The 288,358-nt window shown below is 38.8% G+C and overlaps 12 protein-coding genes and 2 long non-coding RNA genes across 28 annotated transcripts in view; 5 read left to right on the top strand and 9 right to left on the bottom strand.

The window, feature by feature from the left end:
- Positions 1-17,845, bottom strand: part of LOC135471141 (protein tweety homolog 2-like) — a 20,794-nt gene extending 2,949 nt beyond the window's left edge. The window contains exons 1-15 of the mRNA XM_064750266.1: positions 17,464-17,845; positions 14,958-15,124; positions 12,925-13,036; positions 12,246-12,484; positions 11,738-11,833; positions 10,875-10,947; positions 10,444-10,510; positions 9,970-10,017; positions 9,727-9,821; positions 9,235-9,283; positions 9,143-9,203; positions 8,305-8,406; positions 7,633-7,761; positions 4,418-4,502; positions 1-3,920 (exon numbers count right to left, since the gene is read on the bottom strand). The exon at positions 1-3,920 is cut by the window's left edge and continues 2,949 nt beyond it. Coding sequence (XP_064606336.1) covers positions 3,840-3,920; positions 4,418-4,502; positions 7,633-7,761; positions 8,305-8,406; positions 9,143-9,203; positions 9,235-9,283; positions 9,727-9,821; positions 9,970-10,017; positions 10,444-10,510; positions 10,875-10,947; positions 11,738-11,833; positions 12,246-12,484; positions 12,925-13,036; positions 14,958-15,124; positions 17,464-17,592 — 1,533 coding nt within the window. The 5' untranslated portion in view covers positions 17,593-17,845 and the 3' untranslated portion in view covers positions 1-3,839. The remainder of the gene's footprint in view (positions 3,921-4,417; positions 4,503-7,632; positions 7,762-8,304; positions 8,407-9,142; positions 9,204-9,234; positions 9,284-9,726; positions 9,822-9,969; positions 10,018-10,443; positions 10,511-10,874; positions 10,948-11,737; positions 11,834-12,245; positions 12,485-12,924; positions 13,037-14,957; positions 15,125-17,463) is intronic.
- A 219-nt stretch (positions 17,846-18,064) lies between these two features.
- On the top strand, positions 18,065-39,298 carry LOC135462194 (dual specificity mitogen-activated protein kinase kinase 6-like). Of its 4 annotated transcripts, none has more exons than XM_064739594.1 (9): positions 18,065-18,318; positions 33,447-33,507; positions 34,797-34,962; positions 35,300-35,419; positions 36,245-36,367; positions 36,534-36,713; positions 36,979-37,056; positions 37,417-37,556; positions 37,971-39,298. In XM_064739594.1, the coding sequence occupies exons 1-9, from the start codon at positions 18,303-18,305 to the stop codon at positions 38,116-38,118; spliced, it is 1,032 nt and encodes a 343-aa protein (XP_064595664.1). In that variant the 5' UTR covers positions 18,065-18,302; the 3' UTR covers positions 38,119-39,298. The 4 variants fall into 4 exon arrangements, with proteins under 4 accessions (XP_064595664.1, XP_064595663.1, XP_064595662.1 ...); XM_064739593.1 differs by having other exon boundaries at positions 33,444-33,507; XM_064739592.1 differs by lacking the exon at positions 18,065-18,318 and adding an exon at positions 25,817-26,222.
- A 2,159-nt stretch (positions 39,299-41,457) lies between these two features.
- LOC135477613 (uncharacterized) lies at positions 41,458-52,797 on the bottom strand. Its single transcript, XM_064757782.1, has 9 exons — positions 51,898-52,797; positions 50,521-51,630; positions 49,520-49,617; positions 48,793-48,866; positions 47,994-48,059; positions 47,252-47,712; positions 44,460-44,590; positions 42,978-43,092; positions 41,458-42,730 (listed from the first exon to the last, which is right to left on the bottom strand). The coding sequence occupies exons 1-9, from the start codon at positions 52,025-52,027 to the stop codon at positions 42,726-42,728; spliced, it is 2,190 nt and encodes a 729-aa protein (XP_064613852.1). The 5' UTR covers positions 52,028-52,797; the 3' UTR covers positions 41,458-42,725.
- An 843-nt stretch (positions 52,798-53,640) lies between these two features.
- Positions 53,641-65,644, bottom strand: LOC135480087 (uncharacterized). Of its 2 annotated transcripts, XM_064759845.1 has the most exons (9): positions 65,567-65,644; positions 63,342-63,757; positions 62,630-63,045; positions 62,074-62,134; positions 61,819-61,866; positions 59,657-59,804; positions 58,999-59,126; positions 58,723-58,764; positions 53,641-55,960 (listed from the first exon to the last, which is right to left on the bottom strand). In XM_064759845.1, exons 2-9 carry the CDS (start codon positions 63,745-63,747, stop codon positions 55,827-55,829), a joined length of 1,383 nt encoding a protein of 460 aa, XP_064615915.1. In that variant the 5' UTR covers positions 63,748-63,757; positions 65,567-65,644; the 3' UTR covers positions 53,641-55,826. The 2 variants fall into 2 exon arrangements, with proteins under 2 accessions (XP_064615915.1, XP_064615922.1); XM_064759852.1 differs by lacking the exon at positions 61,819-61,866.
- Positions 65,645-70,021: 4,377 nt separating this feature from the next.
- On the bottom strand, positions 70,022-87,912 carry LOC135469603 (uncharacterized). 4 transcript variants are annotated; one of them, XM_064748130.1, is made up of 18 exons: positions 87,814-87,912; positions 86,074-86,181; positions 83,540-83,591; positions 82,037-82,261; positions 81,220-81,349; positions 79,468-79,601; positions 79,173-79,220; positions 78,503-78,632; positions 77,985-78,115; positions 77,617-77,655; positions 75,795-76,421; positions 75,558-75,592; positions 75,297-75,328; positions 74,861-74,926; positions 73,256-74,169; positions 72,886-72,944; positions 72,207-72,314; positions 70,022-71,926 (listed from the first exon to the last, which is right to left on the bottom strand). In XM_064748130.1, the coding sequence occupies exons 2-18, from the start codon at positions 86,140-86,142 to the stop codon at positions 71,816-71,818; spliced, it is 2,910 nt and encodes a 969-aa protein (XP_064604200.1). In that variant the 5' UTR covers positions 86,143-86,181; positions 87,814-87,912; the 3' UTR covers positions 70,022-71,815. The 4 variants fall into 4 exon arrangements, with proteins under 4 accessions (XP_064604200.1, XP_064604192.1, XP_064604184.1 ...); XM_064748122.1 differs by having other exon boundaries at positions 87,805-87,909; XM_064748114.1 differs by having other exon boundaries at positions 87,834-87,909.
- Positions 87,913-93,302: 5,390 nt separating this feature from the next.
- On the bottom strand, positions 93,303-97,135 carry LOC135471063 (uncharacterized). Its single transcript, XM_064750144.1, has 4 exons — positions 96,466-97,135; positions 95,464-96,257; positions 93,815-93,906; positions 93,303-93,426 (listed from the first exon to the last, which is right to left on the bottom strand). Exons 1-4 carry the CDS (start codon positions 96,722-96,724, stop codon positions 93,303-93,305), a joined length of 1,269 nt encoding a protein of 422 aa, XP_064606214.1. The 5' UTR covers positions 96,725-97,135.
- Positions 97,136-100,496: 3,361 nt separating this feature from the next.
- On the top strand, positions 100,497-129,797 carry LOC135467552 (long-chain-fatty-acid--CoA ligase 5-like). The gene is made up of 22 exons (XM_064745327.1): positions 100,497-100,626; positions 109,284-109,429; positions 112,852-112,966; positions 113,365-113,432; positions 115,242-115,343; positions 116,133-116,232; positions 116,843-117,015; positions 117,565-117,597; positions 117,964-118,015; positions 118,164-118,234; positions 118,706-118,783; positions 118,978-119,112; positions 119,432-119,514; positions 120,928-121,078; positions 121,315-121,387; positions 122,190-122,278; positions 122,559-122,675; positions 123,237-123,290; positions 124,868-124,957; positions 125,834-125,938; positions 126,137-126,208; positions 126,436-129,797. The coding sequence occupies exons 2-22, from the start codon at positions 109,289-109,291 to the stop codon at positions 126,571-126,573; spliced, it is 2,040 nt and encodes a 679-aa protein (XP_064601397.1). The 5' UTR covers positions 100,497-100,626; positions 109,284-109,288; the 3' UTR covers positions 126,574-129,797.
- Positions 129,798-162,648: 32,851 nt separating this feature from the next.
- LOC135470953 (NACHT and WD repeat domain-containing protein 2-like) lies at positions 162,649-173,449 on the top strand. Its single transcript, XM_064750039.1, is given in 15 exon segments — positions 162,649-162,682; positions 165,918-166,031; positions 166,360-166,562; positions 167,164-167,334; positions 167,556-167,688; positions 168,295-168,448; positions 168,779-168,844; positions 169,005-169,116; positions 169,118-169,153; positions 169,155-169,214; positions 169,216-169,266; positions 169,268-169,309; positions 169,311-170,913; positions 171,551-172,758; positions 173,035-173,449. Coding segments are annotated over 15 exon segments (4,221 nt in total). The 3' UTR covers positions 173,269-173,449.
- A 5,316-nt stretch (positions 173,450-178,765) lies between these two features.
- Positions 178,766-203,551, top strand: LOC135470492 (ras-associated and pleckstrin homology domains-containing protein 1-like). Of its 2 annotated transcripts, none has more exons than XM_064749472.1 (6): positions 178,766-179,472; positions 195,893-196,010; positions 198,920-199,260; positions 199,522-199,552; positions 199,862-199,895; positions 200,228-203,551. In XM_064749472.1, exons 2-6 carry the CDS (start codon positions 195,913-195,915, stop codon positions 201,692-201,694), a joined length of 1,971 nt encoding a protein of 656 aa, XP_064605542.1. In that variant the 5' UTR covers positions 178,766-179,472; positions 195,893-195,912; the 3' UTR covers positions 201,695-203,551. The 2 variants fall into 2 exon arrangements, with proteins under 2 accessions (XP_064605542.1, XP_064605550.1); XM_064749480.1 differs by lacking the exon at positions 178,766-179,472 and adding an exon at positions 182,384-182,580.
- Positions 203,552-207,114: 3,563 nt separating this feature from the next.
- LOC135475736 (uncharacterized) lies at positions 207,115-233,846 on the top strand. 7 transcript variants are annotated; one of them, XM_064755711.1, is made up of 8 exons: positions 207,115-207,259; positions 208,322-208,496; positions 222,673-222,761; positions 223,063-223,301; positions 229,940-230,089; positions 230,389-231,180; positions 231,595-231,678; positions 232,157-233,846. In XM_064755711.1, the coding sequence occupies exons 3-7, from the start codon at positions 222,673-222,675 to the stop codon at positions 231,672-231,674; spliced, it is 1,350 nt and encodes a 449-aa protein (XP_064611781.1). In that variant the 5' UTR covers positions 207,115-207,259; positions 208,322-208,496; the 3' UTR covers positions 231,675-231,678; positions 232,157-233,846. The 7 variants fall into 7 exon arrangements, with proteins under 7 accessions (XP_064611781.1, XP_064611774.1, XP_064611759.1 ...); XM_064755704.1 differs by lacking the exon at positions 207,115-207,259 and adding an exon at positions 207,362-207,493; XM_064755689.1 differs by lacking the exons at positions 207,115-207,259; positions 208,322-208,496 and adding an exon at positions 209,685-209,861.
- Positions 233,847-237,038: 3,192 nt separating this feature from the next.
- Positions 237,039-264,887, bottom strand: LOC135472828 (extracellular matrix organizing protein FRAS1-like). Its single transcript, XM_064752524.1, has 39 exons — positions 264,799-264,887; positions 264,211-264,476; positions 263,563-263,766; positions 263,073-263,256; positions 262,342-262,504; positions 261,330-261,462; positions 260,809-260,996; positions 260,070-260,223; positions 259,480-259,562; positions 259,004-259,184; positions 258,438-258,626; positions 258,091-258,210; positions 257,574-257,753; positions 257,068-257,192; positions 256,530-256,670; positions 255,540-255,803; positions 254,721-254,813; positions 253,808-253,958; positions 252,210-252,433; positions 250,225-250,323; positions 249,712-249,877; positions 249,339-249,419; positions 248,954-249,123; positions 248,352-248,475; positions 247,949-248,160; positions 247,306-247,453; positions 246,831-247,036; positions 246,318-246,474; positions 245,797-245,997; positions 245,132-245,319; positions 244,779-244,862; positions 243,365-244,412; positions 242,861-243,021; positions 241,880-241,989; positions 241,136-241,302; positions 240,835-240,927; positions 240,389-240,501; positions 239,575-239,721; positions 237,039-238,610 (listed from the first exon to the last, which is right to left on the bottom strand). Exons 2-39 carry the CDS (start codon positions 264,407-264,409, stop codon positions 238,047-238,049), a joined length of 7,215 nt encoding a protein of 2,404 aa, XP_064608594.1. The 5' UTR covers positions 264,410-264,476; positions 264,799-264,887; the 3' UTR covers positions 237,039-238,046.
- Positions 264,409-275,099, bottom strand: LOC135470847 (extracellular matrix organizing protein FRAS1-like). The gene is made up of 15 exons (XM_064749929.1): positions 274,964-275,099; positions 274,481-274,624; positions 274,098-274,238; positions 273,489-273,699; positions 272,269-272,423; positions 271,869-272,009; positions 270,471-270,605; positions 269,896-270,174; positions 269,410-269,616; positions 268,342-268,538; positions 267,920-268,091; positions 267,257-267,435; positions 266,471-266,596; positions 264,799-265,054; positions 264,409-264,476 (listed from the first exon to the last, which is right to left on the bottom strand). The coding sequence occupies exons 1-15, from the start codon at positions 275,097-275,099 to the stop codon at positions 264,409-264,411; spliced, it is 2,547 nt and encodes an 848-aa protein (XP_064605999.1).
- A 353-nt stretch (positions 275,100-275,452) lies between these two features.
- On the bottom strand, positions 275,453-278,247 carry LOC135472837 (uncharacterized). Its single transcript, XR_010444558.1, has 3 exons — positions 278,158-278,247; positions 276,817-276,964; positions 275,453-275,527 (listed from the first exon to the last, which is right to left on the bottom strand). It is a non-coding gene; the product is annotated as an uncharacterized LOC135472837 (long non-coding RNA).
- A 9,638-nt stretch (positions 278,248-287,885) lies between these two features.
- LOC135474497 (uncharacterized) overlaps positions 287,886-288,358 on the bottom strand; it is an 8,129-nt gene continuing 7,656 nt past the window's right edge. Inside the window, exon 3 of the long non-coding RNA XR_010444978.1 lies at positions 287,886-288,020. This is a non-coding gene — a long non-coding RNA (uncharacterized LOC135474497). The remainder of the gene's footprint in view (positions 288,021-288,358) is intronic.

The following is a 288,358-nucleotide window of genomic DNA, read 5'->3' as shown; positions in this document are numbered from 1 at the left end:
TGAGAAAATACTGTCTTGTTAGAGTTTGGCGCATCAAGGAAGTCTGCATGTGCACACAAATGAGTACACATGAAGTGAGGTTAATTTTCACATTCACACACAAATGAACGTCAACATGGCCAAAATTATTTCACATGGAGTTATTTGTGAGTCTTACATTTAGTATATTACAGTGAAACATATGTCAAAACTGAAGTCAACAGTTTGAAATTTTTACCTTGTCTTGAATATTTTTGTTGAATTCTGGTCTGACATCAACATTAAAACTTTTTTTTAATCTTTGTCTTTGGTTCAGAAAGTAAAAATTCAGAAAAATTTATCAGAGCAAACCTCATTAAGTGTTCAAGACTCAAAATAACATTTCAAATTTTGACTTAAAATGTCCACACAGGCTTGGATGATTCTATCTCAACATGCAAGCACAATTGCTTTGATGTAGTAACACACTGACAAATAATATATAAAATGCAATAAGCAACTCCTTGTGACTGCTTCAATTTGATTTTGCCCTATGGTTTACATATATATATTTATATTTATACATCTGTGATCTGTACTTGCTGTGTAGTTGAGCATCCATCAGACTTTTGATATGGTAAAGAAAACTAAATCAAATCTGAGCAGCTGGAAAAGTCTACAATAATTTTTCTACTAGACAGCTGGTAGATGTAAATGGTTATTACACATGCAAGCATAATGCATGACTAAACATTATTTTCCTCCTCTACTCTGTTTTGCTTCTTGCGATACTGCAGCCAAAAATACAAACAAACCCACAGCTCTACACTGGTTTACAACTGGTGTGGTCTCTCTGTACAGTGAAACAAACATAGCTCTACATTGGTTTATAACTGGTGTGGTCTCTCCATGCAGTCAAAGAACCATAGCTCTACATTGGTTTACAACTGGTATGGTATCTCTAGATATCCAACCAACCACAGCTCTACACTGGTTTACAATTTCTATGGTTTCTCTATACAGCCAACCAACCATAGCTCTACACTGGTTTATAACTGGTGTGGTCTCTCTGTACAGTGAAACAACCATAGCTCTACATTGGCTTACAACTGGTATGGTCTCTCTATATATCCAACCAACCACAGCTCTACACCGGTTTACAACTGCTATGGTTTCTCTATACAGCCAACCAACCATAGCTCTACACTGGTTTACAACTGCTATGGTTTCTCTATACAGGAAAAAAAACATAGCTCTACACTGGTTCACAACTGGTATGGTCTCTCTGTACAGGAAAAAAACATAGCTCTATACTGGTTCGCAACTGGTTTGCAGTGACTTTCACAACACACCGTAAATGAAATTTCTTCTAAGTTTTTTAAAAAATTGGTTATAGCGCCATGCAGAGATGTGATTTACAAGAATAGTTATCAAAAAATGGTTTGAAAGTGTGCCCTGGGATAGTATGGTCTCTTGATACTATCAAAAAAACAACAACAGAACTTCACAATGATTCACAACGGGTATGGTCATCATAGAGTAACAAAATAACAGCTCTACACTAGTGCAGTCAACAGTCAATAACAGTCAGAAACCATATACAAGTATGCACCAGTCTAGAAATCTGATGTTTGTTGGTATCAGTTGGAGCCTATTTTAAAATGGTTCATAATGAATATACATGTAGCACACTAGCCAGGCTAAAGGTATACAAATTTCTTCAAGTATATAAAAGTGGGATGTAAACATGTCATGGAGACTCACAGAAATTTGGGCTGAGAGTTTCGAACTTGACGTGAAAATTAATATGGGGAAGAACAGGAGACAGGAGACCATTAATCCTTCAGAGTGACAAAAAGCTTTGTATCTCACAAAATCTTTGAGTCACTGATATTAGCAGAATAATAAAATCTAAAAATATCTTATACTTCCTTCTGCTGTAAGTATCAGATGAGACAAGACAAAGCCAATGGATTAACGTGTCACAAAACAATGTAAATTAAGTAGTCAAATTTGGTCTGATATTGAGCGGGTCATGGCTGACATATTGTGTTTACAGGCTATGACTGATCACCAGCATGTTTCTGGTTTCTATGATAATCAGTTACTTGTGAGGACCATCAACAGTCTTACATGTACCTGTCATACATAAAGATGTGAACTGTTTCTATCTCCTAATAGAAGCTAAGCAAAGCTACTCTAAATCATTTATTATTGCACTTATATCTCACAAACTTTCTATCTGTGACAACCCCACCTCCACTCTTGGACACAAACCTTTATAACTGTCATCCTGATGACTAGGCCTATAAAACATATGATAAATTAACAATGTCGTGTAGCACTTCACTCACTCTTTCCCAACTCAAAATCTTCAGCATATCTCACTAAATCATCTGTAGTACATTTTCTCCATGCGCAAAAAGCTGAAAGAAAAGAGTTTTTTTTTTTGGTAGTATTATAATTACATATATTTACAAAATCTATTTTCAAAAAAAAAAAAGCAAAAACACAGCATGTGCATTGGAAATATTTAATACTGTATCCAATTATAAAAAAAAATGTGACATATATTTTATATATTTATGTTGTCATGCCATTCTTTCCCTCCCTACATATATGAAAGAGTAGTAAGAGACAGCTATATAGTGTAAGCCGTACCCTCCCAAGTCCATGCCATGGATGAGCTCCCAATGTCTGACAGCCAACAGCAAGTCAGCTGGACCCCAGGTCACAACTGCAGACGTGCACAAAACAGCCTTATCATACCCCAAAACTACCAGTAACTGACTTTCCCCCGTGCACATGTGCAAAATACATGTAACCCATTGTGAAATGTTATATGTTATGCAATCAAACTGATGTACATTTAAAACATATGACGTAATCAGAGCCAACACCACAAAAAAATCCTTAGTTTCCATCTCTGACTTTTTGAAAAACAGTGCAGGTGGCGCCATTTTTATTTTTTTTCTTCTGCCAGTTTTATAAAGTTGTACGAAGTGAATAAAAACCAGTAATGCCTAGGTATCACTGGATATGCATTTGGCTGGAATCTTTCTTGAAAAAAAATTACTTTGTTCCTTTCCTTGGAAAAAATTCATGCAGTGAACATTTTCATACTTTTCTCAGTGCACCTTTTGCTCACTGTAACAAATGTAATAAAAAGAAAAATTAAAAGATTAGGTCAACAAGGCAGAAAAATTAGGAACGGATAGCGATCGGGGAATTAAGCAATTCTTTGCCTAAATATAGATAAACTATACATCAGCAGCTTGATAAGTTCTGCACATCAACAGAACATAATCAGTCGTACATGTCCAGTTGTCAAGCTGCACAGTCATAGTGAAGGTCTGCTTAAGCTCTCCACGGCTCACATATATATGTACATACTGCATGTAGACACATTGAAAGTAAATAATCAAATCATTCAAAGTCATGAAACAATATCCTCGTATAAAAAAAACCAAAAAGACTGTCAAAAATGTCATGCCAATAAAAGTAAAGGTGTAAAAGTGATTCATTCGATGTAACAAGAAGTAGTTCATAGTTAATATACAATGATAAAGATCAAAGGAATCAAACATACTCTTTCGCACGAGGACTGCATTTATAGTAAATAGAAAACGTTAACAATCAACAGTAACCACAGTTATGATCAGTAATGTGCGCACACTTTTACAACTAACAACCTCCGTAAGTCCGGCTTAACAACTGCATTCTAGAGACAAGGCACGCTAATATGTCCGTCTACCATGGCGACCTTCAAGGAGTCTAGAAATCGGGAAGATGAATACCACAATATGAATATCCTGATTATTAAGAAAATCATGTAGGGTTAAGGAGAGGTGGGTCATATTTCATCCTCCTGCCAGCGACTCTCATCCCGTATGGCTCTGGGACGCGTGTCCTGGCTGTCCAATGGGGCGTCCCAGATTGCTGTACTGTTCCATGTAAGTGTACTGAAACAAGACCAGATGTATCAATAAGTCAATATTCATCTGTCTTATTCTACACCTTCAGTCTCATTATCAAAACAGGCAAGTGGCGCCAAGCTCTACCGTAGACATGATGTCATATGGAAGGGAATGGAATAACAGTACCGTACCAAAGCAGACACAAACTGATTGACGTCAACCCTCAAACCGAAGCAAAAACTTAATGTAACATGTCATCAATAATTAGCCGTATGTGAATTGGTAACAGATTACCCACAGACAATAAGACTGAGCATGCACTGTAGCAGAGGAACCATACATGGTAATATATACAGGTGTAACGATGACAATATATACACGTGGAAGAACTCAGGCTATGTCTCAAGACACTGGAGGCTATACACAAGACACTGAGGGATATAAATGTACATAAATATATATCAAAACTTGGCATAGATTTGAGGCTTATCAAGTCTTCGTCTGTGACTGCTGTACATGTAGACAGAGATAAACATGCTTACGCAGGGAGGTGGTGAATCGGAAGGGGGCCCGCGGAGAGGCAGGACTTCTATATCGGAGTCAAAGGCTGAACTGTTAGGATAGACACTGCAATTCAGCCCATGGAAAACATAACATTAATAGAAGACAAAAATGACGACAAAACTAAAAGCTACAACAGAATCACTCTTCATAAAGAATACGACAGAAAAATGAAAAAGGCTATCTTGGGTAACAACCTGCTGCAATCTCTGGCCTTTGATTTCTGGTGGGAAGGTGTGTGCTCCTTAATACAACGTGAAAGTGAGTATCCTTAATCATCTTGGAATAAGGTCATGTCTATTTTGTCAGCTCCTGTTAACTTAAAAAGGACTAAATCTATACACATAAAATCAAAATTGTAGTAAACATTCCAATTTCTTCAGAGGAGGTGTCACACTCAGAATTACATTTACTGGCATGCTCACATACAAAATATTGTTCTTGCCATAGAAGACAAGAAGCATCCCTGTGTGTGCTTATGTCTCACTCTTACAGTTTAATGAAAACTGCAACACTGGAGTCCATAAATGCACCCTAATTTCTAAAATATGCTCCTTGAGAGACTTGCACTTTGGCAGAAAAATTGGATCTGTCATATTTTAGTTTCTTTGCATCGCTATAGGTTTATTTAGACGTCTAAGCTGCATTGAGTGCTTTTAAGTAAATCTTGAATCTTGAAGTAAATGAGAATCTTGCCATGTGTCCTCTGTAACCTCCACCCCACCTTATGGAAACATTTTTTTGAAAGCCAACCAATGTAATCAACATGGGAGGGTGATTATCCTATCACTCTGTACATAACTCTCTGGAGTAATAGTCTGTGCCACACTATGTGGAAGTGACACCTCATGGCCCTTAGGCCTTTACTCACAGAAACCTCATCCTGCACATCAGATATGCTGGGATGTGAGGGGGACTTGGTCTGATTATGTTCTGGTTATTCATGACCTTTATTTAAGCCCTCATCTTGTCTGTCCATTTAAAAAAAAATGGTAATGCGGCACACCTGATACACTTGATTGGGTATCGCCACAAAATTTTTGTCAGTTTTCGCTTGTTTTAAAGAAACTCATCCCAATTCTGTGGATCAAACATTGTTCTCATCGAACAAGAAAATAAAAACAGAGAACTGACACACAAAAACGGAATGTTGAAATGTCTAGGCTTGCGTGTAAGTCGTGAGTACCAAAAGCTGTAATGCAGCAACACATCAAACTACCACCAAGGAGCGGACAAGCAAAGGTTTAGCCATTGCACACAGGTGTTCCCCCAGTGGCCCAGCACATCACAACAACGCTTACGAAGTATACTAAAAATACAGTCCAACAACTGTTGCAAGACATGAGCCCTGACTGAACCTGATGGGCTATTAACAGCTGAAGCCTACCTGTCTACATTCTCATAAAGGTGGACCTCTGAGGGAGGTGGAAACCTAGAGAGAGAAGAGAGAAAATATATCATACAGCCACGAAGCAGAGGCCATACATCCGTCTCATCATCTTGGCAGCGTTGCATGTAGGGGATGGCACTTATATACACCAGTCTCATCCACTGACGCTAAATTGACAAATTTTGTGCTGAGTTTTTGTGCAAGTTTACTTTAATAATCATGGGAAAGTTATATTATGCAGTACACTGGAACACAGTAAAGCGAAAAAGAAAAACAAAGTGACAAAAAAGCAAAAAGGGTCTCTTGGATATAACAATGTTCACCTATAATCAATCAATATAGCCAACAACCTGGAAGGTTTACTTATTATTTGGTTTTGTTCCCTTTTATTGGGACACCATAAATTTTTCAGTCTAGATGACAAAATGATAATGTCCAAAATGATGAATGGAAGATGAAATCTACAAGTCTATGAACAACATGCAATCAGACAAAGGCTTGAATGACAAAAGGAGTTGTCATCACCACTGCTATTCAAGGAGTACATTTCATGTGCTCATGCTAGGCAATTTACTTTAAAAGAAAGAAGTTGCTCCCTGAAGTGGAGCCTGTTGATGCAAGACTAATAAACACCAAAATATAAAGAACAAAGAAGTTGCCATGTTCATTCGCACACTTCACAGTGGTGCGTTACGATTACCCAGAACAACAGGACCAGAGAGTGCTGGAACACTACATACAAATAGGAAAAAAAGATACAAAACTTTACTCCAAATAATGCAAGCAAACACTCCTCAAAAGGCCTTACACTCTTGCCCTAAGAACTACAGATTCTATAACGTAGGACAACAGTAACTAAATATGCTAGAATAAAATAAAACGAGGGGAAGAAACCATCTGATGCTTTGCAACACTTCACTCTATAAAGATAAATACAGTTTCTAAAAGAGACATTGTACTACATAAATATAAATGAGAAGTAAAATAATAAAAATATGCGTGAAATGAGAAATTGCGCTAGGCTAAATGAAAAGGGATACATATTACTTGGACATGTCATTTGAAATTCCATGAAAAAAAAAATGAAGTTGAAATAAATGGACAGACTGAGAAGGGCCTTCAGGTGGTATGGCAAAGTATGGGCTACACACAGTATGGGTTAGTCTTGCAACAGTTGTTCAGACACATTCTCAAGTGCAGCTACCCAGATCAAAATGCACACACAGTATATACATATATATATGTATACATATATAATATCAATACTGTACATTGCAGTAAATGTTGACACCAAAATACAGCCAGAACTTCCATTTTTACAACAGCAACAACAACAACAGCAACACATATGACAGGAATGAGTAATGTGAGGATTTAAACCAATGAGCTGAGACTAAATGATGACAAAATTGGCCTCATTTAAACAATTGTAAACCTCGTAGTGCAATGGTGGAATATATCAATTCACCTATGTCACCAGTGATCCTGCGCAATGAGTCAAAAAACAATGCATCAGAGTAAAACTGGGTAATTTGAAGACTAAAACAAAAGTACGATGAGAATTTACTTTACATCAGCTGTATATCTTTCCTTTCAGTAGCAAATTATAAATTAAAGATTCTATTGTACCACTAGAGGAATTATATTAGCAAATAGGGATTTACTGGTTAACCACAAGTGAAAATACAGATCTGATGGACATTAAACATTAACACTTCACAGAATCACTGTAAATAGGTGAAGAATGTTTGAAAAAAACAGGAATAAATGTGACTAAATCATGCTTTATGATGGCGGAAAACTCACGTGACGTCAGCCCTGGAGACATTGCCAGGTATGCTGCTCATACTTCCTCCGGGCATGGTGCCGTAGCCGTTGTACGGAGGTGGGCGTGGCAGGAATGGGTCTGTGTCATCTACTGGATAATACCCTCGTCTATGGACAGAAACCAAGGCAATGAACCATCTTCAATCAACATTTCCTTTGACAAGACATTTGAAACCTCCGAGATTAGAGCTGTGTTAAACATTTTAGCTGCCCTAAGGTTGAACTGCTATAACTGCTTGGCTGGTTGGCCCAAATTTTGACATCCATCTTATATCATGGGCTACTCACTGTAATGAACCAATGAACCTTACCCCAAGACATCACTCACATTTTGTTGGATGTCGCCTCGAATTTGAATTTGTAACAGACAACATAATTTAATACAACCTACAGCCTATGAGTACATGAATACATCAGTGAGAAGCAACAGGGCAACAAACTCATCAAATGACTATTAAAAGCCCTTGTTCTGAATGTGAGGGTTCTGCTCCACTTTGAGAATTCTGAAAATGATGTCCCACTGGCTAATCATACTTCACTTATGCAGCTTACGGGTAATTTAGATGACTGTAGTACAAAGACCTCACAGTTAAAGTTGGGTATAAATGACAAAAACTGCAGAGCAGTATAACTGCCCAAGTCACTACTCACTTCTTGCTGCAGTGTGGCCATGCCTTAGATGCCAGACATACAAGCACAGTCACCATAAGACCCACAGCTCCAGTACCCACCAACATGAGAGCAAACCCAAACCTGCCAAACACAAACACCCAATACATAAAACTGCCTATATTACTATATCATAGAATTTTTCATGAACTGATTGCTAGAGCTGTTGTAGTTCATGAAAAATCGTGACAATATACATGTGAATTATTAATAATCAAATTTCACATAACTGCAGGGTGGGGGATAATTAGTTGATGAAGATTCCATGAAATTATTGGTGTTTTACTGTGTACTAAATTAAATACAAACAATTATACCACTATAATAATAATAATATTTTATTTTGTGAGGGAGATCAACTGAGTCCCTCATGCTTACACACATTCACAAAAGTTATTTACATGTGTATACAGTACACATAAAATATAGATAAAACTGACAGAATAAAATCATCTACTATATACAATGTAGTGCATCACAGAAAACTCTACACTTAATCAACAGAGGCATATTCTGACATAATAAAAACTTCCATTTGTTTTTAAAACATTGACATTCTGTGACCACTGATGGTGACTTTTGTAGTATTCTAATGCTAGACTATTGTTCTCAAGCTTACACAAGATTATAAAATTCAGAAAGGCTTTATTTTCGAGATTTCTATGATTTTCTTACATTTAGAATTCACTTTCTTCCAATTTTCACCTTTTTGGAGCCACACTGTTTTTAGCTCTCAGACACAGTATGTACACATGTATAGCTAGGGACAATGGTTTTGAATAAGAATTGATAGCATAATGGATGGAAGTACAGGACTTACAGTGCACGATGACAAAATCCATGCAGGGCATCTACATAGTTGTCAATGGATATTCTTACAGCTGATGAGGGCACTGACTCTGGTTATGTTACTCAGTGCAAATTTCAGATTAGTTCTCACAAACTTTACAGGTCTATTAATCTAAGGGAAAAGAAAACATGAATTATTTACGTTATCATTCAGAAAAGAGGCACAATACAGATAAGACATATTACATATACCACAGGTAGTTTATATTGCTTCATATATGTGAAATTGTTTTTATGCAATCAATTTCACTAAAAATATTTTATTAAATACTAATTATAATTATTTTCTAGTTGACTGGTATTGTATACCATACTGAAATTTGATTTAATTAAAGAGTTGTCAGGTTGGTAGGTCCAAGAAACCAGGCAGGGCCCAGGGGAATCCACTGAACTTATATCTGATAAACACCCTGAAATAAAACAATAAATTACCAGATACTTCAAGACTACCAAAACCGTCAATGCTCATTGCGCACTTTAGTCACATTCTTATAATTTCCATCAGCTGTAATATAAAATAAGATGGGTAGAAGGGGTGACTTATAAATTACTTACCTTCTTTGATATATTGTAGGGAGCAACAAGCTGTAACACCCTCGTTACTGTACCGTTGGCTGTAGTAACTGCTGTGGTAGCTGCCTCTGTTTGCTGACAGAATAGAGTACAATATTTACAGTTAGGATTTCCATGATCCATAACTGAATTGCATAAACAACACATGAAAACTGTAAATAATCGCTTTAGGTTTGCCACAAAATACTCTGGAGTAGAGAGACACAAATGTCCAGGCTTTACCCTCGGAGAAGGGGTCTTCACTAGAAAAGGTAAGATATTGATGAACGATACCTGAGAAGGACAATAAACACAACATCATACTAAACAAAAGTAATATTATTCTATCACAAAACAACAAACAGCATCAACACATTCCCATTTTGAACATAAAAGACTCAATAGAATTTGCTACTTCCCATTTATGGGTTTATAAATTTTCATATACATGTAATACATTCTCATGTGTGCCAGACGCACACATAAAAAGGCTGCCCCAATCAAGCAAATTACCTCCTCTGGAATACAAGCTTCTGGCATGTAGCTGACCCAACTTGGTTATTCGTACAATAAGAGTCTTGTGACAGAACAGACACAGCTCCTGATTACAACAACACATACACTACATCACTTTACTCTGACTGGCCTGACCTGTGCTGACACTTCTACCTGTCATGTTTTACGAGATTCCATGTGACTAGACATGGGTTTTACACCTACCTCTTACAGAAGGGTCAGCTTGCTGTTCAATGAATGGGTCCGGATTGACACAGAGATCTCCAGCACCCTACGACAAAAAATAATAAATAAATAAATAAAAAGCTTGTATAAACAAAACAAGGAATTTTCACGTGGAAAAGAGTGCTCCTAATGTTGTCATTCCATTATTGCTTACTAAAATGCAGTTATGTATCCTGTACATAAACATACTACTACACATAAACATAACCACACAGAGACACCAAGCAAAATCAACCACACCTTGATTAATGCCATCATACTTTACATGTACTTACACAAAGTTTAAGCTATTTGGAGAAGTGTAAATATAGGTGTCAAAAGCACACCTCTAGTGAAAGGCCTAAGTAATTATACTTTCAGCACCAGTGCTCCCTGGGCCAGAAAGGAAATATATGTACACAACAACTTACAACAGATGCTCCCAAATAAAGTCCTCCAGCTGTCCACACAAATATGAGGTCAACCAGTCCCAGCACAACAGAGCTAGGGGAGATAATTCATACCATCATCTCATTTCAAGTTTTAAAAGTATGAAACTGTAAAAACTTGAAAATCAGTTCTTAACATAACAGGGATTCACAGAAGTCCAAATTTTTACAACCCAAAACTCAAAACTGTGTCTTTTTCTGGTCCACATTGACATTATTTATATTTTAAATGCCGACTATAACTGGGTATAGAGTTTAATTTCGCTTAAACGACTGGTAATTTTGTGAACGTGAAAGTATATATGTTTTTGGTTTTAATTGCCCTCTGCAGCCGGTCAGAAATCGCTATTAACTACATGTATTATGTACAGCTGTTAAGCTGCCATTGCGTTGTTGTATACAGTTCATAATTCATCAAAAGCTCGCGCATTGGTCTACAGGAGACACGCGCTAATGGGATAGTGTGTATCAAAGCGACATTCACTAGAAGCCAGCACTAGTTGCATCTACTTTTCTGTCACTTTCTCAGCATACTGAAGATTGATCAAACTAAATATGAACAAACTCACACTTTATTTTATACACACTAAGCCGTATCACCATAGTTTGTATGTATTTATTTATTTGATTGGTGTTTTACGCCGTATTCAAGAATATTTCACTCACACGACAGCGGTCAGCATTATGGTGGGAGGAAATTGACTCTGATACAGAACTGACTTTCATACATTACACATTAGCAAATAGATATTAGACAGATCTAGATTTTTGAATGGAGATTTAAAGCAGTCAAAGCCTATATTAAAATAAAGGCCAACAGTTCAGACACACACACAAATACTTACGCAATGAGTAATCCTTTGGACTTTTTCACAGCTCCCAGCAGGAAAAGGAGACATGCTAGGACGTTCCAGCACCATATGCAAATTGTAGACACCCATCTATAACAAAGACAAAATGTTTTAATATCCGTCTTTAGTTGAGCTTAGCCAGGTGTGCATTCCGACAAAGTTCAACAACCATAGTCTCATATGTCATTTATACGATGGAGGTCAGTTTTAGGCCAGGAGGAAACTGGTCTGCCCGGCATAACCCACCAATCTTTGAGAGCTACTGACAAACATTCTCACATGACATGCACATATGCACAACATATACTGACAGAAGACGAGCGGTCTTCAATGAATGTTACACTGTGGCCACATGAGTGCTGTCAGCTGCTTGCTGTCATTTAGGCTTCACAACCAACGACAGTGGGTGAAGCTACAAAGTCTTTGTCCAAGCCAACAGTTGTGGATGTGGCAGACTTATCCTCGTGTCCAGCATACACTCCTGTACAGATTTTGTGATTACCTGATGTACTCGACTGCGTTAGAGACAGAAGAGATGTTGTCCAGTCTGAACATCAAAGTCTTGTTCTTCACATCATGCATGTCATCCTCCACGACATCAGCCATTTTCCTCAAGTCCTGTAGCATGAACTCCACCTTAGTCTTCACCGTTTCATTACTGACATGCCTCTTGATGGACTCTATCAGTTCAGGCAAGCCTGTTGAGTTGATGTCATGTACGATCTTCTGTAACATCCCGATCTAAACAAAAACATTCCGATCTTGCTTCACATACATGTACACTCATCATTTTAAAAAGACAGACTCAACCCCAGATTGCTCATTTGATCACAATTCTTCACTTCTCGGATTGGGAACACACAGTCAGGCATCCTTTTCTTTTTAGTCCACATGATTAAGGTATCCTGATTTTTGTTGATTCTTCAAATATGATATAGTGGAAAATGAACCATTATGCACTGGGGGATAGTTTTACTTCACTCACTGGACAGCAACAGCAACCATGCAAGTCTGTTAAATGTCTGTAAATCTACCGAAATGATAATGTCTTAACTATTTGTCTCACAGCAACAGTACAAGATGTGTAACAATATCTACATGTATGTAAATATACCCCTCCACAGAAATCAGACAGAACAATAATTGCTGTTTGCAATAGCTTATCTTTCCACTAAACTTACCCTATCCACTGCTTCATTCACTGTTTTATTGACATTTTCAACAGAGTGTGTAAACTGCATTATTCCCTTGTCTGAATCGTCATTTCCATAGAAACACACTGCAACACAACCACTGTGGATAGAAAGGAATTTGTCATACAAAGTCACATGTACCATACATTATGGAGATCAGTCGGTTTATTGCAAGTGGCCAGTATCTTGAACAAAACCACTGAAATTATGTACTGTTCACACTGTTACGCTAACAGTTTATTTTCACTAATAATAAAAATGAGGCAAGACATAGTGATACCTTAAGAGATAGTTTCAGTGTGAATGTAACATATTCCTGACGAATAACAGCATGTCAAATCAGGTATTATACACTAACCAGGGCATATGAGTTTGATACTAAATTTTATCTTGTTTCCTAAAAAAAAATAACATGAGTGTGGCATATGCCAGGAAAGAAAATAAAGTTTAGTATCAAAAAACCCGGGAAGGTGTAACAAATTTATTTCTACGAGCGGCCTTAAAATTAAAGATATTTAATTAACTTTCATATGACCAGAGTGTCAGCAATGTGCAATGTGGGACTAAAAATTGGTTTAAATCTCTGAAATTAGTGTTTACGGTGTGATCATATTTCACAGAATGCACAGATATTACCATAAAACAAAGCCATATTTGAGACACTTCTGAACATTCAAATACATTGTTAATTTATAACAGTAGACTTTTACTGGTACCCCAAAATTTTCTGTGACCTAAGCATTTAAGTTTCAAGGGTAAGAGAGTAATTCATCAAAGAATTTATCCACTCTTAGTAAATGTATGTTGAACGTCTAATTTCTGTGAGATATATATATAAAAACATGATTTTGTACTACTCTAGTTATAAATTTTGTGGCAGTAGACATTTCTCTTAGTGATGATATATCATAAGAAAATTGTGAGTGGATTTGGTTGTTTTTGTAGTCTTTAAAAATCACAGAAGATAATGTTTTGTTTACCTGGCTGATGCTAATTAGCCAATATAGGGTGAAGAGCGAAGTTGTTGTAAATGTAAGAAGTAACTTCTGCTGTTGGATATCCGAGGATGATTAGAAAATTTTCTGTCTAATTTCTAGACTGGTCCGAGGTCTGGTTGGAATGACATAGGTAAGCCATGCTGTTGATGTTACTGCATGGTCCGGAATAAAACAGAAGATCTGTTCGAAGGCAGGTTGAGGTACAGGTAAATTTTTCTAGAACTTAAGCAGTTAGTGGAGCAAGTATAAAACATTGACGCTTTCCCTTATAGTACTGAATTGTAAGTATTCTACAAAATACTTGCATGTTTTCCTTACTTTTGACGATATTGTCAGCTTGCACCCAATTAATTTTTGTCTTGATGTTGAAATTATTGTTACTCGCAAACTTTCCTTTGGTGTGGTCAAGCCCATACAGTGTGCATAGTGTGATATGAACCCCAAACGGCTTCTGACAGAACTGAACTATGTGTAGCAATAAAGAATGTTTATCTCAATTGGTGCTCTAATATCATGAACTCATCTTAAATTGTAACCTAGAATACATGTAGGTGGTGTAGAGGCGTCAATGTTTCCTTTTATAATCAAGAAAAGCATGCTTTGGAAAACAATAAGTTTCAGCAGAACGGACGTCTCAAATAAACCGATCTGGATGATCTATGGATGTCACTGCGTGTCAAATGACTGCACTTGACCCAATGCTTTACTGATTCTCTGCTCAATGTCATATTAAAACACTCCTGTTTAGTTTATGTCTCCATATTAATTATGTAAAAATTACATGTGTAAATACATAAATAACATACTTTTATAGATCACAGTATAAACATTACCAAATCAGGTAGTCATGGTTTTGAGTTCAACGAATGTGGGCCTGTCACTGATACCAGTACATGAACAAACACTGCTGTTTAACATTTTATTTCCATTGAAACACAGTCAGCATTAAAGGCTTGGCTGTACCCCATGTATACAATTTGATCTGGGATGTGTCAGATTAAGGATTGGCCTTGGGCAACTTACCAAGTCAGCACAACAAACACAAACATGGTTATCTGCAGACATGTCACTTTTTTGGCTTTTTTTCGAGGTTCCTCTTTCCGACAACATCGCACACAGAAATATATGGTGAAAATCAGGAAAGTCAGGACCAGCCACAACACAGGAAGAGCCACCAAGAATCCTAATGACTAGAATAAAAAAGCAAACACACGTATTAAGTATGTTACCCTGAAATATTAAAACACCTAGATATTTAGCATTAACTGCATAAATTCTAATCTTCGCCTGCTGTATTCATGTAATTATAGAAACGTCCATGACTATATTTTAATATAACAATCCAGCAGAAGCTTCAACAATACAAAAGAGTACTTAGTGATACAGGATCAAAGCTGATTGGATAACAATGAGATATGATTTTCTTGGTTAAAGTATACCAACTTGGTCAGGCTTGAATAAATGCACCTTTAGTGCCAAAATTCAGCTTAGACTAGGAATACAGTCTTGATCCGCCCATCTCCCACATCAGCCAATCAGTGAAGATTCTCTATCCTATAAATTAAACAATGACTCATCTCTGTCTCGGTGAGTTTTGTTAAACACCTTGCTACCCAAGAATGTTTTTCTTTTTGTTATGTCGGGCAGCAGTCAATTTAATGACTGAGTGGCTGGAGTAAACCATCAAATTTTAGCAAACTACTGACAAACTTTCCCATGTGTATACACCAGAATGGTGGAGCAAGAAAAAGTCATCAATTAACATCAGACTTCAAAAAACTGCCCCACAAGTTAACCATCACCAAGGCCCCATGAAAAATGAGAGTGTAGGAATGTAGAAATTCAGAATATCAATAGTATCTTTCAGCACGCTATACATGTACCAGAGATATTGGCAAAAGATATGTATTCGCTACTCAAATCAAAACCAAAGTATAACACAAATTACGGAATTTCAGTAAATATCACTCCAAATTGTTGGAAGAAGTGTATACTGTCTGAAAAGTTACATGTATACTAACATTAGGTTAGAGATCAGATCCACAACATACAAAAATGAAAAGGATCTGACAGGCCGCGGCAAACCGGCTTAACCTACTGATGATTTTATGGCTAGCCTAATCTGAAATCAACATTGTTTCCGTTATCCCGCAATGATAACAGCTGCTTGATGCGGACAGGTATGGCTCATCATAAAATGTGGCTGCCAGGGTGACATCATTGTAAACAAGCTGTAATATACGTGTAAATGAACAGTGGTTTGTCAGTCAGTGGTTTGATGTTTTACACGGATTTCAAATTTGTTAAGCTGAGGTTAACGAGAATACGATTTCCACAATGAACTGTGTTAGCAATCAACACATGCAGCAACCCATTTACAACAGCCTTTTTTGATTGTAAGCTTAAACTTTATGAAGGACTAATTTATCTACCCGACAAAGAGCATGCAAACTTGTCCAAATGTCAGGAAACTGTACACATTGAAAATCAAACGTCTCACAGATTGAGAGACAGGTATAAGCCATACAGGGTTCTCTTAAAACTTATACAAATCTATTGAACTTCCTGTCAGACAGTATGGTGGATCTGTAGTCTGAAACTGATCTGGTGTAAGGTTTGGCCAAGTTTTGCTCAGCCAAGGATGACTCTACATCAACAACATATCAGTGCGAGCTCCCATTTATAAACCTGGTGCAGTTACATGCACCTGCCCTTGTCAAATATTTCGAGACTGGCAAAACTGTCAGTGGGTCACTCTGATCAAGAATCTTTAATAATGTGGCCTTGAAAATAACTGATGAATGTTGCACTTTTGATAATCAGCAGACCAAAAGTTGAGACAAATGTGTGACTGCACAACTAATGTTGTGGAGAAGTATTTGACTTCATCAAGTTTAAAACAGAGTGTGCTTTGATGTTGGTTTGGGGCCATCCTTCGCCAATCAAAATTTTGCCCAACCTCATGTCAGTGCAATCTCAAACTAGCTGAGTCCATAGTCAGACGTCTATATCACTAGAACATTTGATTGATGTGACTGTGTTTCTGACATGCTTAAGTATTTAAGACACATGAATATGGTAATTATGGGTTAGGCTACATGCGAATGCGCATGTATGAAATGTTTTTTTGTCACACACAATATTTAAAAAGGGTCTCCTCTGTACTTGCGGATACTTTGATCAACTAGCATCATTCAGGGATGCATGAATAAACTGACATAAAAAGTCACGAAGAAAGCTACGTTTTACAACAGTCCAAATTACCTTCGAAAAAACTCTGAGCCCATTGTGAGAAGAGGCATAATAGTTTTTAATGCCAATGGCACGACACTGTCTTCAGACCTACAGGGCTACATCTGCATCATACAATGATAGTGATACATGTAGTCTCAAGCTCTCATGGTTTTATCAATAATCAAAACCAAAATAGAAAGCTGTCATTACACTGTGGTTCTTAATGTTTTGTAAGAAGGGATCTGAAATGCAGTGAAAATAAAGACCATTTACTAGTGATCACCATAATACAAACCTCTTGATAACTGGCGTCCTTTGGTTCAAATGTGGAATTGGCCAACTGAAATGTCAAATTGATGTGGGGAAAACTGTGAAACCACTCGGCCAGTTTAGGCACGACGTACTGCGTGGTAAATATAGACATGACGTCCTTTTAACCACTCCAGCAGTTTAGTAAGTGGAATGCAGAATAAACTGAGCATATAACAGGCTTCCCCTCTACTGGAACAACCATTGATTCCTAATCGAAAGTACGAGCAGATGAACTTCTTTGACGAGAAATATTTGACGCCATTTTGAAGTCACGTGGCTCATGAATATGGCTGCTTTAGCATATTTTACGAACCCTGCACAGAACATGTGAATTTATGACAGATTTTGGTAGCTCCGTCTGCTTAGACATGAATGGTCAGGGTCATCGTTTGCAACGCATGGAATAAAATCTGCAGATTTGCATTCAAGGACATCTGAATAAAGGGAATGTCTGGATGGTTTTATGAGTCATGCTGTGACGTCAGAAGCACAGGGTTTCCCCTTCGTTCCACCATTGATTCGTGAAATGACACGGCGCCTACTTCCTGCGCCATGAATGCAACCTTCAATGGCAGTGAGTCACGGGGGAGATTCTTTCAGCTAAGGTGATACTTATGCAGAAAAGAAACTTGCAGCATCATTGTAAGATAGCAAATAGTGGATAGCATCCTCTAATGACTGAAAAACAGTGGTAATAACGAAGATCGCTTGGAAATTAGTGAAGTTTTGCGCCATAATCGAGCTGGCTTGGCCAGTTGTGGAGGCTTAGCCCAAGTCCCTGCAGCCAAGTTTGAACGATCGTCCTACTTTTTTTACCGTATCATGGCAGGAAGCTCAGGTGAGCATTTCATCCTAACTTCTGTTGCATTTGCAGAACTTTTTGGTGTTAAGTTTACTCCTCAGGGACTTTTTAAAGTTTATACAGTAAAACTAAGCCATCAGTTGCTCAGTGGTGAAGTGGCGGTATGCACAGTATATTGGGGCTGACTTTAATGTCTGTAACGTCATACTTTGTTCAGGTGCATGTAGCTGTGTAGTTTACCATGACCTGATTTTGACGTGTGTTTGTGATTGAATGAGTTACCATAGTTAACGTACTACGAATAGTTGAGAACATGCAAAAGGTAGGTTTCGATTCCTACAACATGATATCTAAGAAAGTAAAATGCATATCCATGCATTAATCTTAGAAAGGTTGTTTGTAGTGTGCTGCAGTGTGGCATAAATGAGCAGTTTCGAAGGACATAATTGTGATGGATTATTCTGTGTTTGCTCCTCAAATTACCACTAAACTGCAGTTGATTAGCCTTCGTGATTTAATTGTAAAGAGATCTGTGAGAGGGCCATGGCGCGTATTTGTCTGTCCATTCCTATATGTAGGACTGTAGGTCACACAAGACAAGGGTTCATTTGTATATACAGAGTAGAGTATCGGATCTATATCACTTAGCTGGCAAAGTTGAGAATGCTCGTAACTTTTTGGTTTAAGCATTTCAAACTGAACTTTCTGTTTTTTCCTGAAATAGCTGACTTATGCACTTTCAGAAAATGTCCCCCTCAGCATATTGCGATTTTCTGTTTTTATGTAATAATTTCCATAGTAGTTTCATTTTGATCTGAAAATTAATTACCTTTATCGTCTATGGATATAGAAGGCCATTCAGCAAATTTTGTGTAAAATAGATGCTTAGATTTCATTCCATTCTCAGCAAAAGCATTGATGATGTTATGAAGTCATAGAAAGATTGAACATGCATAACCAATGTGTGCATCATCTGGTTGACGTATTTCCAACAATATTGATATTGCATGCATATTTTTGAGTGACAGCTCGGAAACAATCTGCCCTGTTGCTGAATATGTAGGAGTTTGTACGTATCACAGAAAAGTGCAGAAAACATGGTTTTGCAAGCTATAAGTACATGTAATTTGCTTTCAGATGCTTATATTTAATTCTGCACATGCAGAGCTACCTTATTAATTTAAGATAGCTGCATATGAAGTATATTTAGTTAGAAAGTTCAGAAAGGAAATGTTTCTTAATCCCTCCATTAAGTAAGAGGATTGACACAATTTTATCTGTAAAACCCATGGTTGTGTATGAAATGTGCATTGTCTTCGAATGCTTTTGTGTTACTTAATGCACATATGTATTATTCTTGACCATATGTGGGAAGGTCTTCCAGCAACCTGCGGATGGTCATGGGTTTCCTCCCCCTTAATGCTGGCCGCCGTCATGTAAGTAAAATATTCTTGAGTATGGTGTAAAACACCAATCAAATAAATAAATAAATAATTATTCTTGAATGGGTTGGGCTGGAATCATGACACTTATTATTACTGATGCCTAACTGGTATGTGATGAGAATGCTGTGAAAATTTAAGAGTGCTGCATTTCTAACTTACTGGTACATATGTCACTCTCTCCATATACTGTATGTATGGGAGCGTTTGTGTTTTGTCTACTAGTTTCATTTTAAATCTAACCTCAGAATTTTTTTCAATGAATGATCAGTTTATGCGTGCATGACGTGATGCTTTCACGTTCTCGTTCACTGAATATACAGGATAACCAGCGTATGGTTAAGAAACGATTTTCAGGTATTACATGTTATGAAAGGATAACCAGCATATACATGTAATTATGTTTGTTAACAGTTACATTTTTAGGTATTAGAAAATTAGTCTGAATTCACTTATTTTATGGGGAAAAGAATTACATTGTAAGTGTGCATGTATGTTTGACCCATGTATTGCACTTGATTATTGTATCCAAATTGAATTGCTGTAGCACTTCGCTTATACAGTAAAGAAGTAACACCTGTTATGTGTCCAGAGTTATCTCCCATATGTCTGTGTAGGCCAGGCTATGCTATGGTGGTGATATCCAGGGACCTCAGTCTATATCTAGCAGGAAGCTGTATGGCCCAGTGTTTATATTGTTACCAGTCAACTCAGACACTCATGCATATGCATCATTTCACAGATCCTCTTGTAACTGGGTTTAGTATGAATCAAAGTATCCTTGACCATGTATTTTGGCAATATCATGTGGGTTGCCTGTTCTGTCGATGGAATGTTAAACACCTCAGTCCCCAGAAATACTTAAAAGTGACATGTGATCATGGCATGCTCATATCTGCGTTCACTGCTCTGTGACTATGCAACCATGGGTGTGCTTACTGCAGCATCTCAGTGGATATATACATGCACACATGTACAATCAAGGGCGTACTTGTAATCTGCAACATCAATCGCCAGGCTTGTAAACTTGAAAAAAAAAAAAAAAAAAGGCTTTCAGCATTCTAAATTGTCCCAGTTTTGCAGGCTTAAATATTTTTGGTTTTGTTTCAACAACTTTTTTAACATGAGTATAGAGTTTGGCTAAAAAAAATAAAACTTTAAAGTGCGTATAAGTACTGCATGTGTAGACAACTTAGCATGACATATATGTATGCATACAGGTCATGTAAGGTTGTGTGCACAAGTTGAGTGAGCCATCAGTGGCAGTTGAGGTGGCCATGCATGCATGTGTTGTCTGAGCTGGTGAGAGATTAGGCTGAGTAGTGAGAGGGGCTGAGGGCTGATGTGGAGAGCAGTTACCCAGGTACCTAGAGATGTCAGCTGCCCGGGCCTAGCCTTCACAGCCACAGCTTGTCAGGCACGGACCATGTGACCTACAGCTGTCCAATAACTGAAATTTTAATTAGATAAGCTTTAACAGTTTGTTCCTGCCCTTTCTGATGTGAAAGCTAGTCAGTGCCGTGTGATTGGACTAGATTTTCAAGCCCTCATTAGTATTGGTGGAAATTACAACCATTGTAATGCCTGCTTCCAGGAAGAAATCTGTATACCCCATCAGGTTCTGAAGTGCTCTTGTCAAATTCCAGTCAAGACTAACTTGTTGACTATGTTCATGTATATAACGTGTTAAACCCGCAAGGAAATGAAAGTCAGTTTATGTAATTTTGTTTGAGGTGTTTCCTCAAGTGTCAGATTGCATCGTTATATATGCACATTTAACATTTTTTGCCTTGGGGTAAAATTCAACTTTTCTATACATAGTATAGACTAAGACATATATGCATCTTTGGAGGCATATTTATCAGCTGCTGGTCATCCAGTTTGGTGTTTTGCACCTTTGTAATAATAACATCATTTTGCTTGATTTCACAAGTCTACATGCCCACTGTAAAAGTGAACAGGTAATGTCATGCCTTGCAGTAAGACAAACTTGCATGTATATGTAGGCCTGTTCATGTTTACAATCATCATTTACAAGCTACATTTCACTTCTGACCACTTAAAAATTATGTTAGAATCAAATTCAGTTAAAAAACAAGGGAAAAACATTATCTGAATATGATTAGCATACATGTACCATTGTCACTATAGTTTGGTCTGCTTAGTGTCCAGGTGTTAGACACAGTGTGAAAGGGCTGTTGTTATCTTTCATCATTGTACCAACAGAGGATTTGCAAACTATTAACTAGCAGTCTTATGTCTGAGTAGTTGCAGTGAATGTCTGGTATGTGTGGACTGGTGCAGAGGGGAATGTCCTATGTCACAAATGTTTACCTTGGCCCTCTCCCACCTGCCTAACAACTGACAAAACAACTCGGGTGACGCCTAAGAGTTTATCGGCAGAGTTTGGCTTCTTTGTATTGGCTTCTAACTTTGCCGTGAGGTGTTATCAAAATAGTTGATCTGAACATGAATGTTTTTATTTTTATGGTTGTATAAATTGATCTAGCCAGACAGGTTGTCAAAGTAGTGTAAGAATAGAACTGTGTAATTGTAAAGGGAATTTTATTTAATTTTCATTTCTCAGGTACATATATATGGATAAATGTTGTATTGCTTAACTTTAGCCTATTATTTTTTCTATCACTGCCGTGAAACTTATTAAAAATTTGTTAATTCTTAATGTTGTATATTCTGCTGTGATACAGACATTAAGGCATAATAAAACAATGCAAAACTTATTATGGTGAGAAAAAATCTGAAACGTTTTTACTTAACATTTGAAAACCTATGAAAAGAACTAGATGGGAATGAAAACTGTTTTAATTTACTGTGTATGATCTAAGTTGCTGATTTTGCCTGATAGCTCTATTCAATTGGTTTTTAATAGATAGGCGTTATTGGGTTTGTATGGATTATAGATGATATCATCAAAGTATAATGTAGGAACTCACTAGTAATATCGGGCTTCATTTTGCCTCCAGGAATGCACCTTTTTAGGGTGAATTCATTAAACATTTATGCAAGTTGTAGAGAATTAGCTTGAATGGATTGACAAAATAAAGTCTGTAGCTTAATCACACAGATGGGGGTGTCATTTTGGAATGATGTTGGTTTGTTTGTACATGTGCTGTTGCATTATGAAAATGTGGTGAATGTAATTTACTATTTTACTCTCAAAGCTGAACACTTAGAAGGTTCACCTTAAAGGTTTAGTGTCCAGAAAACTCCAGATTTAGCTAGTAGTCCTAATTGTAAAGATTATACATAACCTGTTTAAACAGTATGTTAGCGAGAGGGCTTCTGAGAGACGTAATAATGACTTAAAATTGCCCAAAACCATAGATTTACTGCCACAGCTGAAATCCAGCCTGCCGCCTGCTATAGCTCAGCAGGTGACATCATAGATGGCAACTCAAGTCTAGCTGGCCTAAATAACCTGGGAATTCATATCAAGATGGTGTCATTTTCGAGATGGATTCAAACTACACAGAAGCAAATATAGTGCTGTATCTATTTGAACCATAAAGACAACATTGAAGTTCCAATTTATTACATTGGCATCTCTGGCCACACTTCAGATTCTTAATTTACAGACATAGAATTTGATGTTTTTTCAAGGCATTTCCAATTGCACTGGCAATGACTGCAGGTTATTGTTGGCATTCTGGAATAGCCTACATGTATGCCTGTATAGTCATGTACAATATAAATGTGGACATCGGCATTAGTATACAGAAATTTGCTATCAGCTTGTTTTAAGTTTAGTTGAGCTTGAGGTACTAGTTGACTGTGACTGCCACAGTAGCCAAATCTTTCAAGTCCAGCTAGCTGTATTCTTCTCTTACCTTTCAGATGAAAAATGACAAGAGCAGGTACAGCTAGATGTATGTTTTGCGGATACAAAATTAATTGATGTACCCTTTTTAAAGAATTTTTTTAAGCTCAGTTTAGCAATATTTACTTGGATAGCTAATTATGAGTAAATGACAAATCTGGACACTAAGCCCTTTACTTTTAAATGTCTTCTTACATGGAGACTATTTTTAGGTTGGATTTCATGAATATATACTGCTTTAGAACTCCGTATCACAATTTGTGGTACTATATGTACATACAAGTAATATTCATGATTACAAAACATTGAGCTGAATTTCTAGTCTAGAAATAATAATTTTTAATTTGGTGTATTTCCAGGCTTTGTTTGTATCATAACGGTAGAGGCTATTACATTAAAAATAAGATTTCTGCCTGGTCTATTGTATTATCTAATAAGTTGTTGTAAGTATGGCATATCTAGCAAAGATAATCATAGATTTCACATCATACATGTTGATTCTACACCTGTGCCTGTTTTTCAAAACAGTTGGAAATTATGCCTGGTGTAACTTCATTGAGAAGATATAGTGAAGAGGTACGTCTTTATAGTAAATGCGTTTGACATAATGTGGCGACACCATTTTAAAATGTGCCCCAGGTGTCTGAACATCTTCCAGCTCAGTGGTCCAAGGCATTAACGCTCTCTAAAAACTGTTGTCCTTGACCATAAATAAAATGTTGAGTGCTTAAATCTAAGTCATCCAGCTTTCCACAGGAGGTTTATCAGAATAAGTGAACTTCATTGTCTTCTCGAAGAGTATTCCCGGATTGCTGAAAGGACTTACAAAATACTCCACTTTTGCCCATCTTCATGTAATCAATCTTGTGCTGTCCAACATTATCTACCTTGATTTACTGAGCCATGTTAACTCTTCAAAGCCTTGAACTTTTCTTCATAAATATGCATGATTAATGGTCCAGTCAGATCATACGGCTGGCATCTTAGTTACTGATGCTGAAAGGAGTTCAAAACAACATGGGATGTGGCTGTAGTGACAAGTATGTGCTATATGGAATAAATTTGTTTCACAGTAGACGTACAAGAAGTGCTAGCGCAAAATATAAGTCCTTGCATATTGACTTGTTAAAGGTAAGGGAAAGGGTCATTTTGAGTCAGAGTAGACATGATAGAAATTAGTGGAAAAACAACAACAAAACTTAGGTCACATTGCCTGTTCATTTCGATAAAAGCACATCATAATTAGAAATGACATCGTAATAAACTTCTGTCTTCATCAGTATGAGGAAGTTTATGCCTGTTAGAAAGCGGCAGTAGTTTCTGTCTGGTTTCCTATAAAGCTAGCAAAATTGCATTGTCAATTGTGATCTCTGACTGCGATGATATAAACATAGAGAGTTAATGAAGGGATGGTTTTACTTTTGACAAGAGCCAAACATTCCATGGTTCATTCATGTACATGTATATAATATGTGCATACTAAAAAATCTTCCGTTGATTATCAAGTGCCACAGTTTTCTGTCATTACTGATTTTCAAGGAATCGTGCTTGAATCCAGTTGTTGCTAATTATTTAGCTAGGACTTCAGCTCATCCATGCCCCCCACCCCAAAAGATCACACCAAAAGTCAAAATTTATATTTCATTTTATTTTTGTGTTAAACAAGAAATGAACTAAACGACACTAATACCTGTAATGGATAGTGTGCTTGAAATTTTTGCTGCGATGGTGTTCATGGTACTGCACCAGTCACTCCTTGCTGTTGTGGTTGGGAATTTCCCTTAATCTCCCCAAACGTTCCAGCTGAGGGAAGTGTGTTGCTATGTACCATCTGTTATCATGCTTGTACCTGTATAAATGCATGTCATGCTTCCTCATTCCATTATGTGTAATGATGTGAGCAGAAATATACATGAGTACAGTTTGGTTCTTTGTACTGCAGGACTTACACGTACATATAAGTTTTAATCATGTGTATTGTACATGTACACACATTATATAGCTTTAGTATAACAATGGCTTATGATGAGCTTAATTGAGGTTGTTGTTTTGTGTGTACATTAGCAACAAAGGCTTTTCAGCTGTAGTGGTGGTTATAGTTGTGTAATTTTTTTCTACATGAGGACCCTTGGCTTCATTCACATAGCCTGCTCACCTGGTGTACCTATCCAGGCAGTGAGATCAGCCAGACCTAAGGGGATTCCCCTCATCAGAATACTGCCTGGTCCAATCAGAATGCTCTGACTCAGAAGTGCATGATGATGTCACTCTGAAATTCCAAATGAGGAAATGGGGCAGCAAATGTAAGCCAATGAGAGCTGTTTGAACTCAGATGTGGTATGAACCAGGTTTATCAATAGTCGTGGTCTGAAGAACGTGTTTGTGAAAGTCTACATTCCACGAACACGAGTGATTTGGAAAATTTACTGCCGTGAATTATGTTCTGACGTTTGGTTAGACTGTCATCATTTGTGAAGGGGCTGTTTAATGTACATTGACACTGGACTCTAACACAGTAATCTTGGAAAATAAGGGACATTTTGACTCATTGTGGACTTGAAAAATGCAAAGTGTTGTGCAGCAGGGTGGATACCATCAAGTATTACCCTCACACCCGTGTGTTATGGACTCAGCATCCCTTGGCAGGGTGGGAGGAAAAGGTAAGACACAGTACATGTTTTTATCTATGTGATGTTTGACCAAGGCACAGTGGTTGGACAGTTCATTTAAAAAAAAAAAAAACATGCTAGATACTGATACAGTCTTAACCTATTTTAGTTCTTATCCATGGATCTTCAAGTGTTAAGGACAAAAAAACCTTTTTTTTCTTGATTTTACAGTATAAGCTTCACATGTTCACAGGGCATGTACATATAAAGAGTAACTTTGTAAGAGTGGCTTTGTTACTCCTTTATGTAATTAGTATACAGAATTCTTAAAAAGCAGCTTCGTATAGATAACTTTATGGCCCAAATTACAGTTCATGTTGATGACAAAAGTTTGATCTTGCATGCATGTATCAGAATGAAGAAAGTGAAGTGTGTGTTTCCCTAGCTGTGTTAATTTGAAGATGGTATGATGGGTGTGACCTGTCTGTGTGGAGTCACCATGGACTGTATAGTAATCTTATAGGCTGATGTGACCTTAGTCATTGTCACATGGTGGGGAAGATAATTCACATGTTCATCTATGGTGTATGTAAAGTATTATCTAAGAAGTGCACATGCTTTAGGAAGTAATAAGAGATTAATGAAATATGTTATAGGTATGTTGTTTCACACTATTTTCTATACCAGGGATTCAGCTGATGTTTGGTAGATTTGAAAGTTAGATGTGCTGTGTAATTTTATGACGTTTGGACAAATAGTTTTGACAAGAATCAGGAAAGATACTTGTCTTGGTTCCCGCTGTGTGAGAGCAGTGATAATTTACGACTCATCAGCTCACTGTATATTACTGAGATAACTTGTGTCAAGGTGATGTGTGTATCTGGTGTTATTTGAACCTACAGAAGCATGTTGTTGAGCTTCGAGCTACAAGCAAGAGGGTGATATTTTTGGGGGGGACTGGTGGGCGGGCTGGGGTGAGTCAGCTCCATTGAGTGGTCGTGGCTGGGCAGCGTGTGTAAGGTGTAGTAATTCTGGTATGTTAACAGCTTAGGTTAGGGAATCCCGGCCGAGCAAGGGATGAGTCACTGTCCTGTGTACAAGGATAACACTATCTAAGGTGCATGTTACTGAGTACAACCACCTTATAGGTCTGCTTGGGCGGTGTGGTATAGTCACCTGAGTGCACCTGAGTACCCGAGGTGTGTAGTATGTGTCAGCTGACTGATGCATTCTGCACCTCCCATCAGAGTGTGAAATTTATTTATTTATTTTATTGGTGTTTTATGCCGTACTCAAGAATATTTGACTTATATGACAGCGGCCAGCATTATGGTGGAAGGAAACCGGGCACAGCCCAGGAGAAACTGGCTGGCGGACCTTCCCACGTACGGCCAAAGAGGAAGCCAGCATGAACTGGACTTGAACTCACAGTGACCACATTGATGAGAGGCTCCTGGGTCATAACGCTGCACTAGCACACTAACCAGTTGAGCCACGGAGGCCCCCAGTGTGTGAAATAATTTATACTTAGACAACATGATCTACATGCACTATGTAAACATACATGTATATACAATATTTATAAACATATAAATTTTCTACTGGTTTATTCGTGATCATGGAGCATTAGGGGCTGAGAAAAGAAAAATGAGTATACATACATATACATATGAAATGTACTTTGATTCTATGCCATTTCAGTATTTTTGAAGAATTTCATGTTGAATTTTCATGAATAAAAATGTGCATGATGCAAATGTTTTGATGCTTTTTACCCTCACTATTACTCTTTCTTGTGTTTAACAAAGCATTAAAAAATATGTAGATGTACATGTTTTTCCTGTAGTATGGCACAAATTTCATTGTATTCATATATTCTAGCTCTTAACATTTAGACAGTACGCAGGTACCATAGAGTTACAGAAGAAAAAGACATGTTTTTGCTGTGATTCTATGTATCCAGTCAGAATAGCCCATTATGTCCATGCAGTGTGTGAAAAGATAATTCTAGCTGCTATATAATATGTGTTGTTGGAATTGGTAGACTTTAGCTTAGCTATGCTGCTCATATGTTGGATATGCCTATACATGTGTACTTATATAAATTTGAAAGGGTTCATTCTAGTCAGATTGAAATGTGCTGTGATGGATGTCAAGTTGTTTGTGATGGTTCATCTGTAATCATGGACTGTGGGATAGCACAAGACCCTGACTCAGAGTTCAATCAGGGAATTCCATGACACAAAAACACAGCTGACATACATGTGTATCCTGATTTGATCATGTATCGATCGTCAGAGAGGATGACGTCCGCACTGTTGAGCCCCATCCACTCTGATACTGATTCATTCAGTTAGTGACATTACACAATACCATCCTCTTATAAACATGCCTTAAGCCTACTACATGTCCTCATGATAGATTCACTATGCACTAGCGTGAGCGTCCTCTATTATGAGCTGTCAATTTATTACTAGCAGGTTTCACATGATACACACCATGGAATCAACAGGCAAGTAAACTATTTGTAAAACTATTCAGTACATTTATCATGATGTTACATATACTATATAATAAATATTTTTTGCAAAGTTTAAGTGATGATACAACTTAGTTAACATGGTATATATCTTGTGTATTTTGTTGTCACTGTAGAGTACATGTTCATTGTCACCATACAGTACATGTTAATAGCCACTATACAGTACATGTTCATTGCTACAATACAGTACATGTTCATTGCCACAATATAGTATATGTTCATTGTCTAAAAACAGTACATGTTCATTGTCCCTATACAGTACATTTTTCTTTGTCACCGTACAGTTCATGATTATTGCCACAATACAGTACATGCTCATTGCCACAAACCAGTACATATTCATTGCCACAAAACAGTACATGATCATTTTCACTATACAGTACATGTTCTTTGTCACCATACGGTCCATGATCGTCACCACAATACAGTACATGCCCATTTTCACCATACAGTACATGTTCATTTTCACCATACAGGTCATATTCATTGCCACAAAACGGTACCTGTTCATGGTCACAATACAAGTCATGTTCATTGCCACAGTACAGTACTTGTTCATTGTCACCATATAGTACATGTTCATTTTCACCATACAGGTCATATTCATTGCCACAAAACGGTACCTGTTCATGGTCACAATACAAGTCATGTTCATTGCCACAGTACAGTACTTGTTCATTGTCACTGTACAGTTCATGATCATTGTCTCAATACTAGCCATATTCATTGCCACAAAACAGTACATGTTCATTGCCACAATTCAGAACCTGGCCTAACCTGATTCATGAGTTAAAAGCATCTAAAGAACTTGTGTTATTTCACTCAGCCCCCACCTCCCATTTTCCTGTCTTTTTTTCTTGCTTAATTCCTGTACTTGTCCTGTTTTGAAACAGCCATATTAAGTCATGTTTACCAAGTCAGGTTAACTGATCTAATTTATTTTGTTTTCTTTCTACATGTGTCTATCACCATGGATTTTCATACCCTGTTTAGACCATTGATTCTATTATTGTTTTTGCTTCTATGTCTTATGTGAACTGTGCACTACAAATACGCTATGATTTTACTGATAAGTGTGTGTTCAGATATGTTAAGCCTATACTTCCTAGCCCTATTAATATGTCGTTGCTGCCCATTTTATGTTACTCATGATGATGGCATAATAAAATGCTGAAATATTGAGTCAAAATGAAACTTTCACTTTTCAGAGTTACACTACTTGTGTAGAACCTGTTCATTGTCACTATAAACCATAATGCATGGTATCCATGTACATGAATGTACATTACATGTATATGTTAAAGCTCATGTATGGTGCATGATGGAAGTTCCTTATCACCATAAACCATACTGCATGGTATCCATGTACAGTATTTGTTGTATTTTTATAGTCACCATGTATGTTTCACATATTACCCAGTAGTACAGATCTGTTAAGGTGTACATATTGATAACTGAAGCCTTGGCTGACGACATACAAAGGAAATAAGGACAAATCAAATCTAAAGTGTACAGTTCTTTGTGAGATTATTTTTATATTTTAGTTTTCACTACTTTGTTACACATTAAGTATGAAAATAGATATGAATGTGAGTGTTTACAGGTGTGAGTGTGGACAGGTAGAGGCAGCGTTCATTGTACCTTGTGTTCTCTTTTGACCTATTAAAGATCTTGCCTCTTAAGTTATCCAGATTGTGACCTCTTTAGTGGAGCTGTTACCCAGTACACTTTTCTGCCACCTATTTTATGGCCAGGTTTGTGTTTGATCAGTGGTGACCACGTGGGGAAAAAGGACCGGATGTTTGTTGGTTTCTATAGATCATTCCAGCTGTAATTTGAGGTCAAATGTCTGGGCAGGGCTGGGGGATAAGTTCTGTACTGGTTGGGCATTCCTGAGCACAGTTTGCCCTTGCTGAATGGGTGTGGTGGACACATTGTTACACAACATCTTTACTGATATCGGTTCACTGGAATCAGGACAAGGAAACATCCTTTATCAGCGGCTGGTTTGAACCTGTTTTGTACGTTTAGTGTACATGCACATAATTTGTGGCATGTTTTTGATGTTATTAAAGGATGTGGCATAATTAAGCCAGTTGAACTGTCAGCATGCACATACATGTTTGTTGATTCAGTGAAAGAAATGTTCTGGTCACAGTCAGTCTGCCATGTAACCCTTTTTCAGGATATATCATACATGTATATTATAGGTTCTGCTTTACATATACTGGGATGAACGTTTGGCTGAACGTTTGGCTGCAGTTGATATGAATTTTGAAGAAAATGTAAAGAAAACACATGTGTGCTGTACAGTTAACAAACCTGTTTTAGATTAGATTTTTTTGATAGTTCCACTGAGATAATAATGTGAGGATGTCTGTTTTCTACTGTTTCACCGTGTACATATTCTGTGACAGGAAACAGGTTACTGTTAAGGGGTAAACTATACAAGGATTAAGGGCATGAGAAGCCACTCTCTCAAGAATTTTATTCATGGAGTAGTTTCCAAAGTTTGACTGCAGTGAATGTAGTTTTGTACAAGAAAACAAGTAATCTAAGCTTTCCTCCAGCAAGTATCTCTGATCTTGACTATGAGGATAGTGTAGTAGCCACTTCTCCTGTTACATGCTGTGCACTTAGTATTGGGACTGAACTGAATGATGTTAATAGTTGCCATGACATGGGACACACACAGAGGGCTACTTGTGTTATAACCCCAGCAGACCTGAAGTTGACCTGGCACTGGTCTCTGATCATATGTACATACATACTACATATGTACATGTAGTGTATAGCCTGAGGCCAGTACCTACATGTGTAGCCTTCAGTGAGGTCAGCCTACTATGCCCATACTTAAGGCATGCTTGAGGGACTTTCCTAGCTCATTTCTATTCAGATGTAAATTTAAGCCCTGAATGAGTGGGTCAGTTAAAAGTCCAGCAAGTTCATAATTCTCAATGCTGGCGCCTAAGTCAGATAAGATAGGCACAGCTGTATATATAGGTCTTTGTGTAGGGGGGTAGGGCTAAAGTCTGGAGGTGCATGAACATGTGCTTTATACTGGGTGCAGACAGTCAGATTCGCATGCACATCACTGGAAGCAAACTGTAAAAAAATGTACCTGCCCAGAATGCTAATGTGTATACTAAATGTCTAACTCAGATTTTACTTGCATCTCCCTCCTCACCTATCAAAAAGATACATACATACATGTATATTTTGTGTTAAATAGGGAATATCTTCAGTGGTGACGAAAATAACCTCAGCTATAAGTATAAAGCTGAGAACAGATATATTATGCATCCGTGAACAAACATGTAGATCTAGATAGCATTGAAAGGCCTAGATTAGTGTAATGTTCATGGAAATATCATGCCATAAACCTTTTCTGTGTATTCCTGAATCTTTTGGTGATTTTACAGAGTAAAATAACTACATTTTGAATAAAAGCGTAATATATAGACTTATGTATATCCCAATTTGAGCATTTTATAGAAACATTATACAAATAAGGGTACATGTACATGTAGGTGTCAAGATTTTCTCAGAATATTAAAAATATGCATCTATAATTAGATTAATGAGATATTATATACTAGGCTGTTATTCATATGCTGTGAGAATTACTGCAGAGTGAGTGTTTATTGAAGCCTCACTGTTTGGATTTCCTCATTAGCAGCTATTGTATGTGTAGAACTGTGGGTGCTGGTGAGAGACTCATTTTGCCAGACATTTAGAATGGGGCCTGAGGATATACTGTTCCCAGGATCATGAATGTGCCCCCAAAGCTGTAGGCTGTGTGGGTGTGACTATGGGGGCGGTTGTCCATCCATAAGGCTTGCTGACCTGCTTGTCCCACTCTACCTCCTCCTCTAACACAGCAGAGGAAGCAGCTATGCCTGGTAAAGCTATTAATGATATGTTTGCTTATTTCTTGTTCATGTGGAGCATACACATGTGTCTAAGGGTTTGTGATGTATGATGTTGCCTGGGTTAACCAGACAGTGGAATGCTAAGTCAACACATGTTGACTCTGGAAATAGGCTTCATTCTTAAGTGACTGAAAATCTGTGAACAGTGTTATATAGCTGATAGTACTTTAGCTCAGAAATAGATTAGTAAATACATTAGTTCTGTTTTTATTCTCCTACTTTATTGGGTTATCCATTATAGCTAATGAACAGATCTCTTTATAGACAGGTATCAGCATTGGGAAAAAAATATCAAAAATTAAGTATGTTCAATATCATGGGTGATGATCTGACCCATGTTTGAACCAACATGAACTTTGGGACAGGTCAAAATAATTGTATATGTACATTATTTTTTTCTACAGGAATTTTTTCTTCATTGCATCTGTCAAAGAAGTGGCATGTTTGTATCAGTATTACATATAGGTAAACTAAAAGACACAATTAGTATTTTAGATGTAATGGTTGATTTTGAGTGTATATTCAGACAGATGTATACTAGTATACACATCATACATGTACATTCACCTAACATGTTGAAGGGAAATTACGTTTGTTTAGAAAGCTTGTATATTTCTAAAAGAACAGTGAAGGTGCTGTATTTATATTTAGTAGACTTTTTACAGTTCCCTTGATCAACATCGTCTAGAAAATGTCACTGAAATGTGCCAATGTGTATTGGTTCCATCAGTGTTATCATTGTGTAGTGTTATTTTTTGTTTTTGTTGATTAACTGATGTGTTATATGTTTTCTTGCAGCAGGTACTCCCAGGAAGCGGCCTACACCATTCAATCTGAGAGATGTCCCACCAGCCAGTCCTGTGTAAGTATCTCTACTCCTGCTGACCTCTCACTAGTCACTAGAACACACAAGGTGCTGGGAATTTGTAGATCAAAGATCACTGTACATAGGGCATTGGTGACGACAAGTGATCAGAGACTTTCATGTGGCCATTTACACAGTGTAATGCCCATTGAAGACCACTTGCCTCACATCATTATGGTGTGAATATCTACATGAGACATGTGGGAAAGTTTGTTAGTAACTTGCAGAGGTTGGTTTCCTCTACCCATGAAACTGACTGCCATCATATAATTGGGAAAAATTTTTGAGTTTTGAATTATCCAGTCACAAGATATTGATATTTTGAAATTACACAAAAGTGCCTTTGCCTCTTCATGATAATTCAAGTGATTTGGAAAACATTGCACTCGTCAGAATGTTTAATTTTTCTTTTTTTTTAAGTTAACTCTGGCATTTTGTGATATCAGGCAGAGCAGTGCAGCATTTGTTGCAACACAGTTGGCTGTGTTTGTTGTAAGGTGGAGTTCTGATCTCAACTCATCACAGAGATGAGAATTTTCAACTTATCAGCTGATGTTCAAAGTCATAACCTTGAAAGCATCAAAACTTTGACCATAGGAGCCAAAGCCAATCATTTTACTTTTGGGGTCAGCTAATAGAAGGAATTTCAGATAATAAATGATGTACATGTACATTACACATTACTATGTGTTACCATGTCACAGCAGACCACATTGGAGGTGACAGAGAGATGTGTTAATTACTATTTTTAACATCATGACGAACACAGATGTATTTTATATATAGTTCATATTGGCTATATTTAGAAACACAGTCTTGAGTGTATGTACTTACAGTAAATAACAGGTAAAGGTGTGACATTTCTTGCACACCGACAAGCCCTAGTTCATCTTATTCATAAATATAAGGCAAATTGGCCGGGTCATTGATTCATTAAAATTCTGAATGCAAGCCGGAACAGGTTTATTATATGTATTTATATACACGTATATATATATATATATATATATATATATATATATATATATATATATATATATGGTATAAACATACGTAAATGTTGTTGTCAGAGGAATTGCTGATGAATTACACAATAGAAAATATAGTGTGTATTAAAACTCAGCTTAAAGACTATGTCAATTTGTTGGTGGATAGTGACTTCATCTGTTTTTGTCTGTAAAAGACAAATTTTCTTCAGCATTACATACATCTGATTGACAAGTTTGCTTAATTACTTGCTTGTGTACCTGACTGTCAGTGAAGTAATACGTACATTTTTCTAACAGACCTCCACGCCCCGGCATGGACTCAAGAGCCACCATAGTTGTGGATGGTCAGACATTTGACTGTGAGGCAAATGACTTAAAGACATTATGTGTGTTAGGGAGGGGAGCCTATGGAGTGGTGGAGAAAGTGCAGCACAGACCCAGTAACACAATTCTAGCTGTTAAGGTAGGCTCCAGTTTACCAACTGTATTGGATGTATTCATGTGAACTTATAGACGAAAAACAATACAATACAAAATGTTGCTTGTAAGGATTTGTCCATAAAGTGTTACATGTACAAGCCAGGTCACCTAATTTGTCTGCACTAGACCTTAAATCAATGTAAATGCAAAAAGAGGAATTGGGGAAATAATAATGTCTTATTTATTTTCTCTTCATGATAATTTGTCACCACTTCCGTTGTGACTATGTTTTGCCATTGGATAACTTGCTGTTATAACAGATGAATGAATCTTCCATGATGCAGCATTGAAATTAGGGGTATGTGTTTATTGCATTTTAGAGAATCACAGCCACAGTGAACAGTGAGGAACAGAAGAGGTTACTGATGGACCTTGATGTGTCCATGAGAACGGGGCAATGTCCATACATGGTGCGCTTTTACGGCGCCTTGTTCAGAGAGGTAGCACTTCCTTTTTTTGTTTTCTTTTGTCTCCAAAGTTCTGTTGAATTGCTATAATTTTTTTAATTGTTGGCAAGGTGTTTATTCATGCAAATTCTTAGGTCATTATTCTATGAAGACTGATAAAATTATACTTTTTGTGAAGCCCTAAATTGGCCAATCCAACCGGTGTAGTTTAGTCTCCAAAATCAAATTAAGAAGGTGAAATAAATTGCACTGAAAGTAGCTCTTTAATATGGGAAAAGATTGAGGAATTAGGGTAAAATAAAATATTCTTGATATAAATAAAATTATATTTTTATATGCTTACCATAATAGTAAGGTGTTGTCATCCTGAAATGTTTCAGCGTTTAGTAACACGATATGTACAGAACTGCTTTACTTAGAGCTTTTAACTTGAGTGCTGCTTAAGTACCAACTGCTGATCAGTAGTCTGTTGAAATTAGATCATGACAACAAAGACTTTACAGAGTTATGGCCCTTTTCATAATGTATTGCCTGTTAATATCATTGACACTACATCACTTCACATAGAACTTTTAGTCTTGATGTCCTTATTTACCTACTGGCCTTAAAGCTTTGAAAATTCATCCCAACAGGCATATCTGGAGGTTCTAGAATTTTGTTTTGTTCTGTGATGAAAATGAATTTCCTGTGATTACTGATAGTACATTGTATACATGTGATCAAAACGTGACTACTTCACAGTTTGACATTTGATACTTGTTTAGACTAGAAATTTGCATATTTTGTTTATAGTTTAACCAGTTCATTTAATTGATGGAAGAGCTCACCCTTATGCCTCTGGGTTGTTGAATGTTTCAGGGAGATGTGTGGATCTGCATGGAAGTTATGGACACATCACTAGACAAGTTCTACAAAAAAATCTACGAAGGAGGAGATGGGTCATCCATTCCAGAGAAAATCTTGGGGAAAATCGCCTTTTCTGTAAGCATTTTTCATGTTAAACTTCTTTTGAATAATTGGTACACCCACTGAGACAAACAGTAGAAAACCCACCAACCTTCACCTCATCACTGTTGTCAGTAAATGTCTCCTGAGCGAAAGTGTTGCTGACTGATTGTTTTTCCTGTTGTTTTTGGATTAATTGCAGGTTGTGAAAGCCTTACATTATCTACAGTCTGAACTCAAAGTTATACACAGGGATGTGAAGCCATCTAATATATTAATCAATAAGAGGGGAGAAGTGAAGATCTGCGATTTTGGGATCAGTGGATATTTAGTGGACTCTGTTGCCAAGACAATAGATGCTGGCTGTAAACCGTACATGGCAGTAAGTATCATCACATATTGACAAACAGAAGTTTACTGAGTAACATATAAATCAGATGTCTCTGCTATTGATGACCAAATTAGCTGTGTCGCAAGTTATCCAGACATACTCTGATGATGGCTTAAACAATGTTAAATGTTAAGATTTTTATGCGCACATTTGTTGGAATTTGGGATGGTTATTTTTTTGTGGACTGCAATCAGTTGTATGTCCTTGAATGCTCTTGTCTTTCCCATTGTTTTAGTTTCTGCTTTTCCACTTTCAGCCAGAGAGAATCAATCCAGCAAGTGGACAGAGAGGTTATGATATCCGCTCAGATGTGTGGAGTTTAGGCATAACTATGGTCAGTATCATCAACTGCTTTGGACTGTTCCTCTTCTGTGAGTCACCAGAACTGGTAGAAAAGACTCATGGTCTAATTATGACAGAGACGCTTTCATGCATTCTGGGGTTTTGAAATTCGTGATCATGTTTTTCTTAAGAGTTTACAGAAAACAGTTCTGTGTCATACCCATTCTTTACAGATATTGCTGTGAAATCACAAGTTCTTTTGTCCATTTCTTTGTATTTAAATGTCTAATATTATACAGCTCTAAAAGGTTAATAATGAGATAATTTGTTCTATCTCACATCTCTGTCACACAAGTAACATTTTCAAAAATCATTTTGGTACATTTATGAATTGATGATGTTTGTGTTTTAGGTTGAAATGGCCACAGGGAAATTCCCATATAGCTCATGGAAGACTCCTTTTGAACAGTTAAAACAAGTGGTAAATGAGGCCCCACCCCGATTGCCACCAGACACATTCTCTACAGAGTTTGAGGATTTCATTGTACAAACGTAAGTTTCGAGTGTGTTTAAAAGTTGAGAGAGTTAATTGTAGCAAACATTGTATCAGTTACATTTATCCTAATATGTGATGAAGTTAATGAATATAAATATATCATATAAGTAAGATATTTTCTCTAGATCCAAAACACATCATTTCCATTTTTCAGCTTGTCGTACAGTACTCCTCACTGTTGAACATGTAGTTTTGTAGCTCAGAGCTTCACATGAATTTTGACTAACCTGTGAAATTTTGTAGAGATACGTTACAGAATATTGGAGGCACACAAAATATGTATGTGACACAGCTAGTTCTTAATGAACTCCATCCCAGTGTATGGATAAGCTAAGAATAAAAATGATAGAAAACTTGTAACTGAATGAATATTTTTTTCACTGTGTTTATCTTATATTTTTCTTAAAAAGGTTGACGAAAGAAGTGGAGAAGAGAGCCAACTACATTCAGTTGCTAGAACATCCCTTTATTGTAAAATATGAACATGAAGAAGTTGACATGGCTGGTTATGTAACAAGTGTTTTAGAGCGCTATGGTGATTTAAATGACAACTCCTAAATAAGCCTGTAGAATAGATCTGTAAATAAGCAGGAGTACATCTTTCCCGTGGCCCAGGGTGACCTCAGCCGCACAAAGGAGGAACCTTTCCCACCTGAAGTAATTCGGATCAAAGCTGTGTAGTCTGTTGTTCATCCCTGTCTTTGCGATGATATATTGTGGGCAAACTGGTAACGTAGTACTAGTGGATTACAACAGAACAACAGTGAATCCTCCAGCTTGGACCTGAGTCGCCATTGCAAGGGAAAAGGTACCCCATTGGCTGTCTGTGTAGGGCATGTGAGCAGGCAGTCTTTCCCAGAGCCAATCTCTGACCTGTCATGGCAAGTCCATGTAACACATGTATGGATTGGCTGACCACAATGTTAATGTAGTCAGTGTTGCATTGGCTGATGTATTCACCACTTTGTCTATCTTAGAAGTCCAGATGGGTTTTTGCCAAGGATAGAAAACTCCTAACATAAGACTCCTACATAAACTCCTACATAAACCTTCATTTCATCATGTCATCTGTAAAGCCTTGTGTTCAAACTAGTAAACCTTCTTGATTTTGAAAATACATGTAGTTACCATAGGTAAATAAATGTTCAACCTATTAGCTCAGCTTACAGTTTACAGTTCACTGCTAGAAGGCAGTGTTAAAGTAAACATTTGAAAATTGTATACAATCACATGCACAATGCCTTGGGTATTTATTTTGATGTCAAATGTTTTTGATAGTATTGTTGCTGTGAACTGGCATGTATGTGAGTATTAAAGCATAGGGAGTCAGTGCCAGAGGAAAAAATTAATTCGGCAAATGAATTTATGAAAACCGTGGTACAACAACTGATATCGTTATCTTTTCTTCTTCTACTATCATTAAACTATAAGTGACTATTTAAAAGGATTTAAAATTTACAGGTCATGATATTTCTTGTTTGTTGACAAATTAAATTATTGCAAAAACAGAATAATGATTATGGTTAGGTTAACAAAATGCACATGTAGCCTACTGATTAATGAAGGATAAAATTTATACTGCCATGAATGTTTTTTACTCTACATACCATTCCAGACTCACTATAATAGTAACTGCTGGTTGCCCAGTGCCCAGTCTGCCCTCTCCAATGTGCAGTGATGAAACCAGGAACATTGTGGTCAATTTCTGTACAGACTTGTACTATACATGTTAATATATACATATATATATATGTATATATATATATATATATACATACATACATACATACACATTGTCTGGATATTTGGAAGTAGTAGACTGTTGAATCCACCATATCAGTGTTGTAAATGAATTGTGTTGTACATTTGTCAATCGTTGAGTGATAGGAACGACGTTCTGGTATTGTGTGAATGAATTGAGAGTTTCGATGGTGTCTATTCCATACACAGAATGTCAAAACATTGTTTATTGTTACTATGTACATAATGTTGTGATGGAATTCTACGATTTCTGTTGATTGTCTGAGATTTTTAGCTGGTTCTTCGAGTGAACTGACTGGATGTACGCATCTCTCAGGATATATCAAATGATTATTAACAATATACAAATATAAGGCTGATAATATGGCACAGCAGGTGTATATGTTCCGATAATGGTTTTGTATATAGACAAAGTTAAGACTGTGTGATTCAGGATTTGTGGATAATTTCTTCAAATAAATCTTACCATGTCAACTTGAGTCTTGAGTTTGTTGATCTCTGCATATTGCCAGGATACTAATGGTAGTGGCTGAGGCAGTTAGTGTGCCAACAAGGTGATGATACTAGTGATGGGGGTGGGGTGGGGAGCTATGTGGCGGACATGGATAGCGTGCCAGCATGGCGCTGATACTAGTGGAGGTGGGGGGAGGGTCTGTGGCTGAGGTGGATAGTGTGCCAGCATGGCGCCGATACTAGTGGTAGTGGGAGGGGGGCCTCTGGGGCTGAGATGGATGGCTTGTCAACATGTCGCTGATACAAATGATAGTGGAGGGCCTCTGTGGCTGAGCTGGATAGTGTACCAGCATGGCACTGATATGAGTGGTAGTGGGAGGCTCTATGGCTGAGCTGGATAGGGTGCCAGCACAGTGCTGATACTAGTGGGGGTGGGGAGGCCTTTGGCTGAGGCAGATAGCGAGCCAGCATGGCAATGATACTAGTGGTAGTGGGGGCTGTGGTGGATAGCATGCCAGCATGGCGCCGATACTAGTGGTAGTGGATGGCCACTGTGGTTGAGGTGGATAGCATGCCAGCACGGCAATGATACTAGTGGTGGTGGGGGGGGCCATTGTGGCTGAGGTATACAGCGTGCTAGCACTGTGCAATGACCCAGGGGTTAAATACCCTTCTTTTCGACACGTGGATTTTTGTCCTTACAATGTTCAAATAGAAAGCCAATCTTGTGTATATGTAAAGTTGGGCTAAAGCAAAATACTTGTAACGCAGGCCATGTCAACAGCAGGCAGCGCTGGTTTGGTGGCAATGACTTGCAGCGTTGCAAAGACAAATGACATCAGTCTGCACAGTTTTTAATGGTTTGATGCCAGGTCTCCCGACTTCAAGGCGGATGCTCTAACCATCAGGCCACCGAAGCAGTCTAAATACTAAGCGTATGGCTAATGGGGTTTAAAAAGCCAGCTAGAGTGGGAAAATCTAGAAATTCCTACTAATGGTTAGGATTGAAGCCACACCTTTTGTGCTAATGGGTTGCTCACTTTACCACTCACACGTGTTCCATTCTCACCAGCAATTATGCCCTTTTCAAATCTCTTTCTCTTTTTTAGACCTAGCCATGTTGCTCCTGCCAAGAATGAAGTCGTTATTTGATTGTTTTTTAATGCCATACTGAAGAATTTTCATCACTTTTATGATGGAGGAAACTGGAGTGTCCTGGTAAACCCACTGACCTATGGCAAGTTAATGATGAACTTTCCCCACATGATGTGCATGCCACATCTGTGGAAGACAAATGGTCTTCAACTGACATCAGACTGCACACATAAGCTTTGTCGACTTCTTGTCTTCACCATGGCCTTATCAGCTGAGACAGATTTCACAAAATCTCTGTCCAAGCTCTGCCTTGAAACTGCCTGTCCTAGTGACTGAGAGGCAAGCACCTTCAACCACCTTTAGCCCATTCCCACTGACAATTTAGACCTGACTGAGGTGTGAAAGTGAACGTATCTTGAGGGGAAGGCATCTATATATATCACATACATATATCAACCCATCATATACTGGATGCAAAATTTGAAAGTAATTTTTGCACCTGAACAAAGTGCAAATAAAACCACCAACAAACAAAAGCTTAATGTTTACAATAAATTTATGAAGATTCTAAATGTTTGTGTGGATAATTTATTATCAACTTATTTAAGACACTTCTATAACAGATAATAAATGAATACACATGTACTTGATCTAAACAAAATCCATAAGAATTACTCATGGACAAGCTTTGCGTTTTTCTTTCAACTAAAGCACACTTCATTTAAGACGATACTTACAATTTAAAGTATATTGAAGACTTTGTGACCTTATCTTTATATTTAGCTTTTGACATATCCCTCAATTTAAATTAATATGATGAGAAAATACACTTAAATCTTGGCTCACTCCTAGTTTTTAAAAAAAAAAAACAGTAAATTTCTTGGACAACTCTTTGCATGGAAATCGTTCAACAAGAAAGCTTTGAACACTGAATTTACATGTAGCATTGAATGAAAGCATAATACACAGTCCGTAATTTTACCTGTGTGTTTAACTTTTGACAAATCCTTCAAGCTAAATCAATGTGACAAGAAAATACATTTAAAACTTTCACTGCAGATGTTGCAGTAGTACCCTGGACTTCCAGTTCTAAAACAAAAATTAATTTAATTAATCAAACAGAACAATCAACCTGGTTCAGACATTACACTTCCATCTTTGAAATGTTAGGTCACAGTGAACAACCATCTTGACAGCTTTCAGTTACATGTAACTTTAAAATGCAAATCATTACAGCACACAAAATATGTCCTATGTTAGAAAATGGAGGACTTGCATGTCTATTGCATGTACAATCAAAATTCCATATAAACCTAAGTTTTCAGACAAATCAGAATGTACACTTGTCATATTACCCTCTTTTTCTACTGCACCAGATGCAGAATTAGTGTGATTTTAGCAACAATAATACTGGAATGTCCGAGCTTCAAGAGGAGTGGAACAATGGGTACATTCAGAGGGATACCTGACATATTTCCATACTCCGGTTACATAAATTCTGTATCAAACCTTGAAAATGAAGATTTGTAAACAACACAAAATGTATATTATGCCTATGATTTGGTGGTGGTATGCTAAATGAATAGTAAGAGAAATATTTTGTTTAAAACATTACCTGAACGAGGACATGTGTATATCAAAACAAAGAATGTAGAAAATCCAAGAAATTCTTTGAAAGACTTATCAGATTGAGCTCTGCAAAATATTAACAAGGGGTACGTTGAATGAACAATGCAATCCTGGTATTATGACAGGTGAATGTCAAACATCAAAGCCACATTTTTTCGGATATTTAGGATATGGCCTTGGAAGTTGATTCCATCAAGCTGTAAAGCGTTATTGGCCGTATCTCCGTGTCAAACTAAAAGAAAGAAAATGTGAATAAGAAGCTATGGTAACTTACACATATACTAAAAACAACATGTAAGTGGCAGCACTTAGCAGTTACTTGATGAAACCACTATGCTAACATAGCAAGATGTAACTGTTTATTCATTTGGTTCATTAGAGCATTTTATTACTGATCAAGAAGATATATCTTTTCAGAGATGACCACATGAATGTCCTCCCTTCCCATCCACAAATATGATGTTTCAAACTCAACCCACCACAATACTGGAGTAGCCTTTCTTTGATGCATGAACATAGATCACTGGCAAGTCCTTTGGGATTACAGAGATTCCGTGAGACCATTTCTTTACGGATAAACTTTTTCACTTCAATCTGGAAAAAACAAATACAAATGAAAACAATAATCAATTGGGGTACAGCATCTTCCTATTCTTGAATATGCATTATATAAGGGATGTAATGAGGCAGACTGATTATACCCCCTTCCCACAGCTTCTGTGAACATTTGGGCTTCATAATATACAAATGCTGGTTGTAACCGGAAAACAGTGCTAGTATTAAGCAGAACTACCTGCAGTTTCACAGTTTCAACAGTCTTCATGAATGACTTTCAGCATCTGCTTCAGTACAGATCAATTTCAGGGCAAAACAATGTTTTGGTATCAGTAGTGCTGGTATTTAAAGATACACAGTTTTATAACTGTTCTCTGCTTGATGGCATTTGGAGTTGATGAAAGTCTGTTTCTCCTACTCCATGATTAACATATAGCAAAGATTACAACAACACCACCATCACTTTAACTACTCCTATGCTAAAACTTGTAGTATCAGGTTAAAACTTGATATATATTAGCAATTGCTGCAGAGAAATGAATTTTGAGTATCAGTACACTGCTATATGTATTAAACACTACAAATCATTTTTCTAACTATGGACGACCATGTGTACCAATTTTATCATTAGAGCACCACAATTTTTAGGTGAAAGGAAGAGCATATGGAGGTAAGTGTTATTGTCACATGTTATTGTCAGCTTCATAGAATCAATGGCTTCCGGTTACATCACATCAAAAAAAAAAACAAAAACACACACACACAATTTTGTGTTTAAACTGCAATTTTGTCTTCAGAAAGCCAAATCTAACATGATCGAACGGCATGTTTAAACATTAAAACATAGGTTGTCATGTCACATAATCAGCCTACAGGGAACTTTCACAGTTTTCAGCCAATTTAAACAAATTACACACAAACTTTATAACCCCATAGGTGTGCCCATGCATATTAAATTTCAAGCCACTCAGATTAGCAGTTCTGGAGAAGAAGGTCCATAAAGGATTTAGATATATCTCCAATGTGGCAGCAAAGTAGGTCAGTGATCCGTAAAGTTTTATATAGAACTGTGTAGCCCAAGGGGTTAGGTAATAAACATTACCTAATAGAAAATTATAGCTTTACTTTGCAGTTTTCTTGAAAAATGGCAAAAAGTAAATTCTGAATAGAATAATAATTTGAGGAAGAACAATAATAACAGTGAGGAATTTAAAGTATTGAAACACATGAAGTATCAAACATGTAACATTGTTTAACAAAGCACATGTGACTGTAGATTGGCTAAGACTTACTTTAATCACAAATCAGCAAACTGGGCAATGGTTAATTCAAAGTGGCATTGCATTGTAAACTGTGTACATGCTACAATCCTGCAGAAAATTCTATTAAATTTGGTAGTTACGCACGTAATTGATGGGCTTTGGTAGATTCTGTACACAAATGGTTTTTAACTTTTTGAGCTGAGATACAGAAATGTCTCTTCTGTCTACACCCCTGTCTGAATTATATGGTGGCATCCCCCCAGGCATTCCAGACCCTGGGTAAAAAACAAACATAACACAATAAAGAAATCACTTGACTGACTAGCTTCAAAGGAATATACATGTAGTTAAATACATTTGAAAACAATAACATGCTATCTTGGCCAAGGAAAAACCATGCTAGGAAGACAAACTTCATATAGTGGACTTTTTACACCATATCTACAACATTCTCTAATAAGATTTTTTTTAACAACATAAATAATCTTGGCTGTGACAAATCAAGGTTTGTACATCAAGTTTAAAAACAATAACAAACATGTCATTGTGTTGATATGACTACAGTTATCACAGTGATGCAATCCTTGAAGAAATTGTGCTTCACACTGCAATATTTTGCACTTTCGCATTTCTTTGAAACATGTTTTTTTTTTTTGGTGAGCTGAAGAATCTACCGCACATGATACAATAAATGACAAACTGGTCAGAGCCCTGCCAGCTGCATCTCATCTAACATGTGATCTCACAGGTAAAGTGGTAGTTGTCAAAACCAATGTGGTCCTACTCACCCAGCCACGTATAGCGATGACATGTAATTAGTATGGACATTCAAAAATACAGTACAGCCGGATCTTAATCATCAATCTTAGACCCATTGTTGCCAGAGGATACACTGATGATCGGTCCATGGTCAGCGTACAATACTCCCACCATGTACCTTCATATCTCGGCCATCAAATGGCATGATCATCAAATGCTTTAACACAGTTGGTAGAGTGTCCGCTATGGGACCGGTAGATCCAGGATCAATCCTTGATCGAGTCACACCTAAGACTTTAAAAGAGGAAGCTGTAACTTCCTCGCTTGGCATTCAGCATGAAGGGGATAGTGCAACGACTGGTTGACCCGTATCAGTATAATGGCTCGGGTGGGGCAGCTTACCGCCTTCGGTAAGTCATCTCAGTGAAGCAGCACTAAATTAAAGAGCGGTGGAAATCCGTCCTGCAACAAGGAGGCACATTACATGTACATGCACCCTAAGGATTCCTTTGTCGTCATATGACTGAAAAATTGTTGAGTACGACGTTAAACCCCAAGCACTCACTCACTAACTCAAATGTTTTAACGTTAAATACGGGCCCAATTTCCTGTAAACCGTCATCCCTCTTATGAACACCGTGATGACCTGCAGCTTATTTACTTGCACACAAATTTCGCACAAAATTCGAGTTTTAACTGCTTACTATTTGCACCTCTAATGTTTTGCTCCGCCACCCATATACAATATTCTCTTGAGTACAGGGGATTCAAGTTTCTACCGGGCATCTCGAGCACACAATATCTTATATAGAACATAAATTACTTTACTAATTATTAAATAACAAGCCTACTTAGAGGCATTTATGGCAGAATTATATGCCGACAACTAAATGTATATGCAACACATTCCTTACTCTGAAGTCCGCGCTGTACATGACAACCCTGAATGTGTTTCAGCATTTGGGAATGGGCTCAAGTTCAGTTAGTAAATTTACCACAGTTTCACACAGATACAATATTACGCAGGAATAAGCTGACTTTGGCATGTGTGATGTGTGTCAGTTTGCGTAAAAAACCTATACTGAAAATGTATATGTATAATATATATAATGAGTTATATCGATGCATCACAAAAGGCCTACAAAAATTCACACCACTAACATGTATAAAGGTACGCATGTTAATGTTTTTCCTTTTAATCTTGAGCTCCTAAATTGTATTTTACACTTGTCGATCCTATTGTTTATTAGTTTTGTAAGCACAAAATTCTTATACTGTTTATTCTAAGTTTGAACGCGACCAACGCAATCATATGTTGCCTTTATATACATGTACATGTGCAACATAGGCCCCAGGCCTATATATACATGTATCCTAAACCTAGCAAGCTGTAAAATGTATTACATATTTTGAGATAATCCTCTAACTATCAATGTATAAATTATGAAATTACACCAAAGAAAGTAAAAATCAAAACCAGAGATTTTTGGTACCATTAAAAAAAATCTATTAGCATAAATCCAATGCAGTTTTTGCTGTTACTTTAGAATAGCCCAAATAATTACCTTTCACAAAATATCAGCCTCGTCTGAGCAAATGTTACGTACAAAATCGGTAATAAAGTTCCAAAAATTTATAGAGCATTTCGCATTAGACTTTAGAATTATTTTAACAATTTATATAGTACATGTCCAAGTTTGTCATTTACGGCTTGAAACTCAATCGTGCTAATTTTACAGGGCCTATAGAGTGCGTCCGATGTCGATCAAACTCACAAAAATAAATGAGTCGTAAAATGATACACTGACTATAGTGCCACCATGCACGGACTGTTGGCGGACCGTGTGCCAACCTATGCGGATGGTAAGAGGAGGATGAAGGTTTGTTTAACCTGGCCAGGGTCGATGTATAGTAGGCGTATGATACACGGACCATCTGACCACAATGGGCATAGGGTTGATGGTTAGGATCCAGCTGTACTGTACCATCAACCTGGATATGAGATTCAGGTAACATCAGTCCACCAGCAAGTCATTCCATGAAAACAGATAAAATATTAATCCTTTCTTGCTTAAGGCTAAGACTGTTATTGCATGGCCGTAACAGACACTTATTACAGGAATTAACTCCATAAGTTACATGTCCATTAACGATTTCCCCTGAGCAGCTACACCAACCTCTTGATATGTTGTAACTATCCATTCCCCCAGGGTGGCGCATTCCACTGTTATCTCCATGCATCTGCTTCCCTTCGTAAGGCATGCTGGACTGCAGGTTGTTGTTGCTGTAGCTCTGATAACCATACTGGTTGCTGGGATCCCCTTGAGGCGCAGCTCCACTTGACTGACTGGGCCAGTCCCTGTATACAGCCTGTTGTTGTTGCATGTTTGGCTGGCTGGGAAAATTTCCTTGCTGATTTATGTTTGGTGCATTCTCGAAGCTACCCTGCACATTCTGCTGCGGTCCAGTCTGGGGCTGCTGGTGGTTACCCTGGGGACCCCGCGGAAAGCCCCCCTGCTGTGGGCCTGTGAACCCACCTTGGTTACGAGACTGTTGCACCTGTTTCAGTTTTTGAGCGATGTAAGACAAGTCTGAGGGATCAGACACATTCCCTGTTTCAAGAACTTGCAGCTGTTTTCTAAAAATAATTAAAAATACACTTTAGTTAAATTTGTGATCACTGGTACTGCTCTACTATTAAAATCACATGCTCCACCCTTTTCTCATTGGGTTAACATTACAGAAATTGAACACTTTAACAATTTGCAAACATTCTGATCATGATTGAGAATGTTTTCGAGATTTGAGACTAACAAGAGTGCAGGGTGAATATGACACATACCTGTCCCAGCTTTGAAGCTGGACAAAGCCTAGCAGTGTGACTGGCAGCTTGCTATGACTGTATCAGTGTGTACTTACAACAGCTCCCCCCTCAGGTTATGGATTTCTTCAGGAGACTCTCCCCGACCTCCACCAGACTTGTCCCTACAGCCCAAACAACACTCGAAGGACATATTGACAGAAAAATTGTATGGGGTAAGTTTCTTCAAAACCATTTTTAAGAACACGGATAAGTTGCCACTTCACAGATTGTCAAGTTTCAATACCAGTATATAATTTTTTCAACAAGAAACATTAGACACAACACCATTGCCTTACTTCATATTTTGTGATAGATCAGACTGCATATACTCTAGGGGCGAAATGTTTCATGTACAAGTGCAACTGGTGTTAGCATGTGTTGATGGTTTTCATTATATCTGTTCATTATTATTTGTCTTAAGAAAAATATAACTGCTTTTTCTTAAAAATTAAATGAAACAAGACAAAGCATCCATAATACTGTAGAAAAACAGAACCAACAGCCTGAAAATTGTACTTGATCTGTAACTTGTACTTGTGAAACCATGGATCAACTTTCAATTTGTTACAAGAAAATTGCTTGAGAAAAAAAAATGTCTGGATAACTGTTAAAGTTCAAACTGGACAAAAACAGCCAAAGAAATGAACAAAATGCATGTAAAACAAAACTTGATCTGTAACTTGTTAGGGTCAAGGCACATACCAATTCCATATGATAAACCATTCTCAGAAAGTCCAGAAAACTTTTGTGACACACTGACACACCTATAATCTCCCCAACCCAATAATAAGAACCCTGGGAACATTCAATACCATTAATGGCATTAATGGCATTCATTAACCACATAAAACTTACCAGTTGTTGGCCATATTACCAGAATTTCTGTTAGGGGGCCAGTTTGATGGATTTCTGTTGTCCATAACATAACCCTGCAAACAGTAAAAGTTGGTTCAAATAGATAATACCATAATAATGCAAATACACGAATTGGCCCAAAACAGACAATACCCAAACCCTGCAAGAAACAAGAGTTGGCCCAGATAGACAATACCCAAACCCTGCCAACAACAACAGTTGACCCATACAGACAGTACCATGACCCTGTAAACAACAAGAGTTAGCCTATATAGACAATACCATAACCCTGCAAACAACAAGGGTTGATTCAGATAGACAATACTATAACCCTGCAAGAAACAAGAGTTGGCCCAGATAAACAATACCATAACCCTGCAAACAACAAGGGTTGATTCAGATAGACAATACTATAACCCTGCAAGAAACAAAAGTTGGCCCAGATAAACAATGCCATAACCCTGCGAGAAACAAAAGTTGAATCAGATAGACCATATCATAGCCCTGTGAGCAACAAGAGCTTGCCCACATAAACAATGCCGTAATCCTACAAACAAGAAGAGCTTTTGAAATAGTCAAAAAATGAATGGTACCACCTAATAGTAAATCATTATCGAAATCAAACCAAGATCAAAAAAGTCTGGGCACAGTCAATCAGCTAATCGCATCAATGTTTCATCAGGATGTGTAAGAAATTTGTGTCGCATACATGATGGCTTTTCTTTACCTGTTGTTGTCGGTTCATCTGCCGTGGTCCCATGTACATTGGTCCCATCATGGGCTGGTCCAGGCCTGGTGCTCCTGTACAGGGGACCCCAGAAGGACCTGCAAACAATGACATGAGGGCAATGTAAGGGTATGCAGACAAGCTTTCCTGTTTCGTTAATAACTGTCGCTATAAGATATTAAGTATACACTGACTGTTAAATATCACCTAAAAGACTGAGGACTGTTGAGAGGTCATCTAAGGATGGCACTGCTTTGGTGATTGCAAGTGTGCACTGAATGCTCCCTTCTATATTATTCTCTTCATTCTTACACTAACCACTCTAATGTTACCCGCTTTATGTATGATCAATAATATTTCATACAAAAAGAGCAGGGTTAAAAATCTTATGCAATTACCTAATGTACTCAATAAGAGCATGTGTACAAATGATGTTTGCTGACTCTCTCATACATGAAAATATGCTTAAAAAGGGAAAGCATTCAAGAATACTTCGACTAAGGGAGCATAGTTTTCACATGATATAAACGTTCACTGTATGCAAACACACTAATTCTGTTTACCTTACCAGTATGAAGATCACAAAGTCACTGGACATATTTACAGCATGTCAACAGGGAGATTTCCATGTAATGTTGTGATGTTCTGATTCAGTATAAAATTATCAATGTACCAGTACAGTATTCAATTTATTTATTTCATTGTTGTTTCCACTTATTGATGGCTGTCAATCTGGGAGGAGGAAACCAGAGTTTGGCAAGTTATTACTGGCAAACTTTTACACCTGACAAACACAGATATACACACCATACTGGTGGAAGACAAGTGGTCATCAACAAACATTAGACAGTGGAAATGACCACCTGACCAGTGTCAACCTCTTACAATCTACTGTCACCAAGGCCTAACAAGCAGTGTTAACATACAGAACGATACTTTACTATTACTATAATCAACACCCATCCATCTCAACAGACCTAGTATGACCCTTGCCAGCTTACCCATATTGGTGTTCATTCCAGGTTGGGACACAGGTTGGGGCATTGGTTGGGACACAGGTTGGGGCATCGGTTGGGACACAGATTGGGTCATGGGCTGGGACTGTCCCATCATCATGTTCTGTGGTGAAAAGTTCTGGCTGGGCATCCTTCCCATCCCCAGATTCATCATGTTGGGTGGAACAGGGGGTCTCACCACATGAGGCTGTTGCTGTGGGAAGTTCCCTCTCATCATGGGTCCACCTGAACCTGGGTTCATCCCGATGGGGTATGGCCCCACTGGCCCAGGACCTGTAGTGGGCACATCAAACCTACTGCGCTTGTCAGACCTGTTGATATTGACACTGGTCTCCATGGGACGTTTAGCAGCATTACCTGTTCTGCCTAGCTGAACCGGAATGATAGTACCACTTTTTTTCTTTTCTCCAGATGTCGCATTAGTTTTCTGTCGACCTTGATTCTCAGAAACTTTCTTACCAGTTACATTCAAGTCTGTTTTTTTACCATCAGTCTGTGGCTTGGTGTCCTTGTGCTTTGGCTTGTCTACACTTTTACTGGAACTCCTGCCCTTTTCACTCGAGCTACTGACTTTCTTCTTATCTGAAGACCTTGACTCCTGGGATTTTCGAGAGCTAGAAGTTGACCTGTGACTTCTGGATGATCGACCTGGGCTCCACCGCTCTGACCTTCTAGAGGTTGAGCCACTTTGTTTTGAGTCCCTCCTAGTTTTGTTGTTCCCCCTATTGAAGTCATCTTTACTGTTGCTCTTCTTTGAACTATCTGACAGTTTCTCTTTTCTGTGAGCCTTCTTGTCCTTCCCACTTTCTTTCACGGAAGTCCTCTTTCCTGAATCAGTACTCTTGCTGACTTTCTTTGGATCATTTTTCTCCTTTTCTGATACTTTAGTCACCTTAGTATCAACTTTTTTAGGGACTAATTTGGTTGAGCTGTCAGCCTTCACAGAATCGTTCTTGTTATACTTTGGCTTCACTGTTTGTTTAACTTGAGCAGATTTGAACTCAGTGAGTGTTTTAGTTCTAGTGCTCCCTGTATCACTATGTGGATACCCCTTGTCAGACTTCGCCTGTACTGCTGGCTCAACAGGTGTCATCTCTGTCGCAAAGATATACAAGGACACTAAAGTGTACCCATTTATAAAAATTAAACTATAAAACTAAACTAAATATAAACGATTTCCTATTCTGGTGTAGGCTTTAAACAAATCTTGAAAAAGACTGGAAATATTCTTGAAGTGCCATTAATAGAATCTAAAATAGGAAAACAGTTTGTATTGTTGCAATTTTGATTATAGTACAATAATACTATGACATAATATTAAAATGTATTTTCACTTCCAAGATTTAAACAAGGTAGACCTACCATTGCCTGACGGTATCTTAGTCTGGCCAAGTATTGTCAGTTTTAGGTTACTGTTGCCGATACGGGCCTGGAACTTTTCACTGTACTGTACTATCTCCTCCGCCTCTTCCTGTGTGGGGTACTCCAACATGCATACCCTATAACCAAGAACCAGTCAAAGTCAAGGCAACGAACCAGCCAGACTGTCAGGGCAATAAACCAACCAGTCAGTCTGAGCAACAAACAAGTCAGACAGGCAGGGTAATTAACCAGTCAGAGACGGAAGAACATCAGTCAAATAGTACAAGTAATAAATCAATCAGACAGGCATTGTAGTTATATCTTCACCCATGTAGTAAGTAACAACCAGTCAAATACAGTCGTGTTGTGAATAAATGGGCACCAAAATTAGAAAAGTCTGCAACCTGTCATAAAGTACACACTGGCTCAGGGAAATAAGTTCCAGCCAAAGCACTGACAAGACCAACACAATGTATACATACAACATGGTATTTTAAGTTTGTACAGATATTACACTTATTTTGACAACAAATTAAAGGTAAGGTTTTGAAGTTTTTCTATAAAAACACTCCTTCATAACATTCACTTTCTAACAATAAGACACATAACTGTATTATTTATGTAACAAGTAATAACCTATTCAATTCAGATACTCCTCTGCATAAATTGAGTGCAAAAAAGTACTGAAAAGGGGTACAATAATCTGAGTAATATGGCACTTGAAGTCACTAGATATTGAGGCTGGTTTTATGCAGTTTTTCACCAACACTGGGTAATCTCTGCTGACTCCATCATACAAGTCCAACCTTTACAAGCTGTCAGGGCTTTGCAGCAATTAGCTCCAAGAGTGACAACAGGTATATCAAATACGCCATGAAATGGTTTGTTGTTCTGCATACAGATGTGAAATCCACGTCGTTGAAGAACCTTGGAGTTTTTTACAAGTTCCCAGACGATTTGGCCATCATGAAGGCATGGATTTACAGCACAAGACGGAAGATTTTGGACCCTCCAAAAGTAGCCATACCTGCTCACACCATTTTACAGCTATGAGACAAATACAGCTGGACTAAAAAGATGACCACAATGGCACCTGCACACAGTGGTTGTGAAATACTACTTGCCGAAATGAAAACTGATAGATAACATATCTCTGTACACTACTATTTGCACCTTTATGCATAGGCTGATCAGAATGCTGACAATAACATGTACCGGTAATTGTCATTGCCTATGGGTATGAATTTAGAATACCTTGTGGGACAGAATGATATTTATTGTGAAACAGATAGAAAGAAAGAATACTAAACAAACATTAAATCCTAAGATAAACATACCACAGGTACAGTGTAACACATGATAAAGCTATAGCTAACTAGTCCGTATTTTCAGTGCTGTCGGAAATGCCTGAACAATTTAAGATCAAATTCAACATCCTAAAACTCGGAATCTGAAGTATGGCTATAGATCTCAGTGTCATAAATCGGAACGTCAGCGCCGTCCACTATCCATCACGACATCGTTTTGACACAAATTCCCAGGCCAGCTAGACTTGGGTTGGCATCCTACGACGTCAGCCTCTGAGCCATCCAAGGGGGGCATGCTGGAGATCAGTTAGGGCAGTAGAGCTATTGTTTTTGATGGATTTAAAGTCATCATTACATTTCTCAGAAGCCTTTCCAGTAATACACTGCTTAAACAGGTTATAATCTTTATAATTTGGGCCAGGAGTTAAATCGGGACATTTATCCTTTAATCTATGTTGATGTACATGAAGATCAGGACTCAATCCCTCCACTCAATCTATGTTGTTATCAGTATATTAGAATATCTGCCCTCTATACCAATGAAAGGTACATCTGCTTCTTCTCTAACAATCACTATCATGTTTTTCCTCTTCTTCTTCTCCAAGGCCTTGCAATACATCTGCCCACTTCCCCACCAAACACCAGTACATTTGTTCTCGTCCCAAACACCAGTACATCTGCTTCTTCTTCACCATATGTCCTACATCTGTCTCTTCTTCGTAATACACCCTACATCTGTCTCTTCTTCACCATATTCAATACATCTGTCCCTTCTTCGTCATACACCTACATAGGTCTCTTCTTCACCATACGCCATACATCTTCCTCTTCTTTGACATAAGTCGTACATCTGCCTTTTCCCCACCATATGCCAATGAGCCTGCTCTCTTCTCCAACATAGATGTAACAGTATACATGCATCTGACATTTTATCCAAAATAAATATACTCTTCTACGTTTGCTTCTACACCACATACAGCCGTACACCTTCTCTCTTCTCAATGACATTACATAATGTCCTCCTTTTCTTTCACATGTGAAAGGGCATCTCTTCGTCAATATGTACAAGCATATCTGCCGTCTTCTTTGACATTTGCAAATGCATCTGCTCTCTGCTTTAACATCTGCGAGTACATTTGCCCTTTCTTCAACATATGTACAGTTGTCATCTTCTTCAACATTTTCAAGGACATCTGCACTCTTCTTCACCATTTCTTACATACGTGTTCTTCATGTAACATGTAACTATGCTTTCATTCACTCTATTCCAAAACAATTATCAAATACCTGCCAGTGTATCTACACTTTTAGAACACTTGCCCTTGTATATTTCTACTCTCTGTGTACCTGCTTTTTTTTTCTTCCCAATAACAGACAATAACCAAAAAAAGCTTTTAACAAATTCCCACTTAACTTTTAAGAGTTTCTTTCTGTGTGGCTGGCAGGAATCACTGAGTGTTTCAAAATATAGCAAGCCTGGGAACAAATCCTAATCAGAACTTAATCACAATCAGAACATTAAGTTATCAAATTCAATTAGTAAATAACATTTAGGTAAAACTATAATAACTGTGTATTAACAAATAAGCGGTTTGATTGGGTATGGCTAGGAAGATCTCTGCAAAATTCACAATCTTCACAATCTGTGGCCTGAAACCTCAAAGTATTCCCTCAGAAGTTCTTTACTGAGACTCATCTCCAGTATAGCCCAGGCTAAAAAATCAATTCTTTACCACTTGTTGCTCTTTCTGAGATCTCTAGTACTGCTTTACTGGCATGTGTCAAGCCCTCTATTGGGCTCTGTGCCCAAGACTTGTTAAGGTGTAACATCATTGCCAGGAGGCGTGAATGTAGTTCCGATAGCTTACATATCCTAGCTTCTAGGTGAAGGTGCAGGCCCCACATATTCAGCTACATGTAATGCCTGTTGACTTATGTGATTCCCACATCAGCCACCTAAGCCCAGATTTAACAAACGGGCTTTTTAAACTGCATGAAGCCTGAAGTTCCAACATGGGTCGTTCTTCTTTTCTTCCTCTGGGTACTGAGTCTGTAGGTATTTGGTATTACAAGGTGAGACATCCAAAACAAGGGCCAGGAATCCTACTTCCACAAAGTTTTGGGCTACGCTAGGCTTCTTTGCATTGCTCATCTCTTCTTCGCACAACACTGCCTTAGTGATTTGGGAAACCCAGTGACATCACCAAGAATGTATCAAAAAAATTAGTCTGTATTACCTGAGTATTTAATCCATACTGTCTCAGGCAGACTTTATATATCACCTTTACATGGACTTACTATACATGTAATAGTAGCAATTATATACATTTTTCATGAATCAAAGATTACAAAAATATACTGAAAAGGAAATCATCTCTGGAATTCAAATTCTTCACTAACAATGGGTATATGAAGACATGGAAAATGTTAAGAGAACAACACTCTACTGATCTAAAAGAGCCACAAAAAGCAGATCTCCTTAATAATATTACAAATTACATGTACATAAACGACTCCCGGTCTGTGAATATTTTTACAATACACAGCTATTCAAAAAGAACACATGATATAGAGTCAAATAATAAGATAAGCAAACAAATCCCTGGTGTCTGCCGTGTCACATTACCCATTGGTTTGTCCGTCTGGCTTCAAGGGGAGGTTTACACTTTCGGCTGTAGGATACAGCGCTCGCAGCATTTCTTCACGGGCAAACGACGGAACGTTGCTAACAAACACACATCTTGACTCAAAGATACCTGCAAAACAATGTTCAAATCTCAAAAATATACATCTTGTGACCAAATTCAGTTTCGAATCACAGGCTGAAAGTCAGTATCGGTATGGGACGCCACATCATCTTCCGACATCTTCTTCATTACGAAACTTCGCTGAAACCCCTTTCTTAAGGCTGACAACAACAGCCAACTGTTCTTCAATAGCTGCTGAAATAAATGCTTTTATATATTTAAAATAATGCACCATTTCAAAATAAGTTCCATTCAGCCAATGGTTTAAATATTACCTTCATACATCTGTTGTACAACAGTTGTTATTTGGAACCTGCAGATTACAACAACAATTCTGAAGGGAAATGCTGCAGTTGTTGGGATTATCATGCACACCAACCATTTCATTAAATTTATACACGGTAAGCATGGACAACTGACACAACTTGATGTGGAAACAAACAACAATGCAAATATATGGAGAATCTTTATCTAAACCATGAACACTGACAGTTACCGTCACTACCAAAAACAACTTTTCCTCTGACAAAGTCTGAAAGGTTCTAGAGTCTAGGATATGAACATTCTTATCCTGTGTTAAGATGTGAGCACTTATGAATGCATAAATAAACAATGTAGCTTCACTGACATGTGCAGTATACATATATGTAAATAAGACATCATGTAAGAGACCATACAAGATCTGTGTACTATACAGTATATGTCAGTGCATGGGGACAATCTTGGGTATTGCTTCAAACACCGCTCAAGAAGTGTTTTAACAGCTGCTAAATCAATATCTTCATTGTTCTCTATTGGAATTTTAAATAAAGTGTGTGAAGTTTACCAAAAGGTGTCTGGACACATTATAAAATCAAACTACATTCTACATGTGACAACCTGAACTTGGTGGAATTGAAATGACAGATAAATATTACAACGCTTTGCCACTTCACAAGATTCCCTCATCTTGTCAATAGTCTTTGCCATCATTTCAGATATCATATCGGATCTTTCATCTTCCTTTCTGAAGGAAACAGTCACAGCATACAACACAATGATCATCTCTTGATTCCAGATCTCCTAGGTCATCTCTCGTCCTGTGCTGATTGTCCAGTCAATCCATAATCCTGATCTATTCTGCTCTGCTAATCACAGTTTGTTTCAGGCTTCAAAACACATGTCGATCTATCACAGGCATCAATCAAGTGAAACCGTCAACACAGTCTTGATAGCCCAGTGGTGTGATAACACTGCTCCCATCTCCCCACCTCAGCTGCCAACACAGACAGACCATGTTTTGGACATATTCCCTCCACGCCTCAATCCTGTCCTTTCTGCCTGGAACATCCACAGCTGAGAAACAAACTCAAGATGGGTGTTACAGTTGTACCATACACATCATTAATAAGTTCCCCTGTGGCACGCTCAGAGAAATCAGGCTTAGCAGAGAGGGAGCATCAGATCCTGGATAACCTGGTCCATTATTAATCATCATCACAGCATTGAAAGAAGATAATCAATATAGTAATGTTGTAAGCCAGCCTAAATATGTCCACAAAAGCTGGCCCAATATGCACAACCATACCCGCAGGCTGTCATTCATTGGCTCTCTTACTTTTGCTTCAATGCATTCATTGAAACCACAACAAATGTAAATGCGTTACAAAAGAATAAAAGTCAAACAGAAAAACATATCCATGACAAATTTTTCCATGAAATGGACAGTTAGATAACATGGTGTACATGTGCCATCTTCTCTTTTTTGACTTCAATGACACTATCATTCAAAGCTACCTTAAAACTTCAAACACATTCCGAGATCTGTATCAGTGAGAAGATTGCCAGAACAATGATTATCAAGAATACATTCCTAATTTCTCTTTTGCACTTCACTTATCAAATCAGAAATGATCTGGACTTCTGTTTAAAAGCAAACATCGGGCATAACAAATAAGTACAAGAAGTGCATCCCCTTATGTTCCTGTCCACAGGCAGCCCATCACTTCATGCGATAAGCGATGAAGATAACACTACAGGTGTATATCACAACTGGCATTTACCAATAATGTGGACAGCCCCCCAACAGTGAAGAGTATGGACATAAAAAGTTAAAACAAGGGAAAAAAATAATGCAAATGAACGTCCAATTCTTGTCGAGGCTTGCAAAGAAGAGATGCATTATTTAAAAGCTATAATCATTCCTTTTAATGGAGGTCCTTCTAAAGTTCTCCACCTATCTATATGAGACACATAGAAACTTTTACACCATAAGAACAATAATATGCCTTGCATCTTTTTCTTATGGCCGTCACATGGGTAACACAATCCCAATCACAAGGTTACTAATCAAACAGTTACTGACAAATGTACAGCTAAAAGGTAAAAAAGCTAACTTAATGCAGTATGGACATGGTGTTAACAATAAAAAATAAATAACATTTCAACACAAATTTTACACATTAAACTTTACTTTGAAACACATATATACTAATTAAATCTTCTATTCACTATGATTCAGAAACAAATGGGCTCATTGCACTTATCTGCCCATTCACCTGGACTTAAGGTAATTCTTTTTTACAGATATATAGGTGTATTGGAAGTCTATATATTAGATGCTTTTTTGAGGATATACATGTATAATAATGGTGTCAGATTGCAAAAATTATGTAAACTGAATAATGAATATGAATATGTCTGAAGTTCTATTAAAGAGAAATAAGTAAAATGTTTATTATGAAGATCACAACAGCCAAGTAAATGACAAGTTTCTTGTATGAAAACATTACCTGCTGGTGATATAGATCTCTGCCATTCATTCAGTAACCAGTCTGCAACACAAATGGAATCCAATAAGTTTCACTAGTCAGATTTGTAATGCATTCTAAATCACTGACTGTGACAATGATGAAATTTTATTTAAACCTGTTAGCCTCAAGAATCAACCTAAACTTGTATATTTTCTGTCTAAATCATACACTCTGTATAGTAGAATTATAATTTTAGGAGTCATTATTCAGCATCAACCTCTGCTAATAGTTTCAACGTTTTCACTGATATCCTACCCATAGGTCCTCCACCAGGTCCTAACAAAAAAGCCTTCATTTTTTGCCCATTCTTAAATATAGTACTGTTGATCATTTCCATCTGTTCCTTAGCCTCTTTTTGGCTACTGAAGCGAGCTTCCAAATGTCTGGAAAAAGTCAATGAATCCTGACTATAGAGGAAAGACAAGATAATGTGAGCATAAACATGATAAACAATTTGATAAAAACAGTTATCAAATACAACAATTTAGTTCAAGAAGTCATATTATTTACTGAATTACTCCATTATTTCCACTATCAAACATGAAATACACATGTCTAATGTTTTTGTCTTGAGGAGTACATGACTTAAGGGTATATCTATTCAGCCACGTTTTACTCGAACAGAAATACAAAATCCACTGATATATACATGTAAAACTGGTGGCAACAATATGTTAGCCTAAGTGAGCTTTTATAATTTTATCGAGAATCCCGAAACTACCATGCTTGTTTAAGCTGGGATATATTATGGTCTCAGGTTTAAGAAAGAGGATCTGCAGAGCTGTGTAAAGTTGGACTGTAACACAGGACTCTCATTACAGACCATTTTTACATGTACACTGTAGCACTGACCCATTCCAGCTTGTTCAGATGGCACCAGACTCTCATTACATGGTCATTATTGATGCCTTACCCTCCTTTAGTACATCCTTTAGGGCCAAGAAATCTTACACAGAAACATACAGCCTTTTTCAGACAAGGCTGCAGCAGGACATCTTTTAGGTCATCTGGTTTCACATGGTATATAATAACAGCTTTCTGTAAATTTAGTAGATTCTTAGCTGAAACATCAAAATTAAAATGCAATGTATTAAAAACATTATATAATATTAATAAATTGAGTATAAATTAAATCATAACCATTCAATGTGAACAGATGTTTGTGTTATTCGTTGAGATATTTCTGATCCCTAACTTAAGATGTTTTTGACAAAGGACAATGTTATAGTAATACATAGGCTTGCAAGCATGCTTACAAGATACCTGTATCCTACACCTTAAGGCATATACGCAAGTATATATGTTTCTTGATATACAATCTCTGACATATTCATGATAACCTTTGGATATGTCTTGGTAGAAAATAAAATAAACAAGGTTTAGTGATTCAAGATAATTCCACAAAGTCTTAACAAAGATATTTCACAGAAACAGAAATTGGGGCACCAAGACAAGCTGTAACCAGTATAGACCTCTGCACATCTATTATGGACAATCACGGCTACAAAATAATCACACTGAAGGTAAACTGCAATGCATTCAAGACTGTTGTTAACTCGTGTTGTTGTATAGGATTGCGTGCTACTTCAGTTCCACAAGAAACCAAAAGGAAATGTGAAGTTAATTTGAAGAAAACCCTATCGACAGCGCTAACAACACTGAACATGGTTTTAAAAGGATGTACGATGAATACCACTATTATACCACAACAACTGAAGGGTCCTCTACAACAAAATCTGAGTTTCAGTAAAATCTTCCTGGTGTGATGTGATAATAATTTCAAGCAGATAGGAGGTCAAATAATGCAGTTTTGCAGGAAGGACAAGTGCATTTGAAAGTGCAGCATCATTAGTGGGCAAAAAGGTCAAGTGCATTTGAAAGTACAGCATCATTAGTGGACAGGAAGGTCAAGTGCATTTGAAAGTGCAGCATCATTAGTGGGCAGGAAGGTCAAGTGCATTTGAAAGTGCAGCATCATTAGTGGGCAGGAAGGTCAAGTGCATTTGAAAGTGCAGCATCATTAGTGGGCAGGAAGGTCAAGTGCATTTGAAAGTACAGCATCATTAGTGGGCAGGAAGGTCAAGTGCATTTGAAAGTGCAGCATCATTAGTGGGCAGGAAGGTCAAGTGCATTTGAAAGTACAGCATCATTAGTGGCTATACATGTAAATGTATGTCAGCGATGGGTGACAGCATGTGTTTTTGCATGATGTCACACCAGGTATTGAAAACACCAGAAAACTTCTCTTTCCATACTATCCTCCAAAATTCACAAAAGTGGTATTAATAAATTGCATGTACTGTATGATTTAGGAACGCAATTTAAGCTTGGTCTCATTCATTATCATTTAATCCTTGACAATATCATTTAAGTCTTGACAATAAAGAGGCTCTAATATTGCCCAGAAAATATACATCATTTATCTCAATTTGTTTTTAAGATCTCAAGGTGCCATTGGTGGTGTCTGTGATTCATGTTTAAAACGGCATGGCATTTTGAGCGTATTTTAGGCTGTCCAGATTTGTGTGATATTCCTCGCAATATATCAGCTACAAATTCCATACATGTATACAAAATAGTGGGAAAATGGAACACTATCATCATCATATATTAGCTTTCAGTTTCAAATAAAAAAAGTTTACAGTTCACCTTTAACATGTAAAATCATAGATTTCAATGCACAAACACAAGTAGGTGGAGTGCGGTAAACCATACAATTGCTTCATTCAAGTTGTTTAACAAAGCATATTCTAAAGGCATTATTCTGTGTTGACTGATAAAATTATACTTTTTGTGAAGCCCTGAAACCAGCCAGTCCAACCAAAGTAATTTTGTTTACAAAATCAAATGAAAAATGTGCATAAATTGCATTCAAAGTTGCAATTTCATATGTGAAAAGGTTGAGGAATTAGGGTAATAACAAAATAATAAACACTACGGTATAGGTGATTCAACAGCAAGATGAAGTGATGTACACAAAAAAAGATCAAATCAGTTACCAGGCAAGAGGGGACAGCATGAATTTTTAAGACGCTAAAATGTACATATGTATGATGGGAAGAAACAAGAAATAACCTGTTTTCTTCCTGAGGTTTTGCCTGGAGGCCTTAGATGGTAGATTGTCTGGAAAATATTACCAATAAAGATGTACAATTCACCAGAAAAGTCTCTACAGAAAAATGTTTATTACTGTTGCGTCCCCTGCATGTAACTGGGAGTTTAATTAAATTGGACAGTTTTGAATCTCTGGACCACTTATTCTAGAAATTGTTCAGCAGATATTTAGAACATCTTTGACCTGCAATATTTATCGAAATATGTTCAAATTACCTGCTGCAGCCATTCCTTCGACCTCGGTCTCAAGAGCTTGCTCTTCTGGTAGTTCACATCCCTTTAAAGAGGAACAGATGTTTTATTTCTCAAGTGAACGTAGCATCCTGAACAGACATATTTTGTTGCATGCATTATGAGCTGATTGGTCACCAGACAGACATATCACAACATAGAATCCGGATGTCTGCAATACCCACTTCCATCCCCCAACATTTCCAAAAATAAAAGGAAGAAAACCATAAAAGAAATGACTGGACATCATGTTGCTTAGTTTGGCTTCATACAGATTGTTCCATGGGCCATTTGTGGTGTGCACTGAAAGCATTACTGGTACATCCAGTCTGTGTGAAGAAATGTAGCAATCAGAAGAAAATACAGTGTATAATTACCCGTTTGTAATTAAACTTATGCGTGCACAGATTTAGATTATAGGGAAGATACTCGCTAAGTTTCATCTCTAGCTGTTTGAAAAAAGAAAATCTGATTACATTTTGTCTTGAAAACAAGAGGAGAATTAGTCTTATCTGCAATCTGACAAAAAAGTGTCCAATACTTCCTCCTCGGCTTCCTCTTCAATCTCCACTTCCTGCACTCCTTCAATAAATTCTTCATCTCCTTCAACTACTTCCTCATCTTCTTCTTCTTCTACCTCTTCTTCACATACTTCTTCACCTTCAATGTATTCTTCCTCTACAACTTCTTCTTCCTCTTCATATTCCTCCTGTTCTTCAGCTTCCATCTCTTCCTCCTCCTCACCCTCTACTTCTTCACCCTCACCCTCTACTTCTTCTTCATACTCTTCTGCCGCCCCTTTTTCACCCTCCACTGTATCCTCATCTTGTAACTCCTCATAGTCTCCTGCCTTGTCACCTCCTTCCTCAACCTCCTCAGTTTCCTTCAGCTCCTTAGTTCGCTCCTCACCCATATTCTCTTCTTTATTAGGATCCTCCAAAGACTCAACTAAGATACCTACAACAGAACAAACTGTTATATCATCCATTCATAATGTTATCCTACTTATCTTACAAAGTATCCAAAAACTCATTTAAGTGGACACATAAATGTTTCAAATTTCAAAAAGAATGCAATACTTTGACCAAGCATCACATTCTAATTTTAAATAAATCTGCAAAACTTACTATTTAACAATAATCTGTTCAGGTCACAATAAAGAACTGAGGTTTAAATTTAAATCCAAACAGTTGAAAAGTTGAACAGTACATGACACAAAAATTAATATCAAGGATGTATCAAAACAAACAAACCACTGATCTCCTCTGCATCACCATGTTCTTCCTGTGATGTATGTTCAGCAGGTCTCTCAGATTCTAGATCAATCTCTGCAGTTTCTTCCATAACTACATCATCTTCGTTCACCTCAGGTAAACCCTCCTCACTTCCGTTTTGTTCATCCTTATCAGCAGCCTCATTGTCAGCATCATCAACAGGGTCCTCCACCTCATCTACCACCTCAAAATCATCTAAGCTGTCAAATGGAAAGGTATTCTCATCATCTGAGTCATCATCTTGCTTCATGTCTTCTGACAGTTCCTCACCACTTGGTTCAGTTCCTTCTTTAGCATCTGCTGCAGTAAAGGCCACTACATTTGTCACAGAATCAGGCTCTGTATCTGCCCCATTTGTTGATTCTTTAGTGAGAGCTTCAGCCATGGCTGGCAGCCTTCAGAAAAAAATTGATAACGCTCATTGATTCTACGCTTTTACTTCATAAGTTGCTTAAAATTGGAGCTCCAAAGGTCAACTATTTAGAGATTTAAAAAAAAACAGCGGCATATATTTCACTGGTAAAAAAGGAGCTGAAGAGCTATGCTACTTATTTTATGTTGCTAGAATACTTAAACAAGAAAGAGCATTTTGATCCTGGTTAACGAACCATAATGGTATGCCAGTAATGCAATACTGAATCTAACTACTCCATGATATTAAGCTGTTGCTTCCTCTAAACATGTGCTCGCCATAACTTACACTTGAGTTCAAACGTTGACGGAGCATTTCCTGTGCAAATGCATGGTATTTTGGTGATCTGGACTTTGGAAATAAAGCCTTCAAACTCAACTTTAGACAGGTCTAAGTCTCTTCTTTGAGTCACACACTCAATACAAAGACTGTCATGAAACATTTCTGTGACATACAGTTAATAGGTGACATATTTGTTGACTTGCATAACTTTCGAAACACAGATGATGATTCAGGCTTAGCCCAAGTGACCATTTCAAATCCTCTCTTTATACTGGGTTGGTGGAGTATTATAGCCACAGGGGCAACCAGTGGTAAACCATACCCTGTTTCATGCCATGCCCAATAAGACCTTTCGAAACGATGTCTGCAGTCCAAGACAGGAGTCATCTGTGCCACCTACCTCTCAGCTCACCCGCGCACACAACATAATAGGTATATTCCACTCAGTTATGGCACACGAGCCCTGTATTCACAACACTGAAACCTATTTCAAAACAAGTCTACCATTTGGATTGTCTTTTCAGGGTTAACACACCTGCGCCATCCAGGAATGACAACTTTTTCAAGATCCACAACTGTGGTGAAGGCAAAATGGTCGCTGCATCAGCGGTGACACTCAAAGCTAGTGTGCCATTACCAAGTAGAATACACTTAGGCTGTTGTGTGTGCGGACAAGCTAAGAGGTAAGAGGCACAAATAATCGTTTCGAAAGAACTTATCGGATATAGCGTGAAACAGTGTATGGTTTACCATTGGCTGCTGCTGCGACTATGATACTCTGCCAGCCCAGTGTAAAGAGATGAGTTCAAAAAGCCATATGGGGCTAATTCAGGCCAGACAGGCTAATTGCAGTCAGTGAAAATATTGATAAGTGTAAAACTCATGAACAATCCAACTGCAGAACTGCAAAACCTACTTTCTACAAGAACAGGTTCTCCCAGATCAAAAAACAAAATACGGCAAAGATTTGGATTCCTTCTCCTGCGAGCTGCATATTGCTGACTGCACCTATTTTTAGTTCAGTCTTCAATTGTTGTTTTAATGTTTACTTATCATCTCACACATAATATGAAATGTTCAATGGACTTGGATTGAGAAAGGAGAATGTCTACAGTGTAGCTCTATCAATTGAGAAACAACGGTCATTTAATGCGTTTTTGTGACCTTTCATTAAATGTTTTGAATTATCTGTTACGGGAGATAACTTATACTCACAGGAGATTCCATAACGTTACTATTTCTATAGAATTTGCACAAACAGCATCAGCAAAGATGGGCAAAATGCTTTGGCCAGATGATTCTATGTGGTTAAACACCAAAAGGTTGACTCCACCTTTACATGCATATGGGAAAGGGGATGGCGGAATACAAAGGCTCATTACACGGGGTTCAGTTTTCGTGTCTTCCATTCCAAACAAACGTTGCAGATCAACAACAAAGCTGGTCTTATTCTTTGAATACTAGTAATTATGTATACATTAAGAGCTGTCGTTATGACATTATTACTTACACGAGTATTTCAAATCTTCTTCAAAAGTGAATACGGTTTCATAGCCTGAGCTCAGTTCAGTGATCGGCATCCACGAACTGGTCAAGAACGATAACTATGCTGTGTTTTGAAGATTTACTGCACGCTTGTCACAGCAGATGACAATTTTTTTTTACCAATGATGGCAGTGAAACTAGGAATTGGTGCTTTGTGGTATATACTTCAAAAACAAGTACCATCCAACTACGGTACATTAACGATTCCATTTTCTTTTGTACGTAACCGGTACATGGCAGACTAGAGAACTTTTCCAGCCTCGAATCAAAGGGTCTTAAAATTCTCATATTACTGGTTGAGATAATCCATGTTGCATACAGTGAATATAGACTTAAAATGAAAATTCTCTGCAATACCAGTAGCCAACTTTGTCTCTCTCTCCACCTTTAGACCAAAAAGTAGAAACAACGAATAGAGGTATTTAAGCGTCTCTTAAAGTCTGAAAGTACAAATTTCTATTCTGCAATATCTTTAATCGTTCAAGTTATTTTAAACATAACAATGCTGCAGTGTAAGGCTCAATAATCTTTTTAAAACAGCAAATAGGACCTATGCACAACGTAGGCCTATATAAACAGATCAGTGTTTAAGAGCTGACCTAATTATATGCCAAGACAATGACATGGACTAAAGCGTGCAAATCTCTATTTATATCTTATCATTTAGAACGGTCCTTAGGCCTATGTGTCCATCTGGGGCACCCCCCCTTTCCGTTTTGTGTGTGTGTTTTTTTTTTTTGGGGGGGGGGGGGGAGGCTACGAACGCGCGGAAACTGACACAGGCCTACATGTAGTTTTATAATTCTTACATTATTTAGCCATTGAAAAAAAAATCAGAATAACAAAACTGTTCTGCTAATGCAAGGGAAAGTACTTTCTCCCGACTTAACCAACCAGTCAAAATGCTGATATTTGAAATAATTTTTCATTGGCCCCGGAGTCGGGGGAAATTACTTTGCCCGAGTTACCTGAATTAGTTTCTTATTTTATTCTCTTTCTTCAACGGTAAAAACGGCCATGCCATGTCGCTCGGCTCAGATGTCGCGTCATATGTGTTCTTGCACTAACATGTTACATGTACACATGTACTAAACACTACAGTTTTGAACTTAATTGATGTCGCGTTATGTGATTATACTGTACTTGTCTGAAAGCCAAGCTGCCTTCTACTAAACAACACTTCTATTCAAGAAAATGAGATCATTTCTCATACTAACCAAGATAAATCAGGAAAGACTGAAAACGGGTCAGATTGTGCAACAACTTCGTGGAAATCGATGCAATTAATGTGGACGATGCACTTAGCTATATGGTTAAATATCTCTGCAATGCTGGTACCTGCGGGATTTTTAACTTCTTGTATTCGTCCTTTATGAGAGGAGTGTCGGAGAGGATGACAGGTGTTATGCGGAGGATTCTCGCAGTCCGAGTGCACTGACTGTTGGTTGAGGGATATTTGGAGACTTTATATTCATGGCTGCTCATATTTGGCGTATCCAAATATTCCACAACCAACTCGGACTAAGGATTCTCGACGCCGCGATGCCTGAAGTATGTGTGAAGTACCTGTGAACTTCGTGGCAGACGTATCATGCAATATGAACAGTCATCCCATATTCCCTGTGTCATGCGTGTGATACGGAATTTCCTAGTTTTGTCAGCATCGATTTTTCAAACACAGTCGGAAAACTGACCGTGCCGTGCAGTGCATGACGGATACGTTTTGGAGCAGCCGCAGGAGACCGGAATTCCTCCAATCCTTGCAACCGAGACGGAAACAACGATGATGAAGGTCAGATAATTTTTAACAAAACTTTGACTGGCCGATGAAGATCATTCGGCGTGTGACTCCAAGTAAACATTGTCGCTACGACGACACCGTATTTATAACATGCGGAAATAGGTGTACAGGCTGTAAATTAATTGCACTATTGGTGTTATGTGACGTGTGGATTATCAGTTCATTGTTAGTATACAAAATTTGTAGCAAATTGAATATAACTGCAGACTGACTGGAAATGTCTTATGTGTGATATATCATGCTTCATAACGTGTGTAATTCTTTCCTATGTTTTTTTCTCTTTTACCCCCATATTTATAATTAATCTGTTGGGAGCAGTAGAGCTTCTGCAAGCGTCCCCATATCTCTCCAAAACGTTGAAAAGACGGAGGAATGTTGTAGGCTAATGAATGAAATCGTGTACTATGCCATAAGATGTCGATAATCAAACTGTGTATATATAAGTTGCGCTTTGGTTGAAAATATGCATATTTCCAACGTAGCGATCTAATTCAACACGAAAAATATACAGCCCTAAGCGGAACTGAACTAAGTTATATGAACCAGAGTGCCAGAGATTCTGGGCGTTCTGTTTAGATTTACTTAAAACAGAATTATACTCACTTCAATGCTTAAGAAACTTATGTTAAGACGTTTGCTGGAATAAGCTTGACACACCATGCAGCTTTTGAGGTAATAACTAATGACGTTGGCCGAAAATATCACATCACTCACAGGATCTAACAAATGCTAAAAGGTGCGATATGCACGCGTCATTTGCAGGGCCTTTCTGCATATTGCAATCCAAGTAAAGATAATTTACAACGTCACAAATGATACTATTTCTCTTTGTCGCAGAGTCGGCGTGACAGGAAACCGATCCTTCTGAAAGTTGGCCTTTCCTGGACATCTACCTTTGGAAAGTACATTGGAATAGGGTGTGCATTTGTACAAAATTGACTGACTGGCCGTCCGCTAGCTCCTACAATCCAGCACCTTTCGTGAAACCTCGTGTACGTATATCTCAAGTGCCCCCTATGGATTTGATCTATGGATTTCATCGAAAGAGGGAAGCCCTTTGGTGACAAAACGGGATGTTTTGCAGCGTAATATAAATGCTGGCGCGATCGTGTCTGTCACTTACTTAATCTTTTAAAACAGCAATGGGTCTAGACTACTCTTCTTCGAGGGCTATTGCGGAGAAAGTTTGATTGCCTTGACATGAAAGAGCTTCAATCTCGTCAGCGAAATATTTACATTGAACTTCGCGTATAAGGCATACATATGTATAAGGCACTAATCGGCTGACTTTAGACTTCAGCTGAACAGAATTTAACTTCAGCATGGCACTGTTCTGATGCTTAAACTTTTTCATTTCCGTGTCCACTATCACTTGTTTCTTTACTGGATCTGGTTCTACGAGGCTCACTGGCGTGTACAGATCATTGCGAAAATCTGCCATTTCTCCATGCTCAACATGTCTCCACGCAACTGCCCTTGCTAAGTTTTCGCCACAAGAAACAAAGGGAACTCATGCAAGTTCACTGGTTTGCTGATTTTACTGTAGCCATCAGCCAATGTGTCCATCCTGATTCTGGCATCCACGGAATGGAATGACCTTGAAACAAGTCTTCTTGTCTTTCAGTCATTACTGGGAACTTTTGACTGATTCTCTGCATGAATCCGTCATAATTTCTTACTTTGTTAGTTCTTTGGTGGTTTGTGTTGAACGTTTTGGAAAATGGTCTAGCGATTACTGACCAGGAACGTCCATTCTCTTCGACACCTTGATTCGTGTCTTGTACACGTGACCCTTGACCTGCTGGGTTACCGCTTGTATCCATGTATTCTGAACTCGGTTCAGACATTTCTAAAACTTCTGTTCGATGGTTAGTAACAAACGTGTTAAAAATGTGTTTCGCCCTATCATGGTTATCTTCTAGAGGGGACACGGCTTTGTATTTTGCGATAACAACGGGAGAGTGGATTACTTCTTGCAGGTTTATAAGAAGAATGTAGGTAACCACACTCTAGCCTCTACCGCTGGCATCGGAAATCTCCAAAATCCAAAGGATTGTACCATGTTCACAGAGATTTTCTATATAATCGAAAGATCGAATGAGCAAATCTTGATCCTAATCTATTCCAAGTCTACGTACATCCTGGAATAGCTGTTTGGCTTGTAGTACAGACGAAGATGAAAGTCGTAATGGACCGTAAATACAATTGGCAACACGTGTTTAACTGATTTTTGCCGCTTAGCATTTGGCTCCACAGTTCGAAATGAAGTTTTTTCAATACCAAGAGAAATGTAGTGCCATCCACCCGGGGAGGTTAGCGTGAGGACGCGTGGCGTTGGGACATCACGGGCTATACTCGCGAAAAAGGTTGTTCGTAGCTACGCCTTAAAGCGTTAGGACGCCTGCTGACCTCCAGCCGGTCAACCGGAAATCCTCGCCTGCTGACAGTGCTGATAAGACACTCGTCCCTTACACTAGAACACTGTAGTACATGTACGTGTCCATACGTGCATCGTCCAATGAGTTTGAACAGAATTAAATTTATCATCTGCAAAATGTATGACAATACTTTACTTTCGTATAATAAAAAGTCTAAGTAACAATTTCACAAAATAGGGTCATATATTTGTTTATTTCAGATATATGAACAAGTTGTGTGGTCTGAGAAAACAGTGATGTGAAAAAGTTCATGACAGGTAATTCATAGTCTAGATTCTTCATGATATTTACATTTTTCACACGACTCACACAAAGGTGTGCTTTTCATGGTCACCAAACAAGGGACTCCAACGTTTAATATGACACTGAGTATGGATAAAACATCAAACCGATTATACACATCATTAAGGTAACCAGGAACAATGATACATGGAACAAATGAAAGGGCAGATTTGTAGGACATGTCACAAGACTGAATAATGCAATTTATTTAAACCTCACACCAAAAAGACCCACGGACAAAGCAAGTCCATCTTGATTATCTTTTGAAGTATAATTACACACAAATCCAGCTCAGTTATGACAATAATTTTCATCCATAATCTCTACAATAAACAAGTAGAGAATCTTTCACATTTGTAGCAGTATCTTTACCAGTAATTTTTTCCCTAATTATAACAGCGAACTCATGGAATGCAGTATCAGACAAAAATGTAATGAGTGCAATAAATGAAAAATATTACAATGATCCATGACAAGCTGTCAGCGTTGAAACTAGACACAATGACATGTTTTAGTATAGGGCTTGACTTTTGACTTGGAATCCATCGGCAGTTAATACTTCCATAGATCAAAAAAAAAAAAATTAAGAATCAACAAGCAAAAAAAAGGATGTCACATAAAACATAGAATTATTCAGTGACACCTTATATTGCCAGTGTCAGGCTTCTGAACAGCCATGCATAAGTTCTGCTCCTGCCCGGATTCTCGTCAAAGTGCACAAAAGTCAAACCCAGTAGTATAAAAGGTATAAAGAAATACAAGGAAACTGAAAACCTTTAAGTGTTGAAGCTATTCCAGATACAGATAAACTGTACAACTACATATAACAATATCTGTACACCACAAACTTTAACAACTTGACGAAATCAGAACATTGCATGATAGTATGACAACAAAACAAATGAATAAAAATGAAATTAAAACAGTAGGTGATGATTGCAGACAAGACATATTACTACTTGTACAAAACATAGTCTATTACATCTCCATAGAGTCGCCTACATTTACAATGCCAATTAAATTGAGCAGGTGCAAGAGACGTTGAATCAATGCCATTCTCTCACCAATTAAGTCAACAAAATAGTATACTATTTTTTCTTCAAAAATTAAGTGGCATTGTGTTGGAATAAACTATGATTCAGCCAGGCACTGAAGTCTGTTATTGTGGAAATCCACATTTCATCACGTGCATAAAAGACATCAATAATATGCTTCTACATGTACACTATGGAATTAGACATCAAAACTATCTCAAATTGGCACACATAAATCATCAGCTGATAAAGAATTCGTATGTTCGACATTAACACAGGTAGTATTTAGTCTGCTGCTTCATCATGCAAGTTAAACATTAAAATAAATATGTACTCAGTTTGCATCAGCTCTTTTAAAAACTGAGTTGGTGGAGTGAAATACAGTATTAGAAATGTAACTGAAAGAAAGTTTTATAGTGATTGGGAACTAATGTACCAACTGGAGCCAACAAAAATGAGAAGGGTCTCAAAATGTTCTACGCAAATGGTTAAAAAATCTTAAATATCCTCAGTTTTTCATGTGGTATTTTCAGCAACTGACAACTAGTTTGGATCCAGTCTGTACAATTCACACTTTGAAAATACAAGAGAGACAAACTGATGATTAATTCTGACATCATATGGGTATTATCAATGTTATCATTGACATTGTCTTATCCTCATCCGGTAAGACTTTTGTACCTGTTTGTCCTCTCTATCTTCAGAGTTTTGTGAAGGCAGAAAATACCATTCAGTGTCAGAGCCTTGGTAGCAAAATCATCTGTCAGAAACTGGAATTAAAACAAATTAATTATTGTTTTATGCGATACATTGCCTTTAAAGAGAGAGTACATTATGACCATGGACTGGTATAACTTTTCATGTCATAAAGCAAATGCATTCGAACTACGGTTCTGGTGGACAAGACAACCTTTATGACAAAAAGATTTGCCTGATTTTATTGTTTGCTATTAAGACTGTAGCACTGTACTTGTACTACAACACGCTTTAAATACAGTGGTGCCATTGGTGAAATAATGGTAATAGATCACATCATGTGACAGTACTTACCTCAATGAATGTAACCTTTGGGCCCACAGAGACTGATGCCACAGTAGGCTTCGTGTCTGTTAGACCATTCTTCACCATCATGTCATCAAAGAATGCCTTAATTTCCATCTGTAATACCAGATTATGTTGAACATCAAACCATTGCTGTATCAAAATTGCTATTCATGGCTGGCATTTCCCGTAATATTTAAGGTGGTAATTGTTATTTCTTTTTTTGGTATAAAAACAATACATTATCTATGTTTCTTTTTGTGTTCTTTACCTGCACAAATGTGTCAATAGAACTCACATCACTGGTAAAAATACATACAAACAAGATTACTGTTTTTTTACTTTAATATTTTTATTATTTATTCCATGGGTGTTTCACTTGTAATCGGGAATATGTCACTTGTACAGAGGTTTAATGGTTGAGGTATGCGGTCAGAGTTCAGTGATCTCCATCCCACACCATGCCAGGGATCACAGGAACCTTGGGAAGCTTAGAAGACAAAACTGGATTTGGACATGCAACATTTATAGTCAAGACATAGTGGTCTTGGCCTGTGAGGCTCCCAGACAGGTTTAATTTTCAACTAAAAATAGTTTCAAAAAAATATCAGCAATCATCAAGCCAAGGGATAAAGTAAGCTCACAGAGAAACTATCACAAAAAGAGTAAGCTAACAAAAAATACTTACTGAACCCAGGGACTCAGGGAGATTTTTCACACAAAGTTGTCTATAAACCTTTTCAAAACCTACAGTAGAACAAACAAAATTTCATTACACGATAGAAGATTAACACAACATAGCTTATTATTTGCTGGTTTTGTTTTTTTCTTTTTCTTTCACAGGCAGTGCTTGTGACCCAATGCTAGACGAAGACAAAATAAGTTAGTTTTGAATATAGTGTCTCTTTGTGGGAATTTCTGCCCTATATTAAACTATCAAAGACATTCCTTGTTGATGATTACAAGATGATTTCTAAATCACAAAAATTTATGTACCAATTTTTAGTGCTGTTATCGCACACATTCCTGAACATGTCATAACTACAGAAGTAGCATACCTGGTCTGCCAGGGCCTGAGGCAGGGCTAGGTGTCTGGTATGTTGGGGCTGATCCACTAGCTGTGCTGCTCTGGTTACCTGTGCCAGTTTGATATGCTGCCGGCTGACCGTACCCCCCTGAAGCTTGTTGATAGCTTGTGTAAGCCCATGACTGACCAACAGTATCAGAGGCATTGGGTTGTTGGTAGTTGTATCCTGATTGATTACTGGTGTCCGTTCCCGAATACTGAGACTGACCGGTTGACCAGTCATACTGTGACTGGTCTGTTCCCCACTGGTACTGACTCTGGCTATTGGTTGCAGCTGCTGTTGTTGATGCTGCTGCAGTCCCTGGTGTTGAGTACACACCCTGAGATGTGCCCGTCTGGTACTGGTTGTCTCCTGCTGTCTGCTGATAGTAACCAGTCTGGTAAGCACTGTTCCCTCCCTGGAACCAGTTGTTGTACATGGAATCCGTGGTGGACTGGTTCCCTGTTGTACTAGTTGTATTACTGGTGGCCTGCTGGTAGCCGCCTGTGGTAGCTTGCTGCTGGAACCCACCTGTGGAGGCTTGCTGCTGGTAGCCACCTGCGTTAGCTTGTTGCTGGTAACCACCTGTGCTCCAGACGCTGTTATTACTAGCAGGGGCTGTGGGAGTGTTGTAGGCACCTGTAGAAGTTGTATAGCTGGCTGGGGCATTTGCAGAGCTCTGAGTACCATAGTTGCTGGGTGGGGGAGGAGGGGGTGCAGTAGGCTTTGGTTGGACTGAGTTATCCTTAAAAGGCTGGTTCCCAAACCCGAATGGTTTGGGCTCAGTCTGCGGAGGTTTCTTTGCTGGTTTATCTCCAGTATGTACTTCCCTTACCTTCTCAGCGAGACGAGACAGAGTATCTGGGTCGGTCATATCCCCAGAGGCCAACTTACCCAGCTGATCCCTGTAAAAAGAATTACATATGTAATTAGGTATCTCAGTTTACAAGCATAACAATTAGTTCACTTCTTTTGGTGTTTATGTTATGCAGGAGTTGGATTCCCTTAGGTAAGTACACAATACAATTTGGGAGGATAAAACTGTAATCCCGATGCTACTGCTCTTCACTAAACAACTCGCACATACATACAGTATATATGTTGAATTTTTTTGATTTTCAGGCCGTACAAGAATATTTCACTCTAATATACGATACTGACCAGCATTATGGTGGCATGAGCTGGACTTGGAACTCATAGCAACTGCTTTGGACCTACGCACTTTAAGCTGTAGATGAGGCAGTGAGATGATGGTATAACTAGAACTCACAATAGAACAATACTTTTTGACAGTTTAGACAATGTGGACAGATGTCATCGAAAACTTGATATCCAGGTACTTCCACACTTTCCCTACATGGTGATATGGACACATCAAAGCATATTACACATGGACCTTAAATTCTGAATTTGGACATTTTTCCAGTTGTTTCAAGAATTTAGGCAGGTTGTGTGGATGTACAAAAAATCAACAGGAGCCCAGAGGGCAAGCTAGAAGATTACAACTGAGCATTAAAGCCATCATGCTAATTAAAGTTGCCTTATGATCAACTTTGGGGTACAATATATGAGAATTAACCACACATTGATGCTTACATCAACTCTCCCTTAAGTTTATCCAGCTGTGGGTTTTCAGGCTTTTGTTGTGGTGGTGGTGGTGGTCTGTTGAAAGAAGATTAATGTTAGACAATACTACAATGCAAATTCAAAAGGAGTTTACTGGTTTTATTGCAGTGTCATGTTAAAATTATGAACAACAGAGGTGTAAAAATATGTGCAATTTATTTTCACCCCACAATATGTCCATTTTCAAATTCATACCACATTTTTCGACTGAAATTCATGTATTCACTTGCTTGGTATTATAAAAGAAACTAGAGATAAAGACATTCAAAGGAATTGACACAATAAGTTTTCTTCTCTTTGATAGACAGTATGTAGACCACATATACCAAAATGATTCTGGCACTAGGCTGGCAGCCATACTGACAACATTTATATAATGAAAAGATAATAATAATAAAACACTTACCCAGCAGGCTCATTGCCCCAGTTAGCTGGACCCTGGAAGTTAGAAAATAGAACATGAAATACAGGACTTTTACATCACTTTGGCCCATACTGTTCTCTAACAATTTGTGCATAAAATGATATATATCCTATAGGTATACATGTGTCAAAGGCAAAAGATACATGATATGATTTGCAATGGGTTCAATGTAGTTCATTTCCAAGAATAAATTACCGGTATACAGAATGCACATACTGAAAATGTACGGGTAAGATAACTCACACGCTGAAAGCCGTCCCCAGGTCCAAGCCAATAACCTGAAACAATCCCACACAAATGAATACTTACTTGTACATAAATATTAAAAACAACAGGTTGACTTCAAAAAATCTTTACCAGAATCTGATTGCAACAGGGACATTTAATGTGAAAATAAATACTACGTAGTACGTTGCTGAAGGATTTGGAAGTCTGATTCAACAAAATTACAATGTACAGAAGAGAGATTTGCAGTTATACCTTGATCTCCATATTGGTCGTATGTGCCATCATCTGGGCCATACCCTCCGTAACCTCCCTGGTAATCCATTGGTGGAGGTCTTGGTCGGAATCCACCGCGCATGCCTCGGAAATGAGGTGGCGGTGGCCCTTCATACTCCTCCCCATAGCTATTCCAAGGGTCAAAGCGATGGTCTCGGCCTCGCCTTCCCCGACCAAAGCCTCGAGGTGGCTGCCAACCAAAGTCCCGCTCAAACGGCCGACCTCGCCGACGGTCAGGTTGGTGCGAGTGCCAGTCTGGCATGTCTCGATCTCTCCTCCATGGTCGGTCATTTCTACGATTTTGACGACTGTTCCTGTAGTCCTGCATTTCCTCCTCATTTCCCCAGCCTCCACCTGCAGGTCCCCAGTACCCCTGGTTTTCCTCTTCCTCCTCCTCCTCCATGGCTGCAGCACTGTCTTCGTAACCTGCTTCACCCTCTTTGTCTTTTTCATTTCCCTCACTTTTGCCACTTTCAGCTTCTTTTTCCTTTTGAGCAGCCAAGAGTTTCCTCATGTGTTTTGGGGGCCTGCTCTTCTTCTTACGATCCCTCCATCCATCGTCATAACTTTCCTGGGTTTCATATCTCCTATGCTTATTCTTCCTTTCTGATAGGAGGAAAGGAAAAAAATTGTTACACAAATGACATAACACTGCACAAATACAACATAAGTATAGTCTATTACAAAACAGTTACCTATAATGCCATTCAGCCACAGTCTACATTTGGCTAGTAATGCTTTTGAAATGGCTGGTTGAAGAATTGAGGATTTATTTAATAGATTTTCAGATAAATTTGAAATTGATGCAATCATTATTTCCCACTGACAGCCTTGCCAGGTGTGTTGCAGTTTACAATCCAATGGTATGTTATACGCTGACATAAGACATTTTAAATACTGACCATGAACTATAACTGCCACACTAGCCACCTGTGCATAATTCCACATCTCCAACAACAAAGAGCACTGAAGAGCTAGTGATGTTAAATTATTTCACATACACCACTGCAGACAAAATTACTGATAAAGAAATTGACCAGAGATGAGCCATTGACAGATATATTGCAAAAATCACTCTTGATCTAAGTTACTCCAAACAGATAATTCACTTTTAATGCCTTCACTACTACAGGCAATTTGTTTCAATAAAAATATTATACCTATATATACGGTGGGCATAAAAAATAGGCCGTACTCTGATGCTGCATTGCTCCATTATCTTTTGTTCAAACCTTTTCAAACTTTAGACATTCAAATGGCATGATTTTGTTACTATACTGACCAATTTAAAAGGTCACAGCTTGAGTAGTCTGTACACAGGGTTAAATGAAAACATAGCCTCAAAAACGCAGGTTCCAGTGACCCACATTGCATCACCTGTCAGGTGTCATGAGTAGAGCATGCGCTGCACCTGTGTGACACGCATCAAGGACTGCTGGAAAAAAAATTACTCTTAAGGAGATTCGGGTCCCAATCAGTTCACGGAAAAAAACGTTTGCGCACCGTCTACCAAGAAGATGGTGGACCAATTGATCACCTTTTCAAGTAAAACAAGGTAGAGCATCACTTTGAAATGTCTTTGAACATACGTTATTGACTCTATTTTGATTTTGGTTCCGTGAACAGAAATCTTAAAGGACGAAATTGAAATTTGGTCTATATATTTAGGACAAAATGTTTTCTGAGATTGTAAATTTTTAGAAGCTGACGTAAGAGGGTTTCGGAGATATTGAATGTCAAAGTATGGCTTATTATTTTATGCCCACCCGATTTACATATTACATATCTTCCAAATACAAACCTTCTGCCTCCAAATCAAATCCCTTGAACAATGGTTCCTCTGAAATAAATCAAACAGGGGTTATACTAGACATCTGACTTGTTACCAGTGCAAAACAAAGCATCAAAGATAGAGGAGATGGTGATGAAGAAGTCAGAACAGTACCAGTCTCCAACAATAATCAGTCCTCTGGAATCCACCAAAACAACCTGATAAATGATACTTAATGAGCAAAACCTGCATGTAAGCTTCTCTTCCTTGTATGCCTATTAAACCGATACAATTATCACTGAAAGCATGACAACCTGAGAAGTCCACGTATCAAATGGCTATTAAACGACGAGTAAAATTGCCAAAACTGTTGCAAAAAGACCCTAATTTCTACCCACCATGAATTTGTCCTTCTGCATCCATAAACTTCACAGCCAGGTACCTCTTCCCTATCTTGGGGTTGTAAATGGCAGCATTCTTCACAACAGCTTTAGCTTCTTCAGTGGTGGCAAACTTCAGCAGCGCGTGACTACAACCAGAACAACTTTCCTGAACAAAACATCAAACCTTAAACAACTGGTTATGGATAAATGTAAACATCACTGACATAAATTTATGTCACCTGCTTCAAAATGAACACACTGATATTGGATGAAAAACTGCTTATATATAAACCATGACTGTGATAGTTAGATAAGAATGAGACCAAGTATTATTCAGCACCCTGCCCAAGTATTTCCCGTTTACATCAGAACCTGAACACAGGAGATAGAGTTCTCTCCCTTTCATGTTAGGTAACTATGCAGGCAAACCAGTATCCTCTAACAACTAGAGAAAGAATTTGGTAAAAGGAGCCCAGAGCACCACTCTTACAGTGAGTGTTAGTCTCCTTGTGCAGCCTGCACAGTATAATTACCCCAGGGACTCTCCTGATGTATCAGTGGGGATCTCAACTTGGGTAGCTCTTGGGTAGAGGAATTTCAGCATTTCCGGCCTGGCAACTGGAGGAAGGTTTTCAATATACACTGTAGCTTCCTCCTGATCACCTGTAAAACAGGAAGGAGGTTATACCCGAGCCCTTCGGGACACAAACCCATTTGACAGCAACCCGCCTGACATTTCCCTTGCTTAGAGGCAAGTTCTCATGAAGGGTCTGGTAGATGCCTGGCTGGGTTCTATCAGCACAGATATCATGAATTACCAGGGAACACTTTCTCTGTATACTGGACACCTGACAAGACTTTCAAGACACACTATAAAAAATCCCTTCAATTATACAGGATATATTGTACTCTTGGAAAGCTGCAACAAAGTAAATCAACCAATATTGGTTGTATAATTAGTGTAAAACTTCTGGTGGTCCCTTCAATAATTAGATAAACAAAATGTGTACATGTTAAAATCTTAACTGTGCCACACAGCCTGATTCAAAATATGAATTAAGGATAGAACCATGTTACATTTATGGATTTGTTTTATCAGATGTTCATTTCATCATCTGTTTGGTTCAAAGTCCATCCAGACAGATTTGCATCTGGATGTGTTAGTTCAAAACATTCCAGAAGTGTCAACAAAGCAATGCCTACCTTCAGGAGTGGGGGCTTCATTTTCCTCTTTCCAGGCTGCCAATTTATCTGAAAAATGGACCACAAAAGTAATTTCAACATCTGTTCAATGATATAACATGAAGACAAAACACCTATTCAAATACTAAAGAACAGGGAGATAAAATGAAAATAAAGCAGTCACCCCTAGTGGAATTCTTGTCCTTGTCCAACTTCGTAAGGTTATTTCAAATAAAGTAGCTTTTGACATCATTTTCATAAAACTTCTACGGTTCGCGGTGTATGGCAATATATGGAGTAGAAGTACATGTATTACTTTTTTTGGCATCCGCAAGGGTCCATGGTCGTAGGGTAGGACACTGACCACTTTCCACCTTAAAGTTGTTCAAGAGAGTCTGTAACTCTTCCAGATTTGGGGGTTTGTCTCCCTGAAACCTCACTTCAAGCACTCTGACAACAGAGAAAGAAGCATGTAACACAAAATATTCATTCCTTCTGGGAAAAAAACTCAATTAAAACACCTAAGCCAGACACAGAAAGATGTTTCTGGGGTCAACACTACCAACATATCCCTTGATTATTCTTGACTTTACACTCGGTGCTTCTGAATGTTGAGCATGCTGGCTTCATTGATTGACTGCAGATAGCAAATCCTGCTCACTCACAGTAACAGACGAAAACAAGGTAAAGGGTCGATTCAACCTACATCACCGTCCTCAATATATCATTTAATGTAAGGGTTATTGAAGATATTGTTACTGACACTTCTACTACAATGGGGAAGTCTGTGTCATGAGTTGACCACTGTGACACCGATTGGAAACATGAAGCATCTGCTCTACATGTCAAAGGTAATAGCATTTGTGGACTAACAAAGCTAGCAAGAGTAGTATCAATTGAAACTTGTTTTATATATACATGTATTTCAGAGACAATTTAAAATTTATTTATTTATTTATTGGATTGGTGTTTTATGCTGTACTCAAGAATATACAGCTACCGCATTGGTGGGAGACTACTGGGTCATTCGATAGGCCCCCCGATAGATTTTTCTACATAAATCCTTTGCATATTGCATTGGAACAAACACAAATATACTGTTTAACTTTTATGATTTCTTAAGACTAATAAATCTAAAAAAAAATGGCTAATTTTGACCGCAAGAAATGTTGAACACTTATCATAATTAATAAAGTAGGTCACAAGTCTGTCTGTCCTAGGTTACTCTTAAAAATATAGATGGGAGGTAAAACGAAAAAATATTCAATATGGATACACTTGAAGGTCATAAATTACTAAAATATTTATTTATTGAAGTTTTGCCTTACGGTACATAGGAAATCGACATCAATGAACCTGTCACATTACATGTAGGTGTGCAGAACAAAAACTTTTATACTTTAGTGCTCTATTTCCATTTTTTTTGTGTGTGTCATGATGTAGAGATAATATGAACACTGAATTATTAGGTCTTTATGTGGTACACCTATATATCATTTCTTGATTTCACCATTTACATATACAGCAAGGTCACCAGGTGAATGCAGCTGTGGGTACATACAGAGATATGCATGGTTTTCTATTCTAAAATTAAAACTGACTTGCTAAGTGCAACATGCACTGTAGGCACTATAGACTGTCAAACATTTCTGACTGACATACATGTATTTAGATCCTCAGTCTGACATATATCAAGCACCACTTCTACTGTGATATCCTACCTTGTCAGGTAGTACTTATTTATTTATTTGATTCGTATTTTTACGCCGTACTCAAGAATATTTCACTTATACGACGACAGCTAGCATTATGGTGGGTGGAAACCGGGCAGAGCCCGGGGGAAACCCACAACCATCCGTAGGTTGCTGGCAGACCTCCCCAGGTATGGCCAGAGACGAAGCCAGCATGAGCTGGACTTGAGCTCACAGCGACTGCATTGGTGAGAGACTCCTGGGTCATTAGCGCGCTAACCAACTGAGAGCCATGGAGGCCCCTCAGGTAGTACTTCAAATACTACATTTCAAATAAAATTGTATGTAAGAATATTTAGTACTTTCTGATAACATACCCCATTTTTCCTTTCTGAAAGCATTCAACAAAATGTATGCTGTAGAAAAAACAGGTGGCCAGAAAGTCGCTGAGCTTTGGCTGGACCAAGTCCTTCAATTTCACAGGATACACATAGATAACATGAGCATCTGAAAAATATATCAATGCACATGAGCAAGCTTCAAGTGGCTTGAAATTTTCTATTTGATCAATACTTGGTATTGTCATAATCCCACTGCATGAAACAATACAAATATCTCTGCAATCCGTCTGAAGAATCACATGTAGAGCAGACCTATATGTAGCACCGAGATCAAAGATAAACTGTGTTGAACATCCTTAAAAAACTTTAGCTACACAATCAACAAAACCTACACCTACTCTTCCACTAATCCAGGTTTGTGGTTTTTCACTTTATTAATATACTGAAGAAAGTTTCTCACAAATGTTTAGAATCACTAATTTCTCATTGTGTCAATGTTAAATTTTCCCTGTAATTCAGAAAGTTAAGGATGTTAACATGTATAATAATTGTGAACACCATTTTCATGGAGAGAGAATTTCTAAATAAGATGAAATAACTTGTGGCCATTTGCACAGTCTCGTCTGTCTTCAATAAATATGGTGTGAAAGTCTATAAATCATACATGCAGGTGGGAAAGTTGTCGTTAACTTGTCAAAGGTAGGTGGATTATCTCCACCTATAAAATTTATCTCCATGCGAGCTTAAATTATAAGCATGGTGTTGAACAACCATCAATTTATCAATAAAAAAAAAACAAAAAAAAAACGAATGCTGATTTCAAGGTATCATGAATCAATTTAAATAAACGCACTCTTGTTTCTCTTCTTTTTGGCTTTCCCCTCTGTTCCGTCTGGCTGCTCATCTCCTGAATTACCATCATCTCCTTTCTCTGCATCACTATCTCCTTCCTCCTCATCACCATCTTTTTCCTCACCCCCATCACCTTTCTCAGTTTTATCCTCCTTTTCATCCGTTCCATTTCCGTTGTCTTGCTCCATCTCCTCCGATACTTTTACTTCAGTGGTGGAGGTAGAATCTGATCGCATAATAAACACTATTACCTACATAGGAAGTATTTATTTTCTTGATCTGTCAGATTTGAAATCAGAAAAATCAAGATGCATGTCTATTTCATCTGATTCTTTCAATTCAGGAACCTGAACAAATGTATGAGACTAAAATAAGCAGCTAACTGCCAATACAAGGTATATATAAATTAGTTATGAACCTGGTTGCACACTTCTTTTTTTTGTGTGTGTGTGTGTGTGGTGGGGGGGGGGGGGGGGTGCATAGATAAAGGGTATATCACAACATGTAATTCAAACTAGCTGGGATAAAACTTAGTTCATCGCAAGTCCGTAATGTAATGTAATAAATTAAGAAGTGGACTCGATAAGCATTTTCACTTAACTTTAGACACAAATTCGAATTTATTTTGTTAAAATAAGCTCAGGATTATGTGGAAGAATAGTGATACAGTGAATGAAAACAACATCATACATCTGTGGAAATCCGATAAAACAAGTATTCTGGAGGCATCGTTTTCACAATACATACCCCTTCGAGAATAATAGCCATGTTAAAGTTCAGAGATAGGGCATAATTTAGTAGAAAATTAACAAATTCGTTCAAAACCTGATCTGCAACTCCTCTTGGTGAAGACATGTGACAATTCAGAATTATGAACCAGAACAAGATAGAATAGCCCTAATTTTGTAGATACTTGAGAAAACAACATCTAACTCAAACTTGGCTCTGTCACTTGCCATAGCGAAGCCATGTACCAAATCTCAATTCAATATAGTAACCCAACTTCCAACATAAAGCTGGCTGACGTTGCATAAGTGAAATATTCTTGAGTATGGCATAAAACACCAATGAAATAAATAAATATAATACACCATATTAACAAAAGTCTGGAAAACTGATTGACTGACGAAGTGTAAACCTACAATAGTAAACTCCTGTACGTGTCTTGGGAGTAATATATGTATGTTATCACTGGCCATAGATTTAGCCAGAATTGGTAATCAGGGTGCCTCATTTTCAATTTTTATCTTCCATGTTAATATTGTCAGAATTGGGTGTTTCAAAAGTACCGATTCCCTCCCACCATAATTCTAGTCGCTGTTGTAAAAATGAAATATTCTTGAGTCTTGATTTAATTCTTCAATTAAATAAACAAATCAAAGGCACTAAGACATCAACCTGGCCAAATCTATCCCTATCTCCAAACTTTGGGAAGATCTGGTCACTTTTCACATTTGGAGCTTGCCGAATCACACCTTTAAATGAAATGCATGCAGAGTCTTACCTGGTACATCATTTCCTATAATCTCTTCAACCAAACGCTCTGCCTGTTCATCCTGAAAACCAATACAAACAAATAATATTACACATAAAATGCTGAAAAACATATACACAATAACACCAAATAGTGGAAAACTGATGAAAACTTAGTTTCAGACAGGGTATGTTGCTTAAAATGATTAGCACTTGATACAAAGGCTTTGTAACATTATTCTTGGTTTCACCGCCTGGTCTGACCATTAAAAATGTACCAAACAAATGATTTCCTCGAGGTCACATCCACAGATTGCCGTAGTGAGCAATCATTTGCCAATGAGTAGTTTCAAGTTACCCTTAGAGAACAGATCATAAGCTGAAAATGTCCCATGCATGAGTGCATATTTGTACGGAGGGGAAATCCTAGCTAAACACTTTTCATTTTATTCCACCTTCAGCTCACCCAACATAATATGCACAAATTTAAAGCTTTGAGACAAAGACCTTTCTGGTTTACCTTATAATAAGAGAGTGTTTCATTAAATAAGACACTTCCATACAAAGAAACCATCTGATGATCACAACATTTGATTCTAATGCGTTGGCCATGCAAAAAGGAAACAAGGCCAACCTGACACTTTTTGCCAGCAGTGATTACTTCATATTCAAAGATGCATTTTCACAGCATGTTTATTAAGAGTGAGGAGTAGTTAAAACTGTAAGACTAGTTGGCCCAACATAAAACTTTACCATGTGACTAAATGTACAGAAATTAGCCAAGTTGAGCTATATGAATTTGAAAATGACTCGAACATAAAATCTTACTCTGGAACCACAGGCTTACAAACTGCCCTGATTTAAACCCTGAAAACTTTGGGGAAAAATAGATTAACAATCTAAGAATTAAAGGGACATAGCACTCTAAGAAAATCAGAATTTTTGAGGTGGCTCAGCTAAATACAACCAGGCATTCAGAGAGTGCTGATAGCTTGCCTGATTGAGCAGTTTGTAAAACTGCATAATGCTCAAGTCATGTGATACGCTCAAATATTAACCTCTAAACCCCAAAAAGAAAGTAGAATGATTGACACTGTCATACACAGATATTATCCGCTAATTATATACTGCTACAATTTTGCCATGGAATCAACAAGAAGGAACAAAATCATTATACTGTCACAATTATGACTTTATCGTATATGCAACGATTGCAGAGCAGCCAGACGGAAGAGGGGAAAGCAAAAAAGAAGAGAAACAAGAGTGCGTTTATTTAAATTGATTCATGATACCTTGAAATCAGCATTCATTCTTGTATTTCTTTTTTTTATTGATAAAGTGACTTCATATGTTATGGAGTTGTAAATCAATGTGGTGGTACTGTGGAGAGTTAGTGCCCAAATTTACCACAGACATCTTTGATATGCAAATCGCGTACTGCATTTGGCAGTCCATGTACTATTGCAGGCAACTGCAACCCTGTGAATAGCTGAGTAAAATGTGCTGAGGTGAAAGACTTCCTTGGTCTTGTAAATTGATACTGATGATTGGCTATCTGTGTACTATGGGTGGCCAGTGCAACCCTATGATTGGCCAAAACCTTTAACCAAACTGGCCACCGCCACTGCAGCTGATTCCCTTCTCACAATACCTCTCCTTATTTCGTAAGCCAAGCTAAAAATGAGCTGCATTTGACTCCTAGCTAAACCTCCGCAGCCTATATTTTCCAAAAAATGTCAATTAAGAGGGAATCTATAAGGGAGAAATTCGTCACAGGACAAGATAACATGCAAATGAGGTAGCACAAAGATTCCCAAAATGCAACGTTCACCCGTGGATCTCACATATAAACAATACGATGGACTACAAGTGAACTATAAGTCTAGTAAACCAAATACAATATTCCTTTATATCAATAATGTTTCATGAAGTATTCGTAATTCCCAACCAACTGTATGGTAGTACTGAATTTACACGGTACGAACAAAAGTTACAAACAAAATACCATGTCTGACATTGAAAGTTCAATGAACATCTCCCGTTGTCTAGACAACAAGGGGAGTTAACGGACAAAAAAAAACAATCATGCTTTCTAAATTCAGCAACAGGAGAAGTCTAAACTTTAGGTAAATGACATCTAAAATAACAGCACAATTTTTTTGGACGTTGGCAGTATGCCCCTTTAAATAGGTGTACATCTTCAAAGCATGTTCATGAAGAAGATGTACTGGAAATACCTTACACTGGGGCTTCTTGTAAACTGAGCAGTTGACCATATCAGTGGTGTCTTCAGTGCAGTGGTTGGTTCTGTGGTGCATTTTTTAAAAATATGCTGGTAATGTGAAGAAACAAAAAAAAAAAAAAAGGAACCAACTGAAGTTTGAAGGGGCTAATCAGGTTGCCTGTTTGCACATCCAGCAAAACTTAGGATCAGCAGAAACACTGTTAATGTGTATTTAATTAATTTTAATCCATGAATAAAGAATGGCGGGGACAAAAGTATACCCACACCCACAGCTAACGAAAGTGAAATGCCATCACCATGAACTGCAACTAACTGCTCACCCGATTCTCCACAGGATCACTCACTTTGGCCACATCATCAACTGTCTCAGTCATTTCAACATCAGCCATGGTGATAAGCTTTTGTTGTCTACCCCTTGTTAACAGTTCCTGAAACACATTACAGCAAATACAGAGATTACAGACCGAGTACTTTGTAGCAAATACACGTACATACATGTTAAATAGACTTCACTCTTCCGATAGACTATTGATGAACTATCACAAAATTAAATGGCAATCTGGGGCGTAAGCCATAAAGGCTGGGAAAATTTATACAAAACAAACTTTATCATGTTTACATTTACTTGTCTTGTCTGTACATAAGCTACATGTATATGTCAAATGTAACACTGGACAAGTATTTGTTGAGAAATCACTAAATTTCTAAATAGAGCAAATTCTTAAATCAAATTCTTGGAAAATACTTCTACAATTTTGACACATCAGGTATGTATAGAATTGACCAGATCGTCAATCTACCCATGAATCGGATTCAGGCGGGAAATGATCTCAAATGTGCCCACCTTTCTGTGACACAGGTTTTTACAGATTTGTGAGACTTGTAATTGTAGATGGTGCCTTTGAAGTTGAAATCCCTTTCTTAACTGTGGCTTTAACCTTTGCTCTATGCCGTACATGCAACACCTCACATACTTGAAATACCTTACTCTGGGGCTTCTTGTAAACTGAGCAGTTGTGGAAATCCAGCTTCAAATTCATGCAACACATTGTTGAAGCTGGGGCCATTTTATGTTAACCACAGCAAAACCAGAGTTAGGCCATGTTCAGTTAATTTTGTGTTTCTTGTGATTTGCCCTCTTAGGGTCAGAGGGGTATTTTTCTACCACATTGCTCCTTCACACATAGCTCAAGGGAAACCCACGACGATCTGCAGGTTGCTGGAAGACTGTACCGTGTTCTGACTAATTGTAACAGCTATTTCTATTATTATCCTGTCTGTGGAGCATTTTCTTTGTACTCTTCACTACTGGCTAAATATGCTTTTTCCAGTAAATCATAATATGCGATAAAATGTTCTGTTTACCACATAGTCGCTTTGGTTTGTTTAAGTGCGAAATACAAAAATCACAGTAACAACTCCTTATGGCCTTTTGGGTCCGGACAGAGTTCTCGTTCATGGACAGTACATGTGTGTTAACCCTGAAAAGAAGCCCTTGCCATATTATGGAGGGAGGAAACCAGGCAGAGGCCAGGGAAAGCCACAATCATCTGTTGCTTGCTGGCAGATCTTCCCAGATATGAAAAGAAAGGAAGGATGGATAATCGCATTGGTCAGAGCCTCCAGTCATTGCATTGTGCTGGAACGCTGACCCCTTATCCATGGCTCTTCACTGAATAAGACCACACCAAACGAAGGATACTTCCTTTTGCAGTCATAATTGGAGCCCTTCAGTTTTCCTTAGGCCTGGATACTGTAGTAATATTGCAGCAATTTAAAAATAAGGCGTAAGATAAACTCTTTAAGAAAATATAATTCAAGTTTCACCAGCACTGGGGTTAAATTTGCAATCCACAAAAAAGGCAAACGTAATTTGTAACTCCACTTAAAGAAAAGATATTACGTAGGCCTCTGGCACGACCCGTGGTGAAAAATGCCGGCAAAGCAACCTCGAGAAATGGCTGTCGTGACTGATCAGAAAAAGGTCAATAAAACGGACAATGCATTTCATTTGAAGAAGAGAGTATCAGTTAATGTTATAAAACACATACTTTTTTTACCGGTTAAGAACAAATCATACCACATGTGTCACAATATATCGCTAATTCTTGCGTCAAACACAAAAAGACTTCATCAGCGTAGACCACGCTGTTCGCCAGAGGACAAAACAATCGAGACTTCTTCCAAGGGAGATAATGCCTAGGTTTAGTCATGGCGAACTCCCATGGTTTGGTCGTACATGGACAATGTGGCTCTTAAAGTCTTATTATACACCTCCTTCCTCCTCGCCCTTTTTTTTTAAAAATATGAATGTATAACTCAGACCTTAATCACAGAAGTTATCATGAGTGTATAGTAGTGTAAGTGCGGCCTATACATTGTTTCAACCATCCTAGTTCCTCGCGAGGATCGAGCGGGAGGTGACTAAAACATATGAAGCTAAATAGGCGAAGTGTTGATTTTGGCAATTCCTACAGTTTAGAGTACTTTAGGACACTGAAACTATCATATGAGAAGGTTGGATACATTCTGATTACTTTTTCATAAAGAATTTCGTAACTAAAAGCTATATTTTTCTTGTTTATGCTATAATCGTCTTCAATGCCTATGTCACCTGTGTTAAATTCACTTTGTTTTCTCCAGTACTTTAGACACATGACCAAAAAGTGTTTTGAAGATTGACCCAGAGCAGCTATGACATCACTGCAAAACTATGAATATAGATGAAAAGTATGAATGTATGTATATGTATGTATTGTTAGATTCTGTAGGGACGTGCATTACGTCTTGTTCCATAAGCTTACCTTGAACACCTCTGTACTTCCCTTGCTGGCTTTAATATACTACTGCAAGGAACCAAATAATGTGTCTCTCCATAGTCACAGTTGTCTCGGCTATCAATTCCAGGAAGGTGTTCCCATGTGTCATCATTAGTAAACCCACACAAGCATGAAAGAGTAATGGAAATTGGATAAATTCCAACTCCAACCACCACGGTTGAATGCATACTCCTCACAGTGAGAGGATTCATTTATACAATTACCAATGCCACTAATAGGCAAGTTAAACCTTTTGACACGCATTCTGGCGAATTGTTTAGGATCAGTCTCACCAGAAATGACCTAGAGGGAACCATAATCAGCACTGATCGCTAAAAAATTTCTCAAACAAATTAAACAAAATTGAAGAAAAAAGATTAAACAAGTACAAAATATGCTAGAAGCGCCAGTAGTTATCTCCCCTGTATTGGATGTGAGGAGTATGCATTCAAACATGACAGTTGGAATTTATACAGTTTCCACTATAGTTTCACGCTTGTGTGGATTTTACCAGAGATGACACATAGGAACAAACTACCTGGAATTGATAACTGGCATGAAAGTGACTACGGACAGACGAATTATTTGGTGCCCAGCAGTATTATACTGAAGCTAGCAAGAGAAGCACAGAGGTGCTCAAGATAAGCTTATGGAACAACACAGGGCTGTGATAGTATACGTAATCACAGCCTACAGAGCTATTGTATGTATGCTTTGGTTCAAAGCCCAGTGCACACGGACAAACATTTGCTGGCAGTGAACTACTGTCGAAAACGTCCGGGAATCACACTAAATACAAGCTGTGAAACAAATTTTGGGGGTCACGTGATTTTGAACGTACATGTGACCGTCTATCGCCGCTGGAATCTTCAAAAATGCACAATAAATGGTGCTCGTGTTCGGGTAACCAGATCATTTGACACCGGTATCTGAAAGTCTGATTTTCGACAACGAGCTGGTAAAGTGCTGCTGCCACTGAAGCAACAGGTCGAAGATACCAAGCATGCAACTGACACACCCATGCCCCCAGTCACATTATGCTGGCATTGGGCCAACTTGTCACGTTTCCTTGCTCACTGCAGATGGTCCAAAGCTAACTGAAGAGCGCTTAGCGAGGCATCAACAAATACCATTTTTGATCAACCCCGTGGTCACTGCATAGGGCCAAATGTGTCAGAAATCAGTAAAACTCTGTCTCAAACTTTTATAATAATAATACAATGCACACACACACATTCTCTTCATCTAAAGTATGCATAATTGTTTATATGATTCCAACTAAAACCAGAAACGATTTTATTGATGCATTCTGATCAAGAAGTTTCGCATGAGGATACCAGTGATGAGGCTAAGCCTATAGACCCTATACGTGCATTGCACAGGCTGCAAAGGTCAATTGTTTTCTAGTGGTGGCAGTGATGTAAAGCCAGCGTATTGAGCGGCACATGTACGTACTGTTAGGAGTATGGGCTGCCTACAGAGGCGTAGTCCAGACGCGTGGCCGAATTAGAACAGGGGAAGTAACAAAGGTCCAGATACTGGACTATACAGAGCCGTAACATTACAACTGAGTTACCTCCCATTAATCATACGTTAACTGCTGACGACAATCACAGTCATTTTGGAAACTTTGCTTTTTTAATAAGCGACTTTCGTAGCCGTGATCAAATTAGCATCCATTCGATCGTGGACAGAGGCCTTTTGAAATTTCTGCTTTTCACGGCTAATAAAACGACAAGCTTTCAAAGTAACACTTTTAACGAGGTGGTTTCAGTTTCTCCATTGTTTTTACTCTAAGTTACGGCGAATGAGGACACGATTTCTAGTGCCGAATTTCAATGAACTGATATTTAATGTAGCAAACATGCTGCCGCTAGGTTAAAACATAGGCTGTTGAGTGAAAATTAGCACCCAGCTCCCGTGTAATACGGGACCCCTAGACATATATGTTTAAAAAAATGGCCGCCCTCTGAAATGCAAAATTGATTTCATACAATGAAAAACCGTGACGAAGCATGAGGTGTTTATTGAATTCTATACTTCAGATGTATACTGAAACGAAACACTCCCCCCCCCCCTCACACTTCCAGATCAGAATTAAGCGCCCATGCATGCTTCCATTGCAGTCAATCGCAGAAAAAGAAACAACTATGAATATTTGGTGTGCAGGCGTCATATAATAATACCGTAATGCAACTACCGTTCTCACTGTTGTGCTGAAGAGCGATGTGAAATATGGACTTTCAAGCCATTGGTCGACAATGGACTTTCAAGCCATTGGTCGACAATGGACTTGACAGTTTATAAGAAATTCACGAAAACACTGCGTTCAGCTGTATGTAACAATATAAAAACAAATTTATCTCTCACTACCTGTAACACGTGTAACTGCAAACATATGGGTCATATATTTAAATATTGTTACTTCATAAAATGGCTCACATAAACATGTACTCATTTTAGAAAACTTACATGGTAGTAATAAGAAAAAGAAGCATTAAAGGAAAGACAAGAGTCAAAGTAAAAATGGGCTGTCTCGATCCCCCTTGAGTATGCATATATACATGCACATATGCAGAGTTGCGTGTTTAGGGCCAGGATCGTGAGATCAACTGTGATAACACGTGGCCTCGCTCAACCATCACTGAGCTGCTAGTTGGGATCCAACAACAGGTGATCAAATAAGATTTTGATTGGATTACACACATTACATGTATGACATAAGAAAGATATTCAGTGACATCTGAGATTTGTCGAGAAGACAAGTCCATGGATTTTTGCATTTATGTCTTTGTTATATAACGCCAGATACCAAAAAAAAATTCACGTTTGATACCGTTGATATATATTGCTTGTACATATATTTGAATACATGATAATTTTGCCAAAAAAAAAAATGTATATTATGAGACACGCTGCAATTCGCCCCTTTCCAGTTCAGCGCCTCCTAGCGGGTGAATCGCACACGGAGGAATGTCATGGCCGCGTATGGGGTCATGTAGCAGTTTCGCCTGTTTTCCACAAAAGCTGTCGTCTTTTTCTTTTCATGACATCTGCGTGATTGAGGTGAGGGATTAGAAATAACCATGTATCTATATACTCACGTGTGTTTTGCATGAAACTCATATTTAGTGTTAAAATACAATACTTCGACAACGTAGATGCAGCGGACTCGTTGAAACAACAACAACACTTTCATGTTCAGTAAATGTTTCTTAGATGCAGAATGTAACACTCTGAGATCGAGCAACACAGCTGTGAAACTAACAGAAAGTACATCCCCAAATGTGTCGGATTGTCAGTAAGCGACTTTTACCGCTGTCTACAGTAATTTCGTCTTCCCTGGCGAACCTCACGCTCTTACACATTATCTAACTTAATCTTATATTGACCTTGACAAACATGGACTATGGCAGTAACACTTTCAGGGTCTACCACCATCTTGATAAGGTAATAAATCCTATACACTAGGAAAATGGGATTATTTCACGAACAGACATGATTGCCGTGAAAACTTTAGCTCATAGGCATTTACAGAGGGCAGAGGATTGACAACAATTCTAATGTCTGCGTGAACTGTGGCACATGTCGCTCATGATCAATCCAACATATCTGGAGCTGTTTGCTTCCGTAAATCTCATGAATGTGTTGCTTGATTTCAGAATTACATTAACCAATGTAGTCTTGGTTGGGGAATTTTGAATTTAAATTTTAAGGTTACTTTGTAATGCATAGTGCATAAAATACATAGGTAGTAATTTCTGACTAGTTCATAAATTGCTCTAAGAAAAATATATCCATTTAGCATGTTTTGAATGCATGTGCAATCTAGGTGTTCATTTAGGTTCACAGCTAAATATAGGCCTGTTAAAATGTATAGTTTACTATTGGTATTCAATGTTTTTGAAATATTTTGGACTTAATAAACCTTATTCATGTTCTTGTACATAAAGAATGGTATAAAAGAGACGAAGGGATGCTAGATCTACACTTATACTGACAACTTATTCTTCTGTTTGCTTCCAGAAAGAATCTAAAATGCCTCATCATTGCTGTGTGCCTTTGTGTTCAAGTGACACTAGACTTGAGAGCTGTAAACATTTGTCATTTCACAGTTTCCCTTCGGACAAAGATTTGGTAAAAAAATGGATTGTGAACATAAGGAGAGACATTGGTAAAGATTTTGCCATAAACAGACACACTTGTGTGTGCTCTTTACATTTTACAGAGGATTGTTATCCAAAACACCAAGGCATAAGACGTCGTCTTGTGAAGGATGCCATTCCAACAGTTTTTCATTGGTGTAAAGGCACCTCCACTCAGCATTCTAGGAGAAAGATTAAGAAACAGATTTCCTCAGTAGCATCCGAGAACAAGGAGAACAAAGCAGCTACAGGTCTTCAACAGTTTTCTGTGGAGGAGCATTCTTATTCCCGCCAATACACTGATGGGGCTATGTATACTATATATCCTACAACTTTGAGAAGATATTTGGAGAGCAGCAGTAGTGGGGATGACAGTTTAGAAGATTATGAACCTAGCGTCTCACCTGATAAAGCCTCTGTTTTACAGACCAATTTAAATCTGATGACACTGCGCTATGAAGAAAAGTTTACTTTGCTCAGATTTTGCAATTCTGACAGTGACATAAAGTACTATACAGGATTTCAGTCTTATATATCTTTATCATGTTTTTTTCAGTTTCTTCAGCCAGAATGTAATTTTTTATATTATGTGGGCACAGAGAACACATCATCTGGTACACCGTATGACTTATTAAAGAAACGTGGACCATCTAGATCACTCTCACCAATGGAAGAGCTCTTCATAACACTAGTGCGTCTTCGTAAAGGACTACAAGAAAGGTTAATTGGTGATCTGTATAGCATATCTGAGGGTCATGTATCTAAAATTGTCAACACATGGATTATTTTTTTAGCAGATAGATTTCGATCATTACCAATCTGGCCAAAAGCTAAACAAGTGTGAAAGACCATGCCAGCATGCTTTAGAGAACATTATTCAACAACACGTGCTATTGTGGACTGTACAGAACTATTCATTGAACAACCATCTGCATCTGACTGTCAAAGAGAGACTTTCTCATCTTACAAACACCACAACACTGCGAAGGGACTCATTGCAATTTCTCCGGTAGGTCAACTTACTTTTATTTCGCCATTATATGCTGGGAGATGTTCTGACAAAAAGATTATTCGTCACTGTGGGCTCCTAGACTTACTGGAAGATGGTGATAGCCTCATGGTTGATCGGGGATTTGACATTCGCGAAGATGTTGAAAGAAGGGGGGCTTCTCTTATTATTCCAACATTTCTGCATGGACAACAGCAGTTCACAGATGAACAGTTAAAATTCTCAAGGGGAGTTGCAGCTGTGCGAGTTCATGTAGAACGAGCAGTGAGAAAAGTTAAGGAATTTGAGATCATTCGGAACATTGTTCCTACATCTTTGTGTCCAATGATAGAGAAAGTTTGGCTTGCGTGTGGCCATTTGTCAAACTTTACAGGTTAGTAACTTAGATCAGTTAGCACTTTGTCTAAAGTAAACTGGTTTTAAAGATTAGAATTGCGTCTCGTTTGCTCGAACATCAAAGGGCTTTAACTGCAGCTTCGAGTCAGTAGGTTATCAGGTACTTGGCGAAGGTCGATGGTTTACTCCAATAAACTATGGTTTTCTTCAACCATACACTTCACGAGCCCTCATATGAGTAAAAAATTCTTAAGTACAGCATTATCAATCAACTAAATGTAAGTTGATAATAAGTAAAAAAAAATTATTTCATAATACATTGGCTGGCTTCAAGAAGTGAATTACAACAATTCAGGATTGGCATGGGATGGAATTGTTACATATCATGTGACACTGCGAACAAATTTTGTTTCACTTGGCTTTACTTTTATTTAAGGAAACTCATCATACTCAAAGGAGACATATACATGTATCATCACTTGCTCTATATAATAGATGAAGTTCCTTCAAACTCTCTTACAATTTGATTGAAAATGCTTCATTATTAGTATCATGGGAAAATAACAAATGGAAATGTGATTAACGAATCTATGGTATGTAGGCATATTTCTCCAGTCATACACATGTGCATGTAAATAGAGTAAATGATGACTGGACATTCTTGAAAAACATTGCTCCACAATATGTAATTCTGACATGACAATTGAAAATGCTTAATATTTCTACAAATGAGTGTATTGGAGGCGATCAACAAAGCTAGGCAACAAATGATGGAAATAAATATCAGATAGCTTTGGGAGCATTTTGTTTTCAAAAAAGTGTTTGTCTTTTTTTAATGGAAACAATAACAATATCATCTGGAGGCACAAACACCACCATATCACAAATATTTACACCAGTAATATTAAGCTGACCTTGAATTTGATAAAAATAATCATGAGTCTCAGACAGTTTCACCTCTCCATCAACATATTTTAAGTAGAAATTATTTTCCTTAATTTGTTGACAAATTTTGACTTTCTTTTGAAACACACTGTAAGGGCACTTAACTTCTACAAGTTTCAATTCACTGTTGGTAAGCACAATTTTATCAGGACTAACACCTAAATATGGTATTTTGGGATTTATTATTAAACCTGCTGAGCAACTTTCACAGGGTTGGACTTCACTATACTTGGCAAATGCAGCTGACTCATAATCTACACCATGGTGGACACTTCTGCACGTGAAAAACTTCTGCTTTCTATTGAAAGTTGTTATTGGATTAGTACATGATTTTAGTCTACAGAAAGTCCCAAAGTTGGATGCCGTTATTCTATGTTGGCGCTGGTCAAACCAAAACTTACTCTTACTCTGTAATCGAGTTTTCTTTTCAATACATCTAGATGTTTCAATATTTACTTCCACAATGGAACTGTAGTGTTGTTTCTCTGATGCAGTCAATTTAGTTGTGTAATCATCCACACTAAAGTTATATTCTGTTCCATTCATTAATTCAAAAAGTTCAGAATGAAGGCTTCCATCCATTTGCTGTTTAGGCAACACTGGAATACATTGATTGGTCCTGATGGTGTCTATGACTGGTAACTTAATACAACTGGAATCATATAAGTTAACAAGTTTCTGAATTTTTACCTGTGTCACAGTGCTTGCAAACTCAGGTACAGGATTATGTTGCTTCACACTACAACCAAGGTCCCCTTTTACTGGTCTCTCTGGGTCATGCTTAACAAAGTTTATGTCAGAAAAAAGCAGTGGTTCGTCTGTCACAGGTTTTCGGACATGCCACATTTGAAGTTTTTGTGTGCATGTCTTAGCATCTGGGATTTTGTTTATCCCTAGTCTGTACAGATCTATCAAACAATACAAAGTTGCCACAAGATGCTTACCCTGGCCATCGATTCCAGCAGGGCACGAACAGGTTGACCACTTAAGCCTTCGACTGCCCTTGAAACAGATAAACACATTATAGGACAGCTGTCTCATGGATGCCTGACACTGACTACGGAAATATACATAATTTCTGTTTTTATTGCTGCTCAGTCCAGTAACACGACCTTCTCGAAACAGGTTCCAGCCTTCAACACGATGTCTTTTGGTTTCTACTTGAATGACAGACTCATCGATGTCCTCCAACAAAAATTCTTCTCCCCATCCCTCTTTCGGTGCTACTCTCCCTTGAAACCCAAGAAAACCTGAAACGCAGTTTTGACAAATTACCACATGACTGGGTTAACTTTTTCTGTCCTGACGTGTTACTTTACAAATATGATTGTAACAGCTGACTGAAAATAGCCTAACATATTAACACTGTCAGATCAATTAAGTCATTACAATAAACAGTCAATATAATATTAATGTGCCCAAAAGTAAGTAGAAGTAAAATGACCCCGTTTTCTATACCTTTACGCGACAGTGATGGATTTTGTGCCATAACATCTGTACATGGTGGGCAGTACCATCTTCCAACATCATTAACTTCACCCTCTTCCAGATCAACACAGGCAGGATGGAACCATTCGTCACAAAAATCACACTGGATCATTGTTCTATCAGGATCATCTAATTGTTTACATAAACAATAAAGGCGAATGTCCTCCTTTCTGGTTTTTGCATCACTGATATCTTCAGCCACAGTTTGTTTCTTTCTCTTGCAATTCATGGCTCTAGGCGAACTGTTTAAACAAAATTAGAATATCATTGAAAAATGAATATAATCATACATGTATTCATTCACATTTAAATGAATAAGTCTACCTATCCATAAACTAAATTACAGCTGATAGGCCTATTATGTTTTAAAAGCTTACAACATGTGCATACATAAACAAGTCTCTACGGGATTAAAGTAAGGCGTATTACACTACAAAGCAGTTCTCGGGAGGGACTTTCCATCTTACAAACGCCAAAGTACTGCGAAGGTTAGAACATTGTAAATTGTGTTGTTGTTGTTGAGGCTAAGCTAGCTGGTTGTATTTTGTGTAAACAGTACTATTTCAAGTCCTATACCCTTCTCACAACCATTCAGTGAATCATTATAAACAGTTTGTCCTGTTAATTCACTTTACCTTGATTTTCTTGCGGCTTTGGAATGAAACTGGCCTGATAACAGAAAAAACTTAGAGACGGCCCGATGACCCCATACGCGGCCATGACAGTCGTCCGTGTACGACCATCCGCTAGGAGGCGCTGAACTGGAAAGTCGCGAATTCATGGATATATATGCAGAGTTCTGAAGTCCTATCATGCAGCTCTGGGATGATCACGTAATGTAATTGGGAAACATCATAGGACTTTCCATGTTTAAAAAACATATTAACAAGTTAACGGATGTGTCAGTGGGCAAGGAATGATTTGCGAGGATCTCACTAGGGAGAGTGGAAATTTCTACACAAGTGAATATACACTGACCATATTGCATAATATATACATGCCAATTTTTACTTTTCACGCATGCACCACGTGAACTCTAGCAAAATGATCCACATCTCTATATAGATGCCCTTGTCCCAGTGTTGAGCTCATGACCTTAAATATATATCTATGGTACAATAGTATAATATGCTTAGTATACAGTGTCAAGTATTACCATACTGATGCACACCCGTATATATGGAGAGATAACCCCATGCATGCAGCTTTGTTTCAGATTTGAAAGAGCAAAAATGAGTTTATACAACTCGATGTTATACTTAATTGCCTTATGACCATAAAGCCTGTCATGTACGTGGTAATGCACTGAGACTGGGTCGGAAAAATAACAATGGGTATTAATTATAATGGGCATTATTCTAAATGTAGTATACAACACCTATGTACGTACTGCACAGGTGACTTTACTTTAAGATTACATTAATTAAAAAAGAAACGTACTGTTTCATGCATAAATGTCGTGCATGGGAGATTTTTTTACATGTGGCTCATGTGGAAAAAGCAAATATACCTCCTTTAAAACTCCTGCAAGATATGCAACTTCAGGCATCCTATATACTGTGATGAATAAATGGACAGCCCACGCATGCACGTGTTAATACAATGCCTCTGTATCTCTTCATACCTTTATACCACACACGGGTGTGGCGTGATTCCTGCATGGTGTCTTCCCCTCATGCAGGAAAACCTTATGGCCTGGGACTAATATATTACATTAGTTATATTCGTCCGAGATATGGCAGAGGTACATGCAAGTCGTCAAACTAATAGCCTATGCCTTGTACAATCCAGCTCTACGATCATCTTATTGAGGTGTATGGTCAGGGCTTTCTATATTGTACATTTGAGCCCGAATGGGTGCGCTAAACTGCTCCCGCGTCCCCATGCATACAGAATGTTCATCGATGATCGATGAAGCCATTTCCAAAGTTGTATGACGACTGACGTAAAATTTGAATAAAACTTTTAGCAAGCAATAATATTTTTTTTTATATTAGTTTCTTCATTTCCCTTGAAAGCACAATCTGAAATTCAGTGTTCCCTTTTCAAGTATAACCTATCCTTTAATTTTCAATACTACAAAAGTATATACGTCTAAGCGTATAACTGTTTTGTATAGAACAACATAATGGGTACTTCGGGTGCAGTCACTCCAGCGCATGTGTATCGCACACCTACAATGTATAGATCGTTTAATTATTGTTACCTCCCCTGTTCAAACAACACAACACAACCTACATGTCAATTGGGTCAAGTGTCTGGCCTATGCGTGACTGTCTATTTAATCTACACAAACGCGTGTTTAGCGCATGGCCTGCATGTAACGACTTACGTATACAGCAGGGCACCATGACAGAGAATCAACAACCATCAGTTCATGAGGACGTATGTCCAGCACACCGTCTATGTTATTGTAGGGTGTCATTTCCAAAGTCAAGGCCATGCAACCTTATATTTCTTGTAATTTAATATCCGTACAAAGAATCTAAGCATGCATGTCGAGCACATACAGTTTAGCTAAAGGCCGGGCCTGATACGTCCTACATATAGGCCTAGTTTCCATTTATATAGTTTTGTTTCTAAATGTGGCCGTCACTATCCATACATGTAAACATGCACTGCGGTTTGCACTATGTATAACTGTGATGAATGCATTATAAGTCTGCGTGGAAGAACGTAGGGAATCTATTCCGTGTGAAATATATGCATGAGAAAGAATTCAGAATAGAGCGAAATGTTTTGATCAAGTACGTTTTTTTTACGCAAGCTCAATTTAGCGCTTATACGATCTACCTGTTGCTTATGCATGTATGGGATTTGAAATGATTTATTTTGCAGAGCCTAGGGGTAAACCACAACCGTCCATTGCTGACGGGCCCTTCCACTACACTTCCATCTAGCACGAGCTGGACTTGCACACACGACTGCACTGGTTAGAGGCTTCTGGCCCATTTGCTGCGCTATAGCACTCTAACCACCTGGACAGATTTGGAATGTATGCATGTATGCTTGGGGTCTTACACCGTACTTAACAATTTTTATGTCTTGTGACAGTTTTGAAATGAGTTGGGACCTCAACAGACATCATGATTTCATATTCATGCTTTAGCTGTCCCCACTGCATGTGCGTGAGGGTTACTACAAGTTGATTTCATTCATACTACGCACTCATACTTCCTTTCACTTGACGTGCACTGGAATATGTCTTACGATTAAAAGTCTCTCTGTTTTTTTTCTGGATATTAGCTAGGCCTGTATGTATATCTAACACTTCGTTTAACTTGTGTCATTTCAAACCGAACACTGTTCGGCCACAAATCATATTTGTATAGGCCTACCGGTACTATGTATATACTAACAATATGTCCTATATATACCGTAAAGTTATAAACAGATTTACATGTGGACATACATACTTGACCATTATGAAATAAACGTATAAAATATATTAGATTATCTATATATACCGGTAGGCCTATATAATCTTCATCATTTTTCATCTTCTTGGCCCTTTATACTGAAATATTCTTGAGTACAGCGTAAAACAAAATAAATAAATAAATCTTTCAGTTTTCCCTTTAGTGCTAAAGCTTATTAATTAAAGGTGAATGTCCTCATCCAACTTTATTTTATTCAAGTTTATTGAGACTAGGCCTACATGTACATGTACGCCTACTATGAGTGGGTGTATAGGCCTACTGCTCGTCATGCAGGCTATATTTAGACTTTGAATTATTTGCGGTTGTTGTTTTTCACAGTTTAAAGGATAGGCTTCAGGATGTGAATCTGTAGCTACATTTGCCTTTCTCATTACAATAAATAGGTTAAATGAACATCATTGCTCGGAGCATAACAGCAGCAAATATAAGCTGCTTCTTTCCTGGTTCAGAAAACTTCCATCGATTTCTACTGTTTCCCGCCACAGTCATTCTATACGTAAGGACACCACGTATTGCTTGTGAGCCAATCAGCAATGAGCTTACAAATGGTGTGTTCAACGTAATGGTGGTCTGATTGTGGCATTCGTGAGTGTGTAGGTCAGACGAATTTGCCGGTGTTAGAACACATTTTAGCCTATATTTTTACACTGAGTAATTGGGTTGTTTCTCAGAATCAACACACCACATCCAGGTAGGGAATATTATTGCTATTTAGTCGTGTTTTATTAATTTTTGAAAGACATATTGTGTTGCGGTTGTGATGAGGGTGATGATTTTGGTGTTGCCAGGTTTGTGATGCTGGATTCACGTCGGTGATGATGGGCGGAAGTGGGCGAAAAACGCCTCACATGCCGATGTAGGCCATTTCATGTTTAAGGTCAATTTACGGGTAACACAGGTTTAAGTAAACCTACATTTGTTTCTATCGTGTTCTAGTTTGAGTGATAAAGATCATGACAGGGCCTAAATGATGTACGCCGCGTTGTGTAAGATACAGTTATTGTCGTACAATGTGTGTGGTAATTTATGATGGCTTCAACTTCTACAAGGCACTTGTCTGTGCAGTAGGCCAACAGAGTGTACACAAATTTGACCTACAAAATTGAAGATACAGACGAACAAGGCATTCTTGAACTATTAATACATATCGATAGTGGGCTGAAGTAGTGTATTAATAATAAAGATAAATAGGAGCCCAGTAAGTAGACAAGGTCAAATATGCTGTAAAGGTAGTTCATGTACACATGACTATTAATTATAAATCTCCTACACCTTGGGCTAAACCACAGCATGTTAGGACTTGTGGTGTAGGTAAGGGGAGTTATTTGTCTTCTACCTGTGTTGATCATATCTCCATATATTGAAAGATACATACATGCTTGAGCAGTCAGATTTGTCTCTTAAGTTTATGCTGGCTTAATGCCAAATTCCATGGTATTATTGTCTTTTATACCTACACCTGAGAATTTTACTGTTCCAGGTAAATGACACCCATGCACACCAGTTATGCAAGATACTTTCTAATTAGAACTTTGTGCACCTACATGTATGCGCATTCTTTTTGGTTCATGTTCTTATGTAAGCCATAGCCTTTCTGCCTCAGCGATTATAAATGCTAATTTAGTCCTCTCAAGAAAATTGCAGTCACCTCTTCTTTTAGACTTTTATATATTAAAATTTATCACTGTGGTTTGTGATTGTTGACATTTTTTTTTTTACCATTTGGTGATCTAACGACTTTTGTCAGACCAACCATAACAACATGTATAAACTACTACAGATTACAAGATAGAGATTAAAAGTAGAGCAGCGACTGCAGTGTAAAGCTGGTAAATGGTCACGCGCAAGTGGTGGATTCTGGCCTCTTGTCAGTTTAGCACAGTAAGGGTTTTATTCCAACCATTGATGAAAATGATTATAAACTTAAAATAGTAAGTAACTTACACGACCCCACACACAAAGGCTTACGCTGAATTAGGTGAAAAAAAGTAATGCAGTGGTGTTTTGCAATTTAGTAGATGTTTTAAAGTAGAGTATTGTGGTAACTCCAACAAACGATACAAGACAGTGCATGATTCAATATTTTAGTTGTATTTAAACAGTTTTAAAGAATAAATGAAATAGTACAAGATGTCATATGTATACAGTAGACAATGTTTTTGGCGTAAAATGAAGTATGTGAAAGTGGACAGAGCCGTAACAACAGGTTAAATGAACAGGAATATTATTCTAAGACGAAGACTGTAGCTGTTTTGTCCACGAATTTCTTTGCTATACGGCCATAAACAGGGAATCAACAGATGTCCGCTTTGTCATAGTTTGTGGGCCCCAGTGATAATGAAGCCATTGATAGTGGTTGTATGGTTGTTTCAAAGTCTTAACATTCATTGAAGACCACTTGTCTTTCACCAGTATGATGTGCATATATTTGTGTAATACATTTGGGAAAGTTCTTCAGTCACTTACCAGTGGACGGTGGTTTACCCCAGGCACTCTGGTTTCCTGAACATATACAATACATGTAGGCTAAGCCTATATATTTTACACAAGCTAAAGAGGCATCTAGAGGTATAAAGGTTTTTATTTGGCATACTTTCCCAGATTAAATCAATAGCAGTAGTAAGCACCTTCTTTGATGAGGGCTTGCGGGCTAAATTTAAGATGTGGGGGCTGTTTATTACAAAACCTACCATAATCTGATGCTCAGCCAGCACATTTTAAAAATGGTTCTGCTGCTCTAGCCTCTTTGAGATGTATACTGTTGGTGATAGATTGCTCATTAGCCTCAATCATTTGTTTTAAACAGTTTTAGTATCAGGTATTCTTTTTTTATTGACAATTTCCATATATATTAATATCTAACTATAGAGAGGTTTCACATGATGTCATCTCTGTGGAAGAACAATAGCTAGGTAGTCATATTGGAACCCTGTTAACATGGTCTGGTATAGCCATTGTACTCCAATATGACTGCCAGAAGTGGGTCATGCAACCCCTCAGCATAACTGTGAACATGAAGGAGTCTCTTGTCTGTGTCTGCCTGTCTATATGTACATGTAGGTCCATTCTTCACAGCATTTCATCCAATTGAGTTCATGCATGCGTGATGCAGGCCATGAAATTTGGGTGGTTTACTTAACCCAAAAATAGGTTATGGGTTTTAAGCCTTGAATAACCAATTGTTCGATTTTGCCACGACGCGAAAAACAGATCAGTCGTTCGTGCAAATTGGTTACGTGAACGTGTGGCTAATAAAGTCATCTACAGCGCTTTCTAGCAGACTTTTTATCTCTGTAACTTCGTCAAAGCCTATTAATTTGCATATGAGGTTGGTTGTATTGCAGTACAGTCCACCATCATACATGGTTACATGGGGGGGGGGGGGGGGGCATAGCATGGTGATCAGTATAGATCAGGATTAATCAGGAAGTCTCCATAAAGCATATTTGTCATACACACTGAGAATTGCATGTCTTTCAAGGCCAGAGTAGCATGTGCTCTATTCCTGAGTATTTTTATTTTCTTTTGATGATTAATAATTACTTCATAGTTTATAGTTAGCTATTTGTAGTATGTAGTATCCAGCTGGCTTATGGAACCCTCACCATCCCTGTCTGATAAATTGGTTTCATCTACATTGTGAAATGATATAAACATTCACATGAGGGAATGTAAACAATGACCAGCTCATGGAAAGCTGTTGACTAGTGAAAGTTTAAATTTAGTTCAAATTTAAAGTTCACTTTTCTCCGCCCAACACTAGCTCACCTAGATCTCAATACATGACTGATGAATGCCACTAGCAAGCACGTGTTTGCGCATGCTCATGGCAGGAAGATGTGGCTGAAAATTGAATAGTACTTTTGTAGCCAAAAGTTTCAATATTTTCTCGTAACACTGAAGTCTTCTCCGGAGTTACCTATATGCTGTAGCGGAGTTAATAGGTGGTTTGTAGGCTATACTTGACGGCTCAGATGACAGCAGACAGTGCAAATGCATTGACCAGATAAATAAATAGAGCACGGTTCTCAACGAAATTTGTTCAGAGAGTAAAGCTGGTGACTGCTTGTAGTTCATAATGGCATTGAGTTCCGGTTGAACAGAACACTTTGCAGCATCACGGCACTAACTAATGGCATTTTTTTTGCCGGTGCTTGTTATTTGCCAACAGACAAGTATTGAAGCAAACTGGGAAGAGCACAACAGACACAACTTCTATCTTGTGGTACACTCTCCGGCCGTAAGTGGGAAGGTCTGTCAGCAACCTGCGGATGGTCGTGGGTTTCCCCCGGGCTGTGCCCGGTTTCCACCCACCATAATGCTGGCTGCCGTCGTATAAGTGAAATATTCTTGAGTGCGGCGTAAAACACCAATCAAATAAATAAATAAATAAATCTTGTGGTACATGTAGCTGTCGTAATATCATACGCTAAGGATGGCCGGCAACCTTGTGTGGGTAACTCTAATATAACCATTGAGCGCTACGCAGTTAAAGTGCTTAAAGTTAAACGTTCTTGAGAAAAGATCAGTGTAACTGATTTATCGGTCTGCACAATTACACTCCACTTAACGGACATGCGAACAATCGTTTCTTTTGGGCCAAATTTCATAGCCTGGTGGTGTATTGCTGAGGACCCAAGCCAGTTCATTGTTGATGATGTCACAAATGTTTTCAGTGGGTACTACCTTTGTTATACTGAGTATATACACAAACTCTACATAAATCAGATCTCCAAAATTGGTGACACGAAAACAGCTACTGTGTGACTAAAACTGGTCTCATATATTGACATATACTGAAGAGTGCCCAAAATAATGCTGTAAAAGGTTTCAAATTACATACACTTTAAGGGAAAAAATTGAGCAATTTTACTATAAAGACAACCCAACCACTTGTCCATGACGTGATCAGACCTGATGTTAATTTTTAAGTGAGGAAACCATAAACTTTCAGATGGTTGAGCAGTGCCAATGCAGTATGGACATATAAAAAGACGTAAATGTAAATTATTATCCTTATGGGGTGAGGCGTCCAGTTTATGTTGCTAGATGATGAGGTAAATGTATCACAGAGAAATCTCTGTAATAATCATTTTAGCTCATATTGACAGCTGCTTGTAAGTATGAAATAATTTTTGTTGATATCCACAGCAGCTGGATATATAGTAGCTGCCTAAAATTTATCTCTATATCCAACATAAATGATACATTTCATTTCACAAGTGAACACATTTTTTTGAGAGGTTGACAAACTGACAAAAATTGTATTGATAGATACAAGCAAGGAAGGAAACTTTCAACAGTCACTGAACTAATAGCCCAGCATTTGGCGGCTATAAGAGAAATGTGAAATGACTACTCTATATAAGATTTGTTAATATAATTGGTCGCCCATATTAGTCCAGTAGTACATGTATGTCAGTGTATGTGGCATCATGGGCATCGCTGCACATCACCAGCAAAAAGTGATATCTGGGCAGTGAAATAAAGTCTAATGAAATGCTGTCAGCTTTTCATTGGTGGGAAAAATTTGCCTGTCCGTAAGGGCAGTCATGAGGGACAGTTTGTTTGCCCTCATGCACTACCATTTGCCCAGGGCAAGCGGGCAAGTGTCAACTTTCAGCACGATAGCTCTGCACTTCACTATAAGAAGATTATCATATGTGAATGAACTTTCATGCTTCCCACAGAAATTATATTAAACTTCAGAGAAACATGTTACGTGTGAGTTTGTCTTCCGGTAATCTGATGATTATAACTGGACACAGCTTGTCTCCGTTTGACTTTGATTGTGACAGTGTAAATGAATCTGCAATAGCAACATTACAGTTCCTAAGTTGTATTCAGACATGCATGTATTTGAGGTCCATTGTGACATTGATCAGATTACAGAAGCCAGGTGTCTGGACTGTACAGAGGTAGCAGATGTAGCAGAGTGAAATCTCAGTCAATGTAGCTCAGTTAGGGAAACGTCCCTGTTCGTTGAATGAAGATTTGTTCATCGCTATTTTCTACACCTACGAGTGATCAATACTCAGGAATACCTTATATACAACATAGGACTACATGACACATTGACACCTCACACACATACCCACACACACATGCGCACACACGCGCACACAGACACACAGGCAGATGGTCCTGTCAGCTCTGTTCTTTTTTTTTCTTTTTATTGTGAACATGGCATTGTGAGATCTTCACATCACTTACTTGCTCTTAACCTTTGCCATGGAGTGGTCATTAAACACATAAGTTTTGAAAGCTACTTGTCTGTGTATACTCTACTGATGGCCTGATACATATGATGATGGTGGACTATTGGTCTCTTATTAGACTGTATGGACACACCCACGCCACTCATTGGCTATGTGTTCTGTGGTGAGAAACAGCCTTGGCATATGTACATATATTACTCCAATCAATATCCCCTGCCTGCAACATATACCACAGCTGTGTAATGTAGTATATGTGTACAATGCATGGATAAACACTCGTTCATATATGATATGTGCTTAAGTTAAGGATAGCATGCAGATCAGCATTGACTGTCGGTGGCTGATTGAGGTATACACGTGTTGTTCATGTACATGTGGATCAACATTAGGTGGCAGTTATTTATAAGGGTATTTATTTGTTCCCTTGATTTTATCGTCATCGTAGAATGCAGCAGAGTTAAGGAAATATATCGAACTGTATCTCGAACTGCCCCACATAAGAGTACTAAGCCACCGTAAAGATGCAGGTTTGATGTAGTCTGAATTCAATTCTCTAGACTATCACATTTTGTCATTAAATAACAATCGCATGTAAATACATTATTTTATTAATATTTCTTAACATTTATTCAAAAATGAAAGTTTATTTAACATGAATACACAACATATTTATATAAAAATAATTCAAGTTATGGATGACCCTACCTCTCACATGTACCTCAAAGACTGTGACACAATTAAGCAGTTTGGACACTTCTACACTTAGTGGTCACAGCCCTCACAGAGAACTCAAAAATTAGTGGTCAACCTGGTATTGTCATACTGTTCTTTTGACTATTCTTTTGCCAATAAATAGATTTTTTTTTATGCTGTCCCAGTGAGGACACTAAGGTGAAAGCTTTGTCAAAAGATATAGCTGAAAGACAATCTTGATATTAGTGTTAAAGTGAACATAAAGTCAGACACTAAAAGTGAATTAATTAATAAGTTAGTATTCCAGAAATGTTCTAAAAATATTTTAAAAATTCTACATCACTTATCAACAAAATAAATAGCAAACAATCATCAGTACCTAGCCATTCATGTGGTGATGCCATTTTACCATGTTATAACAGTCTAGATTGACCTTACAAAACCTAGGAGTGATCCTGTTCCATCTCTTATTAAACAATGTGACAATAAGAAACTACAAACAAAAGCGCTGTTCTGTGTTCAAAGGGCCGATGTTGCTTGTAGTTTGGTTTTGGTGAGGGTGATGTTTGATCACACAAGCATCGTGTTTTAGCGGTCCTGCTTGACCTCGTTCTTCGTAGGTGTAGGCATTTGGCGTAGCTGACTGTACCAACTTCAAGCAAATATCTTGAGTATGGCGTAAAGCACCACTCAAATAAATAAATGATATTTATTGATAACAGACCCTTTCATTCAGATTTTGGGAAGATATTTTCGAAATAAATCTGACTTTGATAAGGAAAAATAATGCAAAGTCACAATATTTTTGTTCAAGCAATGACACTCTCGAAGCGGTTCTGTTGCCAGCTCACCGACAAGCTACAACAGTATCCTGTCCCACATTCACGTTCTCAGTTCCCAGCTCATAAATATGTGGCTCAAAATGCGTCAGTTTATCATTTAAACTACTGCAAAAAATCTAATTTAGTACATCGATATGTGTTATCCAGTATAAAAAACCACACTGACAGTGGAGATCTATTAGGTTTTTTGACGTGACAGCCAAATATCACGTGACGCTTTCGGCACTAGTGATTGGCCAAGGTCATAAGGGCTTTTACAACTTGGCTGCTCGAAGTGAATTGTCCATCAGTGCCATATACCCAGTGCTGAACTTCATCTTCTTGGCTTTCAAAACTTTATAAAAATTTTGTTTACATATTTTTCTGTGATAACATTATTTTTCTGTGATATATGTCGTTTAATTTTTTCAAGGTTTATGTAGTGGCAGACTTTATGATCACTTGAAACTTCAAGTAAGGAACTAAAAAAGAGATTGTTTGATTATAACTTTTTTACTAGCAGGTCTCTATTATGTTTGGCTTACATTTTATTTGGGTGTGAAGTCCAGATTTTTTAAAGACTGAATCAGATATGAACTCTAGTACAATGTCATATTAGTGCCCTGTGATGCTTGTACACGTACGTGCTCATGAAGCTGTAAGTCATTGTACGTATTAGTTATGGTAATCCTGCAGCTAAAGTTCTCCTATTTCACCTCTAAGCGGTCAAGGAGAAGTAAGTGAGATTTCATCATTAATAAGCCTGCTTACTTTTGTACACTTAGCTTATTGATATAAACCAGAAGGTCAGTGAAAAGGCAGCTGACCTTATTCTTATGTAATAACTTCATTCCATAGGGACTTAATAGTAAGTACCAGTAGGCTGTTTAAGCTTGCACCCCGGAAGCCCAACAAAGGGTTAGGCTTTATTTTATGATACTACATGTACATTTATATGTAATACTACCAGCATACTATGCATGTCGAGGCCTTGGCTAAAAGTGAGCTGTCAATCATACCAATGGCGTGACACAACAGCCAAGGTTGCTTCATGATTAGGATGCATTATATAACTAAAGGTCAAGGAACATTGTGATTCTAGCTTACATATAAATGTTGTCAATATTCATGCCCATGCAGCTATAAGCAAATATCTTGCCTGTTGATCACATCTGCAGCAACTTAATTGCCATAAAATAAGGCTGGTAAGAGATTAATGTTTCTCCTGGTTAAGGTTACAGGTATTGTTAAGTTGTCACTTATAGAAAAACTGTTTTACATGAATTCTCCACATCCTGAAAGTAGATAGCATACATGTACATGTAGATTGATGTTGTGTTTTGTTCATTGGCAGAATCGGAAAAGAACATCCTTATTAATGTTGACCTGATCTATCTAAATTCAAAGTGTAACTGTCATTGCCTTGTATGAGTGCAGCACCATATGGTGACCCATGAGTGATGTGAACCCTAGCAGCACCTGGACTGTCTCTGAAGCCAACACCTGGCACCCTGAGGTCACATTGCAGCCATTGTGATACATGAGCCAGAGTAACAGCTTACTCCAGCCAGCCAATTGGAGGCGTTCTATTCATCATCTTTCCCTCCTTTTTCCAGCCACCATGGATGACTATTTGAAGCTGTTGGGGGCTGGGGCAGTTACTCTAGGAGCTGTGACAACAGCTACTGCCATGTATTACCTCAACCGACCCAAGCCTATAGAACAGCCTGTGGATATCCACCATCAGTCCCTTGAAGTGCCGGTAAGTAACGGGTACTCTGTATGAAAACCTATCAAGTAACCCATTCATGAAATATGTTTCATAGAACCCATGAAATTACTGCTGATAGCACACTGACATACATGTAGTTGATATTCGGATAACAGCATTGTGACGTGGAGTATTACATGTAAGAACTCAGAATTGTGACAGCATCGGATACAAATTTATTTATTGAAAAACAAAACCCTTAGACTATGTGTGTGTATATATATATATATATATATATATATGTTTGTGAGCAAGGGAAAGAGATCAATTTATTTAATCTGTGTTGCCAGTAAGGCTACGCCAATTTAAATTTTTGTTTAGGGATGAATCTTTATTTCGTGTTCTTGAAGGGTGTAAAAATCATTTTATTTTTTGGAAATGGGGACTATCGCTGACTGTTTTTCCTGTTGAAAACATACACACGATCATAATATTAAAGCCTTGAAAAGCAGAAATATAAAAATATTAAATATCATACAGAATAAATAGGTGGATTTTCAGTTGTGGTTTTTTTCTATTTTTGGATTTTTTAGTATTTGTTAGCCCATAAAACAAAATAAAATTGCTATTGCCCAAAAGTACCATACATCTAATACATTTATAATATTTTAGGGACAATATTTTTAATTAATAAAACCTTTTTATTGAATGATGCCCATAGTATGTGTAATAAAATGATCTCTATGTGGCCTTGCTTATGGATGTCTTTGTGTCTATATTGAGTGTAGTTATGCTTCTTAACATAACATGGCTTAAATTATGTTTCCTGAAAGGATGCCTGAACTTTTCATCCAAGAATAACAAATCTTTTTTCTTTTGGCTGATTTCTTTTTTGGTTCGTGAATGCTAACATCTTCTGTGTGGTCATGGAAATTATGCGCATACAAATGTATACACTCATACGACCTTTTACTATGCGATTTGACTGGTCAGTAGGGGCACCAGTCAGCGGTAAGACGCTCTGAAGAAACTGTAGCCAAATGCAAAATTAACCTATTTTAATGGATGTCACTCATTTGAATGTTTTGTTTAGGTTCACAAAGCTGTGATTGTGTGTGGACTCTCATTCATGTTTTAATTTTGGCTGCATGCCAGTTCATTTTAACAAAAATATTTATTTCTGGTGACACTATGTAAATGTCATGGCATCTTTATTGATGCTAGCTGGAAACTGTCAGGACAGCGTTAGCGTAGATCTGATATCTGTATCATTCTTCTGCAGCTTTCAGAAATACATTGTTGTACTTTTCAGTTCACTAACCTGGATTTGCAAACAAAACTTCACTAACCACCATTTTCCGTTTGAGCCGGTTTGCACTTGTTATCGTACAGAAAAAGATTAACACAAGAAGGGTTCAGATTGAAATCAAGGTACATGTAGTTACATCATTAAAAGGGTGATTGACCACTTGTTTAGGATTTGTCTTTTAATAACGAACAGAAAGAACTGAAAGCATCTGTTGAGCAAAAAAATGATCTTTGTGGAAGAGCAACCACATCCACCCAGCAGTGAACTGATATTATTCGAAAATAGCGGTTTGAGAAGTTCCAAGTGGATGCATTGGTTACACTTGTGTTAATTGTGACATAATGGAGTTCCTGTATAATTAGGTGATATGTTGCATACAGCTTTATAGCTCTGAGATCGGTTAGCCATGTTCCCAGCTTAGCTTCCACTTATCTGAAAGCTAAGCTGGGAAGAGTGAAACAGATCTCAGATCTAACCGTTTTGATACTTTGAGGACAGCGCACGTGACAAGACCAAGTTCAAGGTTAGTGAATGTAAGATTCGGAGCGGTCAATGTGGAAGCTGAGCTGGGAACATGGCCAAGCCATCTCAGAGCTGGGCCTAGCCTTGATTTAGGTGTGGTGTACATGTATATATCATATGAAGTTAACACTGCTCCTTGAGGCCAGGACTGATTGACAGACAAAGGACATGTCACACAACCCTGTTGATAGAAGGTGTTCATCTGTGAGTATGTCATGGTGAACTTGACCACACTCCTCCATATTTGTGCCATTATGGTAGCTGTCATTTGATCTGGATCATCACCTGAGTTGTGGAGACAGGTTTACATGTACTGCAGCTGGGTTGCCATGCACTTGTGACAGGCTCTTGTCAAGCTAGACTTGCACAGTAACATTTATGAGCTTGTTTTATCAACAGCTGACAAGAAATATATTGTACTACTGATTTCAAACTATGCCACATTTCCAAAGATCACCAACACAGTAACCCAGGTCTCCATGTCCTCTTTGCACTTCACCTCTTCCCCCTCACATGTACATTTATCATAAATGTTATTAAAACCTGTCAGACTGGACTAGATTTGACTAGACTGGCATTTTTTCCCATCACTTCTTGGGAAACAAATCCTGTAAATAATGTAAGGAAACTCTTTATGGCTACAAAGGCATAAATTGCATAAAAAAGAATGTGGAGGACAATAGTCAAGTCTTTAACTGGAAATCTTGAATCCAAAACATTAATTGACAGTCCAGATAAGTTTCAGTATGATTTTCTTATAAATCCTCACCATCTAGTTCGAGATTCTTAAGGATCTTTGTAGCAAGTTTGGGCTACATGCCATATATGTATGTCCTATAAAATATGCATGTAAAATCTATAGGAGTGACTATGGTGATAAATTGAAGCCTGATAAATTGAAGGCACATGTGCATTTTTGTCCAGATTAAATGAATTAAACAGGCTTTGGTAATTTTTACCATTTTAAAGACATTAACTTTGTATCTGTATGTTGAACAAATTTGATACCAAACGCTTAAGGTTTTCTTGATCTTAGATTTAATAAACAGTTTACACTAATATCAATATGTGCACAGCCACCATGGATATAATTGTGTTTGTTCATGCATTTTCATGTTAAAAAAATATACAGTACAGTGTAAGTATATTTAAGTGTACTGCTGTACCTCATAGTGTTTCTAGAGCTTGGCAGAAGTGGTGTTGGAATACCACATGCTATCTGCATTCCATGGTCCTGTGACCTCTGACATTACACTTAAGGGTGTTGGCTATTGTTAAACTGTTGCCTGTGGAAGGCACATGTAATGTGTACAGCATGTTATGGATGGTTAGAGCATGTGCAATGGGCTCAGGGCTGGAGACAGTTAACATTCTGCAGAAATAGGATGTAAAGTTACTGTGGGGGGGACTCGTACATACAGTTGTAGTAATTTATTTATATTATATAAATTTTTTATATTTAGGGTCTAGTTACACTCATTATGAGTTAAATGTGGGCCATTGGGTGAAATCTGCTACAACGATTTCTGTAATTCTGTATGAAGTGCGTTGATTTTAAACATAAAATAAAGGATGTATGTGTGTACATGTAATTAAATACTGGAACACCATGTGAGAAACTTTGTCCTCTGAATATTTCCAGGGCAAAGATAGAGCTCGTGTGTCCTGTTTATGTAAGAATGGCAAACTTGTTGAATATCTGGAGGAAGATGTTCGTACTCTGAGGGAAGCTTTCCAGAGAGGATCAAGGGTGTCCAGTGAGTAGCATCCACTTCTAGCTTTTTTATCTGATAATATCCCAAATGCTAACTCTCCAGGAGTTCATTTGCAAAGCTGTCATGATGAGTACACCAAGCTCATTTACCAGGCTGAAATATCTCCTTACTAAGTGTTGTCATTGAAGTTAGACAAGGTGTTGCGTAAAATTACTCTTCCTGTAAATTGCGATGATATAAAGATAATAGAAGTTTAATCACACTGTAAATTCTTTTGAAAAAGAAATGTTTCCGTTTTCTTCAACTTGTTTGCCTTTTCAACAAACTTCTTCTACTATTTGTTTGTACATTTATCAAGGTAGATGTATACTAAATCTTTGCAAATATGAAAGCTGTGTAAAGTTTTTTGTTTACTCTTTTGACTGTTTGATATTTTGCAGAGAATGGACCTTGTTTGGGATGGAAACCAACACCATCAACACCATACCAGTGGATGTCTTACAGTGAGGTGAGCTTTTCTGATTCACCCAATAGATGTAAGGTGATAAGAAACTTATCACCTTACAACTCTTGGGTACAACTCTTAATAACACAAAAGCAACCTACTGTTAAAAAGATGTATAAGTATTGGACAAATTCATACATGTATTGTACACAAACATTAACAAATACCCTCTAATAGCACTTCAGCTGACCGCTATGATAATGATGTTGTGGGAGTGAAGGGATTGTGCATGTTGAATGGATTATTATTGAAACAGATGTGTGTTTGCTGGTCTGACCTGACTGTGCAGGCTGTACATTGTGTAGAGGCAGTGGGTGTGCATGTTCACTTGTACTGTGAAAGGTCAACTAGTCCAGGTGTGCTGTAAACAAAACAGTCTATCCATGTTTATTTCCACTGTTGTTTGGTCAATTCGTTTGTAATTTTCTATATGCATAAATTATGCTGGCTACATCGTTTTCATGGACGGAAGATTTTTCCTGTGGTATTTGTGTACTATTGATGTTATGACAGTGGTATAAATAGACGATGTGCAGAAAAAACAAGCAGTGTTTGGTCAAGAATCCAAACCCTTCCACATGTCTACACCCACACACGGATTCTGGTGTTTTGGAAATGGTCCAAATCTGCAGTACTATCCGTGGCATTGGTTGTAAAGCATAGTATCTGTGTCGGATGTTCAGTGTTTTTATATTCTTAACTGATACACTTAATGAAACTCTCCAAGCTCTCAATCCACACGTATGAATTTAGTAATACATGTACTACATAAAACTTTCAAAATGTTTTTATCTACAGGTGCATGTACATGTGTTTGTAGCTTACATGTATAGTACTAAATGGGAAAGCTTATAATGGATATTTTGCACAGTTTTTTTTAACAATTCCTCAAGTGATGCAGATGGTCCAAGACAACAGGTACACTTTCATTATTTGTGAAAGAAAATAAAATTTTAATTAAGACATTTTTCTTTACAGATAATTTGTTTTGTGGGGTATGATTTAAATATTAAGTGGCAAAGACGAACTTGTCATGTAAGCTGCATGTTGAGTTGAGGAAAAAAGATTTTTATTCATTATAAATGTTTACATTGGAGATCTTGATATGATGGTACATTGTTAACCTTGATGTGACAAACACCAGTCCTGAGCATGCACTGTTAAAACACTGATGCTGTTTAGGTGATTTGAAGACAGAAACTTTAGATGTCTGTACGACAAAACCTTACTAAAAGTGTACCTCCTTTAAGAAACTGTCAGTGTTTAAAGGATTTATGAAACACTTGATTGTTATTTCTGAATATGGAGAATATGATATGGGGCTACATACAATGGTTTTATCCACTTCCTTCTTGGGGCTTGAAAATGGCTTTAAATAATTAAAGTAACCTGCTGTGGTAATGTCAAAACAAGTTTGTGGGGGGTGGGGAGGTGTGCAAGCCTAAATTGGGGGTGCTAAGCTTGTCCCATGATCCCAGTATTTTCATCGATGACAGCATTTTTTAATATTTCCCACCTTTGACAGAAAATATGCATGAAAATAAAGGGTTAGCAAAAACAAATTTTTTTTTTCTTTTTTTTTTTGGCATATCTTTCTTCAGTTTTCTTAAAACCATACTCTTCGTTTATAGTACCTTTTTATGTAACCTTCAAAAAGAATACATTAACTTTGTAAAGTGCGAGGGTCACCCTGTAACTTAAGATTTCGGTTAGCAATCTATAATTTGTATTGGAAACCTGTAACAAGCTCATCGTTGGCAGGCTCTTATCATGTATGATGTTTTGAGAAAGAATTTGTTCTTTTCACTTCAGGCACTGTCCAGAGCAGGTGATCTGGGATGTGGGTTGATTAAGAAAGGCCAACAACCAGTGAACAGCACACATATTGGGATCTATTCTCAGAACAGACCCGAGGTAGGATAAACTATAAACAGAGCTCATTCTTTATTGACTCTGGAGAAAAACAAGCTTGTAATGCCATGCTGATAGTGGCTATGTGCATATCCTGGCAGTTTTACGTATGTGCCATTCACAAATGTTACCCCTATGTTGCTGTTACTGTTTTAAATGTGTCTGGTAGGTTATTGGCAACTTTTCAAGAACATCTACTATGATGTTTTGGAGGATAATAAGGCATTGGGAAATCAAAACGGAAGACTCTTTTTATAAACCTGTTTTTTTTTTTTCTTGTGTATGGAGTTTGTGAGTAGTTGACTCCTGTTTATGTTAAAGTAATGGCATAAATAAAGTCAATTGGCCATTCACTGTCCCATTCATCGGAAACATTGGCAAATGAGGTTACATGTTCAAATCCAGTTTTTGCCGGTTACTAAAGCCAAGGTGTGGCTTTGTCAGGTATATGGTGAAGATCAGTGGACTTCTCTTTGGTTTAATTCGCTTGGTTTCTGCCACCAAACAAACGGAGACTGGCGTTGTTTAACTGAAATACATGTATTCCTGAACACAAAATTTAACTCCTTTCAAATAAAATAAATATCTGGAAACTTAGTTCATTCTTTTCTCTTGAGTTTTCCTGTAGATACTATGCAGTCACTCTCATAATGTTACATTTTGAAGTATGCTTCTTTGAACTTCAGGTTATTTGTCAGCTTTCTGGGGAGTAGTGGTGTTTCCTCTCACCATTGTAAGACACTAATCAGCCAATTGAATTATGTAATGTGTGTAATTTGTCTTTGTTTGTAGTATGTGATTACAGAACAAGGCTGTTACATGTTCTCTATGGTTCTGGTACCTCTGTACGACACACTTGGCAGGGAGGCTTGCAAATTCATCCTCAATCAAGGTGGGTTGTATTTTGTTGTCGTGTATTTGGTGGTTCTGGTTCTCTTCTGGAAACATAAAATATTAGGATCTTGACTCTTAACTTTCCACTTACGCACCACTACACCCTCCAGAACAGAGCAGCCTTGATCATATTAGCACCCATTCGCAGTGGCCTTTGAAATTTCTGCTTTTCACGGCCAATGAAACGGCAGGCTTTTACTTGGTGTTTTAAGTTTCTCCATTGTTTTTACTATATAAGTTACTGTGAATGGGGACACAATTTCCATTGCAGAATTTCATTGAAGCAGATATTTAATTTAGCAAGCTTGCTGCTGCTATGTTAAAACATAGGCTGTTGAGTGAAGATTAGCACCCAGCAAGATCCCACAACATTCCTGTTAAAAAAATGGCTGCCTTCTGAAATGCGAAAGTGGCTTATTCTTTGAATTTAGTTTTCTGTACTTTCATCTGAGTCACTAAAGTTGCTATTGTCGGTATATAATGTGCTATTTGACATGTTATGGTGAAATGCTAACCTGGTTTATAAGTACTTACATCTTCTTTGTAAATTTTGTTTTCGCACCCCAGTCAGAGTTCTTTAAATTAGCATCATTTTGTTTGAATGGCAGCTGAGATCAGCATTGTGATATGTGATAACAACACAAAGGTGCAGAACCTTTTGAATGACAAGACAGCCCTGCCACTGCTGCACACCCTGGTCGTCATGGAAGAGCCCAGCCAAGAGAACCTGGTCAAGGCCATGGAGCTCAAGGTCACCATCATGACCTTCAAACAGCTGGAGGTACTTGGATTCATTGACATTTATTGTCTGTTGTGTATTAACAGTTATATATAAATTCTGTTTGATTTTGCTGTAATATAAGCACATTATTTTGTTTGGCATGGAACACTCAGCTTGTTCCACAAATCTGTTGGTGGCCGAGAGGATTTTATTATATGGCTAGTATAACAATAACAACTCTGGGTTAAGGCCTAGTAACAACATCTGTTTAAGGCATATGTGGATGTGGCTGTTATAATCCACTCTATTGCCTTTGACAATTTTGTGGAATCTGGATAGAATTCAGGTTGCAGTAATTATGATGTGCTCTTCTATTAGTGCACATCACACACTGTTAAATAGTAATCAGTAAAAATAATAAATAGAACATGAAGTAGCATCTTTTGTTTCGGGTGAGAAACTGAAAAGCATGATAGTGTAAGATGATGGTGAAGCAACTCTGTGTTATTTGTCATTTACCTGTTAAATCAATCAAAGCAATCTGTAACAAGTTCTTTGTTCAAACCAGATCTACTGGTCTAACAGTTTAAATATTGTTTTTCTCTAAAGGAACTTGGAAGTCAGAATCCCCATGAACCTGTGGTAAGTTAGACATTTTTCTATCCTATGAAAAGAATATGATAATTGTTACTTCTTATGAACTAAAATCTTGTATGTCTTCATGATGTAAATTTGTCTACCAAAAAAGTCTTCAGTCAAAATGACATATTTCAGAGGATGTGGATGTCTAGAATTCATTTATTATTGTTGAGACATAGAAGAACAAGGAATATAATTGCCAGCCTCTTTGGATAGCAGCAAATATATATTTATTAATTTATGAACCAATGTAGATTAAGAGAATGTAAAATTTGTTGACCTTTTCTGTGACAGTTTTATGATGTATGCTTTAGTTTCTAAGTGAGTGTTTCAGTATTAAGTCTAAGTTGTGTTTTTATTTGTTTGCAGCCTGCTAAACCTGATGATAACTGTATGGTCTGCTACACTAGTGGAACAACAGGTAGGTGGATTGTCAAAGCAGCCTATTTCTCAGTATTGAGCAGAGGGCAGTACAATTATAATTTCATCTTACGTACAACTGTCTATGAATATAAACCTATGTAATCTACAAGTGAATTTCTACAGGTATGTTTTTGTTCTGCTTTCAGGGTTACCTAAAGGTGCTATGCTAACACATGCTGGCTTGATATCGATCGTGGTTGGCTGCTACCTGCAAGTTGTAAGTGGTTTTATTCCCATTTTCGTTTGAATATAATGTAAACAAACAGTAATGTAAAAGTCCTGTTGCCTGCATGTCTAATGTATTGGCAGTGGGACAGTGTTCAGGGGTAAGCTGCACAATGTCAACCATGCAAGTTTTATTCGGTTTTACTTCAGGGAATTTGTAGATTTTCCAGCATTCATTTTGAGGAATTGATCATGTTAAGAGGTTAAGATGCTGCACAGGCCATTTGCAGTGTTACCATTGTATGGATTTCAAGTTAGTGCATGTGAAAGTCTGGTTTTCCCTCAGAAATAAAACAGACGATTTTAAAAAATGAAAATGTGGAATTAAACCAAAATCTAAATTAAACATCAGCATTGTGGTTTATGCACAGGAACTGTTTGGATTGTAGTATTTCGTACTATCCCTTGGCTTGTGCAGATATGATCTTTAGACTAATATATGTATGCTTTGTCCTTTGTGTAGCCTTTTATGAACATTGGACCTGATGACATAATGATCTCGTACTTGCCACTGGCTCACTCCTATGAAAGACTGATAGAGGTAAGTTGTTAAAAATCTGAAGAGTAAGTGCTTTGTTCCAAGGGTTTGATTATTACTTTGTATTTGTTGGAATTTTTTTCCCTTAATTAAGGAAGTTCAGGATGCATATTACACAGATATTATATCCTTTCACTGGGGTACCATTACCTGCATTATATTAGGAAAAGTGTTAATAATTCTGGTTATGCTTGTAGGTATATGTCTACATGTTTGGGGGCCGTATTGGATTTTTCCAAGGAGATGTACGTAAATTGATGGATGACATAAAGGAGCTTAAACCCACTCTATTTCCTACAGTACCAAGGCTTCTGAACAGAGTTTATGATAAGGTGAGAATGTGGGAGGGGAAATCGTGAAATTTCTGTTTGAGCCTTGTATCTCAACAGTTTGTGACAACGAAACCCAAATTTCCTAAAGTAACTGTTACTAGACTGTATGAACTGTTGCCTGTTATCATTTACTTGAAACTGAAGTTTATTAAAAAAAAAAAAGCGTATGTGGATTTTGTCTGATTGAATAAGAATCAGAATTGCAAGGCAATACCTGTGTGTGAATGAAACTTCAAAGTATTCCGGAGTTTTATTGTGTGGATTTCAGTTGTAATGAAATGTAATGTTTGCTAATCTCGCAGTGACATGTCAATTATAGGTAATGGCACAAGTTAACAGCAGTCCAATCAAAAAGTACATCTTCAACTTGGCTCTGAGGAAAAAGGAAGAGGAATTACAAAGGTGTGATATGGATATGTGTCACTTAACTGTGAAATGTTTGCTTTTGCCTTACTTCTTAATGATCTGTCAGAAGCTGAATGAAGTGATCATGTTTTGTTCTCTTTGTCAACTTTCTTGTAATTAATATATCACTACATCCAGGTGTACGTTTGTTGTAATGAGGGCATTGTTGGCTAAATGGTACGAGTCCCTGTTTAGGCCACTGTGAAGGCAGATTTATGGTTCCTTTGGTTGCAGAAGGTGATTGGCCTTAATGATATGGCTTTACAGTTTAAACTCTTGGGCACCTTTCACAAAACTTTCATAGGTTTGGAACTGAATGTTGTCTAGGGAAAAGCACTAAAGGGCAAAGTGATTGATGAAAACAGTTGCTTAAAATGAATTAAAGCTGTTATCCAACAGCATTGCCAAGGTCCACGCCACTAGTTTTTTACTACTTCTGGTCGCCTGTTGTCTATACAGTTCATGAAGATGGGGAAAAAAACGGCGAAAAAAAAAAATTGGAAAGGAATGTACCGGATTTAAACTCTACACTGCCAAGCATCATTTACAATTGGCCAAGATTGAAGACAAGCATAAAGATTAGACAGCTTTGATCTTCAGCTGATAGGGGAAGACAAAAGACAGAAAGAATACATTGTTGCAGAGCTGATGCCCATTCCCACCGTAAACAGCAGTGAATGGTTTCATGCAGTCTAGCACAAAGCACTAATGTTATTTAAATAGGATGGTTTTGTCAAATTTTTTTCTGTTTTTGGTCATAACATGAAAACAACACAGAGTACAAAAATAATTCTTGCAAGTTTGTAATCATGACATCAAGGGACACCAGATTGTTCGTTTGTTTAATGATTTTGAGCAGTTTAAAAAATTGGCCTGCTTTTGAGCCAAGTTCAATGGCCAATTTTCTACAATATGAGTTGGCCAATCCACCGAAAAACTGTAAACGAAAAGTTTGTCTCAATAGGAGTTACCGTTTGGGAGAAGCTTTGTTTTATCAGTAAAATTCAAAATGGCTGCTAAATCATCGAACTGATAAAACAGCACAAACGTCCGAAGTTTCTTCATATGTTCCGCATTAAGACTCCAGAGTTTGATTTTTCTACCTTAACCAATTTTCGAGATATTGCAATTTTACAAGTTGACTAATAATAATAATAATCCCAATGATTTCAAGAGGGGTCCCACTTTTATGCTATCATGGACCCCTAATAATCTGAGGGATTTTAAGAGGTGTCCCACTAGGATACCAGAGTGAACACCTAATAATCTGAATGATTTCAAGAGGTGTCCCACTAGGATACTAACGTGGACCCCTTATTACAAGAGTTTTTTCAGCTCATAGAAATTATGTTGTGCTCTTTACACTATGTTTAAAAGTTTGATGGTACCTTATGTTTGGTTATTCTGCAGGGGTATTGTTCGGAATGATGGGTTCTGGGATAAACTAGCATTCCGTAAAGTGGCTGAGTCATTGGGAGGCCGTATTCGTTTGATCTCAACAGGTTCCGCGCCACTCTCCCCATCTGTTCTAACCTTTATCCGGTGTGTTACAGGGTGTGTGGTAAGTAACTGACTTAAGATATGTTCCTTATAACTTGTGGCCATTGTTGGGGGGGGGGGGGGACAAAAACATACCATTCCTTTTGGTGAATGCTGTCATTTTTTTCCTTTGAGGAGCAAGCTGGAAGTGACACATCATTTCTAAAATTTCTGTTTTTAAGTAGTAGATATTGCTTTGTCAAAGTTTGAAGCGACATTAATAGAAGTTTATAATTAGAGTTCATGACTTTTTTGTAGGTGTTGGAAGGCTATGGGCAGACAGAGTGCCATGCCATTGCCACCTTGCAAGTACCTGGCGACCATGTCGCAGGTAAGGCTTTTGTTAAAGAATGTACTCCAGAGATTTTTTTGAGGGAAAAATCTGTATTCACTAATCAAGTTCAGTTTTCTGTATTTACAAAGAATAGCTCAAATAATTGCCTTTCTGTAAATGTCAGGCTTGTTCCGTACTATTCATAGAGTCAAAATGACAAAGTTAAGATGTTGCTGAGCTTATACATTTTTGGAAATTAATCTGGTATATTCTGGACTCCTGGTATAGTCTCAAGTTGGTTTGGGGTGAAAATGTCCTTAGCTAGTACACGTAGCTTCTCCTTAATTACCGACTTGATCTGTAGATGGCAGTAGATATTTGGTAGAGGTTATGTTTCATTTGTTGTCAATTTTTTGGGGTAAGAACTTATTAAATTTAAGAGTGCTCCTTATTGAAAACAGAACAGCGCAGATGTTTATATATTTCGTGTAAATAATTCACATTTCCTGCAAAATGAATGTCAGGAAGGTAATCCTGCTGTGCTAAAATTTCTGTAGAACTAAAATGGAATTTTATCAGTGGCTGTAATGCGGCACACTCAGATTCAAACGTACTAATCTAAAGCATTGGAAGAGATCTGCCAAATTGAAAATTCCAAATAAATATGCGTGATATAAAGTCATTTTATATCAAGCTTGTATTTGTCCAAACAAATATTTGTCCTTTAGAGTAGTCTCCCTTGCTTTGCCACAGCTGCTGCTGATGGTGGTAATCTGACTGACAGGCAGTAGATTAATAGCTCTGCTTTGGCGTATCTTGTCTCCAAGTTGTGTCTTATGTGTATTATGACTGATTTCAGGTAATGTTGGACCACCTCTCACATGTAATTACATCAAACTGGCTGATGTACCAGACATGAACTACTTCGCAGCTGATCAGAAAGGAGAGGTAAATTGTTAAATATAATGCTTTTTTGCATCTTTCCATTTCCTAAGCGAATTTGAAGGATACGAATGTCCCAAGTCATAATATTTATACTATCGGTCCATGCATCAGTGCATTGTTTTTTTTTTACTTTGCACAGAATCTTATGAAATTTTCAAGCTTATGCGTTTCCTTGACTGGGTCCTAGTCTGTTTTTCACTTTTCCAAGGCATATTTTGGTGTCTGCTGTTCATTTGCCCTTTATCAATGATGGTATCAAGGTTATATTTTGTTTGCCACACAGATTTGTATCAAAGGACCAAATGTATTCAAGGGCTATCTGAAAGATCCGAAGAAGACACGAGAGGCCCTTGATGACGATGGCTGGTTACATACAGGGGACATCGGGACATGGTTGCCTGTAAGGGCTAACTGTTCAGCATAGTACAGGTGTACCTTGTGACATACCTTGAGCATCGGCGTCCGATAAAAGGAACAGCAATGTTAAACAGATTGTGGGGGGTGGGGGGTGGGGGTGGGGGGGGGGGGTGGTATCTGAAAAAGTAATTCATATATTGACCTCTCATTTTGCTCACATGTTGCACATTGATAAGATGAATGTTAGAAATGGTATCTGAAAAGCACAACATGTATTAACGTGAAGTTTTATGTGCATATAAAACACAATGACACGAGGGGATGGTGGATTGCTCATGTGGTGTCTGTGTTCATAATAATTATTGTTAATTAAGACATTCATGACCTCAGTACTTTGTGCATTGAACTGAAGTTTTGCATTCATGTGTCTCCTACAGGCAAGCCCTTTGGAAGCCTTTACTACCAAATCTATGTTACTGAACATCATATTCAAAGCTTCTTTTTATATGTAACCATAGTATGAAATCCCCTTTGGAGTTATCTTGATTTGTACAAGAGTAAGTGGTGGTTAGAAATCGGTGACTGATAATTTCTCCTCTTTCAGAATGGCACCCTCAAAATCATCGACAGAAAGAAGCATATCTTCAAATTGGCTCAGGTAATGGTATAATTGCAAAACTTGATACATTTGTCTTCCTGATGTTGTGCAGCAGTAGGAATTTCATATTAAATTAAATAAATGATGTCTCATATTTTTCTTTTTTTCACCTATCAAAGAGAGCATTAAGAGGTAAAGAAAAAGTGTTAAGAATATTCTACTAAAAGATTATCTTAATCATGGCTGTATTCAAAATGGCTGCACTGCATATTATCTGCTTACCTTACTGTACATAAAGGACAGGACAGCACGTGACTGAAACCTATTTCAATAGAAAGCAGGATACTCAAGCTTTCTAAAAAGTATCATGCTTTATTATTGTAATGAGATTTTACTGAATAACATGTAGAACAAAATGACACTACTGCACAAATGGCTGTTGTGAGATAGACAGCCATCTTGAAAATTTTATCCAGTCAAACACATTGCTATCAGATTTCGTGGACTAATTCACTCCACGAAGATGCATAACCACTGCATAAGACGTCATATTGAGATCCTTTACAGCGATTTAGTTACGTGTAGCTGAAGGGCCATTTCATAAAGTGTTATGGGGCAGGTCTCTATCGTTTCACACCACTACGGAAGGAAAATCAATTAATTTACAAGACGTGTATTATTCAACAACTGCATCACAATTTATGTCAGACAGTAGCATACCGTCTCAGGCCCGAGCCGCATTCATCTCCCCAAATGCATTTGTTGTCGTTCATTTTAGCATTTCGTCAGCAGTTTCTAAATAACAAATATCAGAGTCACTTCCAGATTTGTTAGGTATGCCGAAGGTTTATGGGAATGAGAAGACGGCTTCTCACCGAACAACGCTTAAAATTAGTTAAATCTTACGATATAGTTTTTTTTTCTCAGAATTTATTACAATTGAAGAATTTAAATTTTACTTCTTTGTCTTTGTTGCATACAAGAGATGTTTTCTTTTATGAAATCACTGAAACGTCTCGTTAAAGGCGAGGTGCTTTCTCTGACATGCACGACAACTAGGTCAACACTGCTTTCATCTTAGAAGCCACCGCTACAAAATTGAGGGAGTGATTGCTTGGGGTTTAACGTCGTCTGCAAAATTGAAGCATGAAATCCAGCGACAATCGAATGCCTGGATCAGCCTCAGTGGCGCTTAGATTTATTTCCATTTGTTTCAGAATTGAGCATGAATCTAGTTGTACAACAGTCCTATTGTAAGTTTGTAAACGTTTAATAGGGATCAAAATCACCAGCACAACCCCTCCATAGGCCATGACCTGAACCAGGAATACCGTGACTGTGCATCAGCAGCTAGGCTATTTATACATACGGAAAACACCTTTGACATTAGAGAGCTAGAGTAAATGTGACATCACCTTGCTGTCAATAATGAGACAAAGTCAAGACAAAGTTTCACTAAACCTTTACTGGGTTGAAAAAATCTAAAAAATGTTTAATGCTGTTTTTATATACTGTGAATGGCAGTCTTTCATTAAACATTAGTCAGGTGCTGTCTTTCACATTAAATGTGGAATGTATGTAATACATCACATTTTCACATTAGTAAAGACTTTCTCCTTCCTTTCTTTTGTGTACAGGGTGAATATATAGCCCCAGAGAAGATAGAGAATATTTACATTCGCAGCCAGCTGGTGTGTCAGATGTATGTTCACGGAGACAGCTTGAAGGTAAAGGCTGTTCACAGTAGCAGTCTGTCACAAGACAAGATTAAAGTGTGGCTCCTTCATTTATCAGGTTCCTGAAATATGGAATATAAAGCACTAAATAGTCCCTATCAGACCTTGAATGGAAATTTGGTACATTGTTTTACCCTGATGAGTTACAGACCCAAGTTCAAGTTTCTGGCCATTTAATACATTTTTCAGGTTATAGCCTTTTTTTGTCTTGTTTTGGGAGTAATAGTTTTCTAGACTCTTTTTTTTTTCTTAAACGGTTCATTGCTGTGATTTGAAACTTGGCACCTGACATGATTTTGAAACGAAACGTGATAAAAACACAAAACTAATTTGCCAAAGTGTAAAATATCACACGGGATGAAATTTGACACATGAAGATTCTGTGGTGTGATGTTGAGCATTATTTCTTTATTTTACACTACCATATTTCTTCCAATTTTTGGAACACCTGGCCTGCTCACTTTCGCCAATATATATTTAATTGTAGCAGGAATATTGAGTTTATTTTTTTCTCATGTGGTTAGAGCATCTGATGAAAAACATACGCATATTTTTATTTTTCCAAAAGACTGGTAAACAAATATTCTGCTTTCAACACTACTACTATCTGTCCCCAGAATTAGAAGAATTAAGGTATATGTCCACTTTGTAAGGATTAACCTTGTTGAAATGAGATTGTTTGGTGTGAGTGAATCTTTATTGTAGCATAGGTCATCTGACTTATTACCCAGAAAAAACCAGTACAAGTGCTGAACTGAGATACAGAAATAGAGCATAATTGAGTTACTGTCAATGTCACATAAGCAGCTATTGTGTCCATGTTTTGTTACTGTATAAAGTGTTCACCTGTCTGTTGTGTGATTTCAGGCTTGTTTGATTGGTGTAGCTGTACCAGACGCAGACACATTCCCCAAGTTCGCCAAGAAATCCCTGGGGATTATGGGCACCCTGGAGAGCTTAGCTGCTAACCCTGTGAGTGGTTGTGGTCAATAGTGACTGGCTTCATGTATAACTAGAGTACTTGTGGCAATTAAAAAGCATTTACCTGATGTATAGTTCGAAATATTCTCTTGTTTGTACATTAGGGTACTTTCTGCTACTATCTCCTGGTTTCATATGGCATTTTGTAGTTTTGTACAACTCTTAAGACTGATAAATTTTATGTTTAAGGCATGCAAGAAAGCAATATTAGAAGATATTACAGAGGTGGGAAAGAAGGCTGGCCTGCAGTCATTTGAACAGGTAACAAGGTTATTTGTCATGTGCTGTCATGTAGTTCTTGTATAATTATGGACACCATTATTTGCAGTTCAATACTCAAGAGCCTAAATGCCGGAAGTAGTTTTAATGATTAAGTTGATTTTGGTAATAAAATGTGAGAATTTAACACCTGTATCAATCTTAATTTTTTGAGTGAGGTATTTGTCCCTTCACACGTTAATAATGATGGTTGCTTGCTTTGTTTTCAGGTGAAAGATATTTATATCTATCCAGAACAGTTTTCAGTTGCCAATGGCCTCCTTACACCAACATTGAAATCAAAACGTCTTGAACTGAAGAAGTTCTTCAACACCCAGATTGAAGACATGTACAGCCGTTTGACATAGGCGTTACACAAGACATTTTTTATTTCAGTTTTATCGCAAGTACCATAGGATATGCTGTGAGGCTTTGCGTGTAAGTGTGGGAGTGAGGTAACACTGTGTGATAGACTAGTGTGATGTTTTCCTGTGTGACCACATTGTCCTGTACAGGTTTCACAGTACGAGGTCAGTTCCTGGTACATACCACTGGTGAGGACAGACATAATACCGACCATACTATAGCATTATGATGTAAATATACTGATGATTGTTGTCATGTTTGGAGCCACCCAGTGACACATATAACCATATGAACAGTGCAGCTATATGTTATGTGTATGTGTAGCAAGTGTCAACTACTGCCTGCTGGACTTCTAGCTGATGCATCATAACTTATTATAGCTTAAAGCTTATGAATGAATTTTTTACAATTTGCAAATCGTCCAGTTTGGTTTAGGTCCAGTTGTTATCAGGCATATTATGTTTATTTATTTATTTATTTGATTGGTGTTTTACACTGTACAAAAGAATATTTCACTTATCCGACGGCAGCCAGCATTATGGTGGGAGGGGGCTGGGCAGAGTCCACCCCCCGGGGGGACCCCACGACCATCCACAGGTTGCCTGCAATCCTTCCCACTTATGGCCAGAGGCATATTATGTAGATTCTGGCCTGCAGAAAATGTAACAAATAATAATTTCACTCTGCAAACATTTCAACATGGTCCAAGTCATTAGACATTTCTTTTATGTGTGTGAATTAGTCACTATCCTTCCTTTTGATGTATGGTTTGAAAGTATTTGTGGTAAGGATTGATGTGAACAGCTTCATTGTTGTTTATTTGTTTGATTGGTGTTTTACACCGTACTCAATAATATTTCATTTATACGAAAATGAAAGCATTATGGTTGGAGGAAACCGCGCAGAGCCCGGGGGAAACCCACGACCATTTGCAGGTTACTGCCAGACCTTCCCACATACGGCCAGAGAGGAAGCCAGCATGAGCTGGACTTGAACTCACAGCAGCCACATTGGTGAGAGGCTCCTGGGTCATTACAATGCTTTAGCGCTCTAACCAACTGTTTGTTATTGTCAGAGCTTATAATTATCAGGTATATGTAGTATTTATGACTCTAGTCTGTTCATTCGACCCCAGCTAATGTTTTGTTTGGTGTGCCATTCAGATTTCTGTATATTTTTTTTGCCTAGTTTATGAAAAAAGTGTACTTTCTGCTCGATTGCAAGTTGTGTGGTTGTGACATTTTGACTTTCTGTTTTCATTCAAGTTGTTTGCTCATACTTTGTGCAGTATTCAGGAATTCCATAGCACACTGTTACCAACTATGCTGTTTGACACTTGTGTACATTTTGCAGAGTTTTTCGTCAATAATCTGTCACCTTTTGGATAAATATGTATAAAATGATTTTCTGTGTGAAAATGTTTCTAGGGCTTGTGCCTGTTCAAACAGGATTCAGAAGGCAGTCCTCATCAATGATGTGTATATTTAGTACAAACATGACTATCCTGTGTTCCTTCATTGTTAGCATATATATGAGCTTTATGAACATCATATGTATGCCACTAAACAGTAAAGTCAGTAGAAAAAAATTCATGCGATGCTTACAAAAAAAAAAATAAAATAAAATAAAATTTGCAGAGAGGACTTTACTCAAAATTTATGATAAAATTTCGGTTAGAATTCCTTAGTTTTAACTAACCAAACCCACTAGCATGAATCCATCTAATAACGTTATGTTTACGTTATTACCATAGCAACCAGAAGTGAAGATGTAGCATTGCTATGGAAAGCAAGTGCATGTAACTTTGCAAAAGCTTTCTGTAAGTGGGACTTAAGCTTCTGGTACACTTCCTGTACAGAAGCTGTAGAAACAAAGCAGTCAGTATTGTTCTGATTTCTGACTTGACTGATTTGTTTCATGTTTTATTTACGACTCTCTTTTGAACAGTTACTCTTACGTTATTTGGCTGTATACAATGTATTTAATTTTCCAATATAAGATAATTTGTGTGCAGTTCATATAGTTTGTATTCCACTGTGCAGATACTCGTGTAGTTAATGGAGCCTTGGAAAAGAGTGCTATTATACAGGGTTAAAATGGTAGGTACCGTTGCATTGTTATCGCATCTTCAGATGGCGATTGGCGCATCTGTGCAATCTTTCTTTACTAATGACCAGGGTTTTAACACATGTTATTGTGTAATTCTGAGGTAGCGTAAACTGGAATGAAGTTGATTAGATGAAACACTCAATAACACTGGGGAATAGTTATTATGGTCAGTTGTAGGGCAAACTTATACCTTCTATATCCAACCAATGGGGGCCACATTATATCATTGCATATGCGGAGGAAAAATCTAACAATAGTGGTGCCTTGATGCACAGACTGTATCACCATGCTGCACGTACTCGTTTACTCTCAATATACTCATTAGACTTGTTTGTTTTCTGTGGTAGTGAGAAGGCATACAGATTTCTGTAAATTACCTTGAAGGAACCATATGGATGTATTAAATGCGATTGCATGTACATGTATCTTAACATGATTTTGTGGGGTAAACATGGTTCAGCTTGTCTCGATGGAGATGCTATGGCTAACACGTATAGGTGACTCCATTTGCACGAAGGCAGGGTTGTTGGAAGGGTAGATAGTACCCAATGTCAGCCTCTCCGTGGAGGTGAAAACGTTCTACTGCACAACTGGATTGCATGTTCAGAAACAGTGGCATGTGTGGGTGTCTTGACAGGAACAATACTGAATGGAGATGCCAGTTGTGATGTAACCGTAGCCAGATATGGATTAGTGGAATGCTAACTTATTCTCTGACATTTTTATCCCTTCTGTAGTGGATTACGTGGTTTGTGTTGAGCTAGCCTTGAAGGCAACTGTTTGCCAGTGTGGTGTATATGTAAAGCTTTCGTTTACAGTGGCGTTACAGTGAGAAGAGTTGCAAACCTACATTGCACTGTCAGTGTTGTAATGCAGGTGTAAAGTGTGAGTTGCCAGGCACCACAGCGTGCATTTACTGTGTGACACATTTTACATTTGATGTAATTCTTTAATGAGCATCGATTCTAAAGAGGCTATTACGATGTACATACCCTGTGAGATTCTGCTGTGTTTTTCATGGCGAAACCTTTGACATTTAAGTCTGATCTGTCTACTTTGGCAAACCTGTTGCTTTTTTCAATGGTGAATGTGACAATAAACTTACTATCCCTCTGTACAGCATTTTGTTCCGTGAATTATTGAAGAATACGAAGATGAAAAAAACATGTCAAAGATCGTGACTTTCATTCAGGATATTTACTTTTTATCTGTATGTGCTAATATATGGTGCTTGAGAGTTCCAGACGAACCTGACAACCCGTAAATCCCATCATCAAAAAAAAAAAAAACGTACCAAAAAGTAAAGGTAGCTTTTTCTCTGTGTGAAAAAAAGAGAGAGATATAATCATAGGAGTCAGAATAAATACATCCGGTGTGAATATACGAACACTTCGCTAAAATCTGCTTGATTTCTAATGCTGTTTCAATAATCTAATTATAATTAGTGTCCATTAATTCCACCAGTAAAGCTTTAACCCGATTCATAATAAACATGTCATAATGGATGAGTTGGAGTTTTTTGACAGCTAGATTTTTTGTGTGCTGAACAGGCCCGGATAGCACAGTTGATGGAGCGTCGGCTTCAGGGGCGTTAGATCCAGGATCAATCCTGGGTCGAGTCGCACCTAAGACTTCAAAAGAGGAAGTTGTAACTTCCTCGCTTGGCGTTCAGCGTGAAGGGGATAGTGCAACGACTGGTTGACCCGTATCAGTATAATGGCTCGGGCGGGGCAACTTACTTGCTTTCGGTAAGTCGTCTCAGTGAGGCAGCACTAGATAAAAGAGCAGTGAAAATCAGTCCTGCAACAAGGAGGCACATTACATACACCCTAAGGATTCCTTTGTCGTCATATGACTCACTCTTTGTGTGCTTATGATAAAAAGGACAATAAATATGAAAATCCTGAATAAAGTTGACAGAAGCTGTGCTTTTAATCTTGTGGCTAAAATGTCTTGGAACCCTAGCGGTTTTGGACGTCACTTTTTATATTCACGTCATTTAGAGAACGAAGTATTGTTTCCAATAATGGTTGAATGACGAAATAAAATGACATAACCTCTCTTTATTTACCTGGAGCTGATCAAGAAACACTAAAGAAAACACCAGAGTTGGGTTTGTAGAGTATATATATATATATATATATATATATATATATATATATATATATATATATAGCATGTATACGTGTACTTAACATAAAACGTAGTAAACATAAAAAATCGGAAAGCACTTTCCGCATAGCACAGTTTGTAGCACGCCCTAAACAACATTGGCGTTACTGAAAAGGACCGTGGAAACTGTTAGAGAATCATCTTCAGCTTCTTCTGCACGAATCTCTTCAGCCGTAAGCTGGGTGTCTTTTTCACCCTCTGCACAGGTTTGTTGATCAAGCGGGAATTATCTGTCTGCACAAAGCTGATTTGGACAGGTTCGGGGCTCCTGGCCGTCCGACAGAGATGGAGCCCTATTAAGAGCAGGCGGTGATCAGCGAACTCCTGTGACTGGCCCTTCTTACCACACTCTTGCGGCGAAATTTCCCCAACTGCTCTGAGAGCGCCAGGTGGGCAGAGTACGCCCTGATGACAGCAACAAACGTTTGGTATCTGGGGCTTCATCACCAGAGCTGTCATCGATGGAACTTCCGCTGGAGTTGGCCGCCAATCTTATGCGCTGATCATGTAACTCTGCGTGGCGTGCCTTGATGGCCTCGTCTCGAGGACTCAAGGTCAGTGTTTTTTCTGAAGATGATCGAGTCGCACTCGCAGTTTATCTCGTTTAAAACTAAAATTAAAGAAACATACGTTTACAAAATTGTAGGTTAAATGACTCGATTTCATTTAATTTTTCAAAACCCCATGTTTCACAGCCATACAAAATAATAGGTAGGGTTTTAATTTTTCGACGAATTGAAAATGACATAACCTCTATTCATTTACCAAATGAGGCCAAACAAAGCTTTCGTGCCTTGAGACAAAATGTGTTTTTTACCTGCAGAGTAGATTAGTGTATTTTTCACCACTATACCTAAGTAGACATATTCGGTAATGACTTCAATCATACAACCATTGAAGTAAAGCAATAGTAAAGATTTTGGCAAACGTTTGCAGGATATCATGATTTTGGTCTTCTTTGTGTTGACGTCTAGTTCCCATAAATTACAGTAGTTTTCGAACGCATCCAGTGCGATTTGAAGGCCTCTATCTGTTTCTGACATTATTATGGTGTCATCTGCATGCAATAACGTTAGTAGATGTATAAACACCTCGTGATGGGCTGTCATATCTTCAGACAGCTGAGATAAACCTACAACTCTGTTATGTGTCATGAACTCTTCTGGATCATTCAAGTAGAGGGAAAAAAGTAATGCGAAAGATTCTCTCCTTGTCTCACACCAACTTCACATAGGAAGAATTCAGATTTGGAATTCTTTGTTTTGATGCAAGTCTTAATAGCCTGGTACATATTTCGTAACAAATTAAAACATTTCCCTCCCAGTCCCTCGTTCAGTAGTTTGAACCACAGTCCCCCTCTCCAGACAGTATCGAATGCCTTTGAAAATTCTATGTATGAGCAATACATCTTTTTTTTTCGTGCGCAAGTAATATTCGATAGCATGATGTGATACAAAAATATTGTCAATGCACGTATAGCCTTTCCTAAATCCATCCTGGGACTCAGTAAAATGCCAGTAAAATACATGGCAATATTTTCCTTAACCAACATTGCAATAACTTGCGAATATTTTTTCCTGGTTCCTGACGTTTGCGACAGTATATTAAAGTTCTCAATGTTAATAACGTCCTGCTCATTTAGTTTCGTTTCAGACAACATCCCAATGTCATACTTGCTGACAAATATGTCAAAATCTGGTGACAGCAGGTCCGATTTTAATCCACCAACTATAAAAAGTCTTGTTTTATAGAAGCCCTCTCAGTAGGGCACGGTTTGATGCAATTTTCTGTAAGTTTAGCATTGTTTCAAGTGACGGTCTGATTTAACACCTGCTGTTCATCTCATCAGGGAATTCCACCTTTGCTGGTGGCAGAACTGGTTTAACTCAAAGTCATATTGTGTGTATCACCCGCAGCGAGTCCGAAATATCTACCTTCTTTTTAATAGTGAGTTGATGACGATTACTGAGCTGTCTTGGATGTTGAATAGAGTGAGATCTATTGTTCTATGATTGGAAAAGGGGATAATCTCTAATCGTAATGCCTTTTGAAGCAGACAAGATATACTTGTCCGACAATTTGTTTTGCCTTCCACCTCATAGACAAGGACAAGGCAAAAAATTAAAACTTAAAAGAAATAATATTTATTTTGTTATTATATTGGTGTTCCTGGATGTTCTGAAGAATACTTCCCCTTTACGACACCGTCAGCGTTAAGCTGGGGGTAAAGGACCAGGTAGACCCTTCATGGGTGATTCACACGATTATCTTCAGGTTTCTGGCAGCCTTGACAAGCACGACGAAAAGAAATAATAAAAACTTGAGTGGTAGATATTTATATACCTACAAAGTCAAGGTCAACTAAAGCCATTTGCAGAGATGTGTTTACTACTGTAATATGTAGCGGTAAAACATAAATATTCAACATTAAGCATTGTTTGAGAGCTTGAGACGTACCTGGCACCCGAATTAGCCCGTAAAACCCACAAACGAGAAAATTTACAAAAAATATTCAGGTAGTTTTCTCTGTGTAAAGCTATTTACTTTTCCAATGGTAAGAATTTAATTATATTATAGGCATTATAATTAATAAGTGGATATGGAACAGGAAAAAATAGCCTTTGGCATATATATAACATATATGACATCTACTAAAATCTGAATAAAGCAGGTAAATAAAGACTCTAATTTCGTTCATTCCTTTAAGTCTTGAGACACTTTCAGGGATGACATGAGTTCATACCTGCTGTTTATCTTATAGACTTTCACAGTTCCCATGAAGTGACAGGTTAAGAATGCTTGCGTTGGAATAAGACCGTCTTCCTCCTGCAGCGTTTTACCAGTAAAGCTGTATTCCTACTGATAATGAACGTGTCATAACAAATGAGTTGTGGTTTTTGACAGCCGGATTCACTCTGTAATGATGATAAGAAGATAATAAATGAAAACTTCTGTTGAATAACACTGACAGAAGATTTGCTTTTAATCTTGCCGCTAAAATGTCTTGAAACCGTAGCAGTTTCGGAGATCACTTTTTATATTTACGTCAATTCGAGAACGAATCATTGTTTCAAAAAATGCGGAAATGAAAATGACCTAACCTCTCTTCATTTACCTTGCATTCTCTGTAACCATGCCTGTATGTGACTAAATATGAATATGACACATAATTAAGAGAAAAACACACGTGCGTTTGTAGAGTTTATTCTCTCACATAAATCCATATACGTCTATAACTTGTATACGTGTTCTTAACATAAAACGTAGTAAACATAAAAAATCGGAAAGCACTTTCCGCATAGCACAGTTTGTAGCACGCCCTGAACAACATTGGCTTTACTGAAAAGGACTGTGGAAACTGTTAGAGAATCATCTTCAGCTTCTTCTGCACGAATCTCTTCAGCCGTAAGCTGGGTGTCTTTTTCACTCTCTGCACAGGTTTGTTGATCAAGCGGGATTGATCTGTCTGCACAAAGCTGATTTGGACAGGTTCGGGGCTCCTGGCCGTCCGACAGAGAGATGGAGCCCTGTTAAGAGCGGACGGTGATCGGCGAACTCTCTTGTCACTGGCCCTTCTTACCACACTCTTGCGGCGAAATTTCCCCAACTGTCTTTGAGAGCGCCAGGTGGGCAGAGTACGCCCTGATGACAGCAACAAACGTTTGGTATCTGGGGCTTCATCACCAGATCTGTCATCGATGGAACTTCCGCTGGAGTTGGCCGCCAATCTTATGCGCTGATCTTGTAACTCTGCATGACGTCTCTTGATGGCCTCGCCTCGAGCGCTCAAGGTCAGGGTTTTTCTCTGCAGATGATCGAGTCGTACTTGTAGTCTCTGTCGTTTAAAACTGAAATGAAAAAAAGACAGAAGCTTTCATTTACATGCTGCCAGTTCTTTTGGGTTTGGTTGTACATCGACGGTAATAAAAGCCAAAAGGATTAATCTCCCTACTCTTGCCCCACAGAAATGTGCACAGTTTAAACTATTGATGTACACTAAGTGTTTACCTCAATATTCTCAGTCTTCGTTCTGTTGTGTCCGAATTCTGTGACAAAGCAGTCGTGATCTCATTCATGGTCAAACGTCTGATAACGGTCCTGGGTTTAGGTGCAGTAGGCTTTGGAGGTGGTAAGCCATTGGGGTTGGGGTTGGCTGCTTCTGGGAGAAAATCCGGAGCCACTTTTAGCGGTGTACTTGTGAAACACTGAGGTTCTTCAAAGGTAAAATCCATGGAGGAGGCAGTGGTTTGTAAAGAATCGTCGTTGAAACTGTCCATACTCGTATGGAAGTGACTGATCTCAGCAATCGGTGATGAGATAATGTAAGAATTGGCTGTGAAAAGTCTTGTTTTATAGAAGCCTTCTCAGCGGGGCACTTTGTTTCGTGTACGATCTCAAATGACCATTTGAGTTAACACCTGCTGCTCATCTCATCAGGGAATTCCGCCTTTGTTGGTGACAGAAATGGCTTAACTCAAAGTCATACCTGTGTATCACCCGCAGCGAGTCAGTAATCTATCCGTTCTCTGTAATAATAAATTGATGACAATTACTGAGCTGTCTTAGATGTTGAACAGAGTGAGATATACTTTCCATGATTGCAAAAGAGGATAATCTCTAATCGAAGTGTCTTTCGAATGAGACAAGACCTGCTTGCAAGTCTGACAGCTTGTTTTGCGTTCCACCTCATGGACAAGATAATGCGATCAACTGAAATTTAAAAGAAATAATATTTATTGGTGATCAAATTGATGTCCTCGCTATTCTGAAGAATACTTCACTCGTACGATGCCGTCAGCGATAAGTTGGGGATAAACCAGGTAGACCATTGATTATCTTCAGGTTTCTGGAAGCCCTGACAAGCACAATGAAAAGAAATAATAATAATTGGATTTATAGATATTTCAAGCTGAATTAATTAATAAAATAGTATTCCGGAAATGTTCTAAAAATATTTTAACATTTCTACACAGTTTTTCGACAAAATAAACAGCAAACAATCGTCAGTACCTAGACACTCATTTGGAGAGGCCATTTTGTCATGTTATAGCTATCTTGATCGACGTCACAAAACGTAGGAGCCCTCCTGTACCATCGATATTAAACATTGTGACAAGGAGAAAAAACAATCAAAAACGCCTGATTTTCTTGCCAGCTCGCAGTGACAAATTACGACAGTATCCTGTCCAACGTGTGGGCTTTGTGACACACGGAACCGTTCTCAGTTCCCTGCTCATAAATGTGTATCCCACAATGTATCAGTTTAAAACTTAAACTAACCGCAAAATCCAATTTATTACATCGATGTATGTCTATCCACTATTAGAAACCACCCTGACAATCGATAGCTGATAGCTTTTTTGACTTCACAGCCAAATATAACCTGACGGTTTCAGCGCTAGTGATTGGCCATGTTCATTAGGGCCTCGACAACATGGCTAGAGGTTGTAAATTGTCCGTCAGTGCCATGTCTCCAATGCTGAATTTCATTTTCTTTGCTTTCAAAACTGTATACAATTTTTTGACATATTTTTCTGTGACAACTGTATCTTGTATCAATTTTTTCTTTGTATATACAGTGGTAGTCTTTATGTTCACGTTAAAGCAAGTTTAACTGGTTGTGGTAATGGTTATTACCTTATAAAATTCTAAATAAACAGATGTATTGTCAGATGTTGCAGAGATGTTTTTACTACTGTAATATGTAGCGCTGAACCTAAAGGAGTATATTCAACATGAATCATGGTGCTTGAGAGCTTGAGACGTACCTGACACCCGTAAAACCCAACAACTAAACAATTTACAAAAATTTAAAGGTAGCTGACATATAGATAATTCGCAAAGACCTGTTTGATTTTTAATGCTATACCAACAATGTGATTATAATATATGCAGCATTTCTGAAATAGGTATAACACAGAAAAGAATACCTTTTTCGCGTATATATACTGTATGTGACATCTACTAAAATCTAAATACATCAGATTGATGAAGAAACTAATATCGTTCATTCCTTTAAGTCTTGAGACAATTTCAGGGATGACATGAGTTCATACCTGCTGTTTATCTTATAGACTTTCACAGTTCCCATTTAGTGACAGGTTAAGAATGCTTGCGTTGGAATAAGACCGTCTTCCTCCTGCAGCGTTTTAACAGTAAAGCTGTATTCCTACTGATAATGAACGTGTCATAACAAATGAGTTGTGGTTTTTGACAGCCGGGTTCACTCTGTAATGGGGATAAGAAGATAAAAAATGAAAACTTCTGTTAAATAACATTGACAGAATATTTGCTTTTAATCTTGCCGCTAAAATGTCTTGAAACCGTAGCAGTTTCGGAGATCACTTTTTATATTTACGTCAATTCGAGAACGAATTATTGTTTGAAAAAATGCTGAAATGAAAATGACCTAACCTCTCTTCATTTACCTTGCATTCTCTGTAACCATGCCTGTATGTGACTAAATATGAATAAGACACATAATTAAGAGAAAAACACACGTGCGTTTGTAGAGTTTATTCTCTCACATAAACCCATATACATCTATAACTTGTATACGTGTTCTTAACATAAAACGTAGTAAACATAAAAAATCGGAAAGCACTTTCCGCATAGCACAGTTTGTAGCACGCCCTAAACAACATTGGCTTTACTGAAAAGGACTGTGGAAACTGTTAGAGAATCATCTTCAGCTTCTTCTGCATGAATCTCTTCAGCCGTAAGCTGGGTGTCTTTTTCACTCTCTGCACAGGTTTGTTGATCAAGCGGGAATTATCTGTCTGCACAAAGCTGATTTGGACAGGTTCGGGGCTCCTGGCCGTCCGACAGAGAGACGGAGCCCTGTTAAGAGCGGACGGTGATCGGCGAACTCTCTTGTGACTGGCCCTTCTTACCACACTGTTGCGACGAAATTTTCCCAATTGTCTCTGAGAACGCCAAGTGGGCAGAGTACGCCCTGGTGACAGCAACAAACGTTTGGTATCTAGGGCTTCATCACCAGAGCTGTCATCGATGGAACTTCCGCTGGAGTTGGCCGCCAATCTTATGCGCTGATCATGTAACTCTGCATGACGTCTCTTGGTGGCCTCGCCTCGAGCGCTCAAGGTCAGGGTTTTTCTCTGCAGATGATCGAGTCGTACTTGTAGCCTCTGTCGTTTAAAACTGAAATGAAAAAAAGACAGAAGCTTTCATTTACATGCTGCGTGTTGTTTTGGGTTTGGTTGTACATCGACGGTAATAAAAGCCAAAAGGATTAATCTCCCTACTCTCGCCCCACAGAAATGTGCACAGTTTAAACTATTGATATACCCTAAGTGTTTACCTCAATATTCTCAGTCTTCGTTCTGTTGTGTCCGAATTCTGTGACAAAGCAGTCGTGATCTCATTCATGGTCAAACGTCTGATAACGGTCCTGGGTTTAGGTGCAGTAGGCTTTGGAGGTGGTAAGCCATTGGGGTTGGGGTTGGCTGCTTCTGGGAGAAAATCCGGAGCCACTTTTAGCGGTGTACTTGTAAAACATTGAGGTTCTTCAAAGGTAAAATCCATGGAGGAGGCAGTGGTTTGTAAAGAATCGTCGTTGAAACTGTCCATACTCGTATGGAAGTGACTGATCACAGCAAACGGTGATGAGATAATGTAAGAATTGGCTGTGAAAAGTCTTGTTTTATAGAAGCCTTCTCAGCGGGGAAACGTGTTTCATGCACGATTTCAAGTGACGATCTAAGTTAACACCTGCTGCTCATCTCATCAGGGAATTCCACCTTTGTTGGTGACAGAAATGGCTTAACTCAAAGTCATACCTGTGTATCACCCGCAGCGAGTCAGTAATCTATCCGTTCTCTTTAATAATAAATTGATGACAATTACTGAGCTGTCTTAGATGTTGAACAGAGTGAGATATACTGTTCCATGATTGCAAAAGAGGATAATCTCTAATCGAAGTGTCTTTCGAATGAGACAAGACCTGCTTGCAAGTCTGACAGCTTGTTTTGCCTTCCACCTCATGGACAAGATAATGCGATCAACTGAAATTTAAAAGAAATAATATTTATTGGTGATCAAATTGATGTTCCTCGCTATTCTGAAGAATACTTCACTCGTACGATGCCGTCAGCGATAAGTTGGGGATAAACCAGGTAGACCATTGATTATCTTCAGGTTTCTGGAAGCCCTGACAAGCACAATGAAAAGAAATAATAATAATTGGATTTATAGATATTTCAAGCTGAATTAATTAATAAAATAGTATTCCGGAAATGTTCTAAAAATATTTTAACAATTCTACACAGCTTTTCGACAAAATAAACAGCAAACAGTCGTCAGTACCTAGACACTCATTTGGAGAGGCCATTTTGTCATGTTATAGCTATCTTGATCGACGTCACAAAACCATCGATATTAAACATTGTGACAAGGAGAAAAAACAATCAAAAACGCCTGATTTTCTTGCCAGCTCGCCCTGACAAATTACGACAGTTTCCTGTCCAACGTGTGGGCTTTGTGACACACGGAACCGTTCTCAGTTCAGTATCCCACAATGTATCAGTTTAAAACTTAAACTAACCGCAAAATCCAATTTATTACATCGATGTATGTCTATCCACTATTAGAAACCACCCTGACAATCGAGAGCTGATAGCTTTTTTGACTTCACAGCCAAATATAACCTGGCGGTTTCAGCGCTAGTGATTGGCCATGTTCATAAGGGCCTCGACAACATGGCTAGAGGTTGTAAATTGTCCGTCAGTGCCATGTCTCCAATGCTGAATTTCATTTTCTTTGCTTTCAAAACTGTATACAATTTTTTGACATATTTTTCTGTGACAACTGTATCTTGTATCAGTTTTTTCTTTGTATATATAGTGGTAGACTTTATGTTCACGTTAAAGCAAGTTTAACTGGTTGTGGTAATGGTTATTTCCTTATAAAATTCTAAATAAACAGATGTATTGTCAGATGTTGCAGCGATGTGTTCACTACTGTAATATGTAGCGCTGAACCTAAAGGAGTATATTCAACATGAATCATGGTGCTTGAGAGTTTGAGACGTACCTGACACCCGATTTATCCCGTAAAACCCAACAACCAAACAATTTACAAAAATTTAAAGGTAGCTGACATATAGATAATTCGCAAAGACCTGTTTGATTTTTAATGCTATACCAACAATGTGATTATAATATATGCAGCATTTCTGAAATAGGTATAACACAGAAAAGAATACCTTTTTCGCGTATATATACTGTATGTGACATCTACTAAAATCTAAATACATCAGATTGATGAAGAAACTAATATCGTTCATTCCTTTAAGTCTTGAGACAATTTCAGGGATGACATGAGTTCATACCTGCTGTTTATCTTATAGACTTTCACAGTTCCCATGAAGTGACAGGTTAAGAATGCTTGCGTTGGAATAAGACCGTCTTCCTCCTGCAGCGTTTTAACAGTAAAGCTGAATTCCTACTGATAATGAACGTGTCATAACAAATGAGTTGTGGTTTTTGACAGCCGGGTTCACTCTGTAATGGTGATAAGAAGATAAAAAATGAAAACTTCTGTTGAATAGCATTGACAGAAGATTTGCTTTTAATCTTGCCGCTAAAATGTCTTGAAACCGTTGCAGTTTCGGAGATCACTTTTTATATTTACGTCAATTCGAGAACAAATTATTATTTCAAAAAATGCTGAAATGAAAATGACCTAACCTCTCTTCATTTACCTTGCATTCTCTGTAACCATGCCTGTATGTGACTAAATATGAATAAGACACATAATTAAGAGAAAAACACACGTGCGTTTGTAGAGTTTATTCTCTCACATAAACCCATATACATCTATAACTTGTATACGTGTTCTTAACATAAAACGTAGTAAACATAAAAAATCGGAAAGCACTTTCCGCATAGCACAGTTTGTAGCACGCCCTAAACAACATTGGCTTTACTGAAAAGGACTGTGGAAACTGTTAGAGAATCATCTTCAGCTTCTTCTGCACGAATCTCTTCAGCCGTAAGCTGGGTGTCTTTTTCACTCTCTGCACAGGTTTGTTGATCAAGCGGGATTGATCTGTCTGCACAAAGCTGATTTGGACAGGTTCGGGGGTATTGGCTGTCCGACAGAGAGATGGAGCCCTGTTAAGAGCAGACGGTGAACGGCGAACTCTCTTGTGACTGGCCCTTCTTACCACACTGTTGCGGCGAAATTTCCCCAACTGTCTTTGAGAGCGCCAAGTGGGCAGAGTACGCCCTGATGACAGCAACAAACGTTTGGTATCTGGGGCTTCATCACCAGAGCTGTCATCGATGGAACTTCCGCTGGAGTTGGCCGCCAATCTTATGCGCTGATCATGTAACTCTGCATGACGTCTCTTGATGGCCTCGCCTCGAGCGCTCAAGGTCAGGGTTTTTCTCTGCAGATGATCGAGTCGTACTTGTAGTCTCTGTCGTTTAAAACTGAAATGAAAAAAAGACAGAAGCTTTCATTTACATGCTGCCAGTTCTTTTGGGTTTGGTTGTACATCGACGGTAATAAAAGCCAAAAGGATTAATCTCCCTACTCTCGCCCCACAGAAATGTGCACAGTTTAAACTACTGATATACACTAAGTGTTTACCTCAATATTCTCAGTCTTCGTTCTGTTGTGTCCGAATTCTGTGACAAAGCAGTCGTGATCTCATTCATGGTCAAACGTCTGATAACGGTCCTGGGTTTAGGTGCAGTAGGCTTTGGAGGTGGTAAGCCATTGGGGTTGGGGTTGGCTGCTTCTGGGAGAAAATCCGGAGCCACTTTTAGCGGTGTACTTGTGAAACACTGAGGTTCTTCAAAGGTAAAATCCATGGAGGAGGCAGTGGTTTGTAAAGAATCGTCGTTGAAACTGTCCATACTCGTATGGAAGTGACTGATCTCAGCAATCGGTGATGAGATAATGTAAGAATTGGCTGTGAAAAGTCTTGTTTTATAGAAGCCTTCTCAGCGGGGCACTTTGTTTTGTGTACGATCTCAAGTGACGATCTAAGTTAACACCTGCTGCTCATCTCATCAGGGAATTCCACCTTTGTTGGTGACAGAAATGGCTTAACTCAAAGTCATACCTGTGTATCACCCGCAGCGAGTCAGTAATCTATCCGTTCTCTTTAATAATAAATTGATGACGATTACTGAGCTGTCTTAGATGTTGAACAGAGTGAGATATACTGTTCCATGATTGCAAAAGAGGATAATCTCTAATCGAAGTGTCTTTCGAATGAGACAAGACCTGCTTGCAAGTCTGACAGCTTGTTTTGCCTTCCACCTCATGGACAAGATAATGCGATCAACTGAAATTTAAAAGAAATAATATTTATTGGTGATCAAATTGATGTTCCTCGCTATTCTGAAGAATACTTCACTCGTACGATGCCGTCAGCGATAAGTTGGGGGAAAACCAGGTAGACCATTGATTATCTTCAGGTTTCTGGAAGCCCTGACAAGCACAATGAAAAGAAATAATAATAAGTGGATTTATAGATGTTTCAAGCTGAATTAATTAATAAAATAATATTCCAGAAATGTTCTAAAAATATTTTAACATTTCTACACAGCTTTTCGACAAAATAAACAGCAAACAATCGTCAGTACCTAGACACTCATTTGGAGAGGCCATTTTGTCATGTTATAGCTATCTTGATCGACGTCACAAAACGTAGGAGCCCTCCTGTACCATCGATATTAAACATTGTGACAAGGAGAAAAAACAATCAAAAACGCCTGATTTTCTTGCCAGCTCGCAGTGACAAATTACGACAGTATCCTGTCCAACGTGTGGGCTTTGTGACACACGGAACCGTTCTCAGTTTCCTGCTCATAAATGTGTATCCCACAATGTATCAGTTTAAAACTTAAACTAACCGCAAAATCCAATTTATTACATCGATGTATGTCTATCCACTATTAGAAACCACCCTGACAATCGATAGCTGATAGCTTTTTTGACTTCACAGCCAAATATAACCTGACGGTTTCAGCGCTAGTGATTGGCCATGTTCATTAGGGCCTCGACAACATGGCTAGAGGTTGTAAATTGTCCGTCAGTGCCATGTCTCCAATGCTGAATTTCATTTTCTTTGCTTTCAAAACTGTATACAATTTTTTGACATATTTTTCTGTGACAACTGTATCTTGTATCAATTTTTTCTTTGTATATTCAGTGGTAGACTTTATGTTCACGTTAAAGCAAGTTTAATTGGTAGTGGTAATGGTTATTACCTTATAAAATTCTAAATAAACAGATGTATTGTCAGATGTTGCAGAGATGTTTTTACTACTGTAATATGTAGCGCTGAACCTAAAGGAGTATATTCAACATGAATCATGGTGCTTGAGAGTTTGAGACGTACCTGACACCCGATTTAGCCCGTAAAACCCAACAACTAAACAATTTACAAAAATTTAAAGGTAGCTGACATATAGACAATTCGCAAAGACCTGTTTGATTTTTAATGCTATAACAACAATGTGATTATAATATATGCAGCATTTCTGAAATAGGTATAACACAGAAAAGAATACCTTTTTCGCGTATATATACTGTATGTGACATCTACTAAAATCTAAATACATCAGATTGATGAAGAAACTAATATCGTTCATTCCTTTAAGTCTTGAGACAATTTCAGGGATGACATGAGTTCATACCTGCTGTTTATCTTATAGACTTTCACAGTTCCCATGAAGTGACAGGTTAAGAATGCTTGCGTTGGAATAAGACCGTCTTCCTCCTGCAGCGTTTTAACAGTAAAGCTGAATTCCTACTGATAATGAACGTGTCATAACAAATGAGTTGTGGTTTTTGACAGCCGGATTCACTCTGTAATGGTGATAAGAAGATAATACATGAAAACTTCTGTTGAATAATATTGACAGAATATTTGCTTTAAATCTTGCCGCTAAAATGTCTTGAAACAGTAGCAGTTTCGGAGATCACTTTTTATATTTACCTCATTTCGAGAACGAATTATTGTTTCAAAAAATGCTGAAATGAAAATGACCTAACCTCTCTTCATTTACCTTGCAATCTCTGTAACCATGCCTGTATGTGACTAAATATGAATAAGACACATAATTAAGAGAAAAACACACGTGCGTTTGTAGAGTTTAATCTCTCACATAAACCTATATACATCTATAACTTGTATACGTGTTCTTAACGTATAACGTAGTAAACATAAAAAATCGGAAAGCACTTTCCGCATAGCACAGTTTGTAGCACGCCCTAAACAACATTGGCTTTACTGAAAAGGACTGTGGAAACTGTTAGAGAATCATCTTCAGTTTCTTCTTCATGAATCTCTTCAGCCGTAAGCTGGGTGTCTTTTTCACTCTCTGCACAGGTTTGTTGATCAAGCGGGAATTATCTGTCTGCACAAAGCTGATTTGGACAGGTTCGGGGCTCCTGGCCGTCCGACAGAGAGACGGAGCCCTGTTAAGAGCAGACGGTGATCGGCGAACTCTCTTGTCACTGGCCCTTCTTACCACACTGTTGCGACGAAATTTTCCCAACTGTCTCTGAGAACGCCAGGTGGGCATAGTACGCCCTGGTGACAGCAACAAACGTCTGGTATCTAGGGTTTCATCACCAGAGCTGTCATCGATGGAACTTCCGCTGGAGTTGGCCGCCAATCTTATGCGCTGATCATGTAACTCTGCATGACGTCTCTTGATGGCCTCGTCTCGAGCGCTCAAGGTTAGGGTTTTTCTCTGCAGATGATCGAGTCGTACTTGTAGTCTCTGTCGTTTAAAACTGAAATGAAAAAAAGACAGAAGCTTTCATTTACATGCTGCCAGTTCTTTTGGGTTTGGTTGTACATCGACGGTAATAAAAGCCAAAAGAATTAATCTCCCTACTCTCGCCCCACAGAAATGTGCACAGTTTAAACTACTGATATACACTAAGTGTTTACCTCAATATTCTCAGTCTTCGTTCTGTTGTGTCCGAATTCTGTGACAGAGCAGTCGTGATCTCATTCATGGTCAAACGTCTGATAACGGTCCTGGGTTTAGGTGCAGTAGGCTTTGGAGGTGGTAAGCCATTGGGGTTGGGGTTGGCTGCTTCTGGGAGAAAATCCGGAGCCACTTTTAGCGGTGTACTTGTAAAACATTGAGGTTCTTCAAAGGTAAAATCCATGGAGGAGGCAGTGGTTTGTAAAGAATCGTCGTTGAAACTGTCCATACTCGTATGGAAATGACTGATCTCAGCAAACGGTGATGAGATAATGTAAGAATTGGCTGTGAAAAGTCTTGTTTTATAGAAGCCTTCTCAGCGGGGAAACGTGTTTCATGCACGATTTCAAGTGACGATCTGAGTTAACACCTGCTGCTCATCTCATCAGGGAATTCCGCCTTTGTTGGTGACAGAAATGGCTTAACTCAAAGTCATACCTGTGTATCACCCGCAGCGAGTCAGTAATCTATCCGTTCTCTTTAATAATAAATTGATGACGATTACTGAGCTGTCTTAGATGTTGAACAGAGTGAGATATACTGTTCCATGACTGAAAAAGAGGATAGTCTCTAATCGAAGCGTCTTTCGAATGAGACAAGACCTGCTTGCAAGTCTGACAGCTTGTTTTGCCTTCCACCTCATGGACAAAGATAATGCGATCAACTGAAATTTAAAAGAAATAATATTTATTGGTGATCAAATTGATGTTCCTGGCTATTCTGAAGAATACTTCACTCGTACGATGCCGTCAGCGATAAGTTGGGGGAAAACCAGGTAGATCATTGATTACCGTTCTCAGTTCCCTGCTCATAAATGTGTATCCCACAATGTATCAGTTTAAAGCTTAAACTAACAGCAAAATCCAATTTATTACATCGATGTATGTCTATCCACTATAAGAAACCACACTGACAATCGAGAGCTGATAGCTTTTTTGACTTCACAGCCAAATATAACCTGACGGTTTCAGCGCTAGTGATTGGCCATGTTCATAAGGGCCTCGACAACATGGCTAGAGGTTGTAAATTGTCCGTCAGTGCCATGTCTCCAATGCTTTCAAAACTGTATACAATTTTTTGACATATTTTTCTGTGACAACTGTATCTTGTATCAATTTTTTCTTTGTATATACAGTGGTAGACTTTATGTTCACGTTAAAGCAAGTTTAACTGGTTGTGGTAATGGTTATTTCCTTATAAAATTCTAAATAAACAGATGCATTGTTAGATGTTGCAGAGATGTGTTTAATACTGTAATATGTAGCGCTGAACCTAAAGGAGTATATTCAACATGAATTATGGTGCTTGAGAGTTTGAGACGTACCTGACACCCGATTTATCCCGTAAAACCCAACAACTAAACAATTTACAAAAATTTAAAAGTAGCTGACATATAGACAATTCGCAAAGACCTGTTTGATTTTTAATGCTATAACAACAATGTGATTATAATATATGCAGCATTTCTGAAAAAGGTATAACACAGAAAAGAATACCTTTTTCGCGTATATATACTGTATGTGACATCTACTAAAATCTAAATACATCAGATTGATGAAGAAACTAATATCGTTCATTCTTTTAAGTCTTGAGACACTTTCAGGGATGACATGAGTTCATACCTGCTATTTATCTTATAGACTTTCACAGTTCCCATGAAGTGACAGGTTAAGAATGCTTGCGTTGGAATAAGACCGTCTTCCTCCTGCAGCGTTTTACCAGTAAAGCTGAATTCCTACTGATAATGAACGTGTCATAACAAATGAGTTGTGGTTTTTGACAGCCGGATTCACTCTGTAATGGTGATAAGAAGATAATAAATGAAAACTTCTGTTGAATAACATTGACAGAAGATTTGCTTTTAATCTTGCCGCTAAAATGTCTTGAAACCGTAGCAGTTTCGGATATCACTTTTTATATTTACCTCATTTCGAGAACGAATTATTGTTTCAAAAAATGCTGAAATGAAAATGACCTAACCTCTCTTCATTTACCTTGCATTCTCTGTAACCATGCCTGTATGTGACTAAATATGAATAAGACACATAATTAAGAGAAAAACACACGTGCGTTTGTAGAGTTTATTCTCTCACATAAACCCATATACGATGACGATTACTGAGCTGTCTTTGATGTTGAACAGAGTGAGATATACTGTTCCATGATTGGAAAACCACTATTAGAAACCACACTGACAATCGAGAGCTGATAGCTTTTTTGACTTCACAGCCAAATATAACCTGACGGTTTCAGCGCTAGTGATTGGCCATGTTAATAAGGGCCTCGACAACATGGCTAGAGGTTGTAAATTGTCCGTCCGTGTCATATCCCCAATGCTGAATTTCATCTTCTCTGCTTTTAAAACTTTACAGAATTTTTTGATATATTTTTCTGTGACAACTGTATCATATAATCAATTTTTTCTATGTATATACAGTGGTAGACTTTATGTTCACGTTTAAGCAAGTTAAACTGGTTGTGGTAATGGTTACTTCTTAAAATTATAAATAAACAGATGCATTGTCAGATGTTGCAGACATGTGTTTACTACTGTAATATGTAGCGCTGAACCTAAAGGAGTATATTCAACATGAATTATGGTGCTTGAGAGTTTGAGACGTACCTGACACCCGATTTAGCCCGTAAAACCCAACAACTAAACAATTTACAAAAATTTAAAAGTAGCTGACATATAAACAATTCGCAAAAACCTGTTTGATTTCTAATGCTATACCAACAATGTGATTATAATTTATACAGCATTTCTGAAATAGGTATAACACAGAAAAGAATACCACTTTCGCGTATATATATATATATACTGTATATGACATCTACTTAAACCTGAATATATCAGATTGATGAAGAAACTAATATCGTTCATTCTTAAAGGTCTTGAGGCACTTTCAGGGATCACATGAGCTCACACCTGCTGTTTATCTAATAGACTTTCACAGTTCCCATGAAGTGACAGGTTAAGAATGCTTGCGTTGGAATAAGACCGTCTTCCTCCTGCAGCGTTTTAACAGTAAAGCTGAATTCCTACTGATAATGAACGTGTCATAACAAATGAGTTGTGGTTTTTGACAGGCGGATTCACTCTGTAATGGTGATTAGAAGATAATACATGAAAACTTCTGTTGAATAACACTGACAGAAGATTTGCTTTCAATCTTGCCGCTAAAATGTCTTGAAACCGTAGCAGTTTCGGAGATCTCTTTTTATATTTACCTCATTTCGAGAACGAATTATTGTTTCAAAAAATGCTGAAATGAAAATGACCTAACCTCTCTTCATTTACCTTGCATTCTCTGTAACCATGCCTGTATGTGACTAAATATGAATAAGACACATAATTAAGAGAAAAACACACGTGCGTCTGTAGAGTTTATTCTCTCACGTAAGCGCATATACATCTATAACTTGTATACGTGTTCTTAACATAAAAAGTAGTAAACATAAAAAATCGAAAAGCACTTTCCGCATAGCACAGTTTGTAGCACGCCCTGAACAACATTGGCTTTACTGAAAAGGACTGTGGAAACTGTTAGAGAATCATCTTCAGTTTCTTCTGCACGAATCTCTTCAGCCGTAAGCTGGGTGTCTTTTTCACTCTCTGCACAGGTTTGTTGATCAAGCGGGATTGATCTGTCTGCACAAAGCTGATTTGGACAGGTTCGGGGCTCCTGGCCGTCCGACAGAGAGACGGAGCCCTGTTAAGAGCAGACGGTGATCGGCGAAGTCTCTTGTCACTGGCCCTTCTTACCACACTCTTGCGGCGAAATTTCCCCAACTGTCTCTGAGAACGCCAGGTGGGCAGAGTACGCCCTGATGACAGCAACAAACGTTTGGTATCTAGGGCTTCCTCGCCAGAGCTGTCATCGATGGAACTTCCGCTGGAGTTGGCCGCCAATCTTATGCGCTGATCATGTAACTCTGCATGACGTCTCTTTATGGCCTCGTCTCGAGCGCTCAAGGTTAGGGTTTTTCTCTGCAGATGATCGAGTCGTACTTGTAGTCTCTGTCGTTTAAAACTGAAATGAAAAAAGACAGAAGCTTTTATTTACATGCTGCCAGTTCTTTTGGGTTTGGTTGTACATCGACGGTCATAAAAGCCAAAAGGATCAATCTCCCTACTCTTGCCCAACAGAAATGTTCACAGTTTAAACTACTGATATACACTAAGTGTTTACCTCAATATTCTCAGTCTTCGTTCTGTTGTGTTCGAATTCTGTGACAAAGCAGTCGTGATCTCATTCATGGTCAAACGTCTGATAACGGTCCTGGGTTTAGGTGCAGTAGGCTTTGGAGGTGGTAAGCCATTGGGGTTGGGGTTGGCTGCTTCTGGGAGAAAATCCGGAGCCACTTTTAGCGGTGTACTTGTAAAACATTGAGGTTCTTCAAAGGTAAAATCCATGGAGGAGGCAGTGGTTTGTAAAGAATCGTCGTTGAAACTGTCCATACTCGTATGGAAGTGACTGATCTCAGCAATCGGTGATGAGATAATGTAAGAATTGGCTGTGAAAAGTCTTGTTTTATAGAAGCCTTCTCAGCGGGAAAACGTGTTTCATGCACGATTTCAAGTGACGATCTGAGTTAACACCTGCTGCTCATCTCATCAGGGAATTCCGCCTTTGTTGGTGACAGAAATGGCTTAACTCAAAATCATACCTGTGTATCACCCGCAGCGAGTCAGTAATCTATCCGTTCTCTTTAATAATAAATTGATGACGATTACTGAGCTGTCTTAGATGTTGAACAGAGTGAGATATACTGTTCCATGATTGAAAAAGAGGATAATCTCTAATCGAAGTGTCTTTCGAATGAGACAAGACCTGCTTGCAAGTCTGACAGCTTGTTTTGCGTTTCACCTCATGGACAAAGATAATGCGATCAACTGAAATTTAAAAGAAATAATATTTATTGGTGATCAAATTGATGTTCCTCGCTATTCTGAAGAATACTTCACTCGTACGATGCCGTCAGCGATAAGTTGGGGGAAAACCAGGTAGATCATTGATTATCTTCAGGTTTCTGGAAGCCCTGACAAGCACAATGAAAAGAAATAATAATAATTGGATTTATAGATGTTTCAAGCTGAATTAATTAATAAACTAGTATTCCGGAAATGTTCTAAAATATTTTAACAATTCTACACAGCTTTTCGACAAAATAAACAGCAAACAATCGTCAGTACCTAGACACTCATTTGGAGAGGCCATTTTGTCATGTTATAGCTATCTTGATCGACGTCACAAAACGTAGGAGCTCTCCTGTACCATCGATATTAAACATTGTGACAAGGAGAAAAAACAATCAAAAACGCCTGATTTTCTTGCCAGCTCGCCCTGACAAATTACGACAGTATCCTGTCCAACGTGTGGGCTTTGTGACACACAGAACCGTTCTCAGTTCCCTGCTCATAAATGTGTATCCCACAATGTGTCAGTTTAAATCTTAAACTAACCGCAAAATCCATTTTATTACATCGATGTATGTCTATCCACTATTAGAAACCACACTGACAATCGAGAGCTGATAGCTTTTTTGACTTTACAGCCAAATATAACCTGACGGTTTCAGCGCTAGTGATTGGCCATGTTCATAAGGGCCTCGACAACATGGCTAGAGGTTGTAAATTGTCCGTCAGTGCCATGTCTCCAATGCTGAATTTCATTTTCTTTGCTTTCAAAACTGTATGCAATTTTTTTGACATATTTTTCTGTGACAACTGTATCTTGTATCAATTTTTTCTTTGTATATACAGTGGTAGACTTTATGTTCACGTTAAAGCAAGTTTAACTGGTTGTGGTAATGGTTATTTCCTTATAAAATTCTAAATAAACAGATGTATTGTCAGATGTTGCAGAGATGTTTTTACTACTGTAATATGTAGCGCTGAACCTAAAGGAGTATATTCAACATAAATCATGGTGCTTGAGAGTTTGAGACGTACCTGACACCCGATTTAGCCCGTAATACCCAACAACCAAACAATTTACAAAAATTTAAAGGTAGCTGACATATAGACAATTTGCAAAGACCTGTTTGATTTTTAATGCTATACCAACAATGTGATTATAATATATGCAGCATTTCTGAAATAGGTATAACACAGAAAAGAATACCTTTTTCGCGTATATATACTGTATGTGACATCTACTAAAATCTAAATACATCAGATTGATGAAGAAACTAATATCGTTCATTCCTTTAAGTCTTGAGACACTTTCAGGGATGAAATGAGTTCATACCTGCTGTTTATCTTATAGACTTTCACAGTTCCCATGAAGTGACAGGTTAAGAATGCTTGCGTTGGAATAAGACCGTCTTCCTCCTGCAGCGTTTTAACAGTAAAGCTGAATTCCTACTGATAATGAACGTGTCATAACAAATGAGTTGTGGTTTTTGACAGGCGGATTCACTCTGTAATGGTGATTAGAAGATAATACATGAAAACTTCTGTTGAATAATATTGACAGAAGATTTGCTTTTAATCTTGCCGCTAAAATGTCGTGAAACCGTAGCAGTTTCGGAGATCACTTTTTATATTTACCTCATTTCGAGAACGAATTATTGTTTGAAAAGATGCTGAAATGAAAATGACCTAACCTCTCTTCATTTACCTTGCATTCTCTGTAACCATGCCTGTATGTGACTAAATATGAATAAGACACATAATTAAGAGAAAAACACACGTGCGTTTGTAGAGTTTAATCTCTCACATAAACCCATATACATCTATAACTTGTATACGTGTTCTTAACATATAACGTAGTAAACATAAAAAAACCGGAAAGCACTTTCCGCATAGCACAGTTTGTAGCACGCCCTGAACAACATTGGCTTTACTGAAAAGGACCGTGGAAACTGTTAGAGAATCATCTTCAGCTTCTTCTGCACGAATCTCTTCAGCCGTAAGCTGGGTGTCTTTTTCACTCTCTGCACAGGTCTGTTGATCAAGCGGGATTGATCTGTCTGCACAAAGCTGATTTGGACAGGTTCGGGGCTCCTGGCCGTCCGACAGAGAGACGGAGCCCTGTTAAGAGCAGACGGTGATCGGCGAACTCTCTTGTCACTGGCCCTTCTTACCACACTCTTGCGGCGAAATTTTCCCAACTGTCTCTGATAACGCCAGGTGGGCAGAGTACGCCCTGATGACAGCAACAAACGTTTGGTATCTAGGGCTTCATCACCAGAGCTGTCATCGATGGAACTTCCGCTGGAGTTGGCCGCCAATCTTATGCGCTGATCATGTAACTCTGCATGACGTCTCTTGATGGCCTCGTCTCGAGCGCTCAAGGTCAGGGTTTTTCTCTGCAGATGATCGAGTCGTACTTGTAGTCTCTGACGTTTAAAACTGAAATGAAAAAAGACAGAAGCTTTTAATATTCTTTTGGGTTTGGTTGTACATCGACGGTAATAAATGCCAAAAGGATCAATCTCCCTACTCTCGCCCCACAGAAATGTGCACAGTTTAAACTACTGATATACACTAAGTGTTTACCTCAATATTCTCAGTCTTCGTTCTGTTGTGTCCGAATTCTGTGACAAAGCAGTCGTGATCTCATTCATGGTCAAACGTCTGATAACGGTCCTGGGTTTAGGTGCAGTAGGCTTTGGAGGTGGTAAGCCATTGGGGTTGGGGTTGGCTGCTTCTGGGAGAAAATCCGGAGCCACTTTTAGCGGTGTACTTGTAAAACATTGAGGTTCTTCAAAGGTAAAATCCATGGAGGAGGCAGTGGTTTGTAGAGAATCGTCGTTGAAACTGTCCATACTCGTATGGAAATGACTGATCTCAGCAATCGGTGATGAGATAATGTAAGAATTGGCTGTGAAAAGTCTTGTTTTATAGAAGCCTTCTCAGCGGGGCACTTTGTTTCATGCACGATTTCAAGTGACGATCTGAGTTAACACCTGCTGCTCATCTCATCAGGGAATTCCACCTTTGTTGGTGACAGAAATGGCTTAACTCAAAATCATACCTGTGTATCACCCGCAGCGAGTCAGTAATCTATCCATTCTCTGTAATAATAAATTGATGACGATTACTGAGCTGTCTTTGATGTTCAACAGAGTGAGATATACTGTTCCATGATTGGAAAACCACTATTAGAAACCACACTGACAATCGAGAGCTGATAGCTTTTTTGACTTCACAGCCAAATATAACCTGACGGTTTCAGCGCTAGTGATTGGCCATGTATATAAGGGCCTCGACAACATGGCTAGAGGTTGTAAATTGTCCGTCCGTGTCATATCCCCAATGCTGAATTTCATCTTCTCTGCTTTCAAAACATTACAGAATTTTTTTATATATTTTTCTGTGACAACTGTATCATATAATCAATTTTTTCTATGTATATACAGTGGTAGACTTTATGTTCACGTTTAAGCAAGTTAAACTGGTTGTGGTAATGGTTACTTCTTAAAATTATAAATAAACAGATGCATTGTCAGATGTTGCAGAGATGTGTTTACTACTGTAATATGTAGCGCTGAACCTAAAGGAGTATATTCAACATGAATTATGGTGCTTGAGAGTTTGAGACGTACCTGACACCCGATTTAGCCCGCAAAACACAACAACTAAACAATTTACAAAAATTTTAAAGTAGCTGACATATAAACAATTCGCAAAAACCTGTTTGATTTCTAATGCTATACCAACAATGTGATTATAATTTATACAGCATTTCTGAAATAGGTATAACACAGAAAAGAATACCACTTTCGCGTATATATATACTGTATATGACATCTACTTAAACCTGAATATATCAGATTGATGAAGAAACTAATATCGTTCATTCTTAAAGGTCTTGAGGCACTTTCAGGGATCACATGAGCTCACACCTGCTGTTTATCTTATAGACTTTCACAGTTCCCATGAAGTGACAGGTTAAGAATGCTTGCGTTGGAATAAGACCGTTCTCCTCCTGCAGCGTTTTACCAGTAAAGCTGAATTCCTACTGATAATGAACGTGTCATAACAAATGAGTTGTGGTTTTTGACAGCCGGATTCACTCTGTAATGGTGATAAGAAGATAATAAATGAAAACTTCTGTTGAATAACACTGACAGAAGATTTGCTTTCAATCTTGCCGCTAAAATGTCTTGAAACCGTAGCAGTTTCGGAGATCACTTTTTATATTTACGTCATTTTGATTACGAATTATTGTTTCAAGAAATGGTGGATAGACGAAATGAAAATGACCTAACCTCTCTTCATTTACCTTGCATTCTCTGTAACCATGCCTGTATGTGACTAAATATGAATAAGACACATAATTAAGAGAAAAACACACGTGCGTTTGAAAAGTTTATTCTCTCACGTAAACGCATATACATATATATCTGTAGCATGTAAACGTGTACTTAACATAAAACGTAGTAAACATAAAAAATCGGAAAGCACTTTCCGCATAGCACAGTTTGTAGCACGCCCTGAACAACATTGGCTTTACTGAAAAGGACCGGGAAAACTGTTAGAGAATTATCTTCAGCTTCTTCTGCACGAATCTCTTCAGCCGTAAGCTGGGTGTCTTTTTCACTCTCTGCACAGGCTTGTTGATCAAGCGGGATTGATCTGTCTGCACAAAGCTGATTTGGACAGGTTCGGGGCTCCTGGCCGTCCGACAGAGAGACGGAGCCCTGTTCAGAGCAGACGGTGATCGGCGAAGTCTCTTGTCACTGGCCCTTCTTACCACACTGTTGCGACGAAATTTCCCCAACTGTCTCTGAGAACGCCAGGTGGGCAGAGTACGCCCTGATGACAACAACAAACGTTTGGTATCTGGGGCTTCCTCACCAGAGCTGTCATCGATGGAACTTCTGCTGGAGTTGGCCGCTAATCTTATGTGCTGATCATGTAACTCTGATGACTAGTGACGTAATATCTGAGCAACATACGGCTTTCAAGATCAAAGTATCGCCGATGAAATTAATATGCTTGGGGGTTTTTGTGCATATATTAGATTGTAGTGACGTAATATCAGAGCAACATACTGTTACGACCCAAACTGTCTGTATTATATAAAGAGATGGCTTGTTCGAAATACACGACAGTTTAGCCGCACAAAAAAGTAACCAAAACCAGCAGATTTTATTTTACAACAATTTATTGGCTTTAACAAGAACAGATAATAAGACTTATACAAATGCTAAAGTACTTACGTTTTACAAGAAAGGATAGCAGTATCTATACAAATACTAAAGTACTTACGGTGTCAAGTCCGAACGGACGCATATATTCCACAATATATACCACACAGGCATAAATGCTCAGAGGCAAATTCACAAGAGGGAAAATCCACAGTATAACTGAGTGTATGACGAAATATACACAAAATTCCACAGACAGGGTCCGTATACTAATAAGCACTGTGTATACAAGAGCACAAATTAAACATAGAAGTTCAGACTGAACAAGTGCTCGGTGGAGATAGGACATAACAAAGCCAGAGGCTATAGAGACACCAAAATTCAGCACAAAAGGCCTACTAAAGTAATACACAGCAAAAGCATCCAAACTCTCAATAATTCTCTTTTCTCTCCGTTTGACCTGCTTTCATAGGTCTTATATAGCCTGGTGGAATTGTCTAGAATAAGAAAATTCCTGAACACTTGATGTAATCAAACAGGCACCGAACTGAGCGCATTCTGGAATATTCTAAGGTAGAGGCAGACAGCAGGCGCTGAACTCAGCATATGTAAACAGTGGCAAGCTAAATTTAGAAACTGACGGCAGTCGTACACATAATACCGTCCTTAAAATCGTGGTAACGCTGTTGCTGATATATAGTTTCGATTATTTCGCAAAGCGTAGTTGGAATATATTTAGATGTGTCATTCATAGTTAGGTGAATATTTGTGTTCTGAGATGTGGTTTGGAATGAAGTATAGTCTGAAGTTCAAGTTGTGTGTTTTTAGGCTTTGTGCATATACTTTTCATTCTTTGTTATGTTTGATGCACTGCAGGAGATAATGCTCTATTGTTTATAGTGTTCCTGACAGGCTGGGTAAGTGAGAGAAGAATTGCGGGATCACAATTGCCAGAAGTGCTTTAAGTTTCGTTTTCCCTCGTGACGGGCGTGATGTATTTTCATGATATTGTTTATTTGGTAATAGGAACGAATTTGATTTAATAATCTTTCCGTCTAATATTTTACAGAGCCATCGTCTGCGGGATTCTTCAACCCCTTCGTCTTTCCACTAGGAGGTTATTAGGCCGTTGATCAATCTATCGATTTCTGCTTGACTGAAAAGGGTATCTATGTCCTGTTGATTTTTATGAAGGGTCGTTTTTTCGCCTGGTCGGCAATTTCATTCCATCGTATGTTCACGTGCACTGGTAGCTATACTAGAGTTAGTTTATTTTTTGTTTTTGTATTTCGGTTGTTAGAATTTCTATTTCTTGCAGGATGTCTGATCTACTCTCAGATTTTTTTTTGATGGAAATTATTCCGTTGAGAGAGGCGCTTAATATGGCTACTCAGTTTGGTTTGTTCTCAGGAATCCATTGTAGTGCAGTTGTGATTGTAACTAGTTCACTGGAAGAGACGTTGAGATGAACATTGTAGTATTTGTCAATATGATCTAAGGTCTTTGTTTTGATATAAACTTTGTTATCAAGTTTAGAAACTCGGGTGTGGAGTGCAGTGTCTATCAGTGGACTAAAGAACACCACTGAGGGGTTTTGTTGACAAGTGATATCTAGAGGCTTTGGCAGAGAAATTTTGTATTTGCAGAGCAAATTTTAAATTTTTAGTTTTTCTTTCAGATATTATGGGTAACAAAAAAAGACCTCTTATATAAAAGAGCGTGACATGTTCGGCTTCATTTAGAGTCAGTCTGATAGATTGTCTTACCCTAATGTTGTTCTGTTAAGTCCCATTTGAATGATGGCGTGTCCAAGACAGAAGCATTATTGGAAACTAAGAAAGTTGGAAAACAAATAACACCACCCGACGGAGCTATATCACAAGTGGGGCCAAGGTTATGTGATTTCGTAATTAGTTATATAGTAGCATAGCTTTGTAGTACGTCGGCCGCTGCTGTTTGTCATTTTCTCTTTACTAGTGAAGCGATGAGTAACCAAGCGACCACCTCTCGGTATATATATATATATATATATATATATATATATATATATATATATATGTCTTATTAATAAAAGGTTATACGGTAAGCAAAATATGCAGCAAGATATAGATGATATGCTATGTGTATTGTATTCCGTACCATGCATGCTGTTGGCAATACAAAAAGTTGAAAGCATATCAAACAGAAATAAGCACTGTGGGCATACCACCTTATGAAGAGCAGTAGCACCATGGGAGAAATCAGGAAAGCTATTTAAGTAACAGTCTGAGTTTCTTCAGCACAAATCTCTTCAGTCGTGAGCTGGGTGTCTTTTTCACTTTTTGCACACGTTTGTAAGTAATACTAGGTGCATCTGTTTGTTGACAGATGACTTGCGAGGTCTCGCGACTGATGGTCGTCATGTGGAAACAAGGATCTTCAATTACATCAGTCGATGGTCGATAAATGACCTTGTGACTGGATCTTTTCACAACACTGTTGCCGTGGATTTTCTCCAGGCGTTTATGAGATAGAGAGGTGGTCAGTGCATGCCCTGGCGATGTTAACAAGCGTTTGCTATCTTTTGTTACATCGGAGGAACTGTCATCAATTGTACTTCCACTGGAGATTTCCGCCATTCTGCAGCGTTGATCGTGTAACAGTTTGTGTCGTCCCTTGATGGCCTCGTCTCGAACTCTTAAGGCCAAGGTTTTCCTCTGGAGATGATTAAGTCGGACTTCCAGTCTCTGTCGCTTGAAGCTGAAATTATATAGTCGCATAATAATCTCTAGTTTGGTTGTATGCTCCGTAACGTGTCAATTGGTCTGAAGTATTTGACGAACTAAATATGTTATACTGAATTGTACAATAGCATGACCTTGGTAAGAAATTCTTGACAATGCTAACCTCATGCTCCTCAGTTTTTGTTTACTGTTGTCCAAACTCTGTGCTACAGCTGCAGAAACGTCCTCCATGATCGTTCGTCTGACGCCATTAGGGGTAGTAGGTTTAGGCGTAGGCATCCATTCAGGATCGTGATATTGGGTTGGGAAAACTGGCAGCACATTTTTTAGCGGTGTATTAGAGAGACATTGAGATTCCTCAAATGTAAAATCCATGGAGGGGGCAGTGGTATAGAGAGAGTCGTCATTAAAGGTGTCCATTCCTCTGTTAACTGTGCCTGACGTGGAATGAAGGTTGGTTGTGATCAATCTTTTTTTTATTACTGAGATCACAGCATGAAACTTTGGTTGACACCTTTCTCTATCAGTTTGGAGGATTCTTACCAGCTGATCATCGCGTCATCGAAGTTCACAGTTTCTGGCACATGGCAGATTCAACCTAAGCTACAGAATGATACACTAATCCACCCTTTTTCTTTTGTTAACAGTTATGTCACCATAATCACTTATTCAGAATCGCTTTGAAGTTCATGGGACGGTGAAGTCGATTATTCAATAATAATTAAACAAACAATGAGACAATTGTTTAATTTTCGGACTGATTCAGTACTCGGTATTAATCTAGTGTCTTAGTTCTTTGCTCTTCAAAATCGTTTTGTTATTGTAACCCTTTTAAATATAATGATGTAAACAAAGGCAACCGTAGATCCCTCTCTTCAAGTGTTAACTCGTCTCGGGTTGTTGTTACGTGTAAGTCAAAGAAATGGTGCGGAATATCTGAGGGGGAAACCTTCATGGGAATGCCGTACTTGCTCTGTAATAAAAATAACCATTTATGTATCTATATACTGCTGTATAAGGAACGTTGATAGAAAAAAAAGCAGCCTTCTGACTTCACTCAACTTTGTAATTATCTTGATATCATTTTCTTTTGTCAATGCCATAAAAGCTGGACGATACGCACCATAAGTGTGATGTACACATGTAGTTGTCATTAAGTGCGGAAGCTCCACCGGTAAGACATTGGGACTCTTTACATTTAAACAGGAAGCAGTTGTAAGGTGGGAGTCGTCGACAACGCTACTGAGGACGTGATTGAGCACAATAAATAATAGATCTGGAAATGCTTCTTCAAAAAAAAAAATCTGGCAATAAAAAAATCTGGACCCAGTTTCACAAAGCGGCATACAACATTTTTTTTTTCATCAGAGCCATTGTCCTATATGTGTAATTATTGTAGTCCTGGGCCCAGGACACGGCAGGGGCCATTGCTTGACACTGTTCTCTGCATTTCATACGTCGGATTTCTCTCCCAATCGACACACCAGAGTTACGGTGCATAACACAAACTGTGATTGCTTCCGCTTTGAGCCAATCATGAACTTAGGATCTCTGAGCTGCATAGTTATTATATCGAGATTGCGATAGAAAGAAAACAAATGCACAAGCGGCACGTTATTAATTTTATCGCCAGATGCGATGTTTGTGTATGAAGTTTCCAACTGAAGCAACAGGTTAAATCACTACAAATATTTGCTTTGTCCAAGTTGATGAAACTTTCCGCCGTAGGAATGTTAGAGTGTAACTGTCCTGATATTTTAAATTTTACTTTTTTTCCTAAACCAGCCGCGTAATTTCACGGTCATAAAATTTGTACACAACAGTGTTAATTTTATATGACTACTTTATCTGCTATAAAGCATATGCAGGAATGTTACTATCTGTATGTGCGGTTCTCTGATCTCAATATGCTTGCCTTAAAGAAACGTATGGTTATATGCCTGAAGTCTATAATAGTAAACAAGGTCAAGTCGGAACATTAAAAAGGGAGGTAAATTACATTGTTTATATGCATTACCTCCCTTTATTCCCTTTAAACGACAGTACAGCACCTCGCTGAAACATATTTCACTCGAAAGCAGGATACTCAAGCTTTCTCAGAAATATCATACTTTATTACTTTAGAAAGATTTCACCGAATAACATGTAAAACAAAATGACAACACTGCACAAATGGCTGGTGTGAGTCGAGGCAGCCATCTTGAGCGTTTTATCCGATCAAACACGATGCTATCAAATTGCGCGACCTAAATTGTGATGTAGCCTTTAACCTTTCACTCCATGAAGTAACATAGGATAACACAGAACTACTGCATAAGACATCATTTTGAGATCGTTTACAACGATATAATGTAGCCGAAGGGCCATTTCACACAGTACAGTGAGGCAGATCTGAATCATTTACGGACAACCACAGAGGCAAAATCAGTGGATTTACAAGCCGTGTAATATTTAACGACAGTATCACAAATTTATGTCCTACAGTAGCATACCCGTCTCGGTCCAAACCACATTCATCTCCCAAGATTTAGTCAGCAGTTTCTAAATACCAAATATTAGAGTCAGTGAAGGGTTTTGTAGGGATGCTGAAGGTTTATGGGAATGAGGAGACGGCATCTCACTGCACAACGCTTAACATTAATCAAATCTTATGATTCTGTAAGACGGGTATGCAATAACGTTGGGAGGACTGCGGGAGGGCCCACGCCATTCAGACGAAAACGGCTCGATTTCTGAGCACACAAATTTTCAATCCGTTTCACGTTACAGACTCGGTACACTCGGTTTACATATACCTTTATTGGTCCAAAAGAGTATTTGGAACCTGTCTCTCGATGTCTGGAATCTTAGAGCTTCCGGAGCCTAGGCAGTTAATAAACCCTCGCCTATAATTGGCATGTGAAGTACACATGTTTGTGTTACAAAATAACAAAGCACAAACTTGTGTTGAACCAAAATGAGGTAATTTATGCAAAACAAGAGAAGATGTTGTATTTTGCAATCTAACACACCTTGTGTTCAATTCTTTCAATTCAAGACCTTGTGATAATGCAACACGAGATCAAATAGAACACAAGACTTTTGGTGGAAAGAACAAGACGATTGTTTTATGTGTGTGCGTGCGTGTGTTCGCGAGTGTGCGTGTGCGTGTGTGTGTATGGTGTCCATACGAACCTGGTTACTGTGATTAATGTGTACTTAACATTGTTTAGTTTATCCGCACGAGTTATTTGAGTAAATATTTTCTCAACTGGCATAGTGCCAATATCGACTGTATTTGTGTTACATATATTTTTACATAAAATATGAAAGGGATCCGATAACTAAATATGTGTCCAAGGGTGTAGTACTCATTCACAGCCTTGAGGATGAGTATTAATTTTTCTCTTAAACCACGCTCAAGCACGCCACATAGGATCTCAGAGCTTCCGGATCCGGGACCCTCGCCTCGTTGGTTCGGATAATGGTCTCCCCAGTTTTCATTTGCTTCCTACACCCCTGGAAAAGATAATACAGTACAGAACAAAATTATACTTTCATTTAGGTCTTGCCTTTGCAATCCTAAGGGAAGGATTATCTTATTTGATGACTGTTTGGTGATTCATGGTAAATTACATGCTCATTGGTGTGTGATGTTATGGAGTTGTTACAGGGCTTGTCATTTCAAGCCGGCAGTCCGCCTTTAATGTAGCGTTATGTAACTTCTGTGTTTGATAACACAAGTACATTTAATATCAAATACATGTACAGCTGTGACCAAAATACGCCAAACTAGTGAAATAACCATATAATAGATACAAATCCTTACAATAGGTTGTTTGTTATTTTGTGTAGTCTGAGATTACAACATACGTGAGGCTGACAAGAGTTATCTGCCCAGTCAGATGGCGGCTAGTGACGGTCGCTACCCAAACAAACACAGTGAGCGACATTCAGGAGGGACCGGTCAGCAGGTAAACTGATACTTTTTGCTGCGTAAATTTTGTGAAAAAATGTAATATTGAATTTACCTTATGATTAACTCAGAGTTTCAGAAAAGACGCGCTATTCTAAGCCACTGGACATTCATTCTTCCAGCATATATTTTTGTATGACATATGTAAGCCTAATTGGGCAGGTTGTGGGGTCACGTTGTCCCAGTAAATGCATAGTAATCAGATGACCATTGATCTGCACCTCGTGACTAAACTAGGCCGCCCAGCGGCTGGGGCTGTATAGTACCAGTAAGCTATTGTTGTCTTCTTTTGCCAGTTTTCTAGGAGTTAAAATGTTTGCATAATCAAATAGTGTGCATGCAACATGGACTTGCATGCGTGAGGTTCGTTTGAAACCATATCCTTGAGTAATCCCAGTCATAAATAATACAGGAGGTAGTGTTGGGGAGCTTTTGTTGTAAGGACTGATATAACTGTCAGATTTGTAGAGCTGTGTGAAAAATGTTTGCACGACAGTGGTTGGACTTAGCGTGATTATGCTACTCCACTAATAGGTGTATGAAGGGTTGCTTTCGATGGCAGACAAAATTGAGGGTTGGAATTCTGAAATGAAAACTCCTTTACACAGGGTCTATATTATACTCTTACCGGTAATACTGTAGCTAGCTAGCCGCCAGGAGAATATCATTGCAACACCCAAGTGTTCATATCTCTGGCGTGTAGTTCGTCACAGTACTGCTGTATATGTTTAGGTATGAGATATAATGGCTTCAAGTCTTTGCATTAAAACGAGATTTAAGGTCAGCCTTTTATGGCTATATATCTGACCTACCAAACAAGACTGTATAAATTACCTTTCTCTATACATGATCATGTATTCCATCTAGTCCACTGAGAGTCAAGGACTGACCCGTGCAGAGTTGTTCTTGAGATGGTACCACAAAGCGCCCAGTCAGCCATGCTGGATGCTTGTATAGGCGACTTGAGACAGAATGAGCTTTGGCGTTGTGCCAACCACTGAGCTCTTGCTGACCACACAGTTGCGTTCCGGAAACATGGCTAGTCAGGGAAGGGCCACCCCTGCCAAAGGTGAGCTTCTTACATAACATATTGGCTTTACACGGGAGTTAAAGCGTCATAATATACACCACTTGACCAGTGGGGCCACGTTCTCTAATCAATGCGGCTAATCGACGCGGCTAATCGACGCAGCTAATCGATGTCGTTTTAAGTCTGGAAATTGTTGAATATGGCAGTGTCTACAAGGTTTCCTCCACTCAGAAGTCTCACTACCAAATCGTATTACTTAAATGATATCAATTAAGGCACAGGCGACATTTAAAAAAAAAATAATATCATCACACATTTCATGGTCATCTTACGACTTGTTACATTTCCTTCAGAAGATAAGTCTTACTACCAAATCGTATTACTTAAATGACATCAATTAAGGCACAAGCGACATTTAAATAAAACAATAATATCATCACACATTTCATGGTCATCTTACGACTTGTTACATTTCCTTCAGAAGATAAGTCTTACTACCATATCATATTATTGAAATGATATCAGTTAAGGCACAAGCGACATTTAAATAAAAAAATAATATCATCACACATTTCATGGTCATCTTACGACTTGTTACATTTCCTTCAGAAGATAAGTCTTACTACCATATCGTATTATTGAAATGATATCAATTAAGGCGCAAGCGACATTTAAATAAAAAAATAATATCATCAAATATTTCATGGTCATCTGACGACTTGTTACATTTCCTTCAGAAGATAAGTCTTACTACCATATCGTATTATTGAAATGATATCAGTTAAGGCGCAAGCGACATTTAAATAAAACAATAATATCATCAGACATTTCATTGTCATCTTACGACTTGTTACATTTCCTTCAGAAGATAAGTCTTACTACCATATCGTATTATTGAAATGATATCAATTAAGGCGCAAGCGACATTTAAATAAAAAAATAATATCATCACATATTTCATGGTCATCTTACGACTTGTTACATTTCCTTCAGAAGATAAGTCTTACTACCATATCATATTATTGAAATGATATCAGTTAAGGCGCAAGCGACATTTAAATAAAAAAAATAATATCATCACACATTTCATGGTCATCTGACGACTTGTTACATTTCCTTCAGAAGATAAGTCTTACTACCATATCATATTATTGAAATGATATCAGTTAAGGCGCAAGCGACATTTAAATAAAAAAATAATATCATCACATATTTCATGGTCATCTGACGACTTGTTACATTTCCTTCAGAAGATAAGTCTTACTACCATATCATATTATTGAAATGATATCAATTAAGGCGCAAGCGACATTTAAATAAAAAAATAATATCATCACACATTTCATGGTCATCTGACGACTTGTTATATTTCCTTCAGAAGATAAATGGTTATATGTATATCAGATGTTCAATTCTAGCTCCCTGACACAGCAATATAGTCTGTCTCAGTATAGCTTATTAACATCTGACCTGATCCAAACTATCTCTCACTGCACACGGTGCGGCAGCGATCATAAATTCGGACGTTTGACAGGTAGATTTGAGAAAATTATTGTGTATAATCAAAGCATTTGTGGTATATATATCTGTATATAATGATTTAACAATTTAGGTTTTCTTCTGCCCGTGGAACCACTTCTTAATGGCACAGTAGGAAAGGTAATTTACGCAGACTTGAATTCTATTTTATATTTTAATAAAACCATACAGGATTGCCAGGCGGAAAGGGGAAGCTCCTGAGGTACTCTTCCTTTCATCCAGGAGTTAAAGAGGTGGGTGTGGACGGGTTCATTTGGATACGATTTACTATGGTGTACAAGAAAGCTGTGAACAATATTAATGGTCATATATATATATATATATATATATATATATATATATATATATATATATATATATATATATATATATATATATATATATATATATATATATATATATATATCTATATATATACCGAAGACAGGATCCAATAACAATATACCGTCAGCAGACGAACCAAAAGCATGGCCTATCCTTTATTTGCTGAACGCAAAACAAGGACATACATATACCAAGGTTGCTAACTTGACAGTCTCAGGTTTACCGCGACTCTTTTTAAAACCCTGGTCTCTTGCTTTCCAGGCAGAGGCTCTGACTACTTTAATGTGTCAATGTATAGAGAAAATACCCAGTAAAAGCTCGTACAAACTCCATTCTATTTTTTAAATGTAACTGAGATATTCAGCCTAGGCTAAACTTGCCCATTTTATGCAACAGCCAATCAGCGACAGCCTGATAACAGTTAAAATTCTTATTATTCTTACAACTGATGCCTATATTTATTTGATTGTTTTTATCATACTCAAGAATATTTGACTTATACGACGGTGACCGCCATTCGCAGTTTGCTGGCACACATTGATGAATATAGAAGTAACTGAAATGTATACGCTTTCTTCAGATTAAAGGGTCGAGTGGTCAGGCGATGTTGCTGACTGGTAATAATATGAAGACCAGAGGATCAGCCAAGGCAAATCAGGCAACCGGAAAGTCCAACAAAAGGTTGTGTCAGCGTCCTAAAATGTCTATAACCAACTATCACGTATCACATTATCGGAGTTGCCTTTGGCTTTGAAGAGGAGTTGCCTCTCTTTCATATCGGTGTTACGAAACACAACAAATGCAAACAAACAAACACAAATTACATTTCTTCGTTTAATATTCACATTATGATATTGTCTTTTAAGTAGTTTGTTATTTGTTTATTTATGGAATGGCTTCGTGCTTTACACCATTACATTTATTCGACCTCGATCAGCATTATGTTCGGAGAGAGCTGGACAGAGCTGGGGGAAACCCACGACCATCTGTAGGTTGAGTAGTCCCTCGTAGTAAATTGTTAAAATGCTACTAAATTTAATAATCATATTTATTGGTTTTTATTGAATATGAATACTTATGTTCCTTTTGTTCTTTTAACCATGGTTTATGCCTTGTTGAAACAGGGCCGACTTAACTTTTCAACCGAAGTCATTCAAAGACCAACAAAGTAAAATAAAGAGAAGAGGTAAGAAACGTGCCCATCAGCAAACAGTGAGTGAGATGTATGTTGCCTTTTCAATTACTGTCTAAATTAATGCAGGGAAAACATTCAAATGTACCACAATGTATTTGTCATAAAACTTCTGCATTCAGATAATACGTTCTGTAACTTTGATGGCAGGCAGTTACCACTTGAGGGACACAATATACATGTAGCTAAATAATGACCCTTTGGCAATATCATTTCCAGAAGATGTGAAGAAGAGGCAGGCTAAGTTTGATGCTATGATTGAAGGAGAGTTGACAGATTTACCTCCCAAACCCAAGTCCGCAGTCAGGATATTCATTAGTTCCACATTTTCAGGTAAATTTATTAACATTATTGTTTGTATTTAAATTTACCTAAAAGCCGAAATCGAAAATTAAGCGTTTTTGTTTACAGTCAGTAAGTTTATGGTCGGACTTGGATGTCATAGTCTTGATGCAAAATTGCATTGTTTAGTCTGTCGGCTCTTGGGATAGGATAAATTGGCTTACTCGTGTCTGGTGATTACTGAGTCTGAAAAGTAGTGGGGAAACTGAAAGCTGCTGTTGTCATTGATGTGTACGTGAAGTTGTAAGGTGAAATTCTCTCATGTTCCTGCGGCATGGGAAAGTATTGTGTAACGTGTTAGGTTTTTTGTGACTCACAGACATGCATGCTGAGCGGAACACGCTGGCCCGTCACGTGTACCCAGTGCTGAAGGAGTACTGTACCGGACTGGATCTGGACTTCCAGGTAGTGGACATGAGGTGGGGGGTCACTGAGGACAGTCAGAATGACCACTCGGTAGAGAACTTGTGTCTGCGGGAAATTACCAACTGCCAAAACCTATCACTTGGACCAAACTTTGTGGTAAGCTCTGGTGGTACAGTTCAATTCATGGTTTCAAAAGTGCTTTTAAGTTTTCTTTCTTAATGTTGTGAGGAAACTAATAATATACCTACTGAGGTAGCAAGAGAAATAAATCAGATTGCAGTGGATTTTATACCGACATAACATGAAAACAGCCAAATGTGAAGGTGAAACGAGTATTTATTAATTTTATTCAACTGGTGTGTTACGCCGTACTCAAGAATATTTCACTTATACGACGGTGGCCAACATTATGGTGGGAGGAAATCGAGCAGAACCGGGGGGGGGGGGGGGGAACCCACGACCATTCGCAGGTTGCTGGGAGACCGGAGAGCATGAGCTGGACTTGATCTCACAGCAGCTGCATTGGTGAGAGGCTCCTGGTCACCCCTCGGCCATCGAAAAGGTGAAATGACATCTGAGTCATGTTTTTTTCCCTATTATTCACAACCAATTTTTGTGTTGTTAGTCTATTTGTAGGACTGATTAATTCAGTATTCTTTTTTTTTAAATTGTTCACAACTGATTTTTATGTTCTGAAGTTATATGTAGGACTGAGCGATTCAAGATTTTGTTGACTAAAACATCAACTTATTTGCAGTGTATTTTGGGAGACAGGTATGGCTTTCAGCTTATCCCCGACAAGATTGTCTCCAGTGAGTTCAAGAGTTTGTTGGGTGAAGCATTGTTCGTGGACGCAAAGAGCGGAAACCTTCTGACTAAGTGGTATCGACTGGACACTAATGCCGTGCCACATCAGCATATTTTACAGGTAAGACACAGCCATTGCAAACAAATTTTCGCTGACAAAAGACAATACAAAATTTAGCACCAGAAAACACCATCCGAGTGTAGTATTTACTCTCTAGAACTGAACGTTTTCTGTGACTTCTAATTCGTATCGATTTTTTTTCAATGTAAGAAGTGGAACTTCCTTTTTTAGCGACAAACAATTTTGCATTTTAGGTTCTTAACATTTATTTTTATGTCCAGCCCATCAGGAGTGAGTACTCTTACTTTGGTGACCACAGTCCCGGTAATGAAGAGATGAGTGCTAAGCACCGGGCGGCCTGGAGTGCCGTACTGGATCAAATCCGAAAGACATTACGCATTGCGCTCAATCTCTGTATCAGAAAGGCCACATGAGTGCCGACCGTCTAAAGCAGTTTAACTGGTCAGGTATGTTTTGGAACTACAGGAAACGCTACGTCTAGAATTTTTATGGTTTCCATCCACCATAATGCTGGCCGCCGTCGTATAAGTGAAATATTCTTGAGTATGGCGTAAAAACACCAATCAAATAAATCAATAAATAAAGGTTGCTTTTATAGGTGCATATTCATTAGAGTACATCCCATGGCGCATTTTAACGAAATTCGTGCTTTAACTGTAACTGTCAAAATTATTTTTACTGATGTTGTTTCATCGCTGTCATCATCATCAAAAAATCATCAAGACATATCTCTAAGGTCTAATATTTCACGTGAGTGAACATTTAAATAGTAACGCACAATTCATTACATGAACTAAGATAGGGTATATTTTTTAAGCGCCTTGGAGGTTCTAAGCTGGTGTCATTATCTCAGGTGGACTTTGGGTTTTAGAGGAATGTTCTCCATTGTTTTACCTGTCGTTATTTTAATTATTGCTTTTTAACAATGATTCATGGTTCTTTTAAGGCCAAAAGAGTTGTGACATGCAATTAATGTTATTTTTAATGTATTTTTTTAAGTGACTGAGTGCGAAATAAACAGGGGTCTAATGACAGCACAGGACCCCAAAAGTCACGCTTTGTTTTTCCACCGAGAGTTAGTAGGATTGAAACAAGGCGATAGCGGGACGACGAAGCCTTTAAGTATATTGACTCTACCAACGAAGGTGGAGAGGTATGAATGGCATCTTGTTAGGGCTTTGAAATAGTTACATTTAGGTAACACATAAATATCCATATGTGAGTTGTCTTCAAGCCAGTCTCCGTTTCTTTCATCAACATAACCTCCAAAATTCTCTTCTATCACTTGAAAAATTGAACTAACAGCTAGGTATAGTTTTTGTATGGATATATACATTGACCTAAACAAACACAGTTGACCGTAGATAGGTTTTAATTTAATGATATTGATAAATAATTAAGTAACATAATAAAAATAGAACAATGGTAAGCAGACACAATTAAATCAGTAAGAAGTAAAATTTTGTTGCTGTTACTTTTTCAGATGTCGTGTTGACGCAGAAGCACAAAAGAAGCTCACCGCGGTGGCCACGGAAGATCATTCCCAAAAGTACTTGGGAAAAAGTAACTGTTTCCATTTCAGCTTGCCTTGGCGGACTGGAGGGGTTGATGTCAGCAAGTGTAGCGAGCACTTCAACATACATCTGTCAATTTCATGTAAGCTCTCTTCACTGAAAAAATAACCCAGCTGATTGATGATGCTTATGAAGATCGACAAGATTCATCAAGAGCAGCGAGTACTACAGTGAACCAGATGAAATTATTCACCATCTCAGTTTTTGTGTGGCGAAGTGTGAGTCTTTTTGTGGCAGACAAGATACCCCTTGAGGCTGTGAAAAAGTATGTTTTGGATCAGTCCTAACCGAAAGCCACTTGTCATCCATGCAGAGTCAGGAGCGGGGAAAACTTCTCTGATGGCGTTTACTCATGAAGAATCTAGGTAAATGGTTCGGAAAGCCTTACATTGGCGTCCATTCGCTTCCTTGGTACATCTCCAGGAACAATTAATCTGTATTGACGTTCTTCTTTCTGTCTGTGGACAGTTGGCAGATGCCACCGATATTATCATGGAGCCAGTTGGATATCAGAATTTTGCTAGTCTTGTTCAATACATGCCTCGCTTTTTGAGACGAGTTGCCACTGCAGCCAAAAGGCCTATTGTGATCCTGCTTGACTCTGTGGATCAACTTTCCCCTGCTAATTCGGCCTACACAATGAAGTGGTTACCACTGAACCTTCCTGCAAATGTCCGTATGATTATTTCTACCCTACCAAGTGAACACAACATCCTTAGCAACACAAGAAAGCGGATTCCTGAAAACAGCTGTTACTTGCAGGTTCCTGTTCTACAAGAAACTACTGTCAAAGAAATAGTTTCCAAGTATTTGTCTTCAAAACAAAGAACTCTCACCAACGACCAGTTGATGATATTGATCTCAAAATTTCAACATGATCCTTGTCCTCTGTATTTGAAACTTTTACTGGACAAAGCGGCTTCATGGCATTCTTACACCCAACTGTCACACATGAAACTCGGAGACTGCGCACGCCTTGCCATTCACCTGCTCTTTGAAAGCCTGGAGAAAAAGTTTGGACAGATTCTTGTTCAGGCGGCTCTTGGATTTATCACCGTTTCTCTGAACGGTATAACAGAGATTGAAATGGAAGATGCTCTTTCATGTGATGATTATGTGTTGGATGATGTCTACCAGTTCCACGACCCTCCATGTGATGGCATTGTCCGAATACCGCCCTTACTCTGGGCAAGGATATATGACGATCTCAAGGAGTACCTAGTAGAGCGACTGTCACAGGGAAAGACGACCATGTACTGGTACCATAGACAGTTCACTGAAGTCGCCACAGAACGTTACCTAACCGGTGATAAAGGAATGCTCTTGCACAAAAAGATGCTGGGGATTTTTCTAGCCGATTCTGGAGTACAAAGGACTATAAGGCTTACAAAGCGTAACAAGACTGTTATCAAGGCAGACAGACAAGTTACACATCAGCCCATGATTGCCAAAAATAGAAGGAAGCTGGAATGTATTACACATCACTTAATTAATGCCAAGTATCAGGTCTCCATGGATATGGCCAAGGAGAAAGTGTTCTGTAACTATGATTTTCTCACCACCAAAATCACAGCATTTTCTGTGCAGCATGTTGTCGCTGAAATGGACGCCTTCCTGGCAGAAAGACCAGATAAGGAAATAAAAGCCATAAGAGAATTCATGAATACCTCTGTCGCAGACTTGAGGTACCCCATGCATTTAGCTGTACATTTGCTAGCAGGCGTCGCTAGTGAGGACGGATGTATTTTCCTGGACGAGTTGCTAAGACGCGCCAGACATTGTGTTTATAATCATAAAGAGCCGTTGCTTATCCCCGAGGGCTCTTGTTTCGCTCCAAGGGAGATGTCCAGCACTGTTGTAACACACTGTATGATGGGCTGCAAGGAACTGATGGCGTGCAATGGCACTTACTTGTGCACAAAGGAAGAAGGAGTGGACGACGGAGAGGAAGTCTCCGCAGTGTTAAATATCAACAACGGTGAGCACGAGGTTCTCGACAAAGTAAAGCCTGCAGACTGTTTGGTTCCTCCCATTCTAACTGACAGTAAGCTTTACATGTTCACACAATCATCTCTCATTTCCCACAATCTCAATACAGGCGAATCCACCAGAGTGCGTATAAACTCTGGTTCAACATATGATGAGGTGTATCTAAGCTGTGTGTCCTCACAGACGCATGGACTGGTAGGACTGTTAAGCTCTAATGGCACGTTTGATGTTTGGGATCTGACGATAGAAGAATGCATTGAAAAAAATGAACCTCAATGATTGGAGTGATGTAACGAATATCGATATTGGTAGGTCCTACCTCGTTGTTACTGGCGCCTTGAAGAAATCTGTGGGTGATCAGCTTGGAGTAATTCTTACAAAGTCATTGACTTCAGGAGAAACCGAAATTGTTCATACACAACATCCTTTAACATCTAACTCTTTGCGAACTTTACAGAGTTCTGAGTATTTGACTGGGCTGAGCCAAATTGACTGCAAAAGTTGCTCTGTGTTAGTTGTTGGTCTAGCTCCTCTCAGGGTTGTCCGTGTTATTGAGTTTCAATATTATATAAAGGTCATGGAATCTTTTACGTCTGTTCATGGTACTGTGGTCTGTGTAATTAACTCTGAGAGCAAGGCCCAACTTTACTCTCTTGAAACTGGTGAGAACGTGTTTTGTTTTAACACTGAAGATGAACAGCTTGTAGCTGTTTTATCAGCACAGGTAATGCTCAATGAGGTACCTACCATAGTGTTTGGTCGAAGAAACGGCGACATCACATTCCACAGCTTAGATCACGGTGAACAGATAGGACAAGTGAAAGCTTTTGATAGTTCTGTTAAAAAGATCTTACTTCAGAAGAACAGTTTAGTGGCTTGTGCTGTAAACACGCAGTTAAAGGTTTGGGACTTAGAGAAGCTTGTACAACTGGGAGGAATGTTGACTATTGGCTGTCAAAAAGATAGTGTCTATGAAGAAATGATGGCCACAACTGTCGAGATTTCTCTTTGCAGCCAACGTTTGTACACATCAACTAGGGGTAAGGATATTAAAGTATGGGACATCAGCTCTGGAAAGCTACGTGCATGCTATCCCTGTGGCATGATAGCTTCTTATCTGAAGGCTTGTAGGGGCGAGGCAGAACTGTTGGTTGTCTTCAGTAAAAGTTCAGAAATGGTGAAAGTTTTACACTCAGAGACAGGAAAGGAAACGATCGCTAATATGCCCACTAACGTTCTGGCGGTGACCTTGTCGAAGGATAAATGTACTCTATATGTTGTAACCCACTACGAGGGAAGACTTAAGTTGTACGAGTTTGAACTTCCAAGACTCCGTCTTGCAAGAAGTTTTCGGCTCCAGAAGGGACTGAATTTCAAAACCGTCGACGCCCTTTTGAGCTGGACAGAGAGGTACATTGTCCTTGTAGTAGAATGCACAGCAGAAGACAGAAAGTCTATTGAAGGCCAGTGGAAGAAAGGCGGTTTTGCTCCTCAGCCTCACCCGTACCGGTTCTCTGCCATAGACCTGACCCACACCAGTGGCACTCTACTCCACTGTTACCGGCAGCTCAGCAAGATCCCTGCTCTGGGGACAGCCATGGTGGCACATACCGGAAACACCATGATATTCTGTGTGCGCAGGTGCGTGTGTTTCTGGGATATCCCGACTGGAAGGTGTGACCAGATGATCACTAAGTCTGGCAGACACGGTATGTTTTATAACCCGTCCTGGCTCGGGGGAGGAGACAACGATGCCACAGCTTATGCTACTAGCATTGTCCAGTCCGAAGATCGAAATTTCGTTGTCCTGGGCTCGGATGATGGATATGTGACCACATATAGAGCAGAGAGTGGAGCGCCTGTTGGGATGAAGGCCCCGACAACAAAGCATCACTTACCAGTAAGTTAATTAGGAACTATTCATGTGATATGTGACTATTTGTAGACCAATTCTGAATTTCTCCGCCGGACGCAACCAAAACCCACATAAAGTATTAGGAATCACAAAAAATTCTATAAAGAAATTCTATATTTCTTTCTTGTCGTATACCTGTTTTTCTCCACATTTCCCGTCTTTCTTGTGCTTTAGTTGAAATCAGTACGCCAGTTCTCTCCCCTCTCCTATTGACACACGATGATTGTAACTCTTCATTCAGCATTTGTTGTTTGTCCACAGGTATCACGTCTGGCCGTTTCAACTAACAGTAAATGGGCCATGTCCACTTGCCAGAAGAATTTCCTGAAGTTATGGGATATTCGGACGGGTAACGAGCAGTTCTCTCTCCGACTGGACAACAAGGTCCGTCACATGGCGGTGTCGCCGGACTCCCAGCAGCTCGTCCTGCTTACAGGAACCAACGCCACCAGGGTTTTGCTCTTCCGCATTTTTCCGGGGAAAGAGGAGTCATGAAGTTGACAACGACACGTAACATATGTGTTTATTATACATTGACATGGGGAGTAAACATAGTAAGAACTGGACCTCTCAGGGATATAAACTGCCATATAAACTATCGAACTGTATGTATGAAAAGCCAACTTTTGCAGATTTTGTCCGGAATTGATGAATTTGTAAGGAAACACTTGTGGACATAAATGTAAGAACGAACACACATCCTGATGACAGTTAAATACAACATTTGAACTGGTGTCATTTTTTTTCATCTAGTAATCCGGATGTCATAATTTTGTCCATTTTCTTACATATTCACATATTGCAGATGTGTCTTTGTAACTTGTCATAAATGTGATGTAAGGTAGTTGCAATAAATTCTCCACGTATTACAACTTGTCATAAATGTGATGTAAGATGGTTACGATAAATTCTTCACGTATTACTTCCAATGTTTTAATCCGTCGCCTGTCTTTATGAGAGGTTGGGTAAGTTTTATGACTAGAAAGGAGATAACTTCGATGATTATATTGAGGGCTCACTCTTCGATGAGTCTTAAATCTGCAATTATTGTTTTCTTTTGTGAAATAGTTTAGTCTTCAACACTTCCTCGACTGAGAAGACTGTTTGAGTGTCTCCAATCTCATATTTCTCTGGGGACAATATTTTGCCAACATGACAGGTCAATGAGAAATACTTTTTTTAAACAACTTCATTAAATGATGGGATTCCATTCTAATTTTTTCAACTTCAAACACCAGATAAACCTTCAGAAAAGGCTACAAACTGAATTTATATTGCGACTCACAGTGTCTTGTTTTACTGTACTTTGTCCATCAATTTTCGCCACGATATGCCTGAAATATTGCCGATGTGGCGTTAAGCCATAATCATTCATTCATTCTATCAATGTATATACCACAGCCTTTATTTGACAGACCCGAGATTTAATCGTTCCTGTTGTTGGTAATGAATATATATTATTTTGACACAACTTTCTGTGTTTTGTGGTATGAAACCTTAACATTAGTGATCATATTTGAAAACATAAGGCCATTTTAATAAATTCTTGTAGTTAGCACCTCTCTTGAGAGTCTTCTGACTTTAAGAACAAAGGTTTCATCGAAACTTTTCTTCTTCCAACCGGTCCTACAACTTTAAAGAAACCTTCGAGGTCGACGAAACTTATATTTTGTAAGGTGGGGCGGCTTCTAGTGACTTGTCATATGTATTTTTCTGATAGCAGAGTGAATCTTGGAACTCATTTTGTTTTTCGGTTTTTTTTCCGAACGGGCTAACTTACTCAGGCATCATTGCTTTTTTGGAGGCGAGTCATGTATTCCAAGCGTTAATTATGAAGAGAACTAGCTGGTACAGTACGAATGCAAGACCTTTGACCAATACGGTCGTGTGTTCGAACCCAGTTCTTGTTGGTTCTCCTGCGACTGAATGTCAAAGGGTATGTCAGATACGAGATGAAGGTCGGTGGTTTACTCCAGGCACTCCTCAATCCATATACCTCAGCGCTGTCATATAAGTAACAATAAACGCCTAACGACGCTCGTGAGACTGATTGCTTGGTCTGTGAATCGTGGAATGCTCCCAGTAATATTTTTGTGCATTTCTGGAGGTTACATGAGGGAAGTTTTTCAGTATTAAACTTTGCCCAAGGTCGGTGGATTGTCACGGGCTTTCCGGTTTCCACCACTCATAGTACTGTAAGTAGGAATATTTCGAGTATTGACTCAAACAACAATCGAATTTTGTCAATCTTAAGACAGGAAATTAAACAAACAATTTCCCTCTTCTAAAGACCAGTGTTAAAAACCCATTATTCCATTGAGAAAATTCAAGATATGATCAACTATTGCGTTCAATTTAAATGGGTAAATTACGTGGGAATGATCACAAATCATCGATGAGCTAGATGACTGTAACAAAGTGAAGTAGGTGCGTTTGCAAAGTGAGGCATGCCTCGAAACAGAGGTCCAAAGTCGGTTTGGGTGCTGCTTTTTTAAGTATTACAGATTTAAACGTGAAGTTTCCCTGAAGCGTTTACCTCAAATACCGTACAATCACGTAAAAATATAACCTTTATCAGTTGCAAGTGATTTTAAGCGTTCCCGTAAACGCTTGTGATGACACCACACCACTTTTCCAGGCTCAGAGGAAATGCCACTGTGGTAAATTTAATCGCCATTTAGTACGTTATAACGAGTGTACGGGATGACACGTATATAGGGTTGAAATCTAGTTTTCTGAACCATTAATAAATTTCGCTCAATGAGAAACTTTGCCCACCTGAGACAATCCTGTCCGAGTTGTGTACTCATCTGCTCTGTAACACGTCACTGTTCAGAAGCACTACAGTATAACAGCAGAGAATGATGTGTTTTTCTGCTTCTAACCGCCTGTGTAGGCGGGAAGTTTTGAGGGGTCGTGCCAATCTTGGGCCGTCGCCATCTCGTGTACCCTAACAGCTGTAAATGGAAAGCAGCCAAGTTAAATCCCATCAAATTTCTTCTACACTACAACTACTTACTACGAGTTGTAAATTACACTGACTTACGTTTTGCACTTACTGCCCTGGACACAGGTGCACTCTCTCATGGTTAGCATGGTGTGTCAGTGTAGGTGCACCATGGCCACATGACGGCGCTGACGCTGCCATGTTGCTATTAGGCGTGGTGATTTGACGTAAATAACGTTGAAACTGACCTTAAATCTGAGGCAAGCAAGCACACGAAGCATTAACTTTAAGTAATAACTAATATAAACTACCAGGCAAAAGAAAGGTTTCACCCACTTCTTGAGCCCATAAAACAAAAACAAAGTCAGATGTAAGAATCAAGAAGATTGGTTTATAAACAGGAATCATTGTGAAATATTCTCTCAAAAAGGCTTTAAAATATTGGCATTCAATTGGCTACAAAACACAATGAAAGAGACAAGGGGTCAGAAGAAAAAAATACACAAATGTAAAGTTAACTGGCAAGTGCATGTAAAGTCACAGTATCCACAGAAATGAAGGACTACAGTCATCAGTAGCGAGTGTGGCCACCCTGGGCATCAATGCATGCAAGCACACGCCTCCGTATTGACGTCGTCCGTCGCCGGATGACGTCAGCTGGGGTAACGTTCCATAGGTTTAACAGAGCTTGCTCAAGTTCCTGTTGGTTAGTTGGAGGAGGCACCAACTGTCTCAAACGGCGGTCAAGGTGATCCCAGAGATGGTCAATGGGGTTCATGTCTGGTGAGTTGGCTGGCCAGGGCAACACGATGACGTTTGCGGTCTCGAGGTAGTCTGTAAAAATGCGGGCAGTGTGAGGTCTTGTGTTGTCGTGTTGCAAGATCGATCCTTTTGGCTGTCATTAAAGGAAAGGAACGACGACAGGTCTCAGTACCTCATCAAGGTATCGCTGGCCAGTCAGATTACCTCGCACAATAACCAGCTGCGTCTTCATTTGGTCACAAATCCCTCCCCAAACCATGACGCCTCCGCCTCCAAACGGATAAACCTCTCTTACGCAGTTTGGCGCGAGACGCTCGCCTCTTCGTCGGAAAACTCTGCCATCGTTCCTGAATAGACAGAACCTGCTCTCGTCTGTAAACAGCACTCTCGCCCAGTCACGTCGCTGCCACTAACGTACAATACGTGCCCATCGCAATCTGCGTTGACGGTGTAAAAGGGTCAAGGCCATCCTACGGAAGGGGCGGTAAGGTCGTAAACCAGCTGAACGAAGACGATGCAGTGTTGTCCTGGGGCTAATGACATGGCCTAGTGCCGTCCCCGCTGTTGACGTCGCCGTGACGAATCGGTTTCGGAGGTGGATCTGCCGGATGTAGCGATCTTCAGCCGCAGTTGTTACCCTCGGTCTTCCCGATCTTGGTCTGTCTTGGGTCTGGCCTGTCTGCTGATAGCGTATCAACAACCTCCTGATGGTGGTTTGGCTGCAGTTGAACGTTCTTGCAATGTGACGTTGCGAGACTCCCATGGTGGACATACCGATGGCCTGGTCTCGTTGCACTTGCGTAAGTCTTGGCATACTGTTGGTGTTTTTTCGGTCACTGAATGTCTGCTCTTTCGAGCAAGAGTATTTATGCAACATTACCGCACGTGCATCACGAGCCATGCCTCAAAAGGACGTTTTGCATGTTATCGCAATTTCACAATTCCAATTGCTGCGTTCGTGACGATGCGCTCTGGTAGAGGAAACGATGAATCAAATCCGGAACCGCGCTTTTATTTTTTTATGACAAAAATACGGTGAAACCTTTCTTTTGCCTGGTAGTTTATATATATATATTATCCTAATTTTTTTTAGGCGCAAGAGAACCTAGGGAATATCGAAATCAATACACTACGACATTCGCTTTCCTGTGAACAAAATGTAATATTAACAGAATAAGGGAGCAACATTTTTCTGAAGTACCCGTGCGTCGAGAATGGATCATGAATATTCCTATACCTATTGTGTAGAAACTACACAGATATGAGACCCTTTTTAATGTGTATCAAAATCAGTCTGGTTTTGAGAACGCCCATGCAGGTAAACCCCTTGAGATTCGAGTCCCGAAGAAGTCTTGGGTAATAATTGGATAAAATAACTCTGGTTTTGTCAGCATTACCGAATTGCCCTATTTGGGGCTCTCCAGATATGCACCAGAATATTACTGGGAACATTCAACAAATGTCTGATTAAGCAAACAGTCACACGAGCGTCAATAGGGGCTTATTGTTACTTATATGACACCACTGAGGTATATGGATTGAGGAGTGCCTGGAGTAATCCACCGACCTTATTCGGCCATTCTGAGGTTGCCCGATCCATTACGCCTGCGTGTCTGCGTGTCTGTCTGTATGGCAACCCGCTCTCTGTTGATCCTAGTCATTTCTGCAATTTAATACGTCTTTCAGTCACACTTCACAAATTCTCGAGAAAAAAAAGGATATCACGCGATTAAACATAAAAGCGGCTTGTTTAAATATGGTATTGATCAATTAGTTTTGTGATGTGAGCCAGTGGAGGTTCAGGAACGTTAGCTGGTACCCCTTATACTTAATACAGGTAAATACATATGAAGTTGTTCCTTGCTCTGTGAGTGAAATCGTACTTCATTTTCAATGCATATATCCAGATATCAATTTGAATACTGTCTGCCATGTCCAGATAACAGTGCGATTTGCCATCCGTTCCTTACGTTTCTTATGTGCATACACTTATACTGATCTTGTGTCACTCACTATACACAGTGGGTGGGATAACACCAGGCCTGTACAGTAGCTCTCAGTATGGTAGAGGTTTAGAGTGTACCTGCCCCATATACATGGTCGACCTACATTTCCTATTAGAAAAGGAATGAAAAGACCATAAGAAAACATCGAAGCCGAGTTTGAAAAGACATAAAACTTTTCAGTGTTAGAACTATCGGAGCATGTCTGTATGTAGTGAGCAGGTAGTTTGGAGGCGTTGTACCCGGGCAATAGTGCGTCCTTCGGGTTGTGATTAGAGATTTAGTGAGCCTACTCTAGTACATACCTAGCCCGTTCCATATCTGATAGGCCACCTATTGCTCAATTACTGCCATGTTATAGACACAAGGAAAAGTCGGTGGACCTGCTACCAACAACCGTTGCATTAGTTAGAGGGTGTGAAAACCTGTCATATGGTATCGGTAAAGTCATAGTTCGATATTTCCAGTGCCGTGGCGCATGTTCTAGATTAGTGCGCGGTTATTTTACCAGTGACATTATTTTGGCGGCGCACGATTGAAAGTTAATGATGTTATGTTAAAAGAGGAATCTCAAGTCACGTGCCAAACTTAAACTAGACTTAAACGTTTGAGCCATGGAGTAATTGAAGTTCCCTTTGATGCGTTCGCTTTGATAGGTTGAGGATATTACCGATTTTTGGTCACCGTCATTGGTGACCAAGCACAACCCGGCCCTTACTTACCAGCCTGTCACACACTGATTTACCTGTCAAATCACGGGCAGGGACTTGGAGCGGAACGTACCCGTGGATTATACTACTCCCAGAAGATCTAGGCAGTGAACGGATTATATTACCCTCTGAAGATCTAGGCAGTGAATAATATTTCCATTTTAACAAAGAACTCGTGAGAGAACACAGAAGAATTCGGATGTACACGGTACCGAGAGATTGGCTGAGTTCTGGCATGGCCAACAACTTGGTCACTATAGATACAAACTTCGTAAAGGTAAGCTGACGTTTTCATGACATTTTACATGTGTTGTGTTCTGTTTATCACGTGATGCACATAGGTAAATCTCTATAACACTCCGGGAAACAATTTTTACAAATCAGTAATGTTCTTATATTCTAACAAGTGACATATTTTCTCCTGTTTCCAATAAAAGTAAGGTGGGCATTTTCCCAGGGCTTACATGATGTAAATCTGTCTTTTTAGGATGATACGTGAGATTTCTCGAAACATGTCAAAAACAAAGGATGTTCTTGTTCTTGTTGTGTTGCTGAATGGAAAAACGCTGTCTTTAATAGCGTAATTTTCCTGATTTTTTGTTTGTTTGTTGAGTGATTTATGAACTGCACTGTGCATTTCTTATTTAAATGACCAGAATGGAGTGTATTGCGGAAGCACACTGCTGGACCAGGAAGTATAGCTGACTTACTGAACAATCATTTCGTCTTCGAATGCAAAACCCTACGCAATCACTACAGTAGCACAACCCAGTATACACTTACAAACTATTTTACAAAAAAATCTCTTATCATCATTTGTTTCCATATAAATATGATATTGATACTGTAATAAAGCATTGGTTTATTTGCAATTCAAATGATGACAAAAAATAATCCTGAAGTGTATGTCCTAATCGTGAAGAGCTATGTCACGATAACAAACGTTTTATTTCCCTCTCTTTGTGACTGTTATTGCATTTACGTTAAAGTGAATACAGTTTTTTAATGTTGACCATACACACCATATATAGTTTGAAGTTGAGGGAATTTACCTTGCGTGTGCCTCATACGTTAACCTTGGCATGGTGAAAGTGATTCGGTCAGTAACGTTGTCTCTCTCAAGCTCTGCATTGTTCTCACCTAGTAATCACGAAAGTATCTTTAACCTCAGCACGAACTTACTCTTAATATCTCATACTTCAAAGCTGATCTTTTACTATGACGTTTCAAGAGCTAAATTTGAAAGTTATCAAATCATGCCAAATTCTTGAGGCTAGATCGCAATTCTTGTAAAGTAAGACTTATCAAACTAATGTAAAATTCTCTATGTAGGCTCTACAAAGGGCTATATTCTCGGCTGTGTAATAATACGTTCCCTTGTTACTACCTTGTTTTTAGAAGCACTATTACATAGAAAGTGTTGCGTATTAACCGTTTGGGACAGCTATGTGAAGGTTTGCCCAATCATGGCCAGACCACTGAGCGATAACGAATGCAGTAACCGTGGATAACTACTCATGTATCTATATAGGCCTACAAGAATGTAGCCTACAGCTACATTAACCATGGTTTCACTGGCGAGTGGAAGCAACATCTTCAACATCATAAAAGGGTGGAATTGTAGCGAAGAGAAGTGTCTCTGCTACTTCGAAATTGGAATGAGCGTAAATTAATAGCGCATCCCAAGTGTAGTGACCATGACCGTATCTGAATAGAGGTACGATATCGACAGGAAGTGTCTAGTCTCATGTGTCGTGTCCCTTTGTGTGTCAGATTAACTGCGCGGCCTGATTTGCATGTTGCCATGAGCGGTGTGTCTGATGTCCACCTTTGGAGTTTGTTCCCTTGTAAGGGTTGTCATTTGATCCGGGCCAGGGGATAATGGGTTTGAAATAAAAGCTGTATGTGTATATATGCGAGGAAGGACGGGTCTTAGGGATGACGTATCCATTTTGTCTTGAAGCGGTGTACAGAACCACAAATTTATCGTCTATCTCATGATTCTTCTAGAGCATAATACTCATTTTTTCTCTCCTTGTATTCCCTTTTCGGAAGAACTATTTCTTTCCGTTGAAGACAAGATTTCGAGATTTCATGCAACCGTCTCTTTAAACTACTTGTTTCCGTCTAAACTGCTATATTTTCGTTTTTAAGAGAACTTTCTCGTCGATTTCAGCTCAAGCCTGTTAAGGTTGAACAACAAACATGTTCTTGTCTGTAATGTTCCTCTTTGGTTTCAACCACGGCAGAGAGTTCAATGTAAACACACTTGGAGCAAGTTGAAATCTACACTTCTTGCAGAAGATCTTGTTGTCTTGAGCCTTCGTGACTTGTGTGAGGTAATAAACTTACTTTGCAACAGATATCTAGCTAGGGCGTCGGCAATGGTTGAACACAATTCTGTCGTCATCATGTGTAACAGAATCTCCATTGGGCGGCCCCTAGAGAAAACCTCTGAATATATACAATCCCGCGTGAGTGGATACCAAAAGATACCTGTGTCAGTCAGATGTATAGCTATCACACCGATACTACTTTGTCCATGATGTGAGTGTTTTTTTTTAACGATATGTATGTTCGAATGACGTGGTGACCGCAGTCTTTGAGATAATCGGTAATAAAGGGATACAACAGGGAAGTCAGGGTCAGCAGGGAAGGGTCTGAGCTTCCTGACGAGAATGTAACTGTTTTTGAGTCAGTTTCACAGTATTCCTCTCAGTGCTTAGTAAACACATGCCCAGACCTAATATAACAACACATGTTGCTTTTGTCCACAAACCTGTATTACACAAGCACTAATGTTTCTCATCTTATATCAATTCATTAATTAAATACATGTGTTTAAAAACATGCACCTGAAACAGAATACAAGAATTATATGCCTGGTCTAGCCGCTGTTGTATTACACTATTAGCAAAACTCGTTCCTTCCACCATATCTAAAAAAAATATATCAAAAGCCCATTACCTGGCCCGTGACATAATGGCATTTTTTCAGTGTAAATAAGCTAAGCCGTCGTGGGCAGGTGCCTGTATGTTCGCTGGCGAGGTTGGGCCGATATTCTGACGGCTGATGGCTCGCTGGCAGTGTTGCCGAACGGGTTTCTCTGTACTTCTCAGTTTTTACGAACATTGATCTGTGAGGGAAAACGTGAAGACCACACAGCCTTTTCTTAATTCTAGTTAAATAAGCTTTGAATAGATGAAAACAATCCTGGACGTGTTGTGCCAAAGTACGTGAGAATTATTAGGGGATGTAGCAGCTGTGGTGTGTGGATGTTGTTATTGACCGTGGTACACCGAGTGTACAGACACTTCATGATTTATATACTTACGCGTACAACACGCTTCGAGATGAGACCGGGTCCCGTATGACAGCTGATGAGGTAAGACAGAAGAGGCTTCTGCTAATGAGTTGTCATCATTTAGAAGAAAATCCTCCTGATGGACCTAATGACATAAAAACCTGTGATTTTTTAACGATGTCATGAATATATACTAGATTGATATGTTATACTTGTTTGTTTACCTACAGGTGGAAAAGTTTATATATAAAATCAAAATAGGAATGACTGTGTACCTTTTCGGAAGGTTTCATATTATAAATAAAATATAGTGTTATACACATCCATGAATGTAATCCGCTTTCTCGGTCGTGTCCCTGGATATATCGTTATTTCAATGTAATAAGCTGTATTATGGGGTTCCTGCTGGGTGTGATAATGTTTGTAAATGCCAGTATTATGGGGATTAATATTACGTGAGTATGCTCAATCACCCAACGCACTATACAAACGCCACGATTTTCTACATGTATCTATCTTTTTTCTATATGTATACTTATTCACAGATGAAAGTTGTAACCTGATCCTAAGACTACGAGATACTGTACATTGCGTGTTGTGTTTCAGATAGAATGAATATGCACTGGATTATAGGTAATAGGTATATTCGTCGTTTTGTAGTACTTACTTTTACACGGTTGATATTCTGAATTTGTGCACATTATCTGGTGTAAATTGCTGTGTATTGAAGTACGAATTACTACTGATAGTGTGATAAACGTATATGGATACATGTATTAAGGCCATACGTTCCGTGAAGCGTGGGAAATTAACACAGTTTGTGGAAAGCGCGAAGGGGCTAAAGATTTGTTTAGGGAGAATTTTCATTAATAAAGACGTTAATAGGCGAGAAAATTACTAGGACATAAATGCTAATCAATGCTGGCCTCGCAGTTTGCAGTGGAACTCCGCCATATTGCTCGATATTTACCTGCCTTCATCAGCCTTGAGTGTATATCTGCCAGTGTGTCCAGCCGATTATTGACAATCTATATATACCATCAAAAAAGCTTGGCTGCCATAAGTTCAGACACATAGTTTTTTCGCCCCTTTAGTTGAGTGAATGATCAATATTTTGTTGTTTGCGCCGAGACAAAACTTGTTAGCACGTAAATAGTAACGGTTTCATTGGTAACCAAGCTATTCCATCAGTTGTCAGTCTAGCTTGTGATTGTGAATCTCAGCTCCGTGCAGAGATGGAGTGGACGTATGGGAGGTGACACGAAGGATTATCACAGCATGACTACATGTTACGGACTGACCCTCGGGCCTTTATACCTTAACACAGCCTCAGGGCGGATTGTCACGACTTGTGTACCTGACTGACAGATAATTAACTGGCGACATAAATCTGACCATACAGTTCCCACAATATACGAGGCAGTTTTTTATATGGAGGTGTTAGCGTATTGGTGACAAAGGACAGTGACCTTATCTTGTAAACAGGTAACACAAACGATGACACAGGTGGTACTGTGAATATCTGACCTTACCTGCTAGGGATATATTCGACCTATGACAAGCTACCCCAAACTAGATTCTTGCATAACAAAAGCCATTCCGATCAGTAAATTGACCAAGGAATGAAACAATTCAACTAACTTTGGAACAACCAATCAATAAGCTAGTCAACATGAAAAGATAGTTATTACTGAAAGAATTTAGGATAATTATTTAGCGGATAAAATGTGATAATGTGTATATGAGAGGTTCGGCTGAAATCTTACCCAAAGGTTACACATTTATTATATGCGCGAAACGTGCGAGATACTCCGAATATATGACATATGGTAACCATATTGTTGGACACTATTCTTGGAATTAACATGTAGATATAAACAATTCGCAAGAGGCATAAGCAGGTGGCTACATTTGAACTGTCGAGCTCAGGGGTGACAAGGGAGTGATCTTGTGGGGGATCCCATAAGACGGTATGGCCAGCGAGAGCCTTGAGCAGCTTATGTATACAACGACTCATAGTACGACTCATAAGAATGTCGGATTGTTTTATTGTTACAAATGGAAATGGAATCAAACTCACGTTAGTGTATTAAGTGGTTAGTCATGTAGATTCAGGCCTAACGCCGAATACGTCTTGTTCGTTGTTTGATCTAGTTTCACCTGGTGCAAACTTCTCGTCGGCATTGCTGTTCAGACACCAACAGCATGTATTGATTTCGGCAACATCTGTTGACTGAAATAACATATTCCGAGTACAGCAACAGATTCGAATGTGTTTACAGGTGTGCCTCTGTACAAGGGCATATTGAATATTCCCGCCAGAAGTTTGCTAACTGTTTTAAAGATTTTATGATTGAAATCGGCAAAAAAAGTTCTATGCCATAAATAGAAAGCGAAGTTAAACTCGCGTGTGCAATGTTCTGCTCGTTAGTGTAGAGAGACAAGGGTAAGTGAACGACCCTGTAGATATTTACTACAGCTTATCACAGATCTAATGACAGTACACTACCTCCGTATACAATGAACCTGACAAACAGACTGTGTTTGTACACACAGGCCTCACAGTCAACGCTCCGCATGCAATGTGGTCATTATATACACAACACTTTTGTCCCTCAAAGCTGGACAGCTCCCACTTGTCTTCCCCGAGTTCTATTTTGTATAATGTTTACTGTCCTGATCGACATTTTGTTAGAATGTCTTGTCACCACCATAAAACGTTAACCATCATAAAGTATTTGTGTTTACTTAACAAATTTTGTCAGCTGAATTTAAACTTTGACATTTTCGAGACTCGAAACCGTTCTTGACATGAAAATACTTTTCGTCGACCCTTAGGTGTAAGAATATAATGATCTGTGGAAGCACTTACTTTCAGTTACCATTTATTCGTATTTTCGTGTTTATCGGATTGTTTCAAAGTGAGTTGCAGATTCACTTTGCTGGGCAGCCTGTCACTAACCTCTGACTTCCCTTTATGTCACCTGTGTCGCTCTTACATTGTCTTACTACCTTGCTAATTATGTCCATGAATCATTTTTATCAGGTAGTTCATCAGACATTTAATTACTTACCACACTCGCACACTAAAATCCCGTTTAAAGCACAAATACATAATGAATCGTTATATTCCATGGTGCGTGAAATGTTTACTTCCTATCTGCACTATTTTGCTGGATTCCGTAGAAGGAAGACAGCAAAACGGTCAGTAAGGTTTTTAACACCAATGAAACAAATAAGAAAGGAAACAGAAGCTTAGAAATATACCACTTGACACAACAAACCAACCAAGCATACAATTGTTAAGATTCTAGTCTTGAAAAACCATGTTTGTTGTATGTTTGGGTTTGGTAATATAGGTGGTCACCGATATCATACGACATCCTTCTGTTCTCACTGATACCAGACGACATCTCTCTGTTCGATATACTGACACTAGACGATACCCTCTCTGTCGTCACTGATACTAGACGTCATTCTTCTGTCGTCACTGATACCAAACGACATCCCTCTGTCGTCACCGAGCCTAGGCGATATCCTTCTGTCGTCACCGATCCTAGGCGATATCCTTCTGTCGTCCTTGATACCAGGCAATATCCTTCTGTCGTCACTGATACCTGACGACATCCTTCTAAGATCACTGATATCAGGTACCACCCTTCTCTCTTCACTTGTACCAGACGACATTAATGTCGGAAATGCATTGGAAATGCAAACAGCCCAGATCTACACCCAATGTCGTTACACCGTTAGTGGATGTGGTGTCACCCCTATTGTCTCCAGTTTGACACTACATACAGAAAGACGGTCACTATCCAATGTCGTTACACCGTTAGTGTCATCTCTAGTGTCTCCGGATTGATACTACATATAGTGAGACAGTGCGGCCCAATGTCGTTAGACTGTTAGTGGATGTGGTGTCATGTGTGGTGTCTCAGGTTTGATACTTGACCCTTACAATGAAAGTGAAAGCTTGAATCTTTTGAAATTGTCGTTCTCGTATTGGAACCTCCATGCAGGCTTGCAATTCATTAAGACGTGTCGTGGTCTGATTGGTCAAGATTTTATAAAGTTTTTTTTATCGTTGATAACGCTTTCATATCATTAATACTAGAGTTTCATCACTTTTTCTCACCAAGGCTAAATGTAAAATATGTGCCGGCACAGGGAGAGTTCACCGTTAACGTATTCCACTCCTGACATTACTGAATACTTCTTTTCTCTCTGTATAAATACCAACTATAACACCTCCCATCAAAAAGTAAATCGGCGGAGATGCTATGAGTGAGTGCGAGTGCTTGGGGTTTAACGTCGTACTCAACAATTTTTCAGTCATATGACGACGAAGGAATCATTAGGGTGCATGTACGTCTAATATGCCTCCTTGTTGCAGGACGGATTTCCACCGCTCTTTTATTTAGTGCTGCTTCACTGAGACGACTTACCGAAGGCAAGTAAGGCGCCCCGCCCGAGCCATTATACTGATACGGGTCAACCAGTCGTTGCACTATCCCCTTACAGTTAGTTACAGTTACAACTTCCTCTTTTAAAGCCTTAGGTGTGACTCGATCAAGGATTGATCCTGGATCTACCGGTCCCGAAGCGGACGCTCTACCAACTGTGCTATCCGGGCCGGTCGAAGAGGGCCTGTCAACTTTATCTTCATCAGATTCAAGTTGTACCGGCCAGCAAAGTGTGTGTTTAATAACTTAGCGAGACAGTTAACAAATGGCTCTTTTGTGGATGATTTCAATACATTCAATGGCTTTATTTGTACATGCAAAGAGATTGGAACTGTGTGTCGTGTCGTCAGTGAACTGTATAGTATACATGTATAACCTTCCCACATGAATATTCCAACACTGCGCGACTTCACCTTTCCATGTGCAATGTTACTAGAGTACGCCCTTTGCTTCATTTCACATGTATAGGAAGACCCCGCCTCGGTCAATAAATGGGCTGACAAAAAGACGGAAGAAGTATATAACATGACTAGCCATATTAGACTCGTAAATGGTCTGTTTACTTTGAACAAACACACTGCTAGCATTCATATTTGGGATATAAATGCGCTTTAATGTTTGGATATAATGGAACTATGTCCGTGGCCTATTAACTCATAATTGGTACAGAAACGCAGCGCCTGTAAGTTTTATCTTCCACGAAAGTAGCAGGAGACACTGACGTACGTTAGTTTGGGACAAACCTGTGTAAACGTGCAGTTAGGAATGGTTGTGGACAATTGTACATTTGACCTTGAAGTGTGCCATCCATATAAGATGCAACATATTCAAACAAGCTTTGTCGTGCTTGCTTTAAACGCCTTTCACATCAGGTAACCACGTTAGTCGGTAAGTTTGAGCATTCCACTAGGTTCGAATCCAAACCCTCTGTCACCAATCTTGCACTCATATCTAGTAATCCTTAATGTTGTAACGTTGAATCTTAGCGCTTTTTCTTACTCAGTGACATGTCATTCGGAATTACTTGTATGAGTCTGACGTGTCACAGGTAATGGACCTGTATCTCACGCCAGAATCACTGAGTGGAATCGAATTCTCCTCTCGTTTCACAGCATTGATAGAGAGCACACAACCGTTTCACAAGTAAGCATACATTTGCACTGGTTCAAAGCGGTTTTTGTTAACCTGGCCAGGAACACTTTATTACTGCACATGACGTTAAGTTTCCATCATTTTTGTGCAGAACATGTTGCTCAAATAGTACACAATGCACTAGTCACCTTTATGTAGTTCCCACGATTGGCTCAGTGAAAAGAGTGTTTTTCGGAAGTTTTATTATTGATATTCATGCAGAAGTCGCCTTTGGCTAACACAGCATTACAAAGTTACCCACGACTAATGATGCAATAAACTGGCAGCTAAGGTAGCACTACGCTTGGCTTTCCCTCACAGGTGCACCTACACTCCCACGATGTGTGATATGACTCACAACATAGCCGGTAAAATATGAGTTATTGGATACTTATAATGTCTTCAGTTGACTTTTTTCAGTTGATTTCCGACCTGTCAAGGTTTTCCACAGGATTGTTTTTATGCCCAGCGAGAAAGACATGTAATTGATGTAAGCCCTACATCATGGTATTTTTTCACAGCTATGTATTTTCCCGTGTAAACAGCAAATAGAGCAGCAAACCTGATATACAGGGTATGGGTTAACATGACCTTGGGTGACCTTGATTCACTCAGGCTCATTGTAACGAGGGAATGGGCAGTGTTGACTTGTCGCTATAGATATTTAAGTGAAATGTTGAAAATCATAGATATCCCATTTTGAGTTATATGCCGATACGCCTATATCTTGCATACTTTTAAGAACATACAGTTGGAATGCTATGGGTGGCTGGGCCCTGCTGTAAAAGCTCATATACAAGACAAGACATGTTATATGAAACTTTGATTTCCGCTGGAGAAAGAACGTCTATATATTTTTCGACACATCTTCAAAAACAAATAATTCTGTTTTGAAATACAAAGTAATTCTCACGTTTGCACAGGATAAACTGTCACAGAAGGGAGTTAAGGAGTTGAACTTTATCACAGCCAGGCCACCTTCATGGGTCACGGCGCATGCTTAACGCTAATCAAAGTATCGTATATCATATCAATTGATGCCCTAATGGTTAGTGTCCTGTAACAAGACTTCTCTTAGCGCATATATAATCACTTCATGTTGATGAACTGATCACTGTATATCGACATAATCAGCCTCAGATATGTTAAATTGTGTATTTTATGTATGCAATGGCATACATAACTCAGCAGCTTTGATTTTCACATGCTTAATCCTTGTTGTCTCATTTGATTTATTTACTTATTTATTAATTGGTGTTTTACGCCGTTTGTTTGATTTGAATCACTCATAAAAACTAATGTCTGATGTTATCTTGACATCCATCTACGAACTCTTTCATGCGTGACGAGTGTTATCTTACATATTTATTTATTTATTGGTTTATTGTAGGCATAAATAAACATTTTCATGCGATTCATTATTTCATGCCTGGATACGGCATTTAGGACTTTAAAACACAGCACAAAGCTGGGCAGTCCTGATAAAAATGATAGTTTAAACGTAATAATTAAGGAAATGGCCTAAGCCGTTTAATGTTCTCATGCCAGTTATTTATTATAAGTTTATCTCCTCGTAGAAAAATGATTACAAATCATTTTATTGGGATTTATCTTTATTTACGCAATTTCAAAGTTAGCTCCAAGTTTAAGCAAAGTCTCCCACGCTTGGAATGTAGTGATTTCGTAAAGTTTTACATTAGCCTTAGCCATGCAATGAATGCAATGAAAGTATATCTGTGAACAAGGTAGATATGCGCTGCATGTCAACGCTCATGACTGTAAAGCTACTGGCTTCAAAGAAAGAAAACAGTCCTCATCAATATCAGTTTATATACTGGCCCAAAAGATCATGATATTTAAATTTAGCTCACCCAATTCTGAATCCCTTTGTCAACAGAACTTCTTAAAGATATAAAAAAAAATGTCTAATCTGATAACTCATATAAATGTGTTTACTCTTTCAATGCACTACGGTATTTTTTTTAATCATTTTAATATGCCGAGGAGTCCATTTAACAAAATAAGTTCTGTTGTTAATTGCACAAGATAAAATGAGATAAATTTCGAAACGCACATACTGTAATTATAAACATCGAGCATCTAGGTTAATGTGGTATAATTGTTGCTATTAGTGTGACTCAGGTTGTTTATTGTTTCAAGTAAGTCTATTTTTGGAGAAATAAACTCTCTTGACAATGTTCAGATATGTGAAGTGATAAGGGCGTGTGCTGATGAGAGAAATATTTGTTCATATGACTGTTACCTGTTCCTGCACGTAAGACTACCCGACCCTGGTCGTATATGTGCCACAACCAGCTGGCCTTGAATCTTCGTCTTCATCTCAGTCGCGACAGTCGTTATGCTTGAGGGTATACGCTGAAAAAGTAGCTGAGAAATGAGAAATGAGGTGATTATGATCCTGTATATGATGGAAATAACAGATGGGACGACGCTCGTGGAACAGATCACTGGTTAGGTGGCAAGACAGCAGCTGTGATTAGTGTATGTCCACTTTCAGGCAATATCTGTGGCGTTTTCTGCGGAGTTATGAACATATGTATCACTTGAATTGGCATCGACCCTGTCCTTCGAGATAAATCAAGTTTTGGCCTTTGTAGAGCCTTGTCCAACAAACATGGAAGATGGCCTGTGGCGCATTTAGAAGGATCTGAGATAAAGTATCTGAGTTGTTACATTGTTGTCAACTTTTAGAAAAGATTCAACGTTCAGGATTGTTCAATCAAGAAATTAAGAGACAATCTTTACCTCAAAACAGAATAACCTGTTCGTGAAAGGATACCTGCAAGACAACTACGTACATTGGGGATTTGCTTATTTGTTGACAGTGTCCGGGAATGTACATTGATGCTTATAAGTTATGGATGTTGATTTACGAACTGTTTGAGCAGACTACAGTGGGTAGTTTAATCCTGGAAACGCAGAACGTGCTCTGCGTGTAAGAGCCTTGTTCGAGATTAACGTGTTAGTGAAGCTTCACTTAGTGTGTAATTTCTACGCCTTCTGTCTTTCCGACTTTCTTAATCAAGATATTTAAGATACTTTAACGAGATGGAATGGAGGAGAGAACCCTTAAAAGTAAAAACCCTGCTGATTAAGGATAAAGACGATATGAGGAATAAAACTATAGTGTACGATCCCTCGGACAATGTGAGGAGAACGGCTGTAGGTAAGATAACAAAAAACTGGTACTCCACCCACACAACATAAGTTGTCATGATTGGCTGAAAAAAAAAACCCCACTCCTATAACAGCTAACCGTTTGGTTTTCATAACAACCAGATCCATACCTCTTGGAAGTAAATGGAAAAAAGTTTTTTTCAGTCGTTCTTTTGATGAGATGAAGGATTACAGGGTTTTAGAGTGGCGATAGCTTTTTCCATACTAATTAGGCAACTCTCTCTATGCATAGGCCTAAGTACAAACTTCTTGTAAGGTTTCGTCGTTTCCCGCAAGGCTGATTCATAGCTAGATTAAATGCGGTATTAAACATCTGAATTCATTCAGATCCAACCATCACTATGAAATACTTGTCGTGAATCCAGTATAATTCGTGACGTGCTTTGTGCATGCATATCGAACATGTCTTGTGTGCAGCCATAGAGTGGTTTATCAAGACTAAAATACACAGTGTATGCACAATACAGGGAGTTAAATGTGTGTATCCATAGACCAGTATCTATATGAGTCACTTTCCACGACATCCTAACCACCTTATTTGTCACATCTTTTTGTCCGGTTACTTAGGCAGGAGAAGAATTGCTTCTGTCAGTGTTTACTGTTTACCATTCCAAGCTTGAAATTCAATGTGACAAAGTTCGCTCAGTGCACTATAAACCAATGTTTCATGTCGTGGTACAATATTTGTTGGATGTTCGGAATACTTTTGAGACATTCGTGGATATGTTTCGCAGTAAGGCCTGTGCTGCTCGAGCCTTAGGAAAGTTTAGGATTTTCTTCACCTATATTCTGGCTGCGGTCTGCAGTTTGTCTTGAAGTTGGCTTCATCCCAAATTAATTTCATTTCTTATTTATCTACTGACTGAAGTTTACACGATGGGCATTTATATCTCCTGAGTCGATACTTAAGAGTAAATCAAGACTGAACTGAATAAATGGTACTTTAGCACAAACATAAGACGTGATGATACTGGTGGGAACAAATTCACGCTACTATCTACCGCCCGATTTCATATTATCTAGTTCTGGTAATAGCGATCACATAGGTAATTGTTTGGTGTTCAGTTACAAATTTTACCACTCAAGTTAAATTATTCCTTGAACATTATCACCTTATTGGCGTAATATATTTCCATCCAGGGAACAAAAATCGTTTACAGCCTCCATGTCTTTATGTGATTTGAACCATACATTTGCAATTCTGCAATAGCCAGGTTTTCGCTGTGTCACTCCGCGAACGATGCAATATATACAGCCTTTGAGTGATACATGACATAACTAACTCTGCTCAAATGTAAATATTATATGCACACAGGGTATATATGAAGAAACAGGAGACAGCAAACAACGCCGATGAAGGCGACCTTTACGTAAATGTGTAACAACACGTGGCAAACAAATATAGTTGACTTCATTTTCCCCTAATGAATCGATCCGGATTAGAAACAGCAATTTGCATATATGCTTTCTAATGCTCAATATATTTAAGACCACAATGTACCTGGATAAAATCCGTCCGGTTTGACTGAGGCTGTCCTGTGTTATGATCCGCTTTCTCTGTATTATAACCCGTTTCTTTTAACTTATCGCCTTTATTCAACTCTATGTAAAATGCGTCGTATTCATTATTAAAATTGCCTTTTACCACGTGTTTTTGAATAATTATGACGTCAATAGATACAAGAAATCAGAGAGTTAGTGCAGTCGAAACTAAGCTTATGGATTTTATATATAGTATATACGCCCGTCCAGGCATATCAATGTGTAGAACTCGTGGTGTTACAAACGAAAGGCAATTTTGGTAGCGAGTAATACTGATTTTACGGATAGCAAAATAAAGGCGACAAAGTAAAAGAAACGATCTATTATAGGTCTTGTCGTCCCTGAGATGGGAAAACTAAATTTCCAGTCACTTCGGTGCTCTACTCCTCAATCATTTATGCCCTCAGCAATATCATCACTTCAGCAGGCAACACACAACTTTATCCCATTTGCAGTAAAATTAGAAGAACTGTTTCCGTTTACAGAGGCAGATAAATATAAAGATTATAAACTATCGGGAGACAAAACTAAATTGGTCAATGTTTTGGCCTATTAATGTTCCTTAGGAGAGGTGCAATTTCATAAGGGGATGTCATACTGGTATTAGTGCTTAAAAACAGGACACGATGTGATACAGCGACTAAACAGGTAAGCTGAGTCAACCATGTGGCAACTTGATTAGTTTATTGTGACGTACTAGTATTTGTTTTGGAATGTTGAGCAAACGCTATGAGGTTTTAAATGGAAAGCGCACACATTGAATGTCATCGCTGCTTTTGAGTTAATGGAATGTGAGTGAATATAACATGTTTTATGCCCGCTTCGTTACCCCAGCATGCTCGCCTTATATATTTTGTAGTTGCTCGCTCACATGAAACCTCACGAATGTTTCTTACTGATGAATAATTCAAATAGGTGGTCCAGATAACAGATACAACACAACAATAAGGAAAACTGTTAAAATTCATCAGACGTTTTTCCCTGTCAAAATGAGGCTTTTACCTTGACGAAGCTCAGGCTCGCTTTGCTTAACAATGAAACCATCAAATATTCCACCTTTGTAGCTCTGTCTAGATTTTCGCCACCTGGCAGAGGCATATGGTGTTTAACCCTATATGGTGTTTTAACCCTATACTGTTTGATCCCCTGTACGAATTTTCAGTATAAACTACCAGCAATTATTATTGTGAATGCGTGAAAGACAGATACAAAGGGCCCGTGGATAACAGCATTCATGCTAAGATGAGGCTTGCACGTCGGTTATAATCTTGGGAAATGGAATCCATGGAAAGGTGGATGAAGCATTTAGTCATCTCATAAATTCTTGTTAGAGGAGTGTTTTTACAAACTATTTGTTTAAATCAAATATCCAATAGCTTTGGTACGCATGTAATAATGCTCTCCCTATTTTTTTTATATCAAACTGTGTGCGCTCTTGCGCAGGAGCTAATTTTGCCAACTCAATTAGTAAGCAAAGAACGGAATACTGAACTCGAAGAATAGGTTGTTAACATAACTATGCCTACTAATAATTTCTGTTTCATTTCAATTTCAATTATAAGTTATCAATCGATCATTAAGTATGTAAACGTAAGTCTTCATTACATGATGAAGGCTAACTATATGAATAAGGATCTACAATGTTGTGACAGTACATTGTCGAGGTACAGGAAATAGGTCTCCATGGCAATGGTATTATGTACACGTGTATGTGTGTAATGCGTGCTTGTGTCAACATATAAGACTAGAGTACACCTACATTTTCCGTACATACATGGCGTGTCGTACAGATTCCCGTGCCACAGGGTGTATAGTACATGAAAACCGGTTTGGTCCTACTCATTACGGCCTCAGGTTTCCAAACCTTAGGGTAAATATATTATGAAAACATTACGGTGTTTGCCCCCACATACAGTACACGCCGATATTGTGTTTGCCTTCCTAGCATTTACGTACCGTGTACGTACTGAAAGTTTACTGCAACAGTTTGATTGCTGATGTTCAACTATAGAGACTAAGCACCGAGACTAAATAGAGACTCCTTTCTGCTAAGCTATAATGAGCCCAGTGTAGCCTGGGTGTAGTATATAACTATATAAGTAATATAGCACGCCACAGATCAGCATCAGGGAAATATAAGGAGTGTGTCCTGGAGAGTGTATTGCACAAGAATTAATCTGACAGATACTAGATACCACAGAGATCGTAACGAGTCGTTTTATCATGTAAAGAAAAGGTTTGTCTGTTCAACCGATGCCAGTGGTGTATAAAAGGTACCAAAACAGGTTTCGTGAAATTTGCAAACTTTGTACTTAAAAGCTTGGTGTGAAAAAGGTATCTTTTGTGTGGAATGAGTGGTTTGTGAGTGTGTGTATGTATGTCCTCATGTCTCTTTATGGGTTGGCATGAAATACTAACATGTTCCAAAGCGTTCACCAATAAAGCTGTATGGTGCAATGTGGAAGGTTAGGTACATTACACCTACGAACAGACAATGATCTCTGCCTATTTGTGGAAATGATTTTATCTGCCAGGTTACATGCACACCACTCTTGTCTTTTCTGTAAACCATCACAGTTTGTTACAAGTGCTTGAACCATTCAGTACATATCCCTCTGTATTCAGGAGGACACCCTAGACTATTTATTCTGATGCTGATGTACATATCCAATACCTGTGCTTTTGTATAGTAGGGTACGCATCAAATAAACATCTCCAGCGTATTTATTACGATAAACACAATTAGGGAACAGTTGCCTAAAAGATGAATGTCGAAAGTATTTAGCTTCTTTAGCTTGTTTCGATGTACGATGATAAGCCTACCCTTTCTCATCGAGGAATTTTACTTCGTGTTACCGGTATGTTTCAAACATGGTCCGGAGACACCTGATGGATTTCCATGAGCAGTCAAACTAAAAGCTAGGACTGTACTGAAGTTCAGTAGGAAATGGTTGCACAGGTGCGACCAAATACTGCTCTTTCGATGTAACATCAGTATTGCTCAATAGCGTATTGTGTTGTTGTGTTGTTTAATATATAGTTTTTACCTATGTTTGCAGGGATACTGGCACCCGGCAGAATGATGGACGGGCCGCTAATCGGGACGGTGACAGCCGGGGTGGTCGCCGGGGTTGTCCTCATACTCGTCATCGCTATACTGGTCTACTACTGCTACACGTGAGTACCTAACACACGTGGTAAACACACACACCTGTTACAAACAGCAGAATATACACAAGCGGGTGGGTACCCCGGAAAATACAGTAAACACAAGCGGGTGGGTGCCCATGTACATACAGTTAACACAAGCGGATGGGTACCCTGGTACATACAGTTAACACAAGCGGGTGGGTACCCTGGTACACACAGTAAACACAATCGAGTGGGTACCCAGGTACATACAGTTAACACAAGCGGATGGGTACCCTGGTACATACAGTTAACACAAGCGGATGGGTACCCTGGTACATACAGTTAACATAAGCGGGTGGGTACCCTGGTACACACAGTAAACAAAAGCGGGTGGGTACCCTGGTACATACAGTTAACATAAGTGGGTGGGTACCCTTCTAAAGCTGTCACCACATACGGATTATTACCATGATAACTGTAAGTGGCAAGGTCTGACAGCAAACTGCGGATGGTCGTGGGTTTCCCTCGGACTCTACACGTTTTCCTCCCACCATAATGCTAGCTGCAGTCGTATAAGTGTAATATTCTTGAGTACGGCCTAAAACACCAATCACACAAATAAATAAATGCTACCATGAACCGGGTGGTAAGGATGTAGGAGAGAGTGAGTTCCAAATGAAGCCAGAGGATGATACAGTAAATTTAAGTTCCGAATGACTTTCACTAATTCAACTTCGTACCACGACATATTTCATCTAAATCATTCGACCCCAACAAAGTTAGTAGATCGATGTTGGGGATGGTAGTTGTGGGAAATTATTGTGGGAAAACATTGTACGAAGCATATTCCCATGTTAAAAAAGACGTGACACTCTGGACATTTTTTGACATTGTCTATTTGCCGGATTTCCATGCATGGTCTGCCTTGTTTGAGATACATCTGTATGGATGAAATGTTTCCAGGCAACTGCCAGAACTGTTTCTCGTTATCTCACGCGAGATATTCACTTTGCCTATGTTAATACTGTCTCTCAATCTATAATCAACGAGTTGTCTGGGCTGAAAGAGCCGGAATCATTAAAATACATAAGGGAAATATTATCTGAATACTAGTCCACCCATGCCTGTAATTAGTCACAGAATTAATCGATTTTGTTAAGCAGAGATTTATGGGCGTCTTTTCGGCTGTGTATTGAAGTTCAATGTATCGGGCAACTCAGATATGCAGAACTTTAAAATGAACTTGGATATTGATTAATTCCTTTCGTTAGGAATAGCGTGTGATTGGTGCGCCATACGGACATTCTTAGATAGCCATGCATGAAGCTGCCAAAATATGTCAAATGCATTATCATGGCTGAAACTTTACGACTCGGTGAGTTAAATTTAAGGAGGCTTTTCAGCAAATTAATACCAAATTATTGTAGGAAAACATTGTACGAAGCATATTCACATGTGCGACGCTTGTCGCACATGGGAAAAAAACGCCCACACGAATTTGTTTTGAGACAACGAAGAAAGTTGAAAAATCACGTGGCCCATAGATGACCGCAACTGCACATAAGTGTATAACGACGTTACACACAGTGTGCTGGACTTGCACACTAACTAAAAACCACCAAAGTAATGCCTCGATTGAATCCAGAACAACGCAAGAGGGCGTATCCATGGGAGCCACCCATGCCCACATTACAAGGACCTATCGACCATTCATAGGGCAGTTGTTGAGAGCCGAATATCGTCGCCAGAGGTTGCAATGGGCTCGAATTGTACGCCGTTGGCAGCGACGTGATTGTCAACGTGTTGTTTTCACGGATGAAAGCCGCTTCTGTCTGTTCCGAGCCGATGGCAGACAGCGAGCTTACCGTCCAAGATGCGAACGAACGGCTGCATAATGCGTCCAGGAGGTGGTACCGTTTGGTGGCGGCAGCGTGATGGTGTGGGGTGGGATTTGTGGAGAGGAACGGACACCACTGGTCACCATCTACGGGAACCTAACAGCTCAACGTTAAGTGGATGAAATTATACGTCCTGTTGTCCTGCCATTCCTTCAACAGCAGCCACGTGGTGTCCTGTACCAGCATGATAATGCCAGACCCCATACAGCTCGAGTTGTGCAGAACTTCCTGGACGCCAACGACGTCAACGACTTTGCCGTGGCCTGCGCGTTCCCGAGATATATACCCCATAGAACACCTTTGGGATATAATGGGTCGTCGAGTAAGACAACGGCCACACCTTGCAGTCAACCGACAAGAACTGGCGTTCGCTCTCCAAGATAAATTTAAGCACGCGATATTGATTGGTTTTGATATTGACTGATTTTTAAAAAATCAACTTTTTGTATACTTTGACTATCAATATCTAAAGTCATTGGTCTTTTCAATATATTAAACTTCAGTCATCCTGTTTTTTGCCTTGACAAAATAAATTGATTTGAACTCTTTGTACAGTTTCTTTCGGCCGTCAGTTTACTAGGAGTAATAAATATGATAAGTTTTGAAATGATCAGTTGCGGCAAACGAAACTAAATATCACCTTCAGATAGATTCCCAAGAATAGTCTACGAAACTCATAGTGGCTGTTTGCTAAGTCTTGAGATCGATTAAGACCCCCAGCAGGTAAGCATCCACGAACATGGTATGCATATCTGTAGGTGACATGTGATAAAGTTCGTCAGCATCTTGCCATAGGTTGGTGGTTGGCCCTCGGCACTTAAAATTGACAGCAATCATATAAGTAAAAAATTCTGTATGGGTTGTAAGAATAAACAAAGAAGTGAGCAAAACTGCAAAGATCATGTAGGTTTCTGTATACATATATTAATATTGATCATTGCTATGTCAATTGACAGTAGTATAGATCTGAAGGATCCATAAACTAGTAAGTGTTGTTTGTATCGGCTGTTAAATGTCTATGTTGACAACTTTCTCTGTTTCCCCGCAATTTTGTAGGAAGAAATCGTCAGCTCATAAATTTAAGGTAGAATCCTTTGGTGAAAAAGCTCACTTCAGTCGCTACCCTCGCCATGGATACCCACAATACCCTGCTGTTCCCACCGTAGCCATGACGATGGTCGGAGAACGACATCACGTGGACGATTCCCGACAGCCAGTGGGACGGATGATCTTCAGACCAATGCCATATGACATGTACACCCTTCAGCCTATACCGTTATCAGCCATGACCTACCCAAGAATCAAAAAGAAAGCTCACCGACACAAAGCCCACGTGCCCAATGGAGACTTACGTGATGCAGGAGTTTATATTACTGACGGTGAAATGAGTGAATTCCGTGAGTAGAAAACATCACCACTTTTCTTCCGTCTTTAAGTTTCACAATTTACCACATCATCACTTATGGCTATAAATCCATTCTGCGTCAATTCCAGTGGAAACAGTGGAAGATTTCATAAATGTTATACATCGCTTTAAGCAAAGTGAATAATGATTAGAAACAGCTGACTAGATGAGAGAGCAATAAACATGTCATTAGCATCTTCGAGTATATGTAAGCAAGGAACACGGTATTAACATTTACTTTCTTTCATTTCAGTTCATGAGGATAACAAGAGAAAAAGAAAGAAGTGAGTTTGGTTTTATTACCATCATAAAACTGTTTCAGTATTTTGTCTGCGATAACTTAAGTTCTTGGCAATAATTGATGATAATAAGGTGATTAAGATTGTCTTATACTTACCACGTGCAACTTTTATTTTTGGGATTTTGTCCTTGTCTGTGTGGTATTCTTAAAACTTCCCAACCAGAAAGATATAAATTAAAGTGATGACCACACAGCTGTCTTTTCTAGTTGAACCAGAGGTGACCTTTCACATTATGATTCGATGACAAACCATATGTAACAATAATTATACACCAATATAATATTTTTGTAGGCCTCGACATGACGATGAAGAGGATAATGATTCGGTATGTATAGACTAAAGTCAGAATGATTTGTTCTGAGTAATAAACAGTGGCTTTTAAAGTTGCGGAGACTTTAGATACAAGCATATTACAATGTACAGAGTACAGCTTGGGGTTTTGTCAGGAGAGGTAATATGATGAATAACTTCTGCTCTATATGAGAATCAGTTTACCTGATGATGCCACTAAAGTGACCATACTGAGTACATATTAATTCATATTTCTAGGCAATGACCTCGCAGTGAATTCTACCAGCCAGAGTACCATACGTGGGGTCCTTTGTTTGTTTAAATAATATGAATTAAGACTTAAAATGCGTCCTCTCTGGTTTTTAGGTCGCTGAAAATGGATCACAAGGCAAAGGACACATCCCAGAAAATTTGCGGCGCTCCAGGTCTGCGGATTCACCTATGACTGGAGCTGAACTTCGCCCTTACTTCACCGAAGAGTTGAATACGCCTTTTGTTGAGCAGCTTAGAATCAATCGAGACTTGAAGAAACCTGATCATGACATCAATTCAAACCATGTTGGTCACACAGTTCCGCATTCTCCACCACCGGATCAGCACATCGTCAGTGAGGTGCACCTGTCTATACCTGACGGCCCCAGCGTTAAACAGACGACTAACTTCTCAGCTAGTGTAGGAGAGAATGTGGCGCAGCCGCCAAGACCACCCACCCCTCCACGACCGTCCAAGAAGACATCTGGTCCACCAACACCTCTCAAACCATCTCCAACACCTCTGGCGAAGAAACCTCCCCGACCACCGACGCCACCATTTGACGCCGCTAGCATTGATTCTCAATCTGTTCAAGGCTTCCCCAACCAGAATATGATGTTCAGATTGTCTCGGCCAACAGCGACTAGTAGCAATGCTGTACGTCCTCCAACCCCTCCTGTTGACATTCCCAGCATTGACTCTCAGCCTGTGTCCGTGGACCAAATCACTGACGTAAACATGTCATGGATCCATAAACCACATGGGCAAGAGCCAGAATACGCCAGGGTCATCAGGCCTACTGAATACCCAACCAGCGAAAGCAACGACCCCCCACCTCTACCACCGAAAAGCAAAAGATCTTTCCGTGAGTGGCCAACGCCAGAAGATGAAGATGATAACACTCCGGTGACAGTTATAGACGTGCCAATGCCTAGGGCTCGCCCACCCACCCCACCCCCGATCAAAAAGAAGCTGACTCTGCCGTCGACACAGACGATGTCGAAACTAGAGCAGGTAACTGAGGCATCATCCGAGAACCCGACAGTTTCGGCTAGCAGGATCGTGATGAGTTCTCTCCATATGGAGATGAAAGCGGCCATCCGAAGACGATCTCATAGCAACCCGGACGTATCCGACTCTTTGGATGTGCCACGGTTGAAACGTGCTCGGCAGAGAGATTCCCAAGAGGGAGACTTCCCGGAACCGCCAGTCTTTCCGCCACCGGACTATGATGAATCGGACCTGAACGAAAGCCTTACAAGAAGTTCCGGCTTATTCAAATCTGCTAGTTCCAAATCGTTACCGTCAATATCTGGCGGTGTGTTAGTTCCCATTACCAAACAGTCGGGTGGCGGACAATCTAAATCTGTGAAGTTTGCTGAAACTGAACCTGTGATCATTCCTCTCAGTCAGCATAATTCTCAGCTCAATGCTGCTCCTTCTCCTCCAACAATCTACGATGGTGCCACCCCACCCACTCCAACACCCCCACATCCTCCGCCTCCTCCCCCTCCGCCTCCGCCTCCACCGCCACCTCCACCGCCACCGCCACCGCCACCTGCGCCACCGCTCTCTCACTGAACAACAAGAAGTATAAGTCTTTATGAACTCACTATATTTTTGTTCAACTTTCACAAACTTAATACTGACATTGATCATGAAATGGAGATTTCAGCACAAGCAAAACGTCGTAACTTGGGAAAAGTATTTTCAAAAATGAAAACAACATGGGCTTGGCGATAGATTGATTTTACTCATCAAATACTTAGATTAATTGCCAGCTAAGTGTTCCCCCTGCTTGAAGTGACAATTTCAGCAATTTAGCAGCAACAACAACTTCTGTCCTTTTCTTCTTCTCCAGGCTTGGAAGTTTGATTAGCTGTTTGTTCTATTACTCTTTTTTATCCACAAAACCCCTAACGCAAAATGTTTTAGTTCGGAAGTTCTGGAAGTGGAGTTGTTCTTCGTCCTGGTGGCTCTTGTCGATACGTCATGTCATTTGGATGTCATACATGTCAACGCAATACGCTATCTGAAGATAAAGGGACGTAACCCTTTGTCTTAATTCGAATAGTGTGGAATGAATATGACTTGTGTAAGATTGTGTATCCCCAGCATAAATTAACTGCACCTGCTGTAAGGCTAGTGAGGGTCATGGGTGTCTTGTACGAATCAAAATGAAAGTGTATATATCACTGCAAATAATCCAAATGCTACTTGTATAAAATACAGGCATGAATGTTTATATGTTACTTGGACCTAATTTTACCACCATTTCGTTCATAAATCGGCGTAGTTGCAAAAATGGGTTTGTGTGAACATTTTTGGGTATTATGAAGATTGCCCATGTTATCTTCCCTCTAAATACTGTCGAAATTAAAATATTACTGCCTCTCTAACTACGGATCTTACCCAATGTGACGCCGCGGTCTGAATGCATAAGCAATGGCTTATTGCATCAAGGTTTTAGTTTTAAGGATCTGTCAAAACAGTGGCTAGACGAGGCCATTTAGAAGTATTATATAGTGTTCATTAATGTTGCTTTTGCAACATATGTGAAGAACCTTTGAAGGTTCCAAGAATCAGCGATGTGAGAGACATTATGTAAAGTACTACGCATATCTTAGAGAGACAGTGGTATACTTAGAGATAACATCTCGGTGTATTTGCAGTGTATTATACCCAAAGATTGTATATGATCATTGTGTAAATATTTTTCTGTATAGATAATGTATTCTTTATGTCCTAATCAGTGCCATCCATTAGTATGAAATTAGAATACATCATGTAATGCAAAAACGATGTGTACATTTGACTGTTCACTATATAAGTTCTACATATTTACTGGAAAGAACCTATATAATCATCACATATTCGTCAGGGGGAGATAAATGAGTCTTTGATGTGGCCCAGATCACAATCTTATTGTTGCTTTAAGTCTTTTGTGACCATACAGTTTGTTTTCCAAAGTATATATCTTTAATAGACAATTGCTTCATTTCCATAGTTTAGGCTGTGGAGACAATGTGAAAGAATCACAGACTCTTCCAACAAAGCAACCCGTATAATTTTTCTAGCTGATATAGTTTTCTGTTTTCTGCTTATCTGCTTATATTGTCCGCAGTGTTTATGATGATTTAATTGAAAAAGTATTCCAACATCCATCTGAGATAAACCTAAACATACATTCTGCAAAAAAGTGTTTTCTTTATTATGTCGAAAGCTACTGAACACAGCGTGCATGCCTTGATGTTGAAAATACATGTAGCTCAGGGGAAGTAACCTCTGCCAAAGCATAATGTTCTCTGTCTCAAACAGAAGTTACTGACACTGTGTCTCATAACTGATAGAAATGACTGATATATGTGCTGTGTATCCTTTTTAAGATGGTCATGTATTGTCATACTGATTAAACTGACTGAAGATGATTATTAACAGTTTTATACCATATTGTATGGAATAAAGACTTTTTTTAAAAAGTTTCCACCGTGTTCTGGTTTATTACTTATAGGCCTACCATCAGTTATTCGAACAGGGATGATAAATCTCATAAATCCAACTAACTTTTTGAATAAATATGATTAGGTGATGAGTTTTTGTGTGTTTGTGTTTGTTTGCTTGAGTGGAGGGGGTGTTAAACGTTTTTAAAATGCTTTTAACATGTTTCAGTCATCTAAAAATGAGATCTGTAGCTGGCAGGTCTCAATGTTGACGCATGGTATTATAGTGCCTCAGTGGACCGTCTTGTCGAAAACACCAGACATACATGATGCCCACTCTAGTCATAGCTTTGATGCCAGGGATCGACTATTACGTAGCTCCGTTGCCTGGAATACCCAGTTCTTAGCTTTGCTGCCTCAGTCAAATTCCGTGCCAAAAACACTTGCTGCCCTAATCACCCAGTTCTTAGCTTTGCTGTCTCAGTCGAATGCCGTGCCAAAAACACTTGCTGCCCTAATCACCCAGTTCTTAGCTTTGCTGCCTCAATCGAATGCCGTGCCAAAAACACTTGCTGCCCTAATCACCCAGTTCTTAGCGTTGCTGTCTCAGTCGAATGCCGTGCCAAAAACACTTGCTGCCCGGATCACCCAGTTCTTAGCTTTGCTGTCTCAGTCAAATGCCGTGCCAAAAACACTTGCTGCCCGGATCACCCAATTCTTAGCGTCGCTGACTCAGGGGAACGCCGTGCCGAAAGCACAATGATGTCACTCCTTGTCAATGTTTATATACAAGCTCCGAGCCGCCCATTACACATATATAGGTTATCCCTCATGTTGAGCAACATGGAAATACCAAGTCAGCCTTGTGTCTATATTGTTTTATAGTCAAATTTTTGTGGCCAGTTGTCTTCACTCACTTGTTAAACTTGGTCTAAAATTCTAGCTTTTGTTTTAAAACTACAAACCGGAAAGACTTTTGGCAGAATGACAACAAAAACAAGTGCCCACGACATGATGGATTTATGGCAGGTAATGGAGGGCCCCGAAATCTTGCTATAACTGGTCCCCGGCACAAAACTGTACATTTCTACCATAGAATGTGTTAACCGTCTCATCTGACCTCATTTGATTCTCGTCTGTGGCGGAATCTGTCGGAATTTCTGACCCTGGGATAGAATTAACATCATGCACGCGTGTCGTATCAAGTGAATGAATGTGGTGTTTGCCGGCACAACTCTCGCGTTGTAGGCCTACATGTATTTTTTTTTTTTGGATAAGGCATAAATCCATTCACTTTTCACGTGTTCAGGTAATTAATTTTGTGTGCATTAATATCAATATTTATATGTCCACTTTACGAAGAAAAGGGACGAAATATATGACTCACAAAGTTTTGTGAAAGTGATTCATAATCTCCAGTCATTCTTCCTTATAAAGCGACTTTTGGGAGATTAATGGGAGATAAAAATAATTTTTTTTCCCTCAGCTTGAGTGAGTTTAGAGTTATCTCCCTTGTAAACATATATCAATTTCAGTGTAACTGCATGCTAATTACACATTTTTAGTCCGGTTAGCAACGTTTCATTTCCTATAAACACGGTACATTGTATGGTTGATTCGTTTAGTGAAATTAACATTAATAGCTTAAGGAGACGAAAACTGATAGGAGATTCATCCGGTCTAAGCCAGATGTTTCTTAATCTTTCAGTTGGAAGTAATTTTAGCTGATTGGTAGGCCTACACATTGTATTACGCTGTAGCAATACTTCTGATAGTGTTACTGCGTAATAAGTGCGATGGAGCGTGAACATGTCATTATGAGCTACGTTCGTAGTATTCAAAGATGACTTTAATTATAGTGTTCGTTGTCTCACCTGTCATTCATTATCTTTTCATTCTTATCCCATTGCCCGAAACACACATCTTATAGATATATTGACATATATAGCTGAATTCACAGCACACACACACATACAAGCTATAGACACACATTGGCTATAAATGAATTGCGTTTATATACACATACGTAGTCGATAGGCCCACAATTATATAAACATTGACTCTATATAAGATATGCAAGTACATATTATTCACACGCATGTTACCAGTATACCAATAAATGTTTACATCACATCAAAACTCAAAGATAGCATCAAAGCTCATTTCCAGTGTTCACTCCAAACTATTTCTATACATTTCTTTGCAATACGTATCCAGTCGAATTTTTGGAATTTTATTTGCGATGGAGAACTTTATTGTTTTTTTGTTTTTTTTTTGATTGTCATATGTTTATATACATACCCACGATCGCTGATATAAGCTCCTAATGAATCAACTGTATGGTTTACTTTTTTTTAAAAAAATCGAGTACAGTAAAGGTCTTATCTCACTCGTAAAATACTTCTTTCTGTATTCTGTTTCTATCTTCTATCAAAAATCTCACTGTTTGGGGGGGCCTTAGTGACAATATCAAAGCGGTAAATGAGGTCCATGTGGCGGTTTGAGCCGAAGACCACTTGTGGTGTGCATAACTCTACGTCACATGTGGGAGAGTTCGTCAGTAACTTGACTATGGTCAGAAGTTTACCCCGGGCACTCCGGTTCCTCCATTAAGAACTCAGCTGACATCGCCTTCGTGTTATAAAATTTCACTTGGCGTTAAACAACAATACAATAAGTAAGAAAGATCCTCATGCATAAGGTTAGCTCAGTTATAGTGTTGAAAAATTGCGTGCTGACGAATTATCAAATGCAAATAACTGAAACTGAAATCCTGCTAATATATATACAGACACTGAAAACCTACCAAAATTTTGATTGAATAACTTGATTTATAATATCTAGCTAATTTATCTGTATATATGGATCTATACCCATCTAATCATTCAAAGATGTTTTCGTCTCGCTGCATCGAAACATTTATTGAACGACTGACTGATAACATATAGTTCATCAGATTGCTGATACAGATTTCAGCCATCTAACATTTTGTAGCCGTCACTTATGTCATATAAGGAAAATTATATGAGCTAGTGACTGAAAGGTGACTCAGGCGCAGTTCTCATTTTAATCTCCACTGAAGACAGTTCATTGCATTCGGGATCTTTATTGCATATACTTTATCGGTTGCTGTCGTCACAATGGAAAACAAATGAATTTTTGAAGAGCGTTTTTATGGAATGAATACGCACACATAACCTTCTAGTCAGCACCTTTATGTGTTTGATACCATACTAATTGTGATCATCATGCACAGTTCTACCACGCATGGCGCCTACTGTAAATCTTCAACCTTTTCAGCCTCTAAAGCACTTTTTTCAGTAGAATTTAGTGTGTAGTATGTTGAGAACTGCTTGGTCGCCTTGATCGCCAACTATGTGGAGTAAAGAGAATTCTGCATTGTTACCCCTCCCAGCTCTATACTACACCCATGACTACATACAGACTTATTTCCCTTCATACACATCCATCAACAGCCCTTTTCAATTCTATGAAGGATTTCACTTTGAGAGGATTCACATAAGGCTTTTGTAACAAGATCGGTGTTATAGTGAATATTAATTCGCGGTTAAAAGATCGCCTCGGAGAGGCAAGCAGGCGTGAATAGAGAAGTCTACATAACTGATCTAAGGCACAGAAAGCAGGGCTAGGGGTGTAAAGCTGCCTTACCAGGTGATAAAGACTAAGCCTCTGGGCACAAAACGGTGTTAGTAATATATTACAGGTATAATCTATGCCCAAGACTCTCTGAGAGGGCTTTAATGGGACAAAGGCCAGCAGGGCACAGGGCGATAAAGTGGGCCAATGTTGTTGTCTAGAGGGTTGGCACTGGTCCAGAGGATACCCTTATTGCTCTCGTGGGCTGTGGGCCAGAGCTGGTTGACGATAGACACACATGGACATACTGAAGCAGTAAGGGAAATGGTCCCAATAGAGTCATGTATGTATATGTGGATAAGATATGCTTTTTAGCTTTAAACGTTTCATTTCACTTTGATCTCCATCACCAAACTTAGGTCTGTATATTTTTTGCATAGGTCTGTTACAGATCTGTGTACAATGTACGATCTTCCGTCCACTATGCCATATATGAGGATGCGTTTTGCCTCATCCAACTAGCGCCACAAAGTCATTCCCATAAACGTTTACAGTTTTTTCAATACTCTTTTTCATCTCCTGTGAACTCGTTTGGCTCAGGCAGTGGAGTTCAGTGAGGTTAACCTAGGCCTACATAAGATATACACGGGCATGCTCGGATTACTTAAAACAAAAGCCTCGGATGGGCTTGTGTGGTCACTGAAGGTAAAGGGGTGAAAAAAAACCTGTCCCTTCACTTAACCATCTGGAAACCTGATAAAACTGCCTAAGTTATCTGATCACGTGACGGTGTAAATCGCAGGTGTAAATCTGATGGAAGTGAATGAGATGAAGAGACGTAATCCCAGGCTTTGTCCCGTTAGGACTGAGGAGATTTCGCGGCTCCAGTCTGAATGATATACATGCATGCCACCTCATGGTTTTCATACTCATTTTCTTGCTGATATTTATCATAAATAACATATAAACATCATTAAACACCTGTAAGGACAGCGGGTTTACCTAGGCCAGCATGCTCACTGGTTATACTCTGTATTATGTCTGACCATCTGTTGTGAGCCGCGTGAGTGAAAAGCACCGTGACTCCAACTCTACATAGTGTTGAGGATGAATCCATGCTGTGGTCTCAAAAGGCACAGAGACAGCAGAATTGTGTGTTTTGTCCTAGCAGGACTAGGTTACGGGGGTCTACCTGAGCCAGCGAGTTTGTAGCTGACAGACGGACGGTTGAAGAGGACATGCTGTTTGCCGGGAGTAACCCAGCTTTATACCCGCACATACCTCTGGGACTTTCCACGTAGAAAGGACGATCTTTGTACACGGAGGATATACATGTGTTAATTAAGGTAAGCTAATTATTGTTACATACACCGTGTGCGACTTGCCCAATCTTGTTGGCTATTGGGGCAACGTTACAACCACAGGTGTACTGTTTCGAGGTCTGTAATATAGGAGACATGCTAAAAAAACTTATACAGGCTTTAGGTTTGCACGGTGATTTGCAGTTCCATGACGAGCTGTTGGTTTTCTAGGATAAGAGGCGTTTGCAGGTATGTTCATTTAAGCTGAAGTCTTTGGCATGTTCATAGCATTTTCTTACATCTGAACATATGGACTGACTTGGGATATCACAAAGGATAGGGATTACCCAAACACTACGTTATCAACAACCAAAACCAGGGCTGGTATATGTACATGATCATTTTTAAGTTAGTGTTCCTGACAACGTTGTGTCTGTCGTTCTTTTTATATTTTTGGAGTTTTTTAATTAGAAAATTAGAATGACAATGCATATAGCACATTTTCTACAATATCCTGACTTTTATAGATAGGAAGTTTACATATAAATAAATATAGAGAGAGGTATCCGTAGATGTATTATCATAGAGGGAAGGAGAAAAGCAGAGTGTATGTTGACTGGACATCCGTGTATATTTTGGGGACATAAACATTAAATCTCAGCAGTGATATAAAAACGTCTGTCTCCACAAAACGACATTAACTTTCAACTGGGTTTAATTAGTCTATGATAAAAAAGTGAACGTGCTATCTATGCATAGTTTTTCTATATGGATATAATATCAGAGCGAATATCGCATATCTCTGGGGATGCACGTTTATGGGAGCATTATATACTAGGGAAACTGCTACAAATTTACCACACCTTGCAGTCAGGACTGGTCAAGGGGCAATGACAATTGGGACAACCATTACCCTTGACTTAAATATTGTGCTAAGATTATCATATTTTTACGCCATGTTAATCGATGGCAGATATGTATCTGTGCACGTACCTCTATTTACATATATTATAATTGTTCCCCTTATTAAATGCACGTAAAGTGCTACGGCTTATACAAGAGCGACTTTACACGGGAAGGGCTTCGTCATAATTTTGCGTTGTAGATATATTGTCCTTCATTTTAACGCCTGGCGCTGCGCTTATGTTTTACATCTGGCAAGTAGTATACATATGTAATCAGACACTATTCCATGTATTTCATGCATCACTAGCGTGCGGGCGCAAAATAAATATTTGTCATTATACAGTCACGACGACAACCGCTTCATACATGTAATGTGATTTAAACAGATTGCGTATAACTTAAGAGAACAAGGCTACAGGTTAGCCCTGCTAGACAACTTTCACAGTGTATACCCACAATTAGTACTGACGGTGGGACTTACTGACAGTGGCCAAAATGATCCAGGTAAGGGATTAATTTTTAATCCATAAGGCCATAAATTGAGAAATATTTGGAAAGATGACTAAGTGGTAGAGGACAGGTTTTTATTGGTGCCCGCATGTTGTAACATACATTTTATCACAGTATGCGATGAACAAAATGAATATCCCAGTATAAGACACCACTTAAAATAAACGTAATTACTGAGCATACAGAACATAGACAACGTGCAATTAACGATTATATCCATGCCCAGGATAAGTTTACCCTTATCGTTGGCCTCGATATAGATACTATATGAGCTTTAAACAATTGCTATGGCTTTCATTTTTGTGGAGTGCCATTTTTGTGGAGTGACAGTGATACCAGTCCGCCGGTATGTAAAGTGGGGGTGAGGGTGGTGTCAGTGATATCAGCCCGCCTATATATAAAGTAGGGGGTGAGGAGGACGTCAGTTATACCAGTTCGACTTTGTGTAAAGTGGTGAGTGCTGGGGACGTCAGTGATACCAGTCCGCCTATATGTAAAGTAGTGCTGTATGCCGTAAGACTTGCTGTGTTCGTAGAGTTGCCATACGGCCATTCCAAACTGCTGACCCAAACGATTGTATTTATTTATCTGATTGGTATTCAACGCCATACTAATGAATTCTTTGTTTTATATTGCAAAGGCCAGGCTTATTGATGGAGGGAATTGGGCAAAGTGCGAAGGCAACTATACCGCCCTTTGCCATTTACGCTTTTTTCTGTATTCCTCAGTCTTAAGTCTTGTGCATACGCTGAAGTAGCCAAAAGCTACTTAAAGCTGACCTAAAGCGTCACAGAAATTGCTTCTAGACAGCTTTATTGTCATATCGTCACGACAACAGTTGAGCAGTGTGTAGCAGCATGTATTTGTATGTTACGATCAGTGAGTTTGCTGCGTCAGTAAGATCGCCAGAAGGAAACTCGCATAAATTCACCACACAATGCACAGTTATCATCCTCTTGATTCTTACTGCATGTTATCGTCTCAGATGCTTTCTTTCGAGTCTTCCACGAACAGCATTTTCCAAACTCTAAGCTAATCAACTTAGTCACTTGGTTGGATGCATTAGCCACATATGTTAACTCCAGTAACTGTTGAGGCCCTTGTGCCTCCGATTATAAATACATTTGATTATCTTTTCATTTCAGTCTATATTCTGTATAGATATCGTGGACACAAACATTGTGTTTTATGCTGCATGATGAAAATACAACCTATGTTAATGCATACCAAAACAAAATATGCAGGTCTATATACAGGTGTTTTCTAACAAAGTTTCCATAGACGTTTGTAAGTGGGCGATCTAATAGGAGACCTGCTTACACCGAGCATGCATATCTCTCCACTTGGACAACGTCTTGACAATCTGCCAGCTGAAAATGACTCCATAAAATGATCGCGAGGTATAGGCCTACTCGGCACTAACAAATGGTGACAAGACTCGCGTATATATATATAGACGTATACCAAACGCTATTACTGTCATTGGGCAGGTTTTATAAGTGCTGTTCAATCTAAACTCGGGTTGACACCTGCAAATAAGATAATATACGGCCAACCGAGGCTTGTGTACTCTCACAAACTCTCTAGTACACTGTGTTGTCTAACTCTCACAAAGTAAAGGGCATTCATTTAACACCCTTTAAATCAGTTTATATATGAAAACACTGTCTGAAAGCGTTACGTTACTGAGTATGTACAAACTGCCTCTGCCAAGTACATCGAGGAGAACTCATGAAATAGGGCTTAGGTGACCAGTGTATGGGCGGGAACATCATAAAGATAATTGAATATGTCAATAGTGAATGACTTCAGGGATTAAGGCTACATTTTGGTAAAAATCTTACTGACTCTATAACATTCTTATGCCTTTATGGGTTAGGTTTTTAATAAGTGTATGGCCACCAGTCATTTTTCAGTTATAACTTTTCAGGTTTAAAGTAACAAAACATAATGTCCTGTATCATGTGAATTGTAGGAAGACTGATTGTGTCGAGCAAATATAGATATAAATAGCGTTGTACATTCCAGCCAAGTAATTGTCTTTGAATCATCACTACAGATATCTAATAATTTGATATATTTTTAGCATTTTCAACAAAATATCGCATAAGTAGAGCAATAAGTAGAGCAATGTAGTGCAAACTCTGGGTATATTTGCTGAGTACTCTGTAACTGTTCGTGTAATGGAGGTGGGGGCGGGGGGGGGGTATAAATCGATATTTGTGGCCGAAGTTAATGAGAGGTTAGAATCATCATAAATGATTTATGTCAGACTTAGAACACTAAGATAATAGACTCAATTTCACTTCGACCTTATAAAATCCTTTTATTACTGAAAGAGCTTTTCCCAGATAAACCTATTGAATATTCATAATAATCAAGACTATACCGAGGGATTTTTGAGATTTTTTTTCTTTGTAAGCTCTGATATGATTTCAGAGCTAGGTGTAATTGACACAGATCCTGACAGCTTGGACCTGGAGCCAGGCCATGCTGGGTTTTATCATTTCATTTTTATTCCCTTTTTTAACGCTGTATTGTCAGCTTTAAACGGCGGAAATTGTGTGATATGCGAGATAAAATGCAAGAGGTTATTGTTAGAGAAACCAGGGTATAACAGTGGCTTGTTCACACTGCCCTGTCCTAGTTTAATCGTACAGCCCTAGCGATGTCAGTTTGTAGTAAGATTTTGCCACAGGACTTCAACCCCAGGCAAAGAACTGTACTCTCAAACTTGCTTCTGATCGCGATTTTCGAATTTACAGAGGTAGGTTTCTACGAGGATTTATTTTACAGATGTAAATGCCCAGAACGTAAAAGGTACAAAAAGTCTTACATTTCTTATACATGTGTCCCTCCCAGATTAGAACTGAACTGAAGTTCCATTCCTTATACTCGCACAATTCATTTATTTATTTGGTATTTTACGCCGTGCTCAAGAATTTTTCACTTATTGGACGGCGGCCAGCATTAAGGCGGGGGGAAACCTGTGAGAGCCCTCGGGAAACCCACAACCATCCGCAGGCTTGCAGTTATTGTGAATTCCATCATGTATTTCCCCAGAGGATTGTACCAACTTGTCGTGAGTTGTTGCAACTCCTTCCCTGTGTAGGACTCTTTGTACGGGCCTCTCTTCTTACTTATTTACCCCACCATCGCCATCCTGTCAAAAAATACGTATCTGTAGGGAAGCATGCTTAGCACAAGTTTCTGATACACAATGTGCATAAAAGTAAAGACAGTCATAAAATTATTGGAATTAACAGCAAACGGACACCTTCGACAATACCCAGTGCCTTTGGTTAGGGAACTGCTTTAGTTCCCTATGTATCATACTGATTTCAATGCGCATTTATACAGGTGACACCTGTTTAGCGCCTCCTGTTGGCACATATGGCAAACACTGGTGATTGGGCTAGAACGCAGCATTTGCCACCAAATTCCAAACTAGTCCTAACCCTACTCTAGGTCCAAGCGTATCTATACCTGTATCCCCCCAGGCAAGGGACAGGTATTGTTAGGAAATACCAGGTCAGTATTTGTGGGTGCTGGTTATCTAAATATTGACAATGAGCAGGGTAACACAGTGGGTTGTCCTGAGTGACAATGGCTTCAAACACTAAGACATCTAAGGTCGTACAGACGACACTGGGGGATCAGCTATGGGCTATTCACCTTTAGTAAAGCGGTGTGTATGAGCCATTCAGGGAACTTGTCTTCTAAACGTGTCCTGGGAGCCTTTCGGTAGTTAGTCAAGGGTGTCATTTGATAGTACCACCTTACCAGTTACGATACCGACTACACTCGCCGACAAACAGAGACGTTTTACCAGAGACCAGAACCATGTTTTGAAATTTCTCTACGGAATGCCACTGAACAGGAAATCCGTTACCTGTACAGCTGTGTTTCTTGGGTTTTATTGTGAACACACATTCAAGATAGAGGAATTGTGAGGACATTATTCAAAACAGAGGTATCGTGATGATTACTAATATAAAACCAAATATCCGGCATTGAACCCTTCACAGCCACAGCCTTTGTCGCCACCTGGTGTATACGGATGAGTGATACGCGCAATAATTTTCGTTGAGTCTTACACCTTGGCCGTCTTCAGGCATTTTTAAAGTTCAGCTGTGACTGAAAACAGATACCATGGAAAGTTTTAATTCCCGCTTTGGATATTAATATCGAGGTAAGAGCAGTTTTCATAAAAGTTATGTGGGCCTAGCTGGGGGTTACTGTTTAACCTTAATAAACCATCTGGTTCATTTCAGTGTCAAACATGACCAGCCGTTCCTAGCTGTTACAATTCTTTCATTGCCTTCGCGCTAAAAGTCTTTAAATAACTCATATTTTTGTGGTACTTTTACTATATCAACTTCAAGTACTAAGATTTAAAAAAGGGTAATAAAGGTAAAAAAAGAAGTACGGCTCATATACCCTGTCGTAGAAAAAAAAAGTTTCGTTGGAATTTTTTAATGATTATATGAAAGACATGGTGGCTATATGAAGAGGATGAAGAGTTTACAAGCGAATACGTGAAATTTTGGTGATCTTTTGGTATTTAAATTTGTTTTATTACGGGGTTCATGCATGTTTTATGGTGAATGTACATCTAGCAGCCCTCATTCGCTATCATGCTTAAAGTGAAAGAAAATGAAGAGGGAAATAAACGTCAGCGGCAGATCACGGAAATCTGTGCCGGGAACTGCACGGACTTGTTATTTTTTAAGGATTTATATTACTGGAATAAATGAAGTGAAATTTTTGAATTTATTGCTCACCATTGGTTTCAACGACTGTTTCACCCCAACCCACCTTTTACGTGGGTTAATATATATTTCACTGGTAAACTTCACAAATGATAGCACATGTACAAGATACAGTGTCACACGTTTTTACAGACATAATTCAAGAAAACAACCTTATAATTCTACTTAGAAAGTACTTGTACTAAAAGTATTTAGCCTGCTGTGGTATCTTAACCCCATATCAGCATCCATCAGTTCGTATGTGTCACAGGCGCAACCACAAAATGGAAGCTTCCCGTGAGCCCTATTAAATATCAAATAAATTAACTCTTACAACAAATTAGTAGTCATACACAGATAGTAAAATTGTAAACATCGCGGTAATATTTTTAATTAACTGCTTTAATTTGGGTTCTTGACATATCACCTGATATGTTACTGTTTGTTTGTGTCACAGACAACTGCAGGCAATTTGTTGTGCGAAAAGATAAAGAACATAATAAAGCGTGGATGCATCCGGCCTGTACCGCTTACAGGCGGAGAATCCCACGTCATGTTCTCTTGCCTGGAGTGTTGTAATATTCATACACTGACCGCTTCTTTCTGTTGAAAGACAATCTGCCCTGAAACAAAAGTATATTTCTCTTGACTGTTTAGACAGGCATTCCACGAGACTGTTGGAGCATGATTTGAGTTAGGGGCAAGGAACCTAGGATATGCGTGAGTTTATGAGATTGTGATAGGGTGGAGAAGAGGGAGGATGTTGAAAGTCTAGTTCGATTCAGAACTCAGAACAAATGGAACAGTAATGACTTGATGTGTCAACGTGTAAATGCGGTCATAAAGAAATAAGTGATGATGGACAGAAATTAAGTTCCACCGGATCATTCGCAGGTTGACATGTAAGCTCTCGCCCGTTGCCTTAGCTAATGTGGGTATATAGAGTTTAATTCAGATAACAAATAGCAGGAGACAGAAGGGGTACACAAGACATCAGTTGTATTGTGCTGGTCGACGTCACAAGAGTGGCGGGTTAGAGTGAGCTGTCGTCCGGACTTACCTGTTTACGGGACATTGTTCTGAGTGGTACCCAACCCTGGTGCTGTGTTACCAGAGCATTATCATCTTTGTATCTGTGCTGTCAGTATGAAACCCAGCAGAATCTTGCCTGAACAGAATGTAAGTTAATCTGCCATTGCCACAGTGTAATCCTCTGTCAGTACCCGGTTCACGTGCTGGAGGTATACTTAGCCTAACAAGTCTGGGTTTTCTGTCATTCGAAGATTTTTGTGGACTTGTTTGTTTGTCAGTGATCTTAGGGCAGATGTGGTTGTTAGGAATACTTGAAAAGTCTTAATTGTTTAATACCCAACACAAGCCTTGTGCAAGAAATGAAACATTTAAATGCTTTTGTGTTCCTTTAGTGTTTCAGAGGGTACCCAGAGGCACTAGCATATAGTTCATCTAACTTGTTCATCATGCAGATGAAGAGCTTTTATTAAGATAATGATGGAATGTATTGTATTTTAATCATTTACATTTTCTCCTGGGTAAATTAATTTAACAACTTGTGCACTGTATCCTTACTTTCTTGTTTCAAACGTCGCTCAAATCTGATTAGAATTAAGTGTCCTTTTCAACATGTAAGAAACAAGGTCAGAAACAAACCATGTAGGGTTATAAGCTATGCGATACCGCTTTTTTGCATACCCGGCTTCGGGTGATGTGTTTCTGATCTATTTAAGGCTGGCTAAAAGCTTTATTGAAGGTGACAATTAGTTAACAGAACAATCTACTTTATCAGATTTAAAGTTAACCTTTGCAGAAGATCGAAGTCACGCTTAGCCCCCTTACTTTTGGTGTTACTTTATATAGAGCTCATTTCAGTACAGTATACGTAATCTGCACGGACTGAACACACACAGTATATGTATATGGAACTGCACGGAGTTGATAATTTGCCAGAGACTTCAAATCAAAATCAACCAGTCTTGCATTCGTATTAAGAGGTAGCCAATATATAATTACCATAGACCTGTCTATGTTTATGGCGAAAAGAACTGCCTGTTTGAAAACCTGTGATGCCCAGTGTAAAGCTCTTCAAAATAACAGAATCACAGATTTTCATTTTATAATGAGAACTGACTATTAACTTTCTAGAATTAACATGCGTCATTATACATCAATGTGCTATACAGTGTACCAGGCACATGACGTTATGCGCTTCAGTTACGTCATCTGGCACACGACGGCTTCGTCGTTGCAACCTTAAACGCATTGCCCCTCAGGAGTTTCTATGTGAGTATGACTACAGACTGATGACCTTTAAGCTGTACCCTTTATCATTGAGCTTTAAAAGAAGAAAAGCCGGCTATTGTATTGTGCACACAAGTTTGTCACCACACCCTGTAGTTTGGAGAGCAGATCCTACATCGTCTGTCGAGAGTGGAAACATTTATAAGGCCATGGTACTATCGGACTATGTTTATGTAGAATACTGATATGACTAACATGCGGCTATATGATACAGAACCTCATTCATATGTGTGCTTTCTATGGACATCCGAACGACTTTACTGAAACTGGTTTAGTAATACTGCATGCCTGGCGTAAAGGTTAAGCAGCGTTAACTGTGTTGGTAAAGTAGCTTGTCAGTCTGGTTTTGTTTTGGACCTGAGGAAGAGAGGGAGAGTTAAGTATACATGAGAATATCTATTTACTGCTCCCCCCGCCACCCGCCAACTAACCCCACCGTAGTTCTTCATCAATCTAATTCGCCTTCATCTGCATTAGTTTAACCTAATTTCGACACAGTGGTTTAAGATTCTCAAGGGTAAGGAATTTAAGTTGCCGAGGATGTAGTAATGCACAGTTGTGATGTGTGACAGGTCCTCTGAATCAATGCCTGACCCATTGACATATTTGTCAATGACATTACCAAGGACAAGCATGCGCAGTGAAAACCATGTTAATGCATAACACGTTTACAGAGTATTATACTGAGACACAATTGATCGTGAAATATTATCGTATACTAAACCTTGATGTATATGGTCGAAAATGTTAAATTTTATTTATAAATGGTTGGAAACATGCACTGCAAAAGTCAAAGTTGTTTCTCTCAGAGTTGAATTTTTGTGTTGTAATATTTTTATATTCTGCCTCTTTGTAAGCCTGTTTCCGAAACAACGTCAGAATCTATCTACAGGTAAGCGAGCCTAATTTGTCATGGGTGTCACGTCGTTGTCCGGATTGCCGCTGACCAGGCGTTACAGACCATCACCGCCCACGAGGTTCAACCTCGTGTTGCCTGCGAGCCAGTTAGGTTCGTCTCCGTTTACCTACACACAGTTGTTTGTCCCTTGTCCACAAACAATGGGTTCTTGGGAGTTGTGATGAGCAGGAGCTATTCTTATTGACAAGCGAAATGATCGTCAGCTGTGTTTGTATCACTCACGTACAGTGTTAGCGTTCCGTATCCATTTTGGTTTTACTCCACCGACTCTTTTTAACTATCTGTTTCTTTTTTTCTATTTTGGTTCAGAAAAGCAAAAACTATAATTAGTTTTTAGTATGCGAGCGCGTTTAACGGTGAATAAAAATAATACAGAAAACGCGGAATGAATTACGAGACTGGTCGCATGCTTCTTTCTTAACTGCAGCCAGTGTCATGCGTTGATAATAAATATCTGAAGATGATGTTAAGCTATGTCAAACCAAGTGAACAATCTGAAAACAAACATGATACAGCCTCTAGGAAATTGTTAGTCGAGTTTTGCTACAAGACAAGTTATATTTTACATTCTTCAGTGGGTAAACATGTTTTCTATTTTATGAAGCCAAGACTTGCTCAAGTATACCTGAACGCCGAATTTTATCGTGGGCCAGGCCTATGTGGACAAAGCCATTCAAACTGCAGCCGATATCTCTACAAACTGTCATTTCCCCGATATCACCGATATGGAATTCTGCATGGTGCAGTTGGAAGGAGTTTAACTCTTTCCCGGGTAGAGCGTGTGTGGCATTAGCACTGATCCTTGATATAAAAGGAGCTGGGCGAGGAAGCGTCAACGCTCCTCCCGGCTGAGAAGCTGATTTTGCCCCACAGGTAGATTGTGGACCAGGGAGACAAAGTAAACATAGAGAGCACGTCAAGCTTCCTGTCAATGACACCGGCTATTGAACCCTTCCGGGTCGGTATGTCCACGGCTTACCCTGGATCTCCCCATTCTCTACCTGTAACATATAAGGCCAAGTGGCTAAAGATCACTCTTACGGCTAGGCGGTTAGCTCACCCAGGGGCCATAAGGAGAAAGTAAAAAGAAAAAAAAAGCTGAAGTATTTCATAAATATTACAACATGGCCTTGAGATTGATTTTATTATCTGAAGGTTGAAGCGGTACTGCATCCCCATAGGGCTCCGTGCAATAAGACGTATTGCTCTTAGATTCGTGTCGCATCAGTCCATGCAGGTAGGTCTCTTGTCTGCGACATGCTTCAGTATTATATATCCTTTCATTATTTGTACTGATACAGTTTGAATGGATTGCCCTTTTCTCAGGAGTTGTATTTAATTTCTGGAACACCAGAAGATTTGTAAATATGCTACAACACCTTCAGGAGAACTACCATTCAGCGGAAATAATGTTGCTGTAAACAAGCTCTACAATAAGGCTAAAAGCTAGGCGATCTGATCAAATCTTATCAAAAAAATAACAATGATATCCATCACTATTAATTTACAGCATAAAAAAGGAGAAAAGGGAAAGAAAATTCTTGTCCTCTTAATGCTTGTGGGATTCAGATCACTTAAGCAGTTTTCTGTGTGATTATATCAGTTTAAGTGCGTGCTTTACTTGATGGATTGGATCCCAGAGTATCTGACGTGTGTAGTGTTGATTCAAGGCATTTATATGTCATCATTTCCTCCAATGAATGAATGATTATGCTTTTTAAGCCATATCGAGAATTGGATTAACTCACATTCCCTATGTGATGTGTTATGTATCTGTCTACGCATGCGTGAAATGTTGGCATGCTGGAGTAACATTAAAACTATGTAACACTTGTGAGATTTCGGGAGTTACCTTTCTTCATAGCAATAGAGGCAATGCGTGAATCCTGTAATTGTATACCTAAGACTTATTGACACACAAGTGGTTTTGTCCTCAAAATGTATGGATTCTATAGCTTGACTTGAGGTTGGGCAGTTTATAAAATGCCTGACAGATGGCATCTGTTTCGTTCAGGACAATTGTCCCATGTACAAACTATAGGCACACCCATGAAAAATGGTTACATTTTGTAGATATTACAACTGCATAATAACCACATACACTGAGATAGGGCAGCTATGTCGTAACAAATATCTGTAATTTGAAAATTTTCTGAAGTGACTTTCTGACTTTACACTACTGTACAAATAGCAATACAGTCGCAGAACAGGGTGGCGACAAGTGCACTTAAACCTTCATATACCCCATCGTTATATATGCAAAATTACTCGTCATATGTAAACTGTCTTTTTCTCAAATTGAGTGGCAGACTTTGTTTTAACAGATAAGAGTCACGTGATTTTTCATGTAGAAGTGATGATTGAGTATATAATGATACAGGTGTAGTCATGATGTCAGGAATGTTATCGCATGACTATCGCAGTAAATTCCACGGGTGTAGCATGGCTTGACGTTCCGGGTGTTGGCTCAATAGTCCTCATATCCGCCTGCATTCTAACTATTACATGTATGCATATATAGGTGTGTACGGTTTATTGTGAGTCTGACGGGTGCTTCTTGCGCTGGTAATATCGGGTATATTTCAGGTGAATTGGTCTCTCCCCTTCATTTTGTAGTTGCATGTAAAGTTGACCTCCAGTCCACTTTTACAGATGTAACAGTGTAACTATATGACTAACGTTCAGAGATACTACCACCAACGATATAACCGTCAGTTATAATTACGGGTATACGTTCAATTCAATTGATCAGTCATGTCCGCGTATACAATAGAGGTACGTATAATTTGTATTTATGGATTTATAAGTCTTACGCCGTGTTTAGGAGCATTTCACCTATATGATGATGTCAGGTTTTAGGCGGAAGAAACCAGATAGGCCCTGGTGGAAACCACCGCTCTTTGCCACTTCATCTACCTGATAAATCTCCTGACTGAAAGCCCGTCATTGGTCAAGGGCTAATGGACTTCGCCCAGGTGTGCTCGGCCAGCGAAGGCCCTGTATGAAACTTGAACGTGTTCATTATAAATATGACAGTACATATAACACGTATACAGCTGTATGCTACTGAAACATTGTTATTCCTGTGTGCATTGGATACGTCATTTCATGAACTAACAATGCAAGAAAGTTAATTATATTTGACTAACATTTTTACGTCACAGTAATCATTATTTCACATATTCAACGGTGGTTCTAGTATAGTTTTTTTTATTTCTGTGGCTTTATTAGTACGTGTTTAGATTAAATTAGTATTTGACAAATAAACTGGCAAATGACCGAACGATAAGAGGGCTAGTTATGGAGTGCAAGGATGCTGCATGCATGCGGTATATCCTATTCGTCTGAAGTTTGATTAACGCCTTGAAATTCGCACCAGGTGAGTAACCAGCGAGGCGATGTTCAAGATTATACCTTAGCTATCAGTAATAATGTGGGGAATACAGAATGGAGGGTTTTTTCCGGATTCGTTGATTTTCTCTTCAACGCTGTGGATTTAATGGCACTGTTATATTTATCGGAAAATTTCTAGCAAACATTGAGGCAGAATTTGTGTTTAGCCCTGACCACTTACAGCTGAGTGATACGAGATAGAACTGACTGCCCTGTACATCAATTAGCCCCATAATTCTTGGTTGCGCACGTTTACCAAATACGCCAAGAAGACAGATAACGGGAGATTCCGTCCGCCAGCACGTTCTGTAGTGCAGACAACTCCTCTCAAACAAAAGTTGTGTTTGTTTACAGACAAAGTGGGACTCTACACACTACTTAGTTACGTCACAGCCATGACAGACATGTAATCTTGTCTGCACATGACAAGACTTTTCAAAGTTGAGAAACTGTCCTTTAACGTCATATTGTCGTTATGTGGAGGCACAGATCTATCCTCACCTGGAAATATACTTGGAGACTGTGTAATGAACATAAGTTTATTAGTCTTGTTTGCTTTGCTACGAAGCCAACAGTTGCTAACATTATTGTGCTTTTAATACATAAGGCAAAGTTTGATGTCCGTTAAGTGGCACACCAGCTGACATACTTATTTCTGTACTATAAGAAAAACTGTATGTATGCCCATGGCGATGTCCATGTCCTCGCTTAAAGCTCGTCGTTACAGAAGACGATAAGTTGTGACAGGCCCATGCCCTAACAGAGTGTGGCCCTCTGCCTGATGCCTGAGGTAGCATCAGAGATATAATTTGTGGAAATAACATCGATAGAAATGCTTAAGAAATACTTTGCTCCGAGCAAACAGCACAGACAATAAGAGCATTGACATTGGGACTGTATTATCAGGTTACATGTCATTTATACCTACTTTCAAGTGTATAGGCTTCAGGATGGTTTTCTATTTTGTGTCATTTTACAAACTTGTAGAATTGCTGGCGTATACACACATGCACACATATGCATAAATAAATAAATAATTGCATGCAACAGAGGATGCTTATGTCCTCGTTCTCTGGATTTTCCTCCACTGAAAAAAGGACACGGTGTAAATTTCTGGGGTACACTTCAACAAGGATTTATATTTTGTCTCATTTTCACAAAACTTGCAGAATTGCCAACTTAAATGTACACACACACACACATACACACACACACATACGAACACAGCAGAGAATGTCAATAGGCTCGTTCTCGTTCATACACTAAAAAGCAGGGCTATAACTATGGCCATCATCGATATTGGTATCGTCGTCATATGACTGAAAAATTGTTGAGTACGACGTTAAACCCCAAGCACTCACTCGATATTGGTACAGCCGTTATCCACCATCTGTGTGTCATCAATGTCATCATGGTATGTTTACAGATGGAGACCACAGCTATCATCGGTATCGGTGTAGCGGCGGGGGTTGTCTTCCTGGCCTCCGTCATGATTCTAGTCTACTGTCTTTGTTTGTAAGTATACATTTCCATATATTTCAGTTAATAAAGACGTGCGTGAAAGTTCCAAAAATTCTTTTAACTCTCATTTTTTGTACTCACTTTTTTAGACAGAGACATTTTAATCTTCAGCTTGATTTGACCGCTGCAAATATAATTTGATCAACATATGAAACAAAGTGTGTTTAAAATATTTTACATGGCCACAATCATGAATGAAAGGACTCAAGATTAAAATGAATTACATAGAAACCTCGTTTCAGTATGAATAACCGCAGATATTGTAAATAAACACTCATCTATATTGTTACTCCAGAAAAAATCGCTCCCGTGATAAGGAGCAAAAGAGTCCGAGAAACAGCTCCGGAAGTACCTTTATTCCCAATGATGGAATGCCCTCGACGTTACCCAAAGTGGGCAGTAACGGCCTGTGGATCCCCAGTCAGTCTATGTTGTCTGCCAGCCCGTCATCCGCTTACACCCAGGCCAAGCCTCAGAGTAAGCCCCCGAGAGACATCTTGTACAGGGCGGCCTCCGAGCCACGTATGCTAGACGGTAAGCCTTCATATACAGCAAATTTCTGGCTTATGTTGCAACATGCTTGTCATGGAGTAACAAGTAGCAATTTAGTCTTAAATATATCGGGGAAGATAGGTTTTAATATCTGTGAAGGACGCTGTTTTCTTCTTTAAGAGGAAGCTGTACAAGGTTGTAATATCTGTAAATAATGCCGTTTTGTTCTTAAAATGAAGGTATACAGGGTTGTAATAGCTGTAAATAACGCTGTTTTCTTCTTAAGAGGAAGCTATGCTGGGTTGTAATAGCTGAAAATGAAGCTGTTTTCTTCTTAAGGGGATGCCATGCAGTGTTGTAATAAAACAGTAAATGAGGCTGTTTTCTTCTTAAGAGGATGCTATTCAGTGGATTCTCAGAGAATGGTTATTGTCATTCACAGAGTTTTGTAAAAACTTGTAAAGCGTGCCACACAATTTTTGTACACCTTACGTTTAATGATTTATATTTTTTGTAGTATTATGATAAACATGGCCTTAACAAAACCAGAATTTCAGGTCACACATTTTTGAGCGCCTTGACACACTTCTTCAGCAGTGCATAACATACACAACTTTTGGCCATCGTCTCATTATGTCTATGGCTACAACATTAGCTAAGATCTACACTTTCTATCGGTCTTCATTCATGGCCTGTGGGCATTCCATATGTTCGTCTGTGTCTGCTGTGTCGTGACGGTTATTACTCTTTTGTGACCGATTTAGCGATTGCCAAATATATAACACTATGTTTTGCAGGATCTTCACAGAAAAATGATGTTTATGCATATAAATATGAGATTTGTTGTTCAAGTTTCATTTATTTGACCCTGTAGTGTGTACATCTTGAATTGGCATTACAAACACAAGAGGGGCCGTTTTCTACGAAACGATAGTGAAGCATGTGTGCCTTAGTACTTTATCCTGAAAACATTTTGTGACAAAATCTCGTCAAACGTTTTCAAAAGCGCAGCGTCACTAAGTGAAATGCTCATAGATCCGTGTGTGGATCTTTGTAGGACACATTCCCCGAGTCATCTGAAGCAGTAGTTACAACCAGTGATAGGTAAAGCCGGTGATTCCTAGGGAGTGGTCAGAGTGAAACCACTGTGACACCTAAGGTAGGGTGTTTATCTCGGCCAACCGGATTCTCTAGGACATGTGGGCTGAGCATTAAATCATTAAATTCCTACATGTCAGAGGTCAGAGGTATTTGAAAAGGAGAATACCGAGATCAGACAGGCTGGGAATTCCGTTTTGGTCCTTACGCAGATGGAAGTATGAGCGGTTACCGTCTACTGTTTCCTTTGATCTTTTCCGAACGGTAGTCAGGCAATGATATGGACACGTAAAGTTACTTCCACTGCTTAACATTCACTACACATTCTTACGCTGTCACCCAGAAGGTTCATCTGTCATCTCTTAAATTATGTCAGTCTCTGATAATCAGATTTACTTTATCTGGATATTTCACATTGTACCTTGGACACCTCTCACCCATTTTCCAAGTTTAATAATACTTAGGCTGTTGTTAAAATATATCCTTACTGATTAAACCCATGTTTGTCCACAGCCCACTTTTCATGCCAAACATTCAACAGCCAGGATTACGTTAAATGACGTTGAATCAATCTGTCCAGAATGATGTACCTAATTAGCGCATACTGCCTCTGTGGTTACAACGCCCATGAAAACGCATCTATTTATTGAGCTTGTGGTTAACCACAATGGTACGGTAGCCATATCTCTAGAAGTCCGGAAGCGCTCAGTGGCCGTTAAAAAATACATACTAACACTACCCCTATACCTAAATGAAATGAAATACACGCGAGTTGTGCGCCTGTTTGAAAGACATAAGTGACAGAGTATTCATAGTGGTGAAATGAGCTCAGGGGGAGATCATTGGTCATATATTTACATAAACGTTAAGCAGAGCGTCATCCAGGCATATGACAAAAAAAGTTTAATAAATGTCCCTGAGGACAGTGCAGTAAAGACTCAATAGTCACTATGCATAAATTTGTCAAGAATGTTAATTAAGGCAATAGTGTGAATCGTAATGTAGGATTAAGCTTGTGGCGCAGGTAACCAAAGAGAGCCGTCCACGGCTCATCAACATCAGTGACATCATGATGCAATGTTTAGCAAATTACAATACAAATTATATAAATTTGCTTCCCCACCAGCAAAGAATAGGTCAAATAAATGAATGCATATCCACACAAAATGATTTCTTTTCTCAACGGTCGCCTCGAGAGAATTAAGAATCGTTTGGTCCCTATTAATGGGAGTCACGTTAAAACCCTCTCTTCAGTGAGCAATAAACGTATATACAAGTTTGTCTTTTACTATCGAAATTTCAGGCAGACATCGTTATCCTAAAAAAAATAAGAAAACTGGAAAAACAATGGTGGTACGGATATTGTCTCTCCCTTAATATCAAGTCAGCATCCCAATTAAGCAGCAGTTTACCCCGGGGATAATTGGTGAGACAAACGACCTATAATTACAGAAGCTATAATGGGTGGATCTCGAACAAGTTATTGGTGGCCTGAGTGGGTTTTTAGCATAGTTGAATCTGGATATAGATGCTGTGTAGTGGAGATTCCACCTCGGTTGAGGGGCATACGACATAATACAATCAAACAGAGAACATATTGGATTTATATAGCCATCGCTTTTGTTTCCTTTTTAGTTGTGAGACCTTCGGTACACGTTCGTGATGTTAAAATGTGTTATGGGACAAGCGTTAAACCAGGTGGCTATCTTTAATTGAAAACATGACAAACAATCATGATGTGATTGTCTGGGTTATTGTCTTGCCTGTGGTTGAATGACAGGTGTAAGAACTGGCCAAGATGTCGGATAAACTGGATATACATGTGAGGCGAACAAAACTTATACTTATCCTGTCTCAAGAATGTAGGTTTTCTAAACCGATTCAACCACAAAACCAAAGCTTATGACAGCAGAATGCTTTTTTTTAACAAATTAAAACTGCTTTAACTACAATATGGCTCTATCCCATGAGCTGGCCAGGGTATGCTTATATGTGAACAGTCACCATGATCTGTGCAAATCTACTTTACGAGTTTGCCAAGATTTGGGGTCACGATCTTCTTGTATCATACACATTGCGCAAATATCTCCTGACGTGGCTTATATCGCTCTTGGTTATATGAAGGCATTGTTGTGGCGGGGGAGTATATGGCGGATAGTTGGCAGGTTACCCACAGTGTACAAGCCAGACAACCATTATGTTACGGGATGGGGGGACTGAATCATCCCATTCCCGCTGAGACTCACGGACTTGCCCCGGACACGGAGGAGGGGTCATATAATGGCTAATCATGTTCAGTCAATAGTCCTCGCCATACACAAGACAGGCTGGTGCCGTGTCTGTACAGAGAGGGGTGGGTGGAGGGCACCTGTCACATATTAATATAGACAACAAATTATTCTCAGCCGGTGAGCTATTTATTCCTACATGCGACTGTGAAAGCCTATTGTAAGTCCCAAAATATCTAAAGTATGCAAAAATATAGCGTCAGAATTATTCATTGAGAGGCACGTGAACTGAACGCGAACTATTTGAAATGATAATCACTGACTACATAACTTGTATGTATTGAGATGATATCACCACTTATGGTTGCGACCACGCATGAGCGAACACAAAACACTGCTGGAGGGTGACCTACACCAGTAAACTTTATGATTTGAAACGTTTAGTCAAATATAGCTTTAAAGACAATTAATAATATGACCATATGTCTGTTGTAAGATGATTGGAATTAATTGAAATGAAGGTAGGACACATTTTTTGCTACCTGGTTCTTCATTAACATGGGGCTTACAATTGCAAAAGTTTCGTGAATCGGTTTGATGATAAGGAAAAGATGAAGAAAGGCGTTTCACAGAACAGACTTCTTTATAGGAATTGAAGTTAACAGCTTGGGTCGAGTACAGGCACTATAAATAATAAAGAAAGCAATTAGCACAGAAATTTGTAGAGGAAAGAAATTTCTCATTTTGCGAAACATCGGCCTTTGTATTTTTTTCTTTTCAACTGACAAGAATTACATTTCTTGTAAAGTCAGGTCGACGATATTGATATAACGCTACCATACAATTAGAGTAACGCGCACCTTTGTGCCGAAAAAGAAAACTGTGGTGTTGGTATCTAATTACGGCATACCAAACATATCACACAAACACCTGCGATGGTAATATAATTTATTTTTTGTTCCATCCCCATCTGGTTTCAAGAATAAACATGCCTGGATCCTTTGTCGTTGAGCAGTTTAAATGAATAGTGTTTATGTTCTAAGTTTCACTATAGTGTGATGCACTACAGTTATAAGCTAAGCACACCATACTTTTATGACCTTCATGTCTTTCTTGTAGTGTTATAGCTTACATTGATCGCATTTTATGTTAAATTGTACCAAAGGGGACAGCAGTTTCCAGACATGTTCTCACATCTGTGTACATTGTATGTAAATTTAGACAAATGACGTTAATTTATGTGTCGTTAACATTACACGTGAAGGGTTAGAATATCTTTGTTAGAATTCTTTGAAACTTTTAAAGGCTTTTTGTAACAATAAATCAGCAGTGACAGTCATATGTGTACACATTCCATCTGACAATGTAGCTGGGTATTTTACTGTAACACGTACACACTTAGAGTGCTCGCCGCTTTTATGTTTTTGGAGAGAAAAAAATGACCCAGTTCAAATATATTTTTAAATCCCGACAGCTTACTGTCAAAGAGGGTCAGCTTTCCCGAGAGATTCCAGTGGTTTAGCTGAAAACTTGATTTTATTGTTAGTGAGAAGTTTTCATTTTGCCTGCTCTATTCATGCACTACTGTGAATGTCTGATAATACACCTCCCAATATGTGTCGGAGAGGATAGACGATTAAGGCCGTGTTTTCATAGTCTCCAGATCCTTACAATCGGCATGTTCTATATTTCATCACAAGTTTTTGGTGTTAGGCCCCTTATTCTTGTCCTCCGTGGCCCAGCAGCCTCTGCTTTGTAAGACACAGACCTGGAATGTTTACCGTTGTCGAAGAACAATCAAATACCTACCTGAGATCCACATGATGCTACACAGAGCGCTTCTCGGAAGATCTGACAAACGCGAAGCATGTGAATGTGGCCAGCACTGGGCTTAACCCAGGCTTTCCTCATGCTCCTCACTTCGTCACGTGAGGGAAGGAGGGTCAGAAAGACACAGTTCTTGTCATCAACAACAATGCCATATATTCATCGTCACTGAGCATATTTGTTTTCACATAAATATGCATTTATCCGTAATGGCCTTACACAAACCCGTCCTGTAACAACATCTGACATGATGCCATTATGACCCCTATGTCGTGGAATCTGACCACGTGGATAATAACATGTCATTTCCGCACCGAAGTCTCGTTCCGAAAACGTGTTATCACATTATCATGCTCGTACCTTGCATACGTCAAGTGGCTTTGTTGACTCATGTACCAGAAGCGTTGCTTTCGCGGCAGCCAGTCGGTACCTCGCCAATGAGGTCCCCGGCTCGAGTACAGCTCTCTCTGGCCCGGCTGCCGTTTTAAGTCAGGAAGTTTGTCAGATAATAGATGAAGGGCGGTTTTTTTCCTCCGACCATAAAATAGAACTACGTCGTCCACGTTAAAAACTCTTTCACCAATAAAAATATTTGATGTATACAAGGACCGTGAATAATATTTCTCAGAAAAGGTATCAGCAAAGGTACCCCCCGCCCCCCACCCGAGACCTGGCCTCGTTATCACGAAGTGAACTTAGACTTAAGCCCAAATTTCAGATCACTTTAAAAATGTTATTTCTTACGCGACAAGGCCAAAATATTGCTCGAGAACGTAAATCCTGGTTAAGTTATTGTAAAACAAATTTCAGCTAAAATAACGGAAAGGAACATACCAAGTTTAATGATCGAAATTTTGACTTAAGCCTAAGATTGCTTTGTGATCTTAAGGCCTGGTTCTTTTTCTTTGTTTTCATGTGATCGTTTATTACAAGTGATAGCACAGCATTTTGAGTAACTCTAGATCAGTGACATTGCATTATAATTCTGCTTAAGCCAATGTGCAAGGTGTGTTGCTACTTGTAAACATATACATGAACAGATGGAATAAAACTCGAACTGACGTAAATGAACAAGAGCTTGACGAAAGCCTTTCATTCCTCTTCAGCTTGGTTGTGTTTAGTTGGATGCTTATCGATAGAGGGTATCGCACTGGCCATCGCCAGCATGGTTAACCTTTCGCTCTGGATAGATTATGTTTATAGCTACATGCCTGGATAGATAATGTGTAGATGTATCGTGTAGATTCTATCTACCATCATAAAGCCCCAAGGAAGTATTTAAAAACAGTGTCCAGTATGCAACTTTACCGTACTTTCCGCGGCTTTAGTTTAAGCTTACACCTCAAACAATCAAATTCTTTGGAATCTAAGTTGGCCAAATTTTGAACTATTTTGTGCAAAGCCCTTAAAGTTTGATGAAAGGCATGTGCTCAAAACAGGTGAACCATTTCTCAACCCATCTATACATTTTGTTCATCTATCAGTTCTATCAGTTGTAATAACTTCCCCTGTCTTTACCTTTCAAAGGCCATGATCCTGGACGGGGCTATCAAGGTAACCTGCGGATCTACCACAGTCAGCAGCTGGCTCCTCTCTATGAGGTGTATGAACCTGGACGCTATGACAGATACCTGGGAATGTTTCCAAGTAGTGACGGCCTCTGCGAAGATGGCAGAAGTAAGTTGGTGGAAACCATAAACAATTTTGTGTATATGAGGTACAAATAAAAAAAGAACCTTACAGCGTTATCAGTTGTACGATTCGAATATAATTCTTTTCCAAGCATATACACAAACTGTGTATCGACCACTCTATCCTTCACACGTAATACCGAAATATATTAATGCTGGAATCGATGAGTGGAATTGCAGTCATGCAACATTTGCATTATTTATAGCACTTTTCTCATCTACGTGGACGTTAAACCCCAAGCACTCACTCACTCACTCACTCATCTACGTGTTATTTATTTTCAGTGTATCATTCACAAGCCATGCTTATTGAGAACGGCTTTCAGATGAACAACGTCTACGAGAAGGAAGTTGACGATGGTCGCCCGAGAGTTCGACGCTCCGCCAGTGACCTCACGTCACCTGGCCAAAAGCACAAGCAGCGGCCGAGATCAAACGATGAGCGAGGGATGCCATATGTGGACAAAACATTCAAGGCTGTCGTGGAAGTTCATCAACACAGACAGTTACCAGTGCGCAGCTACTGGGGTGCGAACCGTGGTCCGAATAAGGAACGTCTGGGTGGCCCCCGGGGGAAGTCAGCAGCCAAAGATGGTGCGGAATACGTCCAGGACAACACCTTGACCCGCCAGTCGCAGATCCCTGTCGACCAGTTACAACCAGGTAGCTCGAGGACATGGGACCCATCACTTGGGTATCATACCACAGACAGCACTACCAGCACCACCATCTACAGCCCGGACACAGGGGAGCCGTACACGGTCGGCTGCCGGCAGGCGTATTCTGATCCTACAGAGGAGAATTTCAAACTGGAACTGACGGCTTACTCATCACAGAGCAGCAAACCAGCGAGCGTGGACCAGGGAGTCCAGGTGGGACCAGAAACACCCGACATGGCCAGGGCATCGGCAGACAACACAGTGTCTTCCAAACATACAGACGTAGAAGAAGATGGCGGATACTTCACCTCTTCCGGTAGGACAGATCTGACCTACTCTAAGGAAGATAGGTTCAGTATACCCAAACCTGTTCCCGATCACGACGGAGCCAGTGATGTCACAGACTTAGCTAGTAAAGGTAAATGTCCACGCGATATAGGCCTGTTATAGGAATGGTAACAGTCGGAGCCTATATATGGTTTCTAGTAGAGTTACCTGATAAGAAAATAAACTCCTCATTTTTAATTCTGAAGCAAGCATTTTCAAGTTTTGTAAGATTCGTAAAGGCCATGATATTACGATTCTATCCTAATGTTATACACTTCTCTGATGCTGAATTAGAGGATTATAAAGCTCGACATATTTACAATTTTAACCTCTAAGCGTTTATGTCACCAGATTTTTTGCTGAAGTAAGTAAAGGTGCTGTTAATATAATCCCTCTTCGTTTCTCTTTGCAAGAAACTTTAATTGACTCATGATGTATTAGTTCGGTACAAGAATGATTTGGAGAATTCTTCTAGAAGACATATTACTGAGATTATGTGTTGCAGGTAAACATGTTACTGCCGAGGCCTTCCAGTTCCTGGATACTTATCTCTCTGATGATGAACATTCTGTGGCTGTAGGATAATGAGGTGAGTTGTTCGTTTCCGATGATCAAGAAAACGGCCAAAGTGATCGTAGGCTAAGTTGATATAACCACCTTGGCAACATGTGTTAAAACATATACTTTTATATAATTATTCTAATGCAAACAAGTTTCTCGGCAACATACCTGGCTGACCTATAGAAAGTAACATTATTAAAACATATTGCACAATTTCCTGCTCTATATTTAGAGTATGTAAATCTATTTAATGTATGTACATATCAGCCAAAGTGAAATATACAGTCAGAAAACAGCTTTAATACATATTTTTGAAGGATAACACGTGCAGAAATACATGTCGCCAATAGTGCAATGACCAAAATGTCTCCTGATGTGACACGTTAGCATTGTCCTAAAGTGGAAAACATGTGAATACAAATTTTCATATTTTTCGCAATAAGTCTCCTAAATTCAAATACGTGTAAAACTACATTTCTAATTCTTCATTGTTTTTTTCCACATAGGCGCAATGGTGAGGGGATCTTTCTCATCTTAGTGCTCCATCAGAAAGGCCGACAAAGATGGGTGTGAGACAATTAACCAAGAAACTAGTTTTCCCAAACGTTTGTGTCCGAGGACATGTCTGTGTGGACAGAAACAGAAATATCACAGCATTCAGAAACTGGAACCAAAGCTGTGATACCAGTTCTATGTCGATGGCACTTAGTTTGTGTAAGACATGACGCGGTCGTTCCTTGGACTCCATTCGCTCTGACCTGAACAAGGTTAACAGGCCCTTCCAGGATGGACCTAATGATTTTTTGGATCTTGACGGAATTTGATAGCAAATCTTCTTTAATGTGTGGAAATTTTGGCCAAAGAGGTTCGCAAAGACGGAAAGTCCACCAGTGGTTCATTTTAAATACAAATGCATCGTTGTGTACAGAAGGTTGTCAAACTTGTCCGCAGTCAGTGGTGCTGAACATTCATGTCTTCTACCAATAGCTTCATAAACAAGCCGATCAAGTTTTGATGCGATCATACGTAGAATGAAAGATTTTCCAATTTTGGTATAGTCAGTTATCATCAAAGACTTCGAGATAAAAATCAAATAGCAGCAAGTGACGGGTTTTTAAACTAATAGAGGCAAAGTCGCTTCGTTGTTTGGGATTCGATGTGACATATACTACTGGAACTTTGCCAGAGTGACATAAGACGTGCTACTGGATGTAACGTACACCGTAATTAGGCCTATGTGTTATTGTAGTTGTATGGAAGATACAGCGGCATCTTGGTCAAACTTATCACACGCTACTTAAAGGATATACCTCGCCTGTAGGATCCTGAAGAATCAGTATTTCGGCGAGAGTGAAAAAACCTCTCAATAATTAATTTATAATCGCGTCTGTAAAGTAAGCTTAGCATTACAGTATGGCCCAGGTACATTTCCGTGTGCCAGTCACACGACCTTAATGCATAAATCATACCATACATGACTAAGGCTGAGACGTCCGGTCTTTACGGGTTACACCAGCGACAATACGCTGTCACCTGCCACACGAGAGGACAATACGGCCAATCAGAAACGCAGTTACACAGCAAACCAGAGCAATCCGATCAGTGGAGAGCTTACAACAGAGTTAATTATCATGATACGCAATTCACATCCCTGTGATCAGTATGTTTATTTATACTGTTTATTTTACATACTATATCTTTTATACATTATGTTATTGTATCCTGCATCAGACAATGTACATGAATATTTTACGCGCATATAAATGAAGGTGTTTTTATTTCCGGATATTGTGTTGATTATGTTATACACGTTCGCATCGTGTTACAGTCGCTTCTTGACATCCGGCACACCTATTATTTACATGCTGACGTTTTTCCGCAGGATGCATTTACAATTCTATTCTCGTCATTGGAGTTTAATATTCTAGACCCATATGTATGAAGAAAAGAATCTTGTTATCTCCTGAAATTCGAGACGGATACGAGGTGAATGTCTTCCATCCGTCAGGAAAGCCATCAATCATTTTCACACCTGTCATTTTCTTACTGTCGAAATGTTTTTGTTACTGTCGCCATTCTTATCCGTTAAAGGTGTCAGAAAAACTCTGAAACTGTTGAAACTATAGCGGCCCAACTCGTATTACAGGCTTACTGGTATTACATGCTATATAGTACCGTAGTAAGCCTACATGTAACCCCCCCCCCCCCCCCCCCTTTTTTACTCAAGTGGTGTATCCTAATGGTTTTACGTCGTGTTTAGACATTTTTCAGTCAGCTACCATCTTTAAATTCTTTGGTATAACATGGCCTAGGTTTGATCCCAAATCCCCTGACTTCGAGCCAATGGTAACTATACATAAACGTGCTGTACATTTTTTCCTTGGCTTCGAACATATATTTATTTGATTAGAGATTTACGCAGTGCTTAATAATGTTTCACTGAAATATTTGATGGACGCTTAAATTGTGGTGGGAGGAAACCACACAGAGTTCGGGTGAAACGATTCAGGACAGTTCCATAGACGGAAAATGTCCGCACCCCTGGACGAACAAGTCTTAATGTGCACAGTAAGTAATGACAATACCGCTTATGTGAGACTTTGGTACACAGTGAGTGTTTATAAAATGAGCATCACAAGAGAAAATGACTGTTCACAACTAAACCACATGAACAAGGTACCGAACGTGTCTTGTGGAATGGTTAGTCATGTCATGAAGATAGTGAAGTATCGGCATTGAAGGGCACCCACCCAGTCAAATTATACTGACACTAGGTCAAGCAGTCCTACTTCCTAGCTCAAACATACATGTATTAGCGCTAAGCACCAAGCGAGGCAGCCACAACTACCAGCTTTAACGTCTTTGGTACGACATGACTCAAGTTTCCTGACTTCGAGCTGATGTTGGAGATTTTTGCTTGACTTCGCACATATATATATATATATATATATATATATATATATATATATATTTTTTTTTTTTTTTTTGGATTGAAGGTTTACGCCGTGCTCAACAATATTTCACTTGTACGATGGACGCCTGCATATTGGCGGAAAGAAACCAGACAGAATTCAGGCGAAAGCCACAACCATGGTTGCTGCCACGACCATGGTTGCTGCCATGGCGTCGAATAGTAAGGTATCTCTGTTCTGGTATGCATTAGAGCAAACGTATAGTCGGGGCATGTCATGGGTGTAAGAATTATAACCATTGACAGTGTAAATTTCACGCTGCTAATTGCGGACTTTCCTTCACATTGCCAAAGGCGAAGAATGTACTTAAAAATATTTTATCTGTATCAGAATTGTATTATGCGATAGTCTCAGGAGTGGCGTCCTTGGCCTTCCTGTCTTCGCTACTGTTTCCGTATATGAATGTCTTGACATCCAACAGATTAAGTGTTCTTAACACGTCATTAATACGTAGATAGTGTGCATGGAGAGAGAGGCGTATAAGAGTAAGAGAAGTATTTTTGAATTTGAAACGAAGACGACTATCTTCCCTGGGAGGACAGGCGGGCGTCGTGTACATCACAGAATTGACAGTTGTTGAAGGTTCATAGATTCATAACTTATTAAAGGTGTGGATCGGGTTCACAGCATCCTTTGAGAGATCCAGTGAGCATGTTAGACTTCCATTTGTACTAGTAGGTTAATCCAGGCGCTTGATCCGATAGGGAGGTAACACGAATTTTGATACTTGACTACCTAGCAGGTATACTTTTACAACTTTTACTGGCATTTTGGTGACGTTTGAGTAATTTAAGCTTCACCCCGACACTCCGAGGACAGTGTTAAAATGTAGGTTTATTTATATCAAGGCCAGATTATGGTAGTTTGCATGCGTGCAAGATGTCCACTTTCTTTGCTGCATTGACATATGAAGTCTGCAAAAGATTAACAAGGGAAGAAGTCATTTATTTATAAGAATGGTACGCCTAGAATCAGTTTCTTCATCTGTGGGCTGTCGCCAGCAGGAGCCACATGAGCTCTGCTACTGTCAGAAGAGTTTTGAGGATTCCAGAAATCACAGCCTGCACTTAGCAGAAAGAGTTAGACAGATCAAGGCGTCGAAACAGACACTGATATACCATAGAGGGAAATGTCCGTGCCGCTGGACGAACAGGTCTTATTGTGCACACTAAGTACTGACAGCAGTGTTTATGTGACGCTTTCGTACACAATGAGTGTTTATAAAATGAGCGCCACCAGAAATAATGATAGTTCACAACTAAACCACACGAATGAAGCACACGTACAACATTTAAAACGGACTTAAGCTTTATTAATAAAATCTTGCATGAAGCCATCTACGAAGCTGAAACCTTGAAATGAGCTGTGGAAGATGATCAAATAAATAATACAACATGGGGTCACACTCATATACACATACAAAATGTACAAACGATAATGTAAGACATACACATCGCTTTACTTCAACCAACTACTCTATACAAGACGACCAGTAAATTGTCATAGTAAGTTAGCCTCTTCACGATATAATACCATCCATTTCTAATAAATTTTTTAAGTCTCGCCTGAATTTTGTCTTTTTATTACCTTAACAACATCTCCCCAACCCCCAGGCAAAAGAATTCCCTAATGTTCCCGTACAAGTACACGTAGTCAAGTTGGTTAAAGGTCAGGAGCTCGAGGCGATTTCCCAGTTCACCAATGCTAAATGAGTGAGAAATTATAAGATTAAGAACCAGGACAAATTGGTCTTATAAACAACGGGTCATGGATATTATATAAAAGCAGTGAACGGCTTAGTAAGGCGAGCAAAAGACACTTTCTGATTTATATAATACGTGTAATAACAAGAAGGCAGTGCTTTTGGGCAAATTAAACATAAATGGATCTAAAATTTCAAACAAGCATTTGATTTGTATATACTTCATTGATGATGATGTGTTCCTCTTTCTTTTCTTTAACATGTGATAGTTTTTGTGAAGCACTGTCAGAGGGAGATTATATAGTAAGCAAACGCAGCAGTGTCAAAAAACAACACAGCGGGACATCTTAGTTCAAGGTCTGGGTTTACGTCAAGGCATGTATAGCAGATGACATCTTTGTTAAAGAAATGGATACTTCCAATTGTGTGCTGTTCTACACATGCTATATCTTTCACATACCACTGCACTTGTATATGACTTGCTTATGACCTTAAAATAACTTATGGCAAAAATTTGTTGATCTTGTGGTATGAATACCATATTTATGTTTTAAGGGAATTATTTTTTTTAACATAAAAGCTAACATATAAAAACTCAGTGTAAAAATATGTCTGGAAGGAATTAATAGACAAGTACATGTAGCAAATGTAAATTGTTGAAGCTATGAATTCTAAAAATCTCATATGATGCCATGACAGTGGTCTAATTACACAGGGTTTACACCAGAAGCTTGGCTCCATTAAAATGGTGGTTACGTAAAAATACAGACGAATATTAAAGTTACATAAAGTGATTGTAAAAAGTGATCCACAGCTTACACATGTACTTGGTTATTATCACAATACTTAAGTTACGCCACAGTCATCCACAACACATGCAGCTTTCACAAACCTATAAAAAAAAAGTATAAAAGCTCTATAAATATTCAATGCTAATTTCTTAAAAATTGCCTGGCGAGTGTGTCTGACTGTTGGTACACTACAGATCCCTGTGACACTGAAATACATTGGTCCTGTCAAGAGCCCTGACAGAGGCCCAAATGAGTATCAATGGTAGATGATAAAAAATCCGATGATCACACTATTTTACAGGCTGAGATTACCAGCAAAGTTGAATATCCTCAGCAAGAAGAGTTAGCTATACTTACAAAAATGGCAGTTTTTCTTAAAAATGTTCCACTGGAACTTAATACATTCTTCACTAATTATTAGGCAAAGAACCACTACTCACATATCAATGCTATGAATTCCTTGGTTTTCTCATTAGAATCAAGAACTTTTCATGATTCTAATGAGAAAACTAAGGAATTCATAGCACTGAACCTGTATATTATTTATTGACATGTACATTATTTATTGACTCATTATTATTTATTTAGCGACAACCTATCGCTTCACCATCTGTTGAAGGCGATAAGTCGCTGCAACATCAGTAAATAATATACATTGTCCAGTAGAACAGTTTTATAGTGTTATCTTTTATAGTATACTAACCTGGATGTCTGAAAATCTACATTCCTATATACGTTTCCCTAACTTATGACAGATCTATAAGGACTAATACACTGGCTCCCTACATGACGCTAGATTACATAGTCATACAGGCGTGGGTGTGTAACAGGACAGCTCTTAGCACCATTATATATTACAGGTTATAAGCAAAATAGCCTCTCTCTTCTACTTCGTCAGACTACCATCTCTACATCTCTCTATGACCCTTCATCATACCTCAGTACCAGGCCCAGTCACCCCTGGGTCATCACTTCTTAATGACACCCTCACATTCACGTTTTTAGACCCTATGCTGGACTTCCTCCTGGTGGAAGTGTTGGTAACATTCTTCACATCCAGCTCTGTCAATATTCGGGATTTCTCTCTCACAGAGTTTCTGCGATTGTCAACTCTCATTGGATTCTGCTCAGCCAGTTCCAGGTTGCTCTTCTTACCTTCCTTCAAAGGGCGCTTTCGTTGACGGCACCTTGAGCAGCAAAAGCAGCAACAGCACACAATGAGTGCTGCCAAGGCAACCCCAGCTACTGCCGGGGCAACCACCTGGGCAAGATTCTGAGGGCTTGATACAAAGGAATCAAAGTCGGTAACGTTGAGTTGGATGATCTGTATGTTAGTGCCATTCTTGGGTTGATTACTGTCCAGCCAGTCGGGTTGTTCCCCCTGGCTGGCATCTCTTCTCCACCTGATGAGGGTAGAACGTCGTACTCGTGTTGCGCGGTCAGACACACCAATTGTATAGAGACACTGGAGATACCACTGGTGGCCAGAATCCACCTGAAGAACAACAACAACAAATGGAACACAGGGGAAAGCCACAGATAATAGAACATTATACCGCCTATCATTTATTTTGTCCACCTTTCTTCTTTCACCCATTTCCACCAAAAAAATAAAGATTTTAATTTTAGGACAGATACTGTGAAGAAAATACCTATTCTTTGTTATAATAATACTGTCACTTTCCACACACATGTAATATACTGACATGGACTTGCACTGGTTTGGAGTAGCTCAGTGTACAATTTCTGGTGACACTACAGTGTACCAGAAGGGCCCAGGCTGTGGATTCTGATTACCATGACAATATGCACCCCCTTGACTCTCTACCAGCCCTCACGCTATACCTATTGAGAGTGTACATATGTACACATAAAGTTTATGAATAGGTTAACAACTGAGTGTTTAAAAACATTTTTATAGCTTGTTCACACTGTAAGCATGTTCTAGTTTGCCTTTTGAAAGGGATAAAGATTTCCCACAAATAATTTATAACATGAGATATGTAAGTTCAACAAATTTAAAGAAAAAAGTAAAATGACTACTTCAAGAGCATTAAAATACATTTGTCCCTATTTATGCAGTGTATATTTTAGACGAACAAAGCTCTTGAGCCATGTTATCCTGCTTAACACATATGTAGTCTTGACACCAACAAATTTCTGGAAATTGTTAAAATATTTCTTTATTCATGAATGTTTTTTTGTCAATCTTACTTTTGGTCCAATTATACTTTTGCGAAACACTAAAGCATCTGAGTACATATATGTAAATATCCCATCTTGAGTATTTCATGTGCAAATTTTGAACATTTAGAGTATATAATCTCTGCATTCATTATGACTTTTATCATAAGGAGAGTCCTTCACAACAACAAAGTGTAGAACAATATCTGGCTGTCATTAGTTCACACAGTCTACATTAAACAATGTTGATAAGCTTTTTACTTTCCTTAGCTTACCTTATACAGTGGGTCGACATTCATGACAAAGCCATCCACTCCTGGCATGGCCTCAAGGACACTGTAGTCTGGATTCTGACCTGCTAGCTGAGCACCAAAGCCTACATTGTTAAAGTCTGTCTGAATCACGTCAGGATTCTCACGGTCCTGAAATCAAAATGACAATCCATGAACTGACATTAACCGGAATGACTCAAACAATCTGCAATAGAATGTACATGTGAGTTTAAACTATCAATCTGAATAGGACTTGAATAAAAGCAAACAAATTTACACATAAATCTAAGAACTCTCTCTGAAAAGATGAAGAAGATGTAAAATATTCAGTCATACTGTCTGTTATAAAATACATTGTTACTTTTCCACACTGTATGGCGCTAATCATGGGAACTCTTCAACTTCAGCAGTTTTAATCACTTACCCCATACAAAACATATATAAATGTGGCTTTCAACTAATGTATAACTAGTCCATAATAGTGGACAATTTCCTTTCATTTTAGTGAACAAATAAGCTGGTATTTGAGACCAATTCTGCCTCAGACAAAGTCCTGTACATGTATGTGCACATGTTACAAGTCAGGTCCTTTATACTGATATATATTTCATGCCACAGTTTCATCATGGTGAGTGAATGATCTTTCAGGAAAACTGTGCAAATGAACAACTGGTGTTCATTTTAGCACATGCAGTAATTAATTGAATTTGATTACAACATGTACTAATCAACTTCAATCAATCAACCCATAATAATGAAATAACTATATATGTGAAGCAGTTTCTGTGAATGAGGTTTAGCCCACTATAAAACTCACCAGGATAAGAAACCTGTACTTAAGGTCAGGGTGCGGCTGTATACAACCAAACTGAGGCCCTTCATTATACACCTCTCCAGTGGGGTCAAAGGTCGGCACATACCCATCACGACCTAGAAACAGCACACAATAGTATTCATATCATGTTCCCAAGGTATTCAATGAAAATTTTTTTAGTACACATGCATATTGCAGAATACAGGTATATATCACAAGGATGTGATGTATTTTGGGAGTATAATGGCTCCTAAAAGAAATCATTCATTCATTTGGTGAAGAGCTGCAGGATTGAGAATGGAAGTTTAAATGATATAAAACAGAGTTAAGGTTATATATATTTGCTGAGTACAATTACTCCCGGGAAACTTGAAACATTCATTCATCAGGTTCAAAATTGCAGAACTGATAGTGGCAGTTTACACTAAATATGAAGGAGGCAAGTTTACCAGTGCACAAGTAGAGCTTTTCAATGACAAGTTTGTAGGCTGTCTTCAGGTCCTGTTCTGGACTCCACAACACGCGGCCATAAATCTTCTGGCCTGGAACAAGAAAGTCTTACATTCAGTTCTACTCACCTTGCTACTTAGTCAGACACAACTCGTATAACAAATCAGCCAAAGAGATGGATACCAAAAATTGTTACAGCAGTAAAATTGATATCAGTAAAGAAGATATCACTGTATCACCAGAACTGTACTTAACAACTATCAAAATATACCTTCTTGCCCATTTGAGTGTCAAACTTACCTTTTGAGAATGCTCCTGAGTAATCAAGGTCATCAAGGGTAAGTCGGGTCTCCTGGGGGTCGAGCAGGAACATCTTCTCATTATTGGTGAGCTGGAACTCTGTGTTCAAAGAGTAGACCACAGGCACAGGGCGGTTTGTCTGCTGGAAAGCTATTGGTACCTCAAACCTGGACAAATAAATGGAAAATATTGTTTTCTGTCAACAGTTCTCAGGTCTTCATATATTTTAAAGCAGGAAGCGAAAGAGGAGACATGGGATCACAGAATTTTTGGTGTTGGAAAGATATTATACACGTGTGCAAAATGTTAGTAAACTAAGTTTCCCCAAAAACATGTTAATACAGCATCAAAATTCTTTATTATCAATAGCTTTCTTCATAACTTTAATACAAAGCTAATATTAATTTTTAAATTAGTATCCTTTATACAATGAAGGAATCTAAACTTTCTCTCAAACTTTTAATTCGGCCAAAATGCCAGTATGAGATAGAAATTAGAAGGCTTTCCTGCCACTGTCAAATGTACAAATCGCCCACTAAAGACAAAGGGACACTACTCTGCATTGGTTTCAAGTCCCATAATGATGAAGAATCATTAAAACAAATTCCTGGATTACCACCATGATGTGCACAAAATTTAATCCAAATTTGTTCATAACTGCCTTGGCAGAAATAATAAAGCACATATACATGTACTGTTATGAAACAAACTGTGAGTTCAGTGATCTATCATAGTGGCCCTCACCTCTCAGGCTGATGTGCTGTACAGGGGATGGTGGGCTGTATGTCCGTGTAAGCCTGCGTGGACTTCACAGAACAAGGGATCAGCTCTATCACATATTGACCTGTGTAATCCTACAATGAAGGCAAATGCAAATGTACATGTACTACTCTTTTTATTAATTTTATTTATTTCAACAGGTTTCATATCTTAATGCTTTATATGATAGCAGGCAGATTTATGGAGGAGCAAACCATCCTTCATAACCACAGAGTAAAATAGTGGATTCTTTCAGAGGCATTTAGGAGCTGGGGTGGTATAGATTGACAGAGGCATTACTTATGGATAACAGTTCCTGCATTTATTGTGTTGGCAATACAATAAATCCAGGAGTTGTTATCCACAAGTAATGTCTCTGTCAATCTATAAAATAGTTGATGTCTACCAAATGAAATACTTGGCTGAATCTGTTGAGCATCAGAATAATCTTGGCGATTCTGCTCTCCTTCAAAACACTACACCATCCAATCCAGAATATTTATATGTTCTATGGAATTTGTGGTTTCTCAGAAGGGAGAAGTTCACCATTGGCAAGACCTGTATTTATTTAATCACTTATTTGATTGGTGTTAAACAACGTACACAAAAATATTTCACTTATATGACGGCGTCCAGCACTATGGTGGGAGGAAACCTGGCAGAGCCCGGGGGAAACCCAAGACCATCCACAGGTTGCTGCCGGACCTTCCCATGTATGACAGGAGAGGAAGCCAGCATGATATTGACTTGAACTCACAGCGACTGCACTGGTGAGAGGCTCTTGGGTCATTACGCTGAGCTAGCTGGCTAACCAACTGCGCCACGGAGGCCCGGCAAGATCTTCAAGAAATCAAGCATGTACACAATGCCCAGCAAGCACATATTCTCAGGTAATAGAAATGAGAATTAATTGTGAACTTAACAACTAGTTTGTGTAACAGACCCAAGAACTGTTCCAGTGCCCACCTTGAGATTGTAATCACTGGTGGCTCTCCACAACTGCTGAGGACTGTCAAAGGTTTGCTGACTCCACAGGAGTTCAAGGTCAAATGTGATGTCCATATTTCCAGGTGGGAGAACTCTGCTCACAAAACCCTGGAGGGTATGATGGAATGGCACATACAAACCTGAACAAAAGCAACCAGAAACATTAGGCTACTGGGTCAGCATCCTATGAAAAGAAGAATCTTATCCTTTATAAATGCAGAAAAGAATTTCAATGGCTCAGTCCTGGAAATGAATGAATACTACCAATCACAATCTTAAAGTAACACAGCATTATGACTCAGCAGAAACAGATACACACCATAATGTTCAGAAATTTTTCTGAGATACGTGGAGCCTCTCAACCTACACCAAAGAATCTATATTCAGCATACTAGACTATATTTCAACTAATATACAATGATTTATCAAACACACTGACGTTATTTCATCAATCTGATTAAAACCCAGTGTAGCAGTGATCACCTCTGAACTTTGCCTGTGTTTTGAAGTCAACAATCAGCTTTCCCTCGTCCCCTATGAGAATCCTCAGCACCTGTAGTTTTCCCCCGAGCTTGCCATCTGTCTCCAGGCCTGTTCTCCACAGTATTGTGTTGTAGAAAAAGGAGAACTCCATCTCTGTGCGGTGCTCCAGTGATCCCCAGCCCGTGGGTGCCGTGGCGTACAGGTAGGACACATACAGTGGCAGACGGACGGTCAGGTAGGTCTGAGCAGAGTCCCTCACCTGGAAGTCTGAGATAACCTGTCCCCCGCAAACATCTACCAGCTCTGTCATGTGATACCAGGCATTAAACGTCCAGATACAGCTCTTCAGGTCCAAATGTTTGTACAGGTTCAGGCTGCCGTCCTCTCGGATGTCAGGCTCAAATTGATACGGCAGGTTGTACCCTGGCCCGTGAATCAGGTCAAGGTCATCCGGGGAGGACAGGAAACCCTCGTCGATAAGCGGGGCACGCTCCTGCTCAGTAACGATGTTTGAGCACACGTGTTGCTGCCGGTATGTGGGGTCAGAGAGCAGGAAGCGCAGGTTGTGCAGCGGGTGAGTGGAGATGAGGGGCAGCATGCCGTCCTGGTGTGGGACCTGTACTGAGATGTGGATGGTGTTAGGATGCACCTCATCCTCCGGTCCCACATAGTCCAGGTTAGCGATGAACGACTGGGCCTGGTAACCATACGGCTGTCCTGAGAACACGGTGGACGGGCAGATGGCGTTGTCCCGGCCGATGGTCACTACCTGGCTCTTCAGAGGCACCCCAGGGTTACCGTTACCGTGGAGAGGCTGGGCCACACACCTGACCTTAAAACTAGGTCTGAAGTAGATACTGTCCAGGCTGAGTCTGTTGACACTGGTGAAGAGGGTGTGGTCAGAGACAGTGACGAATGGTGGCCTGGCACCACCCTCACCCTCAGGCATAGATACCTCCCACCGGTAGTACATGCTGCTCTGGTTCACTCCTGCCTCCTCACACAAAGAGTGGGTGCTGCTGTAGTCTGGGTAGTGCAGGTCACATGGCTGCAACACCAAACATTAACAGGTATCATACATGTCTTTGTACCATCAAATCCCTTAACTTAATCTTGTCTCCAAAAGGTTTCATGATTACTTGATTAGAAAAACTACCACCACTAGCCGTAACATAAGAACTGATTCTCACAAGTTCAACTCTCAAAACTTCCCACTCTTACATATACATGTCTAATGAATGTTTGCAAAGTGATTGTAGATTCCCAGCAGAATGAACCATGACAGACCCAGAATCAGAAATCAGTGCTTTCATCTAACATTTAACAGCTGGATGTTTTTACCCATCAAAGACACATAGACTGTATCCCTTCTGAAAATAATCCTTAACACTTCAAGAGGAAGGAGAATACTTACCGTGACACAGACCAATGGGTAACCAGGGGAGGGGTGTAACTTCAGGCCTTTCTCCACATCATCATAATGGAGTAAGGATACAACCTGAAACCAACACATGTTCACACAATGTTACTTGGGACAGCTACAAACCAATGACACAAGTGGCATATTGATCATCATGTGAAATCTACCAGCACTCATGTCAATTCGGTACCTGCCTCAGAAGTAATCCTCACACAAACTTAACTAAGCTATACAGAATATATTAATCTATGCACACACTTTATCTCTTTCCCTAAAATACATTCCTTAATATTTGTGTACCTTAAAAAGTTGAAACAAGTTACATGTACATGTTACAACAAACATACTATTGGTGCTGCTGGCAAAACCAAGCTCCCTGAAACCTCGTTGTCCAGTATAGTAATGGTGCTGGTTCTGATTGGACCAAACACAGCGCCCTCTGGGTCGTTTGGCCCCAAGATCACACTGAAAGACTCATGCCACTCAATCTCCCGGTTATACAGCACGTCCACACTGAAGTCAATGGATCGCATACCTGGACCAAATAAAAACGGGCCATTCTAAAAAGAAAATCTTGACACACCCATCACGTTTAATCATTTGTTGCTTCACCAGTAAACAAGAATGTATTTTTCTCAATCTAGTCAAAACTGGATAATGATGTGTAAAGATCACAGGGCTGATCAAATAATGGAATTCAACTGACTTATGAACAGATCAGTAATAAAAGGGCCGACCAAACATCTTCCCATTCAAATTTGTTTGCTTGACGGGTGTAAAACTTGTCCATTAAAATGGCAGCATCAACAAAAGAGTAAGTACATTCTAATTAACTGATGTAGTAATTTGAATGGCAGTTGAGCTAGGCCAGATTACTTTGATTGACAATGTCAAGATTGTTAGATCATTGTATAAGTATGAAACATGAAACTAGGGTGATCAAAATGCCTCTTGACAAGAGGTCTTGTTGCAAGGAAACATAACGATATTACAGATTACATGTTATTCTCACCAGGTGAGAATTTGAGCAGCAGACTTTTAGGGTTGTAGTCAATGCCTGAGATTGCTGAGCCGTCCCTTGTGCTGCAGCGCACACTTGATGTCTGGTTGATGTCACCCATGCGGATGACCTTGACCTGAACTGCTGCAACCTCTTCTTCTCCACTTGGTTCCATAACACTGTATGCTGCCTTCTCAAACTGAATTGTGGGTACTGCAAAAAACAGAAAACTATTGTCAGAATACATACATGTAACTATCTGAAGTAGCAAAGAAGTATACGTAGCCTACATGTTCAACACTGCGGCAGCAATCATATCTTTCATCAGTGCAAGAATCTAAAACTCCCTTATGCTGTGGACTACAAGACGCACTGCTTGAAAGGCAACCACTTTTACTCCCGCCACTAGAAATCAATACATATTCACACTGCACTGTTACAATAAGTACACAAGCCTAGATTATGTTTTTTAAAAAAGTATTTACCCCATGAAATTCCATTACTTTGTACCACTGTAGCAAACAAAACCTTACCATCATGATAGTTGGTGATCACAATGGTGGTTCTATTTCTGGTCCCAACTTTAGCCTGCGAGAGTTCAGTCCCTTGAGGGTCCGCCAGGTTTAAGGTAAGTGTTTCCTCAGGCTCAAACTCTCCGTCATCCACAATTCTCACTGTGCAGTTCTTTACCTGAAACAACACAAAAAACACTTCACAGAAAAAGGAAACAAAACTGGATTACAACAATATGGGTATTTTCAGCAATATTTTTAATATAAAGAGGACTTCCCAGGTGTAATATGCCGGAAGTTTCTATCCATTGCATAAATGCATATTAAAGTAATCAAAGTTTTGATGGACCTGTCAAGGTTTTAAAAACATGCAGAGTAAGCTGAAAATATAATATACAAGACAAACAATCCAACATGACTGTTGATACTCAGACCTTGGACTCTTTATATTACAAAGCAATTTGGTACACCTTAAATTTAAATTATTATGATGCTAGCTATTCCAAAGCAGCTGACTACACAGATGCCCCTCACCATCTGTCCAGGGAAGAATGTGATGCGCGATGCCTCAGACTGCAGCCTCTCCACATAGTCCATCATTACAGCTGCTGTCTCATGTCGTGTGTAACAAATCACTGAAGATGGGAAGCTGAGATCACCCTGACGGATGATAGGCACGCCCAGAGTTCCATTCTTCTCGTCCACGTAATACTGATCTCCCTCAAACCCCATCACTGGAACTAGAGGCGCAGAAACAAACCCATGTCAAAAACATTTCTAACTAAAACAACGCCATTAGAACAACATACTGCATAAGCAAACAAATTTTGAAAGATATTTTCTTTACAAAATGAGTTACTGGAACTGGATACAGCAAAATAATGGAATGGATGTAAAATTTAAACCTCGTCTAAGCACTTATAAACTTGTTTTCTTGTAGAGGTAAAGGCATTGTCTGTAATGATGACTGTAGAGGTGATGGCATTATACTGCCTGTCACTGTACTCACTGTCTAGTTCAGAGTCATGTATTATGACTGTAGAGGTGAAGGGTTCTGCCAGACTGCTGCCCATGGCTGAGCTCAGGAAAACCACAAAGGTTTCATTTCCTTCCATCCTTGGGTCCACATTGTCATCCAGGATTGTTAAATGACATGTCTGTGAAACAAAAGAGGGTTGATAGAGAAATACCAAATCAAATTTATCAACTTCGGATAGTAAAGCTAAACTTGTAATACATACATGTATTGGTACCACACAACCTATTCATGGAGTAAGCTGCTTTAAATTTCTAACTTAATGTGAGAGCACATAAAACGAATGTACACACAACTTTTTTATCAAAGTCATACGATATTTGAAGCTGTTATTGCAAGGAAACTTGTAAGGAAATAGATTAAATGAAATTGTTATGTATGCTAAACATATGCATGGATTGGACTGGTTTTTGTTCCACATCTGGTGTCACACAAAATGTTTATCAAAAAAAGAATAGACAATATTCGTTGCATGGAAACCATAGACAGATGGATGGACAGGCCAACCCAATTGAAAAAAAACCAAAAAAATACACCACAAAATTCTGTACCATGAGATAACATTGAAAGTGTAACAGTATGTACATGTATACTACATGTATGTGGCTTTAAATACCTCAGATATTTGTCCTGGCCCGAATGTGATTTGACTGGAGCTGGGGACATAGTCCTGCCCAGGGGTGGCTGATGGGGTGTCAGACAGCCGAGTGGCACACCATACCATGGTACTGTGGGCCAGGTCTGACCCCTCTCTTAACACCTCTATCTCCACATTGCCACCATTCTCTGGGAAACGGTACTCCGGCTGAGACAAATACACCACTGACTCTACCAACCAAACATAAAAGTAGAATGAATAAGAATACCATTAACCTTTTTCCATTTTACACTCTTATCATTTCTGGATTATATCCATCTCTGTGTTTATGACTGGTTGTAGCTATAAATACATTTAAAAAGACAATAATAATTTGATTTTTTTAGATTTTGAACAGTATACTTTTTCCTAACTCTCTCACCATCATTGGGGCCCTCTATGATCACAGTGACCTTTGACATAGTTCCTATGGCAGCAGGTAGTGAGGGGTCAATTAAGCCAAGCTCAAACTCCTCAGAGTTCTCAAACTCGCTGTCATCAATCAGCTGAAAACAACAAGCAATCGTTACATAGGTACAAGAAACACATATTAACTTTTTCATTTCGAGTTAAAACAATGTGTGAAATTTAGTTGCATTTAAAGCTCAGTACCGGTACCAATGCATAATATATGTACATCAATGTGAGGTGTACAAAGTTAGATGGTTAAGAAAAGTAGAAAAGAAGGAAACTACAACATATCAGAGGGAGTCATGGCTTAAATGTATATATGAACATAGTAAAATATTATCTCATGTTCCAAAGAAAAAATTCCAAACACAATTATGCGGTAACATCAACAGTGCCAGCCCATGAGGACAAATCAAATAATAACGGCATATAACATCACATGATTGGCTACGCTAGGCTGGTGACACCTGTGCTTCTGCATAATTATATGCGCCTTACAATAAAACTTAGCTTGGTATGACTATTGAAATAATTTTAACATGTAGAAGATCACCTGTGTTAGCCAACATTTACCTTGACCTCACAAGATGCTGTGACCACTCCGGGAGGGAAGACAACTCTGTATGAATTAGTTTTCCCCCTGGCTTGGAAATCCGACCCTGATTCCAGCCCTCCCACACTACTACCTGTGGCCGTTAGGGACTGGGTGTAACAGATCACGGACACACTGCTGCTCAGGTCACCTACCAGGGGGATACACAAACACATGTGAATCCTATTAAGCTTTAAGTTTCAGGCTATTCCTGATTTCAAATATTAAGACAGTTTCTGGAATATAATATGGACAATGTCGGAAGAACACATTTTGGCTTTTTTAAGCAGATTAAATTTGATAAGGAGAATAATGTAATTTGATTACTGAATATTTAACTGTTCCAAAATCTCCAAGCCTACCTACCTTCTCTAGTGAGGGTGGCCAATACATAACCATCACTTTCATTAATCTGGTAGAGGCCTTTGTCAAACTGCAGAACTGGTTCTGTAAATAAGAAGTGAAAACTCCAATAAAAAAAAGCCACATGTACATGTACCAGAACATAATCCTGTCATCAACACTTACGTTTCCACTGACTTTTTCTTATGATGAAACTGAAAACAAATGATTCCTACAGAAAGCAGAAATTATGGATCCTTACACTGGCAATGCAGATGAAATATGAAATTAGTGGACAAGACACAAAATCAATTTCCTTACATACAGTTATACCACCCATGAACATCAACTTGGAAACAGGAAGACACCACCTTCAGAGATACATGTAAGTACTGACCGTCCTCCAAGTCAAAGATAGTGATGGTCATCTTAGCCAGGCTCCCCAGCAGGGTGTAAGTGGGGTCCCTCAGCTCTAGGTACAGGGTCTCGGGCCCCTCAAACACATGGTCATCATTAATGATCAGGGTACACGGTTTACTCTCCTGCCACTCATCAAACTGAACCTGAACAAATCGAACACATAATACAGATATACAATGTAATAGTACTGTGACTGTAAAACTCCCTAGCCTGACCTGTTGCCATGGAAACCATACAAATATAATGGAAAACTTGAAAACAAACCTTACAGTGCGAAGACCTGAGGGATAACATATGTTCTGAATAACTCATCTTTAAGATCATTCCTATGATCATAAGAAATAAGAAGGACAAAACAAGCTGAAACACATGCCATCAAGACAGATATATGGTTGTAACACATTTAATACCTTTCCAGAAAACTTATTTATGGGCAGCACAGACCAATTTCTTCAACAAGACAATAACGTGCCTGGAAGCTGTCACTCACCTGTCCAGACTGTTCCACAAAGTCATATAGCCCTGGTTTGTTCCCGCCTTTAGTGGAGGTAGCTGTCCCCACCAGTGTGCGACAGGTGACGATAGAATACTGGGAAATGGCAAGAAGGTATAAGGCTAAAACATGAATGCATGAACGAGTTCTACTTAAAAAAGACAAGCATGTTTACTTCATTGGGAGAATTAGGCGAAAGTGCAATATACAGTCATGGAAAAAATTATTAGACCACCCTTGCTTTCTCCCATTTCTTGTTCATTTTAAAACCTTGCACAACTGAAGGAACATTTGTTTGGGCAAAGAAAGTGATGAAAACAGAAATAGTTCATAAGGGTTTTATTTAAGAGGTGATATCTATCAGTTCTCTATGACTTTCTTGACAATGACCAAAATCACTTAAGTTCATACATCTGTAGATGTGGCAACTGTATTCTCAAAAACATTTTGGCATTTCATTTTTTCTCCTGTCTCCTAGTCACGTAGTCACATGACTCTCAGTCTCACACGGGAGTTAGTACTTGATTGCATGCCCATTGTTTTTGATGACTGCAGCCATGCGCCTTGGCATGCTCTCCACCAGTTTGTTACATTGCCCTGCGGTCACAGCAGCCCATTCCTGCTGCAAAAATTCGAACAAATTTGCTTTGTTTTTGGGCTTGTGGTTCTCCATTTTGAACTTGATAATATTCCACAGGTTTTCAATTGGATTCAGATCAGGTGACTAAGCAGGCCAATTCATGGTTCCAATGTTCCGGTTCTCTATCCAGGTTTTAACTGACCTTGCCGTGTGGCAAGGGGCATTGTCTTGTTGGAAAATCCAGTCATTCGAGCCAGGAAAGAGTTTAGCAGCTGATGGAAGAAGACTGTTTTTAAGAGTAGCTCTGTATGTGACTTGGTTCATTCTCCCTTCACACAACTGCATCTGTCCTATTCCACCCATACTGAAACAACCCCAGATCATCATTGATCCACCCCCATGCTTTACAGTAGGAGCAAGGCAGTCTGGTTTGTAGGCTTCCCCAGGCTTCCTCCTAACCAGTAAGTTGGCTGGAGTAGGCATCAACTCAAAATTGGATTCATCACTGAAGAGAACTTTAGCCCAATCATCAACAGTCCAATTCTTGTGATCCCTCGCAAAACCCAAGCGGGCCTTCCGCTGCCTCTCGTTGATGAAGGGCTTCTTCCGTGCCCTGTGGGACTTTAGACCAGCTTCAAGAAGTCGGTTTCGAACTGTTCTTGCTGAACAAGTCACATTTGTTGACAATGCCCACTCATTTCTAAGGTCTCTGGAGGTCTGACGACGATTCTTGATACAGGACCGGATGAGTGCTCGGTCATCTCGTGGGGTAGAAAGACGTTTCCTGCCTCGACCAGCTAGCAGTTTTGTAGTACCATGTTCGGCTTGCTTTTTCTTGGTGTAATGAACTGCTGTCTTAGAGATCTTCAGTTTTTTGGCCACTTGTCGCTCGCTCAATCCAGTATCCAGCTGTGCCAAGATGGCTGCCTTTCTGGCTCCACATAATTCTTTCGTTTTAGGCATTATGAGAGCTGACAACTACCGAGTTGTGCTGCGTCTTAATATATAAACAAGAGACCCCTATTTATGTAAGCCTACATGTAAACAGGAAACCACTCTTTATGTAAGTCTGCATGTAAATGGAAAGCATGAAATTGCCTCGCATACACCCTAGGAATACAACTGACCTTAAAGCATATCAAATACGACAAAGTATTATGGAATCAGCTGGATTTTTGTCGTATTCATTGTAATCTTCGGTTAATACACCTTTAGGGTTGCCAGGCATTAAAATGAACAAGAAACCAAAGAAAATATGAGTGGTCTAATAATTTTTTCCGTGACTGTATATTGGATAACATTATATCCTTGAAATAAGAAAACAAGAGCAAAAAACAGCTGACCCACCAATACAATACATTAATTATTACTAAATAGATCCTATGCTCAGATTTTTGCTCACCTGTTTAAGATTACCCCTCCTGATGACAGGTACCTGGATCACGCCCGTCTCCTCTGTCACATTCAGGTAAGGCTGACCAAACTCTATCACTGACCAGCTGACATGGAAGGTGTTGTCAGGTATGATATTTGGTTTGCTGTCCATCACTTCAAAGGCGAACGAGTCCATCGTGATATTGCTAGAGGATGTCAGTGTGTAACGGATCAGGCCATTACTGATGTCCTCTGGACACAAAGAGAGAACAGGTAAGGATGATCATACACCAAATTAATATTACAGGGCATAATGGACCTGGCCCTAACTGATGTCATCTCGACACACAGAGAGAACAGGTAAGGATGATCATACACCAAATTAATATTACAGGGCATAATGGACCTGGCCCTAACTGATGTCATCTCGACACACAGAGAAAACAGGTAAGGATGATTATACACCAAATTAATATTACAGGGCGTAATGGACCTGGCCCTAACTGATGTCATCTCGACACACAGAGAGAACAGGTAAGGATGATCATACACCAAATTAATATTACAGGTCATAATGGACCTGGCCCTAACTGATGTCATCTCGACACACAGAGAGAACAGATAAGGATGATCATACACCAAATTAATATTACAGGGCGTAATGGACCTGGCCCTAACTGATGTCATCTCGACACACAGAGAGAACAGGTAAGGATGATCATACACCAAATTAATATTACAGGGCATAATGGACCTGGCCCTAACTGATGTCATCTTGACACACAGAGAGAACAGGTAAGGATGATCATACACCAAATTAATATTACAGGTCATAATGGACCTGGCCCTAACTGATGTCATCTCGACACACAGAGAGAACAGATAAGGATGATCATACACCAAATTAATATTACAGGGCATAATGGACCTGGCCCTAACTGATGTCATCTCGACACACAGAGAGAACAGGTAAGGATGATCACACACCAAATTAATATTACAGGGCGTAATGGACCTGGCCCTAACTGATGTCATCTCGACACACAGAGAAAACAGGTAAGGATGATTATACACCAAATTAATATTACAGGTAATAATGGACCTGGCCCTAACTGATGTCATCTCGACACACAGAGAGAACAGGTAAGGATGATCATACACCAAATTAATATTACAGGTCATAATGGACCTGGCCCTAACTGATGTCATCTCGACACAGAGAGAACAGGTAGGGATGATCATACACCAAATTAATATTTCAGGGTGTAATGGACCTGGCCCTAACTGATGTCATCTGAACCCATTGTGAATAGAGATATACATGTAGATGAGGATAACAGTACATTAAATTAAAACCTGATGTAAGGAATCAGGCCTGTATGACCTTATGGTGATGTCATCTGAACACACAGAGAAAACAAATCAGTACAACACATCCAATCATTATACCGCTGTGCATTTCAAACCTACTATAATTACATCATGAAGTACACAGATCAAATCATTTGCACAGAGAAAAAATTTTTTTGTAGTAACATACTTGATTATCGATCAATTTTATCTGCCAGAGTTAGAACATATGACAGGAAACCACCAAAGGTACTTTATCTTGTGTTCTCATCTCACCCTGAGTGAAGGTGGTGATTGGCTCATCCAGATCTGTCATCTTCACCAGGTGGCCATATTTAGGGGGAGCGGAGATCACAAACAGGATTTTATCAGGGGGAGTGTCCACATCAGACACCTTTAATTCACGCTCTGTGATGATATTAAAAACCTGCAAGAAAAAAGACAAAAGTGATGTTTGTAAAAGTATCATGGTCAATATACATAGCCTAAAGATTGTTTTTTTTTCTCTAAAAAAATAATATGCACGAAATAATTATACACTTATTATACACTTAATCTACACATAAATTTTTATTCACTGAACAGATCATGAAAGCATAACAGCAGTTTACACAAATTTAGGCCATGGACTGACCAGTTGGTAGTACCAGCATAACAGCAGCTCACACAAATTAAGGCCATGGACTGACCAGCTGGTAGTACCAGCAAAACAGCAGCTCACAAATTAAGGCTATGGACTGACCAGCTGGTAGTACCAGCATAACAGCTGCTCACGCAAATTAAGGCTATGGACTGACCAGCTGGTAGTACCAGCATAACAGCTGCTCACGCAAATTAAGGCTATGGACTGACCAGCTGGTAGTACCAGCATAACAGCAGCTCAAACAAATTAAGGCCATGGATTGACCAGCTGGTAGTACCAGCATAACAGCAGCTCACACAAATTAAGGCCATGGACTGACCAGCTGGTAGTACCAGCATATTTTATCATTACTGTATTTCAGCAGAAGTTTGGCCTGTAAAAATGCACTTCCAGAAGCACATAATGGTCTTAACTTTTGATACTATTACATGAAATATTCTTTCTGATACGAAATTAATCAAACTTCACACAAACTTGTGGCCACCCTATAATAGAGTACCATTCTGTATTAACAAATTTCCCTTTTTCTCTAGAATCATGTGTTACCTCTTCTCCAGAAGATTCCAGGAACTGAAGGCCCAAGTTGGTCTCCAGTATCGGACTCCCATCATCGAGGGGCATCACCTCAATCTTGAAGCTCTGTCCAAGCACAATCAAGATTAATTAGTGTCATCATCATGTTTATAGGTATGATGATGTGATGTAATAAACTTATGAGGAGATAATGAGATTCAAGAGGTCGTTCACAAAGGTCATGTATATACAGTATATTTCAGGGCAACATATCTACGGCAATTACAAGGCTTCATAAAAAGTATAAATTTTTCAATCTGCACAGAATAATGCCGTCAGAATATGCTTGAATGATCACCTTGCACACATGCAAAAAAAGTTAAAGAATTACAGTGTATAAGCATGAAGACATAGTAAGTTTAATCTCAAATGCAAAGAAACACTATCATATCTACATCCTTTCAATAGTAAAACTGTAACTTCAACATATGTGTATTATTATAAGTTATCCTCATGTTGAGAAGGTATATGGTGATTTATTAAAGCTGAGTTGTGAAGCCACCCAAGCCATGCTGACTGCAGACATTGCTGATATGGTGGAGTGAAATCACTATGATGCACCAAGGAATGCAGCGTTACCTACAAAAATTACATCAGCACAACTCGTCATGCTTGTTCCTCGTAGTACTTCAGCTGACCAAAGTTTAAATTATTTAAATCCCTTACGTGACTCAAATATCCCATGTGGGCATGGCACGCAGCCAAAAACGAGAGTATGTCAACATTTTATCCCTTCTTATCAGCCAATGGCAATCGATCATAACGGATCATGTAGGGACAAAAACATCTTACCTGTGGTTGTGATATAAGGGGAATGGGAATATCTCCTCTCCTGGCAGCATCTTGTTGCATGACAAACAGGTGGTTGGTCCCATCAGACACTGTGAAGGAGAACTGATCTGAGAGAGTTTCGCTGCCGTCGTGTTTGTAACTGACACGGTTCTCATAGATGTCAGCCATACTGAACCTGGTGGTGGTGCTGTAAAATGTGCCACGCCTCAGGTCTATGCTGCCATGGAGGGGAGGCTGTACCACAGTAAACATCACATGATCCTCCTGGGAAGAAGGCAAAACATGGCCAGCTTTATTATAGGTAATGCATAAACAGACAAATAAAAAAAAAACAAAATCTCAAAACAAAAACAAATAAATATTTATACATGTTTGCAGGAAAGATATAGAGACATGAGGGCAAGATATAGGGACACGAGGGCATGGTATAGGGACATGAGAGCACAAAATAGGGACATGAGGCATTACACATGTATAGGGAAATGAGGGCATGACAAAGGGACATACGGGCAGGATATAAGGACATGAAGGCAGGATATAGGGACATGAGGTCACAATATAGGGACATGAAGGCATGAAACAGGGCACTATATAGTGAAACGAGGGCATGATACATGGACATGAGGGCAGGATATTGGGACATGAGATCACGATATAGGGACACGAAGACATGACATAGGGACATAAGGGCTTGGTATAGGCACACTGTGTATGAAACCTAATCATGTGTGAAAATAACCCTTAGACTGCTCACTTATTCAGGGTATGTGACAGGTTTTGTCAAAATTGCAATACCTCTGATATGAAGAATATACGTGTATTAACACATTGTTAAACATTGAAGTAGCAGTCTGAAAAAGGGGCATTCTGCAGAAATAAAAATACACAATTAGACAAGTAGGTCTGAGCTAATAGGTGAAGGATGCAGACACACCAAACAAAAATATTTAAACTGCATAATCTTGTAAGTTTTCGGGACAGGGCACATACCTTTGTGTCCTTGTCAATGGCCTTGAGGTCAAACTCTGAGATGACCTTCCTCACCCCCTCCTGAACCCTGAGGCCATTGATGGAGACCATAGGCAGACTGTCGTCCACAGGATTGATGCTGATCAGGAAAGCCTGAGTCACCTGGGGTGGGAAGGAAAATAGTGATCTTAAATAAAAAGCCTTGCTAATGAATTAAGTTGGCTACGAAACACTGAAAGTCTTTTAATTTATTTTCATTGGTGTTTTACGCCATACTCAAGAATATCACTTTCATGTAAACAAAGGTAACCAGCATTATGAAAGAAATCTGTGCAGAGCCCACGTGAAAGCCCAGGAACCCATCTGCAGGTTGCTGACAGACCAGCTGGACTTCAAGAGCTAGACTTGAACTCACAAAAAGAACACTGGTGAGAGACTCCTGAGCCAGTGTGCATGATTCAATATCGGATCTACATGAAGCAACGCTATCCATAGCGATGTCTATGACAATCCCTGACAATTCTCTGAATGATACATTTCTTGTTCTCCCTGCTCTCACCTCATTGGTACCATCTGACACGGAGAACTTGAACCTGTCTGCATAGATCTCCTCCTCACTGGTGTGTACATAGATGAGGCTGTTAGCGGCCAGGTCAGACTGGTGGAACTCTGTCACAGCCACACCTGACAGGGGAGAACAGCTACAACTTACAAGTACTCAATTGGACAGCCCATGGAGCTATACACCGCATATATCTCAATCCGCTGATAGATTTGTTTGGTATTTTAAAATTTCATCAGATGTGTTTTATGTCAGCATTATACATGTATATATTCAAAGCCAATCATGCCAATATAACAAAGCTCCACTTTCACAATCTTCTTCAATTAGTTTTACTCTAAGTATTTCATCAGATATGCTGTTTGATGAATTCCTATAATAATTATCTCCCAGAAATTAAAGAAAACAGGCTTTGCAGATTTGACAAGGATGGCTAGGGACTGAAAACCTGAAAAAGAAACTGATTGACATTACAAAAAAAAACAGAAACATATTAAGATTACCTGGTCCTGATGAGAGTTCCAGATGACCATATAGAGGATTAGAGAGTACAGAGAACCGAAGATTGCCAGGCTCAGAGTCCTTGTCAGAGGCAGAGAGAAACTGGGTAGTAATTTTGGCTTGTGATCCCTCAGCCAAGGTCAAGGGCTTGTTAGTGTCCACGCTGGGCAGCACTCGGTCCTCTGGGCAAAGGATATACATGTACAGGTAAGCTACAGCTGAGGTCTCTAATACTATGAACTAGGTGCATGAAACAGCCTTCAGTTACTTTAATAATTGCCAGACAACAATGAAAACATAAGGTCTATCATGAAACATAACAATGCCCAAATACAATGTACACACTTTCACACAAAAATATGATTAGGAGTCTCAGAAATATATTGTTTCCTTTCAGCAGTTGAACTTAACAACAAAAAAATAATTGCATACAACACTGTTGCTAAATTGATATGCAATACTGATATGCAATACCAGCTGTAGATACATCAAAGGAAAGCATTCTTCAAAACTGATTACCCAAAACAGTGATGTGGAAAGACTGTGCCAATAACATGTTTCCTTCTGGGTCAGACACCTGGAACTTAAACACCACAGAGCCTGCTGCATCTCCTCTCTCATGAACATACTCCAAATAGCCTACAACACAACACAATAACAAACAATCACAGAGTAAGAGTACTCCCACCTCTAGCATTAAACTACATGCTTTTTCTCAAGTTTATATTATTTATCATTGATAACTGACCAGGAACAAATGGAAAAACCCCTTAATTTGAGCTTTTTAAATGTAGAGGTAGAACACATTCATTTCATTTCAGCTGTGCTATCATAAGTATGTCAGCTTAAATGTAATCATATTTTACCTTTATCCAGATCCGCTTGTGTAAAAACAGACTGGAAGCCATCAGCTGACAGGTCACTGGTTCTACCCCCCTTGTTCAGCCGCAGTCTCCCCACTGTGGGGTTGTGCGTCAGCGTGTAGGCAATCTGCTCATCATCAGAGTCTATGTCTGTCGCCCTCAGGTCGAGTGACTTTATAGCACGAGTGGAACCTCAGAAAAACAAACCAAACAATAAACCTCACAAAAACCAACCAAACAACTTCCACAATCACACAGGGCATAAAACTTTACACAAATACCTTTGATTTTATTTATGTATTTATTTGACTGGTGTTTTTTGCTATACTCAAGAATATCTCACATATACAACGGCGACCATCATTATGGTGGGAGGAAACCGGACACAGCCAGGGGGAAACCCACGACCAACTGCAGGTTGCTGTCAGACCTTCCCTCATACTCTTTGATTTTAAAAACTATACAATCTCTAAGGATATGAAAATAAAACATGTCTGATCGTCTGCTGAATAAGTGCTGTTGTAGATGGTAAACTGTCGCTGAGATATCAACAGACTTGTGCCCCTTACCTGCAGGCAGTCTTAGTCCATGATTGACCACTAGTCTGGGTGTCTCATCATTGACCAGCCCAATGACCACACTGATAGTCTTAGTGACTGTGAACTGACCATCGGTCAGTGACAGGCTGAAGGAATCAGTGGTCACTTCCTCCCCATTATGTCTGTATACAATCAGCTCATTCAACACATCCTGAAATGAGACAATTAGAGCAGCTCTCAAGATTTACTTTCACCAGAGTGGAAAATGCACACGTCTCGCAAACCATGATGAATACTGATCACCTGAAAAGCTTTATTTACATACAGCATCATCTGCATGGAATACTGAGGAAAACTGCACAAAAAGAGTACCTGAATGTTTATCAGAACCATTTGATATGGTATATTTCCATCAACACATGAACACTGAGAAACTGAAGTATGTCCCTCTGTGTTGCATACAATATCCTTACACACAAGGATTAGCCAGCAGGGGGATACCTTACCTCATAAGTGAACTTTGAATCCTTCCTCAAGGTAGCGGCTGAATGGTCAAGGTCATCAGCTAACTCCTTACTTCCAAGGGATCCTAAAACAACAGAAACAAATGTACTTGTGAGTGTCTATTTAAACATTCAGGTGACTGTTTCCACTATTCAAGGACATGGATAAAAAATACATTTACAAGTACCCTAATACCTCAACCTTTTCACACATAAAGGAGCAACTTTCAGTGCAGTTTATACACATTTATTTATTTAATTATGAAGACAGGCTTCACAAAAGGTATAATTTTATCAGTCTACGCAGATTAATACCCTCAGAGTATGCTTCAATAAACACCTTGCAAATGTGTGAAAAGTTTGAAGAATTAATATAAAGCCAAATAATAGTCAAAAGAAAAATCCCTACAGACCTCGACAATGTGTTTAACAAAACTCAGAGAAACCAGACCAAGACATCATAATTTCTGCGGGGATGCCTTGCTTATTGTTTGTTGCTATGTGCGTGGTACTGTGTATAGTGTTGGCTTGCCACATAAACATGTGGGACGACAATCAGCATTGCGTGTGTCTACAGGTGCTTTGTATCATACCGTGTGATGGGGGGCTATCAACTGTGAAGAAAAGTTCATCTGGTCGGCTGTCCAGGTCTATCACAAAGAACGTGGCGTTAGTCATGGAAACAGACTTGTCCTCCTGCACAAAGAGCTGTTCTGTGATAATCTCAGGGGCCTCATCATTCACTGCCTGCAACAACGCAACATAAACCCTGATTGTATTAATATTTGCTTCACAGTTTGATTTTAAAATGTCTTCATCTGTGTAAAGTGTGTCAAACTTAGGGATATAGTCAAGAATGCAAAACAAAAGGAAAAACAGCTAAATCTGGCCAGACAGAGATTTTCACATCTAACTCTTATCATTTGTACATTAATCTGATTCTCAACAATTTTATGACTTATAAGAAGGCGGTCAGCTCTGATTGTGGAGGAAATTGGAGTGCCTGGGAGTAAACCAACAACCCTTGACAAGTTACTGTCCAACTTTCTCTCATGTGACATACCCACACCATATTGATGGAAAACAAGTGGGCTTCAATGAACACTACACTGTGCAAATGGGGAAATCTAGAAATTCCCTGTAGAGAACATTTCTAAGGACTGGTTTGAACCCACACCTTGTGTATCTTAGCAAATGAAAGATAAGCACTTTTAGCCACTATTCCACAGCTCACTCCCTCCAGAATAATAAAGTATAACTTTATTAAGTTCAGCATTACACTTGAAATGTATAAATAAATAATAAATTACACAGACTACATGACAATCTTACAATAATGGAAATGTTGAATGACTTAAGGGGTGAGTTGTTCACGCCATCTGTAGCATGGAAGAGGAAACTGTCCTGAACAGCTTCCTTGTTTTTGTGATCACTTTGCACATAGTAAATTTGGCCATCCAGTAAATCTTGAAGTGGGAATGACTTTACAACCTTCTTTAAACTTAATTCTGATCCAAGAACTGAAACAAACAAAAAAAAAAAAAAAAACAGGAACACAAATTAGTAAAATCTGCAATCAATTCAAATGATATATTTAACATTTGTATTATCCTCTATTAAACTCTTTAATATATCATATTCACATCTTCCATCAGTACGCATGAAACTGGTAACACTGACACATATACACGATTGTTAGTAACAAAACAGGAACCATGCTATCATGAAGACAAACAAAAGCATGTCATTCAAATCCTGTGCTTTTCACTAAGCATTTTATATGTATCCACAAATTTCAGTAACAGCAATTACCCGAGGTTTATTGATGCTAGTGAAGAAAAATCAAATCTTACCTGCTTTGTTACTGTGAATAGCTCCAAAAGTAGGTGGGGCATCCAGAATGATGGACAGCTGGCTGACCTTGGAGTCCTGGTCAGATACAGAGATGTAATGTGATGTCAGTTTCTGCTGACCTCCTTCCTCAACCTGCAATGGGAAGGTACAGGACATCTGATTTGGCAGAAGGTCATCTGACTGTGCAAAGTCTAAAGTGTTCAAGCCTCAATGAAACTATAATTTTATGCTCTTTGGGAAATGTTGTAAACTCACATGTCATTTGTGTCAATATGATTCAACCATATTGTATAATATACAATACTGATCAGTGTAACTTAACCTTTTAGGTTGCTGACAACGGAAACTGCTTGCTCGCATGATACATGTTATTGCAGTGAAGTGACTAAAAAAAAAAAAAATGAAGTGACTTCAGATTTGTGTTGTGCCCTTCATTCACACGGCTTTGCGATATATTCATTTATTAACCATACACTGTAGTCCACTCAAATACTAACATATGAGTGCTGGTCTATCAGTTTGGCACAAGGATTCCAACAAACTTATATTTTCTAAAACATGTACCTGATATATTTATTGAAAGAAGTTTGGAAATAATTTGTCAGATGTAATTATTTTATTCAATTATAATCCAGAATACACTTAAAGATTATGAGTGCTTACATGGCTTATCTTTCAGCTTGGTGCAAGAAGTAGAAGAGTACAAGACAGTACAAGCTGCGCACTAAGCAAAAGCCTCATTCTGATTTCATCCACTAGTCTGAAAGCTGTGCACGGCCGAAGTGAAGTTCACAATTTTACACAAATATTTTACCAGTGCAGTCAAAATATTCAAGCAAGTGAAGAAATGTCAACATGGGCAATTCCAATCATAGACTGATTTTATGCCCACGCAAATCACTTGCACTGGCAGGCAAGTACATGTTTCACCCTTCCATGAATATGCTCTGTTTGCCTCTTTAATCATTACACCTCAACACCTGTGTAGACAGGCACATTTCACCTACCCACCTGTATGCCCTGTTTGACCTTCACCACTGGTGCCTGGTCATTGCTGGGGTTGATGATTATCGTCAAAGCTTGGTTAGGCAGGACGTTGTTGTTGGTGTCACTGACATTGAAGAACACTGACTCTGTGACAGGATGGTCACCAATCTCCCCACCAGCTTTATAACTATAAGAAAACAAAATATTGATTTATTTATTGCACAAATGTCATATAAATTATATTTAAGATGTTACATATCCCTGTGGCCAACATTTTTTCTTACCATATAAACTGATCCTTTTATGTTGTCACGGAAATGAGCAGTCTCAAACTACAAACTACTTGTTCCTGTGTACATATCTCCCAAGTATTCTTATGATGGGTAATCCAGAAAACGCACTTTATATCCATACAAGACAGCACCTCATTAAAGAAATTCATTGCAACCAAATATGTATTTCTGTGACATTTAAAACAGTTACATGTACATGTGTATTGTTTAAAATGTTTACATCACTGTGTCAGTTATATAATCTAGTGGGTTTCATTATTCATCTGCAGGACTGAAAAGTATAAGCTGGGTGTTACAGGTATTGTCAGGCAGGTTTACAACAACTGCACCCTCTCTAGTACCCAATTTAATATTCTGCAGACCAGAACGCACCAAAACAACATGAATACAAAACTGTAATCTGTACTAATTAGTTCTATTTGTCATGCATGCACCTTCAGCTGTATTTATTGTGACACACACCTCACTCTTCCCTTATTGACATCAAACTGAGTGAAGCTGTCACCACTCTTTAATTGGCCCCGACTACCTAGAAGGTGAAAGCCACCATGGACTGGGGTTGAGGTCATAATTATCTTAATTCCTTTGGGGGTATCTTCTTCATCTGTAAATGCTAGAAATCTCTTTTTCAGGGTAATTCTCTTCCCTAAAATGGAAATAATACAATTGTGTTTACTTTGCAGTTTTAAACTTGCAGGTTAAAGTTAATGACTTTTTATTAGCAAGTATTAAAGTGTATTAAATCTTAGTTCAAGACTGAACATACCAGAAATATCTGGACAAATTTCCAAATATATTGATGGCTTTATTTGACTGATGCTTAATGCTGTGCCCAAGTTTATGAGTGAGGGAAAACAGGATACAAAGAATAACCCAGGAACCTTTGGCAGGTATCTGCTTGTTTGGACCACTGTAATCCCAAACATATATGTAACAGTCATTACTTGCTCACCCTCTGTGACCTGCAGCCTGAGGCTGGCAGATGGGTTTGGGGAGGGCCCCGACTGATCCACAGGAAGGACAGACACCCTGACTGTGGCCTCAGTACTGTGTGCCCCATCATGAACAGACACCTGGAAACTGTCTGTCGTGGAGGAGCCACCGTGGCTATAGTACAGCAGGTTGCTCATCACGTCCTTATAACTCACCACAGCACCTGAACAGTAAGTAATGTTGTTAGATCAGGGGCAGGTTTCACATTATAGATGTACTATCAAGCTTCATGAAACAGGGCCCATTACAGACAAGCAGCTAGGCTAGGCTAAATGAAAAACTCGTTTGAAATCTATAACTTTAATACAGAAATGACATTTGTTAATATTCTATGATATTTACTACTTTTTCACTTGTAAGAAAAGAGAAACATTTATGAAAGACATCTACCATTGCTATAGCCACAGATTTTTGAACAAATGATGATTTATTTTTTTTTTACCTATGCAACACTGACTAATTCCATAAATAGCAAACAACTTCACACTATTTTAATGATACAAGTTTAAAGCCAACAAGTAATACAAAAAAGTAAGAGTTACAGGTTTAATCTCATTTACATTTATGCGCAGATTGAGGTGAGTTTGGTGGAAGTTGAACAAACTACCTTGTTTTAATGGTTTATTTTTGTCAGAAATTTTCATAAGAAATTCCTTTGTTCGGCAGCCTGTCAAGGCGGAGTTCCAGTTTACTTTCATCTGAATCAGTGTCTGTGACCTGCAGAATGTCTCTACCCAGGGGCACATAACCCCCTTCAGGAACGAACACAAGTGGGCTGGAGTTATGGAACTTGGGTGAAGCAGCATTAACTGGAGCAATCTTTATTGTAAATGTCTGTTTCAGGGTTCCTCAACCCAGTCTCTTCGTCAGTCACTGGGAAGCAAATAGGTTAACAAAAATATAGAATTACACTGAAATATTGTAATTTAACATAGTTTGCATTACATGAAAAAAGACTTGTATTTAGAGCATTATCACACACCTATGTAAGCGTCATATTCAACTTCCAAACTGAACTCTTGCTGGCCGCTAACAATTAAATGGATCTGAAATAAATCTTTAAGCGAATAATTATGTAGTTTTGGCTTATAGTACATACTCATCTGCCCCCCTCTCCCACCTCACCCCTACCCCAACTTCTACCATGGACCTTCGTGTGATAAAAGTAACAGGGCATTTTAACCACAGAACATACCTACAAACTTGAACTGCACTTCCCTACTGCCTGAGCCCAGCTCTGTGATAGGTGGCCTGTAGATGATATTCTCCTTATCAATATCCTCCTGGGTGAACCTGTAGAGCATGATGAAGGGACTGTCCACATGCTCTATAGCCCCCTCATCCAAACCCAGGGGCTCTGTTACCCTGTACATGATGTCAGCAGGGCTACCCTCTGGACTCGGGTAAGACAACACATCATTTCCAATAAAGGCCACCTCATTCTCCAATACCTGAAAAAGTTATATTACATGCACCTACATATTTGGGACTAAAAAGCCTCTTTGCCAGATCAGAGATTTAGTGCCATGCCAAACAGAATTGAGCTGCTCAGATCAGATAAAGCTTAGTCTTTGATTTACCAAAAGATTACTCAAGAGTTGTCTCCTCTGTTTATCACTAGTTCATTACTTCTCTGAATCCAGTCTAGCTCTGTCACCACAAAGAACACAGGTATTTGCAATAAACATCAGGCCTACACTTAACCATAACCAGAACAAAAAAAATCTATGAGGCGCCTCAATATAGCAAGCAATCAGATATAACGCAACCAAAATCTTGTCTCCACAAAATAGGTGGTGTACTTCTCTGTGAGATGGCCTAGATTTCGAATAACAATAGCTAAAACAGCAAACGAACAAAGATTTTCACCAAGAAATATACGTAAACAGCACGAGATCATTCACTCGATTTCCTACTGTTGGTGAGTGACCCATGAGTTATTACACATAATACAGAGTATCACATCAGTATAAGCAAAAAGACAAAGATTTTTGGAAACGGCTGCAATTGGTTGAATCTGCTTGCAAGTTTGATTCCAAATGCACGTTTCATTGTTGTTTTATTTCTGCATGGGTGTGGCTCCATCAGCAATACAGAACGCATTTTGCTCAGGGTGAGAGGCATTCCTCAAAAAGGGATTAATGTTGGTAAGTCAGGTCTGAAAATACAGGGGAGTGAGATGTGGCTACCGGCATGTTGACATGTTGAGGTTGAGATAAACTCACCCAAATGTTTGAAAGTGTCTTCTTTCCTCTGTCCTTCATTTATTTCATTGCTTCATCATGATATACATTAAAATGGTGAACATTATTATTTTTTTAGTTTTCAGTTCTGTGGGTTATTTCTGATAAGAACATCCTCTTTGACATGGACAAAGAGGATACCAGATTTAGAAATAAAGTGGATCCAACTTCATTGATTGAAAAGGTTTAACATACATTGAGTTCAGCAGATCAGCTCAGACCTGTGCTAAAGAACTACCAGGCTAGCTTCACAGGATACGAGCAGGACAGTGCCAAGATGCATTCCTTATCTAAAACCCTGTGTATTGTGGAACACTAGAGTGGAAGTTTTAGGTAACAAACTAACAATGAAAATGCGCGTTTGAAAAAACACACTTTTTGCATCAATAAAACTTAGTTCAATGTCCAAACCATAGAAGAATATTAGTTCTACTGGATTCCAAGGTCATGTTGTTATAGCGTAATGTAGCCTTTTACGTGTCAAAGAAACTGTCCCCAAACTTGAACACTACAGCAATGCTACGCTTTAGAATGTATTTCTCTTTATGTTGCATAAGCTTTGAGAAATTTTTCATCAAAACTTCAACTTGAAAAGTAAAATGACAATAAAGCTATAGAGATTACCGTCATTCCGAGGTAGGTATCTGGAGACAGAGTTGGGGGGTCCAGAGCTGCTACAGGACTGGGAACAATGGTGATGTGGAAAGTCTGCCCACGGAGGATGTTGGGAGGCACAGACATGTCAGACACCTAAAACAACAATAACACATATGCAGAAATATAGGGCAACTAAAAACAACACAATGTCGTGAAAAGCTTCAGTGTGTAACAATTTTAAAATCAACGCTAAATTGACTAATAAAGTTTCATCAATATATATATGCTGTAAATGACCTACAATTTCACTCCACAAAGTAAATTTTTACAGTTACCCTATTTCTACTAATTTTTGGGATACCTGGTCTGCTCATTATAGCCAATATATACGTAAATGTAGCAGGAATATTGAGTTCATCTTTTCTCACAGGGTCAGATCATCTAATGAACAACATACTCATATCTTCACTTTTCCCAAAGGCTGGTAAAGAAATGTAACATTCTACTTTCAATGCTACTAATATCTGTCCCAAATTTTAGAAGAATTTGGGTAAGTAAATGTCATAAGTATTACTCATGTGCTTTTTTTCAACATAGAACATCACTTCAAACAAGTCTAAGATCAACATGACTCTCAGAAACTTTGCCACGCACAAAATTTACAGTATTTTAACTTAATCATCCCTGAAAACTAATGTGCAAGGCACACTTTCAAAAATACTAAGTGTAGACATATAGTTACTACACGTGAGCATGATACGTCTACCAAAATAAATCTTTCTTGCGTCAGCTCCAGGAAGATGTTTCGCTCACCTCAAACCTGAAACTATCGGCCCCAGCCTTCCCAGCAGTGTTTTTATACCAGATTCTTCCCTCCTCCACATCTCGCTGGAGGAATCGGAATACAGGGGATGCCATCTGCCCATCCTTCATGCTCTGCCAGCCAGGAGTTACTCCCCCTGGTGGCACTGGCACCACCATAAGGATCTCGCCTGAAAAGTTAATACAGTATAAATGCAACAAGTCAGTAAGCCTTTATTGACACAAACTATAGTGCTTTAGTTATTCACTTCATTTATAAGAGTGTTAAGTGATAAATCTGTAACTATTTCTAATTATTCAACATCTTCAACATCATTTTGTTCTCATTACAAAATTCAAATGTAATGTACTGTTAGTTTTGCTTTCAATACTACACTGGTAAGAGTAAGAAAGCTTTCTTGTATCATTACTCTCAAAAAAGCTATTTATGACCATGAAGTACAAATATCGGGTAATTAACATCAGTTCTTTCCTAGACATAAGATTTTATATGACCTCTGAAAATACAAACGGAATACAAAAGTTGGGAGCATGAAGGTACAGAAATAAAGGATCCCAATGAAGACACACTAATCTTTATAATATTGTGCTAAAACAAATGAATATTCCAGGTCCTAAATGTATTTTGTATGTAACAGAAGCTGTGCTGATTACCTTCCTTAGGATTCTCTGGACTGGATGGTACCAGTGTGTAGATGAGATCAGCCTGGTCTGTGGCTCCGGTGTCAGCTGACCTCACCTCTAACAGTTCCACCGTTATCTTCACCAGGCCCTTCTCTTGTACATAGGCCATTTCATTGGTCACCAGGATCGGGATCTTACTATCCTGTCACAGTAACATGTACATGTGATTACTTCTGATCATAAAGTTGTGATGGATAAAAATAGAACATGTGCTATTTCATGTGATTGTAGAATTTAACAAACTGTATAAATGCATATTGTCTGAAAGAGGCTTATTAAACAGATTAGTCGATGAGTGAAAGAACCATCAATATTTCAAATGATTCCCAGTGATGCACACTCAAAACAGTAAATTGACAGAAAGACATAAAAATGTCATTTCAGACACTCACCTTTTCTCTGATTTCAGCCTGGAGTATCAAATTGACCACATTGTAGCCATCTGTGAGCTGAAGGACCATCATATCTGAGGAGGCGGAGTTAGTGCCGTCATGGCGATACATGATATTGCCTGACCTTAGTTCACCCAATGGGAACTGAGTAACCACAGCTTTGTGAACTTTGTGTACCAGTTTGCCATAACGTGGACCTGACAACACAACAATGCAGGGGTGAGTTAACTAGAGCGTTAACAGAATACCCAGCAATCCAAAAGCAATAAATTATCACTAATTTATTTCCACAATGAAGATCATGATTTTACCTCTATTAGTAGGCATGTAATGATACGGTTCTGTCACAATACGATCCGATACCCAATACAGGAGTCGTGATACCATACGTTCATGACACGCCCACTTTATACAGTGCCTTGTCTGACCATTGCGCTGGAGAATAAATGATTATTCTTCACTCCACTCGCATGCCTCGGGGTATCACTTGATTAGCTGTACTGCTGACCGAGAGCCAATCAGAGCAAGGCTTCTGGAAACAGGCTGACTTCCGGTGTAAGTCGGAAGCCGGTAGTGAAAACACACATTTATATCCAGCAAACTAAAGGTCACACCAACAATACATAGACGTTGCACTATTTATTGAGAACAAACCAATCATTATGAACTCTGTATCATGATACTTGTTTTGGTGTATCAATATGTGTATCATGGGGCAATGAATCGTGATTCACCGATACAGCGGTGTATCATTACATCCCTATCTATTAGGGTACTCACAAGAAAAAACGATGACGGCCGAAACATTTAATACAGATCAGCGAACAACAGTTTCGTCTACACTTATTAGTGAAGGCAAGCAAACTACAACCCGTGCACCTTCGTACACTTAGTTAGGAAGGAATATGAAGAATATTTTACTTAGCAGGTGTAGCATTACATACATAAGTACTACAGAGTAGTAAATGGTTAAATATTGATACTTTGTCCATGTAAGGTTAGGAGAGGATCATTGTAAGAGACTTTATGCACACAGCCTGCACTTTAATGACAAACTTTTCACCTCACCTTCTAAGACACTGATGGTTACAGGATAAGCACTGGTCTCACTCTGTACATCCAGTATACTGCTATCCAGCTGGGTGTCCAGTCCCACTTTGGCCATGAATGATCCCTTACTGACCACAGCCATGGGATCCTCTGATCTCACCTGGATGGAAACTGCTCGGGTCAAACTGAATAGCTGACCATCACTGACCTTCAGCTTCACCTCACCTGGTGAAAACGTGAAGATTACAATTTAGATGTTGACCAGTAATTTATTAGCCCGACCTAACGACTGGTTACGCATATTATGCCAAATTAAATCAAAACTGCAGACTCCAAGAAATGGTCTTCACAGTGGACTATTCAAAGCTATTTAGCTATAGTGGATGGCTGGCAAGGTATTCTTAATGGTTACAAATAAATACACCCACAAAGAAACACTGAAATACCATGGTGATATGCACTCACTTAAAATAACAATCTACCTGTCCAAGTTGCACTGATTACCTTGAGGTGTTCTGCCTGGATCATGTTTAAACATGATCCTCTTCTCCCGCAGGTCCTGTAAGGTGAAGGTGTCCTCCACACCCAGAGGTCTGTCCTTACCCCACTGGGACTTCACTAACTCGCCATTACGAGCTGTCTCCATCACGTAAAGCCTGAGTCTCTCCTCGGCAGTATCCTCATCACTGACGTAAATCAGATCAGGGGAGACAACTGCTGCCTGGCCCAAACCTGTCACGCTTATCTCGCCTAGGACTTGAAACACAGGAGCGAATTGGTTCCCTGCAAATACATAAAAACAGGAGAATAGTGATTCATAATGAAAGCTCAATGATGGTCAAAAAAGGAAGATCACCAAATAAATATATTGCAGTTCATACATACACTCTTGCAATATTCATAAAATTTTGTGTTAATTATAGGCTAACTGCAATCTTTGATTAAAAGCATAATTACAAGAATTGGCCACAAAACAGATGACATTACACTCCTCCAGTTGTTGCCTAAGAGTAGCATACCAGGCAGATGTCAGCTGACTCATAAAACAAACAGGGTCTAAAGTATCATACTATACCTACCATGACAGACTCCATCCTCTACAATATGGCCTGGCCCACACTGCTGAACACACTGACCCTCCAACAGGTGAGTCTCAGAGTCACACACTTGACAGGTGCTGACTGACTCACACCGCACGCAGTTCTCCGGGCAGTCTGTCAAGCAAACATACACACATCAGTTAAGATAGGTAAAAGCTAGAGTGATGAGGAAAACAGAGGGTCATAACACAATTGTGTCTCCATAAATAAGAGACTGAAGACTTCTAGTGGAAAGAAGAAAGAAGTTATGTAAATGCAGTCAACAAAACATGTGATCGTAATCTTAATACATACCTTTGCAGTGAATACATTTCATATATTGGACAATAGATACATGTACTTTTGCCTATGGACATTTTGGTTGAAAACAACAGGTGTTTTCCCTGTAAGATGATGCAATATTTCAGTATTAGGTGAAGTGTTTGCCAACAAAATTGAAAGAACAAGATGCTAAATAACAATCACAACACAAGATATGACATTATTTTCTGTCCTATAGTCTTATCACTCCAACAATACTTCATAAGTGATGGTGTAATAGTGAATCTCATGGGAGATACCTGGATAAAACACAGTTTACAAATTGTTGGTGGTCTGTGGCCATGGTGACCAATGATCTCCACCAAATTTCTCTTTTTCTCCATTAGAATGTTTCATGTTCACATAATTTCACTATAAATGTTTCACCATGATTCCTTTTCTCCTACACAATGTTTCATGTTCACATAATTTCACTATAAATGTTTCACCACGATTCCTTTTCTCCATTAGAATGTTTCATGTTCACAGAATTTCACTATAAATGTTTCACCACGATTCCTTTTCTCCATTAGAATGTTTCATGTTCACAGAATTTCACTATAAATGCTTCATCATGATTCCTTTTATCCATTAAAATGTTTCATTTTCGAGAATTTTACTCTAAATGTTTCACCACGATTCCCTTTTTCCCATAGGATGTTTCATGTTCAGAGAATTTCACTATAAATGTTTCACCACGACTCCTTTTTTCCTATAGGATGTTTCATGTTCAGAGAATTTCACTATAAATGTTTCACGATTCTTTTTTTCCTACAGGATGTTTCATGTTCAGTGAATTTCACTATAAATGTTTCACCAAGATTCCTTTATTCCTATAGAATGTTTCATGTTCAGAGAATTTCACTACAAATGTTTCACCACGATTCCTTTTCTCCTACAGAATGTTTCATGTTCAGAGAATTTCACTACAAATGTTTCACCACGATTCCTTTTCTCCTATAGAATGCTTCATGTTCAGGGATTTCACTGTTAAGTTTCCTCTTCACATTACAATGATCTTTTGCTTACCACATTTGTGTTAGACTGTTCCCAACTTGCCCAGCTCTTCTCACTTACCCTGACACATTCCTTCCTCAAGGCTGATAAACTGACCCTGCATACAAGTTTGGACACACTGAGTGTTGTGGAGCACATAAGGTGGTTCACAGCGCAGGCACACAGCTGGTCCCTCACACACCTCACAGCCTTTACCACAGTCTGAAACAGACAAGTATATATATCAGCGTCATTGGAGATACAGAATACAGGTACATCCTATATCCCAGGTGATGAAGCGTCAAGACTGGGCCATAAAATACAAGGCATATATTATGACAGAAATAAATATAAAGGTAAACTTCCCTCGTATCAAACTTATTAAAGGTTCATGACAAGAAACTGTTTGACTATCTGTTTCAATAATCAATATCGAGGTCATTTTGCAATTGCCCATATATTTTATTCCTTTCAGACCCACCTTGGCAAATGTTATGATCCAAGTAGCGTCCTGGACCACACTCATCCTTACACACTGGCCCCACAGGCACCTGATGACGCTCTGTACACATCATGCAACGCGTCTGCCCTCCGTCAGGGGGTCCACATGACAGTACCGACAGCCAGGGACACAGCCTAGATAACGAGATATATGAAAAGGCAGGGTTATGAGAGTTTGGTTAAATACAGTAGCAATGCAATATCTCTTCTTCTGTTCAGTGACCTCCATGTATAACAAATACAATGTTTATAACAATGTTATAATCTTTAAATGCTTTCATAAAGTTGTACTAAAAGATTCATAATTTCATAAAACTTACCTGTAAAAGGAGATCAGCATAGTTACACAGATGGATATGTACATAAACAAAAGACCACAAAGTATGTGCCAACTGCTTATGAAAATGACTTGAGTGTACATGTATATGGTAAATAACAGTCACATCAGCCTTGGTCCAAATCTTATGTGCGTGATAAAAAGGTGAGTATTTCTTACATTATTTCTATCATTATTAGAACCCAGTGATGAAGGTATAACGATGAAGAACTCAACACGTGCTGGGAATCCAGATAAATACTGGTAGTGCCTCATTTCTGGCTATTCTACATTGGGCTAAGAGCTGATGCAAGCCAAGAATAGAAGCCTTGAGAATTGTTCAGTTACATGATGACATTCCAGGAAATGAATCCAACTGACACATTTGTGACAAAAGTAAAGAGAGCCACATGTGTGAGGCCTCCTCCAAACCCCAGCCAGTTATCAGCCTTACCAAAAATCCCACCAGCTGGTATTAACAGTATTGAATTACTGGTTAATTCTCGATGATATCCACGCTCTATCTTTTATCGTGGTCTGATAATAAACATGGCCCTTTTGTCTTTCTGCACTGTTTATAGAGAACATCCTGACAGGTGGAACTCTTACACCACAACTAAATACCAGTTATACAGTCTGCTAAGGTAGATCTTCTAAAAACTCTGCTACTACAAGTATACATGTAGAGTCAGAACATCTCATGGCACAAAACTTTCTTCCATTTGCAAAGCTGAAGTAATGTGTTGAGGACTAAACAAAGTACAAGTTTTCTCTGCAACAAAACAGTTCATCAGTAACTCTATGTTATTTCCAAAGAAACTTAGCTCAGAGAAATAAAAAGCAAACTTTATATTAATAATACGAGTTTTTCTTAAACAGTTTACCAAATTTCCACTTTGGTAAATGCTTTTAATGTAATGACTGGACAATTCTTGCTATTCATAAACTCACGTCTACAGTTGCCGTCCATGCGCAGGTACTGGCCAGGGGGACAGGGCATCCTGCAACGACCCCCACTTAGTCTTGCCCCACCATGACATGAGGTACAGTTAGAGTCTCCACCTCCTTTGCACCCATCACAGCTGGGGTGGCAGGCTGAATAACAAGGTACAAATGTCACAAATAACATCACATATCAGAAGAAAACATAATTCTACATGTAACAGCTCAATAATATAATAAGTTTACTTTAATTAAAATGTAGATACTATGCAACTGCAGCCATCATAAATTTGTTATTCATGAAACCATACACTTTCTCTATTTGTTTGTAAGGCTTCAACATAATCCTAGTTTCATCTCTAAACAATAAAAAAATAACAGTGGTGTACAATTTTTATAGTTTTGTTATGGGTGCACAGATATTCTGGGATAAACTGCTTAGTAAACATAATGCATGAAATGTTATATTATACAAAGTCAAAGTAAAATCTAAAGTATTTTCGTGACAAAGAGCTTTTAACATTATGAAGTAGTATGGTCAAAAATCTAACCTCTGCACGCAGATTGTGAGTCTGAATAAAATCCTACAGGACAGGTGGTCAGACATCGACCTTTGTAAAACAGTGCCTCCTGAGAACAGGTCTCACACTGGGGACTGTCAGGAAGACACCGTTCACACTCACCAGGGCAAACTACAATAACAATATACTCACAAGTTTCAGTATCACAACTCTCTCTCTATGGCGCCACAGAAACATGTTTACTGAGAAATGGAATTCTTAAACATGAAAAAATATGCCACTTATCAAGTAACAATAAAGCCTATAAAATGAAATACAAATAAGAGAGATCATTAATCATGGGCTTGTTTCAGGTGAAAGGTATAAAAGGACTTGTACGTATAAATACATAAATGTATCCATTCTGACCATACCATGACAGATGCCGTTGCTAAGGAAGGACTGGTGACCACACTGTTCCACACACTGCCCTCTACTGACCACCTTACCAGGCTGGACACAGGACAAACACTGGTCCCTGCCAGGTCCAGAGCATGAGGAACAACTGCCGTCACAAGCTAGACACAGAAAAAAAACTTTCATGTGATGCCACATAATATCACATAACAATATATAATAGCAGTAATAATGTCACCCTTCATATTTTATGATCTCATGACTTGCATTTCGTTTGACGTGAAGTTAGTTCTCTTTTAAAATACAGACACTGGAAAATTGTGTGAAGTTTTCTAAAAACTCTATTTTTTTGGCAGAATCCTTCAGATTTTATTTCTATAGGGAACACCCAAAATAAACTACTCTTGGACTTATAGTTGTCTAGTGAGGTATTATTATTTTTTGGCAGGTGAAGCAAACTTAGAAAAAAATAAGAAAGATACAAAATACAGTGTACTGACCAATGCACTGTGCATTCTGTAGGAAGTGACCGATGCTGCAGTGGGGGAGACATCTGCCCTCCTCTTTCAGCATGCCTGGGGGACACTGGACAACAGTGGTACGGGCCTGGTCCAGAGCAGGTCTCACAACTTTCATCACAGGCTGCACAGCAAAGTATACAAAAACACCAAAATCAATGACTTAAAAAATATAATACCAGTATTGTGTCTAACCATAATTAATATGTACAAAAACAATAAAGAAAAAAAAAGCAATGATTTGTCAACGAATGGCAAAAATCAATAAGGTTTCACTCCAAGGAGTAAATACATTTATGCATTTGTGTGATGTTTGATGTAACAATATTATATGTATTGACATGATTTAAGACAAAGGAGTTATTACAGGAACTGGTAGGTAAGATAGTGTTGACTCACGACTACAAATCTGGTCCTGTAGATAGAACCCCGGAGAACAGCTGTCCACACATCGCCCTGCCTCCACAGATTTCCTCTCATCATGGCAGGTCCTACAGACACTGGGCTCATCAGGCAGACACTCTGCACAGTCTGGGCCACACTCCACTGGAGAGAGAGAGAAATCAGCAAAGGTCATTAGCTAACACAGGTAACACTAACATCACTTGACTGCATGGGTCCCAGACCACTGCAAGATAGGAACGCTCGTTAGATAAGACTAACAGAACATCACAGAGACACCCCCAAAAACCTGTCAGTTCGGCTCCAAGACCACTGCGGAGACAACAGGTGACCACATGATTTCACAAAACTTTCCCAACTTCACCAAATCCCACAGATTCGCCTTCGTTTCATCCACAACATCAAACAATATCTACAACTACGACAATCTACACTGCTTTCAGCAATACTATTCACTTATATGATCTGTGTTAAGTTCCATGCTCAAAATATTTGAGTTACAGGATAGTTGTCAGTTTCAAGAACAAAGAAAACAAACCAAACCAAGCCCTGGGAAATAACCACACTAATGCTGAAAAATGTTCAGACTCAAAGCCACAACTGGACCAGTGTAAGCTGAATCTGATCCCACCAATGTATTCATTAAGGGCTAGCAAACTATCTGCAGAACATTCCAGATCAAAATATGTATGCTTGACATAACAGAGATTAGGTAACAAGGCTACCAAAGAGTGAAAGAGTCCACCTGTAGCAGACGTACGAATGCAAACTTTAGCTCTAAACATAAAGTCTTGAATTTGGTAATTTATGGTAATTAATATGCACACAGAGCATCAGCAATGGAACATCCCCGTTGTGTCACTAGGCTTTACACATGTAAAACAACAGCACTTTTTATAGATGTGGCCTACCACCTCTAAAATTTACTTTAACATCGATTCTAATACACACTTGTAATTTACAGTATTTAATATGCAAACAACAAACCCATGATGGAAGATTTAACTTGTGATATATTGTGCTCTACATGTGTGTAAAACCTGAGTTCAATACAAGCAGTACGTTTTAAGATACATCACCCCTCCTAACTTTGTGTTCATCATAACATTGCTGGACCATATGTGTCAGCTCAGACTAGTTCGTGTACATATTCAAAACCTTCAGTTTAAGACAAAAAGTAAGTTTTATGGATTTTCAATAAAAATATAAAGTGTGTTGTGATCAACACTGGGACTGGAATACATTTCAACAGTCTTTCTGAATTAGAAAAAAGTTAAAAATATCATCTCTACTTTCTGAACATATACTTGAGGCTCAGAAACAAATTAAAACATCCTACTGTTTTCAATACCAGCAAAATAGACAGTTAGTATTTTTAATGTTTCAAAATACAAATATGATTTGATGACAGGTTATAAACAATATCTACTGACCTGTCCTACATTGGCCACAGCACTCTTCTCCTACCCTGACAGGCACCATGCCTGGGGCACAGGCAGAACATGTCTTCTGGTAACACAGGCTCTCCCCAGAGACACAGTTACAAACAGTACATGGGTCAGGGTGCCAGGTGTCCCCAGACTACAAGAGAAGATATTGCTCCATACAAGTATATTCAAATTCACTATTTTCAGATTAGTCTAATTTGTTCTGGCAAAGCAAGATTCAGGAACAACAACTACTGAATTGTTTACTTGATTTTAATGTTACTGACTTTTATGCTCCACAGGTTTTAAATCTAGTGAAACTGATTAAGAAACTATGACTACTGTCATTCATAGACATATTCAGGTTTATGCATTTTTTTCACCTATACATGGTGATCTCCACCACATCATACAAGTACAAGCTGTCAGAGCCCCCCCATTTTATTAGTTCAGTGTTGAAAAATACTACAAGAGTGATGGCATGTATATAAAATTTCTCCACGAAATCCTTTGCTGTTCTGGATATGTTGCAATAACAGGTCAACCAAGAACCCTGAGTCAGGTTTTTTGAAGTTTCCAGATGACCATCACCCTCAGGAAGGCATGGATTAACAGAGCTAGACACAAGGACTTTAAACATCAGAGGTAAAGTGAGTTTAACCTGCTCTATCTATAGACCCATATAAACAAAAATAGTCCACTTTCTCAAGATCAGGGACAAATGAGAAAATTCTGCTCACAAAATGGCTTTAAAGTTTACGGTTAAATATGCTTTTTCCCACAGCACGAAAGAGAAATCATCAAGAAATACAAATGGTAAACCAATATAAGAAAGAATTGCGTTTTATATAAGTGGATCTGAGTAGATGTATTTATATAAGTAGATAGCTGGAGAATCTGAGATAAACATTTACCATCATCTACAGATTAAGCAGTGTCATGTACCAATGTATCACCACAAGTGTAAATATTTAGGCTTAGATGTAGCATTCCTTGGAGGAAGTCCAAGGTAATGTGATAATGGAACAACTTTGAACAACGTGGTGCTGAACTGCATTTGTTTACATTGCGGTTATTTTGAGACATTCTGTTGCATTTCGGTTCAAATGGACAAAAGTAATTAACCCAGGCAAGAATATAAGCAAAGAATGACTGTGTTTTGTAACGTCTGTCTCCACCAAAACAAACACAACTTCAGCTACAAGCAGAGTGATACATTCACGTTATTTATACAGTAGCTGCTACTGTTAGCTCTGTGTTGACTAGCTGGCATTCTTGATGATGATAAATGTCAACTCAGTATGAAATGTCTGTTGTGTCAATGGGGGAAAGAACAACGGTAGTTACCTGATAGACAATATTATCAAACTTGCACAGTAGAGGATGCCAACATTCTGGGCAGCATTTCCCTTCAACCTGTACCAATCTCTCATTCTGTTATCATGAAAATATCAAAAAAACATGAAACAGATGGGAAAAACCATTAAGAATTATGTACAAGGGAATAATTGGCGAAAAACATCAAAGAAAAACATTCAAATCCAATCCTTTTATGGAGTACTGGACATGTAAATCAGTGTATATCAATAACTTAAAAAATATTTATTTATCTGATTCCTGTTTATCACCTACCATATCTAAGAACTGTTCCACTTCTGTGATGACTGCCAGTTCTACACTGAGAGGAAACCAGACTGCCAAGAGAAAACTACTTTGGCATGTTAAGGCAAACTTTTCCATGTGTGACATATGGTATATTGGTGCAAGACAGGTGCTCTCCAGCAAACTCCATGTAATACTGCACAACAGAGCACAATCAATCTCTTCTGTACCACCCCAGGGCTGTGGAATCTTGAAAAGTCCCTGTCCTTGAAATGAGTTAAACGCATATCTCACACTGAACCATACAGGGATAACCATATAGGGATAACCATATAGAGATAACCATAGTTCATATGCAGTTTTGAACACCAGTTTATGTCTTGCAATTCCTTTACAGTAAATACACTGATGCCAGATTAGGATCCCCTCACCTGCTGACAGTGGACATGATCACAGCGAGCAGTATGACAGCTGACTCGTCCTTGATTACAGCCGCAGTAGTCACAACTAGACACATTCCATAGGTCACCACTGTAGCGCAGTGGCTGTTCATCACGACAAGGATCTGTGGACATGAACAGTCACATGTATTAACAATCTGTCACACACACATTCCATAGGTTACCACTTAGCACAGTGGCTGTTCATCACGACAAGGATCTGCGGACATGAACAGTCACATGTATTAACAATCTGTCACACACACACATTCCATAGGTTACCACTTAGCACAGTGGCTGTTCATCACGACAAGGATCTGTGGACATGAACAGTCACATGTATTAACAATCTGTCACACACACATTCCATAGGTCACCACTTAGCACAGTGGCTGTTCATCACAACAAGGGTCTGTGGACATGAACAGTCACATGTATTAACAATCTGTCACGCACACATTCCATAGGTCACCACTTAGCACAGTGGCTGTTCATCACGACAAGGATCTGTGGACATGAACAGTCACATGTATTAACAATCTGTCACACACACATTCCATAGGTCACCACTTAGCACAGTGGCTGTTCATCACAACAAGGATCTGTGGACATGAACAGTCACATGTATTATCACAGAAGTCACACACATTCCACAGGTCACCACTGTAGCACAATGGTATTCGTGATTAGTAACAAATCATCACTAACAGGACAGATTAAGTAGGATAAAAAATTCTAGAAAAATTGATACATGAAACAATAATCTGCATTTACAACAATGTTCAATGAAAACTAAGCACTTTTCTTGGTTTCTGATGAGCAGACTGTTTCACAGTCTGATCCCAAAGGGGTGCAGATATAGGTAAGTTTGACATACAGGAATTATAAGAGTGCTTGTGCTGCCCCCCTAATATTAGAAACATATAAAACATCGCACAGGAAACACGGCCTAATGCCAAAACAAAAATCTCAACATAAATACTTTGTCAAAGGTTGAAAAACTTTCAGGTACTTAACAACTTCTTACAATCATTATATCTCTTCAGCTTTAGTTTCACAGTGTGGACAAAAACTGAGAGTATCTGTTTTAAGTTAAAGTAGCAGGAATCCCACTGAGTCCTGCGACTTATTTTCTCTCTACAAACTCCCCCATGGCATAGTTAGGATTCCATGTATATCCCCTAATGGTACCTGAAATACCCCCCCCTCCCACCACCGCCATGTCACAGGCGTGTTCAATTAACAAAGTATTCCAGTCAACCACAATGAGGTTAACTTAGAAAAAAAAAAAATTAATTTTTGTAAATTCATATTCCCATACATATATAAAACAGCCATTTTTTATTGATATAAATAAAATCTTTCTTTTGCTTGAAAGAGTAACATTCATTCTATGTCAGTGATGTGAAGTAATACATCATACAAATCACTACTGATTACACCCATGTACACATATAAATGTCAGTTACCAAAAAACTACGGGGTAATAAAGGTTATGTAATTGTCATTTACAATAGTCAGCCATGAAATATTTGTGTGAAATTATTCTCTTCATCAGACTTTTAACTGGATTTTATACCAATGAATGTGTGCAAGCTGTACTCCAAAGGGCATTTCATGTATGATGGACAGCAGATAACATTTTGATTTTCCCTAAGATCATTCTTATCTGTTAAAACACATGTCAACCCTATTGGTGGTAAAAAGCTTCCATGTGTGCAAGCTGGTCTTTATGTAATGAAATACTCACTAATACCTACATGTAATTCTAATGCCCTTTCTGAGAGGCCGCTAACAGCGATGCTGATGTCATAATCCTTGTAATGCATATGTGTTATAAACTGACAGAATGTCATACACAACATTATCACGGGAGTTAATGTCATGCCTGCAGCTAAACAGACTGTCAAAAGACAACTGTTAATTACAGGTTTATTCTAAGATTGCCTCAGAGATGTTAGGCAAAGTGCTTCAGTGTGTCCAGCGGATTCCTCTAGGTCCAGCAATCCATTCTGACACCTGGTAGGCATAGGCGGCGAAACTTAAACCAGCTTCTCCCACAGACACCCATCTGTAAACATGGTGTTTTGTTGAAATAACATCAGCCAGGGTCCTGGATGCTCAGCCCTGCGGTGAGGATCAGTGATATCAAGCTAGTGTACATTACCAGGAGGTTACCACACAAAAGTCAGGATATCTGGAAGGCAATCTTCCAGGACACTCTGATGGCAAAATTGCCTTATGAGAATTTAAGGCAAAATTTATTTTTAAGAAAAAAAAAATACTCAAAATCAAATAAAAAAAACAGCTTGACAGAAAGAAATACAAAATGTCCAGTGGTTGAAATGGGAAAATGAGAATAACTTAACATTTAGAATTTCCTTGTGACTTGCCTGCTCAGTGTCATATGCTGAGACTAGATAAATGTGATGTCTTGTGCCTTCAGCAAGATGTTATAAAGATGAGGTGGACAATATCATGATAGTCATGATTCAGAATAAAAAGACTGTGAACGCAAGGATTATCCCCAAGCTAATTACAGAGAAGCAATTATGTTAACTTCAATACCAGACTGGCTCCATCATTCAGATATTGGATATACAATGTGACACTGTGACTCCAGTTTCTCCATAAACATGGTCTATCTCAGAGCATGTCAGAATTACATTCCATTCCATAAGAATAAGAGTTACTAAGTGCATCAGAAAAAAGGTATGCAGAGAACACCGGCAGCTTGCTTGAATGAGCGCTGTATAAAATTGCATGACTGCAAGTTAGGTTATACATTTAAATAATGACCTCTAAACCAAAATAAAATAGAATGACAGTCACATACATTTATTATTCTCTAATTATATAGTACTAAGATCTTGTCATTAAATCCATAAGAATGATATAAAATTATTATATTGTCACAAATATGACTCTGACTATCATGTGCATAAAGACTGCAGAGCAGTGATATATAGAACTGTAAATCATTGCAGTGGTAACAGACGTTATTGCAGGCAGTGGTCTTTGATAGATGCAAATTGTGAACAGCATTAGGCAATTTGTGCATTATGGGTGGCAATTGCAACTCTCTGAATGGCTGAGTAAATGTTGAATTATGGTAGTAATTAAAAACTCCCTTGTGGGGAGTTCAAGCACAAAATTGCTGGAGTCATTCTTGATATGTAAATCGCTACCTACCATTGGCGATCCACGTACTATGAGTGGGCAATGCAATTCCCCGATTGGCTGAGCAAATACTCAGCTGACTCCAGTCACTGACTATGTGCATGGTTTAAACATTCCGTGGCAGTCTAGGAAGGTAGCCTAGGCCAGTGTCGTAGGCTAATAGGGCTAATATAGATGTTGAAAGTTTTCTTTAATAACATGTATACCAGAGAAAGTGAAGTCCAAAAAATTGGTAAAGTTTATCGGAGTTAAGGGGTGTAAAGTACTGTAACTAGAGTGATAATAAGCTTCTCTAGATAGCTGTTTGCATAAGAAACTGTAGCTCTATATGAAAAGGCTTACAGAAATCTATGTTTACAGAACAGAGTGAGTCCACAAAACAGAAAAATGACAAATCTGGTAAAATCGCCAGAGGAACCTGGTTATCAATACCATTCTTGTTTTCCTTATTACATGTAGATAGACCTGTGTACAAAAGTTCAAGCTCTACATGAAAGTTTTCTTGATTAAGAGAAAGAAGTAAATTTGGCAAAGTCCGTAAATCTCGAAAAAAAAAACCCACCAAAAAAACAGACATTGAGACCCTGTATACAAGAAATTGTAGCTCTACATGGAAGCTTTCTGGAGAAGATGTGTTTACTCCAGGAAACAAAGTGATCAGTATATAACTGGTACAAGTTCTTCCATTGAAAGGCTATCAATCACAATGACTATAAAAAATTCACATAGCCAAAAAAAAAAACAAAAAAAAAAAAACAATCCTAATAAAAAAGTACAACCTTGCATTAGTAGGCCATATGTAGATGCACACACCATCCCTTAAACGTGAAGGAGAAAGTTATGTTTTTTTTCCTTTCTAAAATTGTATGTTGGAACTAAAAAAAATCCTTACCCTCAATCCATGTATAAGACCCCAATATACAGGAGCCAAAAAAGCTTAACCTTCAATCCAAGTATGTACGTTTACATGCCACACCTTAGACTAGTAAGCTAAAAAAAAAAAAGCTTGACCTTCAGGCCATGAATGAGTGTCTATTATACAGGAGACCTAAAAAAGGACAGTTAACTTTCCATCTGCGAGTGTACGTTTACATAACACACCTTAGACTAAGGAGCTAAAAAAAACCTTGATCTTCAATCCATGTATAAGAGCCCATTTTACAAGAGATACAACAAAGCTCAACTGGACACCAACTGGACACTGGATACTGAAACCAACGCCAACACCTCCACTTTTCCCCCCACCTACAATACCTCCCCTTACTTCGTACAGGTAAGCTAAAAATGGTTGAGTTCATGCAGGCGTGTTTTATATCCTCACCCAAAGAGACTAAATTATTTGCTGTCTTTTCTTTTAAAGATGACTGCTCTGGTGAAAATAGTAAATTTATCTCTTAATCTGTTTTGGATATCGGCACAGAAAAGAAATATAAGATGACACTGTCCCAACCAATGCCCTTTCAATGCTATAAATGTAAACAGAATACATCCCAATACAATCAGAAACATTTAGAGCCAAAATATATACTGTGATGTAATCTTCAAATGTTTTGAAGAAATTTATGCTGGTTTTGTTGTCAGACTGGTACATGATAAATGAGTTTGCTGAGCATGAAAACAGTGCGTAAGCACTGGAATCTTCATGATCATCTGTTAAGTTAGAACAGCATCAAGCCTGCAAGGCTTACATGTACATTCCAAGTCAGCTGCAATGTCCATGTGAAATATTCTCTGTCTAGTGGAATGGATGTTATGTGAATCAGTAACACATGTGGCAAATGAGTATGTATCCCACTTCCACTCAAACACTGACTGGCCTTTGGACCTTTTTAATAACCTAGTACAAATCTATTGCAAGACGGCATCAAGACCATTTTTAACAGAACACTCCTGAGATCAAAGAGGTAATCTGCTTAGCGCTCCATCTAGTAACTACACTGCCTGGACATAACAGTACTCAGTTTTATGGCCCAACTTCTTAATTTCTTCCTCAAGCTAAAATATATTGTATATCTTTGCACAGTACTGATATCTCAAAGAGCATTTTAATAGTCTGTGGTCAGCATAAAATTAACCCACAATTCTTGTTCTGGCTTTTACTGACTAAAGTCTCACCAAGTAAGGCTTCAGAATATGCTTAAACACAGGTCATCCACAAACTGCCAAAAGCAATTTCAGTACTAACTTGATGTATTCTTTTTTAATCAAGAACAAATGCACTCAGATCTGGAGCATATACCTAGGCTCCAGAGTTACAGTTTACACACTCCATGTACCCAGTAGTGTTGCTGAGATATTCATAAAATATTAGCATATAAATAGGCCTATGGTTGTACACATACATGTGCATGTGAATGTAAGCTTGTCAACAGTAATATCCTGACAAAAACTAAAATCCTTTTGAAAGCAATGATAAATGTATAACAAAAGTATATATGTTCTGTTTAGCAGACAAGTTTCAACCAGAGACATAATATACACAGGGCCAAAAACTCATCTGCAGTAACCATGGCAACTTACCATGAAACTTCAGAATAACCAAATACATCGTTGTATTCCTTGCACACCTCCAAGTAAAAGTAACTACGCTGTATCTCTAAACTGTACATATACCAGAACTTACACATTACATGTATTTGATTGTAATGAATAAGGGTCCAGCTTACCTTCATCAGGAACACACTCCTCACAACACTGACTTGCCCTTCTCACTTTGATTTCATTCTGAAATATCAAAAAGAAAGATAATTTATTAAAATATATTAAAAAACAAATTTAAAAAAAAAGATAATTCAGGAGAACCTAGGCAAGAATACTGTGTAAATTAAGGCACTAAGGTACAGAACTGAACATGTTCTGTATTCTACACATGCCTTTAATATGCGTAATACAAACAATGTACACATTATAGGATGACTCCTAGCTTTAGTACCCCAGCTTACCTGTTTACAGGTGAGTGAGTGACAGTGTTTGTGTGTACAAACTATGTCCCCTGACAGACAGGTACAGACCCTGCATGGCTCTGGCTCCCACTGACTACCATCCTGTTAACAGAGATGAGGATATGACAAAGCATATAACACACATGTACAGGGAAAAGGTAAAGAATGTGGCTATTACACATACCTGATGAGCCACAACAGCTTAAAAACAATATACACATCAACAACAAAACTGCCATACATTCGCTGTTAGGTTACTGTTTTGATAACCCAATAAATTTCTACAACAGATCTTACATTCAGATATATAATATCACATATATTCCAAAACATTATCCGCAAATGTTCCAGAAAGATTTTGTTACAGGTATAACGCACGATGTTTTATATTCATAAAAATTTTCACAGAGAAATGATTTCAATAATAAACAATGGCTAAAATTAAACCCCTAAATCAAACTTCACAAAAATGTGTCTTTAGATTCTCTTAAATCTACCTTATATTAATGTGATAAGTGTCTTTACCTTATGTGTGACAGCTTGTTCCTGACAGGGGACACCAGTACACACAGGACAGCAGCTACCAGGGAGCCTCTCTGGTCGTAACCCCTACAGTCACAATATTTATTTGATTGGTGTTTTATGTCGTACTCAATAACACTACGCGATACTCAGTCACAATAACACAGCATCTTATCAATCTGGTACGCACTTACAGGTACACACTGACACTTACCTTCACTTCTACTTCAAAATGTACAAAGTATATATTTGGTGTTTAACCCCATACTCAATAATTTAAATGAAGAATGTAGAGAAGATTCATTGTAAATTTTGTAACAAATAGCTTAACGTGACTTACACAATACACGCACATGTAAAACATAGCTTATTCACTCAATTGACTCCAAAACTGGATTTTTACACAGATACTGATTATCATGAAATCCCACTTTTTACTTCATTACCATTTTCTGCATCGAGTAGAAAATAAATAGAGGATTTCCAACAAGTGACCCTCTAGTATCAAATTTGTTAAACAAGATTTAATAAATTTCATTGAGGCAGGAAACAAACAAAATTTTTGACTCGAGTTTAATATTGCAACAGGGTCACGAATTTGGAGATTATGGAAAAAAGTATAAAATTATGCCTCAAATCAGCGAGAATACTTTGGCTTCTTTCTCTGCTTGCATAAGTGTGTGCAGCAGTGCGGAGCAATTTAAGTTGGTCGGTCATTCATGCTCAGACCAAAGCACAACATTTATACTCAAGATCAAATATACACCACACAAAAGAGTTCAATGCGGAACGGCTTTATTTTCATAAGCTTGGATAGGATTTCTAAATAATCATCTATATACATTAAAACACAGCAACAAACAATTGTTTTTAAACAGTTTACAGAGTACACGGACAAGGGTGGGAGGAACTGACAACAGAGCTGAGAATGTTGGATATTTCGCAGTGCAGGCTTTCCAAAATTATATATAGTAGACAAATTAGTACAGTATATCATTTCCCGTGTGTTGTATGTTTACGAGTACTGTACCTGCAGTGGCCACATGTGGTGCCGCTGATGTTGGTGCTGGTGCGATTGTACATAATCAACACAGTGAAAGTTCAGCTATACACTCAGCTATACTACTACTTGTGCAAATATTTCGCTAATGTTTAGTATATTCCCTTCTCCGTGATTGTCTATGGAAACAAAATCTCTGACTTTCAGTCATTCCGCCATGACTTTGTCCCAAAAATGCAGATGACAAACTCACATAGTACAAAAAAAGTAGTCTGGTCCGTGTGTACTTCAGTGAGCCAATCAAGTACATGTAGCTCTCTCATATTGTTGACAACAGGTGGGATACGATATTTATCCCACCCCCTTCATCCCATGTCCTGGGTCACATTTATGGGATAAATACACATCCATATTCAGAAGCCCGCTATTTATATAAGCAAGAAATATGCTGGAAAGAAAACGAACTGGTCAAGAGGCTCAGTCAGAAATACAGAACTGAGGCCTGGAGACATAGCATGCCTGCACGTAGCTGACCCATTTGTAAGGATCTTCTGGAGAGGAAGAACATTATAATAATAGGTTCACACTGATATGGGGCAAGCAGGCATACCTGTTTGTGGAAGCTTGTGGACCTACATCAGATACACATATTCCAAAGAGCAAAATAGACGCACCCAACTGGTCAATCTGCCACATATACATATACAGATTACATACACAGTTATTGTGGAAAAGTAGACTGAGATTATGTTTCAAAAATTCATATCTCACAGTACAAGGTAATGGTTCCTTCCACTCATCTGTGTACATGAGAGGCGGGCACTATAAAGAGTATCAGGAGGACTGACCATAAATACACACACATACAGTACAGGGTAATGGTTCCTTCCACTCATCTGTGTACATCTGAGAGGCAGGCACTATATAGGGTATCAGGAGGACTGACCATAAATACACACACATACAGTACAGGGTAATGGTTCCTTCCACTCATCTGTGTACATCTGAGAGGCGGGCACTATATAGGGTATCAGGAGGACTGACCATAAATACACACACATACAGTACAGGGTAATGGTTCCTTCCACTCATCTGTGTACATCTGAGAGGCGGGCACTATATAGGGTATCAGGAGGACTGACCATAAATACACACACATACAGTACAGGGTAATGGTGCCTTCCACACATCTGTGTACATCTGAGGGGCGGGTAATATAGGGTATCAGGAGGACTGACCATAAATACACATACATACAGTACAGGGTAATGGTTCCCACTCCATCCACTTACCTCTGTACATCTGAGAGAGAGGCACTGTATATTGTAACAGTAGGTCTGAACATCACCACATACAGCACAGGGTAATGGTTATCACTCCATCCACTCACCTGTGTACACCTGAGAGGGGGACACTGTATAGGGTAACAGGCGGCCTGACCGTCACGACACACACACTTAGTGCATGGCAAAGGTTCCCACTCCCCTCCATCTGGATAGTTCTCACCATTCCATACACAAGATTCTGCCAAAGACACAGGTAAACAACTGTAATTAAGATGGAAATTCTACATCCCGCTGGAAACTACATGTATTGTACGCTCAATGTATGGCGTGTAATAATGTTTATGTTTAAATGCTTAATATACATGTACTAAGTAGAAAACTACACTGATGAGTAGGGCAAAGCATTCACAGCCATAATAGTATACCTTTGCTGCCTCAGTTTAGGTAATTACATGTAACTTTTAACCAATGAGGTCAAGCACTGAAATGTTCCTGCCTGTTATGGTGTTTCAACAGAAGTATTTGTAGGTACATAAGCACCTGGTCATTTGGTATGTGGCTGTGTCCTTTTGACAC

Source organism: Liolophura sinensis, chromosome 1 (genome assembly GCF_032854445.1).
Source record: "Liolophura sinensis isolate JHLJ2023 chromosome 1, CUHK_Ljap_v2, whole genome shotgun sequence".
Classification (NCBI taxonomy): Eukaryota; Metazoa; Mollusca; class Polyplacophora; order Chitonida; family Chitonidae; genus Liolophura; species Liolophura sinensis.
The sequence above is the reverse complement of the archived record's forward strand: the minus strand, read 5'-3'. Positions and strand labels throughout refer to the sequence as shown.

What these genes read in the sequence shown, in the direction of transcription:
- LOC135471063 (XM_064750144.1), bottom strand. Translation starts at nt 96,724, where the DNA reads ATGAATTGCAAGAGAAAGAAACAAACTGTGGCTGAAGATATCAGTGAT. An exon ending in TCCATCACTGTCGCGTAAAG is followed by an intron (nt 96,258 to 96,465) that starts GTATAGAAAACG and finishes ACTGCGTTTCAG; the next exon opens with GTTTTCTTGGGTTTCAAGGG. An exon ending in ACTACAGTTCCATTGTGGAA is followed by an intron (nt 93,907 to 95,463) that starts GTAAATATTGAA and finishes TTGTCCATGCAG; the next exon opens with AAATGTTGGAATAATAAGAG.
- LOC135472828 (XM_064752524.1), bottom strand. Translation starts at nt 264,409, where the DNA reads ATGCTGCTTCACCCAAGTTCCATAACTCCAGCCCACTTGTGTTCGTTC. An exon ending in GGAACTCTCATCAGGACCAG is followed by an intron (nt 257,193 to 257,573) that starts GTAATCTTAATA and finishes CTCCCCTGTCAG; the next exon opens with GTGTGGCTGTGACAGAGTTC. An exon ending in GGAGGGGTAATCTTAAACAG is followed by an intron (nt 250,324 to 252,209) that starts GTGAGCAAAAAT and finishes GCCATTTCCCAG; the next exon opens with TATTCTATCGTCACCTGTCG.
- LOC135467552 (XM_064745327.1), top strand. Translation starts at nt 109,289, where the DNA reads ATGGATGACTATTTGAAGCTGTTGGGGGCTGGGGCAGTTACTCTAGGA. An exon ending in CTACACTAGTGGAACAACAG is followed by an intron (nt 118,016 to 118,163) that starts GTAGGTGGATTG and finishes TTCTGCTTTCAG; the next exon opens with GGTTACCTAAAGGTGCTATG. An exon ending in GGTGTGTTACAGGGTGTGTG is followed by an intron (nt 121,079 to 121,314) that starts GTAAGTAACTGA and finishes ACTTTTTTGTAG; the next exon opens with GTGTTGGAAGGCTATGGGCA.
- LOC135470847 (XM_064749929.1), bottom strand. Translation starts at nt 275,099, where the DNA reads ATGAAAGTTGTGAGACCTGCTCTGGACCAGGCCCGTACCACTGTTGTC. An exon ending in TGAGGAAGGAATGTGTCAGG is followed by an intron (nt 270,606 to 271,868) that starts GTAAGTGAGAAG and finishes TTTGCTTGACAG; the next exon opens with ACTGCCCGGAGAACTGCGTG. An exon ending in AACCATCAGTGTCTTAGAAG is followed by an intron (nt 268,539 to 269,409) that starts GTGAGGTGAAAA and finishes TTGTGTTGTCAG; the next exon opens with GTCCACGTTATGGCAAACTG.
- LOC135477613 (XM_064757782.1), bottom strand. Translation starts at nt 52,027, where the DNA reads ATGTTGGAGTACCCCACACAGGAAGAGGCGGAGGAGATAGTACAGTAC. An exon ending in TAGTTACAACATATCAAGAG is followed by an intron (nt 44,591 to 47,251) that starts GTTGGTGTAGCT and finishes TTTTTTACCCAG; the next exon opens with GGTCTGGAATGCCTGGGGGG. An exon ending in TACCAAAGCCCATCAATTAC is followed by an intron (nt 43,093 to 44,459) that starts GTGCGTAACTAC and finishes TGTTTTTTCCAG; the next exon opens with ATTGAAGTGAAAAAGTTTAT.
- LOC135462194 (XM_064739591.1), top strand. Translation starts at nt 26,126, where the DNA reads ATGCAAAGTGTTGTGCAGCAGGGTGGATACCATCAAGTATTACCCTCA. An exon ending in TGGGGAAAATCGCCTTTTCT is followed by an intron (nt 36,368 to 36,533) that starts GTAAGCATTTTT and finishes GATTAATTGCAG; the next exon opens with GTTGTGAAAGCCTTACATTA. An exon ending in GCTGTAAACCGTACATGGCA is followed by an intron (nt 36,714 to 36,978) that starts GTAAGTATCATC and finishes TTCCACTTTCAG; the next exon opens with CCAGAGAGAATCAATCCAGC.
- LOC135469603 (XM_064748105.1), bottom strand. Translation starts at nt 86,250, where the DNA reads ATGTATGTACGTGTATTTGCTACAAAGTACTCGGTCTGTAATCTCTGT. An exon ending in TATAGGAAATGATGTACCAG is followed by an intron (nt 82,262 to 83,539) that starts GTAAGACTCTGC and finishes TTATGCGATCAG; the next exon opens with ATTCTACCTCCACCACTGAA. An exon ending in TCCCTGAGTCCCTGGGTTCA is followed by an intron (nt 72,315 to 72,885) that starts GTAAGTATTTTT and finishes CTGGTATTACAG; the next exon opens with ATGGAAATTAAGGCATTCTT.
- LOC135475736 (XM_064755674.1), top strand. Translation starts at nt 215,765, where the DNA reads ATGAAACCCAGCAGAATCTTGCCTGAACAGAAT. An exon ending in CTAGTCTACTGTCTTTGTTT is followed by an intron (nt 222,762 to 223,062) that starts GTAAGTATACAT and finishes TTGTTACTCCAG; the next exon opens with AAAAAATCGCTCCCGTGATA. An exon ending in CGAGCCACGTATGCTAGACG is followed by an intron (nt 223,302 to 229,939) that starts GTAAGCCTTCAT and finishes TACCTTTCAAAG; the next exon opens with GCCATGATCCTGGACGGGGC.
- LOC135480087 (XM_064759845.1), bottom strand. Translation starts at nt 63,747, where the DNA reads ATGGCTGAAGCTCTCACTAAAGAATCAACAAATGGGGCAGATACAGAG. An exon ending in CGAAGGAATGGCTGCAGCAG is followed by an intron (nt 61,867 to 62,073) that starts GTAATTTGAACA and finishes AATATTTTCCAG; the next exon opens with ACAATCTACCATCTAAGGCC. An exon ending in AAAGGATGTACTAAAGGAGG is followed by an intron (nt 59,127 to 59,656) that starts GTAAGGCATCAA and finishes GACTTTTTCCAG; the next exon opens with ACATTTGGAAGCTCGCTTCA.
- LOC135470492 (XM_064749472.1), top strand. Translation starts at nt 195,913, where the DNA reads ATGATGGACGGGCCGCTAATCGGGACGGTGACAGCCGGGGTGGTCGCC. An exon ending in CTGGTCTACTACTGCTACAC is followed by an intron (nt 196,011 to 198,919) that starts GTGAGTACCTAA and finishes GCAATTTTGTAG; the next exon opens with GAAGAAATCGTCAGCTCATA. An exon ending in CGGTGAAATGAGTGAATTCC is followed by an intron (nt 199,261 to 199,521) that starts GTGAGTAGAAAA and finishes CTTTCATTTCAG; the next exon opens with TTCATGAGGATAACAAGAGA.